At 46.0% G+C, this 288,358-nt stretch overlaps 2 protein-coding genes and 2 long non-coding RNA genes across 5 annotated transcripts in view; 2 read left to right on the plus strand and 2 right to left on the minus strand.

Moving 5' to 3' along the window:
* LOC135899417 (uncharacterized) overlaps positions 1-25,402 on the minus strand; it is a 27,250-nt gene extending 1,848 nt beyond the window's left edge. The window contains exons 1-3 of the long non-coding RNA XR_011507044.1: positions 25,270-25,402; positions 20,814-20,939; positions 2,427-2,667 (exon numbers count right to left, since the gene is read on the minus strand). This is a non-coding gene — a long non-coding RNA (uncharacterized lncRNA). The remainder of the gene's footprint in view (positions 1-2,426; positions 2,668-20,813; positions 20,940-25,269) is intronic.
* Positions 25,403-61,521: 36,119 nt separating this feature from the next.
* Positions 61,522-223,476, plus strand: pip (heparan sulfate 2-O-sulfotransferase pipe). Of its 2 annotated transcripts, XM_065428737.2 has the most exons (8): positions 61,522-61,769; positions 82,201-82,358; positions 133,060-133,423; positions 143,502-143,581; positions 161,457-161,601; positions 169,803-169,912; positions 201,838-201,998; positions 220,057-223,476. In XM_065428737.2, exons 2-8 carry the CDS (start codon positions 82,297-82,299, stop codon positions 220,203-220,205), a joined length of 1,071 nt encoding a protein of 356 aa, XP_065284809.1. In that variant the 5' UTR covers positions 61,522-61,769; positions 82,201-82,296; the 3' UTR covers positions 220,206-223,476. The 2 variants fall into 2 exon arrangements, with proteins under 2 accessions (XP_065284809.1, XP_065284811.1); XM_065428739.2 differs by lacking the exon at positions 61,522-61,769 and having other exon boundaries at positions 82,221-82,358; positions 133,083-133,423.
* On the plus strand, positions 174,444-182,568 carry LOC135899467 (uncharacterized). The gene is made up of 3 exons (XR_010563621.2): positions 174,444-174,732; positions 176,220-176,356; positions 181,478-182,568. It is a non-coding gene; the product is annotated as an uncharacterized lncRNA (long non-coding RNA).
* A 39,728-nt stretch (positions 223,477-263,204) lies between the features above and the next one.
* LOC135899416 (zinc finger protein OZF-like) lies at positions 263,205-273,921 on the minus strand. Its single transcript, XM_065428661.1, has 3 exons — positions 273,820-273,921; positions 270,850-271,641; positions 263,205-263,732 (listed from the first exon to the last, which is right to left on the minus strand). Exons 2-3 carry the CDS (start codon positions 271,408-271,410, stop codon positions 263,274-263,276), a joined length of 1,020 nt encoding a protein of 339 aa, XP_065284733.1. The 5' UTR covers positions 271,411-271,641; positions 273,820-273,921; the 3' UTR covers positions 263,205-263,273.
* Between the last annotated feature and the right edge of the window lie 14,437 nt (positions 273,922-288,358).

The raw sequence follows: 288,358 nt of genomic DNA on the forward strand, positions 1-288,358 counted from the left end.
GTAATATATGACGGGAAACGTTCGGTGAACGCTATGCACGAAGGTGAGCTTTCTGGTAGAAACGCGGCCTCTTGCGTGGGCCGTGATGCGGTGGAGGCAAGCGCAATCTGGAGATGTTGCAAGGGAGCGAGCGCGCCGCTTCATGGCCTTTGAGATTTGGGAGCGCAAATCTGGGACGCCATGGCTGCTTTATGAATGGTAGAAACGCTGAAAGAGGTGCTTGCGTTTTGTTTTCAGTTTTCGCGAAGAGAATTACGTTTTCTCGTATATGAAAATTACAATCCGACTCTCTCATGTCTGTAGAACCTCTAGATTCTATGAATGAGCATGTTTACCTAGGTCAGTTATTCAAAGGGAACCCTGATCGTGAGAGGGAAATTCATAGAAGAATAAAAAATGGGTTGGAGTCCATACGGCAGGCATTACCAAATCCTGACTGGGAGCTATACCACTGTCGTTGAAAATTAAATTGAACAATCATTGCATTTTTACCGCTGTTAACAATGCGGCGGAAACTTGTAGGTTAACAAAGAAGCTCGAGAACAATTTGGGGACCGCGCAACCAGTGAGGGAACGAAGAATGTTAGTTGTAACTTAAGAGATAGGAAAAGAGCGGTGTGTATCAGAGAGCAAACAGGGATAGCCGATATTCCGGTTGGCATTAAGAAAAAATAAATGGACCATAAGTTATATAAATATAAGCGGTGCACGATTAGGGTTACATAATGCGTGCCGAGAGAAGAGAAGCGCTATCGAGGACGGCAGAAGACAAGGTGGAGCGATGAAATTAGGAAATTTGCAGGCGCAAATTGGAATCAGCTAGCGCAATACAGGGGTAACTGAAGATCGCTGGAAGAGGCTTTCGTCCTGCAGTGTACATAAAAGAATAAGCTGCTGATGCTGCTGATGACGATTAGTACATTATAGATGCCAGTCTAACGGCATCATAAATAGTATGAACATTATGGCTGAAATTTTAATTATACCAAACACGAAAATTCGCGTCTCTCACATCACGTGTCTGCTTACGGCAAAGTTATTTTATTTATTTTGAGAAAATATATTTATAGATTAATACCTGACAGAACCTTCAGGAAGTGGAAAACTATAGTTAAAGTCGTCCCGGACCAGGACAAATCTTTCTCAAACTGCGAGGCTTTTCTTTCGATGAACCCGTGTCGGTTTCCTTTGTAGCAATTGCTACGATTGGGTGGATGTCTCATTTTCCCCTAATTAATTACGGTTAGATCAACGTAAAACAAGTGTTATGCAACAAGGCAAAAACAAAACATCAACGTAATGATACCTTTATTGACAGAACGTAGCAGCGTGCAGTAATAATTCCGTCACTGAAAAAACTACAATAGAAATCAAAACCAAAAACTGAAAAAAGTACGCGCGGTAAGGCACTACAGGAAAAATTACACGAAGATCCCCACACTACAGTGTAGGCGTATAGCATAGCAACTCCCATATCAAATGATGAATCACCGAAACGATAAGTGCAAGAAAATGAACTAAGTAATGTAAGGCAACAATTAAATTCCGCCGTATGCAATAAACTACAAGTTCAGAGACAATGAATGGCGTGTGAACGTACATATGATTTCTTTAAAAAATAAGTTATTAATGATAAGTCACACAACATCAATCGATAAGAATATAGAAAAACACTGAAAAAGAAGGGTGCTAGAGAACGAGATGGTTGAGACGTCAAAATGTGCGAGGGAGAGCTCAGAACTCGGACGGGATGTATTCTTCGAAAATCTCCCGCAACACGCGAAAAGAGAAGCAATGCGCACATTGAGATCTCTCGCGGTGTCCCTTCTACGGCAGTCTACGCATTGGGTGGACACGTCGGCTAAGAGCCATCCAGAAGCGGCGGAGCGCACGCACCTGATTACATTTCTTTTTTCTTTTCTTTTTTCTTTCTTTTTTTGCTGGGGAGCGCACCGAATACGTCGGCCGGAGAAAAACCTGCCAGCGTGCGCAGTATCGGAGGCCATGCCACGCTATCCGTGGTTTAGCCAGTGCCCGCCAGGTGGCAACTCTGGCCGACATCACGGCCAATGGGGAGTTCTCTAAACTGCACGTTTGAAGAGCTCTGGGCATCGTCACGTCTTACATACACTGTCTCCGCGAAACACTGTCTTGAAAGAACAGCCGCTGCATTGGCTCCACGAGTGTAGTGTCCTGTTCCTGGACTCAACTTCAGGAGTCCTATTCCTGGCTGCGATGGCGTTATTTTGACGGGGGTGGATTTTCAGAACCCTGCAATATACTGAGGAATCCGTATATGTTGATGAACTGACATTTAAATTGTTGCCAAGGTCTGCCTCCTAAAAGAAAGAGCACCTTAGTAACTCTAATTGTGCTTACCCACGTGTTCACACTGGAAGATCGTGAATAACGCAAACAGGCCATACCTCAGGAATCGACGCACGCTGAGTGAAGTGTCAACCGTCCACACGTACGCCTTGTCCACGTAGTCATGCGTCGTGTTCGCCGCCGTTCGTCGTGACGTCACTGCTTCCGTGCGTAAATCCCCGTAGCCGTCAATGACGCAATTAGCCGAGCCATCACCCTGCCAGCGATGTTGCCAAATGCCCAGCTCTTCGTACGTGTTGGCTATGATGTTCAGCAACTCGTGTCCACTGATGTCAAAACCTGCGAATCAAATTGTTTCTGTGGTTGTTCTTTTCGCGTTCTCAAGAAAAAAAGTTCAGCAGAGGCACTTAAGACTGCTTACGTGCGCGAATGCGCAGGAATTGTAGTCCGTTTGGTGAAATGGGGCCCCACAACGCAAGACTATTCCAGTATATTTTTTATTCAAGTTTCCTGACGTTAAATTTATGCAACGACCGACGCAAGCGTCGGGCAGTAACCCGCAGCGTTGTTTGAGAAGCCAAATCAAACGCTCTCCTCGCTTATAGGAGCTCACTTTTTTGCATTCAGAGCGAATAGCATTGTCTGTATTGAGGAAATTTTCTTATCGAATTGGCTGACAAGAGGCGATGAGCTCGCCGAAGTGGAGATCGTTTCAATGGGGTCGAGCCAGCACAGTGAAAGTAGATATCCGGATGAAGAGGATGGTGCCGGCGTCTGTGATTAGTCCGCATCCCCTGACTTGGCTTGCGGTGGCTGCAGCCACCGCAAGCTAAGCGTGCATCAGAAGGTAAAAAATGCCACCAGAACTGATCCTCAGCAAAGAAGTGCTGCCAGAGCGACGCCGTATACGTGTCGCAAGGGCTCGATAACGTTATGCTGCCATGCAGAAAGTTAAATTAAATGCAAATAAGCCCACGCTGCTCGGCAGCTTCAAGAAGCCAATACCAGAGCGATCGGCGGGCAACCATCTGCTATTTATTTCGTAACGGGATAGTCTTCGGCTATTCAAGAAAAGAAAATGTTTTGTTCATCTTATAATTGCGTCTTTAACGCGCACATGTCACTTTGACCTTGACGAAGTGAGTTTTCGCGGTTTTGTCAGATCGCGTGACGGACAGGCGAAGTGAGCGCAGCCCGAAAACATTTGAGCGATAACAGAGGACAAATGGTGAAAAAGGCATTCGATCGGAAATTATTCTTCTTCTTTAGTTTTGTATAATCATCCATAATCAGTGTGCACACACCATATCAGATGGCTCGTTCTCACAGTTTTCGTGACGTCGCGTGATAGACAGGCAGAACGGGGAGGGGGGGGGGGGAGTGGCCGGAAAACTTTTTGACCAATCGTGGAGAGCTGATTGCAGAACTGGAATAGAAAAGCTTGGAATAGCTTCGCGTTATAGCGCCCTTGCCTTCGCTTGCGTATTCTTCCGCATGTCATCGTGCACGTTGTAAACTTGCAAGACATTTCTTTCGAGACATGATGGCGGGATACACCTCATTTTGTACCCTCATGATTTGTCATCGAGAGTACTGTTGTTGTTTGCCGTCACATATTCGTATGTCACTTGTTGTACACGTCTCAACACGGCTAAGGGCATTAATTAGACGTTTGCTACGAGGCAACCTCGCCATTATTCAGCGCCTATCCAGAAGCCCATGCAGGGTTGACACCGATTGTTGACGATTCCTCAAAGGACCCCTCTTCCTGTACCTGACAACCTGAACCAATGATGAAAAGACCGAACATTGAATGCGACCGTGGGAACGGCTTCAACCTCGGATTCTCAGATTGCTACGTCCTTGCATATATAACACCATCGGAGGCAGAGCTCGCCGGAAGGGTGCAATATCATGGGTGGGCTATTGCGACTGACTCGACGATTGTAATTGGCCGCGATACAGTCATCAGGTTCTCTAAGTTTAGTCACCTAGGGAAGGCGACGGTATTAAAAGCGGAGACCTCTCGTGCCGGGAAGGGCTGACGCGTCCTGATGTGAACTCCTACGTTTAATATGCTCCTGCATGAAGTGGGCTTCCGTATCTGGAGCCAGTCTACATAACGCAATATAAACCCTTTATCCTTCATTACTACTACCGGGCGCACTGGTCGATGGGCTTGGTGGATTCCTGGCCGAAACGCCACCTCGAGCCGCAGAAGGCAGTCTTCACGATCTGGGATCAACGAACCTGGAAGCCTTTGCAAGTTTGAGGCAAACTGCGGACGGAAGAGCTACTTTTAACATGCGGGCGGGGGTAGAGGTCCGGTTAAAGTATAATGATCAGCCATGCCCAAAGATTGGTGTGTGTCACGGCATGATATCGTTGGATTGTCAAACGCTCAAACTATTGAACCTCCGTGCACAGACAGTCTACATAGCCGTTGCAGCCTCAGTATCTCATCACCATCAAACATCTAATCAAACCTCTTACAGGTACAACTGTCGTATTTCATTGTGTAATCATGAATTTTTGTAGATATGTTCGGGAAAATGACCGTGGTCGAACGTGCAGAGCCATTTCTGTGCCAATGGAAAAGTGATCTGTATTTTTTTTTCAAGGCATGTGTCATTTTTGATTTCGCCGATTTCAGTTTCAGGCTGTTTCTAAATAAGAGCTATATACGCTATTGCGTGTTTTCCGGCAGGACAAAAACACCGGATATTTCATATTTTGAAGAAATGAAGGCCCTTTTTGGAGAGGTGTACCAGAAATTTGAACTGTGCTGGTTGCTTATGTGCTCCGAAAAGAGAAACCGAATATTCACTTTCTCCCAATTTTTACGCGTTATACACACCATTTAGTTGTTTTATCTCGTTATCGCAGGTGAACTATGTGCTGCATGGTGTATATATTAATTCAAAGTACAAAGCTTTGTTCTTAGTGACGAGCGATATACGTTTTTTCTGGGTAGGTTCATTGCAGCCTTCGTAATATGTTACGCATTCAAGCGTTCCAGGGTGTCATACTGCCGCTAGTCGTAATGTTTCCCCGACTCCTACTACAACTCCAAAAGATAAGGACTTCAAATTCCGCGAAAGTAGAGAGAATTACAAGCTCAATGCATTTCGAAACTTTCACTTTCCTGCTTTATATGCAGCTGCTGCGGATAATGACAAAACCCTCGTTTTTCCATGTGTTTTCCCGCGTCATGAAACACCGTAGATACGGTGAGCTAAACAAGGCATCTTGTTTATATCTGGGAAAAGTTTGGGCATGGTATGGGCAATATGCAGGCAATGTTCCAAAATGAGTGGGTGAAATGCGCTTTTCCTAATAGAATGTCTACGCAAGAGGTCCATCGCGTTATAAGTCTGTTTTAGGGTTCCTGGAAAACTTGGACGGCTGCGCTGGCACAATTACAACTTCAACTGACGTCAAGTTTTGCCAATGTATGGTGGTAAATACACCAAGCTTATGTGCGATGGTAAATGCGTGTTAATCAAATAAAGGTTGAAAAGAAAGCCGGCAGATCCCACGCCCTGTGGGAATCGATGTTATGTGAAGCAATGGGCAGGGATCCTACCAAGTTAAAGAAACGACCGTGGGAGCACCAAGACATAGGCGGCTGTTTGATGGACATAGGCAGCTGTTTCATGGCCTACCTGACACGCATGTTATGAAATTCATGTCATGCTCTATCATTTATGTTCGCCATACGTACTTGTCATACCATGTCAATTTTAGTACACACCAAATTGACGAAACGACCACGAGAGCACCAAGACGTAGGCGGCTGTTTCAAGACCTACATGACAAACATATCATGATATTCTTGTCATGACCTATCATTTATGTTCGCTATGCACTCTTGTCATACAATGTCAATTTTAGTACATAACAACTTAATGAAACGACCATGAGAGCACTTAGACGTAGTCGGCTGTCTCATGACCTAGATGACACACATGTCATGATATTCATGTCATAACCTCTCTTTTATGTTGGTCATACACTCTTGTCGTACTATGCCAATTTTCGTGCATACCAACTTAGTGAAACCACCATGAGAGCACCAAGACGTAGGCGGCTAGATGCATACTGTCAAAGTAGCAAATGTTCGCCAATAAATGCTTCGCATTTAAAATGCTGTAAGCAAGTATTTCAAAGTATAACGGTGCATTTATTAGCTAGGTTTCCTAATGTCCCAAGAGAACTCTTCGGTTCAGATGTTTTATACTTTCAAGGAATAGCCAGCATTTAGGTGCACTGTGTCGCAAAATTTCAACGTTTCTGGCTGATTTACAAGCGATACGAATAACTATTGAACCTTCATTTGTTTACCTTTTACATTTTCATTAGTGATACATAAGTTCGGCCTGGTGTTCTCACTGAACTCATGGAGACCTCTTCGTTATTTTTGGCGAATATAAAGAAAAATTAATGGGTGAAGTGCAGGTGAGGTTCAATATAGACGGGTAATTGGGGTGTTCGAAATAAAGTACATATGCAAGCAATCTAGCGTATCTAACGAGCGTAAGCAAATGAGCGTATCTAACGAGCGGGGAAGAATTGAGCCTGCTGGCCTGGCAGAATTATAAAAGCCACCAAGACAAAATTTAGTGAACAGTGGTGTACGCTGTTGAAACTCTCAGTGCCAAGTGCAATGTGGTTGGAACAAACAGGCTCTGTACAAAATTTAATATTTGTATGCACGAGTGGGGGATATGGCCAGTTTCAGCTTTGCTAAGCTAGTTGTGTGCAGCGGGCGAGTTGCACGTAGTGTGGGTGGTTGGTGCTGTGTATTGGATGAGCATGGTTCGAACCAGTTGGCCTTGATAAGCTTTATATTAAAAAAGGCGAACACATACTTTTCTAATCTGTTATGTCAGTACTACCATGCCATTGTTACCCGGGCCCTTGTAATTTCCTGAAGGACGGAAATCCGGTTTACCTCAACGACGCGACAAGGCGTAGACACTACGCCGCATAAGAATACGCTTCGAAAACCGGCAATGAGGATATTGTTAGATCTGCACACTGGTAATATATTCAACAATCTTTACAAGCTGCGTGAGAGCTGCTCTATCAGCTACGCAGGCGTAACCTTGACATTGAGTAGGCGAAGCAAGTCGCCTTATAAGTGAGGGTTCTCGCTGTCGTTTAAACATGACTGAAGAGTGGCCATTGGACGGACTGGACGAAATGTTTGCAGCATTTTACGAGGCATTGGAAGGTGAAAATAGCAATACCACCAAAGATATTTGTCACCCAGTGAAATTGTAGCAAAACTATTCGAAAAAAAAAATGCAGCGGATCGAATCGACGCAGGTGTGAAGAATCTAGTGGAAACAAACACGCAAATTCTTCGGGGTCCACTAGTGCCGGAGTAGACACAATTCCAGTGTCCTGCAAGTTCTTGGGGAAGCAGAGGGCCAGCCACTCCTAATACTGCAACACTTCATGAACCAGTACGAAAACGGAAGACTTCTACAGATGAGAATGATGGTCCAAGGAGCAATCAAGATGCTCACTCGAACGTATCACCGAAGGAAAGAAGGGTTCTTGCTCCTATAGATGAATGCATCACAAATTTTAAGCTTGAAATTGGCAAAGCAGAAGTACCGGAACTTCAATAAGACATGGGCGGAATTTCTACTACTGCTGTAGTGCGGGCTGGAAGCGCCATGCAAGCGTTGCGGCGTGCAGGAGTACGCTGTGGACAGCCCTTATGCGGACTGCGTCGATTTGTTGACGCGTGTGCGTGCAAAACGTATAGACTCATTCATCCAATTTCGCCTGACATGGGCGGTACAACAACTAGCCGGAAATTGCAGCAGCTGCGTACCACTCGACGAAACAATGGTATGTGGCTCGTTGTCTACTCGTGCTAGTGAAAGCGTGGAGGAGCCAAATATCACTTCAATGCGTTTAGAAGGACTTGGAATCGGACAAGAAATAAACTGAAGTGTTCCCTGTGGACCCTGGAGACACAGCCATGTTGTCCACTGCAAGCTACTGTCGCTCCAAGCCTTTACATGGGATCACAATCAAACGAAGAATAAGACCTTCAAAGCAATGGCATCAACTAACCGAACAGTATTTTGCCGAGTTGTTGTTATACTTTCTGTCACGCCCCCGACAGTTGTGCTTCATTGAAATTTGGAGGTACTGCTATCAGCACCGCACCTCGTTCAGGAAAGTGTTGTCAAGTATTTTTTTACGCAATGCCTAATAGAACTCTGCATATGTAGCTCTGAGTAGAGAAGAAGGAGCCACCGATAGGACCTGGGAGCCTGCCTATACGACCGTTCATTGCTACGCATGACTCTACAGATTGGGCTAGAATCAGACTGGGATTCTGCAGCAGACGCAACAGAACCTGAATAGCATGCTGCAAACCCACTTGCAGAATTGCACGAAGTGAAGAGAAAGGAGGACTCTACCGGGGGTCATTGGAATATGTGAGTCTTCAAAGTCTGTTTTTTTATCACCACCCAAATCTAGTTGTTGTACATTGCAGTGGGTCAATGGGCCACTTTGTTGTCCTCCGCTAAAGACGGTGAATACATAGAAGCAGTATGTAGACGAAAGATTAAACTTTAGTATTGGAACATTGAAGATTTCCTTCATCACTATCTATACGTTCAACATAAGCTCGTGTTTGTCCCTATGTGTCAGTATGTAATTATCACAGAGAGTGTAGTTATATTCGAAACAAACAATGTGAAACAATTTATAAATGAAGTTTAACCTGCGCTAGAAAAAACTTCTAAAATATTGCTTTTACATTATTAGCGCGCCAAGCTCTGAGAAAAACTGTTTTTGACGGCATAATTTCATTCTATCTAAACACTGGTAAAATGGGGACTTCAACAAAATTACTAACTTTCCATTTCAAGACGTCAAGGGAGCCTTTGATAACGTTAGCCACGACGCGATCCTCAGCAAACTCGAAGGCACCGGTTGTGGCACTAGGACATACGTGTACGTCAGAAACTTTCTGATGGACCCCAGAGCAACAGTCAGGATCTGCAACATCCGCAGCGAAAGCTTCCTACTTCCAAACAGAGGCACCCCGCAATGGTCCGTCATTTCACCGCTACTCTTTAACGTAGGTATGATCAAGCTGCCCGCATTCCTCGAGACCATACTAGATCTGCGTCACGCGATGTATGCTGATGACATCACGCTCTGGATTAGAGCTATGAACACTGGAAGGCAAGAAATATATCTTGTTTTCTTGTAGCGCAAGCTGAACAAGGGCAACAGAAAGGCACATCTGACACAAACAGCTGTGTCGGATGTGCCTTTCTGTTGCCCTTGTTCAGTTTGCGCTACAACAAAATAAGATATGCCGTACAAACTTGCCCCTATTGCTATCTTCAGCAACAAAGTAGCTTACAAGAAGTCGTAGACACCATCGAAAGCTATCTCCGAAATTGCGGCCTCCGCTGTGCCCCCGAGAAGTCTGAGCACCTCGTCCTGAAATCAAGAACGAGAGGCCGGCCACCAACTACGAAGAGACCGACCCCAGTGTCACCCTCAACGGGACAACAATCCCGAAAGTCGACACTATACGAATACTTGGACTCCACATCCACAAGGACGGATCGGAAGCTGCCAGCCTACCGAGACTACAACGCAGCCTTTCGCCACTCCCACACCTCGTCAAGTGGATCTCAAGCCAAAGAAGCGGGGGAGCAAGGCACGCTAAGAATAATACAAGCACTGCTCACCAGCCGCATCAAATACGGCACGTCGTACCTGGCTTTGAAGAACGCTGAAATAGAAAAGCTCAACATCATGATAAGGAAGGCAGTCAAAGTTGCCCTGGGACTCCCCGCCATGGCCTCCACTTCACGTCTCCTTACGATGGGCATCCACAGCACGTGGCAAGAGACCACCGAAGCGCACAAGAACAGCCAACTGCTACGACTCAAACTCACCTCCACAGGGAGATCAGTACTCCGACACCTGAACTATAGCGAGACGTACGTTGCCGACACGGATAAGAAAGAGCGCATCCCACCGCACATTCGAGAGTTCATTTGTATCACACGTGTCCAGCGCCACATGCATCCCTTATACCACAAGAGTAGAAGACAGGCTAGAGCTAACGCCATCAAACGAAGTTTCAAGCACGACTCGAATGCCCGCTACACCGACGCGCCAAGTATCCGCATCGAAACGCGTACGCTCTGAGCGTCGTAGACTCCCGAGGCTGCGAGTTAGCATCGGCAACCGTCAGGGCACGCAACCCGGAAGCGGCAGAAGAAGCGTCGATCGCTCTCGCCACCACCACATGCACATATGTAGCGGTTATGTTATGTACACCTGCGGTTATGTACTCCTGCGTAACGTGCATGGGTACCCGGACACGAGGGACTAGAGGAGAACGAAGCGGCCCACGCATCTGCCCGCGAGCACGTCAGCCGGGCTCCCATCTTCCCACGCGCTCTCCGACGCGGGACAAAAGAGGCTGAGGCCGTACCCATAAATTATCTGGCCACATTACAACGCTACGGGCTCGAGCGTCGAGTGTACCTTCCACCACACCCTAAAAGCATGATCCTTCTACAACTGCATATTAACACGTACACTCACGGAACGGTAATGTTTCACCTCTACCCGACGTTCCACGGCTACCTCTTCCCACTCTGCAACGTACCCGACACTCTTGTACACTTGCTCCTGGAATGCCCATGGCAGGAAGGCAGCGAAATGCAACCGGAAACGGACGCAAAACGAGCACAAGAAGCAAACCACCTATTCGAAACGTAGGAGGCCAAGCTCGCGCTCGGGGATCTGGAAGACGAACTACGACTTGTCGCCGGGACCAAGAGGGCAGTCGAAGCCAGAGGGTTCCTGCACTAAGGAGCCTTCCCACCTTAGGGTGATACCGCGCCTCGGTCGGGACACTGTTTCAAATAATAAACGTTTCTTGCTCTCTCTGTCCATTTCAAGACTGTGAGTGTTGTCGTGTTATACTTTGACATGAACCAAACAATGAGCCTAGCTCCTATGAAACTATACAGATTCTCGTGGGTGGTGAGAAACTAAGTGCAATAAAAACATTAGGATGCGGTAATCATGCTCACTAACACTGAAGTGCTGCCAAGGCAGCCAGTGTGGACTTACATATGATATTCAGAGCACAGTTTTTAGGCGCCCGTTCCTGCGACGAGCGTCGGCGGCGGCGGTGCGCAACCGAGCGAACGAGCGCAGCGAAAGACGAAAGCGAACGAGGAGCACAGCGACGGTTGAAAGACGCGGGGAGGTATTATTGCAGTCTGTAGGACAATGCATTGGGGATGGATATTACTTGGATAGATATGGCTGGATAGGGCACGGCAGCTGGCCGCAGGGGCACATGCATAACCCTTTTGTATTCATCGTGCAGATAGCCGCAACTCTGCTGCTGATAGCCGCAGGTCATGGCCCAAATGAAACACCAAGCCTCCAGATGGACAACACGCAGGCTGCGCATCCGCTTCCGGACCGCTAAACCACCGAGCCAGTCCCGCTGGCACTGCACGGCAACAGCCCGCACTATCAACATACTTCTTCGACCATTCCGAGCGCCAGTCCAGGGTTCAACTCGATGTTGGTGGCGCATCGATCGCTTCGTGCTATAAGTAGGGGCGACACGTTTCCGCGGGCCATAGGGCACGGCAGCTGGCCGCAGGGTACATGGATAACCCTTTTGTATTCATTGTGCAAGTAAGAAAGCACTTTAAAGATTGCATGCACTCTAACGAGCTCTGTTTAGTTGTGCTGCCGTGCCCTGGGCTGCTGTGTGAACTAATCTTTGACATAGTGGATCTCGTCAAATTATTGCTACTAGCTGGAGAGAGAGAGAGAGAGAGAGAAGGGAAGACGGAAAGGCAGGGAGGTTAACCAGACTGAGTCCAGTTTGCTACCCTACACGTGGGGAGGGGAATGGGGAGTGAAAGAGGAAGAGAGAGAACTTAAGTGTAGGATATCTATAGCCGGGCGCTCAAGTCTGTTGCCCTCAGGATGACAGGCCATTTACGGAAGCGATCTTGGGAGCCTGGCCTCACAGTTCATTGGCCCAGAAAGCCATTCGAGCGCTTTTTTCGCTACTAGCTGGAGATATTGAAACAAACCCGGGTCTTGATACACCCGATATTTCGCGGCAACTACAACAAATCATGAAGGATTTAAAAGAAATTAAGGAACAGCGTTTAACCGCAATAGACAAGAAACTAGAGCAACTTACAACCCTACACAAAAAGATTTCGTCTTGCGCGCAGAAGGTAACTAAACTAGAGAAAGTCGTTTCAATGCTGGAACTAAGACTAGACGACCTTGAAAACCGCTCCAGACGATCCAATGTAATTGTGTATGGTGTGCCAGAAGAGGAAAAGGAAAATGAAGACACATTGCAACTTACAGTAAATGAAAAAATTGTCAAAAATGTCCTGAAACTCGAAGCTGTAAGTATCGAACGTATTCATAGATTAGGCAGGCCGGATACCACAAAAACAAGACCAATAATTTTTAAGCTTCTCGACTTTAGAGACAAAACTAAAATCTTGAGAAACTGTTTCAAGCTAAAGGGGTCAAGTTTTTCTATTTCCGAAGATTTTTCGCCTCGTGTACGAGACTTAAGAAGGAAGTTATGGAATTCTGCCAAACCAAGGAAAGAATCGGGAGATAAAATTAATCTAATTTATGAGAAACTACGAATCAATGGCGAAATGTTCTACTGGTACGAAGAAAATAATAATATAGCTCCTTTGAAAGCAGGTTCCGTTAAACCTGATCCAAAAAACCAACAACACGGCCCTCGAAGCCTACGTTCACGCCGAACTTGATATCCGACTTATCCTTCTTGAACATAAATGCCCATAGCATATTTAAAAAAACGGATTCCCTTGAAGCCTTGATTCTTGCATATGAACCTGACTTTCTAACACTAACAGAAACCTGGCTAACAGCTGATATTAAAGATGTTGAGATAGCCCCTGCCAACTACGCTATCATCCAGAAAGACAGGACAACACGAGGCGGTGGCGTGGCCATTCTAGTAAAAAAAGAAATCCCGTTTTTAATGGTGCGGGATGTTGTGGGCGTTGAGGCCATCTTTTGTAAACTGCGCTTCGCATCTTATACTGTTGTCGTAGGCTGCGTCTATCGCAGTCCTTCTTCCGGTCTCGACGATGTGCGCCGATTGCATGAATATACCGAGCAATATGCATCAGGGTCCAGATTAATAATCGCAGGTGATTTTAATGTTCCTGAAGTGAATTGGCAAACAATGCAGCATCATTCACCCTGTGCGGATGTGTTACTTGAGTTTATGTTATCGTTCAACCTCACACAAATTGTAACTGAACCTACACGTGTACAGTGATCCAGCTGTTCCATACCAGATCTAATATTCCTCAGCAATCACTTCATAAATGACGAAACAAAATTAAGCTTACTAGATGGTATTTCGGATCATAGAATTACCCATTGCACTATACCCCTTCACGACAGCGTTACCCCTCAGCAAATCATTAATTGCTTACCCAGACTATAGTAAAGCTAACGACACTAGTATACTTGATTACCTAATTAATGAATACGACACGTTTTTACAACTTTCCCATAACAGCACTACAGACATCGATACATTGTGGCTCGCATTTTCCGTCATTATATCTCATTGTATAACCAAATACATACCAACTAGAAAAAAGAAACTTACTAGGCGTAATCCAAGGATAACGCGTGACGTAATATACGCGAAACGAAAAGTAAACCGAATGCGAAAATTGCTGAAAACTAACCCATTAAAATTTACGCATGAAAATCTCAGCGCAGCTATCCAACTTGTGAAATCAAAAATTAAGACAGCCAAACAGTTCTACTTTACTAATACACTCACAAACTTTCTGAAAACTGCTCCCACAAAGTTCTGGAGCTACATTAACCAAAAGAATCGTAACGACAACGAAGCCTCAAATGAAGATAACAGGAACTCTGCTAACTTGCTTAATGACTACTTCTGCTCCGTTTTCACTGAGGACAACGGCGCACTACCACAAGCAGGCTTCTCTAGAAATAAGCCACCAGAGCCACTCACATTAACCGAAGCAGGCATACTTAACCTACTGCTTAACTTAGACCCAAAGAAATCACCAGAACCTGATAATATTCCAAATGCATCCCTTCGCAGATACGCTGAGTGGATGGCTAAGTACTTATTAATAATTTTTAACAAATCAATCTCCTCAGGTACCCTCCCTAAGGATTGGAAAACAGCTAAAGTGAAACCAATTCATAAATCGGGAAGTAAAACAGAACCCGCTAACTACAGACCAATCTCACTAACATGCACTGTTTGTAAACTACTAGAGCACATTCTCTTAAAGCACATAACGAAACACCTTGAACAGGAAGAACCACTAACGGATTGTCAGCATGGTTTTCGTACAGGAGTTTCCACAGTCACACAACTAATTGAGCTTGTCCACGATGTATCGTCAAGTATTGACCAACAGAAACAAATCGATCTAATCTTTCTAGATTTTTTTAAAGCTTTCGATCGCGTAACACATAAGAAATTAATTTATAAACTCGAACTTACCTTGGGAAAGGGCCCTATTCTGAACTGGATCAAAGGCTACCTTACTAACCGCACTCAATTTGTAGAAGATAACCAGCAATATTCCATGAAATCTAGCGTAAGATCCGGAGTTCCACAAGGACGTGTTCTGGCTCCAGTTTTATTTCTCATTTACATTAATGATCTGCCTTCTAATAATCCAGTCAATGTTAGACTTTTTGCTGACGATTGTGTTCTGTATCAGGCAATCAATTGTCATAATGACCATGTGGCCTTGAATGACGCTTTGTCACTTGTGTACAAATGGTGTATCGAATGGCAAATGACTTTAAATATTAGAAAATCAGCTATTTTAGCAATTTCTAGAAAAAAGCTCGCATCAGATTTTAACTACACTATAAATAACGCCACACTTAACAAAGTGAAGGAGTACAAGTACCTTGGCTTAAAATTAACACACGATTTCAGATGGGAGCGCCATGTTAACAACGTTACCTCGACCGCACAAAAAAAATTATTTTTCCTGAACAGACGTCTTATACTAGCACCCCCAAACACAAAACTACTATCATATAACACATATGTCAGATCTGTATTAGAGTATCCTAACGTTGTTTGGTGTCCTTTCACCAAAGAACTCACTAACAAACTAGAAGCAATTCAAAGGAAGGCACTCAGATATATTTACAACAAACATAGGTTAACTGTCTCACCCACAGGATTGCTAAAACAGGCCGGTATACTGAACTTACAAAAACGAGCCAAGCTTGCACGAATAAAATTTATGCATCAACTAATTCATAAAGAATTGAAAACAGACAGTTCCAAATACTTATCTTTAGCACAAACACGACTCACCCGACATAAACATTCACTATCATTAAACGAACACCCATTTCATACGGAAAGCCATAAGCATTCGTTTTTCCCTTTAATGACACGTGAATGGAATAAGCTGGCCCCTAATATTACAGACAGCCTATCGTTAACTACTTTTTTGACATTAGCCGAAAATGAATTGCGTGCTTCACAATTATGATGTACTTGTGTCACCATCTATTTTTGTGCCATTTTATTTCATTAGATTGTGTACATAATCACAATTTCTTTAACGACACCTTAAACGTATCTTATGGATTACTACCTCTTGTGTACACCTAACTTTTATAACTTGTATTACTTGCCATTACTGAGTACTATTGTTTATTTATGCAAATTGTTTACTTATTTCTTGTTGTAATTATTGCTTACCACCATTAACATTTGACAGACTACCTCATTACCCCTTGTTACTCTTAAATTTAATGGTATGTATAGTGTAATTTATGCATACCATTTTGTTCACCTTTGTAAATTTTCTGGCTTTGATTACCTGTTGCTTTTTTTATTAACATTATTACAGTGTATAACGTTACTTTTATGCCTACTACATTGTCTGCCTCTGCTAACTGCATGTTTAATATGTCTAACCTTATTATTGCGCTAATTATTATTGTTACACTGCAAGATAACTATGTATGCCCTTCCTGTTATGATCCCTGATGGGATCGACAGTATGAATAAATAAAAAAATAAAAAACATGCTTCACTGCTGTACGTGTCTCTTGTCTGCAGGAGGAAAATATATTGTTGCGCAAATCAAGGAGTGAATGTACGGAACACTATTTACAAGACACAAAGACGTGCACAGTCATGGCATTCTACGGGTGCTAACATATGGGGGAGAAACTTAGAGCTTTACAAAGAAGCTCGAGAACAACTTAAAGACCGGGGAAAAAGCGATGGAACAAAATATGTCAGGCATGAGGTTGAGAGGCAGGAAGAGACCAATGCAAATTAGAGAGCAAACGGGGATATTTAATATTCTAGTTCACATTAAGAAAAAAAATGGGGCTGGGCAGGCAATGTGATAGGATAGACAGCCGGTGGACTACTAGAGTGACAGTATGGGTGCCAAGGCAATGGAAGCATAGTCGACGACGGCAGAAAATTAGGTTGGGCGATCGAAATTAGGAATTTGCACGTGCAAGTTGGAATCAGCCAGCAAGACACAGGTAATTTAAGATCACAGAAAGAGGCCTTCGTCCTGAAGTGAATATAAAAATAGGCTGGTGATGATAATGGAGACGACTCAGCCCTGACAGCGCCGTCGTCAGTTTTTCAGCCCTTTTCTCAGACCGACACAATAGGAAGACACTCTAAGAAAAAAGAGAGTAAAAAGAGAGTCAAGGCAACTTGACTCTCTTTTTTCTTCCGAAGACCCATTTTTGCGTGCGCAGAGTCACAAAACAAGAGTCAACATTTGTGAATGGGTCGTTTGACTCTCAATAGCAGGCGAACAGTCGCCGTGGAAGATCGCGACTCCTCTGATATTCGAGATGAGTCTGGCGAGAGAAGGATTATAATTCAGAGGAAATGCCAGATAACGTCTTCTGTTTTAGGGAGGCTCTCGGGTTCCTGTGCCTGGTTGTAATGCAGCGTATCATTCTTTCGTCCTTGTCATGTTCTGCAATTACATCAAACTCTAAATATTGATTTTTCTTGACCATGTTTGCTAATATATCACATGCTTAAGCGATAGCTGGTTTCCTGTGCTAACGAAAACCTGAATTTGTCACACTGGATTCTGACTATAAGAAAATGTAAAAAAAAGGTATGGGCTACTAAAGAAAGCAAAGCAACGAGATAAAAACTTCAGTAGGCGCACTCAACAGTGTCGATCTTAAATGTAATTCTGCGACGTAAAATTGAATTTTGAGGATTTAAGTTCCCAAATCAAGATCTTCTTATGAGGCGCACGGTAATGGAAAACTGCAGATTTATTTTCAGCAGCTCGGGTTATTTAACGTGTATGGAATGCACGCTATACGCGCGTTTTCGCATTGTGCCCGCATCGGAATGTGACTGCCGCGGTTGTGATTGGAGCCGCCACCTCGAGCTCGGCAGCGCAAGACCAAAGCCACTGGGCTACTGCAGTGCGTTGCGTTCCGCAACAAGAAACAAACATTAGCGTACGCACCACTGCTTTTTCGCCCCCCTAGAAATATAAAAACAAACATGTAGCAGTTTCACCCCAATGCGGCGTGAACCACTGCACGAACAACTGCACGAACAAAGGTTCGTAGCTTCATCGGCTAAATAAACTGCAGTAGACATTCGCTTGCTCCTTAAATTAGCAAGCACGGGGTCACGCGCGCACGTGCATACATGAACAGATCTCACTCAATGACCGCGAACACTCGCTGTCACAGCGTCGGCGTGATGAAGGGCGCAAACAGAGCGGAACGAACGCTTCTGCTGCCTCTTCCTTCAAAGCGTCTCCGAAACTTGAACTTGTGCTATATCAGCGCCCCCCAGCTTCGCACCCATCGGAAATTATCTCCAAGACAGAGCGAGGGTAACGCAAGACCGGGCCAGAGGAGGAGAAGCGTGCTAAACCAGCGCCTCCCTTGCCCGGCTTGCGCGCGTTTTATCACGTGACCACCTATAGGTACTTGGGGCGCCCATACAGGCACTATACGTCTTGGCTCACCCTCGAACACTTAGTCAGCGTTAGAATACGAACGTTGCAGCATTTCTGACACTTCCACGAGGAAACAAAACAAGAGGTGAAAGGCAGAGATGTTAACCAGATTAAGCGTCCCTTACTCCCACGAGAAAACATGTTTCACTGGATGCCAGGAAATATGTTGAAATATTCGTCCAAAAACGGGCGAATAATATTTTCAAGCTAAGCGAATAGCCTTCGGCAGACAGCATAAATTAAATAGACTCAACAGCGCTACTTCCGAAGTAAATTGATGACATCGATCAGAGCGCTTAATGATCGCTCTGCTAATTATCGTCTACATATTTGGGTAGACGCCATTGCAACGTGGCTCTGATGGGGGAGACGAAACGGTGATGGCACGACGATGATGGAATGACGACGACAGGGTGGATGGCGCAACGACGCTGGCAACACGATCAAAACGGCGGGGTTACAATGGAATTGCGACAGTTTGACGGCAATGGCAGCATGATGACAACGTAGGGATGGTAGCGTGAGGAAGGACCACGGTGACATGACGACAATACAACGACGACTGCGTGAAAACGATGGCATCGCGATGGCTGCGCACGTGCGCTTCTTTGTCAGCTCGGTTGCTTCGTGGTTGCCCAACGCTCTTCAGACCATCCGGTTGGAAATCACGAAGGACGACGCCGCAAAGGGATGCGCAGCGGAGTACGGCGAAGAACCTGCTGCATTACCGTCAACCTACGGGTGGGCAGCCAAGACGCAACGCCACTATCAACCACATTAACAAAGGAGAAATCAGCCATCCACCCGTTCGTAGCGATAGCTACAAACGAAACCCATACGGGTTCCTCGAAAGAAAAGCCTCAGAGTGGAAGAAAAATTTGTCCTGGTCCGGGAGTCAAACCCGGGACCACCGCCTTTCCGGGGCAGCCGCTCTACCATCTGAGCTAACCAGGCGACTAGCAGATGGCAGGGCGAAGTGGAATTTGTCGACAACACACGAAGCAAGACAAGTGTTTGAGGTAGTAGTTCTGCGGAAACCCGCAAGGTGGGGAGAAGTAATTAATGGAGAAGTAATTAAGGTGGAGAGAAGGGTGGATGGTGATTTCTCCTTTGTTAATTCCGTCCACCTTGCGGGTTTCCGCAGAACTACTACGTCAAGCACTTGCCTTTGCTTCGTGCGTTGTCGACAAATTCGACTTCACCCTGCCATCTGCTAGCCGCTTGGTTAGCTCAGATGGTAGAGCGGCTGCCCTGGAAAGGCGGTGGTCTCGGGTTCGAGTCCCGGACCAGAACGAATTTTTCTTCAACTCTGACGCTTTTCTTTCGAGGAACTCGTATGGGTTTCCTTTGTAGCAATAGCTACAAACAGGTGGATGGCTGATTTCTCCTTTATTAATTACTTCTCTCCACCTTCCGGGTTTCCGCAGAACTACTACGTCATCAACCACATCATGTAAAGTCCCACCCACACGGGGCTGATCGTACGCGCCTGGATACGAATCACGCGTCCCTCTAGAGAAAATGCACGGGTGGTGCCGACGTCTGCCCGTGCCAAATATGAGCGCACACGCCAGAAGTGGCAGGTTGTGCGCCGACATTACGTGACTGGCATACACGCATCTATATCGTGGGTACTGAAACTAGCTGGCTTCTGTTTCGAGGATGTACACATTTAATCTTTGTTTCTCTATGTGAAAAAGAACGTAGTGCCACTGATATCGACAAATTAAATCGAGAGAAAAGGTAGCCTAATGAGGTTCGCAGTAATCTATTCTCAAGCCCACACACCAACAGTTCAGATTAAGGTAGTCTAGCAGCACTTAATCCATGCCCAATGAAACGGGCATTCGGAGAACGTATCGCATGCCCGGTCAGCGTTCCCGTTCTCACATGCGCACTGACTCCGAGGCGCGTATGCGCAAGCATATGCGTATGCTGTGCTCCGTGTGGTTAGGCCTCAAAGTTTCGGATGCCGCCAAGTTCTCGCACGAGTGCAGGTGCGTTTCAGTAAAACATAGTTTGCGTTTAGCGACACATACTCCCCGAAATCTTACTCCTGTCCCTGCGTTACTCTCTGCGATCTCCTATGCCAGCGCTGGCGCTCGGTATTTTGAGAGTGACGTCAGTTGTGACAGACGCACTGGCGCTGCCTGTGGGTAAGCGTAGCAGAGATAAATCAGCGATAAGTCTCTCCGTTTCGGACTTATGCCATTTTTCGGGCTGTCCTTTCGCTCTGGCGAGATTTTTGGCCGTGGACGTCTATGCAAGACGCTGCTCCTCCCCCCCCCCCCCAAAAAAATATTCAGTTTAAATAAAAGATCTAATGAACAGTGACTGGAGGCATTGCTAGTTTTCTGGAGCTTCAAAATGTGCCGTCCTTACCCACGTGGTCGAGATACTGCGAGGAATTGTCGGCCCGCTTGATGGTATCCAGTGCTCCCGAGATGATGTATTTGTCCAGCGTTGTGAAGACAGACAGGATCACGTTCAGCTTGTTCTGGGACGTAACTGGGCATTGTAAGGAAATGACAATGAACTTTGGCCATTAAAACGTGAATACTGTTAACAAGAGTGCAAAAACGAGCAAGGACAAAAGGGCCCGAAATGAAGTTCGAAGGTGAAGTTACTGATAACTAGACGGCCTTGCTGGCAAGCGTTAAAAAGCTAATTTTTCGTAGAGAACCAATGGCGAAGGCGACATGGCTAAGTAGCTAGAATCTGGCAGTGCTGCCTTAACAATCCGCGGGAGACAGAGCTGTAAAGATATTTGTGAAAACTCTACTGCTCTGAATTCTTTTGTAAGGAAAGAATCACAGTTCATTATCATCATCACCATCAGCATATTTTATGTCCACTGGAAGACGAAGGCCTCTCCTAGCGATCTCCAATTACCCTTGTCTTGCGCTAGCTCATTCCCACATGCGCCTGCTAATTTTCTAATTGGATCACCCCACCTAATTTTCTGCCCTCATTGAAAGCGCTTGTCTTCCCTTGGTACCAATTCTGGGAGGCTAATGGTGCAACGATTATCTACTCTACGCATTACATGACTTGCCCAGCTACATTTTATTCTCTTAATGTCAACTAGAATATCGGCTATTCCCATTTGCTCTCTCATCCACGCCGCTATCCTCCTGTCTCTCGACGCTACGCCAATATTCTTAGTTTCATCCCTCTTTTCGCGGTCTTTAACTTGTTCTCGAGCATCTTTGTAAATCTCCAAGTTTCTGCCTCATATGTTAGCACCAGTACCACGCATTCATTGTGCAACTTTCTTTTCAAAGGCAGTGGCAAGCTTCCAGTCAGGGTCTAACAATGTCTGCCGTACGCACTCCAACCCATTTTTTTATTCTCTGAATTTTATTCTTCGGTATCCCTGTTCGTAATTGACCTAAGTAAGCGTACTCCTTCACAGACTCTAGAGGCTGTTGTCTTCTGCATAATAATCAACACCACTTTTACACTCTCTATGTTAACGTCCACAATAATTAGTTGTAACTCATCCCCAGTGGTGCCGAACAGGACGTCATCTGCAAACTGAAGTTTGCTGAGATATTCTCCGTTGATTCTGACTCTTAGGCCGTCCCAGTTTAATAGATAGAATAACAGTTCTGGCAGAGTTATTGATAATCACTTGTCAAAGAAAATTGTTGAAAAGGGCAAGCAGCAAAGAAGTGTAACGCATTCGCCCGCTCTATTTGCCTGCGTTGTGCCTTTGCGTTTGCGGGTTCTCAGGTTGTTTATATATGCAGTTTTGGTCGAGTTTCCTTGGACATAAGCCTCAGGTTAGGAAACAGCCGTCTGTATTAAATTTTTACGTCGCCTGAGGCTCTTATTTTTGCGATGAAGATGAAGTAAGCTGAGCAGTAAATCAACAAGGGTCAATAGGCATCTAACAAAGCCTGCACTAACTAGTGTGGCAATTAGGGGAGTATTTTATTACGAGAACAGTACTGAAATAATCTCTTGTCTTAAGAAACGTGGAACAAACAGGCGAAAATTGCAACCAAAGGGATTTCTACAGTGGTAACATGCTCGGCAGTTTAGCCCTTGTTGCGCTACTGGTAATGACAACTGCTTTAGAAATTGTACGGTCAATGCATAGTGCCTCTGCACAATCTACGTGGCTAACTTGATGAACCAGCTTTCACTAACTAAGTTCTCTATTTCTCTATTCTCTATTTCTCTATTCTATTTTCTCTATTTCTCTATTTTCTCTATTTTCTCTATTCTATTTCTCTAAGTTCTCTATTTTTAAGTGCAGTGAGATTATCCAGCTTTTTTATGTTTGATAAAATGCGCTGTTATATTTCTAGGCTTTCTTGTGTGAAACAACAAGAAAACACATGCGATTCATTGCTCTTAACAAAAAACTGCCCTCAACCGTCTTTATTGAAGAAAGAACACGCTTAAATTGCAATAACAATTTGTTCTATATAATGTTGGAAGAACAAAAATCAGTTCCACACCATGGAAAAATCTGAGGAGATAGAGAAGCAGGTAGCTTTGATGGGGGTACGGGGGACCGGGAGGGTTGAGAAGTCAGCGTTACTGAAATGGCTGTAGCCTGCTTCCCATGCGCCAATTTTGGGTATGGGCATAGACAGGGCAACGTTGTATGAGAAAGGTCAGCGCGTCAAAAGCGACGAGAGTTTGCTTGTTAAAAATAACTTAGACTAAGGAGCAGATCAAAATATTACCATTTCGTGCACGTATTTCTTTTTTTCTCTTTGGATTGTTTGACTTCAGTGGTATTATATAGCAGCTTGTAAAACAGTTGGTGTTGCCGTAGTTACGACTGCACTCTGCGGACCAGAACGGCTACAGGTGCACAAGGGTTATAAACAGCGATAAGGTGCCTCAGAAAGGCTGGCCAACGATACCATAGGAGGACCCATCTTCGTCAAAGGCATAGGCCATCCTATCGAAACATTGGCCAGCCTTTCTGAGGTACCTTATCTCTGTTTATAACATTTATACCATAGTGTGCTATTCCATCTGTCAGCCCCTTTCTTGATTTTGAATCTGCAGGTGCACAAGGCATTCAATACTGTTGAAAACTTCGAGTGCACAGCGCTGCTTCTCAAGTGAGAAATGGTGCCACGCTGATGTGGCTTTTCTTGGATTACGTATGGAATCATAATTGGGCTTTTCCTCACTCAAAGGTTTTCTTGAGATAAAGCGTCTCAGAAGTGAAAAGCGGCAGCCAGCTCAAATAACTTCTCCATGAGCTTTCCTTTCTAATGTGGAAGTCTCAAACTTCGCCTTTTTTTATTGCACAATTTGTTCTTTTATTTCTGTTGAAGCTCATCTTATGAATTTCCTTTGACGATTTTAGCATTGCGTAACCGTGTCATCTGATGATCCTATTAATACATCCCACTATAATAGGGGGATGCAGCTAATCTTGTCATATTGTCCACCCGGCTATGTCATGCACTCGACTCAGGGCATATCCCCGTACCTTCAGCAGAAGAGCCTAAAGTTATTTAGTTATGCAATTATCCATAGTGAAATGAGAGCAGCGCGCAACAACCAAAGGTTAATGCGAATATACAACAGAAGTGCTTGCTCGTAAGTAAATGGGTATTCGAAAAGACAAAAAGACTTGTTTACAAGTAAGGAGTGGTAATGGCGTGCACGTCAAAATCGGAGAACCACTTTGCATAGGTGAAAGTCCGGCTCTGCCGGCACCAGCCCTGCCTGAGAAGCGAGGTATTCTCCGATGTAATTTTACGAAGAGCGCTGTAGGTCATTTGTTTTTTGCGTTACACACCTGGTGCGCTTTTTTTCTTTTTTTTGTGCGAGAAGGCTTCTTTACAATATCAGCGTCTGCGTAGTAATATAATACTTGTATCAAAAGTTGGTTCATATATACATTTAGTTCCTTATAGTGCTTTGGTGCCATTTCTTATAAAACCTTTGTTGTCGCGCGTCTTTCATTTCACCATGAATTCCACAAACTCGCAGAAATGTGGCTTAGAACTTTCTGTGAGCCTAGTTGGTGCATAATTGATCAATATTTTTCAATGCACAAACAAGGAACGCAGCATAAAAGGAGGGTCATTCACAGGACAGGCGCCTGTCCTGTGAATGACCCACCTTTTGTGCTTGTTCCTTCTTTGCGCTTTGAATAATATTCTCACAAATGTCTACTTTGCTGCCTTTTTTACAAATTCCTCACCGGCTCATCTGTGTGGTATGTTGCGAGAGGAGATGGTATATAAGGGACGATAATTGTTATTCTTAGCTTAGGGCAAAAGCCTAGCAGGCAAACAAAAATTAATGTCATAAAAAGGGTTAATGCAATAACAAAAACACCTATTAGTTACTATACAACCGAGCAGCCGTGGTTGCTTAATGCCAATGGCTTTAGGCTGCTAAGCTCGAGGTCGCGGGACCAGATCCTGGCCATGGCGGCTGCCATGGAGGCTTCAACACAACGTGGTCCAATTTCCCCGAGTCCTGCACTACGGGGAGCTTCATTATCAGGTCGTGCCTTTGGCACGCAAAACCTCAAATTTTTTAAAAATAATGTAACCTGTAACTGCACAGAACATTTTAATAAACTTTAGGTAATATGCGATATCACGCAACAACCATCGTAATAGCGTTCACTATGCAGTGTCATAGGTGATCTTATCTTGTTTCTACGCGCAATATTGTCGCGGAAGATCTGAACACTGCACTCAGGAAATAATTCTAGTAACTGCCTGCGCGGAGTAGCGCCTGCACAATAGTGAAGGATGAGTGTGTATTCACATTCATTCGGGCACTGTAAGTGCAAGAATCGGGACTATTATGAAAATCGAATTGGATAGAAATCGTAAGAACCAACCGTTGTTCCACAGGTAGCGCAATAAGCTTTTGGCCAAGTTGATGCCGGCCTCGTATTTCTTGCCAGGAAGAAGGTTTCCAGCCTTCGCGTTGATGTGAAGGAGCTGCAACTTGCCGGCAAACTTGCCACCTTACGTTGACGAGAACAAGCAAATTCAGAAAGTTGCGTTTCCAGCGAGACAATTTACACTAAAAGATATCGGCCATTCATGGTTAAAGCATATTTCTTAGAATAATTGTATGCGTCTTAACAGGCGCGTGAGTCTCCTTAGTGAAAAGATTAACTAAAGTTAACAACGTTATTAGCATACTTTGGGAAATTCAAGCGCTTTTGGACCTGCTGTGTCCGTTTAATGCTTATTTCGCGTCAACGTCCGCCACGTTGCATGTGCGCTAAGTAAGCAACCTCGGCTTCTGAACATCTACAACAAGGCATATACCATTATGCATGTGCCCCTACAATCCGTGCTATCAGCTATGCGTCGTGGGGCCATACGAAAAGCTCGTATTCGATATTAGATACCTACTCCATACATGACATGAGAAAGGACACCACGTGACGTTTCAGTGGCTTCCAAGTCACTGCGGCGTCATAGGAAACGAAGGCGCAGATAATGCCGCTCGGGCCGCTCTTGAAGACACACAGGAAGAGGCCATGCAGCTTTCACAGTCCGACGCAGCCAGCAGACTTCGAATGTTTGCACAGAAGATCACGCTCTTCCTATGGCGCACACCAAGCAGCCAGACCAACCGCAGCAATCGGCAATACCACCTGCCCTCTTTGATGCATCTCTGTTTACCAACTGGACTCCGCCGAAGAGAGGCCACTCTGCTTTATCACCTATGGCTAGGGGTGGCATTCACGAAATCTTACTCATTTCGCATTCGAATGACCGACAAAGCTTTCTGTAATGCCTGTCTTTGCGAGGAGACACTAGAACGCATTTTGTGCATGTGACTGTCCTGAACATAATGTTAAACGACAGTCCCTGGCATCCGTTCTAGCGCACCTTGACAATATACCATTGTCAGATGAAATTATTTTCACATGTCGCCGACAGAAGACATCGCAGCTGAAGGTGACGAAGGGACTACTTCGGTTTTTGAAAGAGACGGGCTTGGACAAGCCACTGCGACAGTGATGTGACGTACCATGCGATAGTGACGGACTGTAAATAACGATGTGTGCGCTGTGCTATGCGCTATCTCTCTCTCCTCCCCATCTTTCATCCCCCCATCCCACTTCCACGTGTCGGATAGCAAACCGGTTGAGCTAAATTGGTTAACCTTCCTGCCTTTCGTTCTCTACTGTTTCCTTTCTTCCGAATATACAAATTGAGCCACTGGCTACGTGAAACTAGACGTGTGCCATTTGGATTGCGCACGAATAGACAACTTGGGACACTGGGTATGTGCGGCTGTCATGTCCCATTGGGTATGTGTAACGGGACATGTGACGCTGAGACGCCAACATTTTTGGCCACTCCTTCAGAATGGTAGGTTCGACCGGGTAGGAGCCCAAATAGACGAGCAGAAGGAGATGCGTAATGCGAAGAAGTCAGCAATAGAAAATGAAAGAAATCAGTTAAATAGAATTTGAAAAGGCACCAATAGCAGCCGGCTGCCGAGAAATAAGCGAACAGAATGGGATGAGCGTGTGCATTTAGCCAGGACTGTCAATCTACAAACAAGTGAACAAGTTGTCCGTAAGAAAAGACTGGGGCAGTCGGCTACACCTGAGTGAGGAATTTGGAAATGCGGTGTGTCGCTAATTTGCTTTATTGCTTATTGTATGACCATCGAAGGTCATCGTGTGATGGGTGCGGCCGCATAATTTCTCGCTTACTATGTGCATTTGCACCTCTATTATTGCAATAGCAGATGCATATACAGCCTAGGCTAATTTTAGCTGTCGTCATCACCGTGGCTATCAGCGTGATGTTCCTTATATATAAAAATATCAAAAGTGGCTCTATATATATGGTTTCTTTGGTGCTTCAATGCATAAAACAGTTGTTTCTTAACAAACTAACTGGAGCGCCAATGCATTTCGTCTGACACTTTGCAAATGATTATCTCGGAACTGTTGCTGTCCCGACAATTCGTTCGAAGCGGATACGCCATGCGCACTCAGTGGCTATGATTGCTAGATTTAAATATGTGGCGTACCGTTAAAAATTAAAATGTTAATTAGCGTAATTACGTTATTTACTTAATTGAACATTTCGATTTTTCGTACTAAGGGTCGCCTAATCGAGTAACTTAGGCCGTGAATTAGAAGTGTGCTATCTGCAAGAGGCAATCATTAGAAAACTAGGTGCACCTGCCCATGATTTAGTTTGCTTACACACACACACACACGCACACACACACACACACACACACACAAACACACACACACACACACATATATATATATATATATATATATATATATATATATATATAGAGAGAGAGAGAGAGAGAGAGAGAGAGACACTTGGATATTAACTACTCGGCTATCGGCAACCTCTGCCGATGGAAAGCAATGAAGAGTAAATACCCTGTACAGCTTCCACATTCCCATAGGAAAAAATTGATAATTGATAAAGTGCTGCACATCGAGCAGCAATATGAATATATATATATATATATATATATATATATATATATATATATATATATATATATATATATATATATAAATATATACATACATACATACATACATACATACATACATACATAGTCGGCAAAGAGGAATTTTTCAGGCTACTTTCAAACATAATGAACTTGAGCGGTGCTACAAGGTAAACAGAACATGTATTTAATTCCAACAGTTTCGACCAGTGGACCAATCTTCATCAGGGTTTACAAGAAAATGGCAGTTCGGCGCTGATCTACCATTTCAGCGCCGAACTGCCATTTTCTTGTAAACCCTGATGAAGATCAGTCCACCGGTCGAAACTGTTGGAATTATATCTACTGTTACGTTGCAGCACCGCTCAAGTTCATTATATATATATATATATATATATACAAACGAGAAGGAAGGGGCTAACCTACCTGATTTTTATTAATCATACGAAGCCAACAACCATTGACACTGAGGACAACATAGGGGAACTTACTTGTGCTAAGTGAACTGAAGAAATGCTAAATTAATGCAAATTTAAATGGATGAAAAACAACTTCCCGCCGGTCGGGAAAGGTTCTACGTCTTCGCATTACGAGTGCGATGCTCTGTCAATTGGGCTACCACAGCGCCGTTCTCCTATCAACTTTCTTGGTGATTTACGTTTTTACTACATTAACTAACCCTGGAAGTGGTAGCCAGCGCCACCACTTACAAACCTTCGCGGCGGATGTTGAATATCTTTTCTGCTGCAGGCCGGCGACGGCGGCAGCATTTCGATGGGGGTGAAATTGGAAAATACCCGTGTACTTAGATTTAGGTTCACGGTAAAGAACCCCAGGTGGTAAAAATTTCTGGAGTCCTGCACTACGGCGTGCCTCATAATCAAAAAGTGGTTTTGGCGCGTAAAACCCCACAATTTTTTTTTCTGCTGCAGGTGTCACGCGCACGTGATCTTTTTTGGGTGAAGGCAACTGGTCAATAAACCCACATGTACTCCCTGAAGGCATCAACGTTGCCAGATTCTAGAAACTTATTATGTAATGAACAAGAAGAAGGGGGTTAACCGAAACCCCATTTTTATTAATCATATCATAAGAAGCCAACAAACAATGACACCAAGGACCATATAGGGGAAATTAGTTGTATTTACAAATTGAATTAAAGAAATGATAAATTTAGGGAAATGAAAGTAGAAAGTGGCCCCTAGGTTAAACCCTTTCTTCTTGTTCCCTACATAACAACGGGTTCGAATACGGCAACAATGGTGCCTTCAGGATGCCTTCAGGAACAAAAGTGTATATAAAGTATCATGCAGTGTTTGAAATCTTCATAAAACAGGCAGATAATTGTGAAACCACTATTATAGAGATGAAAAAAAGCAAAAGTACGGAGAAAGTGAAACCAACCTTATTTCAATTATCGCAAAACATTATAACACTGGCAACGAGCCAGCTCGGACAAGTGGTTGCTAAGATTGTTCCAGTGTCTGCTTCGTACGGAAAAACAGGATACCTATAACTGGATCTATAGGAGCGAAAAGTCGTTGTTGCGTAGGCCGTGCCTCTGATTTGTAGAAAAAGCGGAAGTGAAGCCTATTCACTAATGTCAACTTTATAGCCCCCTTTAAATAATTGATGTGAAAACTTTAGTCTTGATGAGTGGTTTCTTTTGGATAAGTAAGTTGGATTACCAAATATTTCAAGTTCAGTAATTGGGCTGGGTCTGACATCCATATCAATGAACTGTACGGCCCCTTTTTGGCCTTTCTGAAGTTTCCGAAAATTAGCTTTTGCACACGGGTCTAATATAACAGTATAGTCTAAAATTGCGAGGAAAATGGACTTGTATACCAATCGTCGCAAAGGGGACGGTACTAGAGTCCATGCTCTTATCAAGAAAAATAAATTACGGTAGGCGTTAGTTGTAACATGTTCAATATACGTATTCGAACTGAGGCTACTGGAAACCGACCACCCGAGATATTTGTAGTAGGACATTTCAGACCAAAACACATTGTCGAAATTGTAATAAATCTCCAAGGGTGCTATTTTCAAGAGTGATCCGCATAAAAACAATTTTGTCTTAAGTTTATGCACATCTGCCAACACTTGCACCACAAAACAGCACGCTGAAAATTCTCATTTGACAATACGTGATCAGATCGACTGTTAACCTCCGTGTACAGAACACAGTCGTCTGCATATGCTTTTATTTTAACACAGATCCTTTGTAGATAAAAGAAAAAGAAGTGACCAGAAAACCGAGCCTTGTGGGACACATGATCTCACCGGTAGTTGTTTCGTTTGATGGCTTTTAACTGAACAAACAGGCGGCGGATACTTAAAAATATGGAGGCCCGCTTAAAGAGCTGTAAATATCATCTAAGCAAAGTATGCAATTTAGATAGTACTTATGGCGACATGTGTTCATAGAAGGGCTGTTGGCTGCTTGAAGGGGCACGGTTTTATTTTTCGAAGGCTGCCGGTCTAGTCACGCGGCAGGAACGACGCTGACCTCTGCACCTGTGTCTACGAGAAATCGTTGTCGAGCTTGTGGGGATGCGCGACCCTCGCGCCTCCCCTGATATCTTGTTTTCCCGCATAGCCACCGTCTCCGTGCGGCTTCACCGCGCCCGCGGCGCTCGGAGTGGTACAAGCGCAGTGCGAGAGATGGCGCTAGTGTTGCGCTGCTGCGGAGTTACTAGGGTGCGGGAGAGACAAGGCGCTCCCTCTTTGGGGGTTCGGGAAGGAAGGAAGCGGTACGGACATGCCGTGCCGCGCGTGCGCCGACCCATGCTTCTGCGAGACCGTTTCGCGTGGCCGCCTTGGAATGCGCCACCGTTCGTGTGACAGTACGCGCGAACGACCAGGCGTTGGGATCCAGCATGGGGCGAACCTATTCGCTCGCGAGGTCGCGGTGAGTCGGACTTCTAGATTTGTCGCGCGCCCATCGGCATGTTTTGCGGATAGCAACTCGGCTAGCATCTATGAAAGGTGCAATAAATGCCCTTGTGACTGTTTGCACTACTGTGTTGCCGTTCCTTTGTCCCAAGAGCACGGTGTGAGAACCCCACATCAGGCTGCCCAACGTCGGACTCTTGGGCCATCGGACGATAGATTCAACAGTTTTGCTTCGTTCGAGACCTTTGTTTGAATCGAAGCGTAGGGCTAGCGTGGATTTTGATCACTAGCATTGGCGGCGTGCTTTCTTGAGCGAGGCGACGGTGGCTGTAGTGTGTTTGAACATGTCAACATGCTAAGCCTTTTCGCAAGTGTGTTTTTAATGACATTCGTCGGTACGAGAGCCACGGGGTCTGCATCCTGGGAGAGCGAGGCGTAGCGCCCGCGGAGCAGTGGCAAGCCTGAAGCGAGTGAGTACGGAATCCTCGTGGGTGGTCCGAATTTCTTAGGTAAATAGCTTCTTCTATCTATTTGACTCGGATGAAGTCGCGGCTCTGGGAGCCGGGTGGCCGTGGGCCAAGTGTGCCACTACGGCCTGACTGGTATTGCGGCCTGGCACCGGGCGCTCCGACACCGTCTGGGACGGTGCGCGCCGTCAACTCGGATGCTGTGTGCACCGAGCGGAGTAGGACCACCTCACAGAGCTGACGTCTCCTCGCGGCTGCCTGTTTTGTGCTCATTTTGAGTGTTATTTTTGGATGCCGGTTGTTGTCAGTGCAGCGACGCTTTAGGCCTAAGGCTTTACGAAGCTGCCTGTCGCACGTGGAGGGACACAACCTGGTGGACCGTGGCGTTGAGGAGTTGCAATTTGCTTCCCTCATTCTATTTAGCCTCGCACGAATTGAAATTACTTGGTCGACTCAAGGAAGCGAGCTTCGTTCACATGAACTTAGCATCTGAGTAGCTGCCCGATCTTTTGCTAGCCGAGTTGAACATCGTACCACGTGGGCGATGCGCATGCAGAATTCCTCTCCCTTGCACTACTGTAGTGTTTGCCGAGTGTGTTGAGTGTACGCAGCGTGATTGGAGTCACCCCTGGTTTGCTGTCACCTGCACATCGTCTGCGCTGCTGCCCCGGACTACGATCGAGCCACCCCGGGCGATGGTGATGCTGTGGCCAGGTCGGCGCAGCGACTTCGGCGGCCTCCTGTATCCAGCTCACAACCCTCGGCGGGCGGACAAAAGAGCCGGCGGTCAGCGACAGCTACGGCGGCTCTTGCCAGCAGGGCACGTCGGCGCGAGCGACGCTTGCTCGTACCGACTACTGCGTCGTCGTTTCCGGAGTCCTGGCCAGGCATCGTGCCGTCGAGCCTGCAAAGCTGCTGCTGTGACCGGCGGATGCCAGCGGTGTACCCAGGGACAATGTCGGCTCGCAGGCTATGGACAGCGTGTGGACATTTCCTCAGCGCAGCCACTGTTGCATGTACTATCTTGTTCGTGAAGCACGGGTTAATGTTAGACCGGGTCACATGTTTCGCCGGACTAAGGTTATTTAAGGTTGGGGGGATGTGGGGATGCGCGACCCTCGCGCCTCCCCTGATATCTTGTTTTCCCGCATAGCCTGCGTCTCCGTGCGGCTTCACCGCGCACGCGGCGGTCGGAGTGGTACAAGCGCAGTGCGATAGTCTACGATCGACGAGCTCTTCTTCGTTGCGAAGCTGCTGGAGGCGCCTACTCGCAGACACAGATATGCGTTGCAGCACTGTCATTTTGAAGTGATCGTAGGTGGCGGTGTCTCGGGGTGCGTCCACAACGTCGTGGAGCTCCTCCAACACCTCCGCAGCGAGTGCCAACACAGCGTGGGAGAACCTCGCGCAGTGCGAGGTAATTCGCCGAATGTCGAAGATGGCCTCAACCTGAGTGATCCAGGATGCAGGAGTTTGTCGCAAAAAAGGGCGAACGGTGAATTTGCACTACGGAGAGGGTCTCGGCGCTGGTCGTCAGTCTCTGGTTCGTGTCCTATTCCGTGACGTCGTGCTTGCCGTACAATCACGTCCGGCTCAGCACGTTAAAGAGACGGAGGTTAGGTCCACCACAACAAATCCAGCGAGCGAAAGGCCCGAGAACCGTTCAGACCGATGGAACAATTATGATGATGATGATGTTGAAGTCTGAATTAATGACACAGAGCCACTGTGGAGGACGGGCCACAAACCGGAAAGTAATACGATTGAAAATCGAATAAATTACTTAATAAACAAATAGGGAAAAAGGGGAATAAATTAATAATCCAAGATGAGAAATAAGCCGAAAATAAATCAAATATTGTATAATAGAGCCGTCAGCCCAGTCCAGATAGGAGTAAGCCGAAGAAACTTTCTCTTTTATTTTACTTCTGACCTTGCAGCTCGCAGCACGAGGAACGAGGCACACGCCCCAGAGCGCGCCGTCTATAAAAGGCGGCCGCGGAGGAGGATTGCTTATTTATTAAATGGCTGATAGAGTGAGCCATTCCATTTGGTTGCTTCCTTACGGCAGTATGAGCCAATGCTGGTGATGACGGAAGCTTGTTGTGAGCTTGTTCTTTATTGAAACGTACGCTGTTCTGTATGTTTTATGCGTGATTCCAATGAATGTATGTATTGTTCGCTTAAGTTTGCTGAGCGCTTGTAGCCTTGCATTATGACGCGGATGAGCCATTGCCTTTGTGCTTGTTTAGGGGGTATGAGCCATTGCTGTTGATGATAGTTTTTGTTCACGGACGGACACTTAAAATAGCGACCACAGAGAGGCTAACAGCTTCGCTGTAAAATGTCTCGTAGCAGACTGATTAGGCAAGGCTCACTTACAAAATAGAAACATTTATCGTTTTACTACACTTTGTGATACTGAACAATAAAAGTGTCCTTGTCTGTGTATTAGTAAAATCTGTCGTGTGGATTGCTACTTACCTAAAATACTAATCAAACATCACTGAGCTGAACGTGGTTTATGATATTGCAATACGAATTCATGGGATTTCTCTGCATCATAGGTACCATTCCTTGCCTATGACACCTTTTTACTTTTAATGTTATAGTATTGTGTATTTTCGAGACTTCAAATATGGGAATGACATTATTAAGTTATACAGAATACAGAAGGTGGTACTATGCGATTTATGTAAACCCGCATTCTCGTCAGTTAGACTCAGAAATCATACACGTTCGCTAAAACTTTTTTGTCATCTGGTAACTGCTTATTATAGTACTGACGGTTTGAAATCCTTCACTTATAGAATAGGTCCCCACCACAACGAAAACAGAATAATATATCTATGACAGCAAAAAACGACATTGATTTTCTGTTGTCGCGGAATATGACGGTGAGGAAATTAAAGAAAGCTTCGGCTCGGAGGATCCTATTAAAATGGTTGGAAATATTAAAAGTGTTTTTATCTGCGACTACTTACCGAATTTTAGGAAAGTTTGTAGCACTTAAAGAAAGAACGAGTTAAAGTGTAGTGGTCGTAGGAGGCAGATTTTTATTTTGGTGCACCGTTGTTTCTATATGGTTATAGATAGCAAAATTCTAAATGATGAAACCATGAAATATAAAGATTTGTTACTCAGCAATGAAAATTATTATAACGATTCGGTGGACCGCACGTAATAGTGCCTCTAAAGCGGACAAAAACTGATGTACCAATCTCAAACGGCATTCAAAAGCGAGTAATTTCTGTGTAGAACTTTTGTAAAATCGTTGTAAACACTGTAACAATGAAACGGAAGCTGTAAATTCAAATATCCAATTTGTCCGTTTAAGTTGCGCTAACAAGTGAAGTTTAAATAAGTGCGATATCTCCTTCTGGCGCAGAGTTAGGATTTGCTTAATCAGTGCTTAACGTTACTTAAAGTTACCAAATTTCGAAAATTTTCTTGACAACGTCGAAGCTCTTAAACAAAAATTCGACTTCCTACAGTGTCTAGGATTCAACTTTCTCTGTCAACTGCAACCAACTTCATTGTTATCAGTTCGGTGGTTTTCACATACAAGTACTTTTGCGTTTTATATCTATTTGATTAGGCCGCCTTGGAGTTAGTCCTGAGCTAAAGCTTGCTTGTAACTTTATTGACGGCATTTTCAGCGTGTCTTCTTGTGGTCCCATTAGGGTGGTGATATGTGCATATTTCTCTACGAATCAACTTTGGGCTCGAGTATGCTCTTCCTTAAGTGTTGTCCTCTGTGTTAAGTCGTGTGTAAATTTAATTTGAATAACTTTTGTAGAAATTGATCAGTGAGGCTGGACGTCGCACAAGAACCATTCATTTATCTCTGACGATTGTACTGCCTAACTTAAAATATCGGGTTATAGCATCGCTGAAAGGGAATATGTTGTTATATCAATTAGTACATGAGAGGAGGAGACCTCTTAATTGGGAAAATTGACACTGTCAGAAACTGAGCCTAAGGTTTGCACTTAACACATTTTCTCCATATTGTAAAATACATGAGAACTTGTTGCTGGGCGAGTTGGTTGGGATCTAATGAATACATTGTTGCGCCAAAAAGGAAAATAAAGATTTGGGAGGGAGAGTGTGAAACGACTGATTAAGCGCTCGATTTGTCGTTTCATACCCTCCCTCCCAAGTCCTTATTTCCTTTTTTGGCGCAACAATGCAATAATTTTAAAATATATATCCCGCTACATATATCCTACCGCATTGAAGCTCTTGTCCATGACCTATAAGTCTTAAGCTCCAAATGAAACATCTTGGACATCCTAGAATACAGCGACAAAGTCACTGTTACGCGGGCTTTCAGAAAACGGACACCAGACCAAGGATTTTCACTGTCGCCTGTTTGTGCTGCAGTACAACTACGCGAGGCTTCAAAAGATAAGCGTGGTGCGATAAGTGTGGAAGCTTGGTTCACCAAGCGTCCCGCCTGACCTCAGGCACAAGCTTTATTGTTATTACGTAGTACGTGATGTAGGTATATGGCCTGATGCTCCTTATTGCACATGCCTGTAGCACCTGCTTTCAAATGTTTTCCTTAGCCTTTTCGGAAAAATTTTTGCTTCTCCAAGACACGTCCTTGCTGCGGTAGCACACTACACGCGAAATTTGCATTATTATGCCATCTATGTGATCAAGCTTTACGCGTCCCCGTATTCTAGAATGTTCCTCCACTGAGAGCTCCGCCTCATCTCAACGATGAGAGCGATGTTTATTGGCATATGCATTGAAACGACGCGGCGACCTAGCCTAATTTATTCATGGAGGTTTCACTGCATTTATCACCATCAACTCTTTTGCCTATTTGATCTCATTTTGAACTTTCGTATTTAAAACATGTATTCACATATTGTATGGTTACCTATGCTTCCGATGACTCCGGTTCTATCAATCGCTTCCCGTTTTTTTTTTCGACGAATACTCTAAACGTCTTAGTTATCTCGACTGCTGACCAATTATTCTGCTCAAGAAAGTGGACGGCGCCGCCACCCATCGATAGAGGTGGTCGCTGTTCTGAATTGCCAATGAGCGGTAATTTTTGGAAGTGTAATGCATTCATTGGTAAAGGGACGGCGCTATGGTCAACTCTGTGATGTTGTTTCCAGCTTCGAATCAAGGACCATGTCATAATGGGGAACGGGAGGGGGGGTTAAGTCTGCCTTTTTACGCTGATCTGCCAAAATTGTACATGAAGATAGGGTTTGCACACTCTGTCACTTTCTTTGTTTCTTGAACTGACCTTCATTGACCGCGTCCCTCAGGTAGGACAGGTACTCGGGAACTTCCGCTGATTTGAAGCAGTCGCGACCGCAGCCGCAAAGCGCGCCGTGATAGAAATCCAGCGCCGTTCCGTCGGAGGCAAATCTGACGTCAGCTTCGATGGCATTTGCACCCTGCGTCACAAAGTTGTCGACGTCTGCCAGGCTGTTCGCCATGTGTCCGAATAAGTAGAATGGCCGATGGCTTGTCGAGGTTGATCCCTGTTAGGGACGAAAGCAGCGGCAAAATTTTCGTTATTTATACATTTGGGCCTCATATCCACAAACGGGGCGACGACTAGGATTGTTTGCTCGATGCTGTCTAATATTGTGAAACTGCTGTGTCCACATCGACATCTCCTCCGCATAGCTTACCGATAGAATGGTCACTTCCTCAACGAAATAGATGCATGGAAAATTCTGTAAGCAGATTTTCTTAAACATTTAAGTTGCCCCAACTGAGACGGCGGCTTTCCCACCAACAGCATTGTAAAGCTGAAACGCACATTTTGAAAGCGTGGAAGGCGCGGGGAAACATACTGACAGAAATGATGTCCAGAACCTATTACGCTCCTAGCCCAAGGTCCGCTATCTGGGTTAGGTCAGAGAAGATATCAGTTCTCCAGCAGTGCACCAATTGACAAAGACAACAGGAGGCGGTCAGGACAAGCGCTGGTCTAACAATTGAGAATTTTATTTGGAAACAACGCGCTATGTAAACGTTGAAAAGGAAAACATCAGGATCACGTGCGCGTGGTCGACATGGTGAATCAGTAAAGGTGATCTCGTCGTTCAATAAGAAACGGAAGGTTGACCAACACACATGTTTTATAACTCTTGATGATGTACGCCTTTTTGCTTTCACGTTCGCGCTTGCCGGAGTGCTTCACAAAGGCCAATATATCCGCAAAAGAAGCGTACTTGAAAGTTTTGGATATCGTCTGTTAGCCTGCTTGGTAAGAACTATGAATAATTATTCTACCACATAGCTAAAATTCAAAGATGCAAGTGTAATCAGAATGAGCCATAGTACACAAATGCTAGAAGACAAACTACCACAGCTATCAAATTTATGTTGTATTCAAACGGGTCCACAAAAAGTACACCCGAAAAGAATTGCATGCCTTATTTACCTGTTTGTGAATCGCTGATTCATAAAATATCATTGTAAACTAGGATGTTACTGCATATACAAATTATAAACCACTTAAAAAAAAACAGGTGTGGCAACTGATAACGTTCTTGCTTTTCTTTGTTTACTTATATGATACACAGGGTTAACTGACATTTATCTGTGAAAATTTATTCCCTGTTTGTGAAGGTTTTGTAGAATTTGTTGGTCTACTGTAAGTCCTTAGCTAATATGGGTGATGAGCAATAATAATAATAATAATAATAATAATAATAATAATAATAATAATAATAATAATAATAATAATAATAATAATAATAATAATAATAATAATAATAATAATAATAATAATAATAATAATAATTTATGTTCACTGCAGGACAAAGGCGTCTCCCTGCGATCTACAATTAGTGATCTCCAATATTGCTTATATTTTTAAACAAAATATTTTATTGCAAAAAAGTTATTTCGATTTGTGTGTGGTTTGCTTGCCAGAAATATTTTCGAACTAAATCCTCAAATTTTTAAATGAATAAAGGAAAAAAGCTCAAATAAAAAACAAGAAAGAGACTATGTCACCTATCGATGACGGCTACTATATTCTCGCAATCACAGTAACACTAACAATATTACTGTAAGAAGTAATGCTATACGCATACGGCCTATGCACACAAAAACATACCGAACAAAAGGCGAGGAGAGGTTCTGCCATGCACTATCTGCGTCCCTACAGAGACGCGTCCGCTGAGTTCCAAAGCGTTGTTTGTTATTGATTTTATTTCTGGGAGCCGAGTAGCCAGTTGAGTGATTTTCTCAGCTTTTGTTTTGCCAGTCTTCATTTTATTTACGCCAAAAATGTAGCAAATACTACAGGTACTGATCATTTAATGTCCTCCGTGTTAAGCAGGGCGCTGCCACACGAATGCAAAAAGCGGAGTGCTTCATAACAAACTTTGATGATTCTGACAACCGTTCCTTGACAAGTGCAGCTTCAATTCAGCGCACAGCTACTGTCCTCATTTGACCCTGAAAGCTCTTGGTGGCAGGTTATTAGTATTTCTTTCTTACTGAGATATTTCCGGACAGTGGCAAATAAGAGCAGTGACTATTTCGGTGGAGAGCAGCACTGCTACGCACTATGCAGGATAGTATTCAGCAGCAAGCGCAAGTTTGTTGCATGCGTTTATAGAATACATATTATTGTTTCTTCAGTTCTGATTAACAAGTGTTGCTGTTTAAAAAAAGAAATGCAAACAAAACAAGATGCCAACTGATTTAATGTGAAATCTGTGAGAAAGTTTAGTTATAGCTTTGCGAAAGTTAAATTCACTCACAGGTGCAGACGAAAATGCAACATTCCCCATATTTATGTATTTGCGTACTGTGAGTAGATTATGAAGTAAAAAAAAATACTTGACGAGTCTCTTCTTGTTTTTTCGGTATCCGTTACATACCGCTGTAAATTTACTAACCGTGTGCGTTACCTGAATAACTAAACGACGACAAAAGTTCGTCAGCTCTCACTCCTATCACGCCTATTTCTGTTACTATGCTGTGTTACAGTCATCTTCATATGCGAGACATGTTTCAGACACAATAAAACCGATGCAATTCGCAACTTACCGTCCTGAAGAACTGAATACATATAAGGTGTTCTTTTGAAACATAAGTACTTTTCATCAAAATGCTATGGCGCAATGGACGTTACGTTTTAGAACATGCGGTTTTTGGTGAGTCGGACGTATCTTGCTGCTAATAATGACAGTATCAGAAAAATAAGAAGAAACAGAATTGAACCTTGAAGGCCGTAGTGCTAAATAGCGAATTCGGAGGCAGTCACATTTTGATGCCACTTCGTCTTCGCTTCTTGAAAGTAATACCTATTTGAACAAATTCGTGATCGGATTTCTACGCCTAATTCAGGCAGTATCGTAACCGACTAAACCATGAGCGCAGAGAAGGTGGTCCGGGGAACATGTGTGACTGAAACGCCACTTGAGGAAAAGTGCGATGAAGTTTCAAACGGAACGCCACGGTCAGTCGCGGCATAGACTGATACGGCATGTTTTCCCGAGGAAGCATTTGCGGCGACTCGCTGTATCAGTACTTGTAGCCACTCGTCATCCTTTAAACTTCGTCTGACACTTCGTCCCGCGAGAGAAGGGAAACCGAGGGGCTTGGTTTTGTTAATCATGACGACATGAACCCACACAGACAATGAAGCCAAGAAAGCATCGGGAAATTAGCTGTGAGAAATGTGAGAAATGTGAGAAAATAATGAAGAAAAGGGAAATGAAAGTTGGCGGAAAGATACATTGTCACCGGTGGAAGCCAAACCCACTACCTCCGGATTATGGCGGTGCTTTTTTGTTACTTGGCTGCAGCTTGCGCCCTGTTTCGGTATTGCTTGGGTTGAGCGTTGAAATTTATTGATCAATATGTCGAACTAGGCCTTGGTTTTTAAAGTTTGTCAAAAGAGCGGTGCGATAAACGCGACTGCCTTCTAATTTGCCATATAAACAGTTTGCAGCGTGGCTCTAATAAAAAAGGTAATAGAAAATCATTCGGGAAATATTTTTTCCAACACTCACGCTATTGACGCAAAATGTGTCCACCTCGCCTAACAACTTATCACCAACAGTCCAATAGCCTTTAATCAAAAACATGTATGTTCTAAAAAAAACATCTGGTGTATTTATTATCCCCCACTTCCTTCCGTGGTACAACCGAAGAACCAGTGTGAAAAATACTTGCAGCACAAATCGACAGCATGAACAGGCTTGTCACTTGGAGAAACATGATCCGGACTCCTTCTTTCAGTAACCAAGCCCTGAAACTCCCTGAACAAGAATAAAGGACAAAAATATTTATTACGCGTTAAGCCATTTATTAGTCACGATGCAGCAGCAGCCATCCACATTTTGTTAGTAGTAGCCGCTCGAGCACATTCTATATTGTTAAGCCCCCAATTCCAAATTTCGGCCTGAGAATGGAAACACTTCGCAGGAAATCACGTATATGGCGGTGTCTCACCGTGGATGCGTGATGTAATATTGTGGCCATTCCTTCTAACCTTTAAGAAGCCGATCAGCAGGGAAAAATAGGAAGGCGGAAAGTACTGGCGTACTAGCTACGGGAATGTTTGCGAAGTATTCAGAGAATACTCATCGCAATAGAACGTTCTGTATTTGTTTTTGCGAGCAGTGCTTAAAAGGTTCTTCGTGCGAGGCCACATGTGATTGCTAAATTTGAGGTTTGATAAATCCGTGGGTAACAAGCTCTTCGAATAGACGTGTCGTTTAAAACATTTACTGCCATTATTTTTACTAACCTGGTATGTTAGTTAAGCGAGTGATTCTGGCACTGGTTGTTCGTTCGCTTCGGTGTGCGTTCTTTAGGAGTGAGCAAATACATAAATAAAGCAAGGTTTCTTGAACACCTCTTTTTTTCCTTTAAATTTATAGATATGACATGTGCGTTATTAGCATTCCTGTCTTTCGTTCCTCTACGCCGATTTCGCTTCTGCATATTACTAATTATTTTTGATACGCGATATTCTACAGTGGCACAGGTGACATTCTCGATACAAACATAATTCTCTTGCATCATGTAGCCGATTATCAGAAAAAATTAAAGCCACTGTTTATGCCAGACGAAAGCAGAAATGCAGCTGTTATTAACTGTGCCCGGCTATTAAACAGACCTGGTATGCGAAGTCATCAGCGTCAACACAGCATGTTTCTCTTTGTCTCGAGACTGCTGTTCCTGGATGCTAAATTGGCTTACTGAGTTTCAGATTTTCTGATGGATATTTCGTCAGGGAAGCGCTCTAAAAAATGAAATAGATTCCAGTCATCTAAAAAATACGGTTGCGCTGACGTTTTCTGATACAAACAATAGCAATATTTCAATATAAAAAAATGATTCGCAATTTCGGTTGTTTATCTTGCAACTGTATAATTTATTCACTAAAACTGTGTGCTTAAAAACGCATTGTGCAAGAAGCATGTGCTTACGCTCGCATAGAATTATTATGTCCGCCGCATGCACTATTGTACAATAAATTATCACCGATTAACTTTCGTCAGGTTTCGAAGAAAGAAAGTAGATGCTGGGATCAGCGGTTTCAGTGTTAGAGGGATGTTTTTTGGTCGGATCTGCAAGGATCATCTGCCTTTCTTTTATTTTCAACCCGCCATGTGGTGGGAATGGCATTTCATTATTGATCACGAGGTCGCAGGGTAAAATCGGGGGGGTCCGAATTTCTTTGGGATGAAATTCAAGAGGGCTCGTTTAATATGCTTGTGAGAGCTCGTTAAGGAACTCAAGAAACTCCATACTATCAGAATTGTTCCTTAGTTTGATTTAACCACTCCGACTTTTGTAGCCTCAGTGTTGCCTTGGAGAAAGAAACCAAATCAATCAATCAATCAATCAATCAATCAATCAATCAATCAATCAGTAAATCAATCAATGTTTCCTCTGAGGTCACAATGCACAAGGAATTCTTAATGATTCATTGCATGTTTTCTGATTATCGTAGCGCAGGAAATATTCTGGTCCTTGAATAAATGTTCCACAGTTTGTGCTGGTCGCAATGTACGTGGCAGTGTAGGCCGAACTGACGGTGGCCGACGAGGCGTGTGGTCATCTCTGCATTTACTCGGGAAAGTGAAGGCGAAGAGCAGAGCGGTGACCACGCTGGCTAGAAGGTAACAGATAATGATGTGTGGTGAAGACGACGCTACTGCAGCAATAATGCATTTCTTCTTTGCGGGGGGGGGGGGGGAGGGGTGGAGAGATGCGCTATTCATTGATGCCAGCAATCACGGGGTTGGACGCAGCCTCCCTCTACCTAGCAGGTGGTCGAGATCCCCTGGTTCTGAATGGTTGTCTCGGCTAGGTGGACGGCGCAGAGCTGGGCCCCTATAACGTAAAACTATTCCAATATGTTTCTATTCCAATCTCCTGACGTAAAATTTGCGTAACCACCAACGCAAGCACCGGGCGGTCACCCGCAGGGTTGTCTGAACAGACCTATCAAACGCTCTCCTCGTTCATAGGAGGTCACTTTTGTTTGCTTGAAAAACGAATATCATTGCCTACACTGAGCGGCTTGTCGTATCTAATTGGCTGACAAGAGGCGAGGAGAACGCTCAAGTTGAGAGGGATTGGATGGGGCCGAGCCAGTACACTGAAAGTCGATAACCGCATGAAGAGGGTGGTGCCGGCGTCTACGATTGGTCGGCTTCCCCTTACTTAGCTTGCAGTGGCTGGTCGAAAATCGCAGCGGCATGCAACGGAAGCTCAACAATGACGCTAAAACGGACCCTCAGCAAAGAAGCGTTGGCAGAATGACGGGGTAAATGTGCCGAAAGTGCTCGAAAACGTTACACGGCCACGCAAGAAGTTGTGTTATTCGAAAATACACCCATGCCCTCCGGCAGGTGCGAATAGCCAGCGTCTGAGCGATCGGCGGTAGCCATCTTCTATTCCTTTCGGAACGGGGCATCCTGTGCCTATTCCGAAGAAAATTCAGTTTTGTTCGACATATTAATGCATCTTTATCGCGTACACGTCATTTTTACGCGGTGAGTTCTTGCGGCTTTGTGACGTCGCGTGACAAGCAGGTGAAGTGAAAACTTTTTACCAATTGCCGAGGGCTAATGGCGAAAAGGGGTCGAATCAGAAATAACTGTTTTTCTTTTTTTCTGTCCAATCATGCATAATCAGTGTCTGCACATCATATCAGATGGGGAGGTATCGTGGTTTTCGTGACATCGCGTGACAGACAGGTGAAGTGGGAGTGGTCGAAAAAAGTTTTTGACCAATCGTGGAGGGCTGATAGCAGAATTGGAATAGAAAAGTTTGTAATAGTTTTACGTTATAGGGCCCCTGGCCTTGCTTGTCTGAGCTTAGCAGCAGGGTCGCCCACTGCAGCCGGTTTTCAATTTTGCGGCCCTTGAGAGAAGCCGCCGTCGAGCATGCCCATAGAATATGTAGCCGATCCGCCGTAGTCTTAGATAATTTGCAGTGATCATTGTTTTGCCCTTGATAGAATATGCTGCAGACCTCCGGGTTAGGATACATGTTTGTTTGCAGGAGCTGCCAGGCAGGCTACCACCTGTTTCTTGGCTAGCTCGGGATGAGCTGGTGGGTACCGGGCCCTTCCCAGCCGATAGTAATCGATTACTTTTTTGTAGCTGATCGTGTGGTCTCCTCTCGTTCCCGGCTGGGCTGGCTCACTTGCTCGGTGACCAAGACCTCGAGCTACGCCGCGTGCCGCCTCGTTATCGAGCAGAGAGGTGTGCGCGGGCACCCAAATAATTTGGAACGTCTCCCGATGATGGTCGGTGTCATTACTTAGAACTTTCAGCGCCCCTGGCGAGATGCGTCCTTTCGCGAAAGTATGAACTGTGATCTTTGAGTCGCTTATAATAATTCTTGATTTGGTGGAGGTCACTGCTAATGCTATTTATTTATTTATTTACCCTCCGGGCCTGCGGGGTAAAGATTGCTGATTCCTCCGCTACTTCGGCGTTGTCCGTTTTCGCCGTTCCATTCGCGAGGGGTTCTCCGTTCCGGTCTACCGCTATGACGACGGCCATCCCTTTGCGTTCTCCATGTTCTACGGCATCTACGTAGGCCACGCCCTTTGGGAGAAAGTATTTTTTTGGGCTGAATGATCTCGCGAAATTATCTGACGCACACATTAACATAGACAACGTCAGTACCCCGACGCGGCATGAATTCTTTATTTTATAAGCTTAGCCTACTCAGCGTCACCTTGTTAAATATAATCCACTCAATTTTCGAAAAAAAAAGAACTTCCGCGAATGACTCACTTTGCGCTCATTCTTATTTTGCACCGTAGTTAAACGCAGATAACATTCGATAATCAGTCTGGACGACAATGCAGATGAGAGGAGGAGCTGCGAGTGAAGTGCCCACGGCTACAGATGAATGAGTGATGAAACAGGCACCTATCATAAATGCTAGAACGGAAAAGCAATCCCAAGGTACAGCAAGCAGGATTGCGAAAAAAAAACACAGCGACAATTACGCAAAACTTACTTAACTGTTTCGTAAAGCAAGTGAAAGAAGTTCGAATGCCTTTTCTTAGAAAATACATTGTGCACTCAAGTTCGATTTCTTTGGTAACGTAACAGTTCAAAAACATTTGAAACTTACCTGAAACACAGAAGCACTAGTCCTTAGTTTGCAAGAGGCGCTGACTGTGTTCTCGTATTTAAGCAAAAACGGCACTCTGAGGCTGTCACGACACTGCATCAAAAGCTCTAGGTTCCTCGACATGACGTATTTAAACAACCTGTCATGTCTCCACAAAGAGTTCAGTAACATTTATGACGCATATTTGCGGTCACATAAGCGGGAGACACGAGGCGTAGGCTGTAGCTGTTGTAAATTTGCCGCGTTCGAGGCACCCCATTTGCGTCTGCTCCAGTTGGTTGGTGCACACTAGTGAAGTCCTTTCGCGATAGCCAAGAATGCAACCAGATAGCTCTTTCGAGCTCACTTGCGTCATATTTCACACGTAATTGCTTGGAAGGAGAGCAAAGCATCTGTTCCCATTGTTCCACGGCCATTTGTCAGAGAAACAAAAGTTGGAACACTACACACAATAACACACACATGCGCTAGCTCGCGTATTTTTGTAGTTCGATGAAAATATGCAATGGAATCACAAATTCAACGCACGACTACTGTTCCTTTAGGAGGAGCAAAAGAAAAGCAGAAGGCAGGGAGGTTGACCAGAATAATGTGCAGTTGGCTACTGTAAGCCGAGGCAATGGGAAAGGGGAAAGCAAAGATGACGGGGAGAGAGAGGAGGGAAGGAAATAAGGAAATTAGCGATGAGTTGGCTGAAGCGTGTGCTTTTTTAAGAAATTTGTTTTATTGCAATAGCAATCATATGGACGATTCAGACGCATTTCCGCCGGCGTCGTCGCCATCGGCGTGGCTGTAATGTTCCAAATAATGTCCAAGTGCCATAGCATCGTAACCGCGCGCCGTATGCTGTATGAACGAGTGAATGCTTGCGAGGGTGAGCCTACGATGGTGTCTGAAGCTCGCGCGCAAGGGAGGAAAGCGGGGAGGTAGCGCAGCTTCTCCCTCCATCGCGTGCAACGCACCGGGGGGGGGGGGGCAAGGGGAGACGTATTATTACCCTGGCGGCGGCTGCGTATGGCGCATACGCAGGCGGCCGTGCATGGGGACCGAGTGTGTCGAGTGCTGACAGCTTCGTGTGGGCTGGGTTTAGTACGCGTTGAAGGGAGAGGCAGCACCAAGGTCAATCCGCTCGCTGCTGCTGCCGCACTTCTTCACTCTGGCATTTTGTCAGCAAGTGTGCGCTGTCATCGAGCGATATGTATTCATATTTACTTTTGCGCAACTCACAAGTTGCTTGTTCTTTAATTAGTAAGCCAATGTTTACAATTTCACGCTGCCGATAAAAGTACTATACTTACATTGTATAGCTGTCAACTAGTTTGCAATCGCAATCGATGCTCCGGCTCTCGGACGAAACTGCGACATTTTTTATCGCTATCTTAATTTTCAAGTTGAACATATTACTGCAGTAACTAGGACAAGATAAATTCCGGTTATAGAAAAAGAAAAGCGGCGTTCGGCATCGTTTTCGTGTGACAATAGCTCATGGCTACAATCTTTTCAAGGCGCCGAGCGTCTCCAGCATGTGACAAGAGGAAGTGCCGGATGTAATTTGGCTTTCCGACTAGGAGGATTGTCAAAGAAGCAAACATTTACTGGGTTAACTGATATTAGCAAAAGAGAGTATAGGTGGGAACGTATCGCGAAGCTTTACTGATGGAGGAATCGGCAAGCCTGTATTCACAATGATGAAATAGCAATAGCCTGCCATGTATAAATAGATAACTTAATACGTGAGACTTTACGTGCCATGATAATGACCTGATTATGAGGCATGTGGCAGTAGGGGGACTCCTGAATAATTATGTACCACCACCTAGGGTTCTTTATCAAGTGTTCTTGCATTTTGACCTCATGGAGGTCGCCGCGGCCGAGATTGATCCCGGGACCTCAAACTCAGCAGCGCGACGCTATAACCACTAGACTACGGGGGTGGGGCTTTCTATATACAGGGTGAATCAGCGAACATTTAAAAAAGTTACCTGTGACATATACCAAAGTATAGTCCATGAGCTAGCCTACTCGAAGAGCCGGACAGTACTTGCACGAAAAACTGAAATGCACAATCGACTAATTAGCAGAAATTCACTAATACAGTTTTAGCTAATATTTTTATGTCACATATTGCAATTTATAGATTCTTGCAGGTGAGACTGCAAGGCATATACACTTGAAAATAACTGTGCGCATGACACCAGTTACGATGTATGCGCTGTCATACTTGCGGCAAAAGGGCACTGTCATTCCAATTTCCTAACCAAATGTCGCTTTCTGCATTGAAGCCTGAAAGTAACTGGAACGCGAATGTATTTCACCACAAAGTTCGTGAATTATTAGCTCAGAACTGGTGGTATTCTGAGAATTCGTTCCATGTGAAACCGCCTTGCGAACTCCCCGGGGCGTGACATTATGATGAGCATGAGCCCACATGCATTCGTGAACATTTTTGTATTGTTTTATGAAAGTTACTTATAGGGGCGCCGGCCGAGAAGAAGGAGAAGCAAGAATAATAACTGTTTATTTTTTATTTTCCTTGAATTGAATTGCTGGCCACGTTGATACAATTGGAAGAGAATGCGGATGATAAAACGTACCTGCTCAGATGGTGCGTTTTCTAATAAAAGAAAATGCAATGAATTCTACGAGCAAATCGCATTCCATTGATGTGATTAACTTCGTGAAAAAAGGAAATAACCGAAAATTCTCGCGCTCAAAAACAGCGCCAGCATTTAACAGGCCGTCGAAAAGTGGACTGCGGAAAAGTTAGCAAAGCCATTTTTTGTTCCGTCTCGCGAAAACGTCTTGTAGTTCTCATCCGATGTGTCCCAATGCCGTGTACGCAGTTTTAACAAATGGGAATCCCGGGAGTCAGGTGGCTCGGACCTGTGGAGCAGCTCCATGAATTCGGCGATCAGCGAAGAAAAAATTACCGACGATTACGTTACTTCCTAATGCGAAATTTGAGCGCAGCAAATGCGAGCCTTTGTTTGCGTTTGGCCTCGGCCTCGGCCGCGCGAACGGTAGAGTCTTCTCTGCGACGGCGATGAGCTTCTGCTTCAGCCTCGCTTACTGCTGGTTGCTCTCGACGGCGGCGATGAGCCTCCGCTTCGGCGGTGCGAACGGCAGGGTCTTCTCGGCGGCGGCGATGAGCTTCTGCTTCAGCCTCGCTTACTGCTGGTTGCTCTCGACGGCGGCGATGAGCCTCCGCTTCGGCGGCGCGAACTGCAGGGTCTTCTCGGCGGCGGCGATGAGCTTCTGCTTCAGCCTCGCTTACTGCTGGTTGCTCTCGACGGCGGCGATGAGCCTCCGCTTCGGCGGCGCGAACAGCAGGGTCTTCTCGGCGGCCGCGCTTAGCCTCTGCTTCGGCGACGCGTACTCCTGGATCATCTCGACGGCGGCGACGGTAAGCTTCTGCTTCGGCGGCACGCACCTCTGGATTCTGACGGCGACGGCGCTGGGCCTCTGCTCTGGCAGCTCGTTTAGCAGCAGCAGCAGCAGCAGCAGACGGAGGACTTCCATCGGTCGTCTCGCTCATGGCTCAGAAAGAACTGGCAGATAATTTCGCAGTGGCGAACGGCAGCGGCAATTTCGGCTCGGGCGGTGCACATATACAGATCCGCCGCCACCGATCTGGCTCTCTGATTGCCACCGCACAGGGCGAACGGCAGCGGCAATTTCGGCTCGGGCGGTGCACATATACAGATCCGCCGCCACCGATCTGGCTCTCTGATTGCCACCGCACAGGGGTTGCATTGGAGGAGGAGCGAAGAAAGGAATTAAGTTCGAGCCGGCGCTTTGACAACCGGAGACTCGCAGGAAGAGGGGGGAGGGGGGCGGCGTGTACACCCAGCGGCAAACGATGGGGGCAGAAGCGCGCGCAGCAAGCGGACAACACGATAAAGGGAGGAGGGAAGAGATAGCAGCGACTGACTGATGCCGCTGACGCCGATAGTGAGTCAACCCCAGCTGCGGAGTTGGTTTCAGGGACAACGCCGCCGATGCCGACACAAACAATATGATACCCTCGCTTCCGCAGCGCTAAGAACCAGGTCTAGCCGTGGGAAGGTGGTCACGTATTCGTCGACGTGCCGGGAACTACGTGAAATAACCGGCGCGTCGGCAACTGAAGAGCACCCTATCCGCCACACAAGAACAGGGGGGGGGGGACCCTTTCCTCCTCTTTCTGCATGGCGGCGACGGTGTTCTATGCAGTCACGTTATCTTGACTCTCTAGCGGCGTCAGCGGCATCCAGCGGTATCAGTCGGTCGCTGCTAGCGCTGGGGGGATGAAAGGGGGGCGGAGCTGGTTACGAGGCCGACGACAACGCCGACGACGACGCGAAACCCAGGAACGGACGCCAAAGAGCTGCGCTCTAAAACGCATACGTGAGATTCAAAGAGGGTTTATTGTACAGCTGTCACAACTGTCACGCTGTCGTTAATCACAATGTCATTAATTGGAGTTTCTCCAATTAACTTCAACATAAAAAAGCAAAACTAAAAAAAATTGCGCATGTGTTCCAAGCACAACGCATATTTCATATGTTTAAACGAGGTCAATGTACATAGTTCATAATGTATAATTTAGCGCTGTATTAAAACGTTTCGTACTGAGATTTAGGTGCACGTTAAAGAACCCGAGGAGGTCAAATATTCCGGAGTCCTCGATTACGGCGTGCCTCATAATCAGAAAGTGGTTTTGGCATGTCAAACCCCATAATTAAATTAAAACATATTGGAGCGCGTCTCTTAGGCGCCGGTTGCTACGGCGAACGTCGGCGTTCGTGCGACCGAGCAAACGAGCGCAGCGAAAGATGAAAGCGAATGCGGAGCGCAGCGGGGGATGCAAGACGCAAGGAGGAAAGCGGGGGAGGAGGTTGCGGCAGTACCACGAGGCGAAAAGCGGAGGAGCAGGGTATGGTGAAAAGGTGAGAGGAAAAGCGTAGAGCCGCGCCGATGGATAAGAGATGGAGCCAGAGCAGCGCACGTCGTCTGGGAGGTCTGTCGGAGGCGGCTGCTGTGAATCGCGCCCACGCGTCACCAACGCGCTGCCTGTCGTGATCTCCCGATTAGCGAGGTAGTTGCGCCACACTTCGCTCCGTTTGCGACGTGCCCCCGAGGCACATCGCCCGCGCCAGCCAACATATAGCGAAAACACGAATAGAGCTGAACTGATATCTCGCATTAGTTAGTACTGTAATCATCGCTGAATTTCCTTTTACATATATACAGTATCGGTGACCAGAGGCGGAACACCACTGCCACGAGTGAGAGACCACATATTCCACTTTTATTCTTTGTTTCTTCCACCCTTTTTAACGTGCACGCTGCTATAGCGATGCCATAGTCATACAAACAGAAATAGAAACAGTCATACAGGCAGAAAGTTAGGTGGGCGGATGAGATTAAGAAGTTTGCAGGGACGGCATGGCCACAATTAGTACATGGCCGGGGTTGTTGGAGAAATATGGGAGAGGCCTTTGCCCTGCAGTGGGCGTAACCAGGCTGATGATGATGATGATGAGTCATACAAACATGGCGATGGTTGCGCTAAATATATGGTACTTCTGAATAATATTGCTGCTGATTTTCTACCTTTGTTAGTGTTTGGTTCAGTCGCAGGATATTCCGAAGAAACAATTTTTCGTCATTCCTTACCTGTTGAACAAGAGAAAAAGATAAAGAAAGTTATGTTTCATGAATGCCGTGTTGTGTACCGATATCTGCCTTTAGACGTTTGCTTGAAAGTTGCACTCGTTTGGCAACACTGCCTAAAGTATTTGTTTGGATCTAAGTCTTTGGTGCCGAATGACGCCAAGAAAAAGAATATGCAAGAAATGCTGGACTAACCAACTAGCAAATGTTGGCACCGTGTCGTCACTTCTTGGTACGGCGTCATTGTTTACGTTTATCGTGTTTACATAACTGTATGCGCTGCAGCTAAGGAACAGGAATCAGAAAATCCACATTCGCTCTCTTGCTTATGATCAAACAAATTGGTAAGGTGGCACATTGTCACGTCTTAGTAACGCCGAAGAACACTGTTATATTTCGTGATTCGCAGTTGTGCTACATTTTAATGGGCGAACATGTGCCCACATAAGCAAGCGACACTCGAAGCACAAGGATAGCGGTAAGTAAAGTCGGCCATCGCTGAAATTTGATCTGCGGCTCAAGCGCATCGGCTTTCACACAGGACTCGTCGAAGGTTCCAGCGTAATCGCCGGCGCCCCCATGTGCCTGCCTTCAAGAAAGTACTACGACGACACAATTAGCGTCGCGTACACGCTCACATAACACTAGGTGCGATGACAACAGACAACGGAGAGTACAGTGGATACCATTCTAGAAACTTCAGATACATGCAGGTGCGTCCTGCGTCGAACGATAGCGTTTAACATTTGTCAGCTGGAGAAATCGGTCACTGGAGAAAGATTAGCAAGTACACGGGTCAATATTAACGTACAGACAAGGCTGGCATAGTGGGCGTCATTACTGCGATTCTTCCTTTCTCGTTCCGGATTGAGATAGATTGCTAACCGCAATAACATTGCCAATTATCTGATCAGAGTGGGCGCAGCGCTAATCTTTTCTTGATGTTTTGGAAGGTGCAAGAATCTATCTTGTACACTATCAACAAAACATCCTAGATTTTTGTTCATTTGACCCGTTGCGCCTCCAGGCAATGCACTGCGTTTTCATCTTTAAAAACTATAAATTGGAAATTTTCACAGTGACGCAAAGAGTGATGGGCCTACGCATATTGCACCAATTGATTAACATCAAGAATGTGCGACATGCCCCAGAAAAAAAAACACACTGTTGCAGTAAATAATTAAAATTTTGCTCCCCTTTAGTTCTTGGTTTTTGAAATATCTATTGTCTTCCCCTTTTGCTGCCGTTTTTCTTTGTCCAGTCTATCAGAGATGAGATGTGAGAGCCGCATGGAATTGCATTATTAAAGCGAAGCTGTATATGGCTAGCCTATTCATCCGTCCGTTCGTCCGTCCGTCTATCAGTCGCCAGTACGCCGAAAATTCCTCCGACGCAACCCCATGCGCATGCGCAACGAGAGAGAGAGAGAAAGAGAAGCGCGTGTCGTTTGGGAGGTCTGTCGGCGGTGGCTGCTGTGACGGCGGCGGCTCCAGTCAACACCACGTAGATAGCCCAAGGCCTGTTTACTCCGATCCATAAAGTCCCACCACCTGGTCCGAAATTTCCATTGAAAAAGCTGGCATGATGAAAGTGGTGACGTCAAGATCACTGGGGCCTACTCGGCAGCATCCCCATTAGATTCTATGGCAGTCGCGCCAGGTAACATGGCGTCATGGATAGGAATGAAAAGGCCTTGTCCTATGTAGGTGGTGTTGGATTAGCTGCGCCAGTTGTGACGTCGTTGCTCGCCGTCACAGCCAAGCGCGCGGGCAACAGTTTCTCTCCGGCTCCGGAACGGTTAGGCCACGCGTCGTAGTTACTCCTGAGGAGCAGGCACTTTTGATCAGCATCCCTGCGAGCAGAATCGGGAGTGAGGTCGACTACGCTGTGCCGATGCTGTAGCCCGGTAACAAGAACAGGCTAGTGCAGCCGAGCGCAAGCAGCAACGGCGTACCGAGGATCCAGCGGCCTACCAAGCCGTTGCTTGATTAACCGTCTGGATTCAGCCAGTGATAAACACTGGGGTCGCACGTTTCACCTTTGCTGGTTAATCATCTGTACGGAGTGCTTGGACGATAATTTTTTTCGCTGCTTATACTGTCGAATATATTTTACGTCTAATGAGTGAGGTTATATGACACCACAACGCTGCATGCGTTGTGTGTTAAATTAGGCGCTGCTCTGTTAATCTTTGATCCTGTAAAGCCACCTGTGTTAGATGAAATGTGCCATATTGTATACGCCTACATATATTCGTGCGCGGCCCAAAAGAAAAAGAGAAAGCCTATAGTTGTGCGTGGCACGAAAGAATGAGAGAAACTCTATAGTTCTGCGTGGCACGATAGAATTGGGGAAACTCCGTAGTTGTGCGTTGCACAAAAGAATGAGAAAATCTCCATATATGTGCGTGGTACGAATGCATAAGAGAAACTCTATATTTGAGCGTGGCACGAAAGAGTAAGAGAAACTCTCCAGTCGTGCATGGCACAAAAGAAAAAGAGAAAGTCTATAGTTGTGCGTGGCACGAAATAAGGAGAGAAACTCTATAGTTGTGCTTGGCACGACATAATCAGAGAAACTCTATAGTTGTGCCTGGCATGAAAGAATGAGAGAACTCTATAGCTCTGCGTGGCACGAAAGCATGAGAGAAACTCTATAGTTGTGCGCGGCACAAAAGAATCAGAGAAACTCTACAGTTGTACATGGCACGAAAGCAAGAAAGAAACTCTATAGTTCCGTGTAGCACGATAGAATGGGAAACTCTATAGTTGAGCGTGGCACGATACAACGGCGTGAACTCCATATTTGTGAGTGGTACGAAAGAACAAGAGAAATTCTATAGCTGTGCTTGGCACGAAAGAGTGAGATAAAGTCTATAGTTGTGCGTGGCACAAAAGAAAAAGAGAACGTCCATAGTTGTGCATGGCACGAAATATTGCGAGAAACTCTATAGTTGTGCTTAGCACGAAAGCATGAGAGAAACTCTATAGTTGGGCGTGGCAAGAAAGAATGGGAGAAACTATATCGTTGCGCGTGGCACGAAAGAATAAGAGAAGCTCTATAGTGGTGCGTGGCACGAAAGAATGAGACGAACTCTATAGTTGTGCTTGGCACGAAAGAATGAGATAAAGTCTCTAGTTGGGCGTAGCACGAAAGCATGATACTCCATTGTTGTGTGTGGCAGGAAACTATGAGGGAAACCCTATAGTTGTGCGTGGCACGAAACGAGGAGAGAAAGTCTACAGATGTGTGTAGCACGAAAGAATGAGAGAAAGCCTATAATTGCGCGTCACTAAAGAATAAGAGAAACTCTATAGTTGCGTGTATCACGATAGAATGAGTGAAACTCTGTAGTTGTGCGTGGCGCGAAAGAATGAGACAAACTCTATAGTCGTGCTTGACGCAAAAGATTGAGAGAAACTCTATACTTGTGCGTGGCACGAAAGCATGAGAGAAAGTCTATTGTTGTGCATGGAACTAAAAAAATGAGAGAAACTCTATAGTTGTGCATGACGCGAAAGCATGAGAGAAACTCTATAGTTGTGCGTGGCACGATAGAACGGGGTAAATTCCGTAGTTATGCGTGGTACGAAAGAATGAGAGAAAATCTATAGTCGTGCTTGGCACGACATTTATATTTGCGTGTACACGATACACTGAGAGAAACTCAATCACTGAGCGTGGCACGACAGAATGAGAGAAACTCTATTATTGTGTGTGGCTCGATAGAATGAGGGAAACTGTATAGTAGTGCGTGCAACGATAGAATGAGTAAAAGTATAGTTGTGCGTCTCATGATAGAATGGGGTAAACTCCACATTTGTGCTTGGTACGAAAAAATGCGAGCAAATCTATAGTTGTGCGTGCCAGTAGAAAATGAGAGAATCTATATAATTGCGTGCAGCACGATAGAATGAGATAAACTCTTTAATTGTGTGTGGCACGATAGAATGAGTGAAACTCCATAGTTGTGCGTGGCACGAAAGAATAAGGGAAAGTCTGTAGTTGTGCGTGGCAAAACAGAATGAGAGAAACTTTATAGTTGCGTGTAGCACGATAGAATGAGGGAAATTCTATTGTTGTGCGTGGCACGACAGAATGGGGGAAACTCCGTAGTTGTGCGTGTCACGAAAGAATGAGAGAATCTCTATTGCTATTCGCGGCATGATAGAATTAGAGAAACTCTATAATTGTGTGTGGCACGAAAGAGTGAGAGAAACTCTATAGTTGTGCTTGGCAAGAAAGAATGGGGGAAACTCCATAGTTCTGCGTGACACGAAAGAAGGAGAGAAACCCTATAGATGTTCGTGGCGCGAAATAATGACTGAAACTCCATAGTTGCGTGTGGCACCAATGAGCGAGAGAAACTCTATAGTTGCGGGTAGCATGATAGAATGAGAGAAACTCTATAGTTGTCCTTGGCACGAAAGAATAAGAGAAAGTCTGTAGTTCAGCGTGGCGCAAAAGAATGAAAGTTCATAGTTGCGTGTAGCACGATAGAATGAGAGAAACTCTATAGTTGTGCGTGGCATGTTAGAATGAGAGAAACTCCGTAGTTGTGCGTGGCATGAAAAAATGAGAGAAACTCTATAGTTGTTCGTGGCACGAAAGCATGAGAGAAACTCTATATTTGTGCATGGCACGATAGAATGAGAGAAACTCAACAGTTGTGCGTGGCACGAAAGTACGTGAGAAACTCAATAGTTTTGCATGGCACGACAGCAAGAGAGAAACTCTATAGTTGTGCGTGGCACGAAACAAGGAGAGAAACTGTACAGTTGTGTGAAGCACGAAAGAATGAGAGAAAATCTTTAATTGTGCGTGACACAAAAATATGAGAGAAACTCTATAGTTGTGCGTGGCACGAAAGAATGAGAGAAAATCTTTAATTGTGCGTGACACAAAAATATGAGAGAAACTCTATAGTTGTGCGTGGCACGAAAGAATGAGAGAAACTCTATAGCCTCATGTAACACGATCGAATGAGAGAAACTCTATAGTATTGCGTGGAATGAAAAAATAAGAGAATCTCCATGGTTGTGCTTGGCACGAAAGAATGAGAGAAACTCTATAGTGGCGGGTGTCTAATTGTCTAATTACTAGGAACCTATTTGTGACTATATTGTAAGGAAGAGCCGCCAGAAGGGCTGCATTCCGATTGCTATGACTGTTCTGTTTTTCTTTTTACGGAATTGAATACGAGTGTTGTCTGCTTGTTGCTGTATGTGGTAGTTATTAGAACGAGGTATAATTAATAAATTTTAAAAAATGAAGCTAGATGTACGCGTTTAAGATGAGGAGAAAAAAAAGATTTACCTAAAGTTGAATGCTGTGCCGTGGCTTTGAGGCGCATGCGCGGGGGTGAGAGTTGAGTGAAATTTAAACGTGCGAGGCGATGGTACGCCCGCGAGTATCTGACTTAGTAGATTAAGAGGTTTGAGAATGGATGTAAGTTTACAGCAGCTAACATGGCGAAACGGCACTCGAATACGACAGGATAAGTTATGATAAATGGAAAACATCCTTGAAGTAAGTAGGGTTGCTAGGAAATATGTTTCTAATTATGAATAATTTTAAAGAATGGGCGAAAACAGGATAACTATCGCGCTCACCTAATGATCAGTCCGCACAGCACTGCATCACGAGTGTTACTGTGCCATGGGTCCTGTCAACACAAATTACGGGAATCAGGGTGTCAGAGTCACTCCTGCCGTTTACCCGTACCTTTCTGAATTTCCTCACGTTGACATTTAGAGCACTGGGCCGAAATCACATTGCGTCAGCGTGATCAACGGCCAACGCAATGCTCTTTTTTATTCAGACAGTCCGATTCCCCCGGTTCATGTCTGTAGAAGCACACGGGAGAGCACAAAGATGCACTGCTCTAGCCATGGTCAAAGGCGCTCGCAATGCTTTGTTTTAATTGAAGAGTCGGATTGCCCCGGTCTGTGCCAGTTGAAGCACACAGGACCGTGCAAAGCCGCTCTGCTCTGGCCTTATACTCTTTATTCTTTTCCCCTTTGATGTTACAGGGGTAGCTATGTTGAAGCCAGGAACAAATAGAGCAGGCCGAAGTTGGCCACTTCCGGAAGGCTTCTGGGAATGTTCCAAGTCACCTTAACTTGCAGTTGGCCAGTGATTCTTGCTGTTGTCCACAGTTCGCCTCAACAGGCTCTCAAAAAGCCTTCCTCTGTTTACTAAAAATAAAAATAGTTAAAAGACAAAAGGCACAAAAAAAGTTAAGCATGCTAATAAAAAGTGAAAAAATGATGAGCGGACGAGACTGCAACATCGGGGCGATGCTCTCGCGCAAACGGCAGAGCACCTGAAGAGACATTGAGTACATTCATTTCTACCCGATGGGGCCAGCTAAGTGGCCGGAAATATAGATGGCATTTGACCAAGAAAAGCAATGCAGCAGCTGGAAAAAATGTAGGAACGTGAAAGCAACATTGAGAGTACATGTTTGTATAGGCACATAATTCGTGTACTTTTTAGAAAGGCCATTGTAGACCGTAAGGTATGTAAACTGTGAATAAGGATCATGGTGATTTAACCGTGATCTTTAAGTTGTGTACCCAAAGATCACCAGAAGACCTATAAAGCTGGGACGCCATGAAGCTGTGCCTGTTGTCGTTACCTGTTTAATATAATACCTAGAATTACCCTATTAAATTACATTACCTATTATCAATACCTATACTGTATACCTATTAGTATTAGCTATGCCTGTTATCATTACCTATTACCGTTATCTAGCACAGGAGCTGAACGAATTTTTTAGTAAGTTAGGGTGGGTTCAAAAAAAAAGTTAGTCAGTATTAGGTGATTTAAAAAAAAAAGAAAAAAAGTCGATAGGCGGGTTAAAACGTAAGAATGGCCTGAACCGTGCTGCTAGTTCGCCAGATCAAGCGATCACCGTTTTGGAAAAACGGTTGAGGCAGATGAGACTGTCAACCAAAGTGCATGCCGCCAGCCAGGCCAATTCCCACTCCTTTAAGCCAATTTCTTTGGCAGCCGTCTTGGTGCTGGGAAAAAGGCGACCGCGTGCGCCAAACGCAAGCCCTAGAACCTTCGACTCCTTTCCTGGGCATTTGGCCCGAAGTACCGGCACCAAGGCCTGGTACTTTCGGCGTTTAGCAGCACACATGCCTTCCAGTGCTTCTGTTCTGGCATCCCAAGCGTTTGCCACATCCACAATAAATGCTTTTTCCTTGAGCTCGAGAACGATGTCAGGTTTTAGCCTGACACCGTCCCCGGTCACAAGGAGGCGCTCGCTCGAAATCTCAGCATCCTTGTGCTTTTCCCGCAGTTTACTGATGATTGCCTGAGAAATGAAGTTATGCCGAGAGCAACGCGGCTCGTGGACGGATGGACACACCTGGAGGATATGAAACGTGGTTACCTGTCCCTGATGGCACCTTCTGCAAAGCGTGGCCGAATCGTTATTCGAGTGTCGATTAGAGAGCGTCCTAGTAGGAAATAGGTTGGTACGCAGGCGCAGAGAGCGGATGCGATCACCATCTCCCATGTACCTGGTATCTGGCCGAAGCCACCCATTTCCATCCGTATCGCTCTCAAAAGCAAAGAGGCTTTTGTTTGTATAATTTTTTTTAGTCCTCCAAGTGTGTTTTGCGTGCCTGCTGTAGAGCTTTTTGCAAGGATTTAGGTTATACAAGGCCGCTCGCTTTACCCTTTTTTCTTCAAGGGCCTCTCGGTCTTTACGAAGCGAATCTTCCAGCACCACGTATACGATTGGGGAGCCTAGACGTTGGAGCCGAGCGAATGCTTTTACCTGGCATTCAGCCGCCACTCGCAATAGCTCCAGCACGCCCAGCCCCCCTGCTCGATGAGGCGTATGTATGATAATGTCAGGAAAGGATGCAGGGAGATGAAGGATTCGCTTTAGCTCCTGGCGTATGTCGCGGTTTAATTTCCTGGTTAGCGATTGAACTGTCAGAGAGCTGGAGGCTACATACATCAATTTTGGAACCAATAAGATTGAAATGCATTAAATTTTTGGAATGGCTTCAATTGGGTCGAATTGATTAGATTGAGATCCAGTCGAATGGTATCAATTGAAGCCGTCGGTTGTTTGTTTACAAAAAGGTCGACTCCCAGATATCGAATAGGTTCGTTACAACCTTTTGGAACGATCATGGCATCCCGAATATTTGGGTCAAGAATGCCATAGTCGAACCATTTCAACCTGTGGGAGTCTAACCGCCAACCAAAATATTTGTTTTGAGTGGATTTAGTGCCAATCCGATTTTTTGAAGCGCCTCCATGTTTCTGTTCAGTTCTTCATATGACGATGCGACAAAGAGCAGGTCATCAGCATATGCCATAGCAGCGATCGTCTGACCGTTGATAGCATAGCCGAATGCCGAGGAGTTCAGTTCGTTTATTAGGGGGTCCAGAGTGAGATTAAAGAGAAATGGAGACAGCGGGTCCCCCTGTTTAATCCCCCTCGGGACATACACTCGGATATTGTCCGACTTTCCTCTAGAAGTAAAGGAGGTTAAACATCTTACAGTCAAATTTCCGTTCGGAACGAGAAAGAAAATACAGAGAATCGTACATTATCGATAAGTTCAATACATTGCAACTAATAGGCATAAACGTTTCAATTGGAGCTGTAGAATCTATTCGTTATGCTAAAGTTAAAACTATAGGCAACAACACTTAATTTGGTTTCTTAGCGTATTTTTCTTCTTTTTCTTTCCTTTTTTTTCAGCTGGCGTGTCAGACGCCGTTGACACGCCGGCTAACACGCGTGCGTTGACATGTAGTTGACAGACGGCAAGGCCCCGGGTCTTTTGTACAGCATTCCTTTATTAGAGTGTTTTAGTTGAGCGTCTTTACGGTACGCTCCCCTCCGAACTGCCCCGCTAAGCCGCAGTAGAGTGGTGGGCGATTTTCACGTTTTAGTTATACGTTTAGCGTAGCGGAGCGGACCTTACGTAGTTGCAGCGCCCCCTGGCTAAATTCAGGGCAATGAAAGAAAATAAAAACACTTTATGATCACTATTAAACAGTAAAAGGTATATATGTATATATATATAACTTATTTCTCCATGAAGTATCTAGACGTGCGCTTGTAATGCGTTACCGGTCCATTTTATTCAATGGAAAATAAAGCGCCCTATTGGGGAACGCCACGTGTTAGCCAGTGCGCTTGCTTTCTGCGTCCAATCCAATCCGTTCTGACGCCAACGCTAGCCAAAGTGCTGCGCGGCACGCTCCGCTCAGGGAGCTTCTAAGCGGACCGTGTTTCTCGCTCCGCTATCCCGCTTACGGCTAAGCGGACGGCGCATGCGCATTCGCGCTTCCGCTCCGCTCAACTGCTTAGCGGAGCGTAAACACGCTCAACTAAAACTCTGTATTTTCTATTCGGCACGCTAAAGCACCTTCGCTCGTTGCCGCACGCACCCGCCTTACACCCTCTCCCCTTTAGAAGAACCCCGCCTACTGTGGCGAGGAAAGCATACGTCGCCTTGAAAAAGACAAGTCCACTTGTCGAAACGTTGGCTCCTGCTTTTACCTTGGTCTCGTTTTGCAGGCCCTACAAGTGGTGTTAAAGCTTTTCAGAGTGCCAGAAATATTGGCGCACCTGCGTGTGTCACGTCTTCGTTAGCCCGGACCAATGTAGAACAAACACCGTCCGAAATGTTCGAGCGCAACGTTAAATCTTGCTATGGCAGTGAGTGGTCGGCCCTTGGGGCAAAAAGTGCCATTTCTTTAGAAGATGCGCGACAACGCAGTGCCTCGTGCACTGCCATTACGTGCACCGTCATTGCGAAGGGGGCCGGCAGCGGACCTGCAAAAGTTGGAGTCCCTGGCGCATTAAGAGGAAGTTTTGCTCGGGCCCAACTCCGACGCGGCCTATTCAAATACATGTAAAACGCAAGAACGTTTTTCTAAGATAACCCCTCGACTGATTTTCACGAAATTTGATGCAGTTGGGAGAGAAAATTGAATTCTAGTGACTGTTGAAAGCGTAATTTCGATTTAGGGTTTCAATTTTGTTTTAAAAAGTGTCAAATATTTGACAGTTTGAAAAAAAATAGAAGCATGAAGTTTAGAAATTCATACCTCTGCATCAAGAACTGATAGCGTGGTTCTATAAAAGGCATCCATTAGATAATTCAAAGCGCACAAATGCGATATGTAAGTTTACATCTTACGTGAATTTGTTACGTTGTTTGCAAGGCTTCTGCAAAAGCTGTATTTCTATATTAGTAAATTTTTTATATACATGTGTGACATGTCAATTTTGTCCGCTTTAGATGTGCTATTAGATGCAATTCACAGAACTGTATTATCCTTCTGTTTGTTGAGTTAGAGTTGTAAACCTGACAGCTGCATTTTCTTAAAATATTAGATTTTTGCTATTTTTTTATAGAACACTGAAGGCCTAATTCGAAACCAACTGTCACTAGATTTTAAGTTTTTCTTTTACATGCAACAAACGTCGTGAAATTTGGTGCAGTGGTTGCCGTGAAAAATGAATATTCCTTATACATGTATTTAGAAAGGAGCATCCGAGTTACAGCTTCCTATTAAGTGCGCACTCGTCGAGTTAACTGTTAAGCGCGACGACAAACCACCGGGTTCAACAACATCACTGTCGTCTCCTGCTCACTCGCCTCTATACGACCAGAGGGAAAGAAACTTGCACGACGAGTTAGAAAAAAAACTCTCCCGAGCACCCCTGCGGCTCGACGGCCTATACGAGCTGTCAAGAACGTTTTAATTAAGGTCGCGTGTGGGCTCTGTTGCCCGCGCCTATTCGGCGGCATCCGTTTTCTGACTTATATAGATCCTTTTTTTTTCCGTGGGCTCCTGACTTGCTTTGTTGTTATTCTTCTTTTCTTCCGTTGACGTCAGCGTATCGCAGCAACGGGACGTGCAAATACGCAGAGTGTTGAAGACGCCGTCGACAGAGGGAGGTGCATGACACGGAGGATACGAGGTGAGAAGGAAGAGATGAACTGAAGAAATTGCAGACAAAAGAAAGAAAAGAACAGTAATGTGCGATGCCTGCCAACAGCAAGGAGCGAGGAACTTTGAATCTGCGCGAGGGCGCACACGGAAGCCATCTCCTCGCCGCCCACGTGCCGCACTCGCAGACGGCGCTCCCGTCTTTCGAGACGGCAACAGACCAGTCGCTCCTCCCGAAACTCGCGGACGAAGATACAAAATTACATCGTGTCATCTGATGAGCGCGGCGTAACGAAAACCGAAGTGGGTGAGTGAATGCACTTCTATTTCACTTTCCAGCTCTGGATAATGTTTTCGTTTTGTGCGTCTGTGTGTGACGGCACGCGGCCTGGTGGTTAGTTTAACTGCAGCATAAATCAACTAGGACTTCGGCTGGCGACCTTGCTTTTGGCTTGATCGAACGTGTGGAAGCTAGAATGTGTAACTGCGTTTTTCTTTGCATCGCCAAAAAGAAAGTTCTTTGTACCCCTCTTTTAAAGAAATGAAAGTGAAAGAATGGAATGGTAGTCATGCTATAATGGTGACGGTTAGTCCTTTTTGCATAGCCCACTTTTCTGTGCCCTTCCATGCCCTTTCTTAAATACTCTATGCACACACGTGCAGATATATTGAAATGCATATGCGGCTCATTAGAGATGAATGCTTACAATATGCGTCTATGTAATCTACGTATGTCTGTATGTCAAAGCAAAAATTGGCATCCACCCGTATTGTAGCACGCAGCTACAAAGCAAACCCACACGGTTTTCACAGAAAGAAGCGTCGCAGCTGAAGAAAAAAATCGTCCTGGTCCAGAACAGCGAGGCTTGTTTCTCAGAAACCCGCGTGGGTTTCCTTTGTAGCTGCGTGCTACAATACGGGTGGATGCCAATTTTTCCACTTCATGTACTTTCCTCCAGCTTGCGGCTTCCGCAGAACTGATTTGCCGTATGTATGTATGTATGTATGTATGTATGTATGTATGTATGTATGTATGTATGTATGTATGTATGTATGTATGTATGTATGTATGTATGTATGTATGTATGTATGTATGTATGTATGTATGTATGTATGTATGTATGTATGTATGTATGTATGTATGTATGTGTGTGTGTGTATGTATGTATGTATGTATGTATGTATGTATGTATGTATGTATGTATGTATGTATGTATGTATGTATGTATTCAATAGAATAGTGCAAGGGATATGCCTCCTTAAACAAGGTACCGTGCAGAGGTGGTCCCCTGTTTTGAGATATAGATCATCTAACATGTGAAAATAGGCAATGACGTACGCTTACTGTTGTCCCTGAAAGCCTCTACTTTGTATTGAGGGACAGAAGATTGTGGACAAGTCGTGTATTCTGTGGCGGATTTTGGAGGCGAATATCTCGAGTGGACATAGTCCCATTAAATCAGGTGCCCCATCATGTGGACATGCTTTCAGCAGCGACCGGCTTCAAGGCCCGTATTCACAATAACCTCTTCTACGACCCAATTATTTGTAGTGCACATTCGAGCCAATCCTTATGCTGGCCATATTGAATGCGGAGGCGACAAGCCGATGGAACATAACACTTAAGAAAGAATAGCTTTGTGAGTTCGGCCTAAGTTTAGCAGTTATAGTATTTGCTATTGCGCAATCATTTCACCTCACTTTATTGTATCAACGATTCCGTTAGGGTATTACTTGCGGGGCGAACAACATAAAAGGACAAATGTGACACATGTGTTCATGGGGAAATGTGGCTGGCTGCCGCTTCCAGAAATTCGGATGAAAATGGCATTGCTGCGCCGGTAAATTGAAGCATTCCACGTAGTGGGGCGGGTAGGGGGGCTAGGAAGCGCAAATTTATGAACTGTGTGCTGACAGAGGCTTCATAGAGGGACAATCTAAAATCAAATCCGCCTCCATTCTACTTTGGGAAAGTGGATCTACAGCGAAGCTGCTGCCGACGTTAGACGACGTTACACAAGCGCCACCACCACACACGTCGTAGGTCACGCACGTGTGCGGAAGGGCAGCGTTCATAATCATTCTTCTAGGCCCTCCGCCAAGCGCCAGTGTATTGTTGAGCCAAATGAACGTTTAAAATTTACTTGCGTCAGATAATGAGTTAAGTACGACTTGCGTACAAGCTGCACACATGTTAGCTTCAGATTGTAATTTGAACATATGAGAAAACACATTTCTGTTAAGCTGAAACTGAAAAACGAAGCCGTTTTTCCCGCTGCCGTTTGAGGTTTGTCTGAGTAGCCACTAAGTCGCGGTGCTGTTTTTGAACAGCTTGAAATTACATCCGAAATATAACAGCCGAATCTTTCTAAGGCAATGACAAGGTGGTATTTGAAGAAAGAAACAGCATGAAAGAGACCCAGGTGGCACAGGTGTTGGTGCTGACAAATTTCTACTCGAAGAAAGCCGAAGAAAAAATTCCTCAGCGCACAGCCACAGGGCTAGCCGAGGTTCCCATTGAGCTGATTAACGAACTAGGGCCAAACAGTAAGGAAGCTATTGTGAAAGCAGTGAAAAAAAACTTTAAAAGATAGACGAATATACCAGACTGTTGGTGAAAAAGTAGAATGAATTTAATTTTTAAAGGGGGAGAAAGATAGAATTCACTCGTACAGACCGTTGACCGTTACATCGGTAATATACAGGCTAGCAATGCAGGCAATCAAATTAAAGCTGCATGCATGGGTGGAGAGTAATAGCAACTTTAGAATATCTTCAGAATAGGTAGGCGTTTGAATGGTAACTTATTTGTTCTTAGTGTATTGAAATGTGAAAAGTAGAAAGCAGGCCGTTTTACCCTCAGGGCAAACCCTGGGGGCGAAATAAATAAATAAATAAATCTGTGGCCTTTTTAGACATTACAGGAGTCTATGACAACGTGGCCCGCAACATTTTGTGGGATATTCTGGAAGGGGAAGGCTTAGTTGATGATTGTCTACAGCTTTTGAAAGATATTTACCTAGAAAATACCATTTGCGTTGGATGGGAAGGGATCAGGAGCGAGGAGAAAGTTGATTCAACAAAGGACTGAGGTAGGCGTTGCCCTTTATCCCCACTGCTGTTTATGATGTACATGGTGAGGATGGCGAGGGCACTAGAAGGAAGTAATATCTGGTTTAATCTCTCATACAAACAGGCGGGTATAGTTGTAAAGCAGCAGCTTCCAGGTTTATTTTATGCAGACGACATTGTGTTGCTAGGTAACAAGCAACTGATTTGCAACGTTTGGCTATTATCATTGGACAGAAAGGCAAGAATTTAGGTTTGAAATATTGTGTTTGAAAATCAGGTGTTATGGTATTCATGAAAGCAGTGAACAGACAGTGGCAATATAGGGCTAGGAAATACCTCTGGTAAGAGAATATAAATATCTTGGTATATGGATAAACGAAAGGAATATGGAAACACAAGAAAAAACAATAACAGTGAAGGGGAAGAGGAATGCAGCCATAATGAAGCACAGAGCGCCATGGGGATGCAATAAGGACGAGGTGCTCCAGGGTATGTGGAAAGGTGTAATGGTTCCAGGGCTTACGTTTGGAAATGCGGTTGCTTGCTTTAAATCGGGGGTGCGATCAAGACTCGATGGGTACCAAAGGCCAGTGGGACACAGCGGGACACCTCGCATTGGGGGCTCACGGGAAGACTACAAATCAAGTGGTGCATGGTGATATGGGCTGGAATAGTTTTGAAGTCAGGGAAGCTCGCAGTGGAATTCATTATGAAGAACGACTGACGAATATGGAAGAAAGTAAATCGGCTGGGAGAGTGTTGAAGTATGTCTACAGCAAAAACACTGATTCACAGTGGAGGAAAATAACTAGGAAGCTTACCAGCAAGTATGCGGCCTGTAGGGCGGGCAACACAGCAAGAGAGAACGTCAAGCGGAATGTCAGAGAGGCTGAAATAATATCATCGGTGGCAGCAATGGAAAAGAAACGTGTCATGATTAACTACTTAAGAGGAAAAGCTAAATCAGGAAAAAAAACATTGATGATAATTCCAAGAGAAGCTAATTACTTTTCGAAGCGAGATCGAGATGGCTTAGAACACGCACCACTAAGGCGAGGTATAAGAAGGAAGAAGAAGCATGTGCTTGCTGCGGTGCAGCTAGGGAAACGATGGAGCATGTTTTATTAGAATGTGAAGACGTCTTCCCAGCAGTCGATTTATGCACCACTGGCCTCCTTGAAGCCCTTGGATTACGAGAGCAGTGTAAAAGTAAACATGTCCGCAATAGGGATTAGTAAGAGGCGATTGGAGGATTGGTGGAAGAAAAGTATGGAAACGACGAAAAACGGAGACGTACAAAAGCAAAGTTCGCAATAGGGGTTCAGAAAATTTGGTTATGGGAGTTCATAGTGTTTTTTTTTTTACTTTTCCAACATAAGTAGGACATTAGGCAGTATAACAGCAAGAGCGTGGTGGCGCAAACCACCGCCCCGTTCCAAAGGGTACGCTCATAGCATCCACAGCCTTAATGTCGATTACGGTCGCAGCACCCACTGTGTGACAGATGCAACGGGCAGAGCGCCCACGCATGACTGACAGATACATGGCCGCTATCTTGTACACGTTCGAAAAATCGACATTCAATTTCGCCTCACGCGATTGAACTAGATTGGTCTAGGCCGCGATATCGGTGCAGCCTGGAAAATCGCGCGAGGCGAAATCGAAGGTCTGCTTTTAGAACGTATAAGATTGCGGCCATGGTGTGCACACGGTCGTCACGCGCGCACCCAGATGCGCGAAAGCGCAGCATACATTCGCATTCTAGTAGCCCCCCCCCCCACCTTTTGCAAGTGCGTTATTGAACTAATTCATTTTCTCAAAGCAAAATGGGTCACAAAGCTTGTACAGTAATATATACACGCCATTTGCAGACATGATAGCATCGGATTGTAATTTGAATATACGAGAAAACATGATTCGCATACGCGGAAACACAAAACAGCCCTTTTCCAGCTACCGTTTGTTTTTCGATGAGCGCAGACCAAAAAAGCCCGGCCGACTAGACATGAAAACTGAGAGCTGCGTGAGTTGGTGTGGTTCCATCTTGATAAAGAACTGCGCCAAAACAACGTAGACGGGATACTGTGAAACGATAGAGAGAGACGATTGAGAGAAGCGAGCGCACGTGTTTGCTGTTCCTCTCTATCTCGCCTACGTCTTTCTTGCGCACTATTTTGTTAAGATGGTGCACGAAGCTATCAGCACTCCGCGCACTCTGTCACCATCGTAGCTAGCTTTCAGGATAAGGCCCCCGCGGCCGCGCCATACACAGCCGCTGCTGGAATGCAGTTGATGACAATTGATAATGGTTCGCATCGAAAGGGGGCAGCGTCATCGACCACGTCTTCGCACGAGGTCTACCAAACGCGATCCTGTTCAATTACGTCACGTGCTGCTGCATGCATCGGCCAGTGCTCATCTTCCACGAAACAGCCGCATCATCTATCATATTGTTAACAATTTCTCTTCCCCGCCTTCTTCCGTTAGCTCTGGTGGGCCGCAAGCCAGCGTCCTCGGCCCCTTACTCTTCCTAATCTACAATAACGACACACACACCCAGATTACTTGCTTCATGCGCATTTTTGCAGCTGACTGCATAATCTACCATCCTATTCACACGACCGACCATCACTTGGCACTTCAAAGAGATCTTAACCTTATCGATAACTGGTGTAACAAGTGGCTCATGACATAAAACTTTACAAAGTGCGAGGTGACGTGCTTCAGCCGAAAACGCGTAAATCCTAGAGTCTTGGTCGTTTCTTCCGCGCCCCGCAAGCTATCTAAGTTGTGCATCAAAACCAGCCCTGTCAGCAGACAATCAAAGTCATGCAACATTGTGCACAGAAAGGGTTTCATCAAATGCTCAAGAGGAATAGTGTATAGCATACCTTTTTCCTGTGGGCAGCGTTACGTGGGTCAAATAGGGAGTTGCCTAAATTTGAGACTGCAGGAACATTATCGGAAAGTCCAAAAGGGAGAGAAGGTTTCCTTGGAATCCATTGCTCCCAATGCAAATGTCATCGACTGTTTGAAAAAAACCAGAAATATTAGCAAGCAGTGTGAAAGAAAACACTAGACTCATCATTGAGGCAGCGGCTATCGCAGAATGCAACTGCGTTAGCAAGCCATCCCTATAGCACTGACTGTTAAAGAAATTGAATATCTGGGGTCTCTATGCGGGAAGCCGCCTAAGGCCTTGGTGCGCTCGTTTATTTGTGATGACCATGTTGACTTGCACGATTGTAACTGATTATGATCAAGTGCGCAAGAGTAGATATACATACCTTTTTGTAATGAACAATGGTTGGAAGTTTACGCCTGTCCTTGTCGCCTTTTTAGTGTTCCGTGTCCGCTCTTGCGCTAGTCTTTTCCGCATAGACACTAGAAATTGGCTGACTAGAGGAAGGATTGGCTGAGACTTGGAATGACTGGCTGCTTGCAGAGGCCTTCGGCTTGGCCTGAAAAGAAAGAAACACCAATGAATTAAGGCTGTTCAATTATTTGCCATCATCATCACTATTGTTACTAAGATAAAGAATGATTTCTAATTCACAACTGTCACGACAAGTGCTCTTGTCAAAAGAAATGGTTCAGACTGAGCCATGTTGGTATATATTCAGTTGTAGCCTTATAGCATAAGAAGCTTCAGATAGAAAGGACCCAAGTAAATTGATGGTTTGCTTGGAACAGCCAAAGATGTCACGTGCACATTATGACATTCGGAGATTACATCTCCTATATTTAGGTGGAGCTGCCATGGCCGCATACTGCAGACCATAGCTTTCAACTTTCACTGCTCCATTAAACAACCTTGCCGATTTTACTGCTTCCCAAAACAATGAAGCACTCTTGAAACAAGCGCAAACCATGCATGTTGTTTACTTCCGACGCAGAACAAGCAAGCCAAAGATATTGTCCAGCTGACAGGCTGGTAGAATAGCAAAAATACAAAGAAACCATGCTTGAACCACAACTGTGTCACAACAGCTGTTAGCCCCTTTCGGATATGGTTTGTTGTGTCATGGAAGAAGTATCAATGTGTAATATTCTTTTTACTCAAGCTGTGAAAATTGAAAGTTACGGTCGTTAATGCATCAACATACCCTTCCCATCTTCTTAAAAAGTTGTAATATTGCACTGTGTTCACTGAAAAATTTACCCCTTTTTGTAAAGAAGCCTGCAACTATGCCTGGACCCCATACATGGCTCCGGCAGGCAGTGCTGTTTATTCTGCCCGTTTATTGACTTGCAATCCCCTAACCAAATAAATTATGCAACATATTTTTCCAGATGACATTGCTTCATGTGAATGCGCTTAATTCCGAAAATTTATGAAATGAATCAAGCCTCTCCTAAAAAAATTGTAAAGTAGAGTAATTTATTACCATACCTAAACATGAGCACTTCCCGTAGATTTTGAGAGCCTATGAGGACAGAGCTATTTACTCAAATTTCTACGACTCATGGCAACAGGATGGCCAAATTCCGTGCTGTTCATAAATGCAAAGAAAAAAAAAACTTTGGTCAATTTGTGCAATGTTTCGTTCCAAAATGTTTCTTCCTTATACCGTAGTGGGGATACTCTGCGGTAATTAGTTGGAATTAATGCTATTGGCCTGCAGTCTGGTACAAAATATTTTTAAAGCCGCAGCGACAGCACTATTTCCTTCGGATCTATCCAAAATGCAGATTCGGTAAAATCCAGGGAAAATGCTTCTAACTAAACAGGTCATTCTATATTGTTTTTTGCACAGACACCTCTTTTTTTCTTGGGAAAATAGGGTTGATTTCATTGTCGCCAGGCTCGGGCAGGAACATAAATTTTTAAATCAAAATTAAAAGTGATCGCCAGGTATGTCCAGTTGAATTTATCTGAACATGCCCTACTGTCTGCAGTACACATGTTGCCACTTTAAAGGCTTGCAAGAAGGCACCAGTTATATTTTCTAGGGCAAGAAGGCAATGAAATAGTTACTTAAGGCAATTAGTCACAGGAGTCCTGGATCCCCAGTAGAAGAAAATTTAAAGACGATAAATTGTTTAGAAGACCTAAGTCACTCATTACTGAGTCACCATCTATAGCTTACCATTATTCTTAAGAGTACCATCATTGCATTGTGCTAAAGCTAACCTAAAAGACTGAAACCTGGCATGATAAAAATAGAGCTTGAGAATGAAGGCTTGCTCAACAAGCAACAGAACGACAAAAAATGATATACATGATAAATAAAAAAGCGCTATTGAGGACGGTAAAGAACTAGGCACCATGACGAAATTTGTAAATATGCAAGCAAAGGATGGAGTCAGTTGGCGCAAGCCAGATATATTTACATATTACCAGGAAAGGCCTTCGTCCCACAGTGGACATAATGTATGTGAGAGCACTGCGCCTCTTCGATTATGCACTCCCAGACTATCCAGAAACCACCTGTGGCTTCCGGTCTGGGTAGCATTGACAGAAGGGCGCATCACAGTCATGTGATCCAGCTGCCTGGGACTGTCCGAGGTTTGGTTTGAAAGCACCGTGATTGGAAGCCGCTCTCCTGGCTGCTGTTGTCTGCTATTAGCTACTTAAATTATGGGGTTTTACTTGCCAAATCCACTTTCTGATTACGAGGCTTACCGTAGAGGAGGACTCCGGAAATTTCGACCACCTGGTGTCGTGAACGTGCACCTAGATCTAAGTACATGGGTATTTTCATATTTTGCCCCCATTGAAATTCGGCCACCGTGGACGGGATTCAATCCCGTTACTTCGTGCTTTAGCTACTTGTAGATAGTGCCCTACCCAGCAAATTCAGTAGCGTGGTCTTCGAAATGGTGCAGTCTCAAAGGTCATGTCGCCGACACAACCATAAAGCTTGCATAATTGAATCGCCGCCTGAGCACATTGAACATGTTAACAAAGCTCAGTTTACATCGTGCTCTCGCTATTCCTGGCCCTTAACCGCTGTATTTAAGCCAGCTCATTCATTTGCTGCAAAATTTAAGCGTCATTGCCACAAGAAAATTAGCAAAAACACGGTTGTGCCACTTTACTGTTCACCCACAAAGCACAGGCCGATATCCTCAAAGCTCGTGAAACCGTCTACTAAAGGCCTGACGTGTGTCTAGGACAGAGCGCGTCTACACTGCCTACTAATCCTGCACATCCAAAAGCAAAATCTCGAATTTGGGTAACAGAAGGGATCAGCACACATGTCAACAGCAATCGGTGAAGCTCTGATTATACAGGTTGTCCCAGTAAAACAATAAAAATATGCAAATGTGACGTAGCTCGACAGAACCAAGGTAATGTTGTTTGCCGTCACTTGGAGATACTCAGATATTTTTTAATTGCGCTAAAATAAATACTTCATCTTCGTTAATTATTCAATTTTTTAAATAATATAGTTAGAGTAGAAGTGCCCATGAGAAAATTGTAGAGCAACACGAAAAGCTCCCCATACAGCTTTCTATTGTTCGAGACATGCTGCGTAGAAATGTTTTTTCCAGAAAGAAGCTCGCGAATACACGCAGTGCTGCGAATGGACAGTCACGCAACAATTTAGTGTGTATTTGCAGGCTTCTTTCACGCTAGGAAAAACACTTTTATGTAGCATGTATTAATCATAGTATTTGAGAAGTGGATTAATTACCGAATACTAGTTATTTAATCTGGCAAAATGAAAAAAATCAGTATCTCCAAGTGAGGGCAAGCAACATTACCTTGGTTCTGTCCAACTACGTGGCATTTGCATATTTTCCATGTTTGGCTCAAGTTACGGGAGACACCCTGTATGCCACGCCAGCTACCAGCATTAAATATCTACATGCAATATGATACGTTTCCTCGTCCACCAGTTTAACTCATTTGAAAAGCGAAATCTACCTGTTTACTATGCATATAGCAATGAGCATGACATATTTCACGAAACACATCAAGAAAAGCAAGCATTTGCTCCTGATCACTGTGCTTTGTCTTAAAAAACACAAGTACTAAGGTTGCAGCAATTAGACCACTTATGAAAACCTCGCATTACGGCACATGAAGCATTGATTTAACGGAAGCGATAGCTCAGTGCATGATATTTGCTGTCTGGTACACGCAAAGTACACATAAACACGCAGCGTCTTTTAAAACATGGCGTCAAGCCCGCGCGCATCTTTTTAAGAGAGCCGCCGTTTGCTAGCTACTTGCATATGTTGAACAAATATCTGCTGACAGCTCTGAGAGTCCGCAGAGTCTGTGACTTCTGGTAAAACGAATGCGATACTGGCTGCTCTCGGACTGGTGGGCGGGGCTTCCGAAGCTGATTGAGAAAATGTAATGCGGGACAGCTGTGCTAAGCAGTCCAGGACTGTCAAGGACTGATAATCGAAGAGGCCCACTAATGCTTCGTGTTCCTATCCTATGTAATGTCTTCATACTGATCAGCTCAAGCTGCATGGCAAAGAAGTCCCTTGTTAGTGCTCTGAAGACAAGCCTCTTGTCCAAACATTGGCTCTAGAGACGACTATCGTTCGACAACTGTTGATCTGTTCATAGAAGTGAGAATTCCGCGACAAACTTTTCAATGAAGTATGCAATATGATGATGAACTTGTTTCATAAAACTTCATAAGTATACCTGACCATTTACTCACTTTTGCATTTAAGTAAATATTATGAAATTGCCGCTGTGAACAGTTGTCCCCGACTGCTGCACACTTGTGATGAAAAATTAACCGTATTTGAAAGTTTGTGTAATTAGCCAGGAAAGCAGCACTCGCTGGATGGGTCATCATATAATTTGGAAAAAAAATTCAGCAGTGAGCAGCAATTGTATCACTAATGACCTTGAACATCGTTTATAATGATTAATTTGTAAACACCTGTTATCGAACAGCCCACTTACTGAAGTTTTGAACACATTGTACAGAATTACAGCACGTACTACACGAAATAAGATCTGTAATAGACCTCACCAAATACAATATTAATGTGGCGGCAGGTCAAATGGCTCCTCAGCAATGCTTGCGTCCTTCCTGGGTGAACAAAAAACAACATTAGGCTTACAGTGACAGCACCAAACCACATAATTTAAGTTGCAAACAAGTGCCCCAGAACATAGGAAGTTCTAATTAGATATGGTCAACCTGCTCAACCATTTCACAGACATTGAATGACAAAATGTACTTTTATGGAGCCTCAACGCTATGGAATACATGCTAATACAAACATGCTAGTACACAGAATCAAATTGGATGTATGAAAATTCTCAGTAAACCTTTACTTCCTAGCAACCACAAGTCGCTCTTTGTGAAGTGCAATAAGTGAGTGTCTAACCTACACCAAGAAGGTAGAAAATTCGGGATCCTTGCTGGTGAATAACTCACCATATCTCTACCAATACCCAGCAATACAAAGGTAAATTGTACGTATTATGTTGTATAAAGAAGCAGTTCAGTGCTACGAAGAAAGTACAATAAATAAATTATTTCGAATTCATCTTCATGTCAGGCTAATCAAGTTAATTTTTTTTAGATAACACGAGAGAATGGTTAGAAAAAAATATTGGAATCTGTCAACAATGTTGAAGTAATTTTATGGCGGCCTGCAGATAGCACTTGTTGAAAGAAGACCTGCGGCAGGGGGAGAAAAGACAAAGAAGTGTGATAAAACAAAATGAGGCCTGTGCTGTACAGCTACTGAATGCAGTTTTATTACAATTAAGATGTGCAATACAGCAGATGTAAGAGATGCGAGACCCTCAGGTGGTATATTGCAATGTTGTTACGAGAAATTGTTTCAAGGAGCATGATTCCTTAACCCTTCGAGAGTCAAGGACGTAAATATACCGCGCCACGAAGTACAAAATTGTCGATGCCGTATATTTACGGCGCTGTCTGTAGGTTTAAAAAGCGCGACAATTTCCTAACCTATCCTTTTCTGTCATGTGCTGCCACTATGTGGAAATACCGGGAATTTCTTTGCACGCTTCCGCTCTCTCAGTTTTTGTTGCATGGTTTGTTTTAGCGCTAGTTCGCTCCTGCGCGTCTATGTACTACCGCTTGCGCATAGGCTTGCGCGCGGGCGGGTGGCGGTTTCGGTTTTGTTTTCGCGGGCGGTTTCGGCTTCTTGCGCTTGCAAAACTGATGGCAATTTCGTTACTAATCGCTCAAAAGGCACCTACTTGTTTCTCGCTCATTTAGTGCTCACAGGGATGCGCATAGGAAGGATGCTGCCGTGCATGCGCTTCCGTTGCTCCTTTTCTTCTTTTTTTTTGAAGACTCGCGAAAACTAATTGCTTCTGGTTGGCGATAAGATGAAGATTAGCGGAAGTTTGTCACATGTTTTGCTTTTTTGATGGGCACACAACCGCACAGGTTTCTTGAGTGCATGCACCTACACAGTTCGATTACACTATGTATGTACATATTAGTGTAAAAGCAGGAAGATTTGAATCTTGCAAAATATTCTCGAGTGCAGATTTTCAAAGCCTTGAACTATAACAATGTACCAAATTTTTTGCTCTTATATGTTTATCTCCTTTTTAATATTGTTATTCATGAATAAAGAGTACATATATACCAACGCAAATTATTTTTTTCTTCTCGCTTTACGGTCGCCCTAGAAAAATTACGGTAATTTTTAAAAAAATAAGTCCCTAAGAATAATTGGAATCTGCAATAAAAAAATCGACCTTGGGCGGTTGAATATGGCGAAAAAGATCGACCCTCAAAGGGTAATTATATTCATGTAATCTTTAGAAACGGATGGCATAAAGGACATACTTGTTGACAGTCCCATAGCGAGTCACATGTAGATGGATTATGTCATCCATTTGGTAGCTTCTGATCATGTTCCAAAGCATGAATCTCATAACTGCGAATTCTATACGAATGTGACACCTTTGGTTAATTGCACACACAAACACACACACGCACACACACACACACAAACACACACACACACACATACAAATAAATATTAGGCCTACTTTTCCTGCCTAGTTGCACCTGCAGGACAGCGGGATGTTGTAAGCAACCACGCAGTTGAACTGCTGCATGTCCCTCTTGCTACACTTTGCGTCAAGGCCTGGTCTAATTCACCTTTTTGAGCCCAGATTGCTTGACGTGACAAATAAATGTTCTAGCTCTCCCAACAGTCTTTTTGAGACTATGGCTGACCTTCTGAATGTGATCTAACAGGGGTCACACCACTGTAGGCCAATGTTAGACCTGTGTATAAAAGTTCTCCTCGACTTGTTGAGGGTGCTATTTCGTGCTTCTGTGACAGAGTTTCACAGCCAAACAGTGCGCTGATGCGAAAGGCAGAATTCCCTCTGTAAAAGATGGGGCAAAGATGCAGTGCCCATGAAACTCACCAAAGAAAACAATGAGGTCAAGAAATGGAAGACCACGGTCTAGTGGTAGTTTTCCAGTAGAACATATTGTGGGTGGGGGGGGGGGGGCTACTTGGGGCAGAGCTTTCAGAAGATGAAGTGCCAACAGAGACAACACAGTAAGAAAGAACAAAGGCAGGACAAGGCGCTACTTGCGACTGTTTATTGAGGTCAAAAGCAGCTGAATATAAAGCCATGGGGAGAAGGGGAAGAAAAAGACAGAAGCACTGAGTGTGTGAAGGCGCACGCGCGAGAACACAGAAGATGACGATGAAGGGAATCATCAGATAAGCCAAAATCTAAAACTTATCTAAAAACATGCATTCATTTGTGTAAATATTCAGAGACACAGGCATGCTGACACAGGCATCTCCTCTATTCGTAACCTGGTTGGCCTCCAACAGTTCACGTGCCACAGTGTATTTGCTTTTAAACACGATTGTTGTATCATGAAGTCTTGCTTCACATACTTGCTTATTCTCATTCCTGCAGGCCTTGCAATGAAGTGGCGAGTTTGAGCCATAACTATTTTTCAGCGAAAGCTTGTGCTCCCACAAGTGTTCACTAATACATCGGCCAGTTTGTTCGATATACTCATTCCCACACATCCACGGTATAGAATCGCTTCTTCACACTTCACAAAAGGATTTGTATGTTTAATAGAACGCTCTACTTTTAGAGCTCATGAGGTCCAATCAAGCTGCACTAAGTAGCAAGCTTTCGGGGCGAGGCATAAACCACAGGAATTTTATATTTCGCGGCGACGTGTCTAAGATTACGCGCCACTTCGTGAGAATACGGTATCGCCACTGGATACGGCCGAAATTCCTTGCGGGCACGAGGTCGGTATACAGACCATGCAAATAATTGTTGCAGTATAAGTCTACGCACTCTAAGACTGTTAAACGTGCGATTGCCACTATAAGCTTTGAGCTTGCCCTTAAAAAATTGTGCTGTCATAAGGCACACAAAAGCTTTGACAAACAGATTTTGAAATTGAAGAAAGCTGGCTTTCGTTGTTCAGTTTTGAGTGAAGTTTCGGAGGCGTTGTTGAAAAAGGTGCAAAAGGAAAGAAACTGAAGCAGTCAAGAAGGTCAAACATTGGAAAAGAAAGCTAAACCAGTGGTGATACCGTATTCTCACAATGTGGCGCATAATCTTAAACATGTCATCGTGAAATACAATATTGCTGTGGTTTCTTCCGTGCCCCCACAACTTGCTACTTTGTGTCACCTGATTGGATATGATGACTAAGAAAGCAGAAAGTTCTAGTAAACACACAAACCCCTTTGTGAATAACGGAGAAGGGGTCGTATACTGCATACCGCTGAAGTGTGGGAAGGAGTAAACCGGACAAACTGGCCGATGAATTGATGAACGCCTGCAGGAGCACAAGCTTTCACTAAAAAATGGTTATGGCTCAAACTTGCTGCTTCATTGCAAGGCATGTGAGAATGAGAATAAGCAAGTATGTGAAGCAAGGCTACATGATACAACAATCATGGTTAAAAGCAAAGACACTGTGGCACGTGAATGGTTGGAGGCGAACCAGAATAAGAGAAGAGGGGACGCCTGTGTCGACACCCCATCTCCGACTATTTACAGAAATGAACGCATGTTTTCAGATAAGTTTTAGATTTTCGTTAATCCTATGATTCCCTTCATATACAGCTTCCATATTTTCGCACATGCGCATTCATATAATCAGTGCTTTTTTTTCTTCCCTCTCTCCCCATGGCTATATATTCAGCGCTTTTGACCTCAATAAACAGTTGCAAGTAGCACCTTGTCCTGTCTTTGTTCTTTCTGACTGTGCTGTCTCTATTGGCACTTCATCTATTTAAATGCAGTTTTCCCCCTTTCATGAGCTCATCTAGCAATGTAGAGAAGACAGAAAAGGAATCACTCTACCCATTTAGTAGTCTTACTTCACGTCATATACGGTAGAAAGTTTGCAATGAAGCAGAATACTATTACTAAGCTGGTTCTTACAGCAGCTAGTGTTTTACAACTAGCTGACAGTGTTCTAGGCAGTGAAAAGTCGCAGTTAATGTGGTTGAGGAAATTGTTAATGTGTCGTACAAAGTGCCACGCATGTTCAAGTAAGCAAAACTACTACTGAAAGGCAAGCTGCACTGTCTGGGCATGAAGATTTTCTGTGGTGAGCATCGAGCTGGGGCTATTCCTTGCAGTCAAAGGTGTTTTTACCTTTTCTACTGGTGCACCTGAACACTGAAACATGTTGTCGCTACAGGAACACCGGAGAGCTCGTTTAACACTTGGTACCACCCCGACGTGGAGGGCAGCTTCCATAACCAAGTACAATGTTTGCTTTTAACAGTGCGTTCGCACTGCCTTTTAGCATGCATTGCCAAGAAGCATTTAATGGAGTTGAACGTAGCTGACGTCTCAGGTCAGACAACTTCGAGAAAGCCAAGGCATAGGACTGTTATGCAATCTATACACAAAGGCAACCATCAATTCAAGCAAATGCTCAGGGAGGTGAAACTACCTTTTTATTTTCAGTGCCAAGCAATCTGGGCACGTACAAAATGTTAACCGGACCAGGGCAACACATGAAGTTTACATCAAAAAGTATGTGCTGGAGTTCATGGGTACTACGATTGGTGCTGTTTACAATATCCCACTGTCCTGCAGCCGCAATTATGTAGAATAAACCGGCCGACGACTCAAGGATTATCTTACAAAACATGCACACACCCTTGACACAACATGGGGGAACAACATAGCTATTGATGCTGCTTTGTGCAGTTGTACACCAAATGCTTAGCAGTGAAGTATCTTCATGACACATTTTCAAAGCAGACATAACTTTCATAATAGCTCCCACTATGCTAGCGTGTCAACACTTAACCTGCTTGGCAAATTGAAGTATTCAGATCAACCTGCCGGAGCGTTCTGAACTGGGCTGCTTGGTGCATGTTTAGAAGGGAACCGAACAGGGCTACAGACAGGACAAAAGGAATATGTTGCTGCGTACAACGCTGTCACTTCGTACTGGCAGTAGTGTTCGTTCCCTTTTAAATATTTATATCTTTTGGTCGCCTGACCACACAACGCAGCTGCGAGCTCAGGCTATAATTTTACATTGTTACCTTGCCTTCCAATATTGAACTTTACCTCAACACTAGCTCACAGTGAGCTTATTCGTGGCTAATCTTAGTTACCATGGAGCCCATGCATGACAGTGCTAGCAATCATTGTGCAGTGTTTTTGCATACTGATTAAGCCAACACTAGACAAACAGTTATTTTATTGGTGAACGTTTTATCTGTTGCCTCAAATCTTGAACTGTGGCACTATAAGTGTTTTTTCAGCTCCACTCATATGTGCACCCAAGGCAGGTATGAAACAATATCCCTTCCAAGACGACGTGCTCATACTGAACCAATTCGTTGTCACAGGAAAACAAATCATCAATTATCCTTCGAATGCATCTGCGAAAATTACTCTACTTGCATAGACCTCGTCATTCCACCAACATTTGCAGTCACTGTCCATTAAGATTGCATATGCAAGACAGATACACAATAGAAGGGCACAGCTCACCATAACAAAGAGCACCACTTGACAGACGGCTGTGGCAAACTGACATTGCAAGCAGGCCCGCTGGCTGAGAAACTGAGCGCAAACCGGCACACACACATCCTTCACTGGTGCGATAGCTGCAATTGAAGCAAATAATATTAGGTATTTTCAGACCGGTCGTCCACAGTAAAGCAAAAACATTTTCATATACAAATACTCTTGCACATAAGCTTGTGACCAAATTACCGATTCCTGTGGTATCGTTTGGTGTCTTCAACTGTATCGTTCAACCCATTTAAAAAAAGACTTCATGAAGCACCTTCTATTCGGCAAAACAACAGAAATCTTGCTCTACATAACTCATAACATGTATTTTAGTATACCATGGCAATAGAATAGAATTATTGTAGTGATGCCTAAATGCTGAAAATTAGTCTACGCAACTAGAGACAGTCAGTATTAGAACCAGCCTTTAACATCAGTGTTGACACATCTTTTGATTTTTTATACCTCTTTAGAACATTTGTAGCTATGGATGTTCATTACACACTTTTGGCCACCGCTATTCTGTGTCAAGGTTACGTTAAAAATTACTTATCACATGCACTTGCTTTGCAATTACGGCCGCAGATGGGCAAAATTTACGTGGCAATCCACTCCCAGATTACGTGAAATGCTGACGTATTGCGTCAGAATGTTGATAGTCAACCTAGTAGCTGTCTGAAGTAAAAACAGAACAAAAACAAAAATTCGCGACACATTTGATGCCGATTACCAGCTAGCAAAACAATCAATTTCTTCTCCAGCGACCATTAATGGGTATCATATGTAGACACTTTCAAATGCGATCGCGCATGATTGCTCAGGCTCGATCCCAAAGTGTTCCAAGGCACCGTGTTACACCAGTGTTACCTAACATTGCGGATCGCGCGAGGTTACGGCAGCAAGCACGCTACACCGTCCATTCATTGTGATGTAGGGGCATCGCATGCAACATGATCTATGAGGTCTTCATACACAAGCAGACTTTCAATTCCAGAAGCAATCTTTCAATTACGGGTATGAACACAGCAACTATGCACGCCAAGCCAGGACGCTGCGTCCTAAGCTTAAGGAAAAAGAGAATTTCGCTGTGATGCAATGCGTCGCCGAATACGGCTAACATTGTGTTACTCCACGTCGTGAGAGATTGCTAAGGGGAACAGTAACTTCACTTTATTTTGAAATGCCAATAACACAGCACAACACATTGCAAAACTGGAATGCCAAAGTCAGTAAACCAGCTGCCACATACAGCCGATAACGAACTGCTACAGACGACATGGTCGCTGATGTTGCCTACGCGTCTCAATGTACTCTATATGAAATCAGCACAACAAAACGCTGCACCATTTATCACAGACGCTCAATGCCGCTGCTTTATCAATCCTCATGGCCAAGCGAAAATGTAGTTACAGGGCATTGACAGGGCATGCTCACACAACACAGTTGAGCCCGTCACCGGCCATCACGGTGGATTTCGCATGCGTGACGTGCACCAACAACGAAAAACGACGCTTAAATCAGATACTCGCGTAGCAGTCTGTCGTCGATTCCTTCTTATTCTCTCAGTGAAATCCCAAATGCAACAGGTATACCACCTCCGCACACCGCCATTTCCAGTCCCTGTCCACTCTGTACTGTTGAGGCGGAGAAATGCAACCCGTCGTGTAGAAGCGATGAAGGGTGGTAAGCAGCACCACAGCTGAAACCTCTTCCATTTGTGTGTGCGTACTTACAATTCGCCTATGAATAATGTTCAAGCAGCGTTACCTATGGTGATATTATGTAACTGCTGGTGATCGTGGGCTGTGTCTTTTCTTTATATTCGTTGCGTCTTGATTTTTCGCTCTTAACATGCTCAGTTGCCTTCCACATGAAATTACGGACGTTTCTCCGTATCTGAAAAGACAGAGGTCACGTCCGTTTTTTTACCTAGAATTCCGCTATTTTTCATGAAACTGAACTGTCTACGTAATTTTTACGGCAGGTTTAACGGTAAAATTACGGAAATTTTTACAGTGTATTTATTTCAGAAGCAAAAGAAAGTGACATCCGATAAACGAGAAGCACGCTTGATTGGGCTTTTCAAACAACGCTGCGTGTTACCCCCCGGCGCTTGTGTCGGGGCATGGTTACGTGAGTTTGACATCAGGGGGTTGGAATAAAAAGAGATTTGAATACTTTTACGTTATAGATACGATCTCTCCAATGCTATTCACAGCGTGTTTACAGGAGGTATTCAGAGACCTGGATTGGGAAGAATTGGGGATAAAAGTTAATGGAGAATACCTTAGTAACTTGCGATTCGCTGATGATATTGCCTTGCTTAGTAACCCAGGGGACCAATTGCAATGCATGCTCACTGACCTGGACAGGCAAAGCAGAAGAGTGGGTATAAAAATTAATCTGCAGAAAACTAAAGTAATGTTTAACAGTCTCGGAAGAGAACAGCAATTTACAATAGGCAGCGAGGCACTGCAAGTAGTAAGGGAATACATCTACTTAGGGCAGGTAGTGATGGCAGATCTGGATCATGTGACAGAAATAATCAGAAGAATAAGAATGGGCTGGGGTGCGTTTGGCAGGCATTCTCAGATCATGAACAGCAGGTTGCCATTATCCCTCAAGAGGAAAGTGTATAATAGCTGCGTCTTACCAGTACTCACCTACGGGGCAGAAACCTGGAGGCTTACGAAAAGGGTTCTACTCAATTTGAGGACGACGCAACGAGCTATGGAAAGAAGAATGATAGGCGTAACGTTAAGGGATAAGAAAAGAGCAGAGTGGGTGAGGGAACAAACGCGAGTTAATGACATCTTAGTTGAAATCAAGAAAAATAAATGGGCATGGGCAGGACATGTAATGAGGAGGGAGGATAACCGATGGTCATTAAGGGTTACGGACTGGATCCCAAAGGAAGCGAAACGTAGCAGGGGGTGGCAGAAAGTTAGGTGGGCGGATGAGATTAAGAAGTTTGCAGGAACAGCATGGACACAATTAGTACATGACCCGCGGTTGTTGGAGAAGTATGGGAGAGGCCTTTGCCCTGCAGTGAGCGTAACCAGGCTGATGATGATGATGATGACGTTATAGGGCCCCAGATCACCTATATTAGTTTCTGTATGCTATCTCATTGTATTTCTGTGATATATATTTCGCCTAGTTTACTAGTTATTTGAAGTGATATTCTGCTTATTATATTACGGTATTCATAGCATTGTTTCTTATATTTCTGCGTTGCTTAGCCGCTGACTGAACAACGAATTACGCGGGACGTTGACCTCTGTCAGGAGGCATGCAATGTTTGCCCCCTTTTGTAACATCTCGTGGGCACGTTGTGAGCATGTCTGAGTAAAATTGGCGGATAATATCAAATGGTGCGGAAACATGAAGCACAAGCAAAACCCGATGCGCCATAGGGAAGCGGCGCATGCACAAACAGTTCGAGTTATGACGACCTCGGAAGGCAACAGCGCGCCCGCATGGGGTCGACTGCGGAACGGTGCCACGAGGGTGCACACTCCCTCGGCGCTGCGGGCGCTGCTGCCGTTCTCACCGTTTTTGGTCAGCGGGAGACCATTAGTCTACGCCTGCGCTTTCGCCGATCGTGCCGACGCAATGATAGAACGGCAAAAGGTTTCAAACAAGAAAGAAAGAGACTGCGAGCATGGGGTAATTGAGGCTGTCGATTCTTTGCTTGTTTCAGTTGCACAGAATATGAGGATGGCTGGCTGCAGTCGTCGGCATCGGCCGAGTATGGCGAGACGCTTCGACGGGCTGGAAGCTGGCCGAGAGTAGAGCTATGGATCTGCCTGGAGACTTGAGTCCTGGAAAACCACCGAGGAGAAAAAATCTCCTCTACAGGTGCTCCTCTCTTTCTCTTCTTCTCCGATCGCAGAACAATGATGCTTGTAGGCAGTATAGAAAGTTTCCCACATCGCAGACGCTGCCAATTACCTGTAAAAAAAGGAAGCGAACTCAACGCATTGATTTGAACCTAGTTCAAGTGAAGCCCCTTTTAAGCGTTTCAATTAAGTGCTATGCATGTTGCTTGGTGATTGACACAATGTGCTCGTTTCTTCGTGAGATCACGTAGCGGTAACACATTATCGATGAGATAGGAGTTCATATATGCTGTTCGCTGTAATTGGGTTTAGGATTTCAAGGACTCATTAAAGTCCGTGGATTTCACCTCAGACGTCAGTTCACACAGCGCGCGACATAAGAGAGGCACGGTAGGAACTCTCACGTGATACAACCGACGAGCGAGAAAGCGGGTAAAAATGTAGCAGCACCGTAACAGGACCGCGATGTGTGGCACTTAAAAAGCAAGAATGCCTCGTTGGGTGCGGTGTTTCACTGCGCACGTAATGCCATTGGCCACGAGACGCACTATCGTATGCGATATCGTCTCAGAAGTATATTCATATACAGGTTTAACTATTCTCAGCTCACCTACTCTACGACGGAGAAAGAGACTCTTGCCGTCGTCATGGCAGTGCGATACTTTACATTAATACGGGTGATCATTTAGAAGTTTTACGGAATTTTCAGAAATAGCGTGTGGCCAATAGCACAATTTTTGTACTTGAGCTGGTTTTTTTAACAGAGGCGGACATAACTATTACGAGAAATTAAAACACATGTTCAACTAATTAATCAAAATTACCAATAAACCTCGTAATTATTTCCTTTATGACATTTCTTGCAATTTACGAATTGTAGACGGTGAGCTAGCAAGAGATATCCACGTGAAACGGATCTCCGGGACAACACCAGTTTAGAGATATCATTTCGTAAAATGTGAGACGAAATACATGGGCGTTCAAGTTAGTTCTGTGCATCAAGGCATAAAAGAGCTTGTTCATCTTTTCTCGCACCAACTAAAGATTGGGCACAAGAAGACACACAGGACACACCCGGCGCTAACTTCCAAAAAATGTTTTATTATCGAAAAACAGGTTGTACTTCTATGCTGATTCAGATAAATCCCAGTCACGTCTACATGTCAGAGAAAGCAGAAGAACGACATCTTAGTAATAGAGCATAACGTGGGTGGGGGAGGGGGGGGGGGGGGCGCTAAGGTTTCATTAGACGATTGATGGACGGATAACGCTGAACCCTTTAAATCGGGCGGTGGAACACGCCACCTGGCCTTTACTAGTAATGTATTTTTTACTTAGTCGAGGGTGAAATTTCACCCTTGCATTGATTTTAGCCGCCAATCATATACCCTCCGTTTGGTTATTTTGACCCGCATAAAGTACCTTTTTCCTCCACCATCCATAAAGCCCAATGCTATTAAAAAAATCCGGAGACGGTCCAGTTCCTAAAGGAATGGAAGATGGATGCCCGCGGATTGCTCTGGCACTAGCTGCTCGGAAGGGGCACGGAGCATGGGTTTCATCGCGTATCATACACATTTTTCCGTGGTACTGTAACGTTACCGAGGCCTTTCGGCACGTGTGCGACGTCACGTTGCCAATTCCTCTTCACTGAGGATCCGTTCTAGTAGCATTGTTAACGTTCCGCTGTACACCACCACGATTTTCGACTAGCCACCGCAAGCTAAGTGAGGGGAAGCGGATCAATCACAGACGCCGGCACCACCCTCCTTACCCTGTTATTTACTTTTCGTTCTGGCTCGGCTCCATCGAAACCCCCTCCACTTGAGCGTGCTCCTCACCTCTCGTCAGCTAATTCGATAAGGAAATCTGCTCAATGTAGGCAATGCTATTCGCTTTGAAAGCAAAATAATTGTCCTCCTATAAACAAGGATCATGGTTGACTGGCCTTTTGAAACAACACTGCGGGTTACCGCCAGATGCTTGCGTCGGTGCTTAAGTACCTTTGACGTCAGGAGATCGGAATAAAAACAGATTCGATTAGTTTTATGTTATAGGGCCTCTGGCAATGGAATTGCTGCACGCTACGCAAGAAGTAAAACTCTTGCTTGGGCCAGTTGGTTCGTGCTTGAAGTAGGTAAAGGCAAGGCGCAGAAGACCAGGACTTAGGTCTGCTATTAGGCCCGTCTTGTCATTTGTGTTCTTCTTCCTAAGTCCTGGTCTTCTGCGCCTTGCCTTTACCTACTACGCAAGAAATTGGCTAAATTTACGAACTACCTAGAATCGGTGGCAGTCCCTCCCGACGTTATCTGTATTCAAGAAATAGGGAAACACAAGCAAAAACTCAAAGGATACGAACTTTATGCTCACGCAGATTACCCTCAAGTAGCCACATTTGCCAAGAAGGACGTCGCAATTAGCATACATTGTTTTCGGGTGAACCTATTCAGCAGCAGATAATCATGGTTTGGCAGCAGAAAATGGGGCAGACCTAAAGCAATTATTGTCAACTTTTATGGTGTAGTTCTCTCAGAGAGAAAAAAGCGGATTTTGAAAACGTGGTGGTCACCGCGCTGTGACTCGCTTAAGGTAGGGACCGATTAATATTGTTAGGAGACTTTTACGAACAACACTCAACCTGGGCCTACAGTAGAGACAATCCTAAGGGTTAGTTGCCGTTAGGATTGTCTAGCAGATGTCGTAGAGTGCTACGGACTTTTCCAGCTAAACCAACCGGAGCTCCCAATGCGAATCGGGAACAGTGTGTCCAAGGACAAATCCCCCGACCTTACGTTCACCAATAACGAAATTAATAGGCCATGGACGAACCTAGGTGTAAACCTAGGAAGCGATCCCTATACTTTAAGCATATCGGTTAATGCAGCCAGAGTTCGAAGAGCTAGCGGTAAGGCAATGCTATCCGACTGGACCGAATTTCGTGAAAGGAAACAGAGAACAATTGGTAACAAAACAAACATGGGAGAATGGGCCAGCCGATCAGAATTGTTCTCGCTGGGCTCACAAAATCGATTGAAACGACAATGGAGGCTCCTGCCATGAAGTGTCACCTCTTGCATCTCAGTGAAGCCGGGAGAGGTCTCACAAAAAGATGGAAAAAGCAGAAACTTAATTGCGAACTCAGGATACGGGTAGCTCAGCTAGCACAGGAAAATAAGGAATGCGCACAAAAGTTAAGCGAAAGTGCCTGGCGTTATTTCAGCGACTGGCTTCGATGCACTTTGAGTACAAAGAAAACATGGCACATTGTTCGAAGTGTATTCGACCCGGGAACAACGAAAAGAGTCGAGAACCCGACATGATAGACAAAATTAAACAGATATGCGCAGCAACAGTTCCGAACGGGCAATCCACCAAGCACGTTTGCGAAGGTCAAGACGAACCGGAACTGGACGCCCCCGCGACCTTTGATGAGGTTTAAGCAGCGGCACATTCCTTCAGGAAAAACGTGGCTCCAGAGGTGGATCAGGGGTGCTATAAAGTAAAGCTATTGAAAACTTTTCTAATTCTGCAATTGCATTCCGCGATTTGTAAAAAAAAAAAAACGTTTTTTGGACCAGCTCTACTTCATCTGTCTCTCATACGACGTCCCAAAAAACGCGACAGCTTCGCATCTGATATGACCTGTACAAACCGATTATGCATGATTGGACCGACCAAAAGAAAAATAGTTCATTCTGATTCTACGAATTTTAACCATGAGCCTTCTGCTATTGGTCAAAAGTTTCGGGCTGCAACCACGGGCGCTATAACGTAAAATTATTCCAAACTTTTCTATTCCAATTCTGCTATCAGCCCTCTACGATTGGTCAAAAACTCTTTTCGACCACCCCCACTTCACCTGTCTGTCACGCGACGTCAGGAAAACCGCGATACCTCCCCATCTGATATGATGTGTACACACTGATTATGCATAATTTGACAGAAAAAAGGAAAACAGTTATTTTTGATTCGACCCCTTTTCGCTATTAGCCCTCGGCTATTGGTAAAAAGTTTTCGGACTGCACCCACTTCACCTGCCTGTCACGCGATGTCATAAGACCGCAAGAACTCACCGCGTCAAAGTGACGTGTACGCGATAAAGATGCATTAATATGCCGAAAAAAAAAACTGAATTTTCTTCGGAATAGCCGCAGGCTGCCCCGTTCCGAAAGGAATAGAAGATTGCTGCCGCCGATCGCTCAGACGCTGGCTACTCGCACCTGCCGGAGAGCATGGGTGTATTTGCGTATAATAAAACTTCTTGCGTGGCCGTGTAACGTTTTCGAGCACTTTCGGCACGTTTACCCACTCATTCGCCAACTCTTCTTTGCTGAGGGTCCGTTTTAGCGTCATTCTTGAGCTTCCGTTGCATGCCGCTGCGATTTTCGACTAGCCACCGCAAGCTAAGTAAGGGAAAGCCGACCAATCGTAGACGCCGGCACCACCCTCTTCATCCGGTAATCGACTTTCAGTGCAGTGGCTCGGCCCCATCGAATCCTTCTCCACTTGAGCGTTCTCCTCGCCTCTTGTCACCCAATTAGATACGACAAGCCGCTCAGTGTAGGCAATGTTATTCGTTTTTGCAGCAAACAAAAGTGACCTCCTATGAACGAGGAGAGCGTTTGATTGGTCTGTTCAGACAACCCTGCGGGTGACCACCCGGTGCTTGCGTTGGTGGTTACGCAAATTTGATGTCAGGAGATTGGAATAGAAGCATATTGGAATAGTTTTACGTTATAGGGCCCCACTTCACGTGCCTTTCACGCGACGTCACAAAACCGCGAAAACTCACCACGTCAAAGTAACGTGTACGGGTTAAAGATGCATTAGTATGCCGAACAAAACTGACTTTTTTTAATTAGCTGCAGGCTGCCCTTTTCCGAAATGAATAACAGATAGCTGCCGCCGATCACTCAGGCACGGACTACTCGCACGTGACAGGGAAAATGGGTTTATTTCCGTGTAAAAAACTTCTTGTGTGGCCGCGTAACGTTTTCGAGCACTTTCAGCAAGTTTACGACCTCACTCTTCCGACTCTTCTTTGCTGTGAATTCATTTTAGCGGCATTCTTAACACTGCGTTGCACGCCGCCGCAATTTTTGAACAGCCACCGCACGCTAAAGGAAAGCGGACTGTTCGCACCCGACGGCACCACCCTCTTCATCCGGTTATCTATGTACAGTGCCCTGGTTCGGCCCCATCAAAACCCTCTCCACTTGGGCGTGCTCCTCGCCTCCTGGCAGCCAGTTACCAACAAAAAACAGCTCAATGTAGGCAATGTTATTCATTTTGAAAGCAAAGGAAAGTAACCTCCTATAAACTAGGAGAGCGCTTGTTGGGCTGCTCAGGCAACACTACGGGCCACCGCCGGATGCATGGCGTCGGCGGTTACCCAAATTTGACGTCATGAGATTAGAATAAAAACATATTGGAATAGTTTTAAGCTATAGGTCCCCAGGTGAAGAATGCAAGGAATCGCAGTCTAATTGAGCAATTTTTCTTATCTAATTGACTGACACGAGGCGAGGAGCACACTCAAGTGCAGAGGGTGTCGATGGGGCCGAGCCAGCACAGTGAAAGCGGACAACCGGATGAAGAGGGTGGTGACGACGTCTGCGATTGGTGCACTTTCCCTTGCTTAGCTTGCGGTGGATGGCTGGTCGAATATCACGGCAGCGTGCAACGGAAGGTTAGAAATGCCGCTAAAACGGATCCCCTGCGAAGAAGAGTGGCCAGAGCAACGCCGTATGTGTACCGAAAGGGCTCGGTAACGTTACACTTCCACTCAAGATGTTTCTTATTCACAAATAAATTTATGTTCCCCGGAAGCTACGACTTGCAACTGGCAGAGCGATTGGCGGGCAGCCATCGTTTATTTTCTTTGGAACGGGGCACTACCTGGCTATTCAGAAAAAAAAATTGCTCGGCATAATAATGCACCTTTATACGTACACGTCACTTTGACGCGGTGAGTTCAGGCGGTTTTATTACGTCACGTGAGAGATAGGCGCAGTGAGCGCAGTCCAAGAATGCTTGCCTAATAGCAGAGGGCTAATCGCAAAAAATGAATCAGAAACAACTGTCTGTTTTGTTTGGTAAAATCAAGCATGATCAGTGTGCACAGATTATGTCAAATGGGGCTTTTTCAGCATTTCCATGACGTAGCATTACAGACAGGCGAAGTGGGGGTGGTCCGAAAGTTTTTTGGCCAATCATAGAGGGCTGACAGCAGAATTGGAATAGACAAGTTTGGAACAGTTTACGTTATAACGCCGTAAGTGACGACATGCTAAAGAGATTGTCCAAATTTTATAACGACACGGTCTGGACAGAGGATGGTTTCCTTCCAATAGAATGGAAGGAAGCCAAATTTATCCTCATTCCTAAACCGGGCAAGTCCCGTAACGTCAACAAGCTTCGAGCCATCTTCCTAATGGCGGGCGCAGGGAACCTCTTTGAAAAAGGTTGTGCAGGTCCGGCTCGTGAACCACATAGAAGTAAACGACATGTCCCCTCCAGCATGTTCAGTTGCCGACCCCATGTGTCGGTGCAGGCCGTGTTTTTACTACTAAAGTATGAGGTCCCATCAATCTAGCTATTTTTGCTGCTGTTTATGCTTATGCTGTGTGTGGCTGATTTATCGATACATGCCAACCAGCACCATGCTTGTGAAGCCCGCGCTGCTTTCTTCGTTCCGTGATGTGAACATTTCTGCAACTTTTCTGCTAGTTGCGGTGCAATGTCGTATGAAGCGGTAGTGATTTAGTATTGGCACTGTCCGTGTTTTGAACTGCACACTGCGCAAGTAGTGAGCAGTTGTTCCTTAAGACAGCGCTGCTCTGAAGTTTTGTCTGTCTAAAAATTTTATAAACATATTATTTTGATTGTATTTTAATTTAAGTTTCCTATGCCGCATTTTGGCAGGTTATCAAGCGCGAACTGTAATGACGTAAAATCTTTTAAGAATGATTTTCTTACATACTTGAACTACGATGCGGCATGCGGTTCGCTTGAAGTTGCTGTGAAGACGGAGCGTACAAACACTTCGTTTTCACGGCGGTCGAGATGACTTAATGCGTGGTAAATATTGTCTGATCATGAACTCATTCTTTGCTTTTTCCTACTCAGGCTATACAGGAGGAGAGGTAGTGAAATATTTAGCGTATAGTTTCACGGTTCACAATGACATAGGTTGCAGTGAACCGGTTCACAGTTAGATATGTCGCAGTGGTTAGACAAGTGCGAATGTAAAAGAAAATCATTCGCACGTGTCTAGCCACTGCAACCCATGTCATTGTGAACGGGTATTTTTTTCACACTGATATTTTGTTTCCTAATAAAAATAAACGAAAAAATGAAATTAGAGAAACATTCCTTATAATAAAGCGTGCTTAATAATGCATCAGTCAGCTATTGGTTTCTATATAACACTGACAAAGAATTTACATTCTTGAATCCTGTTTGAAGCTTTGTAATCTGTTCATATAAATAGCGATGACTCGTTTTGCACATGCTCGGTGCAGCTAACTGGCGCTTTTATGTTCTGTCTCTTTCCATACATAAACAGTGGCGAGTAAGCGCTCGGGTGTCGGCTTCTCTGCGTCCTTGCCTATTTTGCGTGCTCTAAATTTTACCATAAATAAACTACGTAACTGACATTTTGAGTGAGTTAACTATTTGTGCTGAAAATGAGTAAGAAAACATTTGGGAAATTGAAATTATTCAGGCCACAACATTGGGGGGGGGGGGGGGGCTATGACAATAGTTTGAGGCTGGCTTTTGCAGTAACGACCTGGCACGCTTTCCTAATTTTAATGAATGAAGAGAAAGTCAGACATACACCCGTCCTTAGCAATTGCTAATTTTAATAGCACGTAGTAAACAACGCAGGCAAGGTTATGCATTGCAAAATGTGCCCCATGCTTGTCATTTCCTCTACAGGTACACAAGGATGACGGCTACAATTTTGGCGTTCATGTGAACTTGCATGTGAACCTTGTTAAAAAGCTGTCGAATATATGTGATGTGCTAAGCTGAACGCGATGTTAACACTGACCATCTTGTTTCTGTGCAGGGTTAATTCTGCAAACATTCTCAGAGTCATCAGCTCTGAATGTAAAAAAAAATATATTATCATCTATGTTTACTAGAGTTTATACTACAGCTGCCATGCCGTAATCAACTTAGTTAAATTTTATTTATTATTCTTATTAATTTCTCCATTACTTTCCTCAAAATTCTCAGTAAATATAATTGTGTGAATAGACTTCTTTTATTGCAAACTTACAACAATTTTCCATGTACATGCACCTTCTGGGTTGCATATTGCCGTTTACCAACATGTTCACACATACTGACAAATGTTTACACTATGTTACTAGGTCGTATGTAGGACAAATGTTACTAAGGGCTAGTAAAACGTCAGTAGCAAGTACATAAGCACATGTAAGGAAAATGGTGGCTAAATGTTACTACATGGCCCAAAAACTTGTGTTGGTTGACGGTTACTAGAATGTTTACAGTCCATCTATGAGCATGCTTCAATTGAAGTACGGTGTTTACGGGATATTACTATTACAAATGTTAACAGGTGATTGGTACGAAGTTGACGAAGTCTACAAGTGTTCTTCTCTTGGAAACATGTTAGTATAGTGCATAATGAAAGACCTGTTAAAAGGGGATTGGTAGAAAGTTCATAGGACGTTTACAAACGTTGTTCTATCGGAATAGCGTTAATATGGTGTAACTGCAAAGGAAGTCCTGTTCATAGGGGATGTTAATTGGTGGTTGGTAGGTAGTTGGCAGAAGATATATGAACATTTTTCTTTTGAGAGAATGTTGCGAGGGTGTATAAAGATAAATGTTCACCTGAAATGGGTAGCAACTTTCAAGACATTCTATGAGCATGTTTATACTGGAAGTTGGTGGCCAATTCTTTCTAGGGTGTTACAAGAGCGTTGTTAGGATGTATATAGACTGTTGGTAAGACTTCAAATGACTGTTCGTAGGTTCTAGTAACAATAGTCTAAAGATGGTCTAAAAATGTTGGAAGAAATTTTTATAAGGGTTAACGCACCGCGCTAACCTTCAACAAGGGCGGGATTGACTAAGCAGCGCTGTTGGTACTCAATTTCTTAGCCAAAAACAAAAAGTTCTTACGATGAGATCGCGGTGCAACCGAAATGGCAGTGCATTGAACTTAAGGCGTAGCATCAGAGCGAGGAGGAGCAAAGTTCGGTATAAACGACAAGAAATTAAAGACGTGCGAATAATTGATAGCATGATCTTACATCATGCACTTGTAGTTGAGGCTTTAGTATTGGCGTAAACCACTGCACATTCGACGGCTTCCCTTTTCCGGGCGTCTGCTACAGCACTGACAAGTGCGCTCGCTCGTTCACCGCACCACCATAAAAACAAATGCCGTGGAATTGTTACGCATTCCTCTCGCATTTCTGCGAGAGACAGGAATGATGGACAGTGTGGTGGCGCATATGGCACAGGAAAAGACCCTAAGTGGAAGCATTTGCCGGCCAGGCCTTACAGGCTAACCGCGCCTGCATACCTCGCCACGACCACCACCACCGTATTACATAGCGACTAAATGTATTTATTTCGATATCAATTACGAAATTTAGAAACCAGCTTCATAATCTATAGTTCGTATGGCTACAAGGCAAGGGGCCGACACGGTATGCTATCATGCTACACATGTTGCAGGTGCGCTTCTAATGCCTCGCCTATGTAGCTCAATATCAGCTCCCTCAGCAGCCGATACCGCCTAAGTTGCTGGTCAACGATGTCATCGACCGCCAACCCACGACGAAACGTGCGCTCCCTTCACAAAGGATCACTCTCCAGTGCACCGAGAGACATTAAAGCAGCCCTAAACATGTCCAGTGATTACGACACTGTCTAATGAGAAATTTGAGCACTGCTGTTTACGTGTTTTCATTTCGCAATATACAAAGGTAAAGAATTTGAGACCGAAATCACCGCATCGAGTGGCACTGGGCCAGTGCAGTTAGTGCCTTGGCAGAACGAGGGGTCGTATGTGAACTCCGGCATGATAAGCGGCATCGGAAGCAGCAGTTGAAGAAGAGATTGATGAAGGCATGAACAATGACACGAGCACGAAAGGCAGAATGGGAACGCTGGCATGTTGAACGGCATCGAAGCCAGCTGGGGAAGGTGACGATGACGAGAGTTTGACGAGTTGCTTCCATTTGTCGACAAATTCGAAGTTGTCCTGCCATCGGCTAGCCGCCTGGTTAGCTAAGATGGTAGAGTGGCTGCACTGGGAAGGGGGTGGTACCGGGTTCGAGTTCCGGACCTCGACGAATTTTTCTTCAACTGCGAAGCTTTTCATTCGAGGAACCCTTACGGGTTTCCTTCGTAGCGATTGCTACAATTGGGTGGATGGTTCATTTTCCCTTAATTAAAGACGATGACAAAGGCACGAGCAGCGGCACGAGTTCATTCGCACGGTTACGCCGAGGGACGATGATGCCCAACCCAGGCACAGGCACCTAAAGCTGCGCTCTAAGAATAAATGCGGGAAAAAGCCGTGGGTATCGACACTCCCAAAAGATGACAGAAAACTTCCCTACGTAACATTCACAGGTGCAAGTTTCATTGCCTATCACGCTTCGGAATCGTATCAGCGTTCATCGCTGGTTCTTGGTTTCTCCTCAGCTGATAAAACATCATGAAGCCTCGCAAAAGGTACAGGATTTGTTTTTGCAGGTTCTGGCGGCCGCGTGCCGAAAGAGGCGAAATGGGCAAAGGTGCGCATACATATCAATTTTGCAGACCGGTAATAAATTATAGGTTGGTGCCTGCAAATTTCCTGATTTCATTACCTAACCTAATTTTCCGCCGTCCTAGACAGCGGTTCCTTTCCCCTGGCAACGTCTGTACTTCTAGTGGACCCCTGATTATCTGCCCTATGAATTACGGGACCTGCCCAGCGCATATTTTACCTCTTAATTTCACTCACCACTAACCCCGTTTGCTCTCTGATCGACACCGCACTCTTCCTCCCTCATAGCACGAGACATAACATTTTCCCTTCCATCCTTGTTTGAGCGGTCCATAACGTATTCTCGAACCTCCTTATTTGCCTCCAAGTTGATGCTCCATATCGTAGTACTTGAAGAATGGAATGATTGTACACTCTTCTTTTCAACGACAGCGGTGACCTCCCTGTCACGATTTGATGTTCTCATATGTGCTCCGACCCGTTTTCATTGTGCGAATTTCCGTTTCATTACCAGGGTTCCCCGTGAGTAACTGATCTGGATAATCTTACTCCTGTACATACTCTAGATGCTGACTGCTGATCATGAATTCTTGTTCGTTTGCCAGGTTATTCAACGTTACCATTGTCTTCGGCATGTTATTCTTCAACGTAGTATTACACTTTGTCAATTAAGGTCCTGAACCAATTGTTGCAATGTATGCCGACCGTTACTGAACAGGACAATGTCATCGGTGAGCTCAAGGTTGTTGAGATATTCGCTGTTGATTATGGCCGGTAATGCTACCCCGTCCAACAGCTTGCATACTTCTAAGCATTCTCTTAATATAATCGGAGAGATTGAATCTCCTTTCCAGGCTGTTATTTCCACGTTTTTTGCGGATAATTAAAACGTGTGAAGCCGGAACTGTCCCTGAGGCAGAGTCGAAGCATAAGCAGTTACGCATACGTGCGCTGTGGCTGAACGCAAATGTGATCGTTACACATATATGAAATAATTATTGAGTTCTCAGCACAATGCTGCATGCGTCACGGTCTTGATGTGAAGTTCGTTCAGTCCTTGAGTACAATTCATATGATATGCACACACACTGCTGAAAACACACAGATGTCGTAGCTTTGCCAAAACGCTCCGAAGTGATCTATGCGCCGCCAGGCCATTACACAAGACAGCGTAATTAGAGCGACGTAAATGATGATCTTGCTGGTTCGACATGTTTTGTTGACTCCGCTTAGAGCCGCTCACGCTTCAGATTGTTCATTTCGCGATACCCGGTCACTGTGACCGGATTTTTTGATGAGGTCATATAAGCACTGACCACGGTTTTTATCATCGCCTAGACCAGTACATTCACTCCCCTTCCCCATTCTCCAGTGCAGAGTAGCAGACTTGAGTGCACTAGCTGAAGTCGACCTCTCTGTCTTTCCTGTCAATAAATTATAGTCATGTTCACCTGACTATTGTGCAGCAGGCACGGAGCACAGTAACACTGTGGCCGGCTGGAACAAAATTCTTGAGCTGAAGTTACAAAAACCTACTAAAGGGACACTAAACGTAAATACTAAGTTTAGCTAAAATGATAGATTAGTGCTTCAGAATCTTTAAGGCATCAATATTATCGTGAACAGGGCCCTAATAATCGAGAAACAGGTAAATGCAAGACATAATTAGAGATACCCCCGGGACTTTCAAGCACTTACCCGATGACGAAAGCACTCCTCAGTTAAGTTCTGTCACCAGTACTCAACCATTCGTTGCAAAAAATATCATTGTATTCTATTCAGTGGTATAATGTTTGTAAGGATAAGGTGCCTCAGAAAGGCTCGCCAACGTTTCGATAGGAGGACCTATCTTCTTCAAAGACGTCCTCGTAATCCTCGGCATGTTTGTTTTACAGGGTTAGTGCAGTGACGTCACGTGCGGGTGTTGTCGCTGGCGGCTGGATTTAAAGGGAGATATTTCAAAGGTAACGAGCGCTGTCGTCCGACGTCTGTGAGCTTCGTTCCCAAGACGAGGGGACAAGAGCGGGAGAGTGGCAGCGCGAGGAGAAAAGAGCAGAAAGAAAAGTAGTGAAAAAAACAACAGGATGACACCAAGAGAAAAAAACGAGAAAGAACAAGAAAGAGAAAAACAAATTTTAAGAAAAACAGGAGCCTGGGAGCGCGTTGGGGAGGCGAGAGGTTAGGAATCATTCAGTGGTCTCGTTGGCGGCATGTTCTTGTGGCATTAGAACAGCCGGTCAGGCGGTCAGTGCGCGAGTAACACAAAACACGAAAAAAAAATATAAATTGAAAGAGTGACTTGAGTAGCGCAGCAGCAATATGTCGAGTAATTTTGAAGTAGTTAAGATGGCGACGAGGAGTCTGCGGTGCAATGTTAGGGGTGACTGAAAGGCAGCGGCATGGTCTTTCAAGGTGCATTGCCCCCGTCGCTCAACGTAAGTGTCGTTATGGCGGCGACCAGAAATGGCGATACCCTGGGTTGAGGCGCCGAAAAAGCCATATTGACTTCGGAATCTGTTGGTGAGGGTGTTTCAAAAACTATATAAAAATTAAAAAAAAAGAAGAGAGGGGGGTACCAAAACCGGAGTAACAAATAGGAGGGTGATGTGTGCAGAATTGGCTGGGGGCAAGTGTACATGGGAGAAGCGGGTCGTACAGTTGATATAAACGTAATAACCTTAAAGAGTATATTAAATTGAGCAGTATGCAGGAAAAAAATTTTCAATATGGATGAGTAGGTTAGGTTAAAGGGAAGCGGAAGAGTCTGTCGAATTCAATAAGACGCTCATATACGGATGCGGGAACATTATAAACCATATAGGTAAAATTTTGGGTTTTTTTCAATTAGGAGCGACGTAATCGTCGGTTGAAATTGCGCTGTAGCTCCGCCCCCCGTCGAATGCCGCGCGTTGCTGCTGACGCTGACAATGTGAGCGGAGACCGGAAACCACGGTGTTGGGACGTCAACTCTAGTGTTTCGTTCCTTCGCAGCGTCCGCGACCGTGCCTGAGCGCGCTTGTTTCTGCGTGCGTGCCATCGTAATCTGCTTCGATCGACCCTACATTCCTTTGTTGGTGCGTCTGCGTGTATGTAGAGTGGTAGTCAACGTGCATGGTAGTCAATGTGAGTGGTAGTCAACGTGGTAGTCAACAGATGAAGGTCACTACACGTACTGAATGAACCGGGAAGCTTTTCACGCATTTAAACCGTCTTTGTAGATTGCCGACAGCTTTGGACAGCGCACAAATGCCGACGATCGCATCCCCGCTTACGTTGCACGAGGAGGCATGCAGGAACACAACACTACAATTGTTTGACCGGAAACGAGCTCACTAGATCGGCGATCGGCGAGATCACTAAATTGCTTTGCAAAAAACTTACTCCCCAAAGAACATTTCCAACACGAGGAGATGCCAAGACTTTGCTTTCGTTCGCGTCGAAAGCACTGCTCGCACCAGCATCGTTTGCTTCATCGAGAGGCCGGCTCTTCGCAGTCGGCTCGCACATGTAGGGAGTAATGCCGAACTCCTCAGAAAAACGCAGTCTCTCTAAATTTTCCATTACCGTCTCAGAAAAACAGCACCAAACAACCTGGCACCGCGCTTCATGTGTAGCGGCAACGGTCGGTTACTAGAGTTGACGTCACGAGGCGCCCGACCAATCACAGGCGGAAACGAGACGCACGAGCTGGGCGTGTCCGCTGCTGCACTTTTCGTCAAAATAAAATATATTTGCGCTTTCTTTCACTCAATTTCGATACGATATTCGAATTCGGAGGGTTGAAAACCATTATGTACAGATGTGCACTCATTTTCTCTGGACAACCTTTCAGCTTCCCTTTAAGAATGAAGGTTAGCTGGTGGCATAACGTGCTTTGTGTATTGGTTGGTGATATTAGAATTTCCGATTTAAGTTACCGCTTTTAAATATTCTAAGTTGCCACGTGCCAAATTAATTCTCGCCGGGTGTAGGCAATTAAACTTGTGTATGAGGTATCATTCCGTATATTTCCTTTCGCGAGGGCAACGGATATTTGTTTATAGTATATAGGGCCTTGCTTTGTCAAATACACGAACATGTTCATTAAAGCGGCTGGCTACTGCTTTAGGTAAATTGTGTTTTGTGTCTGCGTGGTGACCGTTGAGCCTTGCATGAATTTGTTGTTCAGTCTCACCTAGTTATTCTTTGCTATAAGCGGCGCGTTCTAGACAGTAGACTACGCTGCTTGATGTGCATGTGAAAGCCGTAGTTACCTTGTGTGCGTAATTCGACGTTGTAGTTTTTTTTGTAGTAGCAGATTGAATATGTTTGCATGTAGAGCAGCTGGGGCGGCCACAGGGACTGGTTCATAACTTCTTCTTTGTCCTTAGTTTGGCGTGCGCAAGAAGATCTTTAAAATTGGTGTTGCGTCTGTAGGTTACTCTGGGAAGGTCGGGAAAAATCTTATTAAGTTTCTGGTTGCTGGTGAGAATTGGGTAGTATTTACTGAGGATGTTATTCACGTTTGGGAGTGCATTTGAGAATTCAGTAGAAAGAAGAGGCGTTGTTGTTCTTGTGATCATCGGGCGGGGCGTGAAGACCTCGGCTCGATCAAGTTTGGTTGCAGCGGGGTAGGCTGTTTGAAGGTCACTGTTTGGGTGGTTCCTGCTTTATAGGGTTTCTTTAAGGTGATCGAGTCTATCTATGTAGTCTTCGTTTTCAACGCAAATGCGACGCAGTCATGTGGCTTGGCCTTTAAAGATGCCTTGTTTGCAATGTCTTGGATGGTGGCTGGTATATTCTAGGTACTGCTGTTTGTCGAAAGGTTTCCTACACAGCGTTGTCTTTAGTTCCTCATTGTCAATGTATATTGTTGTGTCCAGAAACCTTATGAGCTATGTTGAGGATACTGATGTGAATTTATTGTTGGGTGAAAAGAAATTAGAAATGCTGCATATTTACCAAGACTGTCTTGACCATGTCCCCATATTATGAGTATGTCGTTTATGAATCATAGGTATGTGTGGGGCTTGTCAGTGCAGCGCGATAGGAAATCTGTTTCTAGAATCCCCATAAATATATTCGCGTAGGCTGGTGCAAAAGGCTTACCCATGCTTCTACCATGTATCTGTAGGTAGTAACTCTCCTCAAATTCGCAGTAGTTGTGTCTTAGAACTAATTCAAGGAGAGACAAGTAGATTTCAGTAGAGCGTTGTGCATTGTGTTTAGACAGCCTTTGTTTTATCGAAAATAAACCATCAGGGATTGAAATGTTGGTGTACAGCACCGTGACGTCTAGTATTGCAAGAAATGTGTTGTGGAGTAGTGTGCCTTTAGTATTAATGTCCTTACTAATTCTCAGCAGGTGGGGCGTATCTTGTACAAATGACGGAAGTGCTTTTGGCAAGTCACCATGGATTAAGGAAAGGGGGGATGCTCTCTGTCGGGGTGTTGTTATTGGATACTATCAGGCGGCCTGGGATAATAGCAGTGCATAGTTCAGCGGATGGAATTTTATGAATTTTTGGAAGGCGGTAAAAACGCCCGGCAGTTGTGTTGCTTCGTTTAAGAAATTGGTTTTCTGACGGCGTTATCAATTCATCAGCCAAAAGTTATTTCAGCCTGTTGGTAATTGTCACTGTGTAAGACAATGTCGGATCGTTATGTAGCTTGCGGTAATGTTCTCGGTTGTTTAGTTGTCTGTAAGCCTCGTGCTTGTATTTTTCTACTGGCCAAATAACTATACTTCCACCCTTACCTGGTTCCTTAATAACAATGTCATTCCGCCAACTAAGATTTGAAATTATCCCACTCTCCAACGCAGTTATGTTTTTAGGTCGCTTAGATGTCTTCGATTGGCTTCAGATGCCTTTAGCTGGCACTAAATGCTGGTACAGGGTTCAGTGCCAGCCATCGTGCAACTGGCATCCATCGTGCAAACTGGCAAACAACATTGCACAATGTCTAACTTTCTCTTTTGAATAACCTCAAGGAACACTGCAAAGAACAAATCGAAAGTTTTAGCCACAGTCTTCGGAACACAGCCCTGACACCAGATGAGAAGAGAGATTTACAACATTACGACGAAAAACAGTCTAGAAAATTGGTTCAATAAAAAAGGAAAAAAGCAAACTTTAATCAAGAAACAACCTTCCAGCCAACTAGACACCACACGCCGACAAGAGGGAACTAAAGTTTAGGAGTACCAGACGTGAAGAAAACTTCCACAAAACTGAACCACTCCAATGTTATGTCTCTCCTTGAATTAGTTCTAAGACATAACTACTTCGAATTTGAGGGGAGCTACTCCCTACAGATGCATGCTACAAGCATGGGTACGGTACGCCTTGTGCACCAAGCTACGTGAATATATTTATGTGGATTCTAGAAGCATATTTCCTTTCGCGCTGCACTGACAAGCCCCACACATACCTATGATACATAGACGAAATGCTCACAATATGGGGACATGGTCAAGACCGTCTAGGTAAATATGCATCATTTCTAAATTATTTTTACCCAACAATAAATTTCACATCAGAATCCTCAACTGAGCGCATAAACTTTCTGGGTACAACAATATACACTGACAATGCGGAACTCAAGACAACGCTGTATAGGAAACATTTCGACAAACAACAGTTCTAGAGTACCTAGAGTACACCAGCCACCATGCCTGATATTGCAAACAAGGCATCTTTAAAGGTCAAGCAACATGACTACGTCACATTTGCGCTGAAAACCAAGACTACATAGATAGACTCGATCACCTTAAAGAAACCCTGTCAAACAGAAACCACACGAACAGTGACCTTCAGACAGCCTACCCGGCTGCAACCAAACTTGATCGAGCCGAGGCCCTCAAGCCCCGCCCGAGGATCACAAGAACAACAATGCCTCTTCTTACTACTGAATTCTCAAATGCACTCCCAAACGTGAATAAGATCCTCCGTAAATACTACCTAATTCTCACCAGCAACCAGAAACTTAATAAGATTTTTCCCGACCTTCCCAGAGTAACCTACAGACGCAACACCAATTTTAAAGATGTTCTTGCGCACGCCAAACTAAGGACAAAGAGGAGGTTAGGAACCAGTCCCTGTGGCCGCCCCAGCTGCTCTATATGCAAACATATTCAATATACTACTACAGGAAAAAGTACAACGTCGAATCATGCACAGAAGGTAACTACGGCTTTTACCTGCACATCAAGCAACGTAGTCTGCTGTCTAGAATGCGCCGCTTGTAGCAAAGAATAACTAGGTGAGACTGGACAACCAATTCATGCTAGACTCAACGGTCACCGCACGGACACAAAACACAATTTACCTAAAGCAGTAGCCAGCCACTTTAATGAACATGGTCATATATTTGACAAAGCAAGGCTCTATATTGTCACGTGGTAGTGACGGCGAAGAAAGAAGCAGTACGGTGGAATACAAAACTAGCTTTTATTGGGCGAACCTGTGCCCACAAAACAGGCTACACTTATAGCACAACGAAAACGGCGAACACAGTCGGCGATCGTCGAAAATCTGATCAGCGGGTCAAGCGCGCCGGCTTTTATAGAGCAGTCGTCGAATGTTCCAGACTAATCGTTCGGACCCGCGTGCCTTCCACAAAGTTCTACACCATTCGCGTCAGGCGATTAAATCAGATAACATAACGTTCGGCGACAACAGCCAGCGGATAGAAGCATCGATACCTTTCCAGAAACTTCGGATACATGCAAGCGCGTCCCGCGCTGTGCGATAAGATTTGTTAGGCGGCGAAGCCTGGTCGCCCGCTAAATATAAATACACGTGTCAATACCCCCCTCTTAAAAAGCATCGTCCAGATGCTACAAAGAGAGCGAAACGCAAAAGGACACTTATTAAACACAAGTAACAACACAACGAAAAGAAACAAAGTCCAAAGGTCAGTTACGCGAAGTCCCAAAGTTCGTCAACGCTGGTGGTATGGCTTTAACCGCACAACGTGGACAATTTCAGGTCGTGAGCGGCGCCGCTGTGACAGCGAAATGCCATCTGGCACGACCTCGTAGTCCAGTGCACCAATACGTCGGATGATCTTGTACGGTCCGAAATAGCGACGCAAAAGCTTCTCGCTCAGTCCTCGTCGGCGTATAGGGGTCCAAACCCAAACACGGTCACCGGGCTGGTACTCGACAAAGCGTCGTCGGAGGTTGTAGTGTCGGCTGTCGGTCCTCTGCTGGTTCTTGATCCGCAGGCGGGCGAGCTGTCGGGCTTCTTCGGCGCGCTGGAGATAGCTAGGGACGTCAACATTTTCCTCGTCAGTGACGTGCGGCAGCATGGCGTCGAGCGTCGTCGTCGGATTCCTGCCGTAAACCAGCTTGAACGGCGTGATCTGTGTTGTTTCTTGCACCGCCGTGTTATAAGCGAATGTTACGTACGGCAGGACGGCATCCCAGGTCTTGTGTTCGACGTCGACGTACATCGCTAGCATGTCGGCGAGGGTCTTATTCAGCCGCTCCGTAAGACCATTCGTCTGCGGGTGGTAAGCCGTTGTCCTCCTGTGCCTTGTCTGACTGTATTTCAGAATGGCTTGGGTGAGCTCCGCTGTAAAGGCCGTTCCTCGGTCGGTGATGAGGACTTCTGGGGCGCCATGTCGCAGCAGGATGTTTTCGACAAAGAATTTCGCCACTTCGGCTGCGCTACCTTTCGGCAGTGCTTTTGTTTCAGCGAAGCGGGTGAGGTAGTCCATGGCCACGACGATCCACTTATTTCGGGTTATTGACGTCGGAAAGGGTCCCAGCAAGTCCATCCCGATCTGCTGGAATGGTCGGCAAGGAGGCTCGATTGGCTGTAGTAATCCGGCTGGCCTTGTCGGCGGTGTCTTGCGTCGCTGACAGTCTCGGCATGTTCTGACATAACGGGCGACGTCGGCGGTCAGGCGCGGCCAATAATACTTTTCTTGTATCCTCGATAGTGTCCGGGAAAATCCGAGCTGTCCAGCGGTCGGATCGTCATGTAGGACATGCAATACTTCTGGACGAAGTCCTGACGGGACAACAAGAAGGTAATTGGCGCGGACTGGCGAGAAGTTCTTCTTCACGAGTAGACTGTCTTGAAGCGTGAAGGAAGATAATCCGCGCTTAAATGCCCTGGGGACAACGTCGGTGTGCCCTTCCAAATAATCGACGAGGCCTTTAAGTTCCGGGTCCGCTCGTTGTTGTTCGGCGAAGTCTTCCGCGCTTATTATTCCAAGGAAGGCGTCGTCATCCTCGGCATCTTGCGGCGGCGGGTCAATGGGGGCGCGGGATAGGCAATCGGCGTCTGAGTGTTTTCGTCCGGACTTGTATGTTACGGTGATGTCGTATTCTTGTAGTCTGAGGCTCCACCGTGCCAGCCGTCCTGAGGGATCCTTTAAATTCGCTAGCCAACACAAGGCGTGATGGTCGCTGACGACTTTGAATGGCCTGCCATATAGGTAAGGGCGAAATTTCGCTGTAGCCCAAACGATGGCGAGGCATTCCTTTTCGGTTGTAGAATAATTGCCTTCCGCTTTTGACAACGACCGGCTAGCGTAAGCTATCACGTGTTCATGTCCATCTTTTCTCTGGACCAGGACGGCGCCGAGGCCTAGGCTACTGGCGTCAGTGTGGATTTCGGTATCGGCGTGATCGTCGAAGTGCGCAAGTACGGGCGGCGACTGCATGCGTCGTTTGAGTTCTTGAAATGCCTCGGCCTGCGGCGTTTCCCACTTGAACTCGACGTCGCATTTAGTTAGCTGCGTCAGCGGCTCAGCGATGCGTGAAAAGTTCTTGACAAATCGCCTGTAGTAGGCACACATGCCAAGAAATCTACGCACTGCCTTCTTGTCGATGGGCTGTGGGAACTTTGCTATGGCAGCTGTCTTCTGCGGGTCGGGGCGGACTCCAGATTTGCTGATGACGTGGCCTAAAAATAGAAGCTCCTCGTAAGCTAAGCGGCACTTTTCCGGCTTCAGAGTAAGTCCTGATGACCTGATGGCCTCTAGTACTGTTGCCAGCCGCCTAAGGTGAACGTCGAAATTTCCGGCGAAGACGACGACGTCATCCAAGTATACGAGACAGGTCTGCCACTTCAATCCTGCTAAAACCGTGTCCATCACGCGCTGGAACGTTGCAGGCGCCGAGCACAGTCCGAATGGCATAACCTTGAACTCGTAGAGGCCGTCTGGGGTGATGAAGGCGGTCTTTTCGCGATCTCTTTCGTCGACTTCTATTTGCCAATAGCCAGACTTTAGGTCCATGGACGAGAAGTATTTAGCGTTGCAGAGCCGATCTAATGCGTCGTCTATCCGTGGGACGGGGTATACGTCCTTCTTCGTGATCTTGTTCAGACGACGATAATCGACGCAGAAACGTAGGGTTCCGTCCTTTTTCTTTACCAGAACAACAGTGGATGCCCACGGGCTTTTTGACGGCTGGATGATGTCGTCGCGCAGCATTTCGTGGACTTGTTCTCTTATAGCTTCACGTTCTCGCGCCGAAACTCGGTAAGGGCTCTGATGGAGTGGGCGAGCGCATTCCTCGGTGATTATGCGATGCTTGGCGACTGGTGTTTGTCGAATCCGCGATGAGGTCGAAAAGCAGCCTTTGTATCGTCGGAGCAGACTTCTGAGCTGCTGTTGCTTAATCATAGGGAGATTTGGATTAATGTCGTAGTCTGGTTCGTGAGCCATGGTCGTCGGGGTAAATGCGGCGGAATCCGAGAGGACAAACGCATTACTTGTTTCCAGAATTTCCTCGATGTACGCGATCGTCGTGCCCTTGTTGATGTGCTTGAACTCCTGGCTGAAGTTTGTCAGCAACATTTCAGTTTTCCCTCCATGCAGTCGAGCGATCCCTCTTGCGACGCAAATTTCATGGTCTAGCAGTAGACGTTGGTCGCCTTCAATGACGCTTTCTACGTCAGCGGGTGTTTCGGTGCTGACTGAAATAACGATGCTGCAGCGAGGCGGGACGCTCACTTGATCTTCGAGCACACTCAAGGCGTGGTGACTACGAGGGCTCTCCGGCGGCATTGCTTTATCTTCCGACAGCGTTACTGACTTCGACTTCAGGTTGATGATTGCGCCATGTTGGTCCAGGAAGTCCATACCGAGAATGACGTCTCGTGAACACTGTTGGAGGATGACGAAGGTGGCAGGGTAAGTCCGGTCATGAATGGTTATTCTTGCCGTGCAGATCCCAGTCGGCGTGATGAGGTGTCCTCCACCGGTGCGAATCTGAGGGCCTTCCCATGCGGTCTTAACTTTCTTCAACTGGGCGGCGATGTGTCGACTCATTACGGAGTAATCGGCCCCTGTGTCGACTAAGGCAGTGACTGCGTGGCCGTCGAGAAGCACGTCGAGGTCGGTTGTTCTTTGTCTGGAATTGCAGTTAGGGTTTGGCGTTGGATCACGGCTGCGTCGTGTTGAACTGAGGTTGGAACGTCGCGTCGTCAAGTCGTCTTTCGTCTGTGTAGTTTTGGCTTCCAGACTTCGTCGGGACGGCGGCGTGTCGTTATGTCGTCGAGATGGTGTCTTCGTCGTCTTCGTCGGCGGCGGAGGATCTTCGTCAGTTCGACGAACAGCAACCGCACCTCCATCGGTTGCTGCTTTTAGTTTTCCGGGTATGGGCTCGCAGAGCGGCCCCGGGCTGGGCCAGTGTATGGACGGCGCTGCGGTGACAGGTAGCGGCCTGGTGACGGCGAACGGGACGGTCGTCGAGAGTTCCACTGAGTGGCGGCTAGGTAATCGGCAATGTCACGTGGGCGCTCCCCAAGCTGTGGACGCGGCGCGTTGACGGCGAACCCTCTCAGTCCCATGTCGCGGTATGGGCATCGGCGGTACACATGGCCGGCTTCTCCTCAGTGATAGCAGAGCGGGCGGTGGTCGGGGGCTCGCCAAATGTCCGTCTTCCTCGTATAGGTGCGCTGGGCGACGGGTGGGCGCGCTGGCGGCGGCGGCGGTGGACGACGGAATTGCGGTGTTGCAGGACCTTCGCGCGGTCGCGCAGGGGGGCCTTGACGGCGGGCGACGGCGGCGACGTAGGTCATTGCTTCCGGCTGCGGTGGTTCTGGTTGCACCTCAGGAGCTCCAAGGGATCGGTGCACCTCTTCCTTCACGATGTCGGCGATAGATGCCACTTGAGGCTGCGACGAAGGCAGGACCTTGCGCAGTTCTTCTCGCACAATGGCCCTGATGGTCTCTTGAAGGTCGTCCGAACGTAGTCCTTGGATGGCATACTGCGGCGTGTGCCCCTGGCGGTTATATTGCCGGGTGCGCATCTCCAGAGTTTTCTCGATCGTCGAAGCCTCTGCAGAAAACTCAGCCACAGTCTTCGGTGGGTTACGAATAAGTCCGGCGAAAAGGTCTTGCTTGACGCCGCGCATCAGGAAGCGAACTTTTTTCTCTTCCGACATTTCCGGGTCGGCGTGCCGGAAAAGACGGGCCATCTCCTCCGTGAAGATTGCGATCGTCTCGTTTGGCAGCTGCACTCTTGTTTCTAGTAGAGCTTGGGCTCGCTCTTTTCGCACGACGCTTGTAAACGTGTGCAAGAAGCCGCTTCGGAAAAGGTCCCACGTCGTTAAGGTGGCTTCCCGATTCTCGAACCACGTCCTGGCGGCGTCTTCCAATGCGAAATAGACATGCCGCAGCTTGTCGTCGCTGTCCCAACTGTTAAACTTAGCGACCCTCTCATACGTTTCGAGCCAGGTTTCCGGGTCCTCGAATGTTGATCCGCGGAACGTCGGAGGTTCCCTGGGCTGCTGCAGCACGATGGGGGATGCTGGGGCTGCCATTGGGGTTGCCTTGTCCACAATCTTCTTGGTCTTCTCAGGTAGAAGTCCGTGCTCCGGGCGCAGCTGTTGAAGACGGCGGCTTGCTCGATGTTCCGGGACGGCGCTGGTGTTGTCTTTGCGGTCCGGGCTTGTATTACGGCTTGTCGGGGGCGTCCGGTACATGGACGTAAAGCACCTCCACCAGATGTCACGTGGTAGTGACGGCGAAGAAAGAAGCAGTACGGTGGAATACAAAACTAGCTTTTATTGGGCGAACCTGTGCCCACAAAACAGGCTACACTTATAGCACAACGAAAACGGCGAACACAGTCGGCGATCGTCGAAAATCTGATCAGCGGGTCAAGCGCGTCGGCTTTTATAGAGCAGTCGTCGAATGTTCCAGACTAATCGTTCGGACCCGCGTGCCTTCCACAAAGTTCTACAGCATTCGCGTCAGGCGATTAAATCAGATAACATAACGTTCGGCGACAACAGCCAGCGGATAGAAGCATCGATACCTTTCCAGAAACTTCGGATACATGCAAGCGCGTCCCGCGCTGTGCGATAAGATTTGTTAGGCGGCGAAGCCTGGTCGCCCGCTAAATATAAATACACGTGTCAATATACTACAAACAAATTTCCGTTCGCCTCGCGAAAGGAAATATACGGAATCATACCTCATATACACGTTTAATTGACCACACACGACGGGAATTAATTTGGCACGTGGCAACTTAGAATCTTCAAAAGCGGTAACTTAAATCGGAAATTCCTATATCATCAACCAAGACCCAAAACACATTATGCCACCGGCTAACTCTAATTCTTAACCTTAGTTACTCTTCCGGTTCGGGAATGTTTTCCTGCCTACTACTCAATTTATTATGCTCTTTCAGGTTTTTACGCTTATATTGTCACGAGTGGTGCTACACACCGGTAATTACAGAAGACGATCGCACAGCAAGACAACCATTTATTGAGGCGAACTTGTGCCCCACATAACCAAAAGTAACTAGCCCAACAGCAGCAACATGTGCAAGCATGGACAGCAATCGACAAAGAACGAACATCCCCTATCTACGGGCATTATTTAAAGGCTGTGAAGTAACGTGCGTAGAACTATCGCGGGAGATAGCGCGAGTTGGCCTGCCGGGTACGATGGGCCCATCGTAGATACGATGCTATCGCGGTAGGTTTGTGCGAGTGCTCACACACGTTAACATCCGTCATTCGGACGCCACCGGCACAGATGCAAAGCCCGAAAGGCACGTGGCATTGCTCCCCTCCAAAAAAAAGCATCGTCTCGATGTTGAAAATAAGCACTTAGGTAAGTAAGTACACAGCACTAGAGTTCGTGGTGAACACAAAATAAAGAAAAAAAAGAACTACGCTAGAAGTTTTCTAACGTGCGTAATACGGCTTCATGTGCACAACATGAACAATTTCAGGCCGTGCGCGCCGTCGCTGAGAGTTCGTCAGCCCGTCAGGAATGACCTCATAGTTCAATGCACCCACTCGGCGGACAATCTTGTATGGGCCGAAATAACGTCGAAGAAGCTTCTCGCTGAGGCCTCGTCGGCGAACTGGTGCCCATACCCAAACTTGGTCGCCGGGCGTGTATTCTTGATGGCGGTGTCGAAGGTTGTAGTGCCGGGCGTCAATTGCTTGCTGTCTTACTGTTCGTACTCGAGCGAGCTGCCGGGCCTCTTCGGCGCGCTGCTGAAACGTCGCCACGTCAGGATGTGGGTCGCCTACATTCACATGAGGGAGCATGGCGTCGAGTGTCGTGGTCACTTCCCGGCCGTAAACAAGAGCGAACGGTGTCAACCCAGTTGTCTCCTGAATGGCGGTATTATATGCGAAGGTGACATAAGGGAGTACTTCGTCCCACGTTTTATGTTCTACGTCAACGCACATTGACATCATGTCCGCCAGGGTTTTATTTAGCCGTTCTGTGAGACCATTACTTTGCGGATGGTATGCGGTAGTTCTGCGGTGAGTAGTTTGGCTGTACCACAGTATGGCCAGCATCAGGTCACTACAGAATGCTGTGCCCCTGTCAGTGATAATGTCCTCTGGTGCGCCGGGACGCAGGACGATATGAAAAATAAAAAATCTGGCGGCTTCTTCAGCGGTGGCTCTTGAGAGGGCGCACGTTTCTGCGTAGCGCGTCAAGTAATCCGTCGCAACTATAATCCATTTGTTCCCAGCGGTGGACGTCGGAAAAGGCCAAAGAAAGTCCAATCCAACTTGCTGGAACGGTTTTCTCGAGGGTTTGATCGGTTGCAGGAATCCGGCAGGTTTCGTTGGGGGAGTCTTGCGGCGTTGACACTCTCTGCACGTAGGGACGTAGTGCTTGACTTCTTCGGCAATACGCGGCCAGTAATAACTTTCTCGAATCCGCGCGAGTGTTCGTGCAGAGCCGAGGTGTCCAGATGTTGCTTCATCATGAGACACCAGCAAAATTTCTGGACGTAGCGACGATGGTACAACAAGAATGTAGGCCTTCTTCGTAGGATCGAAGTTCTTTTTGGTTAGGACACCATTTCTCAAGCAGAACGCTGACACACTGCGCTTGAAGATTTGTGGCACCCTGTCACTTCGTCCTTCAAGGTACTCAATGAGGCCACTAAGTTCAGGGTCCGTCCGCTGTTGCGTGGCGAAATCGGAGGCGGTAACCATGCCAAGAAAAGTAGAGTCGTCGTCTGTACACGGTGGTGGTTGCTCGACGGGGGCTCGGGACAGACAGTCTGCGTCTCAATGCTTTCTTCCGTTCTTGTTGACTACGGAGATATCGAACTCTTGCAGCCGCAAACTCCATCTTGCGAGGCGTCCGGGCGGGTCCTTGAGGTTTGCTAACCAGCATAACGCATGGTGATCGGTAACGACAGTAAAAGGTCGGCCGTATACATATGGGCGAAATTTTGATGTTGCCCACACTATTGCCAGACATTCTTTTTCCGTTGTGGAATAGTTTGACTCGGCCTTCGATAAAGAACGACTGGCATAGGTGATGACGTGTTCTCGTCCATTCTGTCTCTGAACAAGAACGGCGCCGAGGCCGTAACTGCTGGCGTCGGTGTGGATTTCAGTTTCCGCCTTGTCGTCGAAGTGCGCCAAAATGGGTGGCGATTGGAGACGGCGCTGGAGCTCTCGAAACGCTTCCTCTTGTGGTGCATGCCATACAAACGGGACGTCCTCTTTTGTCAGGCGTGTCAGAGGCTCTGCGATGCGCGAGAAGTCTTTGACGAAACGTCTGTAGTAGGCGCAAAGTCCGAGAAACCTTCTGACGCCTCTCTTTTCACGGGGCGGTGGGAAGTGTCGCACGGCAGCTGTCTTCTCTGGGTCTGGTAAGAGGCCTGCAGAGTTCACAACGTGGCCCAGGAATTTCAGCTGTGCGTAGGCGAAGCGACATTTTTCAGGCTTCAGCGTAAGTCCGGAAGACTTGATAGCATGCAGTACCACCTCTAGCCTGCTAAGGTGTTCGTCGAAGGTAGAAGCGAATACTATCACATCATCAAGATATACCAGACAAGTCTGCCACTTAAGTCCAGCCAATACGGTGTCCATTACCCTTTGGAAGGTCGCAGGGGCAGTAAACAGCCCAAATGGCATGACCTTGAACTGGTATAAGCCATCTGGTGTAATGAACGCAGTCTTTTCGCGATCCCTTTCGTCAACCTCTACCTGCCAATAGCCGCTCTTTAGGTCCGTGGACGAGAAGTATCTTGCATTGCAAAGGCGATCCAAGGCGTCGTCAATTCAAGGGAGCGGGTAGACGTCCTTTCTCGTGACCTTGTTGAGTCGGCGGTAATCGACACAGAATCTTAGGGTGTTGTCTCTTTTTTTCACGAGCATGACGGGGGACAGTGACAGTGACAAGAACTTTATTGGAGTGTCCTGAGGAACTTGATTAGGTGGCAACCGAAGGCTCCTCGATCAAGTTGGTGGCTCCACCCACGACGGGACAGGGAGATGGTGACTCTCCGCGACGTCGCGGGCCCTCTGGACGGCCTGTAGTTGGCTTGTGAAATCCGAGCTCTTCAGCAAGGCGTCCCACTTGGACTCGTTATGAAAGTCGGAGCCCGCGTTGTACGGGCACAGCCAGAGCATGTGGTCGAAGGAGCAGCACGCGTGACCGCATTTGGAGCACGATTGCGGAAAGTTCGGGTCTATCCAACTAAGCGCTCTCGGGGTGAGGTACGATCTCGTCTGTAAAAGCCTGAAAGTAACAGCCTGAGCCCTGTTCAGTTTCGCACTGGGGGGAGGGAATTTTCTCCTGCTGTGTCTGTAATGTGACGTAATTTCGTGAAAGGTTGGAGGGGTAATCCTGCGGGAGAGCCGGACTGCTAGCTCTGGCGCGGTTCGTGAATTCACGCGCCAGGCAGTTGGCCCGCTCGTTAGGGTTGCAACCCGCTCGGTTAGTTGCATCGTCCATGTGTGCCGGGAACCATGCTATGTTGATATGACCTGCAGTTTCTTCTCGCGTATTAATACGAAAGCATCTGTTAACGATGTTGGCTGCGTGTTTACAAACTAGAGCGGACGAGAAAGCCCTGACCGCCGTGCGCGAGTCAGAGAAAATGGACGCCGGGCCTTTTGCGGCTTCAAGAGCCAAGGCTATCGCGGTTTCCTCCGCCTCGTTCGCGTGTTTGGCGTAGATTGATGCGGCACTGATAAGCGTTCCGCGCGCGTCAACGACCGTGATTGCAAACTTGTCTTCGCTGCCATATTTGGCGGCGTCAACGAAGAATGCATCTGCCCCGTAAGGATCTATTCGTCGAAGGATGGCTCTAGCCCGCGCTCTTCTGCGACCTTCGTTATATATTGGGTGGATGTTCCTCGGCACGGGCTCGACCTTTATACCTTCACGGGCTAATTTAGCCAGGGGGTGTCGGTTGAGCGGTGCCTGTATAGGGAGTTGACCAGCTTCATCAAGAATTTTGATACCCGGCTTAGTTGACGAAAGCCTGGAGATCTGTGCAATAAACTGTGCTTCAATTATTTCGTCTGTGGTATTGTGAATTCCGAGTTCAAGTAGTTTTAATGTGCTAGCGGATTGTGGAATACCGAGTATTCTTTTGACGCCGGACCTGATGAGTGTGTCGAGTTTGTTCTTTTCAATTTTGCTCCACTTGAGGTATGGTGCCGTGTAAGTAATGTGGCTGATAAAGAAAGCTTGGAAGACCCTGAGTAGGTTGTCCTCCTTGAGTCCCCCCCTTTTGCTTGCGATTCTAGTTATGAGTCTTAGTATGTTTTTCGCCTGCGCACTCAGCTTGTTTAGAGCTTCTGCATTACAGCCTTTGGCGTTGATTAGAAGTCCTAAAATTTTGATGGAGTTCACCCTCGGAATGGGGTGCCCTTCTCGTGTTGTAATTTCGACTGGCAGCGTTTCCAGAGGCTCGAGGTTCCTAACGCCCTGCCTCGACTGTCTGTAGAGGAGGAGTTCGGATTTGGTCGGTGACAGCTTGAGACCCGTGCATGTAAGAAATTCTTCCGTTACATCTAAGGCCGCCTGGAGAGATTGCTCTAGATCGGCCAAAGATCCCCCCGGGGACCAGATTGTGATATCGTCTGCATAGATTACGTGGCCTATTTTTGGAAGTGCGGCCAGCCTTTCAGAAAGTTTATGCATGGCGATATTAAATAGTAGCGGGGATAGGACCGAGCCCTGAGGGGTTCCGCAGTTGCCCAGTTCGTACGGACCGCCCGAGATCGTGCCCAGTCGAAGGAACGCTTTCCTTTCCGATAGGAAGGAGAGAGTTAAATTAAAGAATTTCCGCCCTAGGTTGAGATGGGAAATTTCGTTCAAGATGTGTTCGTGAGCCACCTTGTCAAAGGCCTTAGCGAGGTCGAGTGCAATGATAGCTCGTACGTCCCGCGTCTCGTTATCGAATAAAGATCTTTTCAGGAGGAGCATTGCGTCCTGTGGGGAAAGTCCCTTTCTAAAACCTATTAGATTATGCCTAAACAGTTCGTGGTTTTCGACGTGTTCGACGATTCGATTGTGTACTGCATGTTCTGCCACTTTGCAAATGCATGATGTTAGAGAGATGGGACGCAGGTTATGTGCGGAGGTTTCCCCGGTTTGGGGATGAGCACCACTTTGGCGGTGCGCCATTCCGACGGGACCTGCCCCGAGCTCCACACCTCGTTTATCTCTGCCGTTAGGATTTCGATGGCCTTGTCGTCCAGGTTCCGGAGGAGCTTGTTGGTGACCCCGTCTGGCCCTGGGGCCGATCTTCCATTTAGGTTGAAGAGTACGTCTCTGATTTCTGGAACCGTAAAAGGTTTGTCTAATTCTGGCCTGTCTAGCCCCGTGTAAGCCGCTCTGGCGCTTATGCCTTGCGAATCTCCTTCCTTGACGGGTAGGTAAGTTCGCGCCATGTCATTGACAATTACATCGTTTGTGAGGCCCGAGGTGACCTGCTTATGTATGAGCCTATCGACGGCGAGATTTAGCGTATTCCGGGACTGTTTATCGTTTAGGAGGCTTTTAAGCAGATTCCACTTACTACCTCTTCTCATGCGACCGTCCGTTTCGTTGCACGTTTCGTCCCACTGTTGCAGGGCCAGTTGCTTGGAATAGCACTCTATTTCCTTGTTTAGGGACGTTAGTTTTGCTCGTAGTCGGCGATTTAATTTCTGTATTTTCCACCTCTCTCCAAGAGTGTGTTTAGCCTCCAGGAGATGCGCTAACCGAGAGTCCATTTTGGGGACTTCAAGCTTTGTGCTGATTTCTTTGGTCGCGCTTTTGACGGCCTGTTTAAGATTGGTAATTAGTTCTTTGAAGGATTCACTAGAGGGGGCGGATTCGGCTCGAATTTTTCGGAAAAGATCCCAATCGACGTATTCGTATTTGACCGGAGGTTTGGGTTTGACCTGCACCGCGATTTCGAGAACGTAGTGGTCACTACCCAAGTCCTCCTGAAGATTATCCCACGTGCCCTCGATATTTCGGAAGAATGTGAGGTCAGGCGTTGTGTCTCGACTGACCGAATTACCCCTTCTAGTGGGAAACCTAGGATCTGTAACAAGCGTGAGGTTGAAATCGGTTGCACATCCGGCTAAGTTTGTGCCCTTCTTGCTGTTAAAGCCGTATCCCCATTCCGTGTTCGGAGCGTTGAAGTCCCCCGCAATTAAGAGGGGCGCGTTTCTGGCTGCCCTGATTGCGGAATTGAATAGTGCATTAAAGTCTCTGTTCCTATCTGCAGGCGAACTGTAGACGTTAAGAATAAGGACATTCGCGTTGCTCGATCTACTGGGCACGAGCTCGATCAGTTGTGCTTCTAGTCCGCTACGATGTTTTGGAACGGTGTGCTCCACAAAAGAGACACTCTTTTTAACTAAGGCGGCGATGCCTCTCCCCGCTTCGCCTTTGTACGCTACTGCACGATACCCCGACAGAGTAATTTCCTTCTCCGAGAGCGTTTCCTGCAGTAATATCACTTGTGGCTTGTCTGTCACCGATCTGACGAGCTGACCTAACGGAGCCTTGCGCCTCTGGAAGCTAGCGCAGTTCCACTGCCAAATTTTAACGGTATTGTTATTTGTGTTAGCCATCTTGTTTACTGTGAAATTTTAGAGACCTGTGGCGCCCCCGTCGGGATTTGATCCTGTCGGGAGCGGTTCAGTACGTGTTGTTTGTCTACTTTTGGACTGAGCCTTAGGTCTTTCTAATAGCGTTACTATCAACTCTATGGGGGAGAGCATTTCCATAATCCTACTAGGGTCTTTTCCAGTTTACCCTCGTTTTTGACGGGGGAAGCCGAGGCGGTGGACGGGGTCTCGTTGGCCTCGGTTATGTCACCCTCTTCTTCCTCCTCTGTGTCACTAAAAGGTTCCGGGTTGAGCGCCTTGCGTTTCGACTGCCCGGCTAACGGGCCTGGTTTACTGTTGCTAACCTCATGCCGGTTTATGAGTTTTCCTTTCATGTTGTTAAAGGATTCCTTAAGCTCTGCGAGCTCGCGTCTAAATTCCCTATTTTCCGCTTCGAGCGCTTGGATACGGGGATCGATCCTATGCTCTGGCTGTGCCTCACCTGTCGTTTCTTTGCTTGATGTGTTCGTCTTTCCAGACGTCTGTGTCGCTCCCTTGACCTTGTCGGCCCACGTGGCCCGCTTGACGGACTGGGAGCGAGACCGGGATCTCGATCTGGAGGAGCCTTCTCCTTGTCTCGGTTTGGATTCTCTCCTTCTCGAGCGTGAGCGCCCTCCGGATAGAGGTCGGGTACCCAGGATGGAACCGCTTCCCGCAGCTGGTGCAGCCAACGAGATGTCGCCAATTGCGTCGGTGACGTCAGATTCTTCGTCCAGTTGTGCCTTCCTTGCTCTTTCTCGGCGTCTTCGGCGTCGGCGTCGTACGATGTATGGAATTTGATAGCGCTTTTTGCACGTTCGGTCTCCGGTGACGTGGGGCCCGCCGCACGCTTCGCACTTGGGGGTGCATTGATGTTCTTCTTCGTCGTCCACTTTTGCTTTTCCGCAACCGCGGCATTTGCTTCTCTCTTCCTCGCTGCTGATGCAAACGTCGGCACGGTGGCCTACGTGGCCGCAAGCATGGCAAACGTCGACTTGGCGTCGGTATAAAGAACATGGCAACAAGGCCGTGCCGCAGATCACGTGGTTGGGCACACGCATGCCTCTGAATAGAATCACGACTACATGCGAGTTCTTGATTCTTCTGGCTTCTAGTGCCGTGGGATTTCTTTCGTTAACAATCATGTTTCTAAGCGTGCCTTCATCGCCAGACGACGCTTACAAAGCATCGGATAATAACGGATGAATGTACACGGCCTATTCACCAGTCGCCGTACCACGTGTCCATGAAAGAACGGGAAGCAATCAGGAAACAGATAAAAGAAATGCTGCACGACGACGTCATCGAACCCTCTCAAAGTCCCTGGGCTTCCCCCGTCGTGCTAGGGGTCGAAGGCGTTAAGGCACATCGATCCCTAGCACGACGGGGAAGCCCAGGGACTTTGAGAGGGTTCGATGACGTCGTCGTGCAACATTTCTTTTATCTGTTTCCTGATTGCTTCCCGTTCTTTCATGGACACGCGGTACGGCGACTGGTGAATAGGCCGTGTACATTCATCTGTTATTATCCGATGCTTTGTAAGCGTCGTCTGGCGAATCTTGGACGATGTAGCGAAGCAAACCTGGTAGGTATGAAGCAGTTTCTGCAGCCGTTCTTGTCTCGCTTGCGGTAGGTCAGGGTTCATATCGAATGAAATGTCAGGAGGTCGAGGTGCGAGTTCGTTTTCGAGCGTGAGGACGTTGCCTATGTCGGGAATGGTCTCGAAGAGCGCCACCGTGGTTCCTTTAGCGAGATGACGGTATTCCGAGCAGAAATTCGTTATCAGTATATTGGCTGTTCCTTCGACCAGGCGGACGATCCCTCTTGCTACTGACAACCCCCACTCAAACAGCAAACTTGTGTTCGCTTCGACCAATCCCTCCATGCAGCTGCCGTTGTTGGTACCCACTGCGATCAGAGTACTCGACCGGGGTGGCAACGTGATATGTTGATCGAGAATCGCGAGTGAAGCAGATAATGCAGGACTTAAATCGTGCGCGATGGCGTTCTCTGGTGAGAGACTTATGGTCTGTGCCTGTAGATTAATGACCGCACTGTTTGCCGAAAGGAAATCTACGCCCAGAATGACGTCACGGGAGCACTGCTCTAGGATGATGAAAACGGTAGGGTACGTGTGTCCTCGCACCGCTACACGAACCGTACATCTTCCCTTTGGCGTTACTACGTGACCACCTGCTGTTCGTATCTGTGGGCCATCCCAAGCAGTAAGAACTTTCTTTAGTTGAGTGGCAAACACTGCGCTCACGACGGAGAAGTCAGCACCGGTGTCAACCAGTTCAAACACATCCCGGTTGTCTATTTTCACTGCTAGGTCTGTGGATTTTGTTTTGGTATTGCACGTGCGTCGGGGTGCGGTGCTGCGGCTTTGCCGGTATTTGCTACTGACGGATCACTTGGTTTCGTCGCTGGCATGAAGATTATATTGTCGCGTCGTTGACACATTTTGTTCGGGCGGCGCAGGCGTAGTTTCATCCCTAGAATGTTGCGGCGGGGGAGGGTTTTCAGCAGTGCGACTGGCCGCAACCGTGCCTCCACCGGTTGCCGTCCTCAGTTTCCCAAGCCAGGGCTGGGTGACCTTCCCCGCACTGCTTCCGCCTAGCTAGGACGAGGAGAAGTAGAGCGGCGGGATGAGGGTGACGGCGACCTGTAGCGGCTTGTTGACGAATTCTGCCTTTGCAGGTAGTGTTCGATCTCAAGTGGCCTTTGGCCAGGTTGCGGACGTGGAGCCCCGATAGGGAACCCACGGATGCCGAGGTTCCTGTAGAAGCAGCGACGGTATACATGGCCGGGATCGCCGCAGTGGAAGCATAAAGGATGCTGGTCGGGAGTCCTCCAGATGTCGGACTTTCTCGGGGATGCCTGTTCGACTCTAGGCGGGCGGTCATTTGGTCGTGAGCGTTGCAACGGCGAGTACGCCGATCTGGTCGGCCGCACTTGGCTTTGCACCGTGGCGGCATACGACATAACCTGAGGTGGTCGAGGGGTATATTCCGGTGCTTGGTGCGGCTGAACTAGTGGCCCTGTTCCCAGTGCCTGCTGGACTTCTTGCCTGATAACGTCGCTGAGCGCTGCGACTTGAAGACTGGAGCTAGGGAACATTTTACGAAGTTCCTCTTGTACTACAGCCTTGATTGTGTCGTGAAAGTTGCTCATGCTCATGGTGTCGAATTCCGTGGGAGACGCACCACAGACCACAGCAGGGCATCCGTACTGTCTTCTCCGAACGTCGAGTGTTTTTTCCATGGCTGCGGCTTCACTTAAAAATTCAGCGACTGTTTTTGGTGGGTTCCGCATAAGTCCAGCGAAAAGCTCTTCTTTCACTCCTCTGATAAGAAAACCAAACTTCTTTTCTTCCGGCATTTCTGGGTCTGCCCGACCAAAAAGATTCTTCATTTCTTCCACGAAGACGGCCACGCTTTCGTTGGGCAGCTGGAGACGTGTTTGAAGTTGTCGCTCTGCTCTTTCTTTGCGAAGGACACTTGTAAATGTAACAAGAAGGCTTCGCTTGAAGTCTTCCCATGTCCTGAGCTGCGACTCTTGGTTGGTGAACCACGTACGTGCAGACTCCTCCAGCGCGAAGTAAACGTGCTGCAGCTTCGCGTCGTCGTCCCACTTGTTGTAGCTCGCCACGCGCTAGAACTGTTCGAGCCAGTGTTCAGGATCATCGCAGGGATTTCCACGGAATGTTGGTGGCTCCCGTGGCTGCTGCAACGAGACGGCTGTAGGAGTGATGGGCTCGCTCATCTTGACTGTCGTGGCCTGTTTTGCAGGGTGTGTCTTCTCTGGTAGGAAGCCGTACTCAGGGGAGAGCCCAAGATTCCGGCGACTTCTTCGTGGGTCGTCTTCTTCTGGCTGATGCAGACTGGTGTCACGAGTGCCTGAACGAGCGCTGGACATACCCAGCACCTCCACCAGTTGTCACGAGTGGTGCTACACACCGGTAATTACAGAAGACGAGCGCACAGCAAGACAACCATTTATTGAGGCGAACTTGTGCCCCACATAACCAAAAGCAACTAGCCCAAGAGCAGCAACATGTGCAAGCATGGACAGCAATCGACAAAGAACGAACACCCCCTATCTGCGGGCAGTATTTAAAGGCTGTGAAGTAACGTGCGTAGAACTATCGCGGGAGATAGCGCGAGTTGCCCTGCCGGGTACGATGGGCCCATCGTAGATACGACGCTATCGCGGTAGGTTTGTGCGAGTGATCACACGCGTTAACATCCGTGATTCGGACGCCACCGGCACAGATGCAAAGCCCGAAAGGCACGTGGCAATATCATCTGTACGACTACCTTCTCCCATGTACATTTGCCCCCGCCCTCTTCTGCGCACGTCACCCTCCTATTTGTTATTCTGGTTTCGGTCCCCTCCTCTCTTTTCCCTTCTTTAAATTTTTATATATTTTTTAGAAACACTCTTACCATAGCATTCCGAAGTCAATATGTCTTTTTCTAGCCCTCAACCTAGGGTATCGCCATTTCTGGACGCCGCCATAACGACACCTAGGTTGAGCGATTGGGGCAATGCACCTTGAAAAACCATGCCACTGCCTTTCAGTCACCCCATACACTGCACCGCAGACTTCTCATCACCATCTTAACTACTTCAATATTACTCGACGTATTGCTGCTGCGCTACTCAAGTCACTTTTTCAACTGATGGTTTTTTTTATCTTTTGTGTTACTCGCGCACTGAACGCCTGACCGGCTCTTCTAATGCCACAAGAACATGCCGCCAACGACACCACTGAATGCTTCCCAACCTCTCGCTTCCCCAACGCGCTCCCAGGCCCCCGTCTTTCTTAAAATTTCTTCTCTTTCTTGTTCTTTTTCTTTTTTTTTCCTTGGTGTCACCCTGTCTTTTCTCTTCTTTTTTTCTGCTTTTTTCTCCCCGCGTTCCCACTCTCCCGCTCTTGTCCCCTGGTCTTGGGAAAGAAGTTCACAGACGTCCGACGACAGCGCTCGTTACCTCTGAAGTCTCTTCCTTTAAATCCAGCCGCCAGCGACAACACCCACACGTGGCGTTACTGCACTAACCCTGTAAAACTAACATGCCAATGATGGCGAGGCCGCCTTTGACGAAGATAGGTCCTCCTATCGAAAGGTTGGCCAGCTTTTATTAGGCACCTTATCCCTGTTTACAAACTTTATACCACTGCGTAATATTCCATCTGTCAGCCCCTTTCTTGATTTTGACATTGTATTGTACTAGAAGACGAAATAAAATGGTACTTATTCAGTTCTATTTCATTTTTAGAAAAGGGAACTAGTTGGAATTACCCTGTCGAGGACGCGGATGGGCGAAAGGTTTCGTTTTCGCTCGACTTTGCGCTGGCCACGCTTTCGCGTTTCGGCAGCTTCGTTATCGCGTAGTCCTGCGCTGGTTTTGCTGGCTCGCGAAACTCGCACAAACTGCAAGTAGCAGAGAATCCAACTTCCATGTGACGTCGCAGGGTCCCGAACAGTCTACGCCACTTGACCAAAAAGTAGCTGCGACGGCGAATCTTGAGCCATAAGTGTATTGGCTCGGTTCCGCTGTCTGTCGGGTGCCGTTTTACAAACCGACTGCAACAAAGTGCGGTGATGCCGTATGTAACGTCACCACTCCCTCGGTAGGGTGGGACCCGCCGCGGTTGCTCAGTGGCTATGGTGTTGGGCTGCTGAGCACGAGGTCGCGGGATCGAATCCCGGCCACGGCGGCCGCATTTCTATGATGGCGAAATGCGAAAACACCCGTGTGCTTAGATTTAGGTGCACGTTAAAGAACCCCAGGTGGTCAAAATTTCCGGAGTCCTCCACTACGGCGTGCCTCATAATCAGAAAGTGGTTTTGGCACGTAAAAACCCCAAATATTAATTATTAATTATCGGTAGGGTGGCGGGAAACTTGAGTTTCGAAAAAGTTGTTCGGACCCTTTAGATCCAATTCTCTCGTAAATGAAGTCTTTTTTTGGCTCGAAACAAGCGTTGCGAGGTTTCTGGAATGGTATATAAACAGTCCACGTTGACTTATTATTTGCCTTTAGTTTCCCCTTAGGTGTTTCTTAAGTGAGAGGAGGCAACTGTAGAAAGAAGATCGCACGCAGCGACTGAAAAATGTGAGTGACGTCATTTCGCCCAGGGCTGATGTTAGTCTGGGGTTTAGAATACCCACCTTCAGGCAATCATAAGACGGCGATGGCTGCCGTCTCCTGCCGCTTTCCTGTGTTGTCTGGTCGTCCCATGGTATTCTGCCAGCTAGTGGCTTTATGCATGCAAAATAAAAGCTTAGTTGCGGCTTTATGGGCGTTACGCTGCACGCTATTTTACCAGAAAACGAAGTGTCCCCGTGATGCTCATCAGTGTGGTTATGTAACTGTAAATCTGTGGGGGTGCGTGCGTGTGCGTGTGGGTATTCATGTGTGTGTATGTGTGTAGGTGGGCTCACGTGACAATTCTTCGCTTCGTTCATGACGCGTATGTAATTTCACAACATCACTCTTGTTGAAGCACTGTACATGATTTTCGCATCAATGGTGGCACTCTAATTTATTCGGCCTTTCTTTTCTTATATGTGTCATCGTATTGACTTCCCGCTGCATATCATAGAGTAGATTGCCGTCCGTCGTACGCATACGTTGGCTGACCCCGTAGGCCACAGAATGCGCAAAACCATGGGCACAGAGACTACGTCGTTACGACTACAAAGACGGCGCCGAATAAAACAACAAACGAAGAAGGGGGACACGAGACAGCACGTAGGCGCTAAACACGTTGCGCCTACGTGCTGTCTCGTGTCCCCCTTCTTCGTGTGTTGTTTTATACGGCGCCGAACTCGCCGCAATTTCCTTCTTTCCTTCCCCCCTCTCTCTCCCTGTGATCTTTGTTCTCCCCTTTCCTATTCCCCCGATGTAGGGTAGCCAACCGGACGTTATTCTGGTTAACCTCCCTGCCTTCTACTTTTCTCTTCCCTCCCTCCTATTCGGCGCCGTCTTTGTAATCATGCTTAACCAACTAGCACACCAACACACGCTCAGTCGTTACGACGTTGTGATTAATTGAAGCTATCAGCTATTTATTATAAGGATCAGGCTAACAGCACGGAAAACAACAAAAAATTGTGTGACAGCAACAAATCTTATTAATTAAAAACGATTTGGCATTTTTTCATTGTTTTATCACGCATGGAGAATTACAACCTGGAAGCGTTGGGTAATATAATCATCCGTAGCCCTATGAGCAAGCGAAAGCGCCATCTACAAAAAAAAGAATCAAAAATAGAAAAAATTACCGACGATTACGTTACTTCCTAATGCGAAATTTGAGCGCAGCAAATAAGCTGTTTCACCTTTTCGATAGATTGAGGCAAAGAAATCGAGCAACACATCATATTGTTGCACCCTGACTGTTTGCGAGCCTTTTTTTTGCGCTTTGCCTCGGCCTCGGCCGCGCGAACGGTAGAGTCTTCTCTGCGACGGCGATGAGCTTCTGCTTCAGCCTCGCTTACTGCTGGTTGCTCTCGACGGCGGCGATGAGCCTCCGCTTCGGCGGTGCGAATGGCAGGGTCTTCTCGGCGGCGGCGATGAGCTTCTGCTTCAGCCTCGCTTACTGCTGGTTGCTCTCGACGGCGGCGATGAGCCTCCGCTTCGGCGGCGCGAACTGCAGGGTCTTCTCGGCGGCGGCGATGAGCTTCTGCTTCAGCCTCGCTTACTGCTGGTTGCTCTCGACGGCGGCGATGAGCCTCCGCTTCGGCGGCGCGAACGGCAGGGTCTTCTCGGCGGCGGCGCTTAGCCTCTGCTTCGGCGACGCGTACTCCTGGATCATCTCGACGGCGGCGACGGTAAGCTTCTGCTTCGGCGGCACGCACCTCTGGATTCTGACGGCGACGGCGCTGGGCCTCTGCTCTGGCAGCTCGTTTAGCAGCAGCAGCAGCAGCAGCAGCAGCAGACGGAGGACTTCCATCGGTCGTCTCGCTCATGGCTCAGAAAGAACTGGCAGATAATTTCGCAGTGGCGAACGGCAGCGGCAATTTCGGCTCGGGCGATGCACATATAAAGATCCGCCGCCACCGATCTGGCTCTCTGATTGCCACCGCACAGGGGTTGCATTGGAGGAGGAGCGAAGAAAGGAATTAAGTTCGAGCCGGCGCTTTGACAACCGGAGACTCGCAGGAAGAGGGGGGAGGGGGGCGGCGTGTACACCCAGCGGCAAACGATGGGGGCAGAAGCGCGCGCAGCAAGGCAAGCGGACAACACGATAAAGGGAGGAGGGAAGAGATAGCAGCGACTGACTGATGCCGCTGACGCCGATAGTGAGTCAACCCCAGCTGCGGAGTTGGTTTCAGGGACAACGCCGCCGATGCCGACACAAACAATATGATACCCTCGCTTCCGCAGCGCTAAGAACCAGGTCTAGCCGTGGGAAGGTGGTCACGTATTCGTCGACGTGCCGGGGCCTACGTGAAATAACCGGCGCGTCGGCAACTGAAGAGCACCCTATCCGCCACACAAGAACAGGGGGGGGGGGCACCCTTTCCTCCTCTTTCTGCATGGCGGCGACGGTGTTCTATGCAGTCACGTTATCTTGACTCTCTAGCGGCGTCAGCGGCATCCAGCGGTATCAGTCGGTCGCTGCTAGCGCTGGGGGGATGAAAGGGGGCCGGAGCTGGTTACGAGGCCGACGACAACGCCGGCGACGACGCGAAACCCAGGAACGGACGCCAAAGAGCTGCGCTCTAAAAAGTATAAAACTGTTCAAAACACAATCGTGACAAACGTGATGGTTGTCTGGGATGGAGGCTACACTTCTATTTGCTAGCACCTAGCAGAGTGTCATGACGAGTACGAAAATTCAAGTTAGTGCGAGCATACAGAAATGCGGCCCATTAGAGATTAGCCAGAAAGCCGCCGCCTAGCGTTGATGTTACTGGCTTCCACAGCAATGCCCGCTCAATACGGTTATGCACGGAAGCAGCTCAGTGTACTTTGAGATGAGAAGTCAGATCGCGGCACAAAGATATAAGCACACACCATCCTCTGCTGCCAGTTGTGGCCTCTGGCCAATCAGCCGCAGCAGCGCGTTCCAACGCTTACCCGCGTCCATTCGAGCAGCGCAGATAGACATAATTATGTTCCTAATGCGGCCACACCCCTATCGTATACATTTCTTTGAAGTCTTCATGTGCGATGGCTGTTTAGGTTTTGTGAATCGACTTACGCTTAGTATTGGCGGAAACACTGACGTTCGGACCTGCGCTACCGCTACACATGCGCATTTTTTTCGACTACAGCGCTTGTCGTTGTAGCGGCGGACATCGCAAGCTCGCTAATCGTACGTTCGGTTTTAGCTTTTTGAATACGCTTTTCTTTCGTAATATTTTTCTTAGGCCAAAATTTGTTCGTAAATTCGCTCATTGAATTCCGCTCCAGATTTATTTGCAGTTCTCGCAGTCATACTTATACTCCTCAAAACGTCATAAGAGACGTGTACATTGCTGGGCAAATATGAAGAACACCGGGAAAACCACTCACAGGCACATTTGTGTCACCACTGATTATTTTAAAGACTGTCGGTCCAACGCGAACAGAGATAATCGACTTCCTTTATTGATAAAGATATTGATATCTTATTGGAGCATGCGCTTGAGTTTTGGTGACATAACGACGGAAGGTCACCGGGTTTTTCGACCAATGAGCGATCCAAGGCTTTAGCTTTAATAAACTCGTGCTCACTTTGCAATTAAACAGTTTGTGTAGTCATACACAACAGAACAAGGGTGCTATGCAGGATGCGCCGAGTTTGGCGAAATTAGGGATCTTCACGAGCTCTGGCGACATCCCAAGATGAAAGCACGAATGGTACCGAGACACAGTTTATCTTTCGACAAGCCTCCAGTTTCATTGGTTTATCTAGATTCACTCTGGCTGGCTATCATACCTTGGGCGTTGCCTTCTGGGCGGTCGACAAACTGGGGCTCACGTGATCATACCGTCGGTGCATGTCGTGCCTTCTTTCACTTGGTTGTCGTTCCACCGAGTGCATTACATGCAGAAGCAAGTTGTAAAATCAATGCATTTAGTACAATATTATTAGTTACTCTAACGTGGTTTAGAAGCATCTTTAAGCTTACGAGATGTGCACTGTATGCGTCTTAGACTAATTTGTAATTTAGTACGCTTCGCATTATACCACGAGGGAACGCTGTAGTGGCGTCATCACATCCATTCACCGGGCAAGCATGGCGGCTAAGCATCAGAGAGGCCCATTGTAAACAAACCCGTACAACGAGCTTGCAGTGCGCGACGTAGTGATCAGGCTCGACGATGGCCACTATTTCTTGGATAGTTCTGTTCCTCCGTGGGCAATCTTCCCGTGCACCCGGTAAGACTGTCAATAGCTTCGGCGATTTTACAGATCGCAACGCGCACCTACTGTTCACGGCGAAGTGCTGAAGAAACAACTAGTCCGGTGCTGCTTCTGCGAGTGCGCCGAGTTCGTCCACTCTGCGTGACTGCGAACGTCACGAACATTACATAGTGTGGGCAAAAGGCACACATCCTATATAGCTACGATGCGACAAGGAGGTAGTACCGACGATGGATCTCGCTAACACAGTGAAGGAGACATCGACAAACTGCAGATAAGTATATTTCTACTGTTTAATATTTAGCATAATAAGAGTGCACGGATTAAGTCACTTTCGTAGTAACGAACTGAATGTCCAGCAGTTTAAGGAAGGCAGTGAGAACCAATGAGTGTTCGTGCTTTTACATACAAGTGGGCCCGCGAAATCATGGAAAAGATGAAGGTAACCTTCACTAACTTGATGAGATAACAGAAATTCATGAGTGACATTAAGCCAGCAAAATTTATGGAAGAGTATCTTTATCCAAGTGAAATATCAATAACAAGTGCTGATATAAAGCAGGAAACTTATACAAAAATTTCATGGGTTGAACAGCACATGGAAGGCATTACCGAATCGTGATCGCCAGGTTACCGATATCCTTGAAAAAAGTCTAGAATCATTGCATTCCACCGGTTATGCAATATGGGACATAAACCTGGAGGTTAACAAAGAAACTTGAGATGTCAAGGACTGTGCAGAAAGCGAAGTAACAAAAATTGTTGCAGATAGCATTAAGGCAGGAAGACAGTGGCGTAGTAAACCGTGGCCACTGATATGCTAGTTGAGATTAAAAAAGAAAGGAATCGGCAGGCAGGCCATGCACGTATTCGATCACTTGTTGCCAATTCATATCAGGTGATTACATAAGCATGACAGAATGGATGTCAAGGAGAGAGAACTGCAGCCGAGGATGGTAGAAAATTGCGTAATCGGACACAAATATGTTTGTAGGCATAGGATGCAATCAGCTCGTATAAGACGGGATTGTAGGGTGAGGAATTTGTTTTGCAGCGAACAAAAATAGGTTTGTGGTGCTGACAGTAGAGACTCGTGAAAGTGCGGGACCACCTCAGCTGCTGGCACTCTAATCAACATGACAATTGGCTCTGAAAAAGAAAACCCCAGTTTTGAAAAATAAAGCAACGTTGTCCGAACGCATTGTTTTACTATGCATACTACACTAGAGGCTTCCACAGTTAAGGGCACTCAGTACTAATAGTTCAACGAGCATTTTTCTTTGTAAATAATGGTTTGTATGCGGCTGATTCATTCCAATACATTTTTTTGCAGCAAAACATTCTGCTGCTGGAGGCACTCCACGGCCTGGTGGCAGTAGGCGAGCGCCAGGCACGTGCTCTTGAGAGTGTGGCAGAGGTCCAGAGGGCTGCTCCGCAACAGTAGTATCGGTGCCCTCACTGCTCTCCTGTCGAGCCCACAGAAGGCACCTTATAAAGGAGCTTTCAGTTTAATATTTTGTTTATTATTCAAGAGCATGAATAAAATTATTGCAGTAAACATTGTGCTGTGCATATTAGGAGACTTGTAACATGCACTTGGTGTCTCTTCAAAATAGGCAAAAACGTAAGACAACCTGTGCCACTCTAGGACCAGGTAAATAAAAAATACACTAATGCAGCATACACGTCATCGTGCTGTTTGCTCTTTCTATGTGCAAGAATACAGTGCGTGTTGATTAGCCACAAGATGAACGGTGCGTGTAATTCACAATGAAGAAAGGAAACAGCAGGAGCTTAATAATGCTATCACCTATACACTGTGCATATGACTGCAACACTGCCCGATTCAAATGTGCCATTACATGCATGTTCGATACCACGTATTCTTTAACATTGTCTTATAATTGAATGTACCATATTTCACACATCTTAAGCCCTTGCATAGCAAACTTCTGATGTATCCATTTCATAGGCCAAATAATTGTACACTTTGTCCTTTTGTGTTGTATGAAAAGCAGCATCCTTTACAGTCGGATAAAACGTCTGAAGACAGGAGAGGCCCCACCCAGATGACCAAAGTGCAGCAGCCGATTGCCTACACGTCTAAAGAAATAGTCCCTCTCCAACGAGCAGGTATTAGTCTGTCCGGCGGCACGATATCAGTCTAGAGTGCGTGGCCATTGGTGCAGGCTTGTGTTCACCTGCCTTAAAGTGCAGATTCCGCCGCCTCCTAAAGTTGTATCCGACTATAGAGACACGTAATGCCTTATACCAGTTGCATAGACTTCTGCAACTTGATAGTACACAATGATTAGGAGCAGAAATCTATAAAGGCATCCAAGCAAAGCTGGCTGGCCACACTTCCATTATGAGGGGCTAAAAAGGTCTCGCCAAATATTCTCATGACGACCTTGAAAAGGAGGTGGTGTTTGGAACTTCTTTAGAATCAAAAACAGATTACACTGAATGTTGTGTAGCACGTCAAAACAAACTGAGCTTGGTTATTTGCACAGCATGTAATGGGAGGTTGTGCTTCACATAGGAAACAAACTGCTCTGTCCAGTACAATTTTGAGGCCGGTATGGCGCCTTTTATGTCAATAGTGTCTATATACAAATTACACTTTTCACAGGCCATTGATTTCACCATTATTTTTTTGTGATGGTTCTTTCAATCAGCGCTTGTATTACATGAGCAGGTGGATTTGAAAGCAAAGCTTAGTTTGCAAACCGTCCGACTTCCATAATTGTGTGGCAAGGCACTGGCATGTTGTCGAATAGCTCACACTTCCTCGGTCCTGCACCAAAGAAGCCCAATGCTCTATTTTAAGTTGGATCGCACAACAATTCAACGGCACACAAAGAAGTGTAACACACACAGCAAAGCATTCTGCTGTGTGTATTTCTCTTTGTGTCCCGTCGAATTGTTGTGCAATTAAACTTCAAGCTTATATACTAATACACCGTCTTCAACCTCACCAATGCTCTAGTTATTAGGCCACTATGGTGCACATCTTTGAAATTTCCCAACAGAAATTAGCTCTCCAATAAATCACAAATGTTAGATTTTGCAGCACAGCTGTATGTATGAACGTGCCATATTCTTTACCACTAAACTCACAGGAATCAAAGAGGCAAGAATTAACCAGCCTTGCTGCTGCCGTTACCATTATCATCATGACACCAATGGAAAGACAGTGCCACGTTTCAGTAAAGGGAGTGCTGGAGGGAAAGGTGTGACAGCGAGGGCTTACAATAAAAACAACGGTTACGAGACATGTTCAATGCCAATATATGCTGCATGTCGCTCAGCCTACTTTGGCATTGCGGCAAGTGTTTACTCGTTTGGGCATATCACGTTTTGTGTAATCATTGCTCTAAAGCTGTACAAATGGTTTATTTGCTCTGCAATTTTTATTTTTATCATGGTGGGTTAAAGACCCACTTTTCATTGGCATCTGCACCACATTTCTCCCGATATGTAATTTTGCCTTGGTGGTTCATGACATCTTCACGTACAGAGAGTTCTGCAGAGTATCGGATGTGCATTGTTCTAGTGCTTAAGAATTAGAGCCCCATTATGAGACGAAAATATACAATATATCCATCCAGAATAACGCCGCCCCCCCCCCCCAAAAAAAAGAAGATGCACTGAACCTCTGGCACATGCATCGACAGTGAACAGAGCAAACAATCTGAAGTATTTTCTTCATGCAAGCCAACACACTGAAATTCTCAATGCATTTTCATTTCGTCACAAATACATAGGCACAACCGGCTTGGCGCAACATCCACATCTCGCGCTGCAACAAATTGTGCAATGCCTCGCTGTTTCATAGTGTGGCCGATAAATTATGCATGATCAAAATTCAGCATTGTGCATACTTAGCAACTTCACCAATTAAGAACCCCAAGTTCTTTATGAGATTAGGATTCATAGGTTACTTCACACAATTTGTGATATCCATTTATCTATTTATACTTAATTAACCCCTTTCCCAAGAAAGTGAGCCATTTGGACGGCACCCTGACAGATAAGTAGAACAATCGAGAAAAAGTGATCAACCAGCGAAAAAGTCTGTTAATCACAGTAACGCTCACATTGAAGGCGCCTTAATTCCTACGTACGTTCCTTCGACACACCCGACTACGTTTGTAATGTTCCCACGAAGTAGGGAGCATTCTTTTATATATGCCCGCTCCGCCGTAGTATTCTGGAAAGCTAGCCACCGCTTACGTACTGCCGCATCGATAAGCGCGTCAGACACATCTCTGACACAGTTGCTAACAGTAGTTTGATGGCGTCCAATGTAACGCTCGGCGCCGACGCTTCCCTGAAAACTCCCAGTCCCGTAGAAACGGAGGGCACAGATGACTTGCTCTACGACGGTGAGAGAATGAAGCCCGCCACGCTGTCTACGCGGACGAGAGTCTTCGCCTAGCTCGTCACACAGCCAGCACACTGATGTCTTCGACAGGCGAAAATGACGCTGAAGCTCCCCGTTGGTCATGCAGGTGGACGGGTCCGGACGGTCATACTGACGCTTGCTGCCGCTGGATGCAATGAAACAGGCTGCTGCTGCCACCCCCTTGTTCCCGAGTTGAACTCGGAGGGGGTTTCGCGATGTACGAGTTTAGCACGAGTAACTATTGCGCGCGCACCCACTACAGTTGGACCACGCCCAACATATCTTCCGGCAACAGCGACGCGGTGTCGAGCTGAGAGGCATCAACAATCTTGACCGCCGACATAAAACACGCACAACGCACTGTCATCGGTGATGTACTGGGGCCGAACCTTATAACGCTTCGGAATACGAACCGTTCGCCTCGCCGCTTACGTCATTAAATGTGCCACTCCCAAGCCGGCCGTGGAAGAAGGGGAGTACGCGACCAATAGACGAGAGGGTGCCACCTCTTAAGTGTACGTCATTATATGACGAGCTAATCGAGGAATTGCAGAATGTTTCTGCTTGCTAAATAAATGTAAAATATAAATTAAATATTATACGCCAAGCTTTGAAGTATAAACTTGTGATGCCGGGCGTTTACGCAATGCAGAAGTAATTTATTAATGCCATTCTTTTTCATTCTCAGCCCACAGGCGGTATCGTAAGCGTAAATGAGTTGGCCACGGAGTTGGCAGAGCGCAGCGCTATGTCGTCTGCTACCAGGAGCTCGCACGATGCATGTAACAGGAACGCACTGCCAGCACTTCTCATGTAGCTAGCGCGACAAAACCATGAACTGGTTCTTAGGGACACCTTTACTAGCCGACTATATCAATTTTCCTTCTTTTTTCGCCCTTCATCATCGGCTCGGACATGACTCGCTCACCGCCGCGCTGCCGCTATCGCTGCGATCGGCCCCACGGCGCGTCGCGTGATAGAAGCAATGGAACCTAAATTGAACATTACGATACACGGGCCCTGCATTGCCTACGCGAAGTCAAATCGAAGAGTGTGGTGCTGATGGTGCACGCTGTGCCATGAAATTGAGAAACAAAGTATGGCACTCCCGAGCTAGAGAAAAAGGGCAGCCAAATAAGAGAGCTCCACAATACCTTCCCGTCCTGTCTGTATAGTTTTATCAGCCGAACGAAGGAAGCGCTGAACCAGCCTAGGTTGAACCCTTCTGACAGCTGCAACGGCGATCTGCGAGCTATTCACACTGGCGATAGCACTGGGAATTCGATCTCACCATGCAAATATCTCCTTGGCATTGATTTTGAAGCTGAGGTCACGGCAAAGCTGACCCAGCCCTTCAACCGACCAACACAGTAATTGTGAGAGCAACTTTGTGGACAATGCCGGCAGCAGAGATCTAGGCAATTCCGATCGATGAATGCTTCGCGTCCGACTGAGCTCTGGGAGCTGCAGGCCGGTGGCGATGAACCGCAGCGCGCAATATTCCTTCCTCTGCATGGAATGGCCACTCGTACGCTTGCACCCGAGTCTCCTCCATTTCATAGCGTAGCCTGCAAAAGGTCGACTTAGAAAGCCACCAAGGGCGGTGCAACTCATTATCCGTCACTTCTTCGAAAGCGTATCGCATTTCCAGCCGTGGTCTACACCGAAAGAGCAACGCCAAGCAGACGGCGAAGGCAAGTAATCACCTCCGAAGCAACCAACGCACGCGCGCGCGAAGCCCGCGTGTCTCCGGGGACGCGCGACCGGCGCGCGCGGCCAGGGTCACAAGCCAACAGCCAAGCCACAGCAACGGAACCCAAAGCGGACTACCCCTTCGCCGGTTCCTACGACTGGTTCGCTTTGAAGATCATTGACAGATGCGTGACGTATTCATAAATTGCGATACCGCCCCGCTGCCTCTGACGACCTGTGACGTAATCAACATTTTGGCTAATCAGGTGAGGCCGAAGGAACAGTTCCCCAACAGAAGCGTTATAAGATTCGGCTCCTGGGCACCACTATCAAAAACAAAGCGTTGACTGTCGCTGGCTTATGCATAGATCTTCTCGGACTGAGATGGCCACACAACACGGTTTCTTTGCCTGCATTGTGGCGCGTAGCGCACAGTAAATAATTATGGGCACGTCACTGTAGCTGCTTGCAAGGCGTCGAGGCGTCGAGGGGGACGACGATGCTGAGGAGTGCGTATTGCAGCAGTCGTTTGAGATGGCTGCTCTGTCATCGGTGATCAAACGGAGCCACAGCGTCGTAAACACGATCAGCGTCCGAGAATCGCTCGCTCTTCTAGGCTCAGTGCAATGGCATTTCTTCATCACAAGCACTGCGCACTCAACAGTTACAACACCTCTCTCTGTTCGAAATCTGATTTCATAACTGCACACAAGAGCCCTCACCTGCGAAAATGCTAGTGCTGCGGTGTCGTTGCGATATCCATCTGCGATCGCTGCTGGCTCCAGCAGAGGTAATCCGCAAGCACCTTCGACTGCACAACACACTCATATACCGCGTACATGCGCTCAGATGCGCCTTCACTGGGCAAGCGATGACAAGCGATGAATTGTGTCGCTGGGGAAGCACGCACTTTTCGCAGTGTATCGCAGAGGCTTCGCGCACAAAGATAAACTGGTACATTTTCACTGAACTGCGTCACTACGCACTCTAAAATAACATACCGCCATTTTGCAGCGACAGCTGTTGTGTCGTTTTTAGTTGGTAAAGCGGGGGCCTTAATAGCCTAGTGAAGCGCCTGCGATGAAGAGCCCTACCGCGGCGCTGCATTTCTATTCCCCTAATAGAGAAAGAGTGGCCATGATCCTCCATGGATCATGACCGACTTTATTGAGAATAGCACTGCAGCGCCCCTAGTCGACTTATCACCGTATGAACGCCCTCGTGCGTGCGACCCGCTTCAATGTACCGCTTCTAAGCTTTCGCCTCCCTGTCGCCACTCAGGGCAACAAGTTCAAAATTTAATAATTTGCTCGATCTCCGTTTGTCTCAACAAATTTCTAGCGTTGAAAGCGAAACACAGATACCTAAAGAAATAAAAATGTTCGTTATTTTATTTGTTGTATTTTAACGTATTCGTATGAGTGAAAGTGTAGGTGCAAGAATGCGCCGCATGTACCCCGTTCGCATTCGATGGAGGATAGAAAGACAGTGCCCGAAAGATGAGGCACGACCTTGACGCGCCCGGGAAAGGCGCGGCAAGCGGCTCACGGCAAGTGTGCAGACAGACAGCAGGGCAGTCACGGTGTCGCTAAGTTGCGATAATCCGTTGATAACAATACACGACGCTGGCGCGTTTCGTTGTGCAGCCTTCTGCGCTTGAAACGTGGAAGCAGCGTGCCGCGCAGGGTGCGCTCATATTTTTTTGCCTGCACCTTCGGCGCGTTCCGCGCTATCTCCGTTCACTGACTGCCGTCGAGCAAACTCGGGAAAAACTCGGGTGAACGAGAAAATCGGCGCATCCTGCATAGCACCCCAAGGTGGTAATTTTACGAAAATAGAACGATCACAACCACCATAAACCGGCATCTCAAGGTGCGCTAGGCCTGCATCGTTTGTTCGTGTCTGCTCCTCGTGTCCAGCCATGCACAGGGTGCTTGTGACAGCCGTGTTGGCGCTTTCACAACATCATTTTTTGCAAATCGTCAATTCTTCATCGGACTAAGCTAGCGACGCCTTACTGACGCATGCTTGCCCCAGAGCAAAAATCTGTCCAGCTGCAGCACAATGCGTTGGCGGGCTAGTTGATGCGGATTTATAAATACTTTGTTTAGCACAATACAACGGACGCAAGAAAGGCAACAGGACAAGGCGCTACTCTCAACAAGTTGAGAGTAATGCATTGTCTAGGGGGGGTCGCCTTTCTTGCGTCCGTTGTATTGCGCTAAATAAGGCATTGATCTGTCCAGCTTCCTTTATGACTCTAGGAAGTTTGTACTTTTGCTGGTAATGATAGCAGAATGAAGCAGAGAGGAGCACTGATGCTGTTCGTAACAAAGGGCGAGAAAACCATCTGACGTAATTTTGCCGGTCCTATTTTCGGCACCCGGTTGAGCGATAATGCTAGAGTGATAATAGAAGCTGAAGAGATTGCTGCTCCCGGGAAGCATGTGTCATTAAGCCGTCGCTAGCTTGTTCCGATAAGGAATCGAAGTGTGGCGTGTACACAAGACTGTGGTTTTTATTACTTAGTATATAAGTACAACCTTGTTTTCGATAATATGAGACTGTTGGAAACAAGCGCCGTGTGTGTCTCCTTGTATCCAGTCTCATTCGCGCTAAAAAACTCGGGTAGAGATGACATACCAAGAAGCCCACATTGCTACTCTTGTTATAAAAAGAGCTCTGTTCAAAACATAAGGGAAACAACAGTGCATTTACGGCACATTTAATGGTGTTTATCGTGGAACCGGTGTCATTCTGGAAGCTTATTCCAAGTGGAAACGCCTTGCAAGCTCATCGGTTATGATTCGTAAACTGCAATATGTGCAATACTGTATTTAATGAGTTTATCAGTGCATTCGCTAAAGAGTTGAATATGTGTCTCGATTGATCGTGCAGGTAATGTCCGCCTCCTTAAATAAACAAGCTCAAAGACTACAATTATGCTATCTGCAACAGACGATATTTAAAAATTTTCGAAAACTTAAACATGATCACTCCGCATATGTCCTCCTAGTTGGTTCTTAGCACAATAGTGCATTCTTAGCGTATTGATTTGTTGGTTACAGCGGCCATGGACGAGCCATAGAAATGCAGCGTATTCAGCTATGCTACGGTTACATGGATATTATACGCCACTGTACATTTATTTTTCTTTCCTTACAGCTTCGTTTTCGTCGGCGCCGCAGTGATGGTCATCTGCTACCATTTCTGTAGTCCATTGAGGCCACGCGATCTCACGGCCTCCAGCCCGGCCTCTAGTTCCCGTCGGAAGAAAGAGCCAACGTGCGCTGACGTGACTCACGGCTCGAATGGCAGAGGCAAGTTGCCTCGGCAGACCGGGCAAGGCCTGACCGGGCACCCCAATGCCTCGTCACCAGCCCCGAGGGTGCGCCTGGTGTACAACCGGGTGCCAAAGTGCGCCTCGACGACGCTGCTGACGCTGCTGCGCAGGCTGTCGGCCACCAACGGATTCCGGCACCTGCACTGCAGGATTTACGACAAGAGGATGCTTACAAGCGACGAGCAGGTGCCGCTGACTTTACGCAATTCTAAAGAGACAACATGTAGGGTTAAGCAAGTGCTGAGATATTTTTGAAGTCGTAAGAAGTCTGTCACCTGTTTTTCGCAGGTAAATGTATCACACTCAATGAGAGTGGAGGCTGGGAAACACCAGTAGGATATTTTGATTTGATACAAGAGTTAGTCTCGAAGCGCCCGATCTGACGTTATCGATTTTAGTGTCACGATTGACACGGGGGAAAAAGTTTGCTGAAATGGTGCAGCGACAATGCTAGGCACGCTAACGTTGCCAACTAAAGGAATAAAAAAACATTGCTACGCAGTTTCTTTCGGTTGCGCTCTTGTGCGACAGCTGCTGTGCCGATCACAGGAACAGAGCGAGCGAGTGCATCGCAACGTCACGGCGCATCGACTTTCGGGGCACTGTAAACGGGGAGGCTGTTGGAAGAGACCAGTATAACAGTACATTATTTAGTTCACTCCGACCTCTGCCAGTGTTCTTAATTTTTTTTATAGTTTATAGCACAATTGTACAATTCTCAACTAGTTAGGACCAACTTTTGTGGGAGACACATTTGCCGCACTTTAGTGAGAAACATTGCGTGTTTTGCTTGCGGAAAGGCGGCTTATTTTTCTCGTCATGGCACACCTTGCTGCCCACAGCGACTCTCGTAGTACCGCGCCGTACAATGAACAGAGAATCGGGCTGTTCAGAGACATCGAACAAAGCCGGACGTGAGTGTTTCCGTAGAGAGAGGCCAGTGTCAGGGCCTCTCTTCTAGAACTGAATCGGGAGGCTGCCTCTTATACGTGCCTGCCTGCAAGTAGAAGGACTGTAGCTGCACTGGGCAGTAGTCATAGCCTTCTGGCGTCTCTGAGTTAGGGGTGAGAAACACGTGGTCACTCTGTTTCTCATCTTCAAGAGACTTGAGTCGACCTTGAAATCGTATCAGTAACGCAGTCGACATAATCTGAAGATGCTGCATTGAGCATTCGTCTCCATGTGAACAAATCTTTATAGTGTAGTTCAGAAAATACCTTAATGTTTTACAGTGCGCAGAAAAAAAATTGATTCCCAGTCAAGATTTTCAGCACAGTAGGTACAAAAAATGTTCCACCTATCGAAGTTTCTGTGGATGAGAAGTGAATATTATGTTCACATTGAAACACCGATGTTTGAGTTGGGACAACATCATGCCAAGAAACAGCCTTGCTCGCTTTGTTTTGAGCTGATTATCATGTGCGAATGAAATGGGGCTTGTAGTCTGTATCAGCCTAATCGAGCAACGGCGTTTGCGCCAACTTATTACTCAACCTAAATCATCATCATCATCATCATCACCATCGTCATCTTTATCATCATCAGCCTGGTTACGCCCACTGCAGGGCAAAGGCCTCTCCCATACTTCTCCAACGACTACAGTTATGTACTAATTGTGGCCATGTCGTCCCTGCAAAATTCTTAATCTCATCCGCCCACCTAACTTTCTGCCGCCCCCTGCTACGCTTCCCTTCCCTTGAAATCCAGTCCGTAACCCTTAATGACCATCGGTTATCTTCCCTCCTCAGTACATGTCCTGCCCATGCCCATTTGTTTTTCTGGAATTCAACTAAGATGTCATTAACTCGCGTTTGTTCCCTCACCCATTCCGCTCTTTTCTTATCCCTTAACGTTACACCCATTATTCTTCTTTCCATAGCTCGTTGCGTCGCCCTCAATTTGAGTAGAAACGTTTTCGTAAGCCTCCAGGCTTCTGCCCCGTAGGGGAGTACTGGTAAGACACAGCTATAATACACTTTTCTCTTGAGGGATAATGGCAACCTGCTGTTCATGATCAGAAAAGGATAGCCAAACGGCCCCCAGCCCATTCTTGTTCTTCTGATTATTTCCGTCTCAGGATCCGGATCCGTCGTAACTACCTGCCCTAAGTAGATGTATTCCCTTGCCACTTCCAGTGCCTCGCTACCTATTGTAAAATGCTGTTCTCTTCCGAGACTCAACCTAAATAGCCTTGACTAAAGCATCCCGATGCACTCCCGCGTGAGCAAATCTTTCCAGAAGTCAGATATAAGGCACATCCTCACACAAGCATTGTTTAGAAGGAGATGCCACCTGTGCTGATTCGATCAAAATTGTTTAAAGCTTGGGCTCGATTAAATAATGGACGCTGCTGTAATAATGCAGCCTACGCATTGGTAACTTTTCCCACTAGAATCGGCGGTGGCGTGTCTTGCTTATCGGTGCTCGAGGAAAAATCCCACGCTCGCATACATTTTGTTTTGTTTAATGTGCTTGGCGCTGTTAGGGTTGGCGTCTGGCACCACGTGCAGACAGGAATTTCAACCGACCAACCGACCAGCCTTGTCGAATCGAGGCGTGACTTCGCCTGTTACGGCTGGCGTCCCGCACCTCATGCAGAAAGAACTTTCTCTCATCCGGCCTTCTTCCACCAGGCCTCGTCGAAATGAAGCGCGACTTTCTAATTCGGCATGACCACTTCGAATGTCTGCCGGTCTGGTGGAAGCCCCGCAGTGTACCGGCCTCTTTTTTATGTATGTGTGCGACTTTAGAGGGACCCGTTCCTCGAACGGCCAAAAGGAGAACTTCCACGAAGCAGCAACGCGCAAGATAGACGGACAAGCGTCTACAATTCCAGGAGGCAGGACGGCCCCCTCCTATCAGCAGGTTCTCAGTGCTGCTCACGGGACGTTGACGATGGCAAGATCGCTACCACGATTGTAGAGAGCCTATTTAAGGGGCTCCGAAGTTTACTTTTGGTCTCTTCATTCTCTCCTCTTGATTGTCACCAACTTTTGAATAAACCGTGCAAGTTTCGCACTAGAAATCATCTCGCCCCTGCTTGGTCGCCATGGTCTACCGGATGCCTGCAGCCCGCCGACAATGCCACGCTACCCAATAAGTAACGTCGGTCGAGCTTCTCTAGGCAGGCACGACTACAAGTCGGCAGTAGTACGATACGCTACCCTGAAGTACTCAACAGCGCGTAACCATCGGTTCATGGCGTGTATCATGTTTGTATAGCGCCAAAATTTATGGATTTACTTGTTCTATACAGGCATGCGCTCATTGCCTCGCAGTCCATCACAAAAGTCGGAACTTGGTTGCCGAATAATTGGTCGTCGGGTGCACATCGCGTAGCGCCAGTTTAAAGGGTTCAAAAACTGCTTTCACCGTGTTTCAGAACTTCGTTAGCCGCTAGGAAGATGACTAAACGAAAATGTTGCGTCAGTACCCCCCTAATGTAGTGGTCGTGATCTTGAGCTTTCCTTCGGATGGCGGAGTATATAAATAAGTATGAATGGGTGATTGGTAGACGTGACGATAAAGTAAAATTTTATTACTCGTGGCCTTAAAAAGAAAAAAAATCAGTGACATCACCGCGCTTTATAAAAATAGGAAGTAAAATGAAAATAAAAAGTAATATATTACTCTACAGAAGGCAGCAATAAATGAGATTCGAATCTCGTGGTGGTAAGAAATAGAATTCTGTTTGGATCTTGATGATAGGGTCTAAGCAAGATAGGCGTGCTAAGGAACAAAAATACTTCCAAATTTTGAGAATTGTTTACTAAGGCATAAGCACTATTTGGCACCGGAAAAGCATGCATAAGCTGGGAAAAGCAATTCAGCAAAAGCGAAATAACAGCCGAGCAAAAGAATGCTTCATAATCATCATCATCAGCCTGGTTACGCCCACTGCAGCGCAAAGGCTTCTCCCATACTTCTCCAACTACACCGGTCATGTACAAATTGTGGCACTGTTGTCCCTGCAAACTTCTTAATCTCATCCGCCCACCTAACTTCCTGCCGCCACCTGCTGCACTTCCGTTCCTTTGGAATCCAGACCGTAACCTTTCATTACCATCGGTTATCTTCCCTCCTCAATACATGTCCTGCCCATGCCCATTTCTTTTTCTTGATTTCAACTAAGATGTCATTAATTTGCGTTTGTTCCCTCACCCAATCTGCTCCTTTCTTATCCCTTAACGTTAAACCCACCATTCTTCTTTCCATAGCTCGTTGCGTCGTCCGCAATTTAAGTGAACCCTTTTCGTTAGCGTCCAAGTTTCTGCCCCGTAGGTGAGTACTGGTAAGACACAGCTGTTATACGCCTTTCTCTCGAGGGATAATGGCAACCTGCTGTTCATGATCTGAGAATGTCTGCCAAACGCACCCCAGCCCATTCTTATTCTTCTGATTATTTCAGCCTCATGATCATATATCGGGAAGTTTCGGCTGGTCATTACCTGTCCTAAGTAAATGTATTCCCTTACTACTTCCAGTGGCACGCCACCTATCGTAAACTGCTGTTCTCTTTCGAGAAAGAATGCTTACGCATTAGCAAAGAATTATTAGAATATCTCTGGTATTGTTGCTGTTGTGTAGGTACGAGGTCATATACTTCGTCGAAAGCTTCACTGCCTGCCTTTAGTCAGCTAGGCACGCTCAGATCTTCTCGGGCACATAGTGCGCGGAGACAGGAAGAGTTTTTAAGACAGAAAAGAAATAAAATTAATTTGTTATGTTGAAACGCACCCAAATAAATACTTCACAGTTGACTACATTTTACCACATATTACCAAATATAAACTGAACATATTACGTCATTCCAGTTGATATGATACACTCAAACCACGGAAGGCGTTATGCTAGTTTTGGTTTCAAGGAACATGCGCGCTCCAATTGGTTGCCGGACATCCTAAAATTTTTTTATTTCTCTTTTTGTGAATGCTAAATCGGGCGAAGCGCGGGCAGTGGTTGTATTCCTGCGTCCGTCGAGCTTAGCTCCACTCACCCTTGCCACTCGCTCGGTAATATCAAAAGTCGGATCGCGCATGGTCATCTGCTTCGGTTGTTGTCCCAAGTATGAAGATCGGAAAGATAAGACAGAGAAGCTTGATCAGGCATGCATCGAATGGAAGACGCAAGGAAACCAGGTCAACCCAGCATTTGACGAAGACAGCTAAATCGGGGCATCACATCTGTTTCGCGGCTCTGTGGTGTGTAATTCAGGGAATCCCAGTTCCTCGAAGTTTTTCAGGTTTCCTAATGACAGCAGGTAAGCACAAGTACTTAATCACTTTGTTTTCTGAGCAGGCATTCTTTTTGCATGCGTAAACCAGTTCTGCGCAAGCCTGAGTGGTTTGACATAGGAGCAGTGTTGATCGACCCATTGGTCATGACGGCAGCCCATCTACAGTCAGTGAAATACTTCTACTGAAGGTTGAGTGTGTGGTTGTTTTTATTGCTGAGTTACTTCGCTTTTGACTCAGCTTCAGTGTGTGCCGGTTTTTGAGTACCTGTAGTACAGACGAGGCGCAATGTTATTTGTTTCCGCAAAAATGTATGTAATCACACAAGTAATACAAGTACAGAATATGTAATGCTTATTAAGTACGAACTCGTAATCCCCGTTGGAAGGAAGAGTTCTACTAAGTTTGCTTTCTATAAATTGTTGGTTCATTGTGTTGCTGTTGTGCCAAAATAGTGTCCTAATACTCGCCTTGCTTTTCTGCATACATGAATATGACGCAAAGTATGATGACAGGCAGATTGCATGCGCTTGTAAGCACTGTAACAATATACTCCCTCATTCGGCATGTAGTTCAAATAATTAGAGCAATTATAGGCTACTTCCTGTTCATGCAGATGCATATAGCCAGTTGAAAATGCAGTGGGTCCTTACTTCTCATACTGACAATGAAATACATGTATTGTATTCTACCTTCTTTCTGTAATCCACAAAACGTGTCGCCGTCATAAAATACGTGATAGTCAAGTTCCATTCGACGAGCCCGTGATGGTTCATTTTCGCCTTGGCATGGATCTTTTGGAATCTATGTTCGCTCATTATGTAGAAATTTCAGTTGTGAATGAAAATTGCATCTCCGGATTAGCACTTTCGCACGGCGTGGATATCAGTCTTTTTTTAGTACGGAATGTGTGAATAAAAAGAAAACGTTGATCTTTTACTTGTGCTGAGTTGTGGCTTACTGAGAGGTCGGTCAGCTTTAGATGATCCACTTCACAGCCGACGAGGAAAATTTACGATTGATGGTGCCAGGAAGTTTTCTTTATGCTACCCACCACTATATCGGTGGGCTAGATGAACTGTAGCCCTAAACATAACCACAAGTTGGGAATTTCAAAGTGACTCATTTCATGAAATGACGAAATGTAATATATTACCTGCGAATATTGGTTGTTAACGGCAATTTGCTATATAAATATTGTTTATTATAACTGCTTGCACTGGTGTATAACTGCTTGCACTGGTGCACTGCACTGCTTGCACTGGTGTATAACTGCTTGCACTGCCAAGTGCCATAATATGAATAGAAGCTTCCAAGGCACACTCTAAAAAAAGTTTGCACCCTTTGGGGCGTATATCTGCCACACAAAGATAATCGTCATCTGCCTTTATGCGTTTCCTTTCTTAAAAACGCCGCACCCGCTACCTTCCGGTCGGAAATGCTATGTCATGCTGATAACGCGCATGCCGTTCGTTACTGGAAAGTACCGGTCTCGCAGCGTTAAAGAAAGGAAACGCATCAAGGGAGATGACGATTATCGTTGTGTGGCACATATACACCCCAAAGGGTGCAAACGTTTTTTAGAGTGTACACGCGGCAGGGAAAAAGCACTTCGTAAGCACGGCACATTTGAGCGGCTTCTGCGCTCTTAGAAAAATTTACACCCTTTGGGGCGTATCTTGTCCCACAACAGTAATCGTCATCCGTGCTGCCCGCGTTTCCTTTCTTTAACGCTGCGAGCCCGATACTTCCCAGTCACGAACGGCACGCGTGTTATCAGTGTGACGCAGCATTCTCGACAGGAAAGTAGCGAGCGCCGAGTTTTCAGGAAAGGAAACGCAAGTTAGGCAGATGACGATTATTGTTGTGGGACAAATATACACCCCAAAGGGTGCAACCTTTTTAAGAGTGTGCTCCGCAATTTGGCCAATGTCGCCGCGCGGTCAGTGGACCTGCAAGAAAGCACGAACACAGCTAACACCACCCAAATTACTGAAGGCTTCTCCACGTCAGAGTGACGACACGGAAGTGAAATCACCGTGGTAGTTGGCTTCACTGTGCTGGGTTGCTTGTGTCTAGTTACTAATCTGTTCGTTCGCGTGCATACAGCCTGTGAATTTAAATTTAGACCTGGAAATAGTTCCTGTGGTACAGGTGGGAATGTAGGCGAGTTCAGTCATTTTTTTTTCCTTTTTGACGCAGGAAAAGTGCTGCCGCGGATTGTTGGCTGACCAGCTGCAGCCAACCATCGGGTTTTCTTTTAGACATTTAGGCACACTCCTCACAATTTTTCCTTTATTTTTCTGAGTTGTCTTTCCTGACAACCGTTAACACTGTTCAGGAAGTCGATCTGGCGGGAAGGCAAACTACTGACAGGCTCTTGAAAGCTGTCATGTAGGGGCTGTCCTTTATGCGGGAGTTTCACATTTACAATGTTCCACCATGTCAAGACAATGCGAATACATTCAGCTGTGCCGCTAGGCGTGTTAAAGTTATCTAATTTGGAACCAGTCAGTGCTGCATTAGTTGAAAGGTTGAAAACCTTCAGGACTAGCTTGACATTTTGGCGTTCCAAGTTGGATGGATTTAATGACTTCAAAGATAATGTGGGAGCCAACTTCAACAGCTCATTGCTTTCCTTTTCATACGCCTTTCTCAAAGTGCCGCAGTTAGCACCTACCTATTACTGGAAAGTTTACTGATGCGAGGGAAAAACATGCAAGTACCTGGGTTACGTTGATTAAGCCAGTTGTTACGGATGCACTTTAGAATGTGAACACTGTCCAAAACAAAAGCAAAGGTCTTGAAGGATCAGATGGGTGTGCATACACGACGATATTAAATTTAGGGGGATCAGAAAAAAGTAACATTGCTGTCCGGTTTATGGAATTATTATCAGAAATAGCTGCGATCACCTGAACTGGAGCAACTTCCAGCTCTTTAATGAGGCGTCTGAGAAAGCAATGCAAGGCCTTTGCGTCTTGTTTTGCAAAGGGCAGTATATGCACAAAATCTTTGGGGACAATAGGTTCTGATTCATGAAGACGTACGCTGTCCTTGCAGCAATATTGCTGCTTGGGGCTGCATCTATGGTAAAAACACCTTTACATTCAAAGTAGGACCGCAAAAGGAATCTCATCTATCATGAGTGTCACAGTCCGTTTGTGCACCTTCAGTGCCAATGCCATTTTTTTGTATAAGAGAAGTACAATTCATCTTGTTGCTCTAATGATGCGCTAATGAGTGTCACAGTCCGTTTGTGCACCTTCAGTGCCAATGCCATTTTTTTGTATAAGAGAAGTACAATTCACCTTGTTGCTCTAATGATGCGCTAATGCTGTATGCAGCACAGACACGAGTATTGTGTTTGGGTGGGGAAGCTTCAACTTTGACATACTTCACATCAACTTTTAAGCATGGGGTGATATGGTAAACATAGTACTAGCAAACACAAAAAAATTCGGCTGGATATCTCACGGCACTGATCGAAACAGTTATCTGGCTGCTTGCGAAATTTTATCACTTCTGCCTGCCAGTCAGAAGGAAAGTGTGAAGCCGTGAGTTCTAGTAGAGCAAGTACCCGCCGCAAAAGAAGCTCAACTTTGCCTCATCATTTTGTGAACATCTTCGGATTTTCCATAGGTGGTCAAGTGTCTCCCAGTTGTCCAACGTCAGAAATTGAAAGAGGGAACACAACGGTGCCTACCTTCTCAATCCGCGTCTCTCCAAAGCTTTCCTTCAAAGAGATGTCTGCACTCACATCCACAGCAAAGCGCACAATGGGCGCATATCGATGCACAAGATTCAAGAAAAGTACTTTGTCTTTCGTGAGCACTTTGTTCCTGAACTCTCCCGCTGAAAACTTGTTCATGAGAAACAAAAGGTCTTCGGAAGAGGAGACTGCGTTGTTCTTGGCGTGGTCCCCAGCCTTAGAGGCTAACCCCCTTTTGTCTCTTTATATATATATATATATATATATATATATATATATATATATATATATATATATATATATATACACACACACTTCTGGTAGCTTCGCCTAGAGATTAAGCTACATAATCTGTAGGGCCTGCCGGGCGTCTATGTGGTGTTCCAGCTGTGTATTTACGCCAATTTTCCGCTACACCCCGCACAAATCAATATCTAGCGATTCGTACGGACGATCTTACTTTCCAAAAAGTAGTTTTGCGCTTCTACTTTAAAAGCGTCCGAACTAGAGCTAGTTGGTACTGATTCATAGCTAAAAACTTTGCGAAATAAAGCCAGCAAAGGAAATACGACACATCACTTTCATGTATTGTATGTAATGCTTTTGTTACTTTCTGACAACCAAGATAATGTAGCCTTTCTTATCTCGAGCCACTATTTAGTAGCTTGTGGCGAGTGTCAACAGTGTTAAAGATCACGCTGTCATCCATATTTCATAGTTTGGAATAATCCTATCAGAGCTGCAGCTGTAAAAAGTCTTGTTAGCTTAACATATTGATCAGTGACCAATTTACAGTGTGACTAACTTGTTTGACCTTGTTGATTATGACTCCCTCGTATGGTATGGTGGCGATTCGTTTTTTTCCTTGTAAGGAGCTTCTATTTAAGCTCACGTAAAGACTACGATATATTTGGAGCCTTCGAGGCGAAGTGAACAGGGCACGCGCCGAGTGCGACGATGACCGCCATTATATATCCAAAATGTGATTTTCTGCACAGTCTTTCATAATATGCGCGTTCTTATATGCTGTACTATCACTGCGCTGTAGGCGTGTAGATGCGCATAAGAGACAAAGACGAAGGAAAGGACAAAACACACGCCTTTCATTCTTGTTTCTTTCGAAGTTATCTCTTGGGAACATTTACACGCCTGCTACGCGCAACCAACTCACGCAACTAGCTGTGTTGGCCGCTGGGTGTTGTTGGTTGCAGCTTCCGAACGAGGTCATGGCACCTCCACTGAATGCGTCTAACCGCAGGGCAGGATCTGTACATGTTTATTCGGTCGGAATGCGTCAGTTGTCCTTTCTTTCATGCAGGCTGAATTCGTAGAAGAGGTGATGTCTTTGAGGGCGCCCTGCAGCTACGACAGGCACGTCTACTTTCTGGACTTCGAGGAGTGAGTAACAACACTTCACCAGGTTTGAACAAATGGGGAGGAGAGAGACTACTCGATTACCCGCAGCTTACAGGCCTGTCCGTTTTGTGGAATTTCAGAAAATGGTCAGAAGAAGCCATAGCGGCCAAACCCACCCTGTCCGCAGTTCAAACACTTGTCGACAGGGTTATGCTGAAACTTTATTCCAAATAGCTTTGCCAATATCATTGCGATGTCCATTAAACATGTTGCTGCTTTTGTTTCGCAACAAGAGATCTGCTCAGGATTGTGCATTGATTCGATGCTCTGTGTAATTTTTCTCTCTCAGGACCACCAGTCATTGAAGAGGGCTGGCAGCGACCTTTAGAAGCTTTTAGATGTGTTGACGGGCTTTTCGATGGTTAAATAGGACATGGCGATCAGGCTGACCAAATTTTCAAGTTCTAGCTGCTTTTCATCAAATTGGACAAGGCATGCTGTTCATCATGGGATGCCGCATAATGGGACTCTGGTTTTATTGACAACCATGGCGGTCAGATTTGGATGGGGACGAAATGCGAAAACACCCGTGTACTCACATTTCCTTGCACGTTAAAGAACCCCAGGTGGTCCAAATTCAGATCATGGTTTTGGTACGTAAAACCATATAATTAAATTTTTTTATTGAGTAGCAATCAGCCTTTTCCATGTTCCTGTGTAGCCCTCTGACGCACGCCGCTGGAAATGTTTTGGAAGGGTGCCGGGGCTTTCGCCGGTTGATTGGTGTACCTGCACCCATGTTGATTGCATGTCGGTTGTGTGTTTCGTGAATCGCGATTAATAAATAATGGCTTCTCCAGGGCAGCATGACGTTCACCCTTTGACTAATGGCTGAACAGGCCACAGTGCACTCTTGGGCTTACGATGCGGCCGAAAAAAGCACGCCGAGGTCCTCTCGCCGACGCGGCTGCCTAGGAGTTTGTTGTCGCTGTTATCTGCGCATGGCACATCACATCGGTTTTTGTAGTCTTTTTACACATTCATAAATATTTCGCATATTCCAGAAGCCTTCGAGCGCAGTCTTCCACGTCAAATTTGCCAAAGCGGTGCTTTGTTCAGATTGATATCTACAGCCTCAGATCACTGTTAGCTTCGGATATTGGGCAAACGGTGCGTTGATGATGTGAAATAATGCAAAACGTAGCAAAACATAACATATCTTCGCATATGAGTCGCGTTGTTTCACATCGAGACGAGTCAATGTGAGCGGCCCAGCCACTTAAGCAATGGCACCTGTCATCTAGACAAACATATTAAGGCAGTTATTACGGATTCTCGCTTTTGTTTACCTTAATCACACTTGCCGTTTGCGCGTGCCATAAAGTATTAGCAGAGAAAACTGTGCTCGGCAAAGGCATTCCCTTATAAACCGCGTTGTTCGCTCGCAATAATGGGGATGCCATCGCTAGCACCATTGCTAACTGAGCGAATTTACGCAGCTGCACCGAATGCACTGCATTTTCGGCAGAGGTAAACAGTGCTTCTCTGAAATTAAGAAATCCGTCAGCATAACAACACGCACAGGCCAACATCTACGTAGCGAATGTGACCGGAAGCAACAGGAAACTGTCACGAAAGCACAAGATGTTGGCACTGCGCTGTGTCGCCGCTTTCCACTTATTGTGTAGCTGCCGTACGAAGTGAAGAGTAGTTGACGTCAATTAGATATACGGCCACAACCTAAATATAAGAGCGGTTTCCTTCGTCCTAACTGCTTCTTCTTTAAGTTCCGGTCAATCAGTAGGGGGTGCATGAGCTCGACGGGGCCAGGCCTAACCCAACCTTCGCTAACCAGGGTTAGAATTGGCTCAAACTTCATGTGCATGACTTGAAAGGACCGAAGCTTGTGCATTTCAATTTAGAAGGCATGTCGACGCATTTTGAGCGCGAATAATAATTATATGTACAAGCAAATGTGCTGTGGCTATCGTGTTGTCAGTTCGACGGCCGATTGCGTATGGTTCGGTTGAGCGATCATGGTCGGTAAGCTAATTTTGTTGGCGCCGTCGACAAGAAAGTCCGTCGCGCTACTAGAACGCCTGCCCCTCGGTCGCGTCGTTGTCGGCCTATTGTGATCAAGTCGTCTTAGCGACACAGTGATGAATAGGCGGCTTATCGTTGGCGTCAGCGTCTTGTCACTGTCTTGTTGGTCTCGTATCGACCCAGTGTTACCGCGCCTTAAACGAGTACGTGAAGTTAGGTGCGCGCTGCCACCACCTGCAAGAGAGGGCCGACACTGCAAGAAGACTGCGTCAGCATTGTGATGTTTTTGAAGTGTCGCCGAATTGTAACGCAGGGATTTATTGCAAGGCAGCAACTACGCGGTTCATGGTGCACTCCGGGCGGTGCACTCCGGGTGAAGTGAGGTTCTTTTTTTTTTTTAAAGTGAAGGTGTAGTCTTACGCTACGCACGTTTTCGGCACCGCACCGACGTAGTGCTATAGAAGAGTAGAGTTCCAACACGGTACGCGGCTCAAGTGTTCGCTGCAGGTCACATCCATACGCTTTATTTTTCGTGGTACTTTCCCCCAATATCTTGCCGCGCGGCCACGCGCGCGTCCCTTCCAAAACATTTCGCGGCTAATCCGCTAGGGCAGGCCGCATAGGCCATGGTGCCGTGAAAAAAGCGGGACTCTAAGCACAAGCCAAGAAAAGTTTTGCCGTCGGCGTTGCCGTCATGTTTAGGTATATTTATACTTATCCGTGCCGTACATGCAGGTTGTATTGCTAGACTATTCAATCACTAAAGTTGCTGAGAGCTGGTCTTACGTTACTGACTGAAGCATTTCTCAGCATTTTGAGAACGGCAGCCCGTAAGCAAGTGTCATAAACCATAAAAATCCCGGTGCATGCCTTTCTCCTAAATTTTCTCAAACTATCAAATATATTGAGTCCACAACAATATGATGGTCGAACCTTAAAGTGACGTATTTTACTGCACCGGCTCTGCACGGGCCGCGTAGTGGCGCCTGCGCGATTCCATCACAGGACCTATATGGTGTGGTAAAGCTTTTCATGGTGTCAAAAATTCTGGCACACCCGCGCATATCGCGTCCGCATTAGTAGGACCCACGCATAGTTGGAACAGCGTCTGAGAATTTGAAGCGCAACGCTAAACATTGCAGTCAGTGATTCGCCTTTCGGGCGAAACTGCCAGTTTTTGGGACTCCGAGATAATTGCTGTGGTGTCTGTTGGCCCCGTGTTAAAAAGGACCCAGCTTATTAACGTAAGTCAGTGAGAGGGACACAGTAGAACGTTCTGCATGTCGTCTCTGTATCATGCGCAGAATACCTTCGACAACCAGGTATGTCGCTTGAAAAGGGCTGAGTGCTCGAACTCCACACTCACTCCAAAAACAAAAAGGAGTTTTTGAAATACTCAAGGGCGCTCTACAAAAAAAAAAGGAATTGAAAGGCGGACGCCGAATGGCAGAGTATAAAGCCTGAGGTGATGCATTATTTATGGGACGTATAGCCCGCAACTCTAAGAATGTGTGGAGCCTGCCCGGCATTTAGAAGATTTTCCTTTGCACTCTCGACCCAAGATGTGGTCACGATGCAGGCCAGAGTGGTGAACTCCGGGTTAATATTTTTGGGGTGGCAATTTTGTGGGAACTTGCGGCGCATTTCTGCTGTCGCCGTCGGTGTCGCCGTGATGTTTCGCATGAAGTCAAAGGGTGATAACGTCGTTGAACCGTGCCACATGCTGTTTGCGCAAGTGAAAACTTGTGCGGATGCGTCGACGATAGCGGCTCAATCTCGCGCGCGCAAGGGAGGGAAGCAGGGAGGAAGCACGCCGTCTTTTGTCGCGCGCAATACAGCGAGGAATGGTAGGCAGGAAAGAGGCTGCTGGTGGCCTGAAAGCGATTTGTGAAAGGGACAGTGTTGATAACTTAGTGTGCGCTGTGCTTTCGCCGCTTCGTTCGCGTTGAAGAGAGAGGCAGCACAAAGGTCAATTCGCTCGCTGCTGCTGCCTTGCTTCATCAATCCAGCGTTTTGAGAGCGAGTTTCCGCGGTGAGCGAGTGAGATGTGTTCATGCTTGCTTGTCCGCGGGCGACACCATACTTGTTAATTTAGTTAGTAAGCGAACGTTTACAAGCTTATACGACCGATAAAACTACTATGAATACTTCCTACAGCTGTCGAATAATTTGCTATCGCAATTGATGCTTCCCCTTTAAGGCGAAACTGCGACTCTTTTACCAGCTTGGGCTCTTTCATCGTCAGCCTGGTTACCTTCACTGCAGGGCAAAGGCCTCTCCCATACTTTTCCAACATGGGAGAGGCCTTTTCCCTGCAGTGGGCGTAACCAGGCTGATGATGAGGATGATGAAAGAACCCAAGGTGGTAAAAGAGTCACAGTTGGGTTCTTTACGTGCATCAAACCCACGGTACAGGGGTGCTTTTGCATTTCGCTCCAATCGAAATGCAGCTGCCACGGCCGGGATTTCATCCCACGCGCTCGAAACAGCAGTGCAACGCCAAAGCCACAGCGCCACCACTGCCGCTGAATGCTTGAAGCTGTGCCGTCGAACCTCAGAATGATCATCAACCCAACAAACGCTATCCAACAAAGAAAAACATGCAAGGCCGTATGCAAAGTGGTCAACAGCTCAGCACTCGCTTGTCGCGTCTTTTGCGTTATTTTAAAGGCGTTTATGAACTATAGCTCCAATGTAGAATGTAGTTCGACTGGAGTTGCGTACGAAATACGCTTGACCTGTGGAATGTTACGTCGGAGAAACGGGGTCTAGCCATCGTGGTCTGGAACATGTTCTCAAGGTAAAAAATTTAAATCTTGTACATTTAAGCGAGCATATGTCTACATGCCTATGCCAGCCACGAGTTGAGAAGCTTTGTATATTAGGCAATAGCAAGAATGCTATATCGCGTGAAAAACTAAACGTCATTTTTCTTCATTAGGCAGAAAGGCAAAGCATGTATCAGTGACGTCTTCGTGTCGCCGTATGATATAAAAATAAGATGGGTTGGGGCTTCGCTGCTATGAAAGTTGCCGTTGGTATGCCGTTATTATTTGTGGCTGCATGTGTGACATCAGGAATACTACGAAAGAAATAAATATGGGGCGCTACAACGTAAAACTATTCCACACTTTTCTATTCCAACTCTGCAATCAGCCCACCGCGATTCGTCAAAAACTTTTTTGGACCACCCCCATTTCACCTGTCTGTAACTCGACGTCACGAAAACCACGATGCCTCCTCATTTGATATCACGTGTACTGTTTACAGGGTTGCCGTTGGTGGCTACTCTGCGCCAAATTGGCTACTTTTCGACCCCGTCTGGCGATGAAAATTTCACGTTGGCTCCTTGGCTACTTTCTGGCTACTTTGAACTTCTATTTTGGCGCATTCACTAGCCATTTTTTTTGCAATTGCATATAGAATAGCAAGCAAGAACAAAGAAGAACAATTATTTTTAAAGCTTTGCTCTCCTCATGGCTGTTCCGGTCGCCTTGACCCGCGCGCGCCATAGCGCGCGCGTCCTGTACGCATATATTCTCTCCGCCGGCAGTGCGCACATAGAGACCAACTAGCAGACGCGGGTGCGCAGACGCACGGACTCTGGGTGATGGGCGCACGTCGAAGCAAAGCCCGTGAGGACGTTGCGCGCCATCTGGAGAAAATAACGCTAATTCTCGCGCACGGCGAAGCAAAGGCCGCAAGGACGCTGCGCTCCATCTGGAGAAAATAACACTAATCTAGAGTACTTTCTCTGTTAGGGTCATGCATCCGAAACCATGCGTTTAGGTGCAGCCGTGTGCACGGCATGACACCAGAGAGGAACGAGCAGTACAGGTGAAATAACACTTGTGTACCCCAAGGCGACAAAGCTTCTGTTTTTCTGCCTTCGGCCTGCCGACACCGGCGTCTACCATGGGAAAAGACGCAAGAGCAAAGCGCACGTTTCGAGAAGAATGGAGAAAGGACAAGAAACTGAGCGGTAAGCAAAACGGAAACTATTCTTTAGGCGTTTAGTCGCATGCCGCTTAGTATCTAATATGCATATTACCATGCGTTACAGGATGGATTTCGTCACGTGATGGCGGAACGACTGCTCACTGCAAGTACTGCAATTGCAACATTCGACCCCACTACAGTGATCTGTTGAAGCACGCAGAAACCAAAACGCACCGCGAGTGCGCAGTAATCCCAAGTTCGCAACAAAAACTGCCGCAGCTTCTAGCGTCTTCGAGTCGAACGTACTATGAAAAGGCTCGCCGAGAGTTAAGGATCGCCTTGTACACTGCAGTGCACACTTCCATAAATGCTGTCGACGAACTTGGTGAGATTCTGCATTCCGAATTCAATGATTTTGATCTGCACAGAACGAAGTGCACGGCTATAATTACGAATGTTCTCTTCCCGTACTTCACGGAAAACATGGACAAACAACTGAACGGCTCCAGCTATTCTCTAATGGTGGATGAATCAACCGATGTATCCACGACAAAGCAACTTTGCATGGTTGTGCGGTTTCTGAGTTTAGAAGAAAACAGGATTGCAACCACCCTTCTTGATCTCGTAGAGCTGTCTGATGGAACGGCAGAAACGCTTCACGACACGGTATTGAAGACGTTGGACAAGCACGGCCTATCGATCAAGAACTGTCTCGGACTCTGCACCGATGGTGCAAATGCCATGTGCGGCAAACACAATTCTCTGTTCAGTCGTCTTAGTGAGGACAACAAAGACTTGATTCTGATCAAATGCTCTTGCCACAGCCTGGACCTTGTGGCATCCAAGTCGATGGAGGCGATTCCTTCTGCGGTTGAGCACTTAGTGCGAAAAACCTACAACTACTTTGCACACAGCAGCTGCCGGCAAGATGCTTATAAGAGACTGTATGCCAGTATGACAGTGGAAGATGAAAGTGCAAATCCACCGCCCAAGATTCTGTCGCTTTCGCAGACGAGATGGCTTGCTATTGCAGACTCTATAGAAAGAATTTTGGCGCAGTACCGGTCTCTCGAAGAGTTTTTTGAGAAAGCAGAAGATCGCAGCTACAACGTGCGCATTTCACGAGAGATGTATCGAGACAGAAAAAATTATGTTTACCTCGTGTTTCTTGCCTCAGTTCTCCGTAACGTTAGGCGAGTGAACAAAATGTTCCAAACAAACACAACTGACCCACTGGTTGTCTTCCAAGAGCTAGAAAATTTGTATTTGGAAATTCTTAGGCGGATTTTGAATCCATCAGTTTTGAGGCACAACACAACGGCAAGTCTGCTGTCGCTAGACCTGGCAAAAATGAAGTCGATTTTCCTGCAACCAGAGGTAGTGGACCTAGGTGACGTCTTCAGTGAGAAGATTTCACTAGTCCCTATTGAAGACCAACGGGCCGTGAGGGAGCGCTGTTTCCAATTCTTGAGGCAAATGGCGATGGGACTGCAGCAGCGACTTCCAAATGCCTCCTCTGCACTTCGAAGACTGTGTGCCATAAATCCCGATGGCATAGAAAGTGCTAAGAGCCGTGAATGCATAATGAAGCTACCGCTGCATTTTTTGGATGTTCCTCAATCGAACTGGAGTCTCAAATACGCCAGCTGCAGAGTTTTAGCGGTGCACTTGATCGCGCGTCATGTTTGACTTTCTGGCACGCAGCGGCATCGTACAAGGACCCTTGCGGCGAATGCCCTTTTCAACACCTGGCGCAAGGAGCACTGAAAATTTTGACCCTTCCCATTTCTAACGCTGATGCAGAGCGCGTGTTCTCTTGCGTGAACTTGACGAAAACAGAGATCCGTAACAAAATGAAGCTGGACTTGCTCATGGTGATTCTGCGAATCAAATTTGGGCTACGACTTCAAGAAAAAACGGCATCATCGTTTGACGTTCCTGCTGAGTTGTTGAATAGAATGTGCCAAAATTACTCCGGCATGAACACTATCTACTCTAGATAAACTACGCGGACTGAACTTTTATTTATTTGCAACGTACCTGATGCTTGAAGGCCAAGCAAGAGAACCAAATTTCCTTGCTCTTTATTTACTCTGTGTTCTTGTGTTGATTCAAAATGATATTATTTATTGTTCATTAATAAAAGTTGCTTATAATAATGGTACTTTTCTACTTGGCTACAAATTTGGCGCCAAGACCAGGTGGCGTGGCTACTTTTGGCTACTTTTAGCCTCAGTTCTGGCTCTTTTTGAAAAATTCCCAACGGCAACCCTGTGTGTACACATTGATTATGCATAATTTGACCGAACAAAACAAATATAGTTATTTCTGATTCGACGTCTTTTTACCATTAGCCCTCGACTATTGATCAAAAGTTTTCGGGCTGCACACACTTCACGTGCCCCTCACGCGACGTCACAAAACCGCCACAACTTACTGCGTCAAAGTGACGCGTACGCTATAAAGATGCATTAATATGCTGATGAAAACCGAATTTTCTTCTGGATAGCCGGAGGCTTCCCCGTTCCGAAAGGAATAAAATATGGCTGCCGTCGATCGCTCCGGCACTGACTACTCGCCCCTGCCGTAGGGCACGGGTTTATTTCGTGTAATAAAACATTTTGTGTGGCCGTGTAACGTTTTCGAGAACTTTCGACACGTTAACGACCTCGTTCTGCCAACTCTTCTTTGGTGAGATTCCGTTTTAGCATCATTCTTAAACTTCCGTTGCATGCCACCGCGATTGTCGACGAGACACCGCAAGCTAAGCAAGTGAAAGCGGAGCAATCGCAGACGCGCGCATCACCCTCTTCATCCGGTTATCGATATTCAGTGTAGTGGCTCGGCCCCATCGAATCCCTCTCCAGTTGAGCATGCTCCTCGCCTCCTGTGAGCCAATTAGATAAGACAAGCTGCTCAGTGCAGGCAACGTTATTCGTTTTTTAAGAAAACAAAGGTGAGCTCCTATGAACGAAGGGAGAATTTGATTGGTTTGTTCAGACAACCCTGAGGGTGACCGCCCACGCTTGCGTCTGCGGTTATGCAAATTTCACGTCAGGAGATTGGAATAAAAACATATTGGAATAGTGTTACGTTATACGGTCCATGCAGTATACAGTATGTTTGTACAAACAGGATAGGTGTTACGAGAATAAACATTTAGCTTTCGTCTCCTGTTATTATCTATGTTATTTATCTATTCATTTATTATTACCCTCAGGGCTTACAAAAAGCATTTAGAGGGGAGCATCGTTAGTATATCTGCACATATAAAATAAATACAAGGAGAAGTGAATAACAGTTATACCGCAAAGAAAATACAGCCACAGGTAATTGAGCACAAAAGTAACAAAGCAAAAATAAACACTTAAAAATCAAGTAAGAACAACAGCAAAACGAGAACACGGAATAACGGCAATAAAAGAAAACGAGAGCAAATGGTGGCTGCGTGCTAGTGACCCATTTTTGAAGTAGGCTTATAATTCGTTTGTTAGTGCTCTGCGTAAACAGTCTGTATCTGTGATAGCGACTAGTGATGCTGGCAGCTGGTTCCACTAGAGACATGTTCTCGGCAAGAATGAGTATGAGTAGGTGGCTGTGCGGCTGCGCAGGTACATGAACTTTGAAGCGATGATCGACACGTACGGAGACATAAAATGCTGGTGTAATGTATCGGGACTTGAGCTCGTGGTTATGATAGCAGATTTTATTCGGGAAGAGAGAATGGGAATGCCAAGAGCAAGTTTCATGTTAGTAACGCTAGAAGTATGGTGATAATTGTTAAGAATGAAACGGACCGATCAATTTTGCACACTTTCAGGATATATATTAGAGTAACATGCGCAGCGTCCCATATCGAGCATGCGTATTCGAAGTTAGGTCTGACATAAGAGACGTAGAGTTGTTGTTTTAGTTTCTGTGGAGCTATAGAAAAGTTATGTCTGAGATAGTCAAGCATGCGGTTAGCTTTCGACGTGATGTATTCAATGTGTCCTTTCCCATGAAAGATTGCTAGTAATATGCACACCGAGACATTTGTAAAACGTACTGGGCAAAGGGAAGTATCATGAAGTATGTAGGCGGGGCAAGCTGACTGGTTGCGGGAAATTCTCATTGTTTTGCATTTAGAAGTGTTTAGTTCCATTAGCCAAAGCTTGCACCAAGCTGCAGTGTTATTGAGATCATCCTGGATTGTTAAAGTATTGTTAGTACTTTCATTCTTGCGGTATATGACATAGTCATCAGGAAACAGAGAAATGGAACTTCTAATTTGGTTAGGAAGATCAATGATATAAATTAGGAAACGTAAGGGTGCTAACACAGAGCCTTGAGGTACCCTGAACCGACCGGAACTTCAGGAGAATCATTATCAATAATGCTCACGTATTGTGTACGGTTAGAAAAAAACGCCCGAATCCAGTTGAAGACCAGGGCATAAATATTTAGCTGGCCGAGTTTTAGTGGGAGTAGGTTAACTCTGTCGAAGGCTTTTGCAAAATCTAAAAATATACAGTCTACTATAAAGCCATGGTGTAGAAAAGTACGGAGATCACTACAAAATCTTAATAACTGTGTTTCGCATGAGAAGGACTTACGGAACCCATGTTGACTGTTAAGAAAAAACTGGTTTTGTTCCAAAACGTTGACTAGATGGGATAAAATTGTGTTCAAATATTTTACATGGTACTGATGTCAAGGAAATAGGTCTGTAGTTGTATGGGTTATGGGTGTCGCCAGATTTGTGAAGTGGGATCATCCTGCAATTTTTCCAGTCTCTGGGCAAGGAGCTATTATTCAGATTTTGTAAAAATCAACTTTCATATAATGAAACTATATTCAGTAGTACCCTGCATGAATTTGGCCGTAATGCTATCAATACCGTACGAAGAGGATCTTTTTAGATTGTTAATAACAGAGCAGATACCCGATGAGCCGCGTAAGATCGGTTCCATTGGAAAGAAACTAGGTGCTGTGAATGGTGGAGAGCTGCTAGAGTGAGTGGGGCAAAATGAATGGGTGAAAGCGATGTTAAGTGTAGACGTGCAATAGCGTCTTGGGATTATCTCACCTAATTCATTAGTAAGGGTTCTACCTTGACTGTCGCGGCTATTCAGCACGTTCCAAAAGCGTCTCGGATTCGTTCTGAGTAACGATGGAGGCGTGGTGTTATAGAAATTAAATTTAGTTTCTTTTGAAGCATTGGAGTAGATTTTGCTGCGACTGCGTAAGCGGACCACTTGTCAGTAGTTGACGATTGTTTTGCAGCACGGAAAAGTATGCCTTTTTTGTTAGATAGTCGGTTAAGGTGTCTAGTGTACCACGGCGCGTTAGATGATTGATAAACCTTTCTTAAGGGAATGTATTTGTTTATTTGATGCATTGCTTTACTTTTAAATGATGCCCACAATTCTTCAACTGATGTGTCGGTGTAAGATATATAAAAAGTGTCGTGGAAGGAAGAAAGATCTTTGTTGATAGCGTCAAAGTTAGCTTTATTGTAATCTATGATAAGCTTAAAGCGCTTGTTCCTTTTAGCAGTTGGTACAGAGATAGAAAAGTTGATCACGTCGTGATCGCTGAGCCCTGGCAGGTGAATTATTGTTGATACAATTTCAAGTGATGACGTTAGTATCAAGTATATTAAGGATGATGTCGTAGAAGTAACACGTGTAGGAAGGTGGACTAGTTGCGATAAGTTGAAATCCAAGCATGTGGCTAGGAAGCTACTAGTTTTGGCGGAAGCAGGTTCTGTTAGCGGACATAAATGAGACCGTTGGATTGATGGAAAATTAAAATCACCTAGAAAAAGAACTGGTATACCGGGAGAGAGAGAGAGAACATTTATTTATCATGAGTTTGGGCGACTTCTTTGCAGGATGGAGGCCTTAGTTCAGGGCCCCATTGGCTCGCGCCACTCCGCGTGCCCGCAGGGTCAGCCGTCGCTGCTCTTGCGGGTCTGAGCTGCTCAGCGCAGTCTCCCAGGAGGATGAGGATGGTGAAGGAATAGAGAGTAGACCGGAGGGTGTGGGTACTCCCAGGTATACTGGGAAATCGGGCTGGAATCTGGCTAAGGGAATCATGAATTGCCTCGCGAAAAGAGCTGTTGGAGTTAGGCGGGCGGTAACAAATTACAAAAACAATCTTTCTAAAAAATGGTTATACAACACCACACTATTTCTGAATCACATGGAATGTTCAAAAGGGTGCATTCAAAGCATTCATTCACGGCAATGAGGACACCGCCACCCGTTCTCTCAGCGCGGCCACGGCGATATACGGTGAATCTTTTCTCGCACTGAAAAAGTTCACGGGTTAAAATTTGGTCAGATAGCCAAGTTTCAGTCAGCAATATTATATCAGTATCTGCGTCATTAATTAAGGCGCTTAGATTGTCTCTTTTCAGGATAAGACTGCGAAAGCACGGAAAGCACTGACGGGGTGCCACCACCCCTTGCACTGTCTTAGCTAGCGGCAGAATAGATACGGCCTGAGCGGGTCGCCCTCGGGGAAAGGGCAACAGTACTTGACGAAGTGGTGTCGGAGTGTGGGGAAGGTGTTTAGCAGACAGAATTCTCGGAAGCATCATACATTTAACACTTTTTGTTTGCATATATCCTTTTGTACCACAGTTTGAAAGGCGTTTTTAGACGAAGGCCGAATTCCATCAGTTTTTTACGAGCATGGCGAGTTGGTGCGGAGAAATGTTCAGTAATGTTGATGCCTGTACCCCGCAAGGAAGACCGCTTAGAGAATAAAGAGTTATTTTGATTTGTAGCTAGAAAATTTAGCAACGAGTGGCCGATCTTTGCCTGTTACATATCTGCCTATTCAGTGCGCAGGTGCTATGTCTTTAGATGATATGTGAATATCCAGCCTGTCACAGGCCATAGCGATAACTTTTTCTTCATACTGGCGGGCGTTCTCATCTGAATTGACCAATACGTGGTGAAAAAGCGAGTTCCGGCGAGACCTATCTTCGGCTTCGTCAAGGCGGGTTCGCCGCTCAGCCGCCTATTGTTCCAAGCGATTTAGCGATTGACGTGTCTTAGACAGTTCTCGCTGCTGATCTGGAAGATTGTTAACCCCATTTTCTACAGTTCGCAACCACACGGTGATGTCAGTTACAGCAGCAGAAACCGTCTCGTGGGAAATCTTAAGATCCGCAATTGCCTGTGACATACTGGATTCGTTAGATTCGATCCGAATACAGCGCTCGTTTGTCTCTTTGACCATCTGAATTAGTTCCGCAATGGCCTTGTCAGGCCCCGGATTTCTACAATGTTACCAGAAAGCAAAAATAGCAAAGAACAGAAGGGTTTCAACAATGCTTCTGGGCACGGAAGCACAACCGCAAAGAGGTTGTCTGTCTTGTAACATTAAAAAGGTAGGTTTGATACGCGCTGAATTTGTTTTAACGCGACATCGTTAAGGAGCTCGTGTCGCAGAAAAGCCGGTGTCATCGGCATTTGTGGCGTTGGCCGTGAGTGAAAAATCCGGGAAGGCAATTTTCAATGGAGACGATACCACTCAGCCATAAGTTTTTTTCTTTTTCGTTATTGTCAGTCCTCAGCATATCCCAACACACATTCCTTAGATATACACAACAAAAAATATACAACGAGACCAAACAAAAAGGGAATGAATACAAAAACCGAACAATAAACAGTACTATACACATGCGTTGCCGTCCGCTACTGTAGCATCACGTTGTCTCAATAAAATTCCTGTAGTGCTGTCAGTGGTTCAACCCTGTACAGCCACTCCGGAACAGGCAGTTGCAACTTCTGCGCTTCCACATACCGCTGCATGCATTCCCGGAAGTATACACGTGCCCGTCGGGCATCCGGATCACAATGGTAGCCCGCCATTCTTGCGCGCCATAAACAGGGGAGGCCCGTAAGCATGATGACGTCGTACGGGAAACCATCCTCGTCATTTACTGGTAGAAATCTGATTCCGTGGGGCTCTATCGGTAACTCCTTTTTAAGAGTTTTTTGCAACACGTCCCAGAAAAAGACTCCTGCCTAACAGTGGATGAAGACATGATCTATAGTTTCCGGCTTTTTACAAATAAGGCAATGTGTTCCCCATGGCATGTAGAACCCATGTTGTTCCAGGAAGATTTTAACAGGTAAAGTGCCGGTATGTAATTTAAAAAGCATGATTTCGTGGCTGGTTGAACTGGCATCATCTTCACTCTTTTCAGCACGTCTAGGCTTGGGCCTCCGCTGTACACGGCTCTGTACATGGGTACAAGCAAGACACTGTTACCCAAATCACGATAGAGCTTTTTTCGTTTTGCACTCCACAATTATGCCTTTGAAAAGCGAACGCGCAAAAAAGGAACACTATGAACTATTTCCTGAAACAAACCATGGACTTGTCCTGGCATTATTTCGGTACCTACAACGAATTCGGGAAGTGGTCTTGACAGCCTCATTTGGATCATGATGCGCAGAAATGGGTCATTTGTGTCTCGAAAAAAACAAGAGCCTGTTCACCAGTTCACGCAAGAAGAGGTGCGCCAACCCCAGAGTGCCATCCTTCACACGCGGGAAGAGATTATCTCGGCTGCATCGCTCCCAGCTTGATGCCCACACGAATACCGCGAACACGCGGTGCAGTTTCTGCACATTAATACGAGAGTACTGTAGGACCTGCATTGCGTACCAGGTCTTTGTCACGGGAAAAATGTTGTACGCTGTAGCTCTTGCGAACATTGACAAGTGACCGGCGTTCCATCGGTAGGCTTTTTCTTTTACTTCTTTTGTTCACTCCTTCCAGTATTCGCTACTGTCCTTGTAGACATCAAGGGGTGCGCCGAGGTACTTAACTGGTATCGTGACCTATTTTACGTTCGAAAAGTGGTCTGGTGTAGAGGCCCATCTTCCATGTCAAAACCCCAAGCATTTCTGCCAGTTAACGAAGCTGTTGGTGACGTTCCTAAACTTTCTGACGATACTAACAGTATTCAATACACTTTGCTTATCTTTACAGCACACAGCCACATCGTCAGCGTATGCCAATAGCTTCACCTCTGCTGACTGAAGACAAAACTCCTTAATACATTCATTTGCGATGATGGCCTGACATAGCGTTTCTATGTAGACACAAAACAGGAGTGGACTGAGTGGACAACCCTGGCGAATGGAGCACTTCCCGTTAATGGGGGCCCCCAACGTCTGATTAATTATAAGTCTGGTATAGCAGCTCTGGTACGCCATGGTCACCCCCTCAGTAATTATGTGGCCAAAATTAACGAGTTCAAGGATGGTGAGCAATATCTCGTGAGAAACGCAGTCAAACGCTTTCTCCAAGTCAAGCTGGAGAATCGCTACTGCATCACACATGGCGCCACCACACTCCAGCACACACTTCATCTTATGAATGTTAGTAAAAATGGTTCTACCGCGGATGCCACACGTCTGGTGTGGGCCGACTACTTCCTTAATAACTGACTGCACACGTCGTACCAGCACCTTCATCGATAATTTGTAGTCGCAGTTAGTAAGCGCTATTAATCTGTAGGAGGAAAGTTGTTTGTGCTTTTCGGTCTCTTCTGCTTTCGGTATTAGTACTGTATGGGACTGGCCAAAGGATGGTGGAAATATTTTCAGTTCGTAGGCTTCATTGAAAACTGCGGTTAAGATAGGAGCTAGGTGGCCTTTAAACGATTTATACCATGCAGCACAAAGACCATCTGGACCTGGTGACTTGCCAGGGCTCAGGTCTTCCATGGCCTTCATCGCTTCATGTTCTGTTATTGGTCGTTCTAACGTTTCTTTAACTTCGCTCGACAGCTGTGGCATTCGCTGCAAAAATAGATGCTTGAAATCATGCATGTTGACATGCCTGAATGCAAAAAGCTTTTGGTAATGTTCAAAGAACGCATGCCCTATGTTATTGTTATTGGTTAATACCACGCCTTCATATTCAATGCCCTCAATCTGCTTACGTCTGGAATGTTTTTTTTTTCTAGTGCCAGTGCTCTTTTCGTTGGCGTTTCCCCGCACGTTAGCATTTATGCTCTAGCACGCACGAGTGCGCCTCGATAGCGCGCTTCGTCGAACACTTCGAGCTTTTTTCTTAACAGCGCGCAAATCGTCTAGATAAGCGCCTGGTTGCTTGCATTCCAGCGTCGCCAATTTTTCCAGCAATGTTTTTAAATCCTTTTCTCTGGCCTTTTTTTCATAACGCAATACGCTACTTCATTCAGTTGCTTATATTTTAATGGTTTGCATCAACAACTCCCATTCCTCGCCAAACTTTATAGAACTGTCTGTTGCAAAATAATTCAGAACAGCCACTACCTTTTCGTTAAAAGTTTCATCCCGTAGCACCTCAGCATTCATTTTCCACAGTTCCCAGACGAATTTGTTTCGTTCTTTCTTGCTGCCTACCCTGCATTTTACCAGGCAGTGGTCCGAGAATGATATGGGAGTAACTGTATAGCACTGGCATTTTTCTACTAAATCGTATGAAAGATAGATCCGGTCTAATCGTGCGTGACTTGTGCCCTCAAAATGAGTGTACGTCACGTCTCGGTCAGCACGAAAACACTCAGCGACATCTTCTAATTCGAATTCATGTATAATCTGCGCCAGGATATTACTGCTTTTGTCATAACTACGCGTCGCGTAGACCTATCTCCAGCATTCAATACACAGTTGAAATCCCCTACACAGGCTATCATTTTGTACGCATGGAAATGATGCCCTAAACTGGAAAGTAAGTTTGCTCTCTCTTGCACAGTATTAGGCGCATAAATGCAAAACACGCGCCATTGGACATTGCTATAGCTGAAGTCACCATAGACAAGTCGACCAGAAGTGCACGAGAAGTAACCATCTATGACAAGACCAGGGAGCTTCCTGACGAACAGCACACACCCTGCCGAAGTCCCTAAGGCGTGGCTCACTACCGCATAATAGTTATACGCGAACCTTTGCATCATGCTCCCGGTCTCGTCCTCGTCGTCCGCTTTGGTTTCTTGCACGGCTAAAACGTCGAAGTCGTGGTCCATTAGTAGTCTGTACACCTGACTCTGTTTCGTTTTGGCGGCCAGACCTCGAACGTTTAGCGTGCCGAGGCTAAGCGATGGGTTGGTAGCCATTATTGGTAGAAAAAAGTTGGGCTGTGGACTTAGAAGTGTTGTATATGAAAACTATGTCTCTCTGTGACTCAAGAGCATGCCGAGCGAATGAGCGGGCGGTGCGAACGGGGCGCGATAACGTTATCGCGTTCCACTCTTGAAGGCGAAGCTTAAGCGTCCTACGACTTTTAAATGAGATCCGCTAACTAACCCTACTACAAGTTCTACTCAAGCATCTTTGTGGCGTCATTTTATCGGTGAGCATATGACTAGAAGTTTGCATATGAGATATGGAAATTCATATTCCTGCCCTAGTTATATGAAAAAAAGAAAAATATATCTGTGCCTTGAAGTAATAGGAAGTAATAGGACGTAATAGTTTTGCGGAAACCCGCAAGCTGGAGAGAAGTAGTTAATAAAAGGAAAATGAGACATCCACCCACACGTAGCTAAATGTTACAAAGGAAACCCTTACGGGTTTCTCGAAAGAAAAGCTTCGTAGTTGAAGAAAAATTCGTCTTGATCCGGGACGAATTCTTTCTTCAAATGCGAAGCTTTTCTTTCGAGGAACCCGTATATATGTTTCCTTTGTAGCACTTGGCTACGTTTGGGTACATGCCTCATTTTTCATTTATTAATATCTGTCCCTTGTATGCGTAAGAATACATCATGAAATCGCATTCTGTTTTTTTGCACCACCCAGTAATTCATGTGCCGGTCGGTAGGGCTGCACTTTTGGTTTGGTCCGCTTTCGGAGCTTGAGCTTTTCTTTTGTCCATGGGCAAGGTATCGGCATCAAGCGACACATGAAACTATTTCTTACATTTGTTATTCATGGAACAGGTTCGGCCATGCGAACCCTACGTACATCAACATGGTCCGGGACCCGGTAGATCGGATCGCCTCGTCCTTCTACTACAGCCGGGCCATCGCCGCACGCCGGCGTGATCCCACGCTACGCAAGGTGCCGCCGCGCTGGCTGCGCGAGGTGGGTTGCTTGCTTGAATTTTTACTATGGGTACACCAGACGGCATCTCTCTAAATAAGTTTGCATGAACACGACTAGGTCGGCTATAGTCAGCTTGTTGGGCCAAAAACCGGTTGTCGGGTTTCGGTAAACGCTAGCGGGTCGGCCAGAGCGAGCGCAGAGTCGAGGTTGGTCAGGCCCACGGAGGAAAAATATATGAGAGTTGAAACTCCCGTCAAATTGGGCGCGCGCGGACAACCAGATAAAGTCACACAAAGGCGAGAGCCCGTCAAGCTGGATATGCAGCTTTTTCTCTCGCCCTCCCACATCCTTGGGATGGAAAATAAAGGCATTATTATTATTATTATTATTATTATTATTATTATTATTATTATTATAAATAGCATACGCCGACGGCGTCGCAGGCAGTGGCGGCGCCTTGCTGCGCGTCATGCAAGCCGTAGCGGGGAAAAAAAAACAGACGCCAGGGCGGACAGCTCGGGCGCGCTTTCTTCGGAGGCACCTGCGCCTTCCGCTCAAACCAGACGACAAGCAGACGACACGGACGCTCGCTTCAGCGGGCACGCCGTAACGTTATGTTTATGCGCCCTTACAAGTCGAACACCAACAGTCCTTGTCGGTGTCTGCAGAGATTACGTCTGTGAGAAGCACTTCACGAGCAACATGATGATACGCGATAAATACTACGGCGAATTTAGAGGCGAGGTAATCCTGTACCACCCGAAAAGAAATCTGGACAGCGTCCAGAGGCCGTTCCCTGCATCTTTCTTCCGTCTCCAGCATCTTTGACATCCCCGAAAAAGAAACGGACTTACTGGGAAGCGTCATCAAATATCAGTCATGTTACTGTTAAAAGATCAAGAATGAGCATATACGACAAGCCAACAACATCAACGGCGGTGAACGTCAGCGATGTTCACACAGTGTGTGAGGCCCATGCGCTTGACGAAAATCAGCCTGGTAATATGCTCAAAGAAATAGAAGGCCTGTTTGGCTTCGACGAATGCCAGCAGCGCTTACAGCCATCCAGTCAAAGTCCCCGCGTGGGTGAAACAACAGGGCCGCGTGCAACCGCAAGCTCCAGGTTACCTAATCATAGCGGTCAGGGAAAAGAATGCGTTTTATATTTTACTGTGATCAAATTCCTGAGGCATAGCACCGATCGCTGTCCAGGCTGCCAGCACTAAAGAGGCGCGCGTGACTACCCTACCCTCAGTAGAAGTATAGTGCCTAGAATATACTGGCTAGTGTGCCGTGCACCAGCTCTTTTCAATGGACGAGCGTGGCGCCACCTGCAATGAATGCCCACGATGGCCGGCAGAGGTCGCTGCCACACGGGTGGGTGCAGACTGCGCGTGTCGTCTGCTTCGCATATCAGTTTCGCAGTTGTTGCGTCGGTTTCTGTGTTTGCTTTTCAGTGTTATTACAGCGTTGCGTGTTTGTGCTTGGTGTTGTCAAAGAGTGAGTGCGTGGCTGTTATGTTCGTGTGCCTGTCATTGCGAGAACTATGCGGCGGCGGTGAAAAAATGCCGAAGCTGAGACAGTGCAAGGTGAGGACCTGCTTTGTGCCGTTGTGTGGAAGTGGTTACCGCTCGAACAAAGGGCGTGTATCCTTGTTCACTCTACCATCTGATACGAAGCGGCAGCTGAATGGGCAAGAATGATCAGGAGAACGGACAGAAGGCTGGCACCAACAGCTGCGGTTTGTGAAAAACAGTTCGAAAACAGCTTAGTCGAGCGCGCGTTCTCTATCACCGTGAATGACGTTGTCCACGAGATTCCCTGCGATAAAACACGCCCACGGTGGAAGTATTCTTCCATCGTGACCACGCCTGAAACCCTAAGCTATACCCACGATATTTACTGAGTTTGCTAAGCATTCAGCTTACTTTTCCTGAGTACCAGGGAAAAAAGAAAGAAAAAACGAGCAGTAGTGCTTTGATCTACTATACTGCAGGTTATGTTGCACGATAGATTACTGCCCAAAATTCTTGACCACATTGTGCAGGCTTCCTTTGCGTAAGTAAAGCTGAAGCTAGTACAGACGCTGCTTCATTATTGCACTTCCCATTTTGACAATGGAGGCCTTGCTTGTCTATCTTAGCCAGACGTCAACCGCTGTGAAGGCCGGGGAAGATGCTTTTACTGTGTTCTTCAGCAAAAACAAGTTACATGCAGCGAGTATAGCTAATTTTTCAGGTCAGCTGCAGACAGCTGGCCTTTCCTCAACCAGGGTGCCCAGAGCATGAAAAACCAGCTTTTGACAGCAGTTGCAAAGTTCTTTGTTTTCTTGAGGTTTCGTTTTTTTTTGTAAAAGGCATCAACAAAGAGAGGGAAGCGCAAAGGCAACGGCAGAAGCTCCTGAAACTGCGTCACTGCGCGATCTATTCATGTATGTGTGCATTATCTCATCTGGGGCTGTCTTATATGCCTGCGATTGACTGTTGTTATGCATGAATAAAATCTTTGTTACGCCTAAATGAAATATCTGTTTCCTATTTTTGTTCACGTATATCAGACATAAAAAGAAATGTGCACGTATTTACCAGGTATAAAAAAAAAATGTATAGTACACGGAACACCACGTGCAGTCCATTTTACAGGCTTTTTTTTTTTTGCTTATTATCCTATCCTCGGGGCCCAATGGGAATTATGAGGAGATGGGTACATGGTTTACAAACCATCAAAAACATTCAAACCTATGAGGACAACAATAAGATAGTAGGCAGAAATAGCAGCAAATAAAATAAAAAGAAAGAACACAGAAATTCAAGTCATTTCAAAAGATAATTGGTTACAGCGGTTTTGAATGGTTATGCATTAATATAACATCAATAGAACAGTAACGTAACCTTACAATTCCTTTACTTTATTAGAATGAAAAATGTAACCTGAAACGTACCCTTAAAAAATTACGCTGCGATCATCGCTAGAATAAAAAAACAAGTGTCCTTAGCTATCGCCGAAGATATACACGTACGAAGGCGAAAGCCTTGTAAAGCCTACTCTAATTCACTCTAATCCTTAATTAATACACCTTAATCCCTCTAATTCAGCCTTATCCCCTTAATCCAATCACTATAATGAATAATTAAATTTGCTAATCATTTAGCATCTCCTATACACGGCTGGACATGCTTTGGTTCGTTTCTGGCCTTCCTTGGGTCGTGTGATATGTTCTGTATCTCGCAACACGGCCTCGGAAGATGGAGATCAAGGCATTTGCCTTAGAAATTACGTTTTCACTTCGCCAGCATAGAAACACATCAGGTTTCCCGCTCGAAGCCCAGCTGAGCTAGCACACGCTTTTCACGCAAGCGACAAGCGCTAGAGAAGCCTGTTGTAGTCGAAACAAACCCTGATTTATAAATCAGCTGCCCACATTTGAACTGTGCTGCTGCTACAGCTTAATAAAAACAAAAAGCGCAGCAGCCCGGTTGCCGATGCTGTGGAAACACGGCGGGCTACGAAGACCGGATGGTGCCGCGGCACCCACCTGCACTGCAGCGCCCCTAGTGGCAGCCGCCGGCATTCATTGCATTTGGTGCCACCCGAAAGGCCGCGGACGGCACACTAGCCAGTATATTCTAGGCACTATAGTAGAAGTGCCAGGTGCGCGGAGGCCGAACGCAAGCAACACGAGCGACCGGTTGCCTTGGCAACTGAAGAGGCGGTAATTTTTTTCTCGGCTGCCAGCATGATAGTGGCTCCGCGGGCTTGTGACCTTTTCTGGTCGACACAAACAGCGTAGTTTCCACTCCTAAATGTTTCTTGCTCCTTGGTCAGGCCTTCGGCAAAGGGTGGGTTGATTCTCCTAACCGCTTGACTAGGTGCATGTAAACGCTGTTGGGTCAGGCTGGGTGAGCTCGACTTCCTGCTAGGCCCGCTCACGCCGTATTATTGTAAAGAAAATTTACTAGCAGTTAAGCACTAAATGTTACAGAAATTCGTTAGTCATTACGTCGCACCTCTTCGAGGTCCCGCATCGATGATTTAAGTCGTGTTCACCACATTGCACTGTGTTGTTAAGGAGCTCAGTCGACACACGTGCAGCCTTACCATGGTCTGAAGCATACATATATACAAGCTTGTCACATCAGTTTACGGAGAATCAACCGATAAACACCAAAACTAAAATTTCTATACTAACCATTTAAAACATCGTAAAATAGCACTCCCGCTTAGCCAAGCTCTTCGTTTCAGGTGGGTACTCCGTGAAAAAAAAAAAAACGACTTTACATCGAACTGTGAACAACTCCATAACGACTTACTAGGCCAGCGTTATCCTCCCTGTCATCAGCGACGCGATTCACAAACCTTGATCAAACCTTGAGAACCCCGATGCAACCTTGATCGTCGTGCGCTCATCCAGAACTAATCCGCTCCCTCAGTTTAGCGGATTAGCTAGCTGTTACAGCATCACGTACACAGCATCAACTCCTAACATAAATCGTGTCGTCCGGAAACATCATGCCAAACTTCTACAAAGCCAAAAAATGCGGCAAATTGTTCTTGAACTTCCGCGGGTGGTATACAGACCAATCTCAGACACGTTGTCACGTCCTGCAAAATTAACTCTGCTAACTTCTAAGCTGCAGTGAACTCAGAAATGAACATAAGTAACTCTTTCTAGCTGTGAGACCAGAAAAGGAATACGTTGTATATGAACTTCTTGTAACACGCTGTTTTTAACGCACAGCTCTCAAGGAACTACGATTCCAGTATGCTTATGAATACGTTGGCGTAATTGGGACCTATTTTGCTGCCCATTGGTGTGGCGTTGACTTCCAATGCCTTCCATTAAATTCAAAATTATTTAGCTCTAATACCAATAATATTAGGGTTTGAAGTGTGTAACAATCAATGGGTTTCTCAAACAGACTGAAAATCCAGGTACAGCTACGCGAATTCCATCCGCGTGTGGTATATTTGTATACAGGGCTACAACGTTCACGTTCACTAAGAGGCTGCGTGTGGCGATACAAAGGTTAGTTATTTTTGAAAGGGAGTGAGTGGTGTCATTTATTTAAAAGTCGAATTAAGGTAGAATTCCTCAAACTAGGCCATCTACCTAACTCGAATTCTTTGCTCTTATATTTACAGCCCCAGCGACAATGGCTGGGTTCGGATTATTTTCTTTAGAATTTTTGGCAGAAGACAAAACCTGCCGCAGGTAGGCATTAGGCGAAGGGGATTCTTTACCACCGGTACAAATAATGCAGTTAGCGGAACTCGGACTTTACTGGAGATCAAAGTATGGGTGTCAGATAACCAGGTGGGGGTGTTTTGACCGTCTTCGTGGTATCACAAAAGCTGCAGTAATTTCCAACAAAGAACCAGAGAAACACTTTTCTGTCAGCTGCGACCCCTTGCACGCTCTACGATAACTTGTGACCCCCTCTCCTCTGCATTCTGACGGCTGCGTCTTTGCATCTTATATTTCTCACGCCGCTCCCTTGTGGTCGCCAATGAATGTACGCGTGTCTGTATCCATAGGCTACCTACACTTTCTTTTTCTGTCCCTTTCCACCTCTCTTTCCTTCATTTGACGTAAGTGAATGTACGCGTGTACACAATTTAGCAAATTTACAGATAACGCTATGCCAAACTAAAGTGCCAAGTTAAATACGTGTGAATAAACGAGAATGTTTGAAAAAAAAAGTTAAAACAAGTGTTCGCAAGTGTCTTACCGCCGTTATCAGTGCTGCTTCTGAAAATCCCGGAATAACTGCAAGTTACAACTACTTTACCTGTGGTGGAAATGAAGATAGCGTAAACATAAACCTGTGACGGAACTTTCACGTTCCTCGCCTAGTTAGAAGTGCAGGGAATATTTTCTAAACTCTAACTTTGTTTGTTCACTTTTGCTATACGTTATATAAGGTTCGTAGTAGGCTTCCTCGATGCACTTGGTGAACTAAACAGTGCACCCTGTGTATATCATACTCGAAACTAGGAGAACATTATAGCTAAAATGCAGGTGAAGTTAAAAGTTCGCGGACTGATCATGGTTTAACAGTAAAGACGTATGCGCGTGATCCAAAGCGTAAAAAGTGTACTTTAACGGATAGCTTTCAACTTTATTTCGCATTTTCCTTCTTACAGCAAAAGAAAACGGAAGGGCAGGAACAAAAAAGCTGCACGATCGCAGCCTGACGGGGTTCTTGTCCCCTGTCTTTGACGAACAGTTGCAACAAATTCACAAAGAGAATCTGTTATATATGTACAAAACAATTTTATATTGTACAGACATTGATACTCACATCAGAACACTTATATATTTATATTCACATGCGTATCTACACCAACTCAGCATCTATACATATTTGCATCTGTACATGTAGGCATACATCTGTATCCAGAAAAAGTGGAAGAAAAAAGATCATGTACAAGTGACAAGCAACATCTGAAAAAATACACATTAAAAATACCAACAATTGTACTCGGAATGTAACGGCAATGTTCAGCGGAACAAAAAAGAAGAAATGCGGAATGATGGAAAAGAGAGATTTGGAACAAGCTAAAAATAACATGAAAAAGAAAGAAAAAGAAAAAAATTGCAAATGTTATTTATAAAATTCGACCATTATTAATTAAATTTTATTTCAGTGCCTTTCTCGTAATAGCATCTAGTTCGGTATGGGAAACATGTATCACGTTTAATTTTCTCGGCACCTGGTACTGCAATCGCTTGAAATCATAATTCTTGTGAAAGGTAACACCCACAGGCTCCGTTTTCTTAATTGATCTAACGCTTCCCTTGATTTGGCTAAGTTGCACAAGTTCATAAAAACGTTGTTGTTACAGCGAAAATATTTTTTAAGTTTTGAAGACTAGGTTATAATCATAAAAATATTCAATAAGAAGTACATTAGGAGCACGAAATATCTCGATAAATGTGCATCAAACATGTCGGTCAGTTTTCTTTTGTAATGCTTTTAAGCTTCGTATGTTTGCTTGCAATGTCGTACCCCCACTAGATCACAATAGCTAACATGTGAAAGGAAGATACTGTTATATAACATCAGTTTTACCCTATAGTGCAGTATGTGCCATAACCGACAGATTATTCCACATGCTCTCGCTAAACTGGACATAATACGCTCAACATGTGTATCCCAAATTAAATGTTTGTTAAAAATTACGCCTAACGTTTTGACATTATCAACTAATTCTATCCTTTCTGTGCCGAGGTAAAGAACAGTATTGCAGTTTACTTGTTTTCGTGGTGGCGCAAACACCACAGCCTTAGTTTAATTCGCATTAATTGCTAATGACTTTAGATTACTCCACTTTTGCAATAAGTTTAATGTTATTTGCCATATTTGTAAGTTGCGCAATATCAAGTGATCTGAAAAAGAGGCTAGTATCACCAGCATAGACTATGAATTCGTTATGCCAATAATTTAAATAATCAATAATGTTCGTTATGGCATTATTATAAATGTTAAATAAAATCGGTCCGAGTACAATTCCTTGTGGAACGCCTTGTGTTAGTTTTCTTGCTGATGAAAGTTTTGATCCAATTGCGGTGCACTGCCTTCTGTGCTCAAGATATGATTGCAAAAGTTTAAAGGGAATCCCGCGAAAGTCATAATGGTTTAATTTTGAAGATAGGGTTTCATAGTTAACCGAATCGAAAGCCTTGCAAAGTCAACGAATAAACCCAAAGTTAACATTTTGTTCTCAAAGTTATTTAAAATTATTTCTTTAGGAACAACGCATAACTTATTTAACTGCCTTGGGAAAACAATGAACACAAGTAAAACCAAATTTACCGAAATAGAAGCAGGCGGACATTATGACCAATTGCTCTGGCGAATTAATTGTACGTACATGAATAACCGCCTTTATAAGATTTTCTTTACAAGTACTCGAAAGCGCTATTTGCCGTCAGTTTCCAACAGGTCACTCATATACAGGCTACGTTGTAAATTATGTAATTAATTTACAGGCAACTGCAATTCTTAATTCAACTGCTCTAAAGAATCTGATTCGCTTTAAATCGGCTTGTGATTCTGCAGGGTCTCATATGTGTGTTGTAACCTTTTTTCTGGGGCCACCTGCACCACCTCCACCACCTGGGGCCGTCTGCATGCACCTGCACTGAACAAATTCAGTCTCATAAGCAAGCCGACTGCCGCACACTCATAAAGCTCAGCGAAATATGGCTGAATCGCTGCCTTTCTCTCGTATCGCAGACGTTCGAGGAGTGCGTGCAGCGAGGTGGGGACGGTTGCTGCTTCGCGGAAGGTCAGCCGCACCGGTCGCTGATGGTGCCTTACTTCTGCGGCCACGACCCGCGCTGCCTGTGAGTGACTGCCCCCCTGTCGGTGATGATTCAGACAAAGCATAACTTCCCAACCATGCAGACGCACAAAGGGGTCTAGACTGGTAAAAAAAAAAAATCTCAGGAGCCGGCGTTTTCAAAAAGGAAGTTGTCTTCGTCACTGTCTTAACAAAGATAAGTGCACTTGTGAAAACTTTGGCTACAGAGACATTCGTTGGCTAGACTACTGTTGATCGCGTGGTGTCCGCAATACGAACGTTCCAACCCACATGAAAGGAGCATTCGTTGGCTCTTTTACCATTTTAAGACTTACTCCAACCAAATAAAGGAATTTTATTAGCCCGACGTTTCGGAGCCTGTTCGGCTCCCTGTTCAGGGGGTATTTTTGGGGGTGGTGGTGGGTGGCACTTAGAGGGTCTTTCGTAAAAAGAAGGGGAGAATACGGAAGGTGGGGAGACACTTGACAGACGGGAATGGTGGGGGTGGGCAAAGGGAGGGATGGCTGCCCTGGTGCTGGTCGGTTGGGATGACCGATTCCAGATGAGCTGGACCCACGAGAGTGCCGTTGACGGGATGCGCGGAGCGATGCGAGGGGGAGCGCAGACGTTGTGGTGCTGGTGACCTCGAGCGAGGATCTACCTGGTTTGGCGTCTTTTTCTTCTTTTCCTCATGCCGCCAAGACCATGGATATACATCTAGGGTAGGATGCCCTTCACGGGGTTAATGTTATCCACAGTATTCTGAATGTATCATGACTCCGGGAGTGGTCTTTTGCGCGAGTTCGTCTCTCTTTGATGTATTTCGGTTTCTTGGAAAACAATCTTGTGGTCGGCGTCTCAGAACGTTCGGCGACGGCGCTGCGTATTCGGTTGAATGTTCTGACATCATTCTCGCGTTGTCTGATTCTTTCTTTTAGGTAACTGGTGTCCCTGTTATATATACGACGCCGGACAGTCGGCACAGCTGATTTTGTAGACGACGCCTTGAGCTTTTTCTTTTGGCGGACAATCTTTTGGTTCAGTGAGGAGGATTGAAAGTGTTTATTGGTTTGTGCGCAATCTTGAGGCCTTCTTTTTTCAATATTCGGCTGAGAGATTCGCTGGTACCTTTGACGTATCGGATGGAACCTCATTTACGGGGTAGGGGAGAAGTCAACGGTTGAACGTCTCATAGTTTCTTTCTTCTTTTTTGTTGTCTGGTTGTTTTTCGAATGAAGTCCTCTGTGCAGCCATTCCTTTTAGGTTCCTTGAGAACTATTCTCTTTTCTTTCTTTTGATCTGATTTCGATGAGGAATGAATTTGGGCTCTTTTGAATAAATCATTTACAACAGACGTCTTATGGTTTGCCGGGTGGTTGGAATCAAAGTGAATGTAGCGGGCCGTGTGGGTTGGTTTTCGGTATGCTGAAAATTTTAGAATGCCATCTGTTCGTGTAAGTTGCACATCTAAGAATGGGAGAGATTCATTCTGTTCGCAGTATGTGAAGTGATTTTTAAAGAGAAATGGAAGAGATAAGTGCAGTGCCGTAACTGTCTCTCAAGGGAGGACACCTCAACAGCACTACACTCTTAAAATGTTCACACCCTTATGGGTGTAATGCGGGTGTATTCATCTTTTCACCCCTTGTAAACACCCTTGAAACACCCTTTTTCAGCGCAAAAGGGCGTTCAACAAGAAAACACCCTTGGAACACCCCCAGTCTTTCTAATTTACACCCTAATTATAAGGGAGTAAGTGAACAAGCTTACAGTATATGATAAATGAACATTGCCAGTTAAGGCGTTGATATTGGCTGTACATGAAACGCGCGCTACCTGCGCTTGAATCAGGTAGCTGGAATGATTAGATCGGGGCACCCAGGCAGCAGCGCACTGGCTCCGAACAGTGGTCAAAAACGAAGTTTCCCACGAATGTTGATATTGAATGGATGACACTAACGCGCAGACTTTGCATAGCCAGATATCTGCAAAAGGCTTCATATGATCAATAGCAAAATATTTACAATGCTATCACTCAATGCTTAAATGTGTGCAACCAGTTAGACTAGGAATGGTTAGAAGTGAGGGCTAACGGTAAATAGCTCACCAACTTACGGTTTGTAGATGACATTGGCATACTCAGCAACACTGCAGAGTATTTGCAACAAACGTTTGAGGAACATGTCGAAGAAAGTGTAAGTCTGACTGAGAGTTAGTATGCAGAAGAGAAAAGTAATGTTCCGCAGCGTGGCGAGAGAACGAATGTCATGATCCGCAGTCAGCCTCTAGAACCTGCGCAGAAATACGTTTATTGAGCTTAATTAGTCGCAGGGGCCTCTGATCAAGGAAATTAACAAAAATAAAATATTAGCTGGAGAGCTTACGGCATGCATTACTAAATCATGACCAGGGAGCTTACTGCTAACCATTGCTTTCTACCGTTAGTAACGTATGGGGCCGAAACTTGGAAGTTACCAAAGAAGCTTTGGAAGACGTTGAGGAACGCGCAACGAGCGATGCAATGAAAATTATTAGGCATGATGATAATAGACTGGAAGACAGCGATGTGGATTAGAGAGCGAACGGGGATAGCTGATATTCTGGTTGACATTATGAGGAAGAAGTCGTGCTGGGCAGACATTGCAATGCGTAAGGGAGAGAACTGCTGGTCTATTGGAGTTGCAGAATGGGTGCTAAGGGAAGGGAAGCACAGTCGAGGACGGCAGAGAATAATGTGGACGTGATGGAATTGGGAAACTTGAAGACACGTGGAACCAGTTAGCACAAGACAGGGGTATTGGAGATCGCTGGAGAAGCTTTCGTCCTGCGATGGACGTCAGAATAAGCTGATGATGATGATGACGTGACGACATCCATGCTAGCTTCGCGGCATGTCATTCATGTTATGTCATGCATGCGTGTCATGCACGTTCTGATAGCTCGATTTGCGTCGATTGCGCGGGGGGAGGAGGGAGGGGGGCTACTAGCGGCGTAGCCAAGTGGGGCACGCCGGGCACTTGTAACGCTCACTAACAGTAAAATTTTTGCTGCTATGGCAATGGCCCCGCTCCTTCCCCCTCCACGGCCAATTGGGACCCCCCCCCCCTCACACGAAAAAATTTTCTGGTTACGCCACTGTCGGGAGAGGGTGTAAGATTGCTCTAGACCCCTCCCTGTAACTTGTCAACGGAAACGGGGGACGGGAGGGCAGCTGCCGCCGGGCCGCAAACCTTAGGCAGCCCAATTACCGGCTGCATTTCCCTTTGCACGTGAATACTGCTCTAATGCCATTACACTGTAGGATCTGTGGCGGTTCGAGGGCATGCGACAATAAAAAAAACCCATACAGCCATCAGCAAGTCTTAGCTTGAGCAGATCTTTGGGAGCTGGGCAAGACTCTCACAAAAAAAAAAAAAGCTTGGCACCCCTCTTACAGGCATTGTCAACTCTGGGTCCCACCGCTGACTGTACATTTCCGGTAAAAAAAAAAAATCACACCGGAACTCCTCTCGGATTTGTCTAAGTGTGCGTAAGCATTGTGACTCTTCCTCATCTACACGCAGTCCATGTCGTTATCAATGTTATGAGACTTGAGCCGACAAGTATAAGCTTCAGCGCTGCGGCGACACGAGCTGCTCTGGTCGGCGGCGCAAGCAAAGTACTGCAGGTGGCGGGGCCAGGCGCGCTGGTGACGTTCCGTTCGTTTTGAGCTGTTATCGCTCTTTAGCCCTCCTCATCCGCGCCGAAACATTATCAACCGTTCTCCGGCGGCGGCTGCTTGTGGCACGGCCGCGCGAACCGTATCTTGAAAGCGAACTGCATTGTGGACAGAGTGTGCCCACTGCTGAAACCTTCCCGCGCTGTGTTCGCACCGTTTACTTCGCTTTGAAAACAGACGCGCGTACACCTATCTTGAAAGTGTTCTGCGAAAAGCGCATAGTGCGGCATGAGCTGAGAGCTTCGTGAGCGCAGTGTTCTCGCCGCTTCGGTCGCGTTGAAGCGAGAGCTAGCACGAAGGTGAATTCACTCGCTGTTGCGGGTTCTATTTTGAAACGTATCGTGTGGTACGGACTGACGGACGGATGTTTTTTCTTGTTGGAGAAGTATAGAAATGCTTACGTTATAAAAAAAATCGCAGGGTTCGCGAATTTCGCGATAAGAACCAACACCAACCCACTCCTCGGCGCCCCGCGGAGCGATGCCGTCTTGATCGCCCCCTCCCAACCCCGGGAAAAGGGACACTACCTATCTCAGTTGAAGAAACGATGATGAAACGTTAACGACAAGAACGGCATCTCCTAACGAGTTGTCTTATGGCCTCTGAGATTTGCGCGCGCAGCTGGCGCGCGCGAACCTGGGAGGCCCTAATTGGCCGCTTAATAGCATAAAAAGACAAAGATAATGCCAAATGACACAGTTAAAAATTCAAACAAATAACTGATCTTAATTATACTGTTTGGGAAAAAGAAATAAAAAATTAGACAGCCGCAACACACGCCACTAAAGCCACCACCGCCGGCATAACGCGGAACCAACAGTTGGCAACATTCATTGGCGCGTCATTGCTTCGTTCGCTTGTTCGCTTCGTCTTCGCAACGAGAGCCGCCATCTTCTCGCGCCTAACGTTTTGTATGGCTTTGTTCTCTGCAATCCGCGCACGCAGCTCATCGGTGGATGCACGTCTGCTCGGCGTCGCAATGCGGCCTGCGTCATTTTTTGGTGTTCGCGCAATCGGTGTGAAGCATGTCGCATGTGAAATGTTTGGTAGAAGTGCCTCACGTCCAAGTCAAGCCGCCGTACGGGTGTATGGCTGTGCGCCCTGTTCTCGGAAGCGTCAACGGCTTTCCGGCATGCGGATTTCAGGTACGTGCAAATGCGTTTCGCCCTCCTATTGAGCTCCGGCGCAAAGCGTGCAATATTTCATGTGAAAGATGCAGTGCCCGTCATCATGGTGTGAATTTCGAGCGGCAAACGAGAACTTAAATTTGGCATTTAGAGCACACCGCGGCTGCTAAGTTAGCGTGGAAATTGTTTTACGTTACCGTAATATGTTGCTGTCAGTCTAATCTGCGGCTTGTGGACAGCTAGCCCATTGACTTTTGCTTGTGGCAGCGATAAGTATATAAATGGAAGCGGTAATAATTTTCGAGAGCAGAGAGTTGTTTCGCTCGATGTTTGGGCGTGTTCATGGCGTTATGAAAGCTAGAAAACTAACTGGCTTTATCGTGCTTAGTTCCAACTCCAAGGGGCGTAACGTTGGCGCTGTATATGCTTGTTTTCGGTGTCACGAGTACCACTTTCATGCTTTTGTTGCATGAGAGGTAGCTGCTGCATGCCGTCTGGGCAGAATACAACAAAAGCAATTTCCTCACTTTCATACGTATGCAATGTGACGTAACAAAATGTCCAGCGTTTTATTCGGAGCGTAAATATCCAGTATAGTTTAGTAAGAAACTCGAATTCTGTCTTAGCTTAGTAGGCGTGAAACAAGTGAAACTCTTTCCTTTTTGAATTCGCCCGCAGATGCGTCATCGGGTAATTGACAGTAGCTTCGCTACGTGAGTTGTTTTATGCGCCAATATTGCCTGGTTAAGTATCCTGTTAATTTATGCCGACGCTCGTTCATCTTGATTTTAAGCGGTTACTATCCCCGAGTACCGGACGATGCCAAACTTGTGAGGTGTAGCAAACGCGGGAAATTCAATTTGGCGTGGCTGCAAGTTCCTGTTTTTACGTTTCTTGCATTCAAAGCCAACAGAGTATCACTGATTTATTTTCCATTTCTGCTGTACTTGATCAATCTAATGTGACAACTGCATTTGCTCTTTAATGTTCTCCATTTACTGTGTATTCAGCTTGGCTGCCGTCCTCTCTTCAGAGGATGCTGCTGTGATAGCTCTTTCGTATAGCACATGCCTCTAGGCCCTTGTGTTTCAAGGGCTCTGGCGAGGCAGCAGTGCTCCAAGTAATTTTACCATCCTGTATATTTTCTATTTTGCATCATTCTTCCACGATGGATTTTAATGTTCATACTATTTGTCATTAGTCATCGCCATAATTTTATAGCACGTAGATTTTACGCACTTTACAGCGACAATTTTTAGGCCAGTTTACAGCCAAGTTACATCTTCCATAATACATCGTCAACATTACCACTTGTCATGGCCCTCTTTGGCCAAACGTGGCCCTTGCGCCATAAAACACCACACATCATCATCATCAGCTTGGCTGCCAGAAAATGCTTGAATTTCTTTCAGTATCCAAGTGACGAAATATTCCACTGACGGCCGTGTGTGAAACACGCAAGATGACAAAACTGATAGCAAAATGATAAGATATTTCTTTTATAGCGTTTGGACTCGACTTTTGGTGAGGCTGTCGATCGACCTTGGGCCTGGTGACAGCACACCCGACATCGCCAAAGTGCAGCCTATCAGTTGAGTGCCCCCGAATGGACCATCAACATCGGAAACTGAAGCAGAGCCAGGTAGGGCCAATTTTTACTTTGGAACAGAATACTGACAGCTGCCTCTTTTTTTAAGAACTAAATAACATATTTACAAACCAATCCTTTCTCTTTGTGCAGCCTACATAGAATTGTTTTTTGTTCTTATACAGACCTTCAGAAAGCAGTTCTTCTGAACCCTTTTTGCATGCACAAATAAATAAAGAGGAGTTCACTTTCTGAAGAAATTAATGCACTGAAATGTGCGTTCGACACACAATGAGATGCAAGGTAACCAACAACTTTAAAGCGGTAAAAAAACAAGTTTGAAACAAGTTCTAACATCATAACCCGCCTTGGCATACGGATCTAAATATAACAGCAACAGAGGTGCATGCAGAGAAGTGTTTGTAAATGTTTGCAAGATATGTACATTGTCCATGAAATTGTTTTATTTACTTAGAGCTTCTTGGTGCCATGGCAGTGCAGTAAAAGCTCAAAATGATGCCCCTGCTCCTAATAAAGCACCTTTAGATATTAAAATTAAATTATGGGCTTTTACATACCAAAGTCACAGCCTGAAGTTTTGGGAACCTGGCCTTCTTTAATGTACACCTGAATGTAAGTGCATAAGCGTTATTGCATTTTACCCTCATTGGAGGGCAGCTGTCATGGCCTAGATTGAAGCTGGGACCAGCATGACTGAGCAGCATGGCATCATAGTAAGTGCGCTATAACACTAGGTCAAAATGAGAAATACTGCTTAGAACTACCAACTTCTTGGCTCACAAGCACTTTGCACTAAGTTAAAGGAGTATGGAGTACTGACAGCGACTGTTTATGTACCAATTTCTTTTTAACCTGACTCCATTATTAAAGTGCGAAGCTTCAATTAGTCAAAACCAGCCTAAATTACAGAACCAGCTCAAAACACGCACCATGTATAGCTGGATTTGGACATGAAAATGGAGTCAATTCATGTCGCCGAAAATGGAGGTGGCAGTCACACTATTTCATGCATTTTGCCTAAAACGTAGTCAATAATTAATCAATTTCTAAAATATTCTTTTCAAAAAGTTTTTTTTCAAGCATGAAAGGAGGAGCCAAATGGTGTTCAGGTGCACGAGCGGTTAGTTGCACGGCACTTGCATGTGTTCACTGGCTTCTTTCAAGCTTGAAAGAAACATTTGTTGCACCTATTGAGCAGTAGAAAGCTGGATTGGGAATTTTTCAGGGTGCTCTACAATTTTCGCACTGACACTTTTGCTTTGAATATAATATTTGAGCAGTTAAGTAATCGTTGTTAACTAATTACCTAATTACGAAAAATGCAAGAATTAGTTTCACTTCCTCTAAACGATGGCAAACGACATTACCTTGGTGCTGTCCAGCTACGTTGCAGTTGTACATATTTAAAGCTTGCATGTGTTATACAGACCACCTGGTAATTACAAGGCATATATAGAAGTGGCTAAGTTGTGTAAGCCAGCCATGTGTAGCGAATCATGAGAAACAGCCATGTTTCTTTGACTTAAGGGCATGATAAGATTGACATGCTCGACACCTTGTATCAGTGTGTTCTAAGCCTGTTCGTAGTTTAGCTACTACATAAACAATATTTCTCCACGTGTAAGCTCATATGCATCTTTCAAGTATATTGCCTCGTGTGTCCAAAATAAACCATCCTCGCGCTTCCTTCATTATGTCTTTATCTGTTGCTGTGCTAAATTTTTAACATGCAACTGCACCAATTTTCATCTAGTTTTCATGTTTCCTCGTTGTTTGGTGGCTTTATTTCTGAACAAGTTGTTTTCGTTAAACCCTGTTGCACACAGCAGTACACAGCATTTCTGCCTAGAGTGGAAATGGTTTTTTTTTCAGATTGACATAAATACACCTTGCCTGGGCAATGTAAGGCATTCTACATAACACTGCCATGCAATAATGTTTATATTGTATTCCAGCATCATGCAGAACTGTTTACTTACCAGATTAGAATATGTATAAGTGTTGGAAGTAACAGAACTGGAAGAAGCCAGCAGATAATGAGGCCAAGGAAAGCATACAGGAACATGTGTTAAGTTTTTTTATATGAAGTATAGAAATGATAAATTCTGGGTAAGTGAAAGTGGATTAAAAGATATCCACCTGTGGGTGGAGAACGGACCCATAACCTTCACATTACACATGTGATATACTAACCACTGTGGTACTACTGCCGTGTTCGAGCGTCGACAATCTTAGGGGCCATTGTGGACGGTTGAATGCTGCCTCGGTGGCACAGTGGTTAGTGCATCGGATGCCTAATGCAAAGGCTGTAGGTTCGTTCTCCCCCCATGCCTGGTTGTTTTTTTTACCATTTTCATTTCCCTTTATCATTTCTACATTTAAATAGAAAATTACAAATAAGTTTCCACGTGCCTTCCCTGGCATCTTCCAGCTGTGATTCAGAAAAATTTTGACCCTCAGTATCCTTTCTTCTCCTTTGGAAGAACAGGAGCTTCATTTTAAAAATAATGAATTCACCTTGTTCAGTATCTCAATGTGGTCTCAAATCTTATCATAGCTAGTGTATTACTAAGTGAAGTTTTTGTTAAGATGATATAGCATGGGACCTAATTAGTAGCCTTTGTGTACAGATATATGACTAGTCTAATAAATAGGAGGATTTTAAGAAGCACTTCTAACATGGTCTGAGCATGTGTTTAAAAAAACTAATCTAGCATGATTTCAGGCATAACTGTTGCCCCTGAAAAATATTTGGATAATATGCATTGGCATTGTTTTTAGAGAGCACCAATACTGCTTTGATAGAGGTAGCCTCGTGGAACATGAAGCATCGCTTCTTGCTGAGTCAAGGAAATATTTGCATATCTGAGGTGCATGTGTCATAAGCTGGAATGCTGTTTAGAGGCTGCTAATAAGAAAATTACTTGACTTGCCTTCCAGAGATTGCTTCAATAGTCTATGCTACTCCATCATAAACAATTTACCAGGGTGAACATTCACCACAGTTGGCTTTGCAATGTTTATGCAAAATACCACAATTGGTTACTAGACATGTGACTGCACTAAAACTTGGAATTAATGACCAGTAAGATTTATGGGACCAGCAAAACTTAGTTTATTACTCCAGAACAAAATGCGAGGCACTTCGGTTATTTCTGCCATAGAGTTTCTTACAGTAATTACTAGAGGGAACTCTGGCGCTGCAGTCGTACCACCATGGGAATGATGGGAAGCACATGGATTTGTCGGATAATCGTGCTTGTGAATTCAGACGTTCTTGTGGCTTCGTATATTATACGCTATATAAATCTCATTGCCGTAAATTTCAGCGCAGTCTATACTCTTCGAAGTGCAGAAGACGGCGTCAACACGCACAATTGCTATTAATTGCAACGATTGAGCTTGTCCAGGTAGCCAAATCGAAGGGCGCCAAGCGTCTCAAGGCACTGGTATGCCCGCGATAAATTCATCAGGGCGTTGCACTCGCTTGTCGTTACAAGCCTCCGTGGCTTAATGGTTTCAATATCAGACTTCTGTTCTAGAGTTCCTGTGTCTGAATCCTGTCGTCGGACGATTTTCATGTTTATTTATTTATTACACAGTATATTGTTGAGAATGACTAGTTTACAAAGTCACAAAGCCGTTTGAAGCCAAACAGATGAAGTTTAGGCAAATCCATGTACTTCCCATAATTTCCATGCTGCTACAGCCGTTCTTGTTTGATCTCCTGTGGACACTAACGTCAGAGTTCCCTCTAGTAATTATTGTATGAAACTCTGATTTCTGCGCCTCACTCGTGCAGAAGCGGCACCACACCTGCTGCGTAAACATGCACTACCTTTCGGCCAAGTGCAGGGAATGCTGTGAACTCGCCCTGTACAAAGCCTGCACTAAGTAAAACGAATCACAACGTGCAGGTGCTGCCACGTTGAACTGGTGGAATGAGGAGTGAAATTCAGCACCTCCTGAACTAGTTCAGAAAGTGCAGGTTAATCTAGTGGAGATTATATAGTAACAGAAGTTGAGTGATTCTGCGTTACATTCACGAAATATACTTCATGATACTTTTCCATTTATTTCATCAGTTATTAAGAATCCCTTTTGCATTGTTGGACAAAACTACAGAATGCCAACATATTTTCTAGCATTCACTGGTAACAAACATGTCAAAACTTGTTCTAGTGTCTGGATTGCCGCTTTAGCCGTTAACCCCCAAGTTAATTCCGGAAAAATGCACCAAATTTTTTACGTACTCAATTTTTCGGCGTCATTCTCATTCTAAAAATATATTACTTCATTGGTCTCTGGTTAGAAATAACACAAAAATAAGAGCTGCTCTTGTGGGCAGCTTTCCCTCAATGCCGACTGTAACTCATCTTTGACAATACGAGCAGCATAACATCGGGCAGAAAGAGTGCAACTCGTCATTGGCGATATTGGTACTACCTCCAGTCACTAGTACAGCTTGGGATCAATGGTTAAATGTTGCGACTTTGTTGATGCCCAATTTTAATTCTGCAGCTGTTACACTTGGGTGTAGCATGTGTATGTACGTGTGCATGCATTAAAATGACTTCACGCTAGAGCAAAGCAACTGTAGTGCAGAGAGGCATTAGTCATCTTTATATATTTGCTTTGTAAAGATGCACTAAGTTTATTTTTTGCAGTATAGGCTTGGCGCTAATTGGCCAAAGATGCCCTTGTGCTACTAAAACCTATCAATTAATTCGCTTTTTGCAGTAGCAGGTGCTTATTCCTTTTTCAGGATCGGTCTGTGAGTTTTAATTTGTTTTTCTTGAACTGTGCAATTTCCACTCACAGGACTGCATGTCATGTGAAGTGTTCCTTTTTCAATCAAGAATGTTGAGGTTGTGTTTGTGAAACTCGATTTCTTGCCTCAAACGAGCTTGTACAAACTGACCAAGCTGATAATTCTACCTGCTTATATATTAAATGTGCTGCGGTTATGAACCTTCATAATGAATGACACACAGTATAAAAATTTTATCTAATAAAACGATTTAATGAAATTTTTCATGTTTTTCGCGTTCATGTTCACTTCTCTACTCTCGTGTCCTGTCTGCATGTCTCGCCTCTTTTTTTTGCATATTAAATATCGTATAAACTTAACCATGCTTTTTTACCACAATGCAGGGGGAAAAAGCTCCGGTAACACCATGCATTCAGTATGGTGGCCCAGACGTGTATGCAAGCAACCTCCTTCATGTGGACCAAGAACTACTCTGCAGTGTCTCACAGTCTTCCATGCGAAGCCCTCAACATTCTCGTCTCAGTGGAATGGCTGCCCATCTATCTGCGTGTCCATCACCAAGACGGCTAGTTGTAAAGCTCCTGTACCCGTTTAAGAAAGCTTAACGATTTTTTTTATTTAGTTTTCACGGTTGGCCGTAGAATCTTAACATTTTTGATGTTTCTAACGTTTTTACCTGGCACAAAGTGGCGCAATAACTTTAAACCAGTGTAATGTATTTAAGTGATGCTCACTCTAATGCCTATCTGGTTTTGTTTGTGTTTAAGAAATTTGAATGTCTGATGAGGTAACAGCATTTAAATTTGTCATCGTGGCTTGGTTCTATGAGCTGCTAGGAAATAAGATGCAAAACTTATCACATGCCAGTTGTAGCATTTTTGTATTCATGACTAAAGTATACACGTTTCAAAAGATGGAAAGTGGGGAAAAAAAGCCTCAAGAACATAATCATCCTAGGATTGTCATGTCCTTACAACTCTGCAATGACTAATGCCTCATGGATCTTGGGAGCACAATGGTCGCAATGCCTACAGGTATACTTGATAAGAGACTAGCTTGCAAAAATTTAGTTGAGAGTTAGCGCTCATCCTGTCTGCTTCTAGTCTGTGTCCATGCCACTTCGCGCTACAATCCAAGATCATGTTACTGTACCAACTCGCCCAACTTTTTATCCTTGTGTTAAAGACACACTCAGACTTGTTCTTACTTATGTGACCGGTTATTTTTGTGCTTTATAATAGGATGCAGTGCTTTTCGAATGAAAACGTGATATTTAGTAGTGAGGTTATTTAAAAAAACTGTTCTGCTTAAAATTTAATTGAGCAAGCCTGTGCCATTATTCGGTGCTTATGTCTTTGTATTGGTATGGTTTTACTCATCTTCCTTTTTACTTTTAAAATGTGCAAACATTATTATGTAACCATTTCTCTTGAATGAAATAAATACTTCTGACATTTCGTCACAAATTTTACAATGATGTTGTTCAATTACGTAACCTTAGACTAGCTGATTGTTGTTCTGGTAGCTTAACTTACAATGCCTTTGCAATATTCAATGCAAGCACATGGTGAAAAATAAACGAAGTGTTTGGGTATAAGCAGGTCTCTTTCAGTAAATGGAGCATACATATATTTCAGGAAATAGTGCATGCTTATATATTGAACAGCAAGGACAGCTACACATGCTGTTTTGTTCGTAAATGCTGAAACATGATTCGACGTGGAAGCACTTTGTTCTTTGGCTTTGAGTGCTACCTTTAAGTCATGTGTCAAAGTAGTAGTAGAAGCATCCCGTGGCGATAAATGACAACTTTGATGAATAGAGGTGTAAAATGTGTGCTTAAAACGGCAAAAAACTGTTTGACAGGCAAACATATGCTTCTGTAGTACTGTACTTGTTACCGTCGCCAATCCATGCATTGCTTGTGCTCTATTGCATTCAATATGAGCTACAACAACGAGCTGTGGTGTCTTTCCCTCCTGGTCGAGCTGGTGTTGCGAAAATGTTTGACCAAGAAAAGTGGAGGTTTTTAATTATTTCTGAAATGCATGTAACTATGCTTTTGGCTGTGTGCTGTTTCCACGGGGTTATAAGTACTGGTGCACCAAGGTGCGGGAGATCCTGTGTCCTTAGTGCAGCGCGCATTGTTATTGCGCTCTGCATCCGACCGGCAGTGTACTATCACTGCAGAGGAAGATTACGAAAAGCATGGCCTGTGTGCCTTGCTGCAATGGTGAAACCTTCAATTGTTTGCCTGAAAGGGTCGCACGTTATGCTACCACATGACGGACCAGAAGCGCAATATGACGACGCCTCACAGATTCTGGCTCATACTGAACAAGGTAGTACCGTAGCTAAGGCTAGGCAGCATTCACAACAGCTAGTCTGCCCATTAACCACATGGCTGTAGTGAACGCTAAAATACTTGCAGGGATAACACCCTTTTAGAAGCGTGTTGTCCATGCTACACCCATATTGAAAGGGTGGTGTCTCTGTTACACCCCATATAGGAAGGGTGTTGTTAGCTTTACACCCATAGGCGAGGTGACGTCATATTAACACCCCTTCTCTTGTAGGGTGTTAATTTGCACCCTTTGCTTGAGGTGTAGCAATACACCCAAAAGGGTGTCACCCATGGGACAAGTCATTTACACCCTTAAGGGTGTTAAAATTTTTAGAGTGTACACGGCGAAAGGGGTATGATGAGAAAAAGATGATGGAGATAGAGACCGCAGCTAAAAAGAAGAGAGAGACCGGAATACTGAAAAAAAGACATAATGTAGGTAAGCGTTTTCGGGGCCTGCAGCCGTTCTCTGAGGTGTGATGCTTCACAGAATTCCAACAATGCCGAAAATGCACGTCTGTGGTGATTGAACTGTGAGCATTGGGGAAGAGTAGGCACTGCAGGGTGGTGGATGGCAGGCCACATCGGCGGTAGGAGGCGTACAGAGCCTCCCTCTCGGTCCCGAAGGCCGGGCAGTGAAGCAGAAGATGCTCCAGTGTCTCCACGCCGTCGCAGCTACCACACGCGTGAGCCTGGGTGTACCACACGGATCCCGGGAGCCTGTGTGTACGCGCCGCTGTTTTGTAGCAGCCGATGCGCAGGCGGAGAAAGAAGGCGCAGACAGCCCGAGAGAGGCCCGCACGCGAGAGCAGGCGCGGGGGTGTTCGCTCTGCGACGTGCCGATGGGGAGGTTGCGCAGTGAGGCTGCGCAGAACCGCTGCATTGGCCGCGTCGAAGCTCGTAACCAAGTGGCTGAGGGGGAAGCGCTCACCGTCAACACCTCCTAGTTCTCTAGAGGGTGTTGTCACCGTACACCGCCTTGGCGAGGGAGTCCACCTCCTCGTTGCCTGGCTCTCCCATGGGTGCAGGTATCCACTAGAGTGCCAGGTCGCAACCTTGATTGACGTTGTGTCGCAGCTTGCAGCCAACTCGAACAACAACAAGGGGCAGTCCGGCGTAGTATCTGGCCAGCATGCAAAGCGCCGCACGAGAGTCAGTGAGAATAGCCGCTCACACAATGTCCGAATGTTCGAAAAGGAGGTCGGCAGCGAGATCAATGGCGGCGAGTTCAGCCACTGTCGACGTCGCGGAAAGCGCAGTTGGCACTGGCTCGTTTCCGAGATGTCCGGTGCCGTGCAAGCCGCAGCACCGGCATCACCAAGCCATCGGTGTAGACGAGTAGTCGTCCTGCCAGTCGCTCGTGCAGTAGGGAGGCGATCTCCACTGTCATGGCGCGCACCGCAGTTCGGCGCTTTGATGCGACGCCAGGCACCGCGATGTTCACGTCGATTAGACAGGAGTAGAACGGCAGGGAGGCGAGCTGTGGCAACGACCCGATGAGATTTGAGAACCGGGTGGCGCGCTTGCCCATTCCCGAGTTCGGCAGGGAGTGGAGTCTGCAGACGAGCCGCTGGCCCTGTGGTGAGCGCTGTAGGCACTCAATGTGTGGAGCACCTGTTTTCATGCACGAAGGGATGGCGGCCAGTTGCCCACTTCCGCGAGTGTCGCCCCTACATTAGAGGAGCGAGGGAGGCCGTATAGTTCTCGCACCGCAGTACGGTGCGCCATGTCAATAGCATTCCAATTCGCCGCTCGAGCGTTTATTTATTTATTTATTCACAAATACTGCAGCCCAGAAGGGTTATTGCAGGAGTGGGTGAATACAAATATGAGAAAGAAAATCACTATACAAAAGAACCATACGTGAGTAACATGACTAAGGGGAGCATTCAATAGCATCCCCAAATTCTCTATGTGGTAAACAACGGATGGCACCAGGCAGGTCATTCCAGAGTTCAATTGTCCAAGGAAAAAAACTGTATTTAAAAGTGTTGGTGTGAGCAAAAAAGACGGAGAAGTTTAAGTCATTGCTGTTTCTCGTGATTAGGGGCATTGCACGGGTCAAATATGTGTTAGGGGAAGCATAATGTGGAGAGTAAAATAGAGTGTAGAAGTTTCAGAGAATTAATGTGACGACGGTGGGAAAGAGGGGTTAAACCAAGCATATTCAGATGAGATGACGGTGAAAACATTCTATCATAACGGCGGTATAAGAAACGAACCGCCTTTTTCTGAACAGATTAAATTTTGTGGATGTCCGAAATTTTGTAAGCGCTCCATATGGTAGACGCATATTCAAGAATAGGTCTTACAAGTGTTTTGTATGTAATGAGTTTAGTTTCTTTGGGGGCAGCACGTAGAGTTCGGGTTAGATAACCAAGTTTTTTTAGTCGTTTTTTGCAAGATGTTAGAATATGTTCTGACCAGGATAATCTTGGAGTGAAAAGGAAGCCTGAATACTTATATTCATATGCGCGCTGTAGAAAAGTGTATTTATTGGAGTAAGTGAAATTTGAGCAATTAGCATGCTTGTGAAAGGACATGGCGACTATTTTCTTGAAGTTAATGTTCATTTGCCAGAGTTCGCACCATTCACAAAAAACTTATAAAAGATTGATTCAGAGTGTTATGATCGTTAGGTGAAGAAATGACATTGTAGAGAACGCAGTAGTCAGCGTAAAGCCGAATTTTTACTGAAACAGAGTTTGGAATGTCGTTAATACGAAGCAAAAAAGCAATGGCCCTAAAATAGAACCTTGGGGCACACCGGAAGATACTGATGCGTCAGGAGAGTTGAATGAATTAAAAGAAACATACTGTGAACGATCATAAAGAAAACTACGGATCCAGTCAACGAGAAGAGGGTTATTAAGGATAAAGCTTAGTTTATGTAATAGTTTAGGATGTGGTACAGTATCAAATGCTTTGGAGAAATCAATGAAGAGTGCATCTAATTGATGACCTAAATCAAGAGCAAAAGCGATGTCACATGTAAATTCAGTTAATTGAGTCACTGTGCTAAAACCACTACGAAATCCATGCTGAGTGCTGCATAAAATGTTATTAGACTCGAGAAAAGTGATAATGTGTTTATAAATTATGTTTTCAAGGAGTTTGCATGCATGAGAAGTCAACGAAATGGGTCTATATTTAGAAGAGATTGTTTCTGCCCAGATTTGAACAATGGAATGACTCTAGCCTGTTTCCATGAACAAGGAACTGTACAAGTAGGTACAGATTTCTCAAAAATCAATGTGAGGTATTGACACGTCCAAAGCGCATAACGATGAAGGAGCACATTGTTGACATTGTCTGGACTGCAGCCTTTTTTGGTGTCAATATTTAAAATAAGGTTCAGGACTCCTTGCTTACATATTGTAACATTGTTAATTGCACAGGACATGTTAGTTGTCGTGGAGTAGGGAGGAATTACGCCATTGTCCTGTGGGAATACAGACTGAAAATATTCATTGAATGCTTTAGTAATAGGTCCCGGATCGCTTACTTCGGAATCATATAATAGAAATGTCTGGGTGGTGTTCTTCATTGACGAAATTGAGCTCCAAAATTTTCGTGGGTTATATTTAACTAAATTAGGTAGAGTGAGCTCATAATAAAAGTTCTTAGCTGCGTCCATTTTTTGACGGAGTTCTTCCTTCGTAAAGGGGAACTGGTCACTTGTTTCGGCGTTCATCTGGCGCTTCCGACGTGCTCTGGCTACTCGACGCTTCAAATGCAGCATTTCCCTTGTCATCCAAGGAAGGTCTAGATTGCTCTTTTTTGTTTTTAATGGCACATAGCGCTTTATGCAAGTATGGACAATGTTTTCAAAATGGGATACTATAGCATTGATATCACTGGTAGTGCATAACTGGGAGAATCTGTCGAATGAAATGCTTAATGTATCTAGTATGGACGTATCATCTGCATGATTATAATCGTAAAAACTGGTATATTCATAGTGGCGCCATGAAACAAAGATTAATAGTAGTAATAACAGCTTGGTGATCGGAAATACCGTCCGTAATCTCACACTCAAAGCCCCTTGTAAAGAGCGGTGCACTTAGGAAAATCAAATCTAGTATGGAGGACTATCTAGTAGGGTTAGATACAATTTGTTTCAATCCAAGGGATAGTGGAAATTCAAGCAACTCTCTAGAAAGAGGGACGTTATCAGCAGTTATCGATAATGAAGCCCACGAAACGTTAGGTACATTGAAGTCCCCCATGCAGATTAAATTTGAAGAGCCAAAACCGTGCTCTTGGATGAACGCGTTAAGGATCATTATTTCATTTGAGGTATGTCTGGGAGGTCGATGAAGCACACAATTGATTGCATTTGTTTTATTAATGTGCACCTTACACCAGACCGTCTCGATTTCAAGTGAGGATTGTAGTACAGAAAACTGTAGGTCAGAGCGCAAAAACAAAGCAACGCCTCCGCCTCTGCCCGCATTCCTGTCTACTCTTATGACGTTATATCCTGGGGGAGTTACTTCACAGTCAAAAATGTCGCTATGCAACCAGGTCTCAGTAACACCGATAACATGTGGGGAATGTGATGCCACCAAAGAGGAAAAGCTTGAATATTTGTTAGATAGGCTTCTTGCATTAAGATTTAATATACAAAGTTTATCGTACTTGTCATTGGTAAGTCAAGGATTGTTCCCCTGGGAGAGCGGTAAATGATGGTGAGTGGTGCGGTCAGGAGCTTTTACAAGAGAGTTGGAAACAACATCTCAATTGTAGAGCTGATTATCAACAAACGCATGGTCGTACCTGAGGTGTACCACTAAACCATTGTTACGGAATGGTGCTGTAGCGTCCCATAGTTTTTGCGGATGCGAAAATTTCGGATATCATAGAGTCAGAATCATCTGTTTGAGTGGTGGAGCGTTTTGTAGGGCCCGGGTTTGTTTCAATATCGCCACTCAGTAGGAGGCTGCTCATGCAGTAAACAAGATCAGCTCATACAGAAATATATGCAGAAAGACATTCGTGTGGGCAAGGCATCAGCAATAAGAAGCGGCTGTCAGATCGAATACAATAAGCGTTCTTAAGGTAACATACCTGCATGAAGAAGAGACAACGTTTGAACATCTGGCCTGTATTGCTGCTGCCTTGCCCACTGAAGCGATGAAGCTACGGCGTGGCTTTTATACTGAACGGAGCCGGCGTCGTAACTCGCATTCGTGCACCATCCAGGCTGACGTCACTGATGGCAGAGGTCAGTATCTTGTCGAATCCAGCGGTGAACAGACCATGACTATCTTCCAGGGCGGAGATGGGGCAGTCATCGCGCGCATGCGGGAACATCAGGGTGGGACGCCATGCGAGCGGTGATGCATTCAGGAAGGCCTTCGTAGTATACTCCGGGAATGCTGCCAAGCCGGTGAAAAGCTGCATGAAGAAGAGACAACGTTTGAACATCTGGCCTGTATTGCTGCTGCCTTGCCCACTGAAGCGATGAAGCTTGCGGTGTGGCTTTTATACTATACGGGAGGGCGTAGAGTGCCTTCGATGGGGCCACAGAGTTGTACACGCGCAATGCGAGCTGCGGCGTGCATCCGTGTCCACGCCCGAAAAGAGAGCGCGCGGCGCTGGCGCCTTTCCTTGATTGCTTGCAGATGTGGGAGACGGCCGCGTTGAAGTTGACGCGCAGTCGAACTGCAGGACGAGGCAACAGACGCTCTTGCGCCACGGGAGAGGGCAACGGCGCAGAGTCAGCGGTGGCGTTGCGGAACGTGCTCGCGTGCCTCGTGGGTGTACCAGCAGTGCCTCTGCTTTGGTCGCCGACAGCTGGAGGGCAACCCTTCCCATGTACTACTCCAACGCGTCGATTGCAGTCTGGACGGATGCACGCACCTGATAGCCGACGTCAGTAGGGCCAGTCGCAAAGAGGGCGATGTTGTCAGCGTAAATACCCACCCGTACTTCGTGCGGCGTCGCTTTTGGGATGTAGTCCGGAAGTCGCGCGAGGGCAAGATTAAACAAAAAGGGGCTCAAAACACTGCCCTGCGGAACACTAAAAAACACACTGGGTGGCCGGATGACCGCACCTCCAACCCGCACCGGAAGCGTGCGATCAGACAAGAAGGATCACACGTAGTGGAGTAGCCGGTCGGTGATGCCGAGATCATGCAACGCACTGACGATCGTAGGGTGCAGCAACCCATCGAAGGCGCCCTGTACATCAAGCAGGACGAGGTAGCCGGCCTCGCGACGGCCCGCCGCCTGCTCGAGCATAGCACTCATACGTGAACTGCATAACCGGGTCTATGTAGTTTAGGTGTCTCTGCAGATTTTCGACTTGCCCCGTATTCACGATGCATAAGCAATTATCCACGTACCTGAGGAATACTTTTGCTTTCGGGGAAAAGGTATTCAGAACCTTTTCCTCGATAATCTCCGTAGTCAAGTTAGCCATGGCAGCGTAAGTTTATGACCTCACGGGAGTTCCTTTCACTTTCCCTTAGTAGCTGCCTCGGAAGGTGAAGTAGGTATTTGACAAGCACAGCTCCAGAAGGCGGCAGATCTTGTCTACACTCAAGAGGGTTCTCTCGCCGAGTGTACCGTCGCGTTCCAGGGCGCCCCTAGTAGCGGAAATAGCCAACTTAACGGGTACTCTTGTGAACAGAGAGATCACATCAAAGAGGCCAGGCATTCATCATCTTCGATATGTATTTTCGAGTTTCGAAAGTACCTTGGATAAGTATTTCCGTGTTATTTTTTAGTTTGATGAAATTCTCGGAGTCGCGCACGTGGGATGCTGTCCTTCCCGTGAGTGGTGATATAATATGATGCAATTATGTGGATAGGGATCGCAGTGGGGAACACGAAAAGCCTACGATTGGTCCTACGGGCATTCGAAGTTTAGAGTTTTGGCAAGCCGTAAAAAGCTGAGATGGATCCAACCCAACATACTGTTTTAGATAGTGATTTCGAGAATTTGGGTGGCTGCGGAATATTTCAACCAGCGTCTTATTCAGTACCGATTGGGTTCTCGTGGTAGGGTCCTTCTTTAATTGGTCGTAGTCTACGCTGTAAAGTAGGGTGGACGCTTTTCTCTCGTAGTCCTGTATGTTAAAAACAACGCGCGAGTTCCCCTTGTCCGGTGGTAGGACTACAACGTCTGTATCTTCTTTCAGTATTCTCACCGCTCTTACTTCGTCGGAAGACAAGTTTCGGTCTCTTCTGCGGTTGTTATTGGAGATTGTTATGCCGATTGCTGTCAGTCTGACCTGTTCCCACATTTTGGGGTTCAGTATTGCTCGAGGCCGCTCTCCAGGGCGGCGATATTCTAGGGAAGGGGTGGGATATCTGTGGTAACATTCAATTTGTGACCTTTTGCCAGGATTGAAGTTTCGTCAGTCATGAGCTTCTTCGATGACAGATTGGTTACTGTGTGTTTGTTTAACACCCCCGATTTCTCGGTTTCGTTGATTCGGCAAGATAATTTCTTCTGCTTTTCACGGTGCTTGATTTCTTCTGAGGACGCAATGGGCTTTGCAAATGAATCAATTCACAAAATAGATGGGATACCTGGTGTTCAATCTGTCTTCTGGCAAAAAACATGTCGACGTCTTTCGTCCGAAGCACCGTGTGACACTCATGCATCCCCGCTGTCACCATTCTTTACTGGGCCTTGTTGAGGATATCTCGGCCTTCTGGTATGGTAATCAGTTGGTGTAGCTGGAGACTTCGTGGTGCGACATTTTTGTCTTGGAGAAAATCGAGGAAAGAGCTCTGAATACCTTTTCCCCGAAACCAAGTGTCTTCCTCGGGTACGTGGATGATTGCTTCTGCATCGTGAAGGCGGGGCAAGTCGAAAATCTGCAGACACCTAAACTACATAGACCTGGTAATACAGTTCGCATATGAGTGCGAACAGAACGAATCGCTCCCATTCTTAGATGTGCAACTTACACGAACAGATGGCATCCTAAAATTTTCAGCATACCGAAAACGAACCCACGCGGCCCGCTACATTCCCTTCGATTCCAACCATACGGCACACCATAAAGCCTCTGTTATAAATGATTTATTCAAAAGAGCCCAAATTCATTCCTCATCGGAATCAGATCAAAAGAAAGAAAAACGGAATGGTTCTCAATGAACCTAAAGGGAGTGGCCACATAGAGGACTTCGTTCGAAAAACAACCAGACAACAAAAAAGTTGAAAGAAACTACGAGATGTTCAATCGTTGACTTCTCCCCTACCCCATAAACGAGTGTCCATCCCATACGTCAAAAGTACCAGCGAAGCTGTCAGCCGAATATTGAAAAAAGAAGGCCTCAAGATTGCGCACAAACCGATAAACACTTTGAATTCTCCTCCCTGAACCAAAAGATAGTCGACCAAAAGAAAAAAGCGCAAGGCGTCGTATACAAAGCGATCAAGGCAGAAAGCTGGGCTAGTTGGTGTGTCATCATTATTAAAAAACTAGCGCAAAATAACAGGGACACAGACAGAGAAGATGACAAGACGAGCGCAAGGCGCTCGTCCTGTTTTTTTTTGTTTTTGTTGCGCCCGTCCTGTCGTCTTCTCTGTGTGTGTCCCTGTTATTTGGGCTAGTTTTTTAATAATGTCGTCTACAAAATCAACTGTGCCGACTGTTCGGTGTCGTATACAAAACAGGGAAACCAATTATCTCAAAGAAAGAATCAGACAACACGAGCATGACGTCAGAACATTAAACTAAATAAGCAGTGCCGTCGCCGAAAGTTCTGAAGACACCGACCAGCAAATTCCTTTCCAAGGAACCCAAATCCTTCAAACAGAGACGAACTCGCGTAAAAGACTACTACTGGAGTCATGACACATTCAGAATGCGGGGGATAACATTAGCCCTGTGAAGGGCAACCTACGCTAGGTGTATATCCATGGTCTTGGAGACATCACGAAAAAGAAACGATGCCCAGCGAGGTAGATCCCCGCTCGAGGTCACCAACACCAAAACGTCTGCGCTCCCTCGTGCACCCCTCCTCGCATCCCGTCAACGGCACCCTCGCGGGTCCAGTTCCCCCAGAATTGGTCATCCCAACCGACCAGCCTCACTGCAGCCATTCTACCCTTTCGCCCCCCCCCCCCATTTCCGTCTGTCAAGTGTCTCCACACCTTCCATTATCTTCCCTCCTTTTTACGAAAGACCATTTAAAAGCTACACACCAACACCCCCGTAGAATACCCCTGAGGAAGAAGCCGAACATGCTCCGCAATGTAGGGCTAATGAAATTCACTTATTCGGTTAGAGTCAGTCTGAAAGTCCCAATCAATTTCCCAACCAGACAAGTAATTGTGTCGCAATCATTAGCTTCAAGTTAGCCCTTTTGCAGGGGCACTTGGTGATTACGCAAGTTGCGTAAATAGAGGAAATAAAAGGAGCATAGGACAGATTTGTTTTGGAATGTTACAGTTGGAAGACAAACTTAACTATAAAAGGCGCTAGACACGCGAAACTATAGTTATAACACCTTGTAGTTAAGAATGCCGTCGGGCAGGACGAAAGGTCATCTTACTAGATAAAAGCATACATCACTAATGCTGCTTTTTAGTCCTGGATCTGGAATAGCCATTTAGGAGAGAGTTGTTACCTTGCACATAGGGATATTGTCATAGCTTTATTAGAATGTGCTTTTACACACTTCACTGAAGCCGACTTTGTGAATATTTTTTTTCCGACTTTTCTACTTTTCTGGCGAAACGTGGTAAGTGCTAACCACAGGCTTAAATTCCGAAGTCTCTTGAATTCTTACGAATCCGTCTATTTTCATTTGGTTGACTGTGAATCGAGCAAGTTAGGTTTGAATTTTGTAAACAGTACGGTGGTACTTCACCATGGTGCTATTACGCATTAAATATTCAGTGATCATCTGTTTACTGATGTTAGAGTTATGTATACAGAAATGAAAAAAAGTGGCAAATATATTATTAGAGCCTGACTGCGTAACTAATTTATATAAATAATGGCCTAAAGAAATAAAGGCTATCCAATGTAAATTTATGCGCGTGTCATTGATTAGTAGAAACTTATTCTTTAATCAAACAGGGAGCTTAGCGCCATTGAAGCATTATTGCGTGAGGCAAACATAAACGTTGTTGCGGTACACCCCTTCCGCAAGTAGTGGATTCCAAGCAAGGATGCTTATTATAACAAAAGAACATTCTAAGTGATCAGACCTGCAGAGGTACGGCCTAACTTTAAGTAGATGGACTTTACGCGAGGGAACATAACTGGGGCACTTCTGACCAGCATACTTCCCTATGATTATGGAAGATTGAAAAGAACTGCTCAAGCTATAACCTGCTTTGTCATTCAAACAATGTGATCACATCAAATGCTTTTTTCATTGCTGTTATACTTACAAAACGACCATATCTCTCCAGGACATAACTTGCCACGACGGATTGAATTTATACGAGGAACCAATATGCACATCACAAAACGGATTCCATATAGCGAAAGCACACTCGAAAACTGGTAAATCACATGTTTTGTACGCTGCCTCTCATACCCAGAAATTCAGGGCAGATTTTGTGGTATTAAGGGCAAGCCACAAGCGTAACCGAATAGGCAGAATTATATATATATATATATATACCAGAAAAAAAGCAGTTCTGGGTCCGGGTAAATATTCACAGTGAAGTAGACGCGCGTATGAAGCGGTTTATTGACGTTTCGGCCGGGGTCCGGCCTTCCGGTAGTCCGGTAGGGCGCAGCCAGCGAGCGAACTGGGTACGAGCCACGCGGTGGCAATGAGGCTTTTCAGCCTGCCGATCTTCTTCGTCACAATCACCTCCGGCATTGAAGAGTAGCCATCCTGGTGACCTATGAAGAGGTGGGCGGATCGTAGTACTGCTTCAGCCGGTCAATGTGTACAGTCTCTCGCCCTCGTCGACGGAGATCGGGAGATGGCGATACGGGTTCGACAACGTAGTTCACTGGTGATGTTTGTGCAACCACGCGGTAGGGCCCGTGGTACTTCGGGAGGAGCTTCGACGAAAGGCCAGGAGCAGCAACAGGCGGGACCCAAAGCCACACGAGTGAGTCGACGGGGAAGGGGTGAGGGGGAGGATTGAGGTCATGGCGCTCTTTTTGGCGGCACTGTTGAGCAGATGTCAAAGAACGGGCCAGTTGTCGGCATTTCTCGGCGTGCTGAGCAATCGCAGAAACAGGTGAGCATTCAGCAGGGTCCGGCCGGTACGGGAGAACGGTATCAATGGTGCTGGAGGGATGGCGGCCGTAAAGCAGGAAGAATGGCGAGAATCCAGTAGTGGCTTGAGAGGCAGTGTTATATGCGTAAGTGACGAACGGAAGTACATGATCCCAGTTGGAGTGGTCAGATGCAACATACATGGATAGCATGTCACCAAGAGTTCTGTTGAATCGTTCTGTTAAGCCATTGGTCTGTGGATGATAAGCAGTAGTAGTGCGGTGAATAATTTGGCATTCAGATAGGAGTGACTGCAGGACGTCTGAAAGAAATACGCGGCCCCGATCGCTCAACAGTTCGCGAGGGGCGCCGTGGCGGAGAACGAAGTTGTTTAGTATGAACGAGGCGATGTCTTTTGCTGATGCAGCAGGCAAGGCGGCGGTTTCGGCATACCGTGTCAGATGATCTACTGCCACAACAATCCATCGGTTGCCAGCGCCAGTAGATGGAAGAGGCCCGTATATATCAATGCCGACGCGGTCGAATGGTTGAGCTGGGCAGGGAAGTGGTTGGAGAGGAGCGGTGGAGATATGCGGGACACATTTGCGTCGCTGGCAGGCAATGCAGGAGCGCACGTATTTGTGGACGAAGGTGTACATCCCCCGCCAATAATATCGTAGGCGAAGCCGTGTGTAAGTTTTTGACACTCCGCCGTGACCACACTGCGGGTCAGAATGAAAAGCGGAGCATAAATCTTGTCGTAGGTGGCGAGGCACTACTAAGAGCCATTTGCGGCCGTCATTTTGGTAGTTGCGGCGGTATAAAAGTCCGTCGCGGATTGTGAAATGCTTCGCCTGTCGGCGTAATGCACGAGCACGGCACCAAGGCCGACACCACTGGCGTCAGTGTGAAGTTCTGTAGGTGCGCTTGGATCAAAATGGCGCAAGACTGGCGGAGACGTGAGGAGGTGACGAAGAGTCGTAAAGGCATCATCAGAGGCCTCCGACCAACCAGAAAGTTCATTGTCGCCTTGAAGAAGTTGGTTAAGTGGTGCGATCACTGTAGCGAAATTGCGAACGAAAGGACGAAAATAGGAGCATAGGCCAATGAAGCTGCGCAGTGCTTTCAAATTAGTGGGCTTCGGAAATTCGGATACGGCGCGAAGTTTATCAGGATCAGGAAGAATGCCTTCTTTGGAGACAACGTGGCCTAATATAGTCAGTTTTCGAGCTGCAAATCGGCACTTTCTTAAGTTAAGCTGGAGACCAGCATTCCGGAGACAGGTCAAAACTTGATGTAAACGCCGAAGATGGGTCGGAAAATCAGGGGAAAAGACGACAACGTCGTCGAGGTAGCAGAGGCAAGTATGCCACTTTAGGCCACGTAGGATGCCGTCCATCATGCGTTCGAAGGTGGCGGGTGCATTGCACAGACCGAACGGCATCACAGTGAATTCATACAAGCCATCTGGTGTTACAAATGCGGTTTTAGAACAGTCAGCGTCCGCCATGGGCACCTGCCAGTAGCCAGAGCGGAGATCTAAGTACGAAAAGCACTCCGCTCCTTGCAAACAGTCAAGTGCGTCGTCAATACGTGGCAACGGCTATACATCCTTTCGGGTAATCTTGTTAAGCCTTCGATAGTCGACGCAAAATCGTATGGTGCCGTCTTTCTTTTTAACTAGGACGACTGGTGATGCCCAAGGACTACTAGAAGGCTGGATGACACCGCGATTGAGCATATCGTTCACCTGGTCATTGATAACTTGTCTTTCAGTCGCCGATACTCGGTAGGGACGCTGCCGAATTGGTGCGTGGCTCCCAGTGTCGATAGTGTGCTAAACAGTCGTCGTGCGGCCGAGTGATGTTGCTTGGCAATCAAAGGAGGAAGAGAAGCCTTGGAGCAAGCGAAGAAGTTCGTCGCGCTGCGTCGTCGTAAGGTCACTGGCAATAGCTGGCGTAAAAGAACCCGGTAGGGACTGTGGACGCGATTCCTCGAGAGCAGCAATATAAGTGGAGTCGTCCATCGTGTCAAATATTGAAGATGAAGTCAGTGGCTCTGCTCTGCCAAGGCTTTCACGGCGGCGTAAAGTAATTGGTTCAGCCGATGGGTTGGAGACGCACATGAGAGAGGCGCCAGCTTTGAACTCGAGGACGGCGAACGGCAGAGGTAGTGAACGGCGGCGAACTAAGAGTTCAGATGGAGCGAAGAGTACTGTGCCGTCATCTACACAGTCACAAGAGATACTGACAAGGGTGGAAGACCAGGCAGGTATAATGGTGTCTTCTGAAACAGAGATTTTGCGGCAATGGTCCTTATGGTCAGTGATAATATCAGTCGAAAACTGAAACAGCTCGATTTCGGCGCGGGCGCAGTCAATGATCGCAAGATGTGTGGAGAGAAAGTCCCAACCTAATATGACGTCGTGTGAACATGATGGCAACACGATGAATTCTATGATATAGAGGACCTCCTGAATTACGACACGAGCAGTGCAGGCGCCAGATGGCTCGACGTGCTGCGCGTTGGCAGTTCGAAGAGACAGTCCAGAAAGCGGCGTCGTCACTTTTCCGATCTTGCGGCAAATACGGGCATCTATCGCTGAAAGTGCAGCGCCGGTGTCGACAAGTGCTAGCGTCAATGTTCCTTCTATAGCGACTTCAATAACGTTCTTCGGGGAAGTGTGAGGCCTTATACATTTCGCTGGAACCGCAGTTCTCGCCTCCTGAACTGCGATATTTAGTTTTCCTGGCGCAAAGGGCTCCGACGCCGGTGCATGGGTGAAAGCGAGCGGCGGCGAGGAGATGGTGAACGGCGAGCAGCGGAGAATGCGGTGTCGACAACAGGAGGAGAGTCAAAGGTGTCCGAATAGTTGCGGCGTTGGTGGAAACGTGGTGCATATGGACGCACATTGTTGGGGACGTTGGGGGTAAGGAGGCGACAGTGACGTGCTACGTGTCCAGCACGGCCACAATAAAAACAAATCGGCCGATTATCTTCCGTGCGCCAATGATCTTGAGGTCGTGCATATTGCACCAGTGGCCGGACCGGAGTGGATACGGGCGGGCGCAAAGGCGGGCGAAGGGGACCGTAGGTCTGTGGTGCAGGCCTCGAAGCGACTTCGGCGTACGTCAGGGGAGAGGCAACCGGAGCCTGCTGGAGAGAAGGTGGAATGTGGTCGGCTACCTGCTCCTTGATGACAGATTGGAGAGCGGGCGCCAACGGAGAATTTGACTGGCCGTGTGTGAGGGGAATCAGAGAAAGCTGACGAGCCACCTCTTCACGGACGAACTCCTTGATCTGTAGCAGTAGCGACGTATGATCCGGGGAAACAGCCAAGCTCAACATTGAAGTCGCCTGAGGAGGAGATTGGCGAGTGGCTAGGCGTTGTTTGCGGAGTTCGTCGAAGCTTTGGCAGAGACTGACGAGTTCAGAGACTGTCGCCGGATTTTTCGCCAACAGCATCTGGAAGGCGTCGTCTTCAATGCCTTTTAAGATATGGCGGATCTTCTCGGCATCAGCCATTGTGACGTCAACGCGGTTGCAGAGGTCGACAACATCTATATAACTTGTAAATGTCTCCCCGCACTGTTGCGCACGACTGCGCAAACGTTGCTCGGCGCGAAGCTTGCGAACGGCGGGGCGCCCGAATACCTCCGTCACGTTTGTTTTGAAGGCTGTCCACGTCGTGAGATCACGTTCATGGTTGCGGTGCCATACGCTGGCGACACCGCTCAAATAAAACGATACGTAATTCAGTTTTTTGGTGTCGTCCCAGTGGTTGTGGATGCTCACCCGGTAGTAGTCAGCGAGCCAGTCTTCTACGTCATGGTCTTCGGTACCGCTGAAGATGGGTGGGTCGCGTTGACGCAGCGGGCCGGGGCAGACCACGGTAGTCACCGGGGCAGACCACGGTAGTCACCGGGGCAGCGGGTTGTGGTTGCGGTGGTCCTTCTTCCGGCATAATGAAGACAGGCTGCAGTGTCCGGTTGCGAAGTTCCAGAATTCCGGTTGTACCCAGCACCTCCACCAATTGCAAAGGGGGTTTATTCGGCTCGTAGAGTAGCAGTGACCAACGCGGCAACAGCAGGTAGGGCGCAGCCAGCGAGCGAACTGGGTACGAGCCACGCGATGGCAATGAGGCTTTTCAGCCTGCCGATCTTCTTCGTCACAATATATATATATATATATATATATATATATATATATATATATATATATATATATATATATATATATATATATATATATATATATATATATATATAATTCTGCCCATTATGTTACGCTTGTGGATATATCTGCCAGGAATCGACAAGCTTTACTTGACTACGCCGAGAGGGAAGACCTTTCAACAACATATGCATTTATGGCACATAGTCGGATTAATGGTGGTGCGTTAAAGCAGTGTTTCGTTCAGGGATTGGCGGTGAAGTAACACGACTGGAGCAAATCACTTTGCACCGTCCAGGCAGAGGGACAAATAGGGGTTTCTTTTTGCCTACACTTCGTGCAGATTCATGCAGACGAATGTAGTGTCGGTCACAGGCGTCGTTACAGTGGTTGGGTCACTGGGATGTAGTCAATCAGAGCGGACTGCGCATCGACTTCCGCATCAGCAGACGAAGAGCGCTTCACTTCGCCCTTATTGGCTGCGTAGTGCACTCGCCTCGAAGTAAACGCCAATGTACGAGTCTCCTCTGATTAACAAATCTAGAGAAACTGCAGTTAAATACATAGCGAGTGGGCAGCGCAGTAACACGCCTTCTGAATGCGTGTAATACAGCGCAGAGTCTAAAACGTGCGCACCATCCGTGAGTAAGATCATTTTGTCTTTGAAGATAAGCTCACCTTTCTCTGTGACACACGGTCACGCAAGCACTGCGCTACCGTCTGTGCTTGACAATATCTTATATAAATATAATGTTATCTTATCTTAAATATAACAATATATTTTGTTTAACAATAATAAGCAAAATGGCGCCACGCGTATGCAAAGGCACCCTGCTTGTTTGTCGTCTGCTGCCTACACTCACCGAAGCCGCAGTGTAGAAAGTGTAGTTTTTAGGCTACACTACAGGTATAAAAAATAGCTTGGTGTAGGTAGGCAGAGCTAACTGTTCTACACCAAGTAAAAGAAAAACAATGGCGACTCTCTACACTAACCACATTCGCGTAACCATTGAAGGCAAAAATATAGCCTTATTCACTTCAAGAAGCGCCGTATTTAAACCGTAAAGCGACTGACTACAGCTGGCATTGGAAAGGTAATTGGAGAGCGAGAGTCATTCAGCCTGTTTGCAAGCGCAAGGTTTTGAGAGGCAGCATAGAGGGAGAGGGACTGTATGCGCGCCTGCAGGTCTTGAGTGTCCGTGCGTGTGCAGTTCAGTTTGTGCGTGCGCGCGTGGTTGTGTCTGCGTATTTGAACCTGCGTGAGCTCGAGTGCGTGTATCCATCTGCGAGCATACGCGCGTTTGTGTATGCGTGCACTTGCGTGTGCGTGCGCCCATATTTTTGCTTGTGTACATGTGTGGGCGCGTGTGTAAATGTGCATGAAGGCGAACATATGTGGTATCTTAGCGCCTGTGTGTCTGACAGGGAGAGAAAGAGAGTGGTGTGTGTTTGTGTTTATATATGTGTTTGAGCGGGCGAACATTTCCTTTCTTGCACGAACTCTAGGAGACTGATGAGAAATAGAGTTCATTTCAACCCATATTTATATCCACGAGACAGGAACGAATGACGCTGCCCTTATAGCATTATCCATTTCTGAAAGTGAAACACGCAAAAAAAAATAGGAGTCATTCCACTGTAAGCGTGGGTGACCAGCTAAGCTGTGGCATATCACACAGAGTTAGGCAAGAAACATGTATTTATTCTCATTATTGGTAATGATAGTGACAATAGCTTTATAATTGCTGTTATTTACACTGATTGGTTTGGCTCCACCCTTAGACAGAATCGTTGCAAAAGTTAAATATTGACACGACGGTTGTTGAGTAATCGAGTGTCTTCGATTGTTGTGGCACTTCAAACTAAACTCCCCTAGCACTAACTCACTGAACTGATTCTGTTGTCGTTTTGAAATGTCGACATTGAAACTCTAACAATGATCACAGGGGTAGTGTCATTACGGCTAACCCACGCAAAGTGGTCGGTCGTGATCTTCTCGATGCCACACTTGGGTGTGGCATCGACAGCAGCAAAACGGCAGCACAATGTCTTGAGGGCAATGACGCGCTAAATCTGCACTATCACTGCGTCATACATTTCTTCTGCGACCAAGCAAGTTTTCAGCGGCACACGTTCGCTGTTGTACTGACACTTGCCTTCGAAAAACCAACATAAATATACATCGAAAGTGTACGGGCCACAAGAAACATGCTCAGGGAGCGATACCATTGATAACAATATCACGAAAGGCTGCGCTAGGTCAGGTCGCTGCTACAGATGTTCTTTTTTCTGCGTCAGTTATGCATTCAAAGAGTTTAATAGTAAAATATTTGTTCGCGTCGTTCTTACAGAAGCATGTTCAATAAAAATTTATTCGCTCAGCTAGATAATCTCATGTTCCTATGGGTTGGCAGCGCAACCCGGACGAAAGACGAGAGGAAGTACACAATACGAGCGCAATACGTAGTACGAGAACTTCCTCTCGTCTTTCGTCCGGGTGGCGCTGCCCACCCATTGGAACAAGTTCAATCACCAACACGCCCAGCTTGCCGTGTTAATTTAGATAATCTCGACGACTGGCTCCAAACTATTAATCTGCTTTAGCCACCTTCGATAAATTATTGAAAAGTTAATTACCGTAGCTTCGTTTATTACGCAAACTGCTCAATTTTCTCTGTATACACAGGTTACAAATTTGAGCAATCGAATAATAAAATGAGGTCACCAAAATTTATATAGGTTACTTTCCTTATTTGGTGCTGTTAAACAGAACTGGCATATTGATAGTGCAGTACGTTTCACATAAAGCAAGCATGAAAGCTTGGGCAGGCTTTTTTAATTCAAACTTTTTCATCCTCGGCCAATACTGTGAAATCTAACTTTGTTTTTGAATTTTACCCATTCAGTTACACTTGGGGATTGCCGTGAAGTTCCGAAGGGGATGAGCAGAATTCCTGGACATGCTTACGGCCGTTTTCATACGTTGACACGCCTTGTATATTCGCTTGTGTATATGGAAGCTGGTGTTTCTTTTATCTTTCTCGTTTGTTCTCTTTTTATTACAATCTGCAGAATTGTGCAAAACTCCTGGGCCCTCGACAAGGCTCGGCAGAACATTGAGCGACACTTCTCCGTGGTGGGTGTTCTGGAAGACTTGAACACAACGCTGGCACTCCTGGAAACGAGCGTTCCAATCTTCTTCCGGGGGGCCGCGGCATTGTACCGTAAGGAAGGTAATGTAATGGTCTATCAGTTCGGATGGCTAAAAGTGTGCTGCTTTCTTTGAGATGATGCTACCGTCGTCTGCGGTGAACCTGAATCCTAGGCATGCCTTTGTAAAAAAATAATGAACATTTAGACGAATCTCAACAGGAAGCCAAACAAGAAAAGCGTGAGGTAAATCACTGTTTAAAGGTGAAACACGGTGCTCTTTCATGATTGATGTGTCAGTAGCCATTGGCAGTGTTAGTGACCTACAGTCTCCTTATTGCTCACAACCCAAAGCTATAGGTACAAACAGAAAAAAGGGATAAAGCAAGGACAGGAAGGGCTGGAAGGTAAACCAGACAAGCATCCGGTTTGCTACCTTACGATGGGAGTAAGGGAAATGGAAAAAAGAGAGATGAAAAGAGTGTGCCCTAAGTACACGTGGGTGGATGCACAGGATCACGTTCAATGGTATGTCAGACCGGTTCACTTCAAGTACTGCAATAATGCATGAATAATATTTTGTGCCAGTGGCTGGTGCAGCGAATTGGGGGGCCGGCTTCGCACGTGTTATGTAAATAATAACGCCAACCGAAGGTTAGGTTATCTCCACGATAAACTTTCTCGTGCACCTACTTCTTACTGTATAGTAGTTCATTATATAAAGGACTATTCTACATCATCTGTAGGGCTCAGTGTTCTCGACTTCATTTCCTATAATTTGGCCTTCTTCGACAATGGAATATTGCGAAAAAGCTGGTGACGTAAATGGCCAACATTTAAGTTATCAATAAATAAACCGATTAAGGTGCCTCAATAATAATGTAATATAATCAGTTTTTGTTGCTTGGCGGGCCGATGTTTCTCATTAAACACTTAGAACTCGTTGTTTCACAGCGAAGTTTTCTTTACTTAGCATTCCATGGTTTCGCGTGGGTAGGTCGGTTGGTCCGACGAGTTCCACGCAGAGTATATTCGCATTGACTTAAAAAAAATTAGAGGACACTTATTCGCTTGGTACGAGTTGTGAACGCGCAACTATTATTGTCCATTTGAACCCCGCTGAGCGGTATTTCGAGTTATAAACCCCTCGCGGGCAAGCGTTCTCGTTCAGACGCTTGGCGAGCTTTAATTTCGCCTCACTAAGGCAGACTTATGACGCAGGCGAGAGCTTGCGCGGACAAGGAACGTGCGCATAACACAGGCTTCCGAGAGCAAGAGCGAGTGACGCGGCGTCGCGGCCATGCCCTCTCCCCTCACGCAACACCTGACGTGTTACTGCGGCAGCAGATGGCGCCTTTCTTCCGCTCTGCTTTTAGTTGTGCTCCGTCGGGGCGTGCTCGTGACATGGCCTCGCAGCCAGTGGGAATTTCGGTGGCGTTTCGCTGCAACAGACGCCGGCTTTTATGCGAAGCATATTACGAGAGGTCAACCCAGCTCCTCAGGCGCGGCGGTGTCGCCTTCAATGACCTTTGACCCCATGCCATACCACGTGACGCAGTGACGTCACGACAGAGGAGGAACGGGGCTCCAACTCGCGCCGTCGCTCGCGGCGTCGTGGCGGTATATAAGCAGCTGCGCTTGTTTCTAGGTGGCTTTGGCTCAACTCTTGCAAGATGGGCTGGGTGGGAATCGAACCAGGGTCTCCGGAGTGTGAGATGGAGACGCTACCACTGAGCCACTAGTACGATGCTTCAAAGCGGTACAAAAGCGCCTCTAGTGAATGCGGTGTTGCCTTAGAAACGAGCTGTTTCTCAGGCGTGCGTCGCTTGCTCAGGCGCACATTTCGTTGCCGCGCCGAACGCTGCGTTGCTCGACGCTCACCGCGTCCAATGCGGGGCGCGTAGTCGCTGCGCCGCAGCCCATTGTCTTACACCCCTTGGCGGGTCGACGGGAACGCTGTCGCGTTCCACGCTTGAAGGCGAAGCAGAGTAACGCATGAGTTGTTTCTTCGTCTAGCCGAACCAAATATAGCCAAGCAACAGCAATTCACCAGGCTAAACAGTGGTTCAATAACTAAAATGGAGGCTAGTATGCTGCGCATCCTGGGCTTAACCTTAGCTAAGCCACAGCCATTTTTTTCGCTCAAAGAGTCATTTGACCCTTTCGCACATAAAAGGAATCGCGTCAAGATTCGAACCTCGACCGCCCTAGTGCAGCAACCCAACGCAACATTAAGCCACAAGCGCTCTATATCTTTAGATTATGAAGAATGGCATGCACTTCTTACTTTGGAATTCATCGTACAAAGGGAAAATGGAGAAAAGGCAGTCAGCCACTCCATCGTTGGAGTTGTCGCGAAGTCTTCCATTAGCTTCACCTTATAGGCATCCAGTGAGGAACAAATTCTTGCATTTTGAGCACTTCAGTGTACCGGGCAGTACTCTCGTTATACTGGAGGCCTGCTGGACGCCCGTGGGGGTCGCAGTAAACTCCCGCCATGCGTGCCCGCCATAGACAGTGGAGTCCTATAAACATTATTAGGTAGCCTGGCAGCCCGTCCTCGTTCTTAACTGCTAGAAGCTTGATTCTTAGGGAATGTAGTTTCTTCAACTGACTTCGCAAAGCATCCCAGAAGCACACTCCTTCGCAACAGTGCAATAATGGGCACTCCACGGTAAAGAAAAGCCTGACTCTTTCAAAAATGTCCGCACTGGTAATGTGCCAAAATGTAATGTGAGATGATTTTCTCGATTCCTATACAATGAGCCCCAAACGCACTTATGTTTCTCTCGTGCCAACACCAACTAGCATGGTAATATGATAGCCAAATGTTGACTTTGATAGTTTTTGCACTATGGTATACACACCACAACGGGAGACTGGCCAATAATAATAATAATAATAATAATAATAATAATAATAATAATAATAATAATAATAATAATAATAATAATAATAATAATAATAATTATTATTATTGCCATCTTACAATAATCGTGCATCAGAAGGCAGGCCCGTCAAAGCCAACAAAGTGGCTTGCGTGACTTGGCCCGGCATGTCGGCAAACAAAGTCAAAATGGCAGCATGTACAGAAATGACAAGCTCGTGAAGTTCATCACACAAAATGAAACAGAAAATCAGCTGAAATTAGTGACAAAAGAAATACAAGAAACAAGAAAAGAGAAATGTAGTATTATACATATCTTACAGTGCCTTCAAAATTTTTTTCAAGTTTCGTTTCGAAGTTGCAGTAAATATATGATCAGGAAGGTCATCGAATATTCTTGGGACATAAGCATACCTACTAGCCTTACCAAATCTTGTGTTGCAGTGCGGTACTACAAACCGCAATGTTTTCCGCAGTGCACGGGGAGCAAGATATTCTTGTTTGAAATCAGGGCTCCAAAAATGTCTTACCACAACACGTTTGAGTGAACAAAGTTTTAAATGACGGAAGACCCAGATGTATAAATAAGTTCACATTGTCGGCCGAGGAAGAGTTATAAACAATGGACTTCAACATATTTTTTAGAATTCTGTCAATTCGACAGAGCCATCGAGATGAGCAAAACCCGAGCAATGTAATGCCATAACGTAACACACTGTATGCTAAGGCGTGCATGATAGTGATTTTTACAGGCATCGGAACAATGGATTTAATATTAAAAAGCAGCGAGGAAACACTTCTGAGCCTGCCGCAAAGATACGTCATGTGATCATTCCATGAGAGGTCACTGTCAAAGAAAACGCCAAGGTATTTAATGGAGTTAACATATTCTACAGGGGCACACTGACATGATTGGCAAGTACGACAGTGTAGAAACAAGGGTAAATTTGTAACCGTTGCTTTAAGTGGATTTCTAAAACATAACAGTTTTGTTTTTTCTTTGTTTATTGACAAACAGTTGTTAGCAAACCAGGTCACTGCGTCGTACACACTCTCTTGAAGTAGTGCAATTGCTTTTGAGTAACAGATATGTTTAGTTAAAAGGACAGTGTCGTGTGCATACTGAAATATCATACACTTCGAAACAGCTGAAGAAAAGTCATTTATAAATATGTTAAAGAGAAGAGGAGACAATATAGAGCCCTGAGGCACTCCAGCTTTCAAGGGTAGTTTGTTATTGACGAATAACTCGTTGTCTAAAGATATCACCTGCGAGCGGCCGGACAAATAGTTTTTTAGGAACTGGTAAAATGGCCCCCTGAAGCCGAGCAGGTATAGTTTTTCAAGCAGGAGTTCGTGGTTCACAGTATCAAAAGCTTTAGATGTATCGAGAAACAATGCGCATGCAAACATGTTGTGTTCTAAAGCTGTGTTCAATTCATTTGAAAATTCCTCGAGCAGAGCGATGGTGCCCCGTCCCGCGACAAAGCCGAACTGACGACTCGATATAACTGAAAACTTATCTAGAAATGACGTCATAGTTTCTAAGAGAAATTTTTCTATTATTTGTGACATGATAGGCAAGATCGAAATAGGTCGGTAACTGTCCACAATACCTTTCTTTCCTCCTTTAAATAATGGAGATACAATAGCCGTTTTTAATTCCACCGGCATTGTAGCCGTCTCTAGGAATCCATTAAGTATAACAAGAAGAATATGCGATAGTGCGTTGAAGTTTCGTTGGAGCAAAGATGCCGATATACCGTCTATACCAGCTGGCTTATGTCGCCTAAACCCAGCAACTATTCTTGCGAGTGTGTCGAATGTTATCGTTGGTAAGAACGCGGAAGCCGATATGATTTTTTCTTTTCCAGAGCGGCCAGCTGGCACCATTGAAGTTGCTCCCGAAACGCGCGCGAAATGTTTATTGAAGATTGCGGCTGTCTGTGCAAGATCACATGGGAAAGTGTCAGCTAGCTTTGAATTATTAGTGTCTTTCCCGCGTAGGTGGTTTATCAGTGACCACGTCTTTGCCGGATTTCGAACAGATAATTGAAACTGACGTTGAAAGTAGCGGCGTTTTGCGCATCGTATAAGGGCGACGACTTTATTCCTTGCGCTTCTGTAGCTAGCGCGAAGCTCAGCATTGTTAGGAGTTCGTTTAAGCCGTTTCCACAGCAAGTCTCGGTAGGCGATTGCATTCATTATATCCACGGTAAGCCAGTTATGATTTCTTCTCTGTTTAGTTAGAACAATTCGAGTGCAGGCTTCTTGAAAGCTGCGTATTTTCGAACTGAATTGTTCATAAATAAACACTGGCACTCCGGAAACAATCAGTGAAGACCAATCGAACCTGCCAATCATTTCATCCAATTTGCGTTGATCAACAAAGATAACGCGCATCCGCCTATCTGAGCTATTTACTTTCCAACGTTGAGGTGTGTTAAAAAGACGCCTCAAGCTGAAACGACAGACAGTGAAATAGTGGTCTGCTAAGCGTTGCGTAATCACGCATGAATGCAGATCATGATTAGGCGCCCGTGCGGCGATGTGGTCTAAACAAGAATGCGTTATTCGGCCATTCACAATTTCTTCACGTGTGAAGGTGGTGACCATGCTTTCGAGGCCAAAAGCAGAAAGGGCAGATAAATAGTCTGACACTTGAGCGTTGCCTGGGCATAATACGTCAATATTTAAATCACCGGTGAGGCAAAACACCTCCTCATAACTCAAACGCTTCAAAACAGTCTCTAATTCTATTATAAAGCGACTAACGCTGTTTGCAGGAGGCCGATAGATCGCTAACAAAGTAAGAGCGGTCTGAAGAAAGCTTACATTTAAACACAGGCATTCAGCATGAGCCAGATCTACATCAATGCATGATACTGTGTACTTTTCATTCACAAAAACTGCAATTCCACCCCCTCGACGGTGTAAACGAGTGATAAATTTTTCACTGTAACCTTTTATGGCAAAAAACTGTGTGCTTGATTCGGGAATATTTATTTCGGTTAGCACAAATACATCCACAAAATTTCTGGCATCTTCTGCAATATGTTTAAACTCATCCCAGTATTTACGTAGACTGCGAATATTTATATTGACCAAAGTAAAGTCCGATTCGGAATTCGGACCGAAGCTGTCCTTAAAAACTCGAAAGCTCGGAAAATCAAGCAAAACAGACGGATACATATTCATTGGATTTTTTCAACATCCATTTCATTGGTAATGCGAATGAGTGGAGAGACGTCGTCCTTCTTAGCGAAGATTTTGCCTGCTCTCACCCACACGAACTTGTACTTGTGTAGCTTGCCTGCGGCCCGGGCAAGCCAGAACAGATGCCGATTTGCCTTGGTTAGATTGTCATTGAAGTAGAGCTTCGGAAGTAGTTTGGATTCACAGAGCTGTCGAAGCTTTCCACGAGCCCTCATCCAGTTTTCTTTCATGTTTACCGTTGAGAAACGAACCAAGACTGTAGGGACAGTGTCTGTTTTGCCAGAAAGTCGGTGGACAGCAACGACGTCAGTATCAACAGAAAATTCGGGTAAATCAATTTTATCAGCCAGATCATGCAGTATTTTTTTCAAGTCTTCCTTATCAGCAACCGGCAAGCCACGAATTTCGAAATTTGCCTTTCTGCTGTGCTGTTCAGATTCATTTTGATCGTGCTGCAATCGTTGCAAAATCTCAGCCCGAACACGGGCAGTCTCATTTAACTTCTGAATTTCTCTGTCTCTGGTCCTTGCTGCTTCTTCAGACAACTTGAGCTGTTCACGTGTAGTCTCGTACTGCTTTGACAAGAAAGTGACGGCGTCTTCAAGGTCAGAGACGGTCTTCGACAGCTTTAAGAATTCGGCTTTCAGAAACAAGAGCGAGTCAACCTTAGAATGCAGTGCCGGTAGTACTTCTAAGCTTTTTTTTACGTCCTTGATTTCCGCAACAAGAGCTAAAATAGCGTCGTTATTGCCTGCCGCCTGCGCTGAATCCGACTGGGATGAAGAAGGTTGCTTTTTGTTAGCTCTGCAGGTCTTGCATACCCAACCCTCACGTTTCGCCTGTCCCATAGTGTTAAAGGTATTAGGGGCAATACCCGAGCAAGTATGTCCGAGATGATATGAATATATGCATTCACAACACGCCATAATACGCCCATCACTAGGCAGACTTTTTTGACAGGCAATACAAAGGCTGTCTTCGGACATCGCGACACGTTATAAGAGCAACGCTTGGCAGTCGGCAGCACTTCACATACAATGAAAAGCAAAAGATTACAAAGGAAAATATACCTGTGGAAGTACAGGCGATCAGTTTAACAGGCCACTGTATCGCTGCCGACTGCGAAGCGGTCAGGGTTGAGTGGGTGTTTTATGCTGAAACGCCGGGTCAGCGTTGCCAGAAGAGCAGGATCCAGGCGATGAAATCAGCCGAGCAGTGTCGGTAGGCGTCGATGGACGCACCTCTGTCAATCCAGCGGGAAAACCTTCAGCAGGCCAGGTGATCTGTGGAAGTACAGGCGATCAGTTTAACAGGCCACTGTATCGCTGCCGACTATATAAAAATAATAATAATAATAATAATAATAATAATAATAATAATAATAATAATAATAATAATAAAACCAGGACATATTGTGTGAACACTAACTAGCACTTTAATTTATTCGCCGTGTGTTGATGATTATGATCACATCAGTACCAACTAGCCGAAGTACTTACCGAATAACCCAAGTATGTATCGACTAGCCCAAGCTGCCACACCTACCCTGGTGCTGATTGACATACCATGGCACATCCCAACAGCGGGTTATAGGACAAGGAGCGTGCGCGCGTGTTCATTATGGTGTTCATGCTATGGCAGATACCCGTAACAAGAAACGGGTGGTACATGTTGCAGGACTTCTTGTTGGGCTATTTGGTGCTTGCTTACCAACATAATGTAGCGTGGAGACACAAATACAAAGAAGAGACACAGAACACGTACGTCACAAGCGCTACTAAAAACTTGAAAAAGAGTGAGAAGATTATGTACACTATTCCAAATACGCAGGTGCACCTGTCACTACCGAGGGCGATTATCAGGGCTGGATCTTGGCAGATCTAAAGAAAGCAACCTCTGCATTGTCCAAAACAACAGAGGTCTGGCTTACGCAAGCAGTGTTTTTTTGTTTGTAAAACGCTTCTAATAGCACAAGCGTCGTCTATCTTTACTTCTTCCCAGGATCTGCACATCACGAAAAACCGGATCACAACGGCAGTCTTTAGAGTGCGCTGAAAGATAAGCACTGAAGTCTTTCTTCAGATTATTAGCATGCTTCCTAGTTCGGCGATTGACGCCGCGGCCTGTTTGTCCTATATAGGACTTTCCCCAAGACAGGGGGATTTTATAAACCATCCCGGTGGCGCTGCGCACGTAGGGATTGAGAAGTTTAATTGGCAGCCTAACATCGAGCTGCCCATTATACGGGGACACAGTTGGGTCAGCCCGTTTGGAGCGGAGAATACGACAGGCACTCCGTACCTATTGGCCTCTTTTTCAAGCGAAGCTTGCATTGCCTCAGGCGTGTCGGCGTCGGTGTTGGTATTGCCGTACTGAAAAACTCAAGCCGCGCAAAAATAAAAATCGCTAGTCGGTCTGCAGATTGAAACCACCGACCACCGGTTTGCGAGACCACCACGCTAACCGGTTCAGCCACTGGCGGTTTAAGGCGGAGTTTTATATCCATGATGATGTCGATGCAGCGCAAGGCGAGAACGAATCACAGGCGTCCCTTCCCTCCGGACGAGGGAAACGGTGTGATCGCGTGTTCGCTTTTCAAAGACATAAAGAGTCTAGGGAGTAGCCAGGACCAGGCTGCTCGCGAATGGGTGGAGGCATATCAGATAAAAAAGGAAGGCCACGACTGTGTTAGTGATACTTCCATTAGGTTGCTTTATTGGAGACAGATTTTTTTTTATAATTGGTTACCTCGCTAGTCTGATAAGTGTTCTTGTTGCGGCGTTCTGTGCCTGTTATATTTGGTTATAAATTGCCGCGGGTGGCCGTGAATAAACCAGCTGAAAGTTACCGAGCGTGCCGTTCTTCTGTTTTCTTCCGCTGTCCCCGTCTTTATTTGCGGTGAATGGGATATGCAGCCAACACCAGCTAGACCAAACTGAAGTTCTTCTGTCGCTCGCCCAAGGCCGTGCTGGAGCGCGTCGCTCCTCTAGCCCGGCCGTGGCTCACCCGCCAGTTCAGGCCCGGCAGTCAGATAGGGAGGCAGCGTTTGGTTCGTTCTGCCGAAGGGCAAGCAGGTTGCGTTGAATGAACGGCAGCGGGAGCGGGCCGCGCGTCGTGCGTTCAGCCGAAGAGAGGAACGCTGCGTTCGCCGAAGAGTGCGGACGTGCCTCACATGCGCTCCGTGATTTTGGGGTCCTTTGACCCGGTTAATCCCATCGGACTACCGAAATTTTGGTCGGAATCGACGTCGGAAGTGAAGAGGACCACGAGGATACCAATTTCAAGCCGGTGGGTCCCTTTTTTCGGATTTTATCGGCATTTGAAGTTCCCACGTGGTCGGCAGGGCGTTCCGTACGGGGCTCCGCGGCCTTCCCGGCTTCGGCCCGCGGTGAAGACGCATCGGAGCGATGTCCCGAACGAGCAATCCGAGCTACGACCAACCCGTGACCTTAAGACCGACAAGATTTTCGGCTGAATCCCAGGAAAACATGGAAGAAGACTTCCACGACACCATCGAAGTGGCCCACATGCAGCAAGACCGAGACGGCCTCGCTGCAGCAGGGATCCAAGCCCCGGGAAGCAGCACCTCAACGATCCAATGCTCACAAGTAAGCGGAATCGACAGAGAAAAAGAAGACGACTGGATAGTCGCCATGTCGAAGAAACAACGGAAACGCCAAGACGGCGGCGGCAAGCAGCAAGTCTTGGCGGGAAACGGCCTAGATTGCGCGCCTTTTTCAGGGGCGACGAAGAACGCAGCTGGCGCGCCAGCCGCGGCGGAGAAGAAGGAGAGGGAGGGAGCGCCGAGGCGACGCCTGCCTCCGCTCCCCAGAGACGACTTTAAAATCGTCCTCCGGCCGAGAGGACTCGCAGTCAGAGACTTGCACCAACACCACGTGGCGCGGGCGGTAGTCGCGGCTACCGAGCGGGGATGTAAGGAAGAAGACTTGATCATCCGGCTGCGCGCTGGATCGAACATCATAATTGTGAGCACCAGCAACGAAGAAGCGGCCAAGAAGATTATGCGCATCAAGCAGCTGAGCTTCGGAGGCAAGAACTACGCCGTAAACGCACACGTGGCGGCGCCGGACGGCACGCTACGCGGGGTGATCCACGGAGTGGATCCGGAGACTTCGCCCGAGGAACTCAAGGCAAGCCTCAGAGTTCGCACGCAAGGCGTGAAGATCCTAACAGCCAGAATGCTCGGGAGATCCAGCACGGCCATCATCACCTTCGACGGCCCCACCCTCCCGAAGCAAGTTCTCTACCACAGCGGAGAATTTTGGTGCTACCCGTACCGGCCCACGAGGCAGGTATGCTACACCTGCGGCCAACAGGGGCACCGAATGGACGTCTGCCCGAATCCGGAGACTAGGGCCTGCAGACAGTGCGGTCTCCAGAACCCGGCGGCAGACCACCCATGCACACCCAAATGCCTGCTGTGTGGCGGCGACCACGTGGCGGGCACGAGAGACTGCAAACAGCGACTCAAGTCGGCGAGCGAGCTGCGGTGGGGCCCCCTGCAGCAGCAACGCCGTAGCCGGGGCCGCAGCCGGGGAAGAACACCAAGATGGTTCCGTGACGAGAGTCAGGAGTCGGGCCGGAGCAGCCGCGGGGGCAGCCGGAACCGGAGCCAGAGCCGGGGATCCGAAAGGGACGAGTCCTTCCCACCCCTGGGCGGCAACGGCAAGCAACAGCAGAAGCAGACGCAAGGGCAGAGACAGCAAAAGAAGAAGAGCGGCGGCGTTAAGGTGAGCTGGGGAGACGGCCCTCCCAAATCACTCTTTGCTCCGCACTCGAACACAAACAACACACAAACCGCACGCGAGAAACAGCTAGCGGAGGAAAATACGACACTTAAACGTGAACTTGAGCAGCTTAGGAAGCAGCTAAGCGAGGTTATCAGAGAACTACGTGAATCGAGGACAGGCTATGCCCCGCCTAGGACTCTGACCCCACCGCCTAGGGCGATGGAGACGGGGCAACAACACCACGAGGGAGGGACCTCCAACGATGACCTTAAAACCTTCATGATGAACATGCAGAGGCAGATGCAAGAGCAGATGCAGCAGTTAAAAAGCGAAATGCAGCAGGGACAACAAAAGTTTGCCCTGTTAGAACAGAATGTCAGGACGCACATCAAGAGCCAAAACACACAGAGAATAACCAATGATGCTAGAGACAGATTACTTAACGAACGCAGGTTCGGCACAGAAACCCCCAACGCAAATAATGGTAACCCATCATGGCAGAACGCCTCCAACAATTAGAGATGTGGCAGTGGAACTGCAGGGGGTACAGGCAAAAACAAGGCCTCCTGCAGCAATTCATCTATGCCAGAGGAACCCCACCAGACGTAATTATGCTACAGGAAACAAACTGCACCCCTACGCTTAGGGGCTACACGTGTCAGGAAAATGGCCGTACGGCAACTCTCATTAGCAAACAAGTAGTAGCCATAGCACATAACGAAATAAAGGACACCCGGATCGAACACGTGATCACGGAGATAATCCCCAAAAAGAAAGCACGATCTAAAAGCACTTATATTATAAACCTATACAGCCCGCCCAGACAGAAAGATGGGGACTTTATTAGGCTCTTTACGGAGGCGAAAAAGTTCGCGGGGAACAACACCCTAGTAATAGCAGGTGATTTCAACGCCAAGAGCCCGAGGTGGGGCTACAATAAAGACGACAAGAAGGGACGTGGCATTTGCGCTGCAGCAGAACAGGCAGAGTGCGAATTGCTAACCGACGAACACCACCCAACTAGACAGGGGAACAGCGTCAGTTCAGACACGTGCCCTGACTTAACCTTCGTAAGGGGCGCCAGACAAGCAGAATGGGAGAACCTGCTCGAGAACCTTGGAAGCGACCACCACATAATAAGGATCAGCACAACCGCAAACAATATCAAGCGGAAAATAGGCAAGGTCCGCCTAACGGACTGGGACGCCTTCAGAGCACACTGCAAGCAGATCAAGGGCGACATTGTATCTGCGGAGGAGTGGAGCCAGCAACTCAGACAGATCCAAGAACTCTATACTAAAGAGGTGGATAGAACCGAACAAACTCCGGAGGTGGACAAGCGGCTCCTCAAGCTATGGGAGGCGAGACGCGGCCTCACCAAGCATTGGAAAAGACAGAAGTTCAATAGGAAGCTAAAGATTAAAATAGCCGAAATAACTAAACAAGCGGAGGAGTATGCAACGCAGCTGGCTAGGCAAGGATGGCAGCAATTCAGCAACGCGCTGAACGGCACCCTCAGCACGGCCAGGACGTGGCAGATCCTCAAGTCCCTCATGGACCCGAGCAAGAACAAATCAGAAAGCGGCAAATCGATTCAGAGGCTGGTGCACCAGTACACGGGCACGGACGAACAGCTACTCGAGGAAGTCCGGGTCAAATGCTACGGCAGAGACCAGGTCGAAAGCTACCAAGAAGAGTACCAGGGCGAAGAGAATCCCACCATGGATCGGCCCATAACGAGAGAGGAAGTCGTCGAGGCGATCAGGTCGGCAACAAAAAACACAGCAGCGGGGGCGGACAGAATCAAGAACTCGCTCATAAGAAACCTCAGCGATGGCGCCATAGATCAGCTCACAGCCTACTTCAACAAGCTCTGGCACGAAGGAAAAGTGCCGGCCGAGTGGAAACACGCGGTAGTGGTAATGATCCCGAAGCCAGGCAAGAAACTCCAGGTCGAGAACCTCAGGCCGATCTCCCTCACGTCGTGCCTGGGCAAGATGTACGAGAAAGTAATCACAAAAAGGATCCAGTCGCACCTAGAGAGGAACCAACTGTACCCAGACAGCATGTACGGGTTCAGAGCCCACCTGTCTACGCAGGACGTACTACTCCAACTCAAGGAGGAAGTACTCGAGAAAATGCCGAGAAGTGGCGAAAACGTTGTCATGGCCCTCGACATAAAGGGAGCCTTCGACAACGTGAGCCACGCCGCCATCATGGAAGGCATCAACAACACCAACTGCGGGGGAAGAACCCATGACTACATCAGGGCCTTCCTGAGCGACAGAACAGCGACCGTGGGACTAGGCGAGCTGAGAAGCGACGTCTTCACCACGCCTTGCAAAGGAACACCCCAAGGCTCCGTGATATCGCCCGTCCTGTTCAATATGGCGATGATCGGGCTAGCAAGACGCCTCAAGGAAATCCCGGGCATCCAACACGCGATGTATGCCGACGACATCACGGTGTGGGTCACCCAAGGATCGTTAGGGGAGAAGCAGGACAGACTACAAGAAGCTGCGACCTGCGTAGAGACCTACGTCAGGGAGAGAGGCCTCAGATGTTCGACGGAGAAGTCGGAAATCATCAGGATCGGAAGAAATCCTACCAAAGCCTCGCTGGAAGTAGTTCTAGAGGGGCAATTGATCCCAGAGCAGAACATGGTACGAATCCTAGGCATGTGGCTGCAGAGCAGCCGAAAATGCAGCCATACCATCAGCCTGCTGAGAAGAGCCGCGGAGCAGGTTGGCAGAATGATCAGTAGAGTCTCTCAGAGAAGGTACGGGATGAAAGAAGAAGATACCCTCAAACTCGTCAACAGCCTAATCGTTAGCAGAGTTATGTACTCCTTGCCCTACCACGCAACAACAAAGGCGGAGCGAGAGCAAGCCGACTGTATTCTCAGGAAGGCGTACAAGATTGCTCTACACCTGCCCAGAAACGCATCAAACGAGAAGCTACTCCAACTCGGAATCAGCAATACCTTCGATGAGCTTGCCGAGGCTCAATTGGGGGCACAACTCATCAGACTCAGAGGCTCCTCTACGGGAAGGGCGCTCCTGAGAAGGTTGGGTCGGAACACGTGCGGACTGGTAGACAGATACGCGGACGTACCGGACGACCTTAGAAAGACCTTTAATGTAGGACCCCTGCCTAAAAACATGGATCCTAACCTACACGAGGACAGACGAACAGCAAGGGCCGAGCAGCTAGAAAGGAGGCTAGGCCGGTCAGAGAACACAGTCTATACGGACGCCTCCATGTACGTACATGCAGGGAAGCGCTTAGCCGCTACGGTGGTAGCTAATAGCACAGGAGACATGGCCACATGCGCCTCAGTGGAGGTCGTGGGCATAACGGAGGCCGAGGAAATTGCCGTCGCGCTGGCGGTAGCAGAAGGCTATAGGAAAGGCCGATCCCTAAACATCTTAACAGACTCGAAAGACACGTGTAAAAACTATACGAAGGGCAGAATTAGCGGCATGGCCCTCAGGATAATCAGTGGGGCAGCAGCCTCTGCTGAGCAGACACCCATACAACACATAATCTGGGTCCCAGGCCACGCAGGCGTAGCGGGGAACGAAAGAGCAGACAGCCTAGCTCGAGGGCTTACATACCGAGCAGGCATGTCAGATGTTCTGGAGCTTCAGCTACTAGCATGCGAGGGGGGATACACAGAGACATTACAACTATACAGGGGGACTAGATTCAAGTACCCACCACCACACAAAGCCCTCACGAGGGAGGAAGCAGTCGGCTGGCGTAGGCTACAAACAAACTCCTTCCCCAACTTGTACATCTATAACAAGATGTCACCAACACAATACAGAGCAAACTGCCCCTGGTGCGGCGACACACCCACACTATACCACATCACATGGGAGTGCGAACGAAATAAAGCATTCCACCAACACGAATTCCCGAGTGCGGAGCAATGGGAGAGCCGGCTCACCAGCAGCGAGCTCGCGGCCCAAAGGGCCTTAGTGCGGCACGCTGCTGATGCAGCGCGACTCAGTGGAGCCCTGGACTAGGGGCCCAACCTTGCTGAAGAGAAGCCTCAAGTCGCCGGCGCCAAGAAAGACGACGGAGGCTTCGAATCCGCGAATCTCTTAAACGATCTCATTAAAAGTTTTCTACTACTACTACATTCAGCCGAAGAAAAGGCGGCGTTTCGTGAACGCCGCCGGTGACTCGCTGGAGAAACCGCTCATCATCGACGTGACGTCCTCGCCCTGATGGAGCGCGAAGACGACTCGGTAGACAACGAAGAGCCGCGGATCCCGAGCTTCGCTTGCACCCCTTTCGGCGGTAGGGGAGGGATTATCATTGTTCAAATTGTGACTCACCTTTTGCACATACGGCACAACTTGCGGCCTTAGGCGACTCTGCTCACCGGCTGTTGCCTCATACGCTGGAGCGCCCGCTTCTGGGTTCTGTTACAGAGATTCGGCCGCGGAAGTTAGGACCAAACGAGGGTAGCCCACTTTTGAAAGCCTAATGAACTGCTTGACAAAACTGCCCTGCATCTTCTGTTCACAGGACTTCTTGAGTGCTGACCCCTGGCAGAGTGAAGCTATAGCTCTTTCGATAAGCTTAGGATGCGAGGAGCCGTAAGGAAGTTCTTTCTTTTGTCGCGGTGAATAGCTCAAGTATACTTGATCCTTTGAGAACGTGAGGCTTAAATCCAAGAATTGAAGGGTATTGTCTACGGGCAGTTCAGTTGTGAATGACAGGGCTTTTCTGTAAAGGAAATGCCTCGATAGGCAGAGTGGCTTCCTCGCTATGCAGAGTGGGTTGCCAAATACCGTACCAAAATTTCGCAAGCATCTATTGCCACAGGACCTTCCCTGGCTGCATGGAAACGCGCAAAAATTATTCCGATTCATAAGAGCGGTTCCACATCCGTTGTCAATAATTTTCAACCGATTTCTCTTACATGCAGTTGTTCCAAATTACTGGAACATATTGTTTTTAAACACTTGTTGGCATACCTGGACTGTAACAACGTCCTACACACTTCTTAACATAGGTTCCATAAAGATCTATCCACAGTCACCCAGCTTATTGAAACCGTTCACGATCAATCTCAAGCAATAAACGGCCGTGAACAAACTTATATAATATACCTGGATTTCGCAAAAGCCTTCGACAAGGTACCCCACCCAAAGGTGCAGCAAAAGATTTTACCACTTTTCAGAAACCCGAAAATAACAAACTGGTTTTCTTGTTACCTCACCTCTCGAGCACAGTTCGTTGACCTTCGAGTTTTTAATCGTCTCTTTCCCCGGTGGACTCAGGTGTGCCTCAAGGCAGCGTTTTCGGCCCACTTTTGCTCGTGGTTTTCGTAAATCATCTACCAAAATCTATCACAGTTCCAGTAGGATTCCTCGCAGATGATTTTTGTCGTATACACACAAATAAATCCCCCACTAACAAAGAGAAGCTAAGCACTAACTTACAAGAAATAGAAAAATGGTACTCGACGTGGCAAATGGTGCTAAACGTGGACAAGTCAGTAATGATATCCGTCACTAGAAAGAAAAATATAATGAAATACCCTTATTTCATAGCAGGTAATCAAGTTAACAGAGTGGAACATCACAAGTACCTCGGTTTAACTTTCACTTCCTACCTACGCTGGCATATGCACATAGATAATGTGTGCTCAAAGGCTTAATGGGTAGTTGGGGGTCTGAGTCGTAACATCCGCAATGGTACTCCCGATGTAAAATTACTCACCAATAGAGCACTGGTAAGACCAGTCATTGAATAAGAGAAAATTGTGTGGGATCCCTACACGGCATGTAACATAGCAAAAATATAAAAAATGCAGAGATTGGCATCCCTTTTAATCTATAATAAATATCGCCGCATCTATTCACCGACCGAGTTATGTAAACAAGCAAACCTTGAGACGCTTGCTGGCAGAACCATGGTGGAGAGTATGAAGGTTGTTTTCCTGCTAATTGACCGGTGATTTAAGATTAACACAACAGAGTACTTCACAGTTCACTCCGACGAACCATCTAGGCATCGCCACAGTATGTACATTGCTGTGCCACTTGCTCATGATAGCTTTAAGTAAAGTTTTTTTTTCTTGAGTTATTAAGCAGTGGAACCTGCTTTCTGACTCCATCGTGAGAAATGACTCCTTGATGTCTTTATTCAACGCCTCGAATCATTCATACACCACAGCGCACCTAGGTAACAGCATAAGTCGTTGCCTCAAGTTGTGTATTCTCTATTCTTGTTTGCTAATTTAGCATTTTTTTTGTCCAGTGCATTTGTTTGTACATTGTGTCAGGTGATGTTGTTGAACTTACGCCCATGTATACTTATGCTTTACTTTGTCAACTCCTGTAATGGCATGCAAAGGCTGTCAGTACTAATAAATGAATGAATAATGTTTTAAATCATCTAAAATATTTTTAACATCAAAGGACTTAAAAGTACCACCTTGGTCCATGATAACTGAGAAATCGTCAACGTATATAAAACCTTCAAAAGCATGCGAACTGTGCAGGCTGTGGTCAAAAGTTTTTCTACTTAAGTCAAGAATATGTCAGACAGTAAAGGTGGTACGTACAATCCAATTCCAACAATGTTTGACTAGAACTGCTTCGATGTGCAATGGTTGAAAATTTGATAGACCAAGTTCACAGAAGATATTTGCAGCTTTTACTATTGTGGAATTGTAGGCAAAATTTGTAAGAATATCTTTAATACTGTACACTGCATTTCGAACAATGCGACCAGAAGCCGAAGACTGTACTGACGTATCTCAGCAGACTGTAACCCACTGCATGCAAAATCATTTTTTACAGAGAGGAGCAAAAATCATGTGATATTAAACAACCGCCATTATTGATAATCTAAATACCAATAAGAAAATTAATAAATTAATCATGGGTTTATATTAAAGTGCCCAGAAACAACAACGAGGGTCCTAATGCTGGCGCATTCGACAGAACAATGCACAGGAAATACAGTGCAAGCCCATACACACAAGCACACACGCGCGCACACAAAAAAAATAATCGGCTACAAATGATTTCTTAGACAAAAACACCAAACTAAATCTTGGTGCGAAAGCAGGAAATGCAAGCCATCTCATTAGTCTCCATAGCGTTGTACGCTATATATGTGTTATTTATACATTCAATATTTGAAGAAAGTACTACCAGCCTTAATAGCAGAATTTTGGCAGTATGGCAGCATGAAACGGATTATGGACAACTGCTGTGGTGCCTGGCTGAATTTGAGCCTCTGCTCCATGTTTTATTTCAGGACTGCACAAGAATCGCAACTGGAGTGGTCCAAGCAAGGTGGCACTGCGGACGCGCGAGATGCTTCGTCGTAACATCAGCCTCGAGTACGAGCTGTACGAGTTCGTTCGACAGCGGCTCCACGCACAGTGGCGACGCCTGGCCGCCTAGCTCGATTGTTCCCTACAGCATGGAATCCTCGTTTACACTCTTAAAATGCCAGCAGGAAGTACGGGCCAGGGATTCCACGATAAGGCCGACCTTACAATCCGTCTATGAATGCAAAATGGAACTCAAGACTGCTGTCCCAATTGGATATCGTTAACATTCCAGTGCCCTCGTCATTTACAGCTCTTGCGTTGGAATTACGAAGGAATTCAGTATTTTCAGCGAGCCCACACTTTGTGGGCGCTTTTGTTCGCGGGTGTATATGCGTTACCGCTACGATCTATTCATGGCATCTTGGTGTAGCCACTTGGTACGACCACGTAAATCGAAATTGCAGTACTTGTGGCGATATTCCCCTCGGTAAAAAAGTACTATGATAACTCCCATTAGGACGAACATGAGTGGAAGAATTATTTCTTCTTATCAGAAGCTTTTCTGAACAGATATAATTAAAGAAGTTCTCTAATCTAGGTACACCCAAGTACTGAAATGAAAAGGCACACGTAAACAAAGGGGAATATTTTATAATCCTAAGCATTTTTTTATGCCTCTGCAAAATGTTACAGTGATGTTTTATTGCGTGAATGCGGCTTACGCGCAAGCGTATGGGTGCTATTCCCTTTTTGTGCATCGTGCGTAGAATGTTTTAAAGATGCTTTGATTGTGAGTAAGTGTGGCGAGTTTCAAAGGCTTATTTTTTTTTTGTACGTCTTAGTTCCATTTTCTAATTTTCTTAAAATGTAAAGTCACATTAGGAAAGATGGTTAAGCACTGTGCAGCAATGCACAGTCTTTATTATTTCAAGGTGTTTGGTAATGTACTATTACCCCTTTTCCGTTTGGCTCATTCAGCTCAATATTTCGAAATGTAAATGCATGCACGTCTAGCGTAAACGCTCCATTACTCATTTCCCGTAATCCCTGAACTCCGTGGCGCTATCACTAACAAACTCATACAGGTACCTAGGTGTCGAAATAACGAACCAATTACCTTCGGTGGGTCACATCACAAAGCTTTGTGCTAGCACTTCCGGAACAATTTGTTTCATCCTACGAAATGGCAGACGACTGGAAGACTGCCCAAATCGTTCCTGTTCCCAAGAAAGGTGATCGTTTGCTGTTAACTATCGCCGAATATCCCCAATTTCATCATGCTTTAAATTAATTGAGCACGTCTTTGTTAATCGCAAAAACGAATTCCTTAATCGGCACTCTATCCTATCAAAATTTCACCATGGTTTTCCTAAAGGGTTTTCAACAGTAATCGAATTAATAACAATCGCTCATTCGTTCGCACTTAGCCTAGACAGTTGTGGCCAAGTTGATCTCATATTCTTCGATTTTAGCAACGCTTTGGTGAAGTCCCTCATGATAAATTAATTTTAAAGCTAAAGACTGTTGGCCTTCCTGAGCTATTAGTTATCTGCATTTCAGACTATTTAACTAACCGTGATCAGTATGTTTTAATTGATGGAAATTAGTCGGACGGCCTTGCGCTCTATTCTGGTGTGCCTCAAGGGAGTGTACTGGATGGATGGATGGAATAACTTTAATGAAAGGTCCTGCGAGCTACGGGGCACAAGGTCCCATAGAGCGGGCTACTCCCACGTTGGGACCGTGAGTTTTAACTCCCTGGCCGCATCGTGGTCTCGCTGAACAGCACAGAGCTGCTCCACCTGGTCCGTGTCGCGTAATGCTTCTGTAGCCTGGCGGAGTCTTGATCCTTGTTTGCGTGGGTCCGACCACACGGCCAGAGCAAGTGATATACGTCCAATTTGCTAAGGCAATTTTCGAGACCCTTTTATTAATTCCTCTAATATTAACGACATTCTTCACAGAGTTGTTTCTGGCACAGAGAATCGTTTGTTTGCGGATGATTACGTGCTGTACCGTGAAGTTACATGTTCTGATATCCAGAACGGCCTATATAACTCGTTAACTAACATCCTAGCATAGTGCCAAGAATGGTGTGTGCTTCTAAACAAAGAATAAACAAAGCTCCTTCGCCTATCACGCAAGAAAAGTTCCTTTCGATCACAGGTATCACATTGGACCATCACCCTTACACGAAGTCTCCAGTTATTGTAAGACACTAACAATCTCTCCCGGAATTCACATGCTGAGAATATCTGCTGATCCGCCTTTTGCAAACTATGTATTTTATGGTTAAACTACTCGCTTATAATTTACTTATCACGCCTAAGCTCGAGTATGCAAGGGTTTTGTGCTGTCATGTATAATACTATAATCAATGTTTAAAAAACTTTATAAAGAATTGAAAGGTAAGCAGTAAGGTTTATTTATTCAACATGTTCACCGTTCGATTCAACGTCTGAGCTAATGAAGAATAACAGTATCGAACCCCTTGAAACAAGAAGAAAAATTACGCATGGAGCGTTTCTTTACTTGCTAATAAATAACAAATTTGCTCTTGATCCTGCACCCTATGTATCGTTCCTAACTACACGCCGCACGCGTCACCATCAAGCCGGTTCACTAACCCCTTACATTTATCACACTGTCACATTCCAATTTTCCTTTTTGCCTCGTACCATTAGCGAGTGGAATTCGCCCACACAATAAGTGACAACGCATTCTGATGCTGCCTTACTTTTACTTGCTTCCTTTGAACCTATGTTGTCATTTCATGTATTTGATGCGCTTGGATCTGTAACACGATCTGCAGTATGAAATAAATAAAAAAAGAGATCCCTGTCTATGTTCCCTCCTGCCATCTGACAACTAGCGTACGAAACGTACATCCGCGCCAAACTGGAATGTGCCTCTGCATTATGGAATTCTCATCAGGCCTACTTGACTGATTCACTCGAAGCCATCCAATACCAGGCAGCTTGCTTCATAACGTCCCCGTGTACTCACTGCCTCTGCATAAATAACCTGAAATCGTCTCTCGGTCTTGAAGCACATCGCCGTAAAGTCTCAATGTTTTAGCTCTTCGATAAATTATATTTTGACTTTCCTGCACTACGCAGTAACTTATTACATGCTCCATTACGCTCATTTCGACGACTGTTCAACTGCCTTAGCAACCAGCGTTTGCACTGTTCTTGCAACGCCTTCAATAAGTGCTTCCTTCCCGCCTCCATTGAACAATGGAACAATCTTCCCGAAAATATTGGTACCGAGTCCAATCCCTCTAAATTCCGGCAGCTTTTAACCGTTCAATGCAACCTATAATAGGTACTTTCCACGCGCTCGTCTCCCTAGCTATCCATGGTATCCGGTTGACTCGCGCATTGCCTGCCACCGTTTGCGTCGCCGCTCCGTCCTTCTCGCTCTGTGCTCGGCCCCTCGATCTCGAAACGAACCCGGTACGCCCATAGCGCACACAGAACTCGTAGCAACTACCAGAAGAGGTCAACTCCGCAGGCCTCCGCCTACCCTACTCCTCCGTGACGCTTCGCCGCCTGGCTCTTTCCCCGCTTCTCTCAACGCCACCAAGGAGCTGCTTTGCCGCGCGCTGAGCGCGCTCTTCCGTACTTTCCCATGCGCGCGATTCCCATCTCCACCTCCAGGCGCCTTCCTCCTCCTCCGCCGCTCGCTTCCCTCGCGGCGACTCACCTAATCTCGCCGATTTCCCAGACGGAGCATGTACGTTTGCGCGTAAAATTTATCGCAGCGTTAACTACCGTTCAAATCATTATCCAGCGTACCCGAGCAGCCAGCGTTATATTGAGGAAATTTGTAATGCATTCTAATGCATTCGATAAACTTTCTAAATGTTGGAACCTTTTCTGAGCCACCATTAGTGAATTGAAAAGAATGTGTTGAATAAATATTGCAAATCGCACACAAAGCAGAAGTCGGTGTAAGCGAAGCTATGGCGAGCCTGCAGGACGGAACACTGCATGTCGCGCAGCGGATTTCGGTTGACGAACGTGCACCGCACCTTTCGGCCCAGGCGGCAGGGAAACGCGTGATACAGCATCACCAGCGACAATCGGATCTAAACCACAGAGCGATGTAAACCTTCGGGCACCGAAAAGGTGTCGCGTGATAGCACAGGAGCCTCTAAGGGCTCGGTAGTATTCATCGACGAATGCATGCACCCATTACTCGGTTGTACCAGATCACGTGCCCGGCCGCCGCCCACCACGGAAATAAGCGAAAAAGCCGAGGAAACCTATCCGCCATAAATTCTTATTAGCGGAGACGCATCAGGGGAATATTAGTCGCCGCCTAGTTTAAGAGGGCATGTCATTACCATACTTTCGAGCTCTCCCAAATTTTCTGTATTTTTTTACAAATTTCGGATTGATTGGCAGGTATGCCATTACAAACGATCATGGCAATGCCTAGTACAGCCGTCAGCACTCTTGTCTAGAGCGCTAGAACGCTGTCGGCGGCATGGGCGCCGTCTGCCGAAAACGCGTTGTTTCAGGTGGCGTACATCAGAGATTGCGCCGCCACACTGATGGGGCTACCTTAATCTTTATTGCCTTGTCATACGCAATGGCTTAAACAGTTCCGATCTCCTGTGATGACATAGCAGGGCCGCGGCACAAAAGCGGAGAGAATTGAAGGGCGCTTCACTGAATGTTGTGCGACGCGTTATGGATGCAAAGCATGGACACAAAAAAGAGCATGGAGATTTACTACAATGGAAAGAAGGACCAACTCATATATAACCGGATTCATCGTGGAACCGAACGGGCGGCAGCGTGTTTCTCGGAAGCTGTACGCTACCTTCCGGCACAGTGGGATGTACGGACACATTGAGCGGTGGCTGTACACTCACCTCGGCGAGCCAAGCAGGTCAGGGACAACATCAGAGCCGCGTTGTCATCAGGCGGCACCCACGTGGCACTAGGTTCAAAACAATTTTGGTTAGTGCCGGGCTCCGGTACCTTCCATTACCAAGCTGGGTTTCACGTCCTACGATCAGCCAGGAAGAAAACCGCGCAGGGCCTCACCGCTTCACGACTTCAATTGGTTGGGTAAACGACAGGTCACCCTGTAAGAAACCACCGGGTTTCCGTATATACCATAGTCACCTACGAACGCCGTAGCGAGGTGCATTTAGACCCCCAGGACATGGAATGAGCAGTTAGTACGGCGGTATTGATAGATGCCAGTAGAGGTGTCAAGGAAATACACAGCTCTAGGACATGACATTGCGCCGTCTGAAGCATAACAGAAAATGAAGGACTCGAAGATTAAGTGAGTTCTGGAAGATATGAACCTTGAATAACTGGAACCTAATATAGCACCAGAATGAAGGAAGTCCTGAACCTGGAATTCCTAAACCTAGAAAGACACCTGAAAAAACAGAAAATCTCAGACCTGATTCATTCACGTCAGCGGTTAGTGAGCTGGCTGAACAGATGTCACTGCAGAGAGTCTGATAGTGGCGAAAAGCGGCATTTTTACCATTACGCCCATACTGGGTTCCAACCACACCTTAGCACAGAAGATACTCTTGACTTCCCCACAAAAGCGACTGTGCAAATTTCGTCTTAGTCTTCGGTAATCAAAATAATCGCAGCGATGGACATCAAAATGGCGTTTGATTTTGGAGGTCATGCTGAAATTCTCGATACAATGGTGAGCTTAGGCATCTTAACAAGATTCCTAAGCTTCGTTCACTCTTTTCTTACAGGCTAGGTGTACGCTTTCAACTTGTTCTCGGTTTGCTCATGGCTGGGGATTAGAGGTTAAGACAGCGGAGAGCAGGAGTAACGCGTTTCTTAATAACCGAGTTTTCCCACAAGAATTAGGGATCTATCAGACATTACTTAACGTCGTCCTCCTAACAATAATATGGAAACAACAAAATCTACGCAATAGGATTTACCAGATATTTTCATGAAGTTACGGGCTTGGAACGCACTCTCAAGTGCGACACAACAGCCGAACTGTCTCCGGGAAGCCATAAATAACATAGATGCGCATGTTAAAATGGCGTGCCTGGAACTTTCCGTGGAAGAATCAACATCTGTGCAAAGTGCTAACAAGACAGTTCGAAACCGAGCTCATTTCGCAAGCATGCAACTGTCGCATAGCGGACAAGCTCTCCGAGAATTCAACCAGCTGAAGATGCTAAGCGTCACGCGGACAATGTTCCTAGAGACTACACAGCTCATGGGAAGAATAGTAGCACGAGCGGCCGACGCATGTAATGAGATTGACTCATTAAAGCCGTTCTCCAGCCAAGGACAAAGTATGGCATGGAACGTCTAAGGCTGACACAGCTCCAGGACAAAATACTCGAAGAGGTCAACAGAGAAGCCATGAGAGCAGTGACTGGCCTACTATGGATAACACCTATTTATCTGCTTTGAGTACAAACCGCCAGATAAACAACCTGCCGGAGCTGGTCGACCAACGCACGCGCGACAGGTGGAAGCACACCAAGCAGGGCAGCACACTTCGACATAACATGAATGCGACGCAATTAATGCTGGATGAAACTGCCTCGAGGCAGCCACCTCCGGTTTGAGCATACAGGAACTTCGCCAGAAATAAGCGTTCGCTGCGCCGAATGCCACATTATGAGCCGCACCAAAGGGCTACCGTTCGATTACAGACGAAACCTACTTGCGACGACCACGATTCCTGCCAGGCCATCGTCACACACCCTACGCGTGTGCGTCACGCTATAATTACGGCTCGGAGCGACGCAAGTGGAGAAGCACATGGCACCCGTACACGTCCACGGCGGCTAAATAATACATATATGGTAGCAGAGTTGCATGCAATTTATGACGCACTTAAAACGATGAGTGCAGTCGATAACGAAGGTTGCCTGAAGTTATGCGTTCAAAAGCGCATACTGAACTGCACAATCTGCAGAATATTCCATTTATATCCAGGCTCATACAGAAAATGGCTGGAGGAATCGAAAATAATGGGATCCGCACGCAGGTTGAACGGATTTCCACCCACATTGGTATAACCAGAGGCGAACGAGCTTGCGCACTTGTCACCGGACATTCTACTGATAGTACTATGATAGGCTATCGTGATGACCATGGGGATTAAGTGGGTCCCCACAGGCGGCGCGAGAGTAACAGGGAGCATGCGCAGGTGCGACTAAAGAGAAAATAAGCGTCGATTCTACGGCGCGATTCTACGGCGTGATTTAGGGTTGTGCTTACACCCAACGCATTGGAAAGATGCCGTCAACGACCTGCTCGAGACGCCCAAGAACTGACAGAAAGGCTCCCCGCGTCATGGCGCAAACATAACTTGTCGACGTAGCTATCCTTCTGTGGAAGTGACCTGGATGGCGACATTATAGAAGAAGACACCTTGCTTGATCGCACATCTCGCTTAGTGTTCCGGACCGTTTTCGAGTGCGGCTGTATGATCGTCATCTTAATTTGCTACCCCCTTAAATCATGGACTCTCGCGTGGACTCTTGATATGGGCCAAACCTAAGTCCTGTTATTCATTTTTCCCGTTTTTTACAGCGAAGCTGTATATGGCTAGCCGATCTGTCCGTCCGTTCATCTGTCGCCTCTACGCCGAAAATTCCTCCAGCGCAACCCCTTGTGCATGCGCAAAAAAAAAGAAAAAGAGGGGCGCGATTGGCTACGCCAGTAGTGACATCGTTGCATTCCGTCGCAGCCGAGCGCGCACGCAGCAGTTTCTCTGCGGCTGCCAAATGGGTAGGCCATGCGTAATACGTACTCTTGAGGAGCAGGCAGCTTTCGATAAACAACTAGCGAGCAGAATCGGGGACAAGCTCGCCTACGCCGTGCCGATGCTGCAACTCGGGCAGAAGAACAGGCTCGTGCAGCCGAGCGCAAGCAGCAACTGCGTACTGGGGATTCTGCAGCCTACCAAGCCGTCGTTTAATGAGCCGTTAGGATTAACCCAGTGATGTTTCAGCTTCGCTAGTTAAACATATGTGTGGAGTGCTTGAGCAGCGATTTCCTCCTTCTGACTCCCTTTCTTTCTTTTTGATAAAGACTACGACAGCGAAGCTGCAAAATAGAAGCGCTCGAGAAGAAGCAAGTCTAAAGCGATGGAACACGCTATATGCGTGTTTTGACGGTGTTGAAAAGAACAAGATTATTCCTCGATTTTATCAGAGGCGCGTTAGGGGATGATGTGCAGACATATCTGAAAAATGTGTGAATTCCTCAAGAACTGAATGAAATTTCCCAAACATTATCGGAAACCTTTTAGGAAGCCTTATACGAAACGCTTAGCTTTCCCGGTACTCTGGGCGAAATGACAGCTGCCGCAGCAATGCATTCAACGAAAATGGGGCAACGTTAGCAGCGACGTGCCTTGATAGCTAGTAGGTTAATCATGGGCCTTGACATAATTACTGAGTGCTAATTTTGTCGCTATCTTCCTGCGTCATACAATCCGCTTACTTTCCCGTGCATCCTCGGTGAGCTAAACCACACACGTTGATTACGTTTTGTTGAAATAAGAAGCCTGTTATGGGTGACGTAAGAGATCAATTCTGGGTATGATTATTCAAGCAGTTTTAGAAAACCACACATACAATTTTGCCATGGCTTCACAAACGTGTTTTACGAACCACATAAGTTTTTACAATGTCCTGATATCAGTAAACTTCCTTACAATGTTTACGTTTCGAGAAGACGCAGGCCATCTTATGAGGAATGTGCTGACCAAGTTTCAAGTGTTTCAATTTATTATGTGCTTTCTAAGAAGTTTCGTAAGCAAGTGCTGGAAAGCTTTGTACATCCTATCACCCGCTTTGTGTCCAAGAGTCCTGTGAGAACTCTGCAAAACAGCGAGTTAACATTTTCTTAAAGGAACATAGAAGCACAACACTAAATCACTTCAGACAGAGAAGGTGTTAATTTCAAACTCTGATACCCATAACTCAGAAATAGTAGGTTGATTATGATGAGAGAAAATGAAAGGCGAAGTTTCAGTTTTAAGATTTTGCGCTGAATCACGGACGCCGGTACGTCACTGTTACGTCACGGATATGAAGCCTTATTTTTTGTATTTATGCCACGATGGTTCAGGAAAAGTTTTCAAAAATTGTCATGTGCAATCTTTGTCTCTTTTAGCGCACAATGTAGTCTATTTTTTATAGCTAAGCAATTACCTAGGCCATGACGTGGCAGCGAGCTGGTGAGGGAAGGAGGCCGCTTTTTATGGTTTACCAAATGTCTTATCAATGGTGACAGTGTTTTATGCATAGAGTTAGTAGAACAACTCTAGATGAAAAGCTGGGCCGGAAAAGGGGGAACCTCTAGGGCGCCGCCCTGTTGCTACTGGTCAATGTGGCCAGCGCAATTCCTACTGAAAGAGCTGAGAACAAGTACAGGTCACCTTATGCTTTGTCATCTAAAAACGCATACCTGATGGCTTTATGAAGGTGGTACGTTAATATTAAGTTTACAGAAAGCGATCGCTAAGTGCGTGACTTATGTAAATCACGATGTATGCATTCATGCAATAAAGGATGACGCGAATTTCGGTTTCGCATCTGTTTTTGGGATGCGTAGTAGTTTCGTTTAGGTTTGACATGCGATCGCGCGTCGACATCGGACGCTATGGCACACTCGTGCCTTATGTGCCACCGAAGCCCCGAAGTGGTCTGGCATATACCTTCACATGTAAGTAAACGAATGTATCTCCTTGTTGAGAATATCACGCGAGTAGGCAGCTCTTGTGGTACATCACAATCGTTTGAGAAGCGTCACAGTAGAGCATTTATCTGCATGCGGAGCGGTGTTTTTATTTGCAGGTTTCCCTTTAGTAGGAAATTGCTGGACAGGTGGACCAGCACACCGGAATTGTATTGGCGAAGCCACAAGCAACTCACAGAATCTGTTTAATTGTTGCACTTTGAACAACCATGCTTCTACAAAGGCCACAGCAGAAAAACAGCCTGATGCCGAGTATTTCTGTGCCACGACGTAATCAAGAGGCGAGTGCCTAATGCGGACGAAATCGAGTGCATCGAGACTTAGAACGATAGAAACCTGAGCTAGTTCGTAAGGATTCATTATGCAAAAAAGAGGTGATGCGTGCAGAAAGGACACAAGAGTAGAGAAGTGGGCGGCGCTCGTGTTGTTTGCTTGTAAATACTCTACTCTTGTGTCCTGTCTGCACGCCTCACCTCCGTTTTGCATAACGAGTGCATCAACCCACATATTATTAGATTAGGTGTTTTATTAACTGTACAATATTTTCAACACTTCCTTGCATTCCATTTCATGTGGAATATCTTTTCTGGCCACAAATTTGTGCAGCGAATCTATTTGCAGGATCGACTCCGGGCCTGTGGGACCATTCACTTGCACTTGATACTGAGTCTTTTACATGTATCCATAAACTGCAGATATGCACATCAGATCCCTGTGAGCATTTTCAAAATTCAATTGTTTTCGACAACAGGCACATATGCAATACTGACATAATCCCAAATACCACTAAGCAGCTGGGACAAATTTTTGTTGACCATACTCGCAGGTAAAATAGGTACAACATGTGGACAGCTCCAGCTCATTTTCCTTAAGTCAGTGTGTACAAGGCTTATGCAAAAATAATTTTTTTCTCGCGCACCGATTATTTTGCTTTATAAGCAAGAGAACCCACCACGTTAGTGTAACGTATCTTGTGCATCACACTAATATGTGCTTTCATTTACCAAGTGAGATGAGTTACTTTTATGGCTCATTCAGTCATATCACACTGCAAGCTGCATTCATCAATCTTCAATTGGATTTTGCAAATGTATAATGAAACATGTTTCCCTTTTATGCAGATATGCAATGGCAAGCCCTTCCATGTGTTCCAAAAGTAAAATTTAAGCTCTAAATTAAAGAAGATATTTCTTGTCAGAAACAAGCAAAATTGGTGACTGCAGAGTATCAGAAGCCCAAGATACAGAAATTATGAGAAGTGTCGAATGATTTTAAGGAAAGAGTCGTATTTGAAAATGCAAGACTTTTTAGTGGAGGTCAAGCAAGTCAATATAGGTAGATTACTCTGCAAAATTATGCGAGTGAAGGGATGTCAAACAATGGGTCAGGAAATGCATTGTTTTTCTGCAAAACAAAAGCTGATTGCCATTACATAAGTCACTTTAGCATCATGATAACTTCAGAAATAAACCAAAAACAAGACACGCCTAAATAAAAAAAACCATTTAATGATATTCCACCAGAACTTTTTGTTGTGCTAGTTGGTGCATATTACTGAAGTACCATAGCGCCAAACAGACGACACAAGAAGAAGAGAAACGGACATAAGCGCTCGTTCGTGTCTCTTCTTCTTGTGTCGTCTGTTTGGCGCTATAATACTTCAGCCATTTAATGATGCTCTCTCCACACTGGGATAAATGAAAACAAACACATCACATCTAATGTGGACATATCAGATGCCTTGTGAAACACTAAAGGAACAATTCAGTTTCGAGCTATGGCACTTGCCGCGTAGATGTGGGAGGGCCTTGCACCAGTAGTGATAGTTACCACTGCATTTAGAAACTGAAAGCATTCGTGCAGACAAGGATGATTCTTTATATTTTTGGCTACCACTTCAAATGCCTCCACCAAGTGTTACAATGCTGCACGCAGCCATACTAAGGATCTCGCAGCAACACCTGCAGGTAAAAAGCAGAAGCAGTCAAAGTGCTGGTGTGTCCTGGACATTATGTTTGAAAACATTTAAGCAAGAAGCAGACATAACAACTGCATTTATTTCCATAATTCCCCATTTAATTGGCCTTTTCTTTTTGCTTAGACAATGCCTACGCCAAGCCACAGCAGCTCCCTCATACAGACTCTGCAAGCCAAGAGGCCGTGGAGGCAAATGCAGGTAAGAGGCAATAAGCAATAGCACTGGTATCGACATTCATCTAATTTATTTTTATTTCGTTTAGGCAGCCAGCACACCTCGAACAGCCACCTTGACTGCGGGTGTGTCACCTTAGTCGCCAAGGAAACATTTGAGGGAAAGTGACAGGCAATGTGAACAGCCACTTCTCCATGTAAACAATACTCTTTCTCTCGAATTACTCCTACGCCTCGCCACGCCAGCACACTTGTGGACAAAGATGTCGCAGAGGCACGTGCAGGTCAGAGGCAAGAAGCAGTGGCACTGGTGTCGACATTTACCCAATTACTTTTTCTTACACTGAGGCAGCCAGCACACCTCGAACAGCCACCTTGACTGCGGGTGTGTTAGTAGATTCCTGTTGTACATATGCTCATAATAAACTTCAGTAAACTTGAACTTCATAATAAACTTGAAGGCAAATGGGACATTGATGCATTGTATTTTTGAACATTTATTGGTCACATACAATATATGTTATACTTTGCAGTGCTACAGAGTATATTTTGAAGCTTCCCCCTATATTTTGCACCTTTAATTACGTATGTGTTGTGTGGCCCTCAATGCAGTTCATGTTGTACAGCTGCTTTGTCTGTGTATCGCACATTGGCTTAAGCTCGTGATATCCACATACTTCTCTCACATATACAAAATAAAGTTCTATGTAGTCCTCAGTGTTACAACAAAAAATGAAAGTAAACAATCCGATCGTGGAATTGTGTTTATTACAGTGATTCCTACGACAGTTACTGACAAGTTGACAACTTGAACTGGTCAATCGGTCCATATCCTCCTCTATTTTTCAAAATTAAAGGAGGCTATGATCCGTCATGGCAAGGAATTGCATGTATATATAAAAAAATGGCTGTGGCTTAGGTAAGGTTAAGCCCAGGATGCGAAGCATACTAGCCTTTATTTTAGTTGTTGAACCACTGTTTAGCCTGGTGAACTGCTGTTGCTTGGCTATATTTGGTTCGGCTAGACGAAGAAACAACTCATGCATTACTTCTTCGCCTTCAAGAGTGGAACGCGACAGCGTTCCCGTCGACCCGCCAAGGGGTGTAAGACAATGGGCTACAGGGCAGCGACTACGCGCCCCGCATTGGACGCGGTGAGCGTCGAGCAAAGCAGCGTTCGGCGCGGCAACGAAATGTGCGCCTGAGCAAGAGACGCACGCCTTAGAAACAGCGCGTTTCTAAGGCAACACCGCATTCACTAGAGGCGCTTTTGTACCGCTTTGAAGCGTTGTACTCGTGGCTCAGTGGTAGCGTCTCCGTCCCACACTCCGGAGACCCTGGTTCGATTCCCACCCAGCCCGTCTTGCAAGAGTTGAGCCAAAGCCACTTCTCCTCTGTCGTGACGTCACGGTGTCACGTGATTTCATGGTCGCCGCCGCGCCTGAGGAGCTGGGTTGAGCCCTCGTAATATGCTTCGCATAAAAAGGGGGTATGTGTGTGTTTGTAGTGGCGGTATAGGATTAGGGCGGTACGAAAAAATGTATCAACACCGTCCTCTAGACCCATTCCGTTAAGGTACCGTAACAAAGCGTATTATGCATAAAGTTCATACAACCAACTCTGATATTACTACAGACGCCAGGCGACGCGAGCTACATTTGTCATGATGCATTCGCGACTTCACCTGATGCCCTCGACATTATTCTCGTTAATCGTGCTCACTGCGCCGAGGCGAAAGAAAGATCATGGGCGCAGGTGCCTTTAAAGTATCTCGACCTTGCGAGGCATGGCTGCGCGTGCCAGGGGAGCTGTCCGTGCGAACACTCCCTGGCACACACCTGCCTCGGCGGCCCTAACCTACGTACCGTTCTGCTTCGAGCTTTGATCCCCCTACTGTCCCTCGGGTGCCCTGGAGTTCCTGCGCCGCCTGCTCTGCTATCATCTCAGGTGCTCTCCTGAGACTTCCCTTTGTCGGTTACATGTGCGCTACAGCTGGATCATTACTTATAATAATAAAAAACCCGATCTGTCGACACGATGATAGATCGGGAAAGCGGCTTTTGCAACATACCGCGCCCGTGCGAAGAGAATTACGGAATGCCAACGAGGAATCTGACCACAGCTTCGAGCTCGTAACGTCGTCGAGTGACACTCCTGCAACAGGCGTGACCGCTGAAAACCGCATACCGCCGGAAACTTGAACAGGATCATCCCTCGGTTGCATAACTGCCAGCTGTACGGCCAACATGGACCACACCCACACCATCCCGCAACATAGAATAAAGAACCGACTTATAAAACCCAAACACACGGCTGCACGCACACATCACAACACTACAAGCGAGACGCCATGCTGCTACGCTGCTACTGTTGCCGGATTAAAACTAACTACTGTCACCAAGCTTAGCAAGCGTCTCAGGAGCTGGCAACCTCGGCGCGTAGCAACATGGCGGCGCTCTTGCGGTTCCCGATTTTAATGCATGGGCCCTATGGGTAGCTTGTCCTCTAGAGTCAGTATAGTAACTCTATGGTTTTATGCGAAGCATATTACTAGAGCGCAACCCAGCTCCTCAGGCGCGGCGGTGTCGCCTTCAATACCACGTGACACCGTGACGTCACGACAGAGGAGAAACGGGGCTCCAACTCGCGGCGTCGCGGCGGTATATAAGCAGCTGCGCTTGCCTCTGCTAGACACTCACGAGGTGAGATGCCTCCTGGAGACAGAGCTGCTCGTTGGAATGAGAAGCGTAGGTTGCGGCGTGCTACAGAGACTGATTTTCTAGGTGGCTTTGGCTCAGCTCTTGCAAGATGGGCTGGGTGGGAATCGAACCAGGGTCTCCGGAGTGTGAGACGGAGGCGCTACCACTGAGCCACGAGTACGATGCTTCAAAGCGGTACAAAAGCGGCTCTAGTGAATGCGGTGTTGCCTTAGAAACGAGCTGTTTCTAAGGCTCAGGCGTGCGTCGCTTGCTCAGGCGCACATTTCGTTGCCGCGCCGAACGCTGCGTTGCTCGACGCTCACCGCGTCCAATGCGGGGCGCGTAGTCGCTGCGCCGTAGCCCATTGTCTTATACCCCTTGGCGGGTGGACGGGAACGCTGTCGCGTTCCACTCTTGAAGGCGAAGCAGAGTAACACATGAGTTGTTTCTTCGTCTAGCCGAACCAAATATAGCCAAGCAACAGCAGTTCACCAGGCTAAACAGTGGTTCAACAACTAAAATAAAGGCTAGTATGCTTCGCATCCTGGGCTTAACCTTAGCTAAGCCACAGCCATTTTTTTTCTTATTGCAATAGACGAGTAATTTTCTGAGGTAGAAAGAAAATATATTTTCTCCTTTGTGTCCCTTTAAAACAGAGCCGTGTTAGAGATAATGCGTAGACTAATTTTTAGCGTTCCTGACTTAATTACGGGTATGGCAAATAATTATAAATTTATGTTTTCTTTCTATATTCAGGCATATAGGGGGCGCTCACAGAAAAATAGGCGAGTCGCCTTGCTGAAAATTTGTGCAAATGTAACATTTCCCGCTTTCTCCAGAATTTTTCGAAGTATTCTGCTACTGTTCTGATGTAACCTTGCACATGAGTGGAATATAAATGCATCTGCTGGCCAAACACAATCTTTTCAAACACTGATATTTATTTTGCAACCCTTTTATATGTCCTTCGAAGCCACGAGCAATCAGCGACGATAATGCATTCTTCATATTCCAGTGGTGAAATTAAGATGCCTTGCTGCGAGCCTAAGGGAGGGAAATAGAAAAATAATTTGAGTATCCTGGTGTATTGTGTCAGTCTATGTGGATGGGACAGCATGTAGCGGTCATGCACAGGAACTTTAAATGATCTACAATGAAAGCGAAGATTTTAACTGACTGCCTTGCCACACATGCTTAGGATTGCATTTACACACCGGAGGCCAAAGGCCTCTTTTTTGGCGACGTCCTTGTGGTCGTTGGAACACCACCCAAAAAGCGAATGTTGCAGTACTGCTGCACAGAATATGCACCCGTTATATGTGGCAATCATACAGTTGTGTAAAGTAGCGATAAATCAGTTGCAGCAAGGATATTTAAACATCTTAGAACGGCTTCAGCTAGCGTTGCCTAACTGTCAATAAATGCAATGACTTCACTTATGCCGTATACAACTTAGCAAATTTGTGAGGTCCCTCAAACAGTACTCATTTCTACAATTTTTTTTGTATTTGGCAACAGTAAACTCATCAGTAATAAACTCAGCTGCCTGGAATGCTCAGCTACAGAATATCCATAACAATAATGTCTTACAAAGAGTATTCTACATTCTATTTGACACTATTTAGAAGAAATGTTCCTTATTGAATGGAGTAATCAACAAATTAAAAAAAACAGTAATGGCCCAATTCTATACCTTCTTGCTTGTAGACTGAAAAAATTAAATGCGCAGAATGCACCATGAAAGAAACATATATCTACTTTTGCAGCAATGTTCCCCGATTACTTCCCCTATACTCAATAGTATAATGTGCATGCAAATTTGTATTTCGCTCGGCTAGCTTGAACTATGACAGAGCACTTTACTGCAACAGCAGGTTCCCACTATCCCTCAAGAGAAATGTTTATAACAACGGTGTCTTACCAGTACTCACGTGTGGGGAAGAAACCTGGAGGCTTACGAAAAGGGTTCTGCTTAAATTGAGGACGACGAAACGAGCTAGGAATGAAGAATGATGGTTGTAACGTTAAGGGATAAGAAAAGAGCAGATTGGGTGAGGGAACAAAGGCGAGGTAATGACATCTTAGCTGAAATCAAGAAAAAGAAATGGGCATGGGCAGGACACATAATGAGGAGGGAAAGTAACCGATGGTCATTAAGGGCTACGCACTGGATTTCAAGGGAAGGGAAGCGCAGCAGTGGGCGGCGTCAAGTTAGGTGGGTGGATTAGATTAGCAAGTTTGCAGGGACAACATGGCCACAAGCAGTACATGACCGGGGTAGTTGGAGAACTATGGGTGAGGCCTTTGCCCTGCAGTGGGCGTAACCAGGCTGATGATGGTGATGATGATGATGATGATGACTTTGCTCGAAGCAAATGTAAACTCCTGGCGTCAAGTTCTTCGGTACAGCACGCAGCGATGTTTAAGTACAACAGTGACTAGGTGAAATCTAGTATAATTGGCCGCGAAAGATACTGGAAGCCACGCCTGTGCCTATGGGGCCCCAAGAGATATAAACAGGGTACACACTTATTGAAACGAAGGAACCCTCTCCTCGTCATTAGCGCGATGCTTGCGTCACATGCTAAAACTTACTTAAATAGGCACTTCTACTTTTTTTTGCCTCAAAACGAATAAGGCTTTCATATGGAAGCCAAAATTTCTAGCTTTTAATGATTTATTTGGTTAGTCTATGTCTTTGTTTGTCATGTTTCATCCCGACCAGACAAGCTTCCATCAAACTCTCGATGATAGAAATTTTGTGCGAAAGCATTGAAACAATGTTGCCTAAATGCTGTATTTAGGTGGTAAAACACACTTTTCTAGGAGCTCTAGAGTGCTATATTCACAGTTCGAAACCTCAGTTCACTAAGAGTGCAACAAATAATTACTCTATATTAAAAAGTGAATATTTCACAAGGTAAGTGTAGGGCCGCATGAGCTTGTAGCAAGCATCCTTGTGAGACCTTGGTAAATTCGAGGGACAGTAAAATGAATTCTTCGCATTACAGATAAATAATAACTGCCACACATGCTCTGCAGAGAAATCTGAACTTCTATTGTACCGCCCCACACTTAGAGGCAGGCCTCCCAGAGGATACGACAGAAACAAGGCTCATGAGGAAATCAAGCTACACACCAAGAACGGGCGGAATATCCCAATAGTCAACCAGCTCAAAGTGCTGGGTCTGGTAATCGAGAACAAGGGCACAAATAGGGAAACCGTAATGAAGTTAGACACAAAGGTAACAAACACCATGAGATTAATCAAACGAATTACTAACAAGCACCAAGGTATGAAGGAAGAAAGTATCATACGGCTGATACAATCATTCGTAATCACTCAGATCACATACATAGCAGCCTTCCACAATTGGTTTGCAGCTGAAAAGCGTAAAATTAACAACATGATAAAAAAAGCATACAAACTAGCGCTAGGGATTCCCATCAGTACGAGCACGGATCTCTTGCTAAAGTTAGGACTCCACAACACACTGGACGAACTCATAGAAGCACAACAAACATCTCAAGCAGAGCGACTAACCAAAACCAAAACGGGACGGCATATACTAAGCAAACTAGGAATGAATTATCACAATCTATACGGGGAAAAGATGACGATAACGAGAGAAATTCGTGACAAACTCCTAGTACCAAATATACCCAAGAACATGCATCCAGGTTACAACGATGGCAGACGCAAGAGTAGAGCAGAGAAAATTATCCGAAGCTTTGGGTCAGACGACAGAGCAACCTTCGTAGACGCGGCTGAATACCCAGACAGAAATAGCTATGTAGCAGTAATCGTAGATCACACCCAAAAACCCCTTACAAGCGTATCAGTTAATACCAAACATTCCGAGACCGCAGAGGAGGTAGCCATTGCACTAGCATTGGTCTCCACGAATGCTCAGTACATCATTAGCGATTCTCAAGCGGCCATTAGAAATTATGCAAAAGGTAGGATCTCTCCTGAGGCATGGCATATCATCAGAGTCAATGAAGCAAAGTTCTCCAATGCAGAGAAGAACGGCAGGCAATTGATCTGGTTCCCAGCGCATACGACTCCAGACATTCCCGCAGTCAACCTCAACGAGGTAGCACACCGCGAAGCTCGTGGTCTTACTCACCGAGCTGAGCAAAGAGTGACTTCCATCGGTCAGGAGAACGCGGAGGAGGAAATCTGGAGAGAAAAAGACATATTAACAAGATTTAGTGACATTACCAAATTCTATCAAAATCGGAGGCGAGTATTACCACCGCCTCACACTAAACTGAACAGAGCTGGGTCCGTTATTTGGCGGCGACTACAAATAGAAACTTATACGAGTCCCGTGCAACTAAAAACTTTCTACCCCGATATATACGAGAGCGATATGTGCAAGCTATGCAAGTCTGTTAGAGCCACCCTTCAACACATGTTGTGGGGATGTGAAATATATCAAAATAAAATGGCAGTCTCCCCAGAAAATCTACGGGTGCGGTGGTCGGCCGTGCTGCTCAGCTCAGAACTCCAAGACCAACTTTGGGCCGTCCAGCGAGCCAAGGAAGCCACACAGGAGCAGCAGCTCCCAGTGGCCATCTAGGCGGCCCCAGGCCCGGGCCTCTCAATCGCCGGATTCCAAATAAAGTTATCGCATCGCAAAAAAACAAGGTTTACCTCACGCCAACTTAAAAAGCACAAAGAAATAGAGAAAAAAAATATGGCAATGTAACAGTGAATGCTCAGTATTCAGCTTTGCTGTCATGGTATGGCTTGCAACTGCTGCACTTGGCTGGTTCCTATGATCCAGCAATTTCCTTTAGCAGGTCGCCAACTCAAACTTCTGTAATGTGTAAATAAGACTAGCTTCCAGCCTGAAGCGAACCTGCACTTGCACTTAGAGGTCATGCAGCAGCAACAGCAGCGGCGGCGGCGGCGGCGGCGGCGGCTTTGGAGCAGCAGAGGTTTATTGTGAACGACAATAAGCCTCGTCGCAGGTGTATTGTTGTTCACAACATTGTGGAACGCTAGGTATAATAAAGGCCAGCGTCTCACTGAAATGTCTCGATTAAAAAGAAACATCGTTATTGTAATATCGGCCTATATCTGCCCTGCAATGTAGAAGACAAATACGAGGAGGCACCGAAGAACATAAACAGTATTGACAGGTTCTCATGAGGCGCGACTTCAAACCCAGCTGTATACATCGAAAAATCTTCATACAAGCTGATATCTGTTCAAGCGTCAAACATAGCAAACGTGCTTCAATGCGCGAATCTACGAGACATCGACGTATATATACATTACACATGTACGTTACTGATGTTAACAGTGCAAAACGTAGAAAGGACAGTAGACAAGAAGGCAACACCACGAGCGCTGACTTTCGACAAATTGTATACAAAGGAAGCACGGCTTTTTTATGCACTTACCTAAACGTGCCGCAGACACGTCATTGCATGTCATGTGAAACACGCACTACTGCGTCCTCAAGAAAATTATTTCACGTGCAAAAGAAGAAAAAAAAGCGTTTATTTCAAATAAACGTTGTTGAAAGTTGGCACTCGTGGTGTCGTCGTCTGGGGTCCTTTCTACGTTTTGCGCTGTGAAGACCAGGATAGAAAACCAACAAGCCCAAGCTGCTATTCCAGTGACATCTACTGAACTTGCGAGATTGCTTATATAACGAAGCATTTCTTGCCAGAAAACTACCGAACAAACAGTATGTTGTTGCGTTTTCATAACTGTGTGCCCATTCAGCCATAGCAATCAGAGCGGGTAGCTACTTCTGAGCGAATGCAAGAGCGCAGCGTGGTGATGTCAGAGAAAACTTTCGTGAAATTGCTTGCTAAATGCTCACAGCAACATGGCTAACCTACTCTCAGAAAGCACTCTGCTCTAGTTACACAAAGCTCATCACATGAACCATAAACTACGAGAATGCGCTCAAGCGCCGAAGTTGCGTGCCTTCAAAGACATGGTCGGCAAATGCTCATTTGTTTCACAGGTACCGTGGCGCGGAGACTTTTCCCCCACAAACACCGCAGAACTTCCGATGAACTCCAGGTCCACGAAAGCACAACCTTCAACAACTTCTTCCATAAGGTACGATGCGAAGCCTGAGTGCCAGGCTTTTCGCGAGAGAACGGGGGCAGGTCGTGCGGCAGAACAAAGGCAGCTCGGACGGGCGCTGTACTATGATGCTTTTGACACTGGCGCAGCGCATGAAGAATGCAGTAAACTATTAGCGTTAGACGAGTTCGGAGGCTCTACGACGGTTAATGCGCAGGATAAAGAGCACATTTTGTATAGACACTTCTAAAATATTATTCATCTACCGCCGTTCTGCAACGAACACTCAGGCACAGCCAACGTCGCCGGTGGTCCAAATGGATGGATGTGTGGATGTTATCTGCGTACCCTTTGGAACGGGGCGGTGGGTTGCGCCACCAAGCTCTTGCTGTTATACTGCCTAATGTGCTACGTAGGTTAAAGAAGAAAAAAAAAGCATGAACTCCCATGACCAAATTTTCTGGCCCCCTATTGTGAACTTTCCTTTTGCACGTCTCCGTTTTTTGTCGTTTCCCTATATTTCTTCCACCAATCTTCCTATTATCTCTTACTAATCTCTATTGCGGATATGTTTATTTTTCCACTGTTCTCGCTAAGCCCAAGGGCTTCAAGGAGGCCAGTGGTGCCTAAATGGACCGCTGGGCTTCTAATTCTAATAATTCTATTCTATTATTAGTCTTCTATTCTAATAAAACATGCTCCAGCGTTTCTTTAGCTTTACCGCCGCAAGCACATGCTTCCTCTTCCTTCTAATATCTCGCTTTATAGGTGCTCGTTCTAAGGCATCCTGATCTCGCTTCGAAAAGTAATGAGCTACCCTTTGAGTTATCATAAATTGTTGGTTTCCAGATTTTTTTTTCCTCTTAAGCAGTTATTCACAGCAAGTTTCTTTCCCAAATAAACCCTCCAGCAGCGCCACACTGCAGTTAGAGTTTACTGCGGTTAACCACGCGGATTTCGCCTTCAAGATTCGCGTCCGCTTCAGGCGCATCCAGTTTGCAAAAGCAGGGCCTTCGAGATTAGGTTTTCTTACTCAAAGGAAATCGTATCTGGAAGGAGGGCCGGTATTTAGGCCCCATTTATTGAGCTTACAGTTCCTGGGTAGGCTTCTTCATTTACAAAATATATACAGGGATTTAAGCTGAACCATGAACGAACTTTAGTTTGCCAACACGAGGCAATGAACGCGCTCCCCGTGTAGCTCCGCCTGCTTGCAATGGTGGGCGGCCTGCAGGCTTCCATAACGGCTACCGAGCACAAATTCATGATCACCACTCATTTACAGGCTTCCTATGGCGCCAACTTTCTTCTAACGAAACTGTCTTTTAACAAACTATTTTTAAATGAAAGTAAAAAACGGAACCTACCAACTTCTTAAAAACTTCCTTTTAACAAGCTTTTTTCAAAGGAAAGTGAGTACAGAGCCTATCACCTTTCTTGTAACATGCGTTAATAGGAAGTAAAAGTACATGTGATGTTAATAAAGTTGATAGAAAGTTGGAAGAATTCTAAAGAAAGTAAGCATACATTTTTTATGTGATATGCGCTAGATTTTCTTCGAGTACCGCATTGCTCTTTTTTAAACCTTGGTGATTGAAAGTTCGTTTGAACACCCTGTAGATATTTATGACCTCTACATGCACGTGATTACGTTCAGTCCCTAATAGATGTTATAAATCATTTGAATTTTTTTTCATGAATGGTTAGCATTGCTTACTGTAAAAAGAAACAATATTCAGACATATCATTCACGTGCATTTCACACACCGTTGATAAAAGACTCATTAAGGGGTCACAAAAGTCTATAGATTTTTTCAGGGTCAAAAAAGCACGTAAAGAAATTTGAAGCGAGGTTAACATACAGCAACAAATTCACTCTCGAGGCATACGCTATCCACGCCCTTAGAAATAATTGTTAATTGGTAACCTCTCTCTCTTTCAAAATGTAATTAAATTTGTCCTGTGTACATATTTAAATATATTGTATATGTGCATAGTGGCTGCAGTGTAAATTTAAAGCAATGTTGAAGTGAGAAAATATGGTGAGGCAGCCGCCGCTAGTGCTTCTAATGCGCTTGTCTTCGTATTGTCAGGATTTAGAGAAATAAAGCGAAAGTTTGAATTAAAAGCCGTGCTCGACCACACCAACAATGATGTAGTAAGCTATTAGCCACAATAAAATTTTGAGTAAAAGTTGCAGGCAAGTAAAGAGAAACCTCAAATTGTGTGGGTAAAAAAAGCTGTAGTAACGACACTTTGGGAAAACTTCCCGGGAGCGTCGCCACCCACCAAGCTTGCTCCTCAAGATGCAGAATGTTTTTTTTTTGTCATTTGTTAAGAGTAACACATTATAAAAGCTTAAGTTACCCTTTCGTTAGTGTACCTTCCAAATTGCAAATTGTCCACCTGACATAAAATCTAGTGAATAAAATTATTTGACACAAGCAACACCTTCCAAATATTGCGCTACAGTAGCATCAGTTCACGCTGAGTAGCCATACAGATTGCCACCTTGGGCTGTGGTGGCCTTTCTTGACTGAGCGAGCGAGGAAACGAAACTTAGCCGTTCCTTTGCAGAGAACAGCTACTGGCTGAGTAATTTCTGAGAGCGGGGGAGGGGTACTTTTGTGTCATTACGGTGCAAACGCAGACCGAACTACAACAGGATGGTGTTCTTGCTTTGGGGCACGGAGCAAGAAATATAGGAGTGGAAACTCCGCTGTTTGCGGCGACCAGAAAAGGTCACAAGCCCGCGGATATATTTTCATGCTGGCGGCACCTGGCGGCATGGGAAGAAATTAACGCTGTTTCGGTTGCCAGGGCAACCGGTCGAGTGTTGCTCCCGTTCGGCCGCGCGCGCCTGACTTCTACTGAGGGCACTCTCGCGCGCTTCTTTGCCGCTTGTAGCCTGAAAAGCAACTGCTGCTACGCTTCAGCCATTTGAGCACAGTAAAAAATAAGACGCGTTTTCCATGACAGCTATAAGATGATACGTAGCTTCTGGTTGTAGCCAGGGCAATCTTGCTCCGTGGCGGGCGGTTTTCGGCTTTTTGCGCTTGCGAAACTGATGGCTATCTCGTTCCTAATCGCTCAAAGGGCGACCGCTTCTTTCTCGCTCTAGTGCTCACAGGGGTGCGCTTAGGAAGGATGCCGCCGTGCATGTGTTTCCGTTCCTTTTCTTTTTTATAACACTCGCGAAAACTAGTTGCCCTAGCTGCTTGGCGATAAGAGGAAGATTAGCGGAAGTTTGCCACACGTGTTGCTTTTTTTGATGGGCACACAACAAAACAGTTTTCTTGAGTGCGCGCACCTACGCAGTTCGGTTACGGCGTGCCCGCTGAAGCAAACACCCCTGTCGTCTGCTTGTCGTCTGCTTTGAGCGGGTGCCGCCGGAGTGAGCGCCGGGCGCTGCTTTTTTTTTTCCGCTGCTGCTTCTACGACGCGCCGCATGGTGCCGCCACTGCATAGGGTAGCGTCGGCGCATGCAACAATTGTGACTTTATCGGGTCGCCCGCGCTCGCTCGCGCTGACGGGAGTTTCACCTCCTATATGTCTTACTCCGTGCTTTGGGGCCAAGAGACGCAAGCTCGAAAATGCCGCACAGAACTGCCAACATATCGATGTACGCGCACTTTGCATTATGGTATAGGAATATTTTGGCACTGACATGAGCATGTTGTGTCCCAACGGCAGAGCCTCTATCCCGTCATCAGTAACGTGTGCCGAGGTTGTTTTCTTTTTTTTTCTTTTCTTGATCAATAGCCGGTGAAAATGCAGCACTCTACCACAATTAAAAATGTTACGCAAACTGTACCAGACAATATGTCGCGTGAATGTTTGTACTAGGAAAGTGAGACTAATCGAACTTTTCTATAGTTTACATCAATATTATCCATTTTATTCGGTAAGAAGAAGAAGAAGAGGATGAACAGAACTTTATTGGTAGAAAGGACTTCGTTGAGCCTAAACCGGGTAACGCCGTGTGGTCGGGCCTCTGTTCCAAGGCACCACTAGCCCTCGCCATCCTTTCTGCCCTCCGTACATGCCTGAGCTAATCACCGAGGGTGAAGCTGGATAGCAATGCCTCCCACCACACTCTCGCATTATTATGTTCTTGTTCTTCGGTGTGAGCTGTGCGCTCTCATGTGATGTGGTAGAGTGTTGGTGTGCTCCCACACCATGGGCATATGTCCTGGTATGCTGTTGGGTAGTATACGTACAATTTATGTAGGTTTGTATATGTGTCCGTTTGGAGCTTGCGTAACGTCGCTGAGTCCACGGCTGAAAGGTTCCTATGCGGTGCTGGGTAGAGCCTTCTGAATTCCCTGTAGTGTCACAAGATCGCTTTGTAACTTGAATCGATGGGTGTCGGGTCCTCCACCAAGTTGCCATGGACAGCTCGGCAATTAGTGAAACCTCGAGCCACCTCATCTGCATGGAGGTTCCCAGTAACACCCTCGTGTCCCGGGCCCCATGTTATCGTTTGGGTATACCTGACGTCAAATTCTCTGCTGATTTCGGTAAGTATCTGGTGTGCCCTCGAGCCGATTTGTCCCCTCTGATAGTTCCGACATGTGGCCTACTAAGCCATTTCCTTGTTCAGGTTTTAAATGCCATGATAAAAAGTGACAGAAAAATAGTTGTACTCAAAATTGTTTTTTAAGAACCCTCAGACCTCAATGTTCCATTTATGCGACGCCAACACTGGCTGATTTAGACAGGGCGCCACTAAGATAGGCCACGTGGAGATTACGTCAACTTATCTTGTTTGGTGCAGGCAGATCAAATTGAGAAACAGGAGTCGACCTTTGGCGAGAATTTTCTTGCAACAAAGTGATCTATTAGCACACAAGATGCTATATTATACTTACAGATGTATAGTTTGTAGATCTAGCTCCGCCTAAAAACTTCCCTTCGAGTCCCTTTAAGCGAGGCACCTCACGTGTCGAGCCCATGTATGGAGATTTCCGTTGCAGTTGCAGCCAAATTGAATTATAAATGAGCGTTTCAGCCCTGTAGCGAAGTTACTGCCACGCACAGCATTCTAGGTCTTTGCAGGTTATCGAAACTTCCTATTTAATTCGTTACTACTACTTCTAGGCAACTATCAGATGGCGAAACTTGAAGTCTGTTCAGACCATTTCGTGTACGCATTAAAAGGGTCGGTACGGTTATCATGTAGTGTGTGCCCAAGCACACCATGCGAGCTCTTATGAATTGAATTATTGGGTTTTACATATGAAAACCACGATCTAATTGAGGAACGACCTAGTGGGGGACTTCGGATTAATTTTGACCACCTGGGGTTCTTTACCGTTCCCCCAATGCAGGGGACAAGGGCGTTTGTGTGTTTCTGCCCGATGGAAACGCGGCCGCCGAGGCCGAGGTTAGATTCCGTGACCTCTCGCTTAGCAGCACAACGCCAGAGCCGCTAGGTCACCGCGGCACGTATGGAAAGCTGCTCTTCGTGTGAAACCATTGTAAATTAGTGTACCAACGTAATCCAGCGAAATTCGATAAACCTTGCACTCATCCTTGGCAGTTCAACTAAGCATAATCACAGCAAATTAAAATTTCATATTGTGGGATATATGACTGTTATCACGGTGCCACTCTAAATGTCCCTTCTCCAATAGTCAAATTGTTGCTATGTTGCTTCGCGATGTAGATGAAGGACTCGAAACGATATGCATGGCCGATAACAACGTGGCATGTGTGGTGGTGCTCTTAACCTCCCAGGGTATAACAGGTACAGCATGCGTGACCATCATGTTTATGTTTTAATAAGCTCGCACATGATTTCCAACGCCGCCATACTGGGCAAGGGCAACGGTAAGCATAAATAATATTCTAAAAGAAATATATTGACATTCGCACGCACATCTGTTTTGTTGTGGTGCCAGCGACCTAGCCATGCGCTGCGTTAGTAATACGCAGTTTCGCAAATAACAATCGCCAAAGGGGTTTATCAACAAGTGTGGAATGCGCGAAAGGACACGCTGAATATAGTCGCCTGTTGTAATTTATTCCACGACCAGACATAGTTATAACATGTTCCTGATGCACTCACCACAGTGAATTCCTGAAGAAAAGCATTAAAATACAACTGACAGAAATGTGAGCAGTTTATTGATGCAGACTACATGACAATAAATACCATCTGAATTTCAAGCTCCTATTATGCAAGAATTTCCACATGTACGAGCGAAATGACCAGTATATTCAGCGAATCCCTCTGAATTTGCCTCTTCCTCCGATCTCTGTCAGCCAGATGGCTGCCATGGCTCGCAAATGGCGTGTGCTGGCAACCATAAAACTGGCGCTGTCTTAAAACGAAAGTGCAAATGAGTCTTCATGCTAAAACACTTTACAGAGAGCCGCGCCTCAATATGTGTTCTAATTACTACATGTTCAAATTTGGTGGCGCAGCGCATGTTGACCACGTTAAGCCCGTCGACTCCATCGTCACCCCAATGCATATCCGATTCAGATCAAACTCCTCCATACTTGTAGCGGCATGCGCTTCTGAAACAGACATTTATTCAAAAATTTAGACAGGTAGCCAACATTCGTTTCCTTTCTCTGGAATGGAAGGCTACAAAATTGGTTTTGTCGATGGTAAGTGTGAGCTGATTCTGCATCAACCATTTCGCGACACGATCGAGTTATTGATTTATTTTGCCCTGCGTTTATTCAATAGTGTCCCCCCCCCAAAAAAAAACGTAAAGCCGTATCATCGACGAATAATAAAACTTCAGAGCGCTTTGACACCGACGGAAGATCGCTGACGTATTGGGAAAAGACGGGCCCAAGGACTGAGCCTTGCGACACGCCCATTGAAACAGTATGTGAGGCATACGTGAAGCTATTAATACCAACATACTGCTTCCGCTCAGAGAGATAACTATTCCGCAGGTCCAATATTTTCCCCATAAAGCCATAAGTACACATTTTCTGCAATAATATAAAATGATTAACCGAATCAAATGCTTTTTTGAAGTCCTGGAATACAACTGCAATCCAATCTCGCAATCTTGTAATAATCAATTGTGTAATGCTGATTAGGACAAATAATATTATGTTTACCTAAAATTCCTGCATGCGTCTACAAATTATATTCTCAAACAGAGCATTAAATATGCTCAAAACAAATGTATGTCTATAGTCACTGCGGGCAGAAAGATCTCCTTTCTTTTAAATTGGTACCACTTTTGCTTCTTTCAGGGCGTCAGGGTATGTTACAATAGTATGTTACAATGGAATACAAATGTTACAGTTGAATGTCGGAGAACTCATTCCTAATCTAGATTATGTAAAAGAACTCTTATATGCGTTCTAACCAAAAGTGTTCTGTGTTCAAGAAACACAAATAAAACCTTGCCACACAAATTTTGTAAAACAGTTCGTAGTATTTGAAAAAGAACGCGATATCTGTCTAGCCCCCTTAGGTGGAGTGGCTATAATTGCAGACAAATCAGTTGCTCGTCAGCATCTAAATATTCAGATATCTCTTGAAGCCATAGCAATCCACGCCATACTGTTTGACAAGTTGGTAATGGTTTGCTCTTTGTACATTCCCCCTAATCATACCCCAACCATGGTTGAGTTTGCGAACCTGATAGACCAGTTTAAGGAGCCCCTACATAATACTCGGAGACCTGAACGCCCACAATCCGCTTTGAAGTGCCCCACGCTGTGACTCGAGAGGACGACTCATAGAAAATTTTCGCATTTAAACTGGGGCGTGTCTCTTTAACGAAAAAGAACCTGAATTCTATTGCTCCGCACACCATAGATTTTCTTCAGTTGATCTTGCCCTGTCATATCTAGAATGCATTGTCATAAAAAATCCCTATGGAAGTGACCATTTTCCGCTGTTTCTGACCACTGCTGATAGGCTTGGTCATCTAGCCTACCCGAGGCAAGGAAAATTTATTACAGCCAATTGGGAGAAATTTCGAGAACTCTCCCGTCTTAGATGTGACACAACCAGACACAGAGCAATTGAGATGAATGCATTTCTCACGGAACATGTACTGAATGCGGCCTTAGAATCCATCCCGCAAATAGGACGCACTCTAATATGCGAGTGTGAAGCGCGAGTCCGAATTAGATAAAAAGAAGCAAAATAAGGCGTGGGGTCAGCTTTCGCGTTACCCCAATAGAGAAAATCTAATCGCTTTCAAGCGAGCAAAGGCCAGTGGAAGGCGCATCTCACATGAAGCCAAGAGAGAAAGCTGAAAAGGTGTCTATCACGCATATCTTCATATGAAAATAAAAAGGTCTATCGGAGGGTGCAAAAGCTTAAAGGCCAAGCTCCTAGCCCACTCCATATGATAATTAATCTGGGCAACACACTAGAACAAGGTGACACACTAGGCGAGCATTTTGAAAACATTTCTGGTTCACTTCACAATACAAAAGAGCTTTTAGCGCATAAAAAAGAGGCTGAACGCCAACCACCTTTTTCCTATAAACGAATTCGAGAGGGCTACAACAGGGCTATAACAATACACGAATTAAACATAGCTCTAAACAGCTGCTGACGTTCCGCTCCGGGTAAGGTCCAGATGAGTTACGACATGCTAAAGAAACTGCCCCAGCAAACGCTTGAATGCTTGCTGGGCATCTTTAATAAAAGTTTTGGTGCTGGCTGTTTGCTCAACATTTGGAAAGAGGCGATCGTTATACCGATCCTCAAACAAGGCAACGATCTCTCCACGGTTGAAAATTATGGGCCAATAGCTTTAAATAGTTGTTTATGCAAAGTGTTGGAAAAAGTCATGAATCGCCGCATTACACATTTTCTTTAATACAGCGGTATACCTGATCCGCTACAAGCCGGTTTTGGTGTAGGTTGATCAACAACCGACAACATCGTCCTCCTCGAATCGTACATACGAGATGCCTTTGTCCATATTTAGTACTGTCTTACTGTATTCTTTGATCTCGAAAAGGCATGTGACACAGCATGGCGGTATATATGGCATAGCGCTAGACTTGACCGCATGTGGGATCAACGGAAACCTGCTCCAAGTCATGCAGAGCTACCTCTCCGATAGATAGTTTCGGGTGACGATAAGTAACAGACTATCTAAAACTTTGGTGCAGGAAAATTGTGTTCCCCAGGGAGGTGTAGTTAGTTGTACATTGTTCATTCTAAAATCGAATTCGCGCCGAACTTTTGTACCACCAACAATCGTCTGCTCGGACTACGTAGACGATCTGCAAGTTGGCTTTATTATCTTGGAATTCATCCATATGTGAGCGTAAGGTTGAGCTTTGTGTACATGGACTATCGAAATGGGCAAATGAGAATGCTTTCCGCTTTAATACAGAAAAAAACAACTGGCGTACTATTTACAAGAAAAAAAAAAGGGCCTGCACCCTGATCAGTCCAATGAACTAAGGTGACACAAAGTCACGGTAAAAAGCGAACATAAATTTCTTGGTGTCATTTTTGATAGAAAACTTACATTGGTTCCACACATCAAGAATTTGAAGCTAAAATACCTCAAATCAGTAAACGTCCTTAAGATCCTTGCTCATTATTCCTGGGGGAACTGATACGCAATGCCCGCTATTAATGTTCAATAGCTTTGCCTGGTCCCAAGTAAACTATGGTAGCATAGTATTTCAGTCAGCATCTAAAATAGCGTTAAATATGCTTGACCCCTTATACCATTTAGGCATTCGGCTAGCAACTGGTGCTCTTCGGACCAGCCCTGTTAAAATTCTCTATGTAGAGTCCAATCAGTGGCCGTTGGAGTATCAGAGAGCGTACTTAGGAATTACATATGCCCTCAACACAATAGGTCAGAGGGAACACCAGAACAACTCATAGTCCGGCATATCTTAATTGAACGTCCAAGACTTCACCATGGAAGATTACAGCACTTTCAAGAACTTTACACACATAATATGCCATCTCACTTGGCATTATTTTTATCCCATGACTCTATGTTTAGTCAGCAGAGTTTTTAAATACCTTGCCAATGTCACTTTCTTCAACAATGTATACTATAACCAAAAGCGCCATGCTCCATCACAAACGTGAGGAGCCTGAGGAGTTGAATGCCTCGAGGTCTCGCCCCTTTTCGCAAAGTAAAAGTACTTTGTTGTCGGCTTCGAGGCAAAATTTCCTTTGATAATTGATATATTCAGCGATTTATAGTATGTATACAAGAATCAGACCAGAATGGTAAGTATAAGGGATAAATTTTGCCTAACTATAAGGGATAAATTTGCATAAATAAGGGATAAATTTTGCCAAAGATGCCCTTGCGCCATTCTGGCGCAAGGGCATCTTTGGCGAAAGAGCACCAAGTAAATTAATATATTCAGCGATTTATAGTATATGTACAAGAATCAGATCAGAATGGTAAGCATGGGCGCTATAACGTAAAGCTATTCCAAACTTTTCTATTCCAATACTTTTTTAACCAGTCCCACTTCGCCTGTCTGTCAGGCGACGTCACGAAAACCGTGCTAGCTCCCCATCTTATATCACGTGAGCACACTCATTATGCATGAGAGGACCGAACAAAAGAAAAATAGTTATTTCTGATTCGACGCCTTTTCGCCATTAGCCCTCGGCTATTGGTCAAAAGTTTTCGGGCTGCACCCACATCGGCTGCCTGTGACGCGACGTCACAAAACCGCGAAAACTCACCGCGCAAAAGTGACGTGTATGCCTTAAAGATGCATTACTACGCCGAACAAAACTGAATTTTCTTCTGAATAGCCGCAGGCTACCCCGTTCCGAAAGCAATAAAATATGGCTGCCGCCGATCGCTCAGGCACTGGCTACTCGGACCTGCCGGGGAGCTTGGGTTTATTTTCCTACACTAAAACTTTTGCGTGGCAGTGCAACGTTTTCGCGCAGTTTCGGCCCTTTGACGACCTCGCTTTGCCAAGTCTACTTTGCTGAGTATCCGTTTTAGCGCCCTTCTTAACCTTCCGTTGCATTCCGCCATGATTTTCAACCAACCACTACAAGCTAAGTAAGGGAAAGCATACCAATCGCAAATGCCGACACCACACTCTTCATCCGATTATCGATTTTCAGTGCACCGGCTTGGTCCCATTGAACCCCGCTCAACTTGAGCGTGCCCCTCGCCTCTTGCCAGCCAAGTAAATGAGACAAGCGGCTCAGTGCACGCAATGTTATTCATTATGAAAGCGAACAAAATTGGCTTCTTATAAACAAGGACAGCGTTTCATTGGTCTGTTCGGACAACCCTGCGGGTCACCGCCCGATGCTTGAGTCCACGGTTACGCAAATTTGACGTCAGGACACTGGAATAAAAACATATTCGAATAGTTTTACGTTATACGGCCCCATATTGAAGAGTGCTACATAAACTCCTAGTTAAAAGACATAAAAGGCCTAGCTAAACAGTGATACTAATGTTATATTAGATATTTCATCTGTGCGTGGGTTAGAGATTTCAGTGACTATGAGCGGCCACTTGGTATAAGTTATATGCTATCGATGTGTTATACAGAATATTTATAGTTTTCAGTAACTCATAGTTTTCAGTGGGACTGGTTAAAAAAGTATTGGAAGAGAAAAGTTTGGAACAGCTTTACATTATAGCGCCCATGCTTACCATTCTGGTCTGAAACTTGTATATATACTATAAATCGCTGAATATATCAATTTACTTGGTGCTCTTTGGCCAAAGATGCCCTTGCGCCATTAAAACCCAGGAATCGTCATCCTCAGGACACAGAGGGAACGAAGAAGTGGGAAACCCAAGTGAAGCGAGATAAGTGGAAGCCTAATGACACCTCAAAAATACGCGAGGTATTCATCAAAGCTTGCCATGTGTTTTAGAGCGCTTCCTATGAAAGAGTCGCCAGTCGTTTTGTTGTCTTATTTGCTTGCGGGTGTGTGGGTATTGTGACTATTGTGACCACAACGTGTCTCATTGCCTGTTCTCTGCGATGCTGCCATCAGGTTCGCGAACGATCGCGGGTCTGTGCACTAACCCAAAAGTTTGATGACGCGAAATTGTTTCAGCGTTCCAGTAAATAATCGAACAGATAATGCTGAGCAGTGGTCGACAAGCTGGCCTCGATATGACTCTATCGATCGGGAATGTTAGTTCTTGTGCATAATTAAGTCAGAACAGCATTTAAGTTTAAGGATTTGTCTCGTTTACCACGTCTACTAGCATGTGTGGTTTACTTATTGCTAAATGTGCATTCGTGTTTGCATTTCTAGCTTTACTTCGAGCCAGACCAGTATGAAAAAGGCAGGAACGATGGGCGGCGGCTGCTGAAGCGCACTGCTGTTCCTGCTCTTCTTTCTTTTACACGTAAGTAATAATTTTCTGTGATTTTGTTGCCACCAGTGTCAAGTTCTACGCTTGTTTTATCTGCAGGCCTAGATTTTTCTTCATGCAGCGCAACCGAAGCGCAGGAAGCCTCCTGGAGGCCCCGGCGGATTCCTGTTAAAAATAGAGATACTAATGCAGTCCATCCGACAGATATTACGTCGCCTGGAAGCTTATCCCCCAACGGTGAGGAGCCCGACATAGATCAACCTTGCGCTAACGACAACACAGAAGAGGGTGAAGAGGAGCAAGACCGTGACAGAATAGATGTAAACTCACTGTCAATCAGCGAAATGCGAAAAGGTTTACAAGACATGGAGGAAAAAAAAAACGCTCGACTTCAACAAAGCCTGTCGCTTAGAGACGTCTATGTGTGCGTGCGCGTGCCCATGTGTTTGTGCGTGCACGGGTCTGTCTACACTGGTTTGTGTGTGCTCGTGCGTGCGCCTATTTTATGTGCATGCGTGTTTGTATGTAACTGTGTGTGCGCGCACATGCGGGTTTGTGTGTCGGCGTATATATGTGTGTGTGTGCGTGCATCTGTGTTAGCGTTTGCGTGCGTGCGTGTGCCTTTTTTACACGCGTGCATGTGTGTACATGTGTATGTACCTACATGTTTCTGCGTCTGTAAATAATTGTTTGTTCGAACATGCGCGTGCCTGTTTTTATGTGTGTATAGCTTTGTGTGCGCGCTTGCATGCGGGCGAGTTTGTCTGTGTGTTTTTCTGCGTTCGTGCATATGTACCTGCGGTGATTTTTATGTGCGTACATGTGTCACGTCCATGCGTGCGTGTTTGCGTGTCTGCGCACTTTTTTCTGCGTGTGTATGTGTGTGCGCGAGCCCGCGTGTTGTGCGTGTGTTTGGGCGCGCATTGGTGATTGCATGCGTTTGCGTGTATCTGTGAATGTACGTATTTGTACGTGTGTGTTTTGTGTGCGTGTATTTGTACTACTTACGGTCAGTAGAGTTTTACATGCGGAAAAACTTTTAGAAATTGGTGCAGTGGTTGCCGAAAATAATGATATTTTGTTCGCATGTATTTAGATAGGAGTTCGTAAAAAAAAGCTTATTCTAAAATGCCTAACTTTGTGTTCCAATGTTTCCCGTGGATTTACTATGAAATCCCCCGCCCCCAGAACACTTCCTTATAAGAAGTCCCGACTTGCACCTCTCTTTGCCAGCGGAAATATGTACAATTTCGACATCACGAAATCATGCTACGTCATCACAACCACATCATCAATCACATACCATGTCTGTTGTTTGTTCAGTCTTTGCGAGTGCCTCCAGCCTCTTATATTGTCATGTGAAGAGCCTGCTAATACATTTTTTTAGATATTGCGCTTGTTGTCTTAAGCAGTCATGTGTGTTTTTGCTATGAGCCCCGAGAAAAGAAAGCCATTCTATCATTTTCATCAGTGCATTTCAAACTAGTTAAGCGGGTCATCATTATTCTTTGTTTTGAAAACCCTCTTCTAAAATCCTGCAATCACCTGGTACACAGAAGCTTCGAAAACCAAGTTTTGTGCCTAAGCGCAGCTGGCTGTCCCTTGTAAATGTTGACAGTAGTGGCTGGCAGCATGTTAAGAAAACGTGATCACCCGGATTCCACTGCCCATCAGAGCAGAAGCAAAAAAGTGGTTGTTATACCGTACTTGAATCAAGCTAGGCATAATATTGACGCGTGTATTCTATACAGACGACGAAGACGATGGGAGCACTAACGGACTCCGCCTAGTGGGTCAGAGTGAGATTGGATGATGACGAAGAAGACGTGTCTCTGCTCTGTTTGTTTTTGAACAGATTGTCCTGTTGTTCGTGAAGAACGTTTCCCTGCGTTCTGTCCGCGTTGTACCGCTGCACTAGTGGAGGTGTGGGGTAGTGACCACGTCTGATGCGTCGGAGTCTTTCTGGGAGTCGTTCACCAGTTACGAAACCCGTGCATCGCTTTAGTCATCGACTGCTAGGCCTTGCCCCGGAGTTCTCCGCTCTTCAACTACCTCTCTCCAGGAGCTGCACACGTCTCGCTATGGCCGAAACCAGCCCACCACAAGCACCCCAAACCAGTCCGTTTCCCAATCAACAACAGGTAACCGTTCTGCATGCGCTGGTTCCCGATCGCTATCGCGGTGCAGTCTTCGAAGACATTGAAGACTGGCTGGACAAGTATGAACGCGTCGCACAGATTAATAAGTGGACTGAGCAGCAAAAGCAATCCCTCGTTGATTTCGCCCTTGACAACAGTGGCCGTACTTAGTTCGAGAACCGCGAGGGTAGCCTCACTAGCTGGCATGACTTTCGACAGAGGATCACGGAAGCTTTTGCGAGTGCCAACCAACGCGGCCGCGCCCAGAAAATGATGGAGCTACGCGTGCGACAACCTAATGAGTCGGTCACAATGAGGACATGGCCCGCCTCTTTCGTAGAACCGACCCGAACATGACCGAAAATAGGAAGTTGCACTAGCTCATGCGAGGTGTAAAACATCAGTTGATCGCAGGGCTTGTGCGCAATCCGCCAATCACTGTCGCTTAGCTTATCAAAGAGGCTAAGGCTATTGAGCGGGCCCTTCATCAAAGATGCAGGCAATACGATCGACTGTCCACCAGCACTACAATCAATGCCACCTCAGTGACTGCCGAGTATCAGAACTCCTTGCGTGAGCTGGTCAGAGAGCTCATCAGAGAGGAAATTCAAAAGATCATGACCCGAACACTAGATAGACCCGTCGCGTCAATCACCGAAGTGGTGCGTGACGAAATCGGCAGTCGTTCCCGGTAATCGATCTTCAAGACCACCAGCGACCCCTGCGTTACGCCGCCGCTGTCCGATGTCTAACACTGGTCGCAATCACTACGCTACACCACCAACCTCCGACAGCCGCTCCTTGGTCGCCGCAACAAGAGGAGGCTTCGAACTGCGTAGCCGTTATGCCGCTTCAGTCATACCACCAGCCGTCGTTCGCCGCGTCTTGGTCACCGCCGCAAAACGACGCTACGGGACAGCCGCAACTTCGGAGAACCTACGTATGGCGCATTGTCGATAGGCGCCCACTCTGTTTTCACTGTGGAGGCGCCGGCCATATTTCGCATCATTGCTGGCATCGTTACACATCATTTCGACCTCTTCTCCATGGTTCTTTGGTCGACGTGCAAATGACGACGCCATCCTACGCCGCGACGACGCTACTTTTCGGGAACCTCCAATAGTGCACCCGAATGACGAATCCGTGCCAAATGATAGGTCCGATTTCGGTTGTCGGTCGCGTTCTCCAACTCCTCCGTGTCAGATGGCTTCACCTAATGGATGTACTTTTGCTGACCTCCGAGGAAGGTGGTCGCCCAGCCCACGCCGGGGCAACTGGAGGCGGCGACCACTGGGGGCAAGGTTGCAGGCCCGCCACAAGACACTAAAAAGCCCCCAACATTCTCGCTGCAGAGCGACGTGAAGCCGATAAACACTGAAATTGTGAGCGCCAACATTGATGTTTTCGTGGATGGGCAGCCAGTGACAGCGTTAGTCGACACTGGTGCCGACGTCTCTATAATGAGTCAAGAACTCGTCCTCCGCCTGAAGAAAGTAAAGACGACATGGACGGGACCTCACATAAGGACGGCAGGCGGCCAATTACTGATGCCTCCTGGAAGATTTACTGCTAGAATTAACATCGGAGATCCTTCTTTCGTGGTTGCTCTCATTGTCCTTTCTGTATGCTGCAAAGGTTTGATTATTGGAATGGACTTCCTAAAAGAATATGGTGCCGTAAAAAACATCCCGGACCACATGGTGACGTTTTATAAGGGCTCCGGTTTAGTCCATTGCTTATCACCGCAACACAACTCCTTTCGTCATACGGAACTAGACGTCGTCATCCCCCCTCGATCGTGTGCCCTTGTTTTGGTGGCATGTGACATACCGTTTCATTGCGAAGGAGTTGCCGACCAAATAACCACGTTGTTGTTTACTCACGGTATCTCGGTCACACGAGGAATCGTGAATGTCACCGACGGGCGCACAAACCTGTTGCTAACAAATTTTGGCATACAGCGACGGCACCTTCCCAGGGGCACAGCTGTGGCTTATTTTGACGCCACTGCGGATGCTTGTGGCTGCTGTCGAAGAAGCGCCTACGGAAGACCCAGCTCCTGTACTTGATGTTAGCGCTGCTTTGTCGCAGCACGAACGAGAACGAGACAATATGAAGAAAATTGGGAATGTGTTGGCGTTGGCGTGTCTTCTCAGCCACTTTGAAAATGTCTGGACACCGAGAAGAGTTTGTTTCGTGCATGGAAAGAGTGATGTACCGTAGTGCCTTAGACTGCTAGAAGGAATATATTGGTCAGACGGGAAGGTGCCTCAATGATCGCTTACGGGAACATTCAAACAATTTTAATAATCTGTTAGAGACTAGTCAGCTAGACGCACACTGCTCGCGTTGTGGCTGTAAACCCTTATTTGACAAATCACAAGTGATATCTAGGAACCCAGACCAAGTGACCAGGGAGGTCATCGAGGCATTCGAAATGATTAGAAACGGTAATTATGTACCTTGTCCATCTGTGTCGCTGCCAAAAAAAGAAAACATGTTCCTATCGCAGTAACGGTCTATGGTGGATGATTTTGCCGGAAAAAAAATCTATGTGCGACAGTGGCCCTTTTCTGCCACTTGTACGATGGTATATATGTGGTAACCATGTGCAATAAAAGTTCAGTTGTTAGTAGCGCTGTGTTTTTGTTGCCTTCTGGTGTCCTCCTGCTTTTCTGGCACTTTGCCTGAAGATATGCAACACCACCTCACTTTCTGCCGGCACCTGCTACGTTTTTCTTCCCTTGCAATCCAGTCCGTAACCCTTAATGACCATCGGTTATCTTCCCTCCTCATTACATGTCCTGCCCATGCCTAATTCTTTTACTTGAGTTCAACTAAGATGTCAAGAACTCGCCTTTGTTCCCTGACCAATCTGCTCTTTTCTTATCCCTCAACGTTACACCCATCAATATTTCCATAGCTCGTTGCGTCGTCCTCAATTTAAGTAGAACCCTTTTCGTAAGCCTCCAGGTTTCAGCCCCGTGGGTGAGTACTGGAAAGACACAGGTGTTATACACTTTTCTTTTGAGGGATAATGGCAACCTGCTGTTCGTGATCTGAGACTACCTGCCAAACGCACCCCAGCCCACTCTTATTCTTCTGATTATTTCAGTATCAAGAACCGGATCCGCGGTCACTACCTGCCCTAAGTATATGTATTCCTTTACCACTTCCTTGCCTCGCTACCTATCGTAAACTGCTGTTGTCTTCCGAGAATCTTAAACATAACTTTAGTTTTCTCGAGAATAATTTTTAAACCAAACCTTCTGCTTTGCCTATCCAGGTCAGTGAGCATGCATTGCAATTGGTACCCTGAGTTACTAAGCAAGGCAATATCATCAGGGAATCGCAAGTTCCTAAGGTATTCTCCATTACCTCTTATCCCTAATTCTTCCCAATCCAGATCTCTGAATACCTCCTGTAAACACGCTGTGAATAGCATTGGAGAGATCGCAAATCCCTGCCTGACGCCGTTCTTTATTGGGATTTTGTTGCTTTTTTGTGGGGGAATATGGTGGCTGCGGAGCCGCTATATTTATCTTTCAGTATTTTTGCATACAGCTCATCTACACCCTGATTCTGTGATGCCTCCATGACTGCTGAGGTTTCGACTGAATGAAACGCTTTCTTGTAATCAATGAAAGCTATATATAAGGGTTGGTTATATTCGCAGATTTCTCTATCACCTGATTGATGGTGTGAATATGGTCTGTTGTTGAGTAGCCTTTACGCAATCTGCCTGGTCCTTTATTTGAAAGAAGTTTAAGGTGTTCCTTATTCTATTTGCGATTACGTCAGTAAATACTTTGTATGCAACGGACAGTAAGATGATCGGTCTGTAATAAGGTGGGCGGATGAGATTAAGTTTGCCGGGAAAACATGGCCACAATTAGTACATGACCGGGGTTTTTGGAGAAGAATGGGAGAGGCTTTTGCCCTGCAGTGGGCGTAACCAGGATGATGATGATGACGTTGATGATGCAGTGCCGACTAGCCCACAAGTCGGTTCTATGGAACATCACAAAGGCTCTAGCACGCTCTAAGGCTCGTTCCAACGTGGCGCAACGGAGCTGAGGGCCAATATGGCACCAGTGAAGACCAAGTCCCCACTCTGCCAACGTGTTTAGCAACGAGTCACTCCTGGACCCTTGGCTAACAGCACCCCATAGGGTCAGCAGGGCGCGCTGGCAGCATTACAGTTTTTTGCTAGGGACAAGCGTCGAGGGGGACGGCAGGAGCAAAACCGGGCAGCGTGCACTATCTCGGAAGCCATGCTGCAGCGTGACGTATATACCACGGCCACCGCGGATTTGCTGAGCTAACTGCGGCTCGCTGCGGGCAGCCGCTGCTAGGGTTGGTAATATAGATGAATGATTAATCGATGAAACGTGTCCCGCAGATTGAGTAATCGTCTCTGCGTACCTTTCAATAATCGACTTAATCGATCGGAACTTTTTGATCAATCATTTTAGAGAGTTTGTCAGGAGTGGCCTGAAAATTTGGAAATCACGTTGCAATGGCGGTGCACAAGGAGTAACTCAACGGTGGTGGTAGAGTGATTGGCTACTGTTTTTCTGACTCTGGAGAGATGCCGAGACGAGCGCCTTCCCCTCGCTTCCCCCACACTACACACGCCACGACGCCGCCCGAAGCCGAAGGCTTCAAATGCCCTCGCAATGTCAAGCCACACTACAGCAACTCAGCGGTTGATCGTCGTGCCTCTCCCAGTCCACTGAAGGCGTGACACAGCATGCTCGCTGGTTTGAAGCATGTGTTTAACATAGGGATGGACTTCATGTCGATTCAAGAAAATCTATCTCGTCCGAGCATCCATTCTCCCATGCTGTTTGTGTGCCCATTCGAAGACGGTGTCGGATTCACCGAGACATCCCAGCCAATCGACATTCGTCGCTCTGTAGAAAAGAGCCTGTGGTTTAAAATCTTAAATCAGTAAGTTGCTTTTCCCCTGTGCATATTGCCATTTCTTGCATATTTTAGTTGAACTCCACATTTCACTGTTGTTACTTTTATTATTTCTTGTTGAACTGTACCGTAGAGGAATTTACTAGTGCTTTCTGGTCTAATTTTTCGCCGAGTGCAATTTTAAAACATATATTGTTTACCTCTTCAAAAGCGACTTGTGCCAACTATATTTAGTCTTTAACAAGTTAAAGACTATCCCGTATCACTTGTGTATAAAATTCTGTTTCAAACTAGGTTATACCTCTCAAACATTAAAATTGGGTCTTACAAAAGCAGATAACTGTGTTTCAATCATTTTCGAAAGTGCCAGGCAAAATTTTCAAATAATCAATTCATCGATGAAAAAACGCTTTATCGAAATCTATTAATCGATGAAAGGATAAAATGTTCAATGATTAATCGTCCATCGAATACAAAAAAATAGATCTCTACTGCATGCTGTGGGTGACTTGGATGCAGGGAGACGGCAAGCCAGCCCGAACGACAGCATCCGACTGAAATAGGCGGTATACTTCGGGGAGAATGGATAGGTGGACTAGTTGCTACGGATTATTAGTAAAACTTAGGCGGCTCTAAACACACAGTACGTGTAAAGAGAAACAAACACCACACGCTCTACACTCCACAAGCGTGTGTGATATGTGTTTGTTTCCTATGTTTTATGTGTTTATAGCACTCTTAGTTTTCCTACTTCCAGAGTTGCACACCTTCGAGGTGTGTCGCCATTATGGTCGAAGCTCGTTCGACCCACGGAAATTGTGTGATTGCCATAAAGGTAAGTGCGAAAGCAAACATGGCACCTGCCACTTGGTGCAAAAAAGCTGTGCGCAGCTATCTACTGCGCTGTAGCACACCAAAGGTATGAGACATACGAGACAACGTCAACTCCACCGCAAGTTAAGGGATGGCCTCCGAGCTTGACGCGTCGTAGACGGCAAAATCGGAAGCTGCAGCGTCCCTGCGGACATTCCAAATCAAATTTTACTGCGCGATGGTGACGTTCAGTAGATGAATCGTTGTGGGCTCGCCGCGCTCCGCCGTAGTGCAAGCCATTGAACGAGGAACGCGAGCGCCACGAAGAGGATCATAGGCGATGTTTGATTGCAAATAAGGCTTCTTTCGCTGAACACATTGAAGTACTTATTGCGACAAATTATTTCTGAAATAGTGTATTGTAATTTCAGATGCATTTCTCGACTTCGATAGAAAGTGGCTCAGGGCTAGCTTAACCTAGAAATTGAAAACAAAAAAATGTAGGGTCGAAGATTGATATACCGAAGACAAAGGTAATGTTCAATACCCTGGCAAGAGAACGAGAATTCATTTTTCGCATTCACTCTCTAAAACTCGTGAAACAGTACGCTTGTCTAAGTCATTTACTTACAGAGGATCGTGATCATGACAGGGAAATTCACAGAATAACAAAAATGGAATAGAATGCATATCGCAGGTATTACTAAATCATGAACAGCATCTTACTGCTACCCTTCAAAGAAAAGCGTACAATCATTGCAATCTTTTAGTAACAATATACACGGCAGAAACTTGGATATTAACAAAGGAGCTTGAGAAGAAGCTACCGACTACACGATGAGCGATGCAAAAAAAGAAAGTCTTAGCGAAAGTTTGAGAAACGGGGAGGCAACCATGTTTATTACATAGAAAAACAGGGGTGGCGGATAGCCTAGTTAACATTAAGAGAAAATGGAGCTGGGCAGGGCTTGTGAAGCGTAGGGAAAGTAATTGTTGGCATATTAGTTTTAGTGTGGGTGCTTTGAACGGGATCGAAGCGCAATCGAGCACAGCAGAGAATTAGACGGGAGTAATGCAGCTGGGAAATTTTCAGGTACAACTTCGGGATTCACCTAGCTCAAGACAGGATTTTTCCCTGCAGTGGTCATGGAAACATGACGACGGCGCTGCTGCGTATTATTAAGGAACATCGCTTTCAGACCGAGTTACACACTCCTCTCAAAACTTGTTCCTTCTCAATTTTGTGTTATGCGCAATAGGGGAGCTATGCCTTGGAAAGTCAGAGTACACGGAAAAGTGAAGGATTAAAAAAAAAGACTCGCCATCTCGGCCATGCTAAAGTCGATATCAAGTGAAGCCGTTGAATACCACCACTACAACTGCTTAGGGAGGCATGGAATGGTTTATTGATATGGAGTAATGGTAACTAAGAGTAATGGTAGTAATGGGAGTAACGGTAATTTTGCCAGCATGCCACTGCGCATAGCGGTGCTGCAACGTTGATCAGTTGCTAGGCTTGTTTTTTTATATATGAAATGCTATAGGGACCTCAGTCCGCACGTCAAACGCTGCCTTCGGCGCGGTGCCTTGCTCAACAGTAATCTTTATCGGGAAAAGTATGCAGGGAGCGCTACATGCTTCACATTGTCATCAGGAGCGTCTTATTATCAATTATGTTGTTCAGATGATTGTTTCAGCTGGTTCTTTATTGAAACGTACACTCTTCTGTGTGTTGTACACGCGATTCCAAAGAATGTACGCAACTTTAGCTTCCCTTTGCTGAGTGCGTGAAGCCTCTGCCTTACAGAGAATGCGAGCCACTTCTCCTGGCCCTGCACTGCCACCAGGATCGGCCCACATTTTTGCTGACAGAAGCAGACACTAAAAATGGCGACCAACTAGAGCAATTAAGCTTCGCTGTAATGTAAAGGTTCTGGATTATTTCTGTGGTTAGAGTTTACCACCTGCAAGCGTGATTATCGGAACCTGACTCGGCGGCCTTCTTTTCATCAGCAAACGCTAACTCCCGCTAGGCCACCGGTGTCAGAACCAGCAAGGCAGATGTACACCATTATGGTGATGATGGGACCTACAGTGCGGACGGAATGGACGTGTTTCGAAACATTTCAAACAAAGTGTTGTCCTCGTCAGGGCAGCAACTGCGTTTCTACTGAGCGTTTATATAAAACGGATACTTATATTGTAGCGCTTTTGACAAAAGAACAACTTGTTGCCCTTACCGAAACGCGTCCCCTTGTCGAAACGTTGGCACCAGAGGAATTTCTTATTCGATCGTCTTGAGCACTTCAAATTCAGCACGCGATTTTTCGCATAGCGCGTTTTATTTGCGCGCGGAAACACCATCCGGCAGTCATACAGAGACGCGCCAGACTCATGCCTTTCCGGCAGTCGGGTGGCACTTTTTCACATGGTACGTTAGCGAAGATCTCCACGCGCATTTCGTGGGGCAGTACTTGCAGCCGAACGTAGGCTGCGGTGAGTGGGCGGCCCGGATGTGCTCCCTCAGTCTGGATACAGTGACGAAGCGCTTGGCGCACTGGTCGCAGCCGTGCTGGCGGTCGTCGGCGTGAGTTCTGAGGTGAACCACGAGCGAGTAGTTCCTGGTGAAGCGGGCGGGGCACAGGTGGCACATGTGGAGTTTCGGGTTGCCCTGCACCTGGCTATAGCCTTGCGGGAGCTTAGGTGTATTGCCGTGGTTGTCGCCAGTGTTGCATTTCGAATTTCCGTGCATCGTCAAAAAATGCTTTTGGAGATCACTGCGGCACGCAAAGCTTGCACCGCAGGCTTCACACACGTTGGGACTCCCGTCTGGGCGAGTGTCCTTGGGCCCCTGCGCCGGAGATTGAAGGAATAAAATAATACAAATCAAATTTTTTTACATTTAGCGTCCCAAAACAACACAAGGCCCATGGGACTTGTCGGGGGGGGGGGGGGGGCTCCGGAACAATGATTGAATGAATAAACAAATAATTGAAATAATGACTGCGCATTTGTCCCAATATGAACAAGGGAATGCAGCCAAAGTAACAACACGAGGAAACTGCCATTGTAATTGGGGATTTATATTAGGAAAGGGTGAGGGAATTGCACCAACATTCTGCACTGAAATTCGAGATGACAGAGATAATTGTAGAAAAAGACACAAGGAAAAAGCCTTCCCTTAAAACACTTTCATTCTTGTTTTGTTTGTAAAAAAAACATCTTGGACTACGTTCTAAAGAATGCTCTAAATAATATTATCCGGACATTTTCAGCTTCGGCTAGTGAAGCAGCCTGGCGGAGCTTTTAGCCCTCGACACTGTCTAGATTTTGCTGAAGAAAAATAAAACTTGAAGATGATCTCACGGTGTCATGATGCCAACATGGGAATGCGGTGGTTGTACAGCTTATCGGATGCATTGCGGACTGTTTCGTCGGCGCGGAAAAGAAGTCGAGGTTTCCTGACTGCTGCATATTGCGTGTGCGTGCTGCCAAACTGGCGGAGTATGCCGGCTGTTTTCATCGTTCTAGTTAGGCTCAAATAAAGCGGCTGTCAAGAAAAAAAGAAGACATTCTGGCGAAACCCATCTCACGATGGCTGTCGATGATAAGGCTCTAAGCATTCAAGCACTGTAGCGACGCAGCTTATTGCTTAAAAAACCTAAACATTGAGTTTTACATGCCAAAACCACTTTCTGATAATGAGGCACGCCATTGGGGGGGGGGGGGGGGGGGGAGGGGAGGAGATCCGGAAAGTTAGACCACCTGGGATTCCTTAACGGGCACCTAAATGTTAGCACATCGGTGTTTTCAATGCGCCGTATTGGTAAAGACACATTTATTTACAATTTATAGCAGTCATAAGAAACTTTCCGTCACTCCACAATTGATGCCTGTTGCATATGTGATGGGTACGTTCTTCTAACTCGACACTTTCGGGTGCCACAACGAAACTTTCATTAAGCGCGACTTGCCTACCGCAGCCAGTTAGACTTTGAACGAACTACTGCGCGAGTGCATAGATGAACTTCTCATGCATAAAACATTATTATGAATTGTCATAGCTAAGAAGGACCAGGGGTTAAGACTTCATCAGTCGAGCGCGTAATTTACTGTCTATCAGAGGCTAGAGAACAGACGTTCCCAGTGAGCGGAAGTTGGCGAGGTAAGCTACAATTGCTAAGCACCTATATACAGAAGAAACATGCCGATCGCATAAGAACACATGGAGATTGCAGGCTCCCCTGTGGATGCCTTATTCACGATGAAGCGACGAAAGATGGCCAAGGGAAAAGGGATACGTACAAACATATGGCGCGAGCGCCTCGCGCATGAACAAAAGATTTTCACCTTTCCCTGTTGAAGATGCTATCAATTGCGCGAGCAAGGTTCGAAGTTCGATTTCGTTCACCGGCCATGACGCCCGACCAGCTTAGTATTTTCACGTGTAATAATGTGAATAACTGGATAGTAGCAAAGACTGGGTCATGAAACTAACGCTCGGGCAAACATGTGGAACGAAAGACAAGTTACACTCAAAGAACGAAACAGCGGGGAGCGCAGTTCGCGATCATCGAAAAGCTGATTTATGTGTTAGGAAGCGTCGGCTATTTATACGTCACTCGTCGATAATTACAACCTTATCGCCTTCATTTAAGAAGGTACAACGCTATTCGCGTCGTGCATGCAATCTGATGACAAGGTTTCACTGCAATATAGAAAATAGACGGAATCGGCTACAACAATCGAGAATGTTCTGACACCAGCATGAACGCCTTGCGCCGAGCGATAACTCGAACAGTTGTAAAAAGTTGATTGGGGGGTAGTCGGATAAGATAAACAATGTACGCGGGCAATTATCGTCGCCCTTCGTAGAGTTCTTGCTTATTTAGGCATCAAATGCTTTTAGCTACCCTTGTCGGCAACCTTAGACGACCTTGAACCAAAAAAGCCAGAGCCATTATCCGGGCACAAAAGATGAGAATGGAGTTAGAATAAAACGAGAAAATCCGGTTATCGGTGCGGGAACAAAACGAGATTACCGAGGCAACCAGTCAAAACGTAAGATAATGCAGCCCTGAGAAAATCCAGAAAATTAATTAAAGTTGTGTTTCAATGGGCATATATAAGAAAATTACGTAAAAAATAAGTAGAAAACCAGACAATTTTTACGACATTTATCGGGACACATATCTAAAAAAATATTTAATGAATAATGTATGCAGTGAACAAATGAGCTGGTATATACAGGGTGTTTCACGTAACTTGAACCAAGGATTACAATAGAGGGTGGTTAGCCGTAGGTAAATGAAACCAAGGGCATATGGCTTGCTGTAATGTGGCGCTCCTTAGAGTTGGCTGGGCTTAACGCATTTGTGGACTGGAAATAATTGCTCAGAGACGAATCAAGAATTAGTGGAATGCATAAGTGCTGATATTAAGGGTTTCGGGAATGATGCCGAGATTATCCTACTAGGTGACATGAATGGCCACATAAAGGATCAAGATGGCTATACCGACAACGGGAAGCTAATGCTAGATCTTTCTGTGCAACGTTACCTCGTAATCGTGAATACAAAGCCTAAGTGCGAAGGGCAACCGGCAATCGATCGTTGATTACTGTCTGATGACGGAAGGAATTCCTGATAAGTTGAGAGAAATGATCATATACGAGGAAGGGTATAGCAGCATAGGGAGTGACTACAAACGCATCATTTTGAAAATGGGATATGTAGTTGGAAAAGAGAGCAAGGACTTCAAAATGACCACTACAAATTTGAACGCTGAACAAATAACAAATATAGTAACTAGAGTCAAGGAAGAACTTGGTAAACGGCCAAGGAGTGGGAATATAGTGAGCTTCGAACTGTAATAACGGCAGAAATACGGAAAGAAAAACAATATGTTCGTTGGAAAGTAAAAAAAGGAATCCCAAAAGATGATGGAACAGGGAGATAAGAGAGGCGATCGCTGAACGACAGAAAGCATCCAAAGAGCACAGGAAAGCAAAGAAGGCGCAGCTGCCACAGGATGAATTGGCCGGTAAATGGGAAATATACCGGGAGAAAAAGTATATGGTTAGAGTAGTATTGCAAGCAAAGATAAAAGGTGAAAGTGAACGTTGGTTATCAGAAATACGTGAGAAAAAGAAGGCAGCACATAAAATACTTTGCAACCACCTAAAATTATTAGGCAGGAAGTCAAGAACAATACAAAAACATGTCCTAGACGAAGATGGAATCAAACTGGAAGGGGAAGTGGCATTAAAAAAATCCGAAATATAACAGCCGTAACTTTCCAAGGAAATGATGAAGTTGTATATAACAAGAGCAATAAAGAGAACAAGACGGAAACGGAGCTGGCGCTGACAAATTTCAACTGGAAGAAAGGCGAAGAGAATATTCCTAAGCGCACAGCCACAGGGCTAGACGAGGTTCTCGTTTGGCTGATTAATGAACTAGGAACGAAAAGTAAGAAAGCTGTGGTGATAGCAGTGGAAAAATACCTTAAAATATAGAACAATACCAGACAGTTGGCGACAACGTAGAATGAATTCGATTTATAAAGGTAAAGGGCAGAAAGATAGAATTCACTCGTATAGACCGTTGACCATTACATCGGTAATATAGAGGTTAGCAATGCAGGCAATCAAATTAAAGCTGCAAGCATGGGCAGGTAATAATGGAATTTTGGGAGAACTTCAGAATGGCGTCAGAATAGGTAGGCGTTTGGATGATAACTTATTTGTTCTTACTCAATGTATAGAAATATCAAGAGTAGAAAGGAGACCATTATAAGTGGCCTTTTTAGACATTACAGGAGATTATGACAACGTAGACCGCAACATTTTCATGGGATATTCTGGAAGGGGAAAGCTTAGGCGACGATTGCCTACAGCTTATGAGAAAGATTTACCCAGAAAATACCGTTTGCTTTAAATGGCAAGGGATAAGCAGCGATAAGAAAGTTGACATAAACAAGGGACTGAAGCAGGGGTGCCCTTTATCCCCAGTGCTGTTTATGACCTGCATGGTGAGGATGGAAAGGGCGCTAGAAAGAAAGAATATCGGGCTTGTTCTTTCATACAAACAGGCAGGTACAGTAGTAGAGCCGCAGCTTCGACATTTATCTTATGCGGACCACATTATGTTGCTAGCTAACGAGGAAAGTGATTTGCAACGTCTGGCTGATATCTGTGGACAGGAAGGCGATAATTTAGGTTTGTAATTTAGCGTTATAAAATCAAGTGTTATGGTATTCAATGAAAACAGTCAAGGGGCAGTGGAAATACAGGGGCAGGAAATACCTCGGGTAAAAGAATATAAATACCTTGGTATATGGACAAACGAAGGAAATAGATAAATGGAAACAGGAAAGAAATAACAGTAAAGGGCAAGAGAAATGCAGCCATAATGACGTACTGAGCTCTATGGGGATACAATAGGTACGAGGTGCTCCGAAGTATGTGGAAAGATTTAGTGGTTACAGGACTTACTTTTGGAAATGCGTGGGTTTGCTTGAAATCAGGGGTACAATCAGGAATCGATGGTAAACAAATTTCAGTTGGACGCCTCGCATTGGGCGCTCACGGGAAGACTACAAATTAAGTTGTGCAGTTTGATATGCGCTGGACAAGTTTTGAGGTGAGGGAAGCTCAGAGTAAAATAGGTTATGAAGAACGACTGAGCAATATAGAAGGAAGTAAGTAAGCTGGGAGAGAGTTGAGGTATTTGTACAGGAAATGTATTGATTCCCAGTGGAGGAAATGAATTAGGAAGCTTACGAGAATGTATACGGCCTGTAGGGTGAGCGACACAGCATCAAAGAGCACCAAGCGAAAAGTCAGAGAGGCTGAAATAAACTCATGGGTGGTGGCAATTGACAGGGAACCTGCCATTAGGAACTACTTAAAAAGGAAAAACTAAATCAGGAAAAATAATTTACGATAAATCAAAGGTAAGCTCATTACTTTTCGAAGCTTGATCAGGATGCCATATAACACGCACCAATAAAGCAAGATATAAGAAGGAAGAAGAAAGATAGTGCTTGCTGCGGTAAAGCTAGGGAAACGATGGAGCACGTTTTGTTAGAGTATGAAGATCTCTGCCCAGTGGTTGATTTAGGCACCACTGGACTCATTGACGTCCTTGGGTTCGACGACAGAGGGGGGAAAGTAAACATGTCCGCAATAGAGATTAGTAAGAGGCGGTTGGAGGATTGGTGGAAGTACGCAAACGACAAAAAACGGAGACGTACAAGAACAAAAGTGCACAATAGTGGGTCGAAAAATTGGGTTATGGGAATTCATCGTGCGTTTCTTTTTTCAGTTTTTTTTTTTACCTAAGTAGGACAGTTAGGCAGTATATTAGCAAGAGCTTGGTGGCGCAACCCACCGTACCCTTCCAACGGGGACGCTCATAAAATCCATTCATTTATCCATCCATCCATCCATCCATCCATCCATCCATCCATCCATCCATCCATCCATCCATCCATCCATCCATCCATCCATCCATCCATCCATCCATCCATTTTATTCTGGTTAAATAGATAATCCACCAAGGTGAATTCTCCAAGATTTTTAATAATAACTTAAAGCCAAGAAGTACAGTTCGTTGCGTCGTAGGGGGGGTTCAGAAGAGACCGATCCTATTTTTTGTGGCGCCGTAGATGCGGCGTGCGATTATTTTTGGTGTTTAAAGAACTCCCGCGAAATTTGAAATTAAATCACGTGACTGCGCTCGAGCGCTATCGTATTGCAGCGCTCTCAACCATGCATCGAGCCAATCAGGCATCAGAGACGGCGGCGCTTCCTTTCCCAGTGCTGCCGCCGAAGATGCTGACGCACTGTGAAGGCGGTGCCTAGATCCGCGGCCGTTCACTTCACCACGGTCCACGCGCACTGTCCTTTCGCGCGAAGCGCGGTTGAGCGCGATACAGTACGATAGCGCATGAGCGCAGTCACGTGGTTTTATTTCATATTTTGCGGATTTTCCTTAAACGCCGAAAAAAATACCCACGCAGCAGGTACAGTGCCACAAAAAATTGGATCGCCACATTTCAGAATCCCATCCACTACGCCCTAAAGTGAATAATAAGCATTTTACATGGTTCATATTCTTAGGAGTGCGACATTACGGCAAATCATACGCCGTTGATTTCATTCAGCTACAGCTAACCACTTTTTTGAAATACTTGGTTCAAGTTACTTGAAACACTCTGTATACAGAATCAAATACCAGCAAGGCTCTATCATTATACGGGAAAAAAAAGAAATTGTCGACATTGCAGGATGAACGGAACCATTATACAGAGTGTTCCAAGTTATCACGCACCATGATTAAATATGTTCAAAGGCTACGTAGCTGGACAGAACCAAGGTGATATTGTTTGCCGTGGCTTGGATATACTGTGATTATTTTTCTGCCTTACGCCTAAGTAGATAATTAGTCTTAGCCAACTTCCCAATTATAATAATTAGGTAAAAAGTGTGAATGAGAAAATTGTTGAGCAACATGAAACACTGCCGATACAGCTTTCTGTTGGTTGATGTGTGATACATTCATAAATTTTGACGAGCATGAAAGAAGCGCACAAATACATGCAAAGTGCCTTGAGCGGCCAGTAACGCAGCAATTTCGCGTTTATTCGCGGGCTTTCTTCACTTCGGAAACACTTTTACGTAGCATCTACTCAGCAGCAGATAGCTGCAACGGTAATTTTTATGTAACTCCACAATTTCGTCTTTGACACTTTTAATCTAATAATTGAGAAGTTGATTAATTAAGGCAAATTATGTAGTTACGAGCAATGCACAACACAATCACTGTATCCCCACGCGACGGCAAGCAACATGACCTTGGTTGCTTCTAGCTACGTTGCATTTGCATATTTTTAAATCTTGATGCAGGATTGTTGGGACACCCTGCATGTGCGATACACGTTTGAAAGAAGGGAGACGCCCTTACCGCCAGACCCGTGTAGACGGCGAATGCCTTGTTGCGGTGATCGGACCTGAACGGTCGCGCCCCGGTCTGCCGACGACGAACGTGAAGCCGGATGTCGTGCTTGGCGCAGTTGGGTTGGAAGCACACGTCGCATGTCCAAGCTTTGACGGTGCTGTGCTTCTTCACATGGTCAATCAGAAACGACTTCGTCGTGAAGGCAGCGTGACACAGCGCGCACTTGAAAGGCTTATCTTCCATGTGGATGCGCACGTGAACCGCCAACGTGTTTCTGTTCGGGCACATCCTCTCGCAGTGCGGGCAGCAGTACCACAGCTGCGGCTCGTGCGTGGCAAGCGAGCTGACGACGGCCACGGCTCCGAGGCTCGGACGAGAGGGCGCTGGTGGAGGCGGCGCTTCCGCGGTCGAGCTCGGAGACGCGACGTGGCTCTGGGTCGAGGTTGGGCTTGTTGAGGCCCCACGCTCCGGAGCAAGGACCGAGGCCTGGGACTGGTCACGGCTGAGCGACGGCACTCCATGGCGTTTCGTGGCAGCCTTCAGCGTCAACCCCTCCTCTGACGCCATTGTGCAGTCGATGGGCCCTAGATATTGTGTTGCTCTGCCCAGTAGGGGGCGCGTGCGGCGTTCTTCAAAGGTATTCTACCGTTTATACTTTTGACAGCTTGTAACTGATGGAAGACTTTGGGGTGAGAGCTCGAATGCAACTGAAGGTTCAATTGACGAATTCTTGCAGAGACATTGCGTCGACGGTTCTTCGCCTTTTTCGTCTGTCCTCTTGGTTCTTGCAGGGTAAACCTGTTGTATGTCGGAGAAGAGTGTACGTGTTGCCATGAAACGGGTATTCCAAGGCAAACTACATCTCTCGAGAAACAAAATTCGCCAGACTCCACAGGAGTTGACGTCTACGTAATGCAAATTTTCTTGAAGCCGCAGAAGCTTGATGTGGGCGAGTTGGTTTTGCATACTTGATGAAATGAGCGCTACCAAGACGCGAACTAAAAGAACAACATGTACGACGGACAAGGCGAAAGCGCCTTGCGGACAAGCGCCTTATCCGTCGTACATGTTCTTCTTTTAGTCCGCGTCTTCGTAGCGCTCTTTTCATCAAAAAATGTTCTTGAATACTTAGGTAATCCCAAGCATTACAAACGTCTCAGCGAGGTGGCTTGAACATGAGAATCTTCTAAGGATATATATTCTGGCTATCGAAGCACGCATACGTGGCCAATTCGGGACGCACCAAATGTCTGAATAATTCGGCTTTCATGCGGGAGCAATCTTAAACGTGTGCCATTATGCCTGTCACCGCATGCGTCTACGGAATAATGGTTACGTTATTAGGCTTCCGTACATGTTCCCTATATACATCCGGTCACCGCGCCATTATATATATATATATATATATATATATATATATATATATATATATATATATATATACACATATATGTGTGTGTGTGTGTGTGTGTGTGTGTTTGTTATGAACGCAACCGATGCCTGATTTACAGCTTCAGCATCTATACATATCATCATCCACTGTACATTTTGCACTGTATAAATCATGATCAGTTGCACAGCGCGATCTTCGTTGTTAAAAATTACATTAAATTATGGGGTTTTACGTGCCAAAACCACTCTCTGATTTTGAGGCTTGCCGTAGTGGAGGACAAAAATTTTAATGCCTCTAAGAAGGAAAACGTTGAGTGTGAACATGGAATGTTTTACCAAAATCCCCATAACTGGTAAGCTTAAAACAATAGAGAACGAAACTTTAGAAGCTAGTAATCTTGCTCCAAGAACGGATATAGCAACCGTGTGAACTGCATCTGTTGGAGCATTTATAGCGGACAAATTTAATTTGTGAGTATAAAGCTTACGTCAAGTGTTACTATGTTGCAAAAACTTTGCAAAAAAGCATGCCTACAAATTAGTGGCATATTTTGGGTCATTGTATATTAGATCAATTCGGTGCCGTTAAGGTGTAATATAAGGTACAGTTTGCAGAATTTTAACTTTATTTTAGTGTGTTAGAGGCGCGAACTCTATACTTGATAGTTTTTTTAATTTGGCATTTTTAACTTGGCAAGTTGAATTTGTCGAGAACACGAAGTGAAGGCAAGTGTTTGATGTAGTAGGTCTTCGACATCGCTCTGCCATCTGCTAGCCGCCTGGTTAGCTCAGATGGTGGATCGGCTGCCCCAGAAAGGCGGCGTTCCCAGGTTCAAGTCCCGGATCAGGCCGAATTTTTCTTCAACTCTGGGGGTTTTTCTTTTGAGGAACCCGTACGGGTTACCTTTGTAACAATTGCTACGAGCGGGTGGATGTCTGATTTTGCCTTTATTACTTCTCTCCACCTTGCGGGTTTCCGTAGAACTGCTACGTCAATTGGTAAGCTATTCCGTGGTAAAGCAGTACAGTAAGCCGCGTTGAGAACCACCGCGTAGCAGGTGGCATCGGATTAATTTTGGTAACCCTGTAGCTCTTTCATGTGCACATCTCTTCTGAAGCCTGGAGCACATATGTGCCTATTGGGCAGTACAAGCGGCTAAAAAACAAGGGGGTCTACATTTGCTGCAAAAGCACGGCGCGGTCTCGGATGAAAGGTTCTTATCCCAAAAGCTCTGCGAGCGCGGTGACCCCGGCGCAGCGCGAGATCACAACGGAATTCGGGAGACAATACTTCAACATGTGACGCGTGCACGCTAGCGTGGCTGGTGGACAGCGTATGAATGTACTGATTTACCTCCATTTTCTGCGGAAAAGCTGGGCGAGAAATTCACAAGTCAGCACTCTCGCACAAGATTAAACGAGCCATAAATTGAGAAAACAAAATCCAGCGACGCAACGCAATCTTCTATCAATAAACGTCTGTACTACTCGCAACGGTGCGAAACGACGACTTCACCAAGCTTAAGAATACATAAATAGGTGAAAAATAAAGTGCAGCTTGTCGTAATACTTTTTCTGACGTACCTGCGGTCTGTCGGAGCCTCCTGAACGACCAACCCGTCTATCTGTTCCAGGCTCGTGCTGAGGGTACTGCGGGTGATGATGATAATCAAGCCTCAATTAATGACACGAACCCACTGCGGGTGATAGGACACGAACCGCGTGGTAATATGATTGAGAAGTGGAATAAATTAAAAATTAAATAGGTAATATAAAAGGAAAATGAATGCATAATGAAAGATGAGAAGTAAAGCGATAATAAATCAAATAAAGTAGTGTATAACGTAGTCAGCCTCGCGTACAGAGGAATAGTAACAGGAAGTTCTAAATAAGATACATAAAGCATCGACTAAAGATGAGGAAGTTAAATTTTCAATAATAATATTGTTAGTCTAATCGTGAATTTGTGTTTTTACTTTGAATTTATTAATTTAATCATTTATTGAAAGTGAAATAAATCAACCTTGGAAAAAGCTAAATAATAATAAGGCAATCCTTTTGCGCGAAAGAGGAAACTATAAATGGCTATGCAAACAACAACAACAACGTTCCTGTGAATGTATCCTAATAACGTTGCTCCAAGGGACAGTGTAACAGCACTGCATAAAGACAGTCCTAGATTTCCAAACATAGTTTTCGGTGAGTAGAAAATTGTCAACACGATAATAAAAAGTGATCGATGGATTCCGACTCGCTGCAGATGAAGCATAAAGGGACATGTGCTCTGCGGTGTACCGCCACACCTCATCTATGCAAGGAAACCTGAAGTGCGGGAATACGGCAAGGCAGGAATACTTCGAATTGTCGGTTGTAGAGGGCGCTAGGCGCTTTGCGTTCAGTATATGTGGTTGTCGAATAAAGGTGTGGAGCATTCATTCGGTCAAGGCGGCTCCGAGTCACTTGGGTAGACGCAGCTAGCGTCTGTCAGCACCCCACATCGTATATGGTGTCGGAAGTGGTCGCCGTTTGCTCTCTCTAATGGTGAACAAGCCGAATGCTGTGTTTGCCGACGTACCTGGACTCCAACAGCTATCGAACTTCGACTTCGCCGACCCAACAAGTGCATGGTGTACCTGGGTTGAGCAGTTCGAGGACTATGCCTACGCTTCAGGATTGCACCAAGCTACCGATGAGGTTCGGGTACGAACGCTTCTTTATTGCATAGGTGATCAAGGTCGACGCGTGCTGGCGTCTTTTAACTTGTCAGCCGAAGAAGTTCAGTCGTACAGCGTTGTTAAAAGCAAGTTCACCTCGTATTTCATGCACCCGCTAAGCGAAGTTCACGAGAGTTATTGTTTTCACAAGCGCACGAAGCAAGGAGACGAGAGAGAGAGAGAGAGAGTAAACGTTTATTGTAACAGAGACTGTTTTGGTTATGGTGGGTGGAGCCCCTCCTCCAGGGCCCCACTGGTTACAGCGGCTCGCCGGGCCTGGTCAAGGGTCGCCAGTTGGCTTCCCAATTCCACTTCCGCGAGTCGCGCCTCCCACAACCAGTTATGTAGAGTGTTGTCTAGCAGCGGCGAGGTGGCAGCCGCCGGACGTGACGCGCACTGGAATGTTATGTGTTCCAATGTCGGTGTTCCTTCGCACCACGGGCATGTGTTGCTGTATTTGTCTGGGTACATTTTGTGTAGCCTGTATAAATGTGGGAAAGTGTTTGTTTGCAGGCGGCGCCAGTCCCGTGCTTCCCTCCTGTCTAGGTCTGGGTGAGGAAGGGCTTTGGTTCGCCTACTTAGCCGTTGTAACTCGAGGATTTCTCTTGGCGCACCGGGTGTCGAGGTGTTCTCCCGGGCGGTGTGGCCCGCGGCTCGGCCTGTCATGCTTCGAGCCAAGCGGTCCGCCCGTTCGTTCGCAGCTATCCCTGTGTGCGCCGGGCACCAGGTCACGCAATGATCCATGGTGAGGTTCGTACCTAGGATGCGGAAGACGCAGCCCGGTAAAGCCCCCCCAAGGAAGAGGCGGCAGGCGTCCTGCGAGTCCGTCAGCACGTAGGCCGATTGGCCCTTAGCTTCCGCGGCGCGTATAGCAAGGGCTATGGCCACAGCTTCGGCCGTTGCAACCGATTTCGTGTGTATAGATGCTGCTACGGTTGTTCGTCCTTGGCTAGTCACGACTGCTGCAAATGTATTGAGGGTGCCTGTATTCTTGTGATACGAACTCGCGTCTGTAAAGTAAGTATCCGGGTCGCTTCGCCGCCTTAGTAAGGTGGCTGCCCGCGCGCGTCTCCGTGCCGCATGATGGACTGGGTGCATGTGACGGGGGATCGGCGCCACGTGGATCCGCTCTCGGATTTCAGATGGCAGTAGGATTGTTTCATCGCCACAATATTGTGGTGTCAGTGGATAGTTAAGTCTTTGTAAAACCGAGCGCCCCTGAGGTGTCGTGTTTAGCCGTTCACGCTGCGCCATTAGAGTGGCCGCTGCATATTCCTCAAAAGTGTTCATCATTCCTAATTCGTTCAGTCGGATCGTGCTTGTGCTTTCAGGCAGGCCGAGTGCTGCTTTACAGGCAATTCTTATGAGCTTATCCGCATGTTCGATGTCGTGGCGCCGCGTGGTTTGAAAAGGCAGGGCGTACGTTAGACGACTAATGACGAAGGCGTTTACTAGTTGCATGGTGTCTGCTTCGGTCATGCCTTCTCGGCTGCGTGCAACTCTGCTAATAAGCCCAGTTACGCTCCGAACAGTGCGTCTGAGATTGGAGAGCGCTATGCTAACACTGCCCGTTTCTTGAATGCACATTCCAAGTACGCGCAGGTGGGATGCCCTCTTGATGGGCTCTCCCTCTAAGGTGAGCTGCAGATCCGGAGCCCTGGTCGCTTGGGTATGTCTAGGTCTAATATGAATATACTCCGATTTCGCTGGAGCGCACCTCATGCCTGCTCGCCTCATATAGTTTTCAATGGTGCTGATGGCCTGTTGAAGCGTGTCTTGTCGGTTTCCGTAGGACCCTTTGCAGGCCCAGAGTGTAATGTCGTCTGCATATATGGCGCAGCCAAGGTCCAGGTTCTTCTGTAAGTCCAGGGCCATTCTACGTAAGCCGACGTTAAAAAGAAGTGGTGACAATATGGATCCTTGAGGAGTGCCCTTATCTGGTAGGCGATACAGAGCAGAACGTGCTGAACCTAGTCCTATTTTCGCGGAGCGGCTGCTCAGGAAGTCTTGAACGTAATGAAATACTCGTTCTCCACACCCGACATCACGCAGTCCGTCTAGTATTGTAGTGTGTGAGATGTTATCAAATGCCTTATGGACGTCGAGTGCTAGCAGGATTCTGTCCATGCTGCCCGGAGGAGGATTGAGCACCTCATCTCTTAATAGAAGAAAGACGTCCTGTGCACAGATTCGCCTGCGGAAGAGTGAGTTTCGTTCGATGTGGGCGTCGAGTCGGGTTAGAATTACTCGTTCAAAGAGCTTGCCCATGCAAGACGTGAGCGATATGGGCCTGAGGTGGTTGAGCTCGCGCGGCTTGCCCGGTTTTGGTATAAGCATGATGTCAGCCTGCTTCCATTCTCGTGGTTGTCTTCCATCCGCTCGCCAGACCTGTTCATTGAAGAAGTCGACTAAGTGCTGTAGGGCTACGTCACTAAGGTTGCGCAGCATTGCGTTGGTGATTTGGTCGGGTCCAGGAGCCGTGTTCTTCTTGAAGGTTTGTGCTGCTGCGTAGAGCTCCGAGAAGGTGATGGGGGCGTCCAAGCTCGAGTTATCCTGTCCTTGGTATTCTCTCATAACGCTTGAAGATGTCTGGACAGCGCCGGTGTAGGTGCGTTTTAGGTGCTCGAGTAGTTCTTGTTCTGAGCCCTTGTATTCTCCTAACAGCCGCCGCATGACGTTAGACGTCTCGGTGCGCGTGCTAGTTGGGTCTAACATGCACCGAAGAATGGACCAGGTCTTCTTGGTGCTGAGGGTGCCTGTGAGAGAGTCGCAGAAGCTGCACCAATTTTGATTATTCAGCTCCTTCGCATAGGTGTTAGCTTCGTTTGCCAGCAGGGCTATTCGGCGCCTAAGTTTGCGATTACGCCGCTGCCGCTTCCAGCGTTTGGTGAGGCTGTCATAATATATGGTACGCGGGAGTGGAAACATAAACATACGAAGACAGTGCGCCGTGCGGGGGCGAATTGGCATGGTCGCCGAAAAGCAGCTTCCTCGCTGGGCGTCTGGCCCATAGGAGCTATCGCCACGACCACGGCGATAGCTCCTATGGGCCAGACGCCCAGCGAGGAAGCTGCTTTTCGGCGACCACGCCAATTCGCCCCCGCACGGCGCACTGTCTTCGTATGTTTATGTTTCCACTCCCGCGTACCATATATTATGACAGAGGCTTCTGTGGGCCTCCCAGAGGTGGGCGAGATGGCTGTCTACTGCTGGTGCCTCCGTTGTGGTCTTGATCTCTCTCGTGGTGGCAGAATGGGCCTCCTTGAGGAAAGCTGTCCAACCTGCGGCCGTGGCTAAGGAGACGAGAGCATCCATGCTTCTTATTCCGCGTTGCAAAACATGGTAAAAAGATGCAAGTACGACTCAGCGTCCGTTGAGGACAGGCTCGTTCGAGACCAATTTATTGTTGGTCTGCTGGACAGCAGGTTATCAGAACAACTCTGCCGTACTTCTGACTTGACGCTCTATAAAATGCTTCTGCATGCACGGCTGCACGAAGATGCGGAACAAGAAAAAAGTGAACGAGAAAGCCAATTACTGGGCCAGTCGCCGTTGATGTAGCGAAACACAGGCCAACAAGAAGGCCGTCACGTAATCAAGCGTCGGCAGCAAGAGAAACGCTCCTCGCCGGTGTGCACAGATCGTGTCACTTCTGCGGACGAGATGAGCATCAGCGGAAATTTTGTCCTGCCAACAAAGCTGTTTGCAAGTTTTGCAAAAAGAAAGGACACTTCGAAGCATTTGCTTAGCCAAACAGAGCTCGCAAAGCCGACAGTCACATGCCATCGAGATGCACGCTGTCAAGAGCATTCATGAGACAAAGGCTAAGTGTATTTGGATCCACGTGAATGGAGTCCCATTCAAAATGAAGATAGACTCAGGAACGGAAGTTACCGTTGTTTAAAGGACTTTTTCAGGAGTACCATCGCGACTCGAAAAACCGGAGGGTCTTCTCACCGGTCCAGGAAACTGCCCCTTGAACGTAACAGGCCAATTCACAGCTACGTTGGAGTGGAAGAGCCGCACCTTCATACAGTCAGCAAACGTCATGCCTTCGCAGTCTACACCTCTAGTAGGCTATGCTGCTATCCTCGCATTGGGAGTCGTGAAGTTCATCGACGCCGCACACCGACATGAAAATCAATCAAGCTCTGCAAGCGACGCAACCCCTGGCCAGGACATCTTCGAAAGGCTTGGTACTGTAGGGGAGGAGTACACTATTCTACTCAAGCGAAATGCCAGGCCATTTGCTCTCAGTGTACTTCGCAGAATTGCCATTCCTCTGTAGAACCAGGTAAAGGATGAGCTGGACCAGATGTAAAACAAGGTGTCATCAGGCGCATTATGGAGCTGACATCATGGTGTGCCGGTCTGGTCGCAGTACCGAAGGCATCAGGCGGAATTTGAATATGTGTGTACTTAACAAAGCTCGACAAAGTTCTGCGTGAAAAGCATGTGCTTCCAACGGTCGAATGGGTACTCGGGCAACTGGGCGACGCCAAACTGTTCTCAAAGCTCGACGCGACAACAGGATTTCACCAAGTGCGATTGTCCCGGGAATGCCAAGAGTATACCACATTCATCACACCATTTGGACACTACTGCAACTGTCGTCTGCCTTTTGGCTTGACTTCAGCACCGGAATATTCTCAGAGAGAATGGCTCGAATTCTGGAGGGGCAACCGAACGTCGTCAACATGATAGATGACATTCTGGTTTTTGGCAAAGCTCGAGAAGAGCACGACAAGCGACTTGTGGAGGTTCTTGAACATCTAAAGACAAATGGAGTTAGACTCAACAAGTCAAAATGCTGCTTCGGTCAAGACAAAGTAGAGTTTCTGGGTATGCTGATCGACGCCAACGGTATCTCGCCAAGTCCCAGCAAACTCGAAGCACTGCGCAACTTGATGCCACCCATGGACGTCGCCGCGGTTAGGTGTTTCCCCGGCATGGCTAATCATTTTGGTCGCTTCCTGCCCACCCTTTCGCAAGCAACCGCCCCTATTCGTGCCTTGCTAGGTGAGCAAAATGCATGGCAATGGCGACCGCTTCAAGAGACTGCTTTTAATCGGGTAAGAGCGATGCTCACCTCGGACCTGTCCATTTCGCAACCTTTCAGGAACTTTTACGCAATAGTTACGTGTAAATATCCACCATGTACTGTTTCTTCATACGTTGTTCAGTGTATATATTGTTTTGATCATTTGTCTTACCGTTATGCGTGCACATTGTACAAGTGGATTCCTGTCTCATTAATTTGTTAACGTGACAACTGACGCAGTTTCGAGCAACACTCCGTTTTACTTCTACATTGTGCCTAAATAATTCCCTTAATTTATTTTCTCAGACAGCTTTGTATTTTATATCTGAGTTTCACTTGACTACTGTATTTCGTATATTGTTTTACTTGTGTATTTTGCTAGATATCGTACTTTTGTATAACTTTTTTGTTTTCTTTTGTTAAAATTTTGTATACCTTTTGCGTACTTCAGTTGTTTTATCCGTAACGCGCAAAGCTCACATTTTTTCATGTATCGGTACCCCCTATATAATACCCCTTCGGGGGCCTTTAGGGGTATTATGAAATAAATAAAATAAATAAATAAACCTTTGCGTCGCTAAATATCATCCCGGTCGTAATACCATTGTCTTATACCACGCGAGCTCATTTGGTTTGGGCACAGTTCTTCGGCAGGAACAACCACCAGGCGAGCGACGCGCAGTAGCGTTCGCATTCAGGTCGCTTACTGAAGCGGAACAGCGCTACAGCAAAACAGAGAAAGAAGCGTTGGTGGTAGCACAGGCAGTGTACCGTTTTGACCAATATGTGCGTGGCCTAAACTTCACGGTAGAAACCGATCACCAACCGTTGTTAATACTACTTGGAAACGCTGACTTGGACATGATACCCATACGTATTCAAAGGTTTCGCATCAAACATATGCGCTGCCAGTTTAGCGTGATCTACGTTCCTGGCAAACAGCTAGCCACTGCGGATACTCTTTGAAGGGCTCCAGATGAGAAGCCGTCGATCAGTGTGGTGGATGTGGTAGCGGAGTTTGTTGAATTTCAAGTTGCTACGGTCGCAGACACGAAGCTGGTTACTGTAGATGAGGTTCGCAGGCACCAACAACTGGACTGGGAATGCAACCAGCTCGTCAAATACAGCACTCAAGGCTGGCCTCGTCGGGACAGGCTTCCAGAGCACCTCAAGAAGTACTGGAGCCATCGATGTGATCTCTCTTTGGGGAACGGCATCCTGCTAAAAGTTAATCGCTTTGTCATCCCAGCTTTGCTGGAAAAGGATACGCTCGAACTTATCCATGAGGGCCACCAGGGAATTAATCGATGTCAACTAAGGGCGAAGGATTCCGTGTGGTGGTATGGACTTTCACACCAAATACGTGATAGACTCATTTGCTGCAGACAGTGTGCAGTCACAAGATCGGAAAGAAGAGAGCCTTTGGTCGTAACGAAGACTCCAGAACAACCATGGCAAGAAGTAGGAATGGACTTGTTTAGTTACCAGAGACACGACTATCTACTAGTAGTTGATTATCGTTCTCGCTACCCAGAAGTCATCTAGATGCGAAGCATGAACTCTCAGGCGGTCATCAATGCAGTCAAAAGCATTTTTGCTCATTTTGGCATTCCCACCGTAGTACGAAGTGATAATGGACCGAAATTTGCTTCACGTGCCTTTGAAGCTTTTGCGAAGTGCTATGGCTTCCAACACATCACCTCAAGTCTAAATGATGCGGGGTGCTGACAGACGCTAGCTGCGTCTACGCAAGTGACTCGGAGCCGCCTTGACCGAATGAGTGCTCCATACATATATTCGACAACCACATATATAGAACGCATGATGCGTAGTGCCCTCTACATCTCTTCCCCGAGATATACACACAAGAAACACCAAACATTTTGCAAGTCAAGTCTTCTCGGAGTCTTGACTCGACGACCAAACCTGGTGACTCTCACTCTACAGTCTTTGGAGACATGTGGTGTTGCTGTTGCTGTGGCGCCTGTTGCCGTGGTCTGCTCTTCGTGCTCCTCGTGGTGTTCACTCCAAGCTGGCTCGTTGATCTGGCTCATCGTTGTGTCTGAATAGGGCACTAAATGTATCCTATTACGCACAAGCACCGCGTTGGGTGTTTTCACGACGTACGAGCGGGGCTTGGAGGCTGGGCTGAGAACGCACGCCTTATCCTTGATGTCTCGAACCCATACCGTACCTCCCGGTTGCAGCAGTGGAAGTGCGGTCGCGGCATGACGGCGATCGAAGTCTTTCTTCTGCCGCCCTCTCATCTCTTCTTCTTGGCACTTCACATGGTCTCGCACAGGCTACTTCGGTTCCAGGCGGTTCACTGTCTTGGGAAGCCTGGTTAGCAAGCTGCGACCCAACAGTAGCTGCGCTGGGCTGAACTCTTGGACGCCTTTCAGTGTCTCTGTACGACATAAGAGCCAAAAAAAGGATTGTCTGCTTTCGCAAACAACTCTTTGATCGTACTCACCATCCTTTCCACTTCCCCATTTAACTGCGGGTAGTTTGGACTTGAGGTGATGTGTTGGAAGCCATAGCACTTCGCAAAAGCTGCAAAGGCACGTGAAACAAATTGCGGTACATTATCACTTCGTACTACGGTGGGGATGCCGAAACGAGCAAAATGCTTTTGACTGCATTTATGACCGCCTCAGCGTTCGCGCTTCGCATGTAGATGACTTCCGGGTATCGAGAACGATAATCAACTACTAGTACATAATTGTGTCCCTTGTAACTAAACAAGTCCATTTCTACTTTGTGCCATGGTTGTTCTGGAGTCTTCGTTACGAGCAAAGGCTCTCTTCTTTGCGCTCTTGTGAATACACAGTGACTGCAGCGAGTGACTCTATCAAGTATTTGCTGCGAAGAGGGCATGGCACTTGGCTGACAAGCATGATGCCTAAAACGCCGTTGCTGCTATTGCAGATGCTGCCGTGGTTTCTCGTCGGAATGTCGGAGAGGGACGACGGATGCCTCGTTTTCGTCGTCGATGCGCAACTTTGCAGAAATGCAAGCTTGGAGTGCGCATTTTCCGGACTTGCTGCCACGGGTGTGACGTCACCAGAAATGCAAGCTTTGAGTGCGCATTTTCCGGACTTGCTGCCACGGGTGTGACGTCACCAGTGACCAGTCTACAAAAGGAACAATGGGAGAACATCGGCTTCAGAGGGCATGGCACTTGGCTGATAGGCATGATGCCTAAAATGCCGTTGCTGCTATTGCAGGTTAGTTACTGCTCTACGTATCGTTGTGATAATAGATGCTTGTTAGTCCTGCCATGCCCTCGTAGATGTTGTGCTATTTTGGTGGATTGCTGGTCAATACTGCTGCTGCTGCTAATGGCCGGGGATGTTGAGGAAAATCCAGGCCCAAGAAATGCTGAAATCTTGCAGGAAATTCTTGGAAATCAAAATGCATTTGATCACAAGATAGATGATATTAGGAAAGAAAGTGCAGAAGTGAATGCTAAAACTGATAAGATGCAAAGTGTACTAGCCATGTTCACCAAATGAAAAATAGAATCGATAAATTGGAGACCACCGTACGAAAACAATCTGAAAAAATAATCGATTATGAAAATAGAAGCAGACAAAATAATCTTATGGTATTTGGTCTTACTGAAAGCACCAACGAGTCTGCAGAAGTGTTAAAAGAACGCGTTCTATATGATATATTTTCTAAAGCTCTTGGCATAGAAGTCTCTACAGTGGAAAGAATTCACCGGATTGGCAAAGTAAATCCTGATAGACCAAGGCCTGTGATCTTGAAATTTTATGACTACAAGGAAAATGATACCGTCCTAAAAAGCGGCGCAAAGCTAAAGGGAACTTCAATCAGGATAAGCAATGATTATGCGAAGGAAACAGTGCAGATACGAGAGAAAAAATGGGAAAGTGCTGCCTTGGACAGGGACGCAGGCGCAAAAGTAGTTCTTGTGCACGATAAACTTCGGATAAACGATCAGTTATACGCATGGGATGGCGTCAGAGACAAGGGTCACTTGCACTCGAGCAAACGTGATACTGATCAAATGAAGCGAAGTGAGCGCGTTGTATCAACTAAGTCAATGGATCTATAGCTCATGCAACTCATTTGAGACACCAAAAAAATAGCTAAGATTGCTCTCGTTTAATGCGCGCAGTATAGTAAATAAGACTACGCATCTTGAGTATTTATTGCTTTTGCATGATCCTCACATAACCACTATAACTGAAACATGGTTGCATGAAAATGTACTGAATGATTGCGCTGTTCCTCCCGGTTACAGCATATTCAGAAAAGACAGAGACTCACGTGGAGGTGGGGTGTGTTTATTAGTTAAAAATTATCTGAATGCTTCGTTGATTTATTGTGAAGTACCAGAAACTCTCTGGTGTAAAATAACTTGTAAAAGTACTGTTTTCCGTATCGGAGTTGTATATCGGTTACCGTCAAGCTACCCTGAGTTTCTCGAAAACCTGAACAAGTTTTGATATTCTCATGTAAATGGGAACACTAGGTTGGTAATGACTGGAGATTTGAACTTACCACATGTAAATTAGAAAAATTTTTCGTATAGGTGTGTGGAGTCAGTAAGCGCTAAAAAATACTAGACATTATGTTTACGTACAATTTGAAACAAATCGTGCTTGAAGATACCAGAATCACGCCGACGTCAAGGTCAATACTAGACTTGGTGCTGAGAGAGAAAGATAGAACAACTTTAGTAAATATGCCTGCAGAGTCGGTTAGGCTCCCTCCACGCAGGGAGTACAAGCTTCTACCGCGACGCGGCCACTACGTCAGTCTCGTGCATTGTGCTCCTCAAGGTCTTGGTTCCTCGCTACTTCCGCGGATCCGAGAAGGCCGCCACCCCCTTTCTGGGGGTGCTGCCCCCCTTCTCCTCGGTTTCGCGAGGTTGCTGCCTCTCTAGAGCTGCCGAGACCTGCTGGACGTCCTTTAGTTGTGTATCTTGGTCATAGGTCCTCGTTGCAGCCTCTAGCTGCGGCGGGATCGTCGTCTTCTCACTGGCTTCTCGTGGATTTATGCTACAGTCCCAAAGGATGTGAGCCGCGGTGGCTCTCTCCTTAGCGCACAGTCTACACACGTCACTCGCGTACACGCTCGGACACACGTGCTTAGCTAGCACCGGGGTGAGCAGGGACCCCGCCTGTAATTGCCTGTATAACACTGCCTCCTCCCGGGTAAGCCCCGGGTGAGGTGGTGGCATAGTCTGTCTGTTGGGTCTGTACCACTTCACTATTTCGTTGAAGGTGGTTATCTTGTCCTTGGCACTGCACCACGACCAACACTCCGAGTCGGCCGTGCTTGCAGCCGCGCGGTTGGTTATTCCTCGCGCGGCCGAGTTGGCCATCTCGTTGTGGTTCACGTTCCCGCGTTCCGACACGTCACTGCCCATGTGGGCCGGAAACCACTTGATCACCACAGCGCTTTTGCGTCCGATGTCTTCGGCCTTGCGCAGTATGCGCGCAGCCTCACTACATACCCTACCCTTGGCGTAGTTCTTCACTGCCGTTCTAGAGTCACACAATACTGTAGTGCATCCGGGGTCGGTTAAGGCCAAGGCGATGGCCACCTCTTGCGCCCGGTGCGCCTCTCGAGTCCGGACGCTCGCCGCGGTCTTCGTTGCACCCGTCGATGCCCCGACAGCCACCACCGCGTATGCGTCGCTGCTCCCTCAATACTCCGCCGCGTCCACGTAGATGGCGCCTTCTTCTCTGGCGTGGAGGTCCACGAGTGCCCTGGCCCTCGCCAACCTCCGCTCCTTGTTGTGCTTGGGGTTCACGTTCCTCGGGATCGGGCAGACCCTGAGGTTTCTGCTGATGCTATCCGGTATAGGTACGTCTTTCTGCTGCTCGCCTTCCCTCGGCTCGAGGCCAAGGTCCCGCAGTATCTTTCTTCCGGTTCTCGTTTCAGAGAGACGCTCGAGTTGCGCCGTTCTCTGTGCTTCAGCTATTTCGTCCAGCATGTTGTGGACTCCCAGCGCCATGAATTTTTCGGTGCTCGTGCTCCCGAGGAGGCCGAGTGCCGCCTTATACGCCTTGCGTATGGTGGCGTCTATCTTGTTACGTTCGCTCGGCCTCCAGTTGTGGAAGGCGGCCACGTACGTTATGTGGCTAACTGCGAAGGATTGAATGAGCCTAGTCAGGCTCTCCTCCTTCATCCCCGCTCTTCTGTTGGACACCCTCTTGATGAGTCTCATTGCCGCGGCCACTTTGCCCGCGAGCTTGTTGACCGTTTCACCGTCGACTCGATTTCGCTGGATTTCGCTGGACTTGGTGTTCGTATCAAATAAATTAAATGATTACAATGTGATGGTAGAAGATGGTATATCGGATCTCAGGATGATCTGTCTCCATGTGCCTATGCGAGCATCTAGGCAAATAAAGAGCTATGTGCCAGTAAAAATTAAGGACTATGCTAGGGCTGATGACACTTCGATTCTTGATTTTTTGGAGATTCAATTTGATACTTTCAAGACTACCGCTGGTCTAAAAACAGTAGAAGAATTATGGCAGGAATTCAAATGTATTATAAGTCATTGCATGGACAAATATTTTCCATCACGGGTTAAAAAAAGAAAGCAGACAGGTCCTTGGATCACCCGAGATATATTTCATATGAAAAGAAAAATTAAGAAATGACGTAAAGGGAGCAAGTCGCCAGTGGTCTTGGCCAACTTAAAAACTGAACTCAAACGTACTTTGGCTAAATCTAAACAAGTATTCCTTGAAAAAAAAAAAAACCTCAGTGATTTCCTTAGGTCCTCACTTCAAAAATGTTGGCGATATTTTAGCGACAGGAAGGAAATGATTGCCGAAATTCATGATGGAAGCGACATTATAAGAGAAAAGGATGAAATAGCAAACAATCTTAACCATTTTTTTCAATCTCTATTTAACGTCCAAGAAACTAATGTGAATTTGGAAGGAGCCTTACATAGTCCCCTTACTGTTTCAATGGAAACCCTTGAAATCACCCAGCAAGGAATATTTCAGCAACTACTCAAATCAGATACGAAAAATTTGAGCGGACCCAATAATATGCCTGCAGTATTCCTCAAAAGATACGCAGAATGGATGTCACATTATCTAAGCGTTATATTTCAAAAATGTTATAGAACTCACTCATTGCCGCAAGTATTTAAAGGAGGTGATCGAAGACAGGCAACAAATTACCGTCCAGTGTCACTTACATCAGTTACCTGCAAAGTCTTCGAACATATAATAGCAAAACACATACTCAGGTTTCTAGATCAGAACAATTTACTATATCCTTATCAACATGGCTTTAGGACCGGGTTATCCACTGTTACACAGTTAATAGAAACAATTCTTGACTTTGCGGGTGCAGTAGATATAAGACAACAGGTTGATGTGGTTTGCGTGGATTTTGCGAAAGCTTTTGATAAAGTTCCTCATGTCCAATTAATCTTCAAATTACGTAATGCAGGAACAAATGAATTGGTAATAAAATGGATTGAAGCATATTTAACCAACCGTACACAGTTAGTTAAACTGGATGGCTATATATCAGATTCATTAGCTGTACTCTCAGGAGTGCCCCAAGGCTCAATATTGGGACCTCTATTGTTTCTCTTTTATATCAATGACATTAGTAGCGTGGCAGAAGAGGGTGTTCAGGTTAAGCTTTTCGCAGACGACTGCTTAATTTACACCGCAATTACTAAACTTGATGACCAGCTTAAAATTTAGAAATGTTTGCAAAATTTAGACGATTGGTGTAGGAAATGGAAAATGGAAGTAAATTATCCCAAATCTACATATACACACATCACCAAAAAGAAAACTGTCTATTCCTTTTTACAGCATCGGAGGAGATTTATTGGGGAATGCGCACCAGTTCAAGTATCTAGGGGTAAAAATAACACAAAATATGACATGGAACCAGCATATAGATAACGTCTGCATGACTGCCTATCAAAAGTTACACTTTCGGAGAAAGAAAGCGGAACATGCATCGCGTAATGTAAAACTTATTGCATACACCACCTTCATTAGGACGATACTAGAATATTCAGCTGTTGTTTCGAGTCCCCATCAAGTGACGCTTAAGAGAAAGTTGGAAAGGATACAGAGACTGGCGGCGCGTTTCATTTGTTTGACGTACCGAAGGAAGGAATCGCTCATGCTTATGTTACAACGTTGCAACTTGGACCTTCTTGAAGTACGTAGAAAGAAATATAGGCTTAAAATGTTTTATCAAATAATGCAGGGTCAAGTTAACATTGATAAGCTCAAATATCTACACGCTCCAGGCAAAAGAAACCCGCGAACTAACCGCAACCACGCCATAAAGCCGTGCCGTACCAGCACTGATACATATCGATACTCTTTCTTCACGG

The sequence above is a fragment of the Dermacentor albipictus genome, chromosome 6, assembly GCF_038994185.2.
Source record: "Dermacentor albipictus isolate Rhodes 1998 colony chromosome 6, USDA_Dalb.pri_finalv2, whole genome shotgun sequence".
In the NCBI taxonomy this organism is placed as follows: Eukaryota; Metazoa; Arthropoda; class Arachnida; order Ixodida; family Ixodidae; genus Dermacentor; species Dermacentor albipictus.

Excerpts from the sequence above, each read along its gene's own strand:
- LOC135899416 (XM_065428661.1), bottom strand. The coding sequence starts at position 271,410 with ATGGCGTCAGAGGAGGGGTTGACGCTGAAGGCTGCCACGAAACGCCAT. Across the intron at positions 263,733-270,849 it reads CCGTCTACACGGGTCTGGCG|GGGCCCAAGGACACTCGCCC; the intron begins GTAAGGGCGTCT and ends TCTCCGGCGCAG.
- pip (XM_065428737.2), top strand. The coding sequence starts at position 82,297 with ATGGATCTGCCTGGAGACTTGAGTCCTGGAAAACCACCGAGGAGAAAA. Across the intron at positions 82,359-133,059 it reads AGAAAAAATCTCCTCTACAG|CTTCGTTTTCGTCGGCGCCG; the intron begins GTGCTCCTCTCT and ends CTTTCCTTACAG. Across the intron at positions 201,999-220,056 it reads GGCATTGTACCGTAAGGAAG|GACTGCACAAGAATCGCAAC; the intron begins GTAATGTAATGG and ends GTTTTATTTCAG.